This window comes from Nomascus leucogenys, chromosome 15, assembly GCF_006542625.1.
Source record: "Nomascus leucogenys isolate Asia chromosome 15, Asia_NLE_v1, whole genome shotgun sequence".
In the NCBI taxonomy this organism is placed as follows: domain Eukaryota; kingdom Metazoa; phylum Chordata; class Mammalia; order Primates; family Hylobatidae; genus Nomascus; species Nomascus leucogenys.
Genome location: NC_044395.1, coordinates 83342575 through 83630932, shown reverse-complemented (window position 1 = coordinate 83630932; position 288358 = coordinate 83342575). Strand labels below are relative to the sequence as shown.

Sequence of the window (288358 nt, the reverse complement as noted above, 5' to 3'; positions counted from 1 at the left end):
GCCTGTAGTCCCAGCTACTCGGGAGGCTGAGACAGAAGAATCGCTTGAACCCAGGAGGCGGAGGTTGCGGTGAGCTGAGATTGCACCACTGTGCTCCAGCCTGGGCGACAGAGCGATATTCCATCTCTAAATAAATAAATAAATAAATAAATGGAATTAAGGATTTCAAACCCTTGAAATAAATGGTTACATTAGAAATATCAGTAATAAATTTTAGATATAAAGAACTAAATGAAAATTTTAAAACAGTAAATACAATAACTGAAACGTAAAAACTCACTGAATGGCCTTGAAGGCAGAACGCAGATTTCAGAGCAAAAAACCTATGAGCTTGAAGACAGATGAATAGAAATTATCCAATCTGAACAACAGAAAAAAAAAAAAAAAGTGAGAAGAAAAGAGATTCAGGAACTTGTGAGATAGTAACAAAACTTTTAACATGCATTGAGGTCTCAGAATGAGAAAAGAAAACATGATGTGCAAAAAATTTTTCTTTTAAATAATGTGTGAATATTTTCTAAGTTTGACAGGAAACAAGAAAAATTTTTAAAAGCTCAGTAACCCCAAACGAGAGAAACCAAAAGAATCTATATACAGACACATCACAATCAAACTGCTAAAAACTAAAGAGAGAAAATAATGTTTAAAGTAGCCAAAGAAAATTGACACATTACCTCTATAGCAGTGATTCTGAACGGGTCTGATTTTGTCTTCTGAAACAACCCAGGGACATCTGGCCGGGGATAGGTGCTACTGACATCTAGTGGGCAGAAGCAATGAATGCCTCTAAGTTTCCTGCAATGTACAAGAAAGCCTCCCACAAGAATTTCTGGCCCCAAATATCAGCGCTGCTAAGGCTGAAAAACCCTGCTTGTACAAAAACAACTATTCAAATGACTGTGAATTTCTCATCAGAGATTGTAGAAACCAGAGCGAAGTGGAAAAACATTTTTAAAGCACTGAAATAAAAAAGCTATCAGTCCAGAATTCTCTATCCAGTGAAAATATCCATCAAGAATGAAGATGAAATAAAAACATTACTAAATGAAAGAAAATGAAGAATTTGTTGCCAACAGACATGCCGTAAAATTATATAAAAATATATGTCAAACGTAGTAATAATAAATTACATGAAATATTAAAGGTGTTCAAATAACCCAAAGGAAAATAGAAAGGGGAAACAGACAAATGATGAGCAGACAAAACTAAAAAAAAAAAAAAAAAAAAAAGTAATAGAGTAAAAGAAGCCAGCCTCACCTGGGCACACCTGTAGTCCTGTACTGAGGAGGCTGAGGCAGGAGGATCACTTGCACCCAGGAGTTCAATGTTACGATGAGTTAGGATTGTGCTACTGCACTCCAGTCTGGGCAACAGAGCAAGACCCTGTCTCTAAAATAAAAGAAAAAGAAAACAAAGTGAAGTAAAATATTGTTTAAGAAAAGAAGCCGGTCTTAAAGATTACATAATAGATGGTTTCATTTATATAATTTTTTTTTTGGCAATACAAAACTATAGTGCTAGAGAACCCCTCAGTCATTATCAGAAGTTAAAATTGGAAGGAGGGTGTACTTGGAAAGGTATTGCAAAAGGGAATTTGATGAGGTGATGAAATTTTTCTCTATTTCAATTGTGGTGTTGGCTACTCAGATCTATACATATGTTGAAAGCCATAGAACTGACAGGAGGTACCAGCTGGGCCTCCTGGGTCCAGTAGGGGCTCAGAAAGCTGTGAAACTCACTCATGTCCTGCTTCAGGACTTACTTCAGTCCTGGATGAATAATAATGAAGATATATGCTTAAAATATTCCTAACACCAGGATTTGTGCATGTGTTTTCTTCCCCAAGAAAGCTATAAACAGCGAAAATTTTACTGTAAGTTTCCCTGTGTCCTCTCTCCCTCTCTCCCTTCCCCCTCCCCCGAAACTAAAGTAAAAGAAATGTTAACTGCCCGTTTTTCTGTAACCAGCCGGCCTTATCTACACTCCTAATTCCAATTCCTTGTAAACATACTTTGTAAAGTCCTGTAAGATCCTGTCTCCTTTGCCATGCCGCTGCAAGGTCATAAAGTAGATAAAACCTAAGTTGCAATTCCGGTTTTCCTCAAAATCTAAGACATGTCACAAAATAATTTACTGCCTTTGCTTCTCGCTCTGGTAACATCTTCCCGCCACATGTATTTCCCGCCTTAAAGAGTTTAAAAGGCAATCACCCAAAACCAACAGTGGCTACCCGTTCAGGACCCCCTCCACGCTATGGAAGCTTTGTACTTTTACTCTGCTCAATAAAGCCTACAACTTTTTCTTGCACTCTGTCCGTGTTTCTGTCACTCATCGTGATCAGCCGCCACACCAATTCTTTGGCGTGGCCAGGCAAGGACCTTAGGCATTACAGAACTATACACAAAAAAGAGTCAATTTCATTATAACATAGTCTATAAAAATAAAAATCTTTGAAGAAAATATAGTCTTTGTAGGTAGTAGAGTATTGAAAGCACAATTTTAGACTAAGGATTTTTTTTTTCCAAATCAGTAAATCAGTTCACAAACAATAAAAGATAACCATTGCAAATGCCTCCAGGGCTTAAATATTTTTCCAACTGTTAATATTAACAATAATATAATACAAAATGATAACACAAAAATTGAAATAATATTCAGATACAAAGGCAAGCATTTTTGTACCTTTCTCATGTATTTACATGTGGGTTGGATTTACACATTATATAAAAAACTCAAGAGAATTTTGTATATTTGTTGGCCTCTTCAAATTCAAAACTTTTTAAAGCACTATTGTGAAGTGAGAGAACAATATGGCAGAATAAAGAAACCATCATGTGGGCATTCAAACTCTTTCTTCCCAGCTTTATTGAGGTGTAACTGGCAAAATAAATGTATTTATGTAAGGTGTATATGGTATATTATGTGATTATTAGAAATACATATATATGTGTGCATGTATACATGCATATATATATATATATATAGTGAAATGATTACCACAGTTAAGCTAATTAGCACATCCCTCATCTTTCATAGTTACATTTATTTATTTATTTGGTAGTAAAAATACTTCAGATCTAATCTCTTAGCAAACTCTTTGAAGCTGTAATTCCACCCTCAAGAATTCTTCATATGGGAATAATTTACAGAAGTATAACAAAAAAAGTAAAAGTATTTCATTTGCAAATCACTTATAATAGTAGAACTGTAAATACATAAAAGGAAGGAAGGAGAAAAAGAAGGAAGAAAGAAAAAAACAGAAAAGAAAGAATGAATGAAGAAAATTAGGTGAGGCATGGTGGCTCACACCTGTAATCCCAGCACTTTGGGAGGCCAAGGTGGGCAGATCATGATGTCAAGAGATCGAGACCATCCTGGCCAACATGGTGAAACCCCATCTCTACTAAAAATACAAAATTAGCCAGGCATGGTGGTGGGCGCCTGTAGTCCAAGCTACTCAGGAGGCTGAGGCAGGAGAATTACTTGAACCGGGGAGGAGGAGCTTGCAGTGATCCGAGATCGCACCACTGCACTCCAGCCTGGTGACAGAGCAAGACTCCGTCTTAAAAAAGAAAGAAAAGTACAAAGTCAAATATATGTTCAGTAAAAAAAATTGCTAAACTATATCAAAAAATACAACATAAGCATGAATAATTACGTACTCTTTCAAGATACAGTAGAGATGCTTATAATATGGCTTCAAAATTAGAAATACGATTTCAAAATCAGAAATGGTGTGGAAATAATGACTACAACTATCAAATGCATAGGCATGTGGATTAGAAATCAACTTTCATCCGTGAGTGAAAATTAATGTCATTAGGATAGCAAAGTTATGAAAGAGTTTCTCTGTTTTGCAGTAGTCTTCAATTTGCTGTATTTCTTTCCTCAATTATAAAAGAAAGTGCTTCAATTTAGAATATATATAGGTGAATAATTTATAAACCTGCACACAGGAGGTTATTCTCTACTAAGATAATTATGATCACTATAGCAGTTTACCTTTAAATAAATCTTTAACAAAGAGTGTCTTAGGAGACCCACAGACAAGGCAGAAATTTTTAGTAAAAAAGTAAATAGATTTAAATAATGCAATTTATTATATATAAAATTGACTTAAAGAAATATTTGCCCATGATAATATATATGCGATAGCACATGTGACAGCAAAATAAAGCCATGAAACACTAAGTAGCCTAAATGAATGAATGGATAAAACACAACTTTAGCTACTTTTATTCGAGCTCTATCTCAACATACTATAAATTAAGAGAAAGAATGAAGAAAATTCATTCCCAGAGCTTTGTGAAGAGTGTCTTATACATGTGAAAATGATAACTGATATACAAAGATTAGTCAAACTTTGTGAAATAAAAAGACTAAAATCCAGAACAGAAGACTGCAATTAAATATATGCATACATTCATGAAGAATCTGAGAACCCAGTATTCTGTCTAAATGTCCATTGTCTAAATGTCCAGTTACACTCAGTTATTATGTTTTCTCTCTCTGTCTTCCTATTAGTCCTGTAGCTAATAAAATAGTTTATGACTCTAGTTATTATGCTTTAATAATTTATATTCCCAGAGCTTGTACTTGTTAGGCAAATCAAGAAATCATAAAGCTTTAAGAGCCATTTTAGGTCTAAAATAGAAGCAGCCCTAGTCTAGCATGTGATTCTACACTACCTGGTGAGACGTCTGAGCTTGGGTTACTTTAGGTCACTAGTCTAGAGACCCATTAGGTCGGAAGCTAAAGCTAAATGGGGTCAAGTATTGTCCAGTTGTGTTAGTGATGACCCCTCACAAGAAAAAGGAAATGAATAATTGTCGAGTATCCATTGTGACCTTTCCATCTTTCATATCAATTTTCCTGAACAACCACTCTCTGAGGTAGGTATTATATTCTTTATTTTATTTTATTTATTTTATTTTATTTTATTTGGATAAGGAAATTGACGATCAGTTTCTTACATTTTCCAGGTTTACTTGCTCCCAAGGGAATAAAACTGGCTCTTTCCCTCCCAATTGTTTCACTTTTATTTCACTCTCTCTCTATATTTTTGGTTTTTGTTCTGATTCATAACACTCACAGATATCAACAACTAAAACCATTTTTTAAAATACAATAAAAGAATACTTATGAATACCAGAATGTTATACCGGAGTTTCTAACTGGGCAAAACCAAAAAGGCAGCCTCACATGAACGCTTTGGTAGGGAAAGATGAAGTACAGATGGCAGGAGCCATAGGATAGAGGTTTCAACATATTCTTTCTGTAGAAAAACCATATTCCAACTGTGAAACATACTCATGTTTGGAGATAGAAGGCAAAATGAAAGGCATAAACCATACTTAGAGTCAAAGAGAATCATTTCTGTCCCTATATGTCCTTTTATTCTTGGCAGTTGCATAGAGCAGCTGAATGAACAATATGTTCCAGCTGCATACAATGGAGACATCCATGGCAGGTGCAGCACAGGTATGTCATGTCTTATTTGTTAATTATTAAACAAAAATATAAAGAAAGATTGCAGCAGTAGATTGAAATAAACTGATGATCAAAATATTTTAATAATTTATTTTCTTCCTAATTTACTCTTTGGTAAATAGTGCTTTTCTATTAGTGCAGGTCAGTAAAATAGCATAACTAAATTATGCTCTTTTGTATCTGATTAATTAAAATCATAACAATCAAATGACTCTTCAGCCCACCCAGCTTAATTCTCTCACTTTATAGCTGGCAAAAACTGAGACCTAGCGGGGTGGATTTGAGAAGGAAGTTATGGAGTAAAACCCTTGCCAAGGTCTAACCAAAGGCAAAGAGTACTTGCATGATTAGTAGCTTTGGACTTGGCCAGTGCCTTGGGTTGGTCAGTGCAAAGAGGCAGATATAACAATGTGCTATTTCTGAATGTAGGCGTTGAAAACCCTTGAATGTTTCCACCTGCAGTCTTATACTTCTGCAATTACCATGATAATAACCTTCCCCACTGGCCACTGGTCCAAAAGAGTATTAGAGACATAAGAGGACCACCTTCAGGTCAGATGCTTGAAGCAAAGCCTCCCAGCTGAAGCTAACCTAGATCAGAAAGCCATTCACTTCACCCCACCATCCCACCCCTGCACCAGCTGACCTGCAGAAACCATGAGTGAGCTCCTCTGAGCTGAACAGAGCTGCCGCAACTGACCTGCATGTTTATAAAGATAAATCAATTTTGTTTTAAACCAATGTGTCTTGTGGTGGTTTGTTATCAACACCATTTTAGCAATAGCTAACTGAGACACATGAGTATTGCTTGCCCCAACAGGAAAATCACATGTGCACACACACACATGCACACACACAAAATAAAAACACACATCAGAAGGAGGAGAGTGCTAAATGAGAGAGGAGATCAGTAAAACTAAACCTTACAATTGTCACACAGTAGTGTGAAAGTTGTCAGAATAAAAATCGACTTACTTATGCAAAATCCTAGCAAAATGTAATCAGGGCCAGAAAAGAGGGACTGTCACGCACCTTTGATAAATGCAATTACAAAGACTCACTGTAAACTACGATCTTGCAGAAGGACCACCTGAACTTTAAACAAAGAACACTTCTAGGAGGACTTCTGCCCAACAACTTCCTATTCAACCTTGGACCAATGCCACCCTTGTTATTTATCTTTGCAGCTAAGAATAATTATTTCAAAACAACCCTTGATTTGTATAGCTTTCCTTATTTTGCCTTTAAAAACCCTAACTTTACTTTTCTGGGTATACTTATACCCCTCCATGGGCTGCCATGGCACACATATTCTCTGATTACAATCTGTGATTCATTCCCAAACAAACTCCATTTTTTAATAAAGCAGCTTTCTCTATTGTCATTCAGGTTGACAGGGGCAAGGGTAAAGAATCCCAAACCCTTTAATCACAAAGTTTTGGAGAGATTAAAACTTATCTACTAACACTGCCCTTGTCACTATGTTTAGACGTCTGTGTACTCTACTATTCTCTGGGATTTTAGAACTCAGCATGAGTCTATATGTAAAAAGCAATCTTTCCAGTGGTTTTAAGATAATTGATATCTCTCTAAAACCTGGTAAAAGACATGGAGTCAAAATTCAACTTATCATACATCACAATGACCAGCTGCAATGAAATACGATACATGGGTACCCAAAGAGGCAACCCTCAAATCCATTATTAATATTAATTTTTGTTTTTAGATTTAGTCTCTCAATCTCTATAGTCCCTAGGGATTATGGCTCTACTCCCTCATTAAGGATCCTGTGGACTCCTTGGATATTATTTTACTCTGGGTAAATCTCACAGTTATATTTATTACCATCTTATTAATTCATCAGTGAAATATATTAATAGAATTGTCAAAATATTCCTGTACTAAGATTTTACTATAGTCATCTTTTATCAGTTGGGGGAAGTTCAGATAGACCTCAACACCAAAAAAAAAATTTAATAAAAATTGTGAATTATATTGATATTTAGCAATGACGTATTTCTTGCCATTAGTAGAAATAAGCATTTTGGATGCACAATTGTCCTCATATAATTTTTAAAATTTTAAATAACCAATTTGTTTAACATATTTTTGAAGTTTTTCATTCTAGTATAAATGTTTGAGTAATACATGGATGAATAAATAAAATAAAACAATAAGTATCAATAAAAATATCAGATTGTCAAAGAATTTAAGAAAATGGAGGGAGGCACAGTGAGACTATAGGCAATGTACCTATAAATATTGCAAAAAGTATTTGTGAAAATAAAATTTTCTTTGGTCCTCTACTGAAACTGTTATGAAAATAGTCTCTGTTGTTATTTTGATTTTGACTAGAAATACCTAACTTTAAACATATTTATCAAGCTATGGTAAATACAAACTATCTGTAGAAGAAAGAAGGTATACATTTTGGTAAATAGGTATCTACAAATAATACTTTGTTTGAAAAACTTAACATTTGGAAAATTAGAATTTTCCACCCCTAAGATATTTATTGTAAAATGTCTATACCTTCAATTCTTACATACCATAAATTAAATTCATTGCTTTCTACAACACTAAGATGAACTTCACTTTTTCTGTCTTGCCTCAATAAATGTCATTCTAAGGTTTCTCTCACACAATAGGATACCCATCTAATCTTAAGAAAATAACTATTCTTTTTTGGTATTTCAGAAAAGCATTTTCAGAGAATTTTCTCTCCGTTTTTAAATATTTCTCATGTCATTTCTTACTTATAAATATGTTTGGAATCATATTTGTAGACTATCCAAAATAAACTAAAATAAAAGCTACTAAAACTAATAAATGAGTTTAGCAAGACATAATGCCCCTAGGTACAATAATAACTGTTTAAATTGTATATTATATGGTAGCAATGAACAATTGGAAATTGTCATTTTAAGAAACCTACATTTTACATTAGCATCAAAAATGTAAAGTGCTTAAAATAAGTTTAACTAAATATGTTTAAGACCTGTATTTTGAAACAATAAATCACCATAGAACAAAATAATAAAATAAATGGAGAGATAAACCATTTCATCTATAGGAAGGAAGACTTCATATAATTAAGCAGTTAATATTTTCAAAGTCTGTCTGTGAATTTAGTGCAGTCCCATTCACAAGGCCTTCTTTTGGTGGAAATTAAAAAGCTGATGTAAAATTTGTATGAAAATGCAAGGATCGAGGTCAGCCAAAATAATTTTGAAAAAGAACAAAGTCAAAAGACTTGCATTATCTGATTTTTAAATTAATTATAAAACTAAAATGGTCAAGTGTGGTATTTGTGTAAGAACAGACATATCCAATAGAACAGAATATAGGGTCTAGAAATATACAAACATATATATGGTAAATTGATACTTAACATAGGTGTAATGATTAATTTTATGTATCGACTTGACTGAACCATAGGGTGCCTAGACATTTGGTCATGCAAAACACATCCATGTAAAGAATTGTTCTCAAATGTTCATATGAGATTTATATAGTAAAATCTGGTGAATGAAAATACAAAGTGTTCTTTATTCACCCCATTTAACATCATAAAGTGATTTAAACAAGGAACGAACTGTTGGTATGAGAGATAATGGATTAATTATGGTAAAATTATAGAGGCAGAAAGAAGATTGGTGGCTACTAGACTGAGAAATGTGGAAGGGGATCGGTGGCAAAGGGGTGATTTCAAGTGATGGACGTGTTATATATCTTGATTGTGGTAATGGTTGTACAACTATGAATATTTGTCAAAACTCGTTGAATTAATTGTACACTTAAAACTTCTGAATTTGACTACATTATATTTTAACAATGCTCTTACACTTATATTCCACTAATTTTATAATTTTTTATTTATATACCTTTCTGATGAATTAAGTACAAAACAATTTAGAGACAATAGTTAGCAATCTTTGCTGCTGTACAGCATCTTTAGGTATGCTACAATTATTGTCATAATATTTCACAAAATAAATGTCTTTCTAATATATTAATTACTATTATATTTTCTATCTGTTTTTTCTCTACCTTTCTTAGAGCAAGTTAAAAGTTTGTTACCAATCTTGCATTCGTCCATTTTGAATTGTTGGTAAAATTTACCTTTTATATCTTGGTTTGGAGTATATAATTAGACTTGCAAGTTTTCATTCTACTACTCTTTTGAGCATCTTAGTGAGATGTTGCCATGCGAAATATTGCAAATGCAATTTTTCTTTGAGTGGTAGTTAATAATGACATAATGATGCTTTTTAAGGATATTTTTATTAAAATCTTATGTGTTATTTTCTGATTGTAAAATAATTATGCATTTATTAAAGAATACAATAAGAAAAATAAAATAATTTGTTATTCTAGCCAGACATGACTGCACTTGAAATTTTATAAATATTCATACATTCATCATGTATATAATTTCATGTACAAAATTGGGGACAATGGCATCTTTATAAGTTCTGTAATTACTTTAAAAATAGAAAATGACTTTGCCATCAAGTTTTTATAAATTTTTCATGGTATTTAAAGTGACTAAAAATTGCTTATTCCACAATATACTTTTTATTAGTCATATGTATATCCACAAAGAAAAATTTTTTAACCAGAATTTAAGAGTCATACACTTATTGAAATCTACAAACATGTGCAGAGTGGGAAGAATGAAGAATTGGTTATTAGTGAAAAGAAACACTAGAAAGTCTCAAAATATACCTTCATTTATCATTAAATTTAATAGTAGGAATATTAGTGATGATATAACCCAATAATATGCTTTATAAAGGCTAAGATTGTGACTAAAAAAGTGATTTATCCAAAGTCAATAAGAAATGTAGTTAGTGTTGAAAAAGTATTCAAATGGCCCACGGTATGGTCTTTCTTCTTTTTTTTTTTGAGACAGAGTCTTCCTCTGTCGCCCAGACCGGAGTGCAGTGGCACGATCTCGGCTCACTGCAAGCTCCGCCTCCTGAGTCCGCGCCATTCTCCTGCCTCAGCCTCCCGAGTAGCTGGGACTACAGGCGCCCGCCATCATGCCCGGCTAATTTTTTTTTGTATTTTTAGTAGAGACGGGGTTTCACCATGTTAGCTAGGATGGTCTCGATCTCCTGACCTTGTGATCCGCCCGCCTCAGCCTCCCAAAGTGCTGGGATTACAGGCGTGAGCCACCGTGCCTGGCCAGTGGTCATTCTTCTTGTCAAGTGTCTAGTCTGCTTTCTGCTGCTATAAAAGAATATTACGGACTGGGTAACTGACAAAGAAAAGAAATTTATTCCACAGGTCTGGAGGCTAGGAAGCCTGAGAGCATGGCACCAGCATCTGGTGAAGGCCTTCTTGCTGCATTATCCCATGGCAGAAGGACAAGCGAGCATGCAATAATGGCATTATTTTACTCACGAGAGGGTAGCTTTCATTGCCTAATCATTTCTTACAGGGCCCTTCTCTTAATACTGTTACGTTGGCAATTAAATTTCAACATGAGCTTTGAAGGAGACATTCAAACCACAGCAACAAGCTATCTCTTTTTCTTTCTGTCATAAATAAAGATAGAAGCACCATAGTCATACATGGTGCTTCCAGGGCTGTCATGTTCAGCCACGTAGTGTATTGTACGGCTACAGACAACTTTATTTAAAAAGAAGTCAGTGTGATGACATGCCCTAGAGTTGCAAGCCATGCAAACTATACAACTTTTTGAAGTGTGGTCTCTATTTCTTGTCTTTTGTCCTCCATGGAAGCTTAATAAATATGCACATTAGAGGATATGCTTTTAAAGTTTCAACAGATTAAAAGAATAGCATATTAAATAAATTTGTATTAATAATCCCAGTTTTGGTTCCTGCAAGCCAATATTCACACAGTTGTCAAAATCTGATCATTTCACTCTTCTATTTAAAATTTCTTCACTGTTGGCCGGGCGCAGTGGCTCACGCTTGTAATCCCAGCACTTTGGGAGGCCGAGGCAGGCGGATGACGAGGTCAGGAGATCGAGACCACGGTGAAACCCTGTCTCTACTAAAAATACAAAAAATTAGCTGGGCATGGTGGCGGGCGCCTGTAGTCCCAGCTACTCGGAGAGGCTGAGGCAGGAGAATGGCGTGAACCCGGGAGGCAGAGCTTGCAGTGAGCCGAGATTGCGCCACTGCAGTCCGGCATGGGTGAAAGAGCGAGACTCCGTCTCAAAAAAAATAAAATAAAATAAAATAAAAATAAAATAAAATTTCTTCATTGTTAATAAAACAAACCAAAGGTAAAATGCAGATTTCCAGATTGACCTCATCCTGCTCCACCCAATCAGTAAATGCTAAAGAAAACCGCATCAATCACATTATTAGATCATGTTAGATGTCATTTAATCTTTCTGAGGATCCTACACTAGATTTTCAGCAGAGAAACAAAAAAGAGAAAAATCCCCCTAAAAACTGAGGCTACAACTGATTAAGGCCATAATGATCAACAAAATATTGTGAAATATGTTTTCCATAATTTATGTACGAGTTTTGAATCACTGCTATAACAAATCTTCACAAATTTAGTAGTTTAAATGATACAAATTTATTATCTTTCAGTTCTGTAGGTCAGAATATTAGTAGATCTCACTTGTCTAAAATCAAGATTCAGCAAGACTGTTCCTTTCTGAAGCCTTTAAAAGAAAATCATTTCATTTCCTGCTCACTTAGAATTTGATTCTGTGCAGTTGTAGGACTGAGGTCCCATTTCCTAGAACCAGGTGATGGCTGTTCCCAGTTGTTACAGGCAGCCCACATCCTTTGGCTTATGACCCCACCTTCCCATTTGGCCAGCAACAATGGGCCAAATTCTTCTTGTGCTTTGAAACACTTCTCATTCTTCTATCTCATCTCTCTCTACCTATTCTACTAACATTTTAAGGACCATGTTTACGATGGATCCACCCAAATAATCCAGGATAATCTCACTATGTTAAAATCTGTTGATGAGCAAATTTAATTCTATCTGCCACCTTAATCCCCCTTAGCCATGTAATGTAACATGTCCACAGGTGTAACACAATGGGGCGAAGATCACGGCTGCCAAAATCCTGCCTATAACCATTTCTGAATACATTATTCTGATTGTCATCCCAGCAGGCATATGAATCACTAAAAATTGTCATTTAATATGCAGATTCCTGTACCACATTTCAAGAAATTCAGAATTACATAGGTCTTCAGTGTGGGCCATCAATCTTTATTTTACACACACCCCAGGTGATTTGAACACAGGTTGATAATGAATCACACTTTCTACTTTGTAGAGCATTAGTGTTAAGGTCAGGCCGATTAGAATGCCATGACAGTTTGTAAATTAACTGATCAAATACAAATGAGCACCTGCCATGCATCAGGCACTGTTAGAAATGCTTCTGGGAATAAACACTGAACAAAACACAAAATCTCTACAAACATGGGGCCTATATCGCAGTGCATGGAGATATTTGTTAAGTAGATAAGTAGCTAACATTTATAGTTTGTCAGATGATGATGAATTATAGGAAGAAAAACATGGAAAGAGAAGAATGAGCAGTGCCAGTGTTAGGCATGAAAGAAAATGCATTTTTTTAAACTAAGAGTCAGAGAAGACTTTGCCAAGGTGGGCAAAAACCTAAAAGAAAATAGAAAGTAATCCAGCTGTATCTCTGGGGCAAGAGAATTGTGGAAATGTTAAACAGTTGATGCAAAGTCTTTGAGAGTAACTGGCATGTTCAAGGGTAAACAGTAAACAGGCTTGTGTTGATGTTGCCAATAAGGCCACAGACGTATGTAAGTGGTGGTATGTTTTGAAGTAATTACCATGGAGGCAGCGGGATGAATAAACTATAGAGAGTCAAGGCAAAAGCAGTGAGATAAGCTAGGAGGCAATGGTAATTGTCCTCTCAAGAGGTGGTGACTAGACTGCTGATGGAGAAGTGGTGGATTGAATCCTAAGTTCACGCAAGTACATTCAGAGAAGAACTATTATGTCTTATAAATGGAGTGCAAATTAGATAAACAACAACAAAAAAGAGTCAAGGATGCCTCTTATTAGTTCAGGAACTAGCAAGAAGGGATCACCATTCATTGAGACGGAGAAAAATATGGGACGGGCAGGAGAAAGAGATGCTTATTAGACACCCAGCTGTATTTGTCAAATAGCCAGTTGCCTATTTCAGCTTAAGTTTCAGAGAGCGTTTAGAATAGAGATATAAATTGGTGAATAATCAACTTATACATGGCCTTTAAAACCGGAAGATGGAAGGAGGACATCCCCAGGAGTGGGAGAGTAAAATAAAGAAAAGGTCCAAGGACCAAGCTTTGGGTCAATTTCACTATTTTGAAGTTATAAAAATAACAAGAAACCAAAAAAAGAGACTAAAAAATGCAACAAATGAGAAGAGAGAAAAATCAATTAAGTGCGATGGAAAGTCAAGGTAGGTGGAGTAATCAGCTGTAGGAAATATCACTGCCAGGCCAAAAAGAGTCTTGAGAACTGAGCACTAGGCTTAGTGATACGCTGATCACTGGTGACTTTGATGACAACAGTTTCAGTGGCTTGTTGGGAACAAAAGATGTATTAGGTGGGTGCAAAAGTAATTGCGATTTTTGCAATCACTTTTAATGAAAAGTAATTTTTAATTAAAAATAATTGCAAAAACCGCAATTATAGTAGGGTGAATTCAGTTAGACCTACCACTTAGAAGTTACATCATCTTGTACTGGTTTTCTAACCTATCAGTTTTTATCTCTGAGAAACAAGATAATTATATTTCCATTACAGAATTAGTTGTTGAGAAGAGTAAATGAAACATGGCGTATAAAACATCTCTTAAAACTTAAGGCACATAGTGCTAAAAATATTAGTTCTCTTTTCCTGCTATTCCTCTACACTATTCCAGTGAAGTAAATAATTGTTTCTTATTTGGTCCCAAAAAACTGAAATAAACCGAAAAACTGTGCAATGCAGATGGTAGCTGGTATTACTCTGCATCTTAAGGTACACTTCAGATTTTACCTTTAGCCCCATTTTTGACTTAAAAATATACAGTAACCTGCTAGGCCAAGGTTCTGAGTAAACATTCTTTCAAAGAAATGCAAACAAATGACCAACATAAATGTGAAAAAAAGTTTAACATCACTAATCATCAGAGAAGTGCAAATTAAAATTATAATGAGATATCACCTCACAACTATTAGAGTGGCCATTATAAAAAAGATGAAAAGATAACAAGGATTCGTGAGGATGCAAAGAAAAGGGAACCCTTGTACACTTTGGTGGGAATGTAAATTAGTATAGCCAGAATGGAAAATGGTACAGAGGTTTCTCAAAAAATTAAAAATATAAATACCAGAAGCCACAGCAATCCCACCACTGGCTATATATTCAAAGGATATGAAGTCAGTATATCTAACAGATCTCTGCACTCCCACGTTCCTGGTAGCATTATTCACAATAGTCAAGATATGAAATCAACCTAAGTGTCCATCAGTGAATGAATGGGTAAAGAAAATGTGGTATATATACACAATGGGATTTTATTCAGCCTTAAAAAAAAAAGAAAATCCTGTCATTTGTGACAACATAGATGAACTTGGAGGACATCATGTTAAATGAAATAAGCCAGACACAGAAAGATGAACACTGCTTGCTCTGACTTATATGTGGAATCTAAAAATGCTGAACTCATAGAAACTGAGAATGGAATGGTGGTTACTAGGGGCTGTGCAGGTAGGGGGAGGGTTAGAAAATCTTGGTCAAAGGATACGAAATTTCAATTAGATGAAGGAATAAATTCAAGTAATGCATTTCACAGCATGATGACTGTGGTTAATAACAACACATTTTATACTTGCAAATTACTAAGAAGGTAGATTTTGTGTTCTCACCACAAAAATTAAGTATTTGAAGTAATGCATTTGTTAATTAGCTTGATTTAGCCATTCCACAGTATATACATATATGAAAACTTTATGTGGTACACCATAAATATATACAATTTTTATTTGTCAACTTACAAATACATAAAATGCAGTGACCTCCAAAAAATTTATGCCAATTCTGAAAATCCACATTCTCAGAATTAAGGCTGGCTCATATTTTAATAGCTCACTGATGAATGATCTTACTCTCTATCTCAGTTAATAATTTATTTAGCTGTTAGCAAGTAAAACCTCAACAAATAATGGTTTCACATAATCTGTGTTTGTTTATCCCAATTCATAAGAAGTCCAAAAATCAGAAGTTCAGGGTTGGTGTGGCACCTCCATGATTCCCTAGAGGCCTTATGTTCTTCCTACGTTTATACTGTCAGCCTTAGCATGCAGGCCTTGTCCCTGTGCCTGTATAATGTGTGAAGGTAACATGAAAAGGCATTGTGAATAATTTGGGAGTAACAAATCTATTGTGTGGGCCACCATAATCCAGATATAAATCCCAACCTGTGTCTTGATTGGCATACGTGTGAATAAACACACACTTACATACATACACACACGCCACTCACACCAGGCATTTTATTGCATAGAATTTACTAATAGGTTGGGAAAGAAGCTGTAAGGTTTCCATGCAGAAATCTACACTCTTTAAAATTAATTATTATACATTTTCATAAAAGTTCATTAGCAATTCCACTATGTTCTCAGCTATTTCTTCTACTTCTTCTCTTTTTTCTGCTTTCTTTATCTGCCAAGAAAATTATGAAGAAATTGCCTCCCATCACAATTTATAACCAAGAATCCATTTTTATTTGCTTTCATACCACTTCTAGAAAATATTTTCTTTATTTGCATTTGTTTTCAATATTCTCAGGAAGAAATGCCAGCGCTCAAATAATAAATTTACTGATTGTTAGGAATTATTTGTTCAGTGTGGCATATGGGCTTCTTACAGAAATGAAGAACATCAAATGATTTAAAAAATTAAGTTCCAAGTCTTTAAATCATCTGGAAGGTAGAAAAATGGGTCCTCTTATTTTTAGTGAGTCTTTCCTAAAAGTTGTTACTAGGTGGCTATGAGTAACCAGTGTTTCCTAAAGTATGGCATGTATATAACTAGTGGCACATGAAAATACATTTTTATTTTAATAATGATGTATTAATTTTAATATGTATGAATAGAAACATAACTAGCAAATCAAAACTATTAAATTATGAATATCTAAGCATATTTGAAACAAAAACAGTAAATTTAAAGAAAAATATTAATTAAATAATAGTACTAGTGGAATCCCAACATAATAAAACCATAAAAGTATATTGGGAACTGTAGACGGGAAAGTCTAAGAGGCATTAGATTATGCCATCTAAGATTCTCCCCCTGAGTCACTAGGGTGCAATTCAGAGGTGCCCAGGTCATCACCAAGTCACAAAGTAGAGATTAGATTCACAGCAGGGTCTCATGGAAGGAAAATCACAGAGATGCAGAATCCAAAGCAGTGACATAGGAAGTCACTGAATAAATTTAGTAAGGAGAACATTACTTTTAAGAGCAGGGAAGCTGGCCATTTGTTCACAACAGCCAGGAGAGAGTTCAAAGAGCAGCTTCTCTCCAAAAGCCTTTGCTGCCTCTTGTCTGCACTTCTCTTATATATGAGTCCCTTTGAGGTCAAAGGATTTTTTTCCCTGCTTCTGACCAGGTATAGTCCTGTTGATTTCAATAAGTAGGCTTATGTCCTGAAAAGATTGAAGTCAGGAGAGATTCCCATATTACTTGGGAGCTGGGGGTCTGGGCTGGGAGGCAGAGCTGAAGAGTTTTTTTCCCTTTGGTGGTCTCCCTCCAAGAGCAGCCTAGGGCGTGTTTTCAGGGATGCTGATACCCTACATATTACAACTACTTCAAAAAAACAAGCTGCCAAGTTGTCTCTGACACCCTCAAACAGAGGAGGAATGTCAGCTATTTCATTTCTTACATAATTCATTTGGCAAGTTATTTGCATATCTGTTAATGACAATTTTCAAAATTTCTAAAATGTTAAAAGTTCCAGTTACAGTGAAGTCAAATTCAGTCCATGTGATTTTGAAACTTAGTCCCCTTTTTTAGCAAAAACATTGAAATACCTTCTCTCATGCAAACCTGCAGCTGTATCTATATAATATCCAGAAAGGGACACATTTCTCCTAGACTTGGGAATTACAAATTCCCTTGGAAGCATATGCATTATAAATTAGCTGGACTAATTCTCATGATTAGTATTCAGTTGCTCAGTATACAGTGAGGCCCACTATAGATCCCTGAAGTTAATAGGTGGAAGAGAAATGTATCCAATCTATGAAAAAGATCAGGTTTCTCTGAAAATCATCCATGACTGAAAGACTAGAGGAATTTTGTATTTCTGATTATTTGCCCCAGTACCTCAACCCCTGTGACTGCCAGCTCTAATCATGTCATTACAGAAATTGTATCCTGGAAACCACTGGGATTTTTGCTCTGTAATCTCATCTGAAGCAATTACTTACCAGCTTCTAGAAGTAAATTAGCTTAGTTTTCCGTTCTTCTACTTGGCTGATTTACAGCTATAACTAATTGCTATAACGAATCTAAAGTATTAATAATATAAAAGAAACCCTTCCACTCAGGCCAGCTACACTGATAATAGAAAATTCCTTTATTGCAGGCAAGGAGTGAAGTTTGCTCTAATGACTGGCAAGGAGTGGATTTTAATTAAGTATATGTGTGTCTCTGTGTACATCTACTTTAGTTAAGTATATGTGAACACACACACACACCATCTACACTAGGTAGCCTTCATTTCTTTATCCACTCTACTATCAACCTATCTCCTTCCTACTCTCTGCTTTCCGAGGCTGACTTGTACAGACTACATCAACCAGCTTTAACACTCTCTGGCTTCCATTTAGATTTACCCAATAAGCAGCCCCCGCAGTTGCTCAAAAGCAGCAGGAGAGTAAAATAATGGTATTTAATCCATTAGATGTCTCATTTTAGGTAATTCGGTCTCTTGATCAGAGATCTTTTCTCTTATCAAGATTAGCATCTTAGTTGATTCTGCCCATGGTCCTATCAAATTTCCTCCAATTATGCTTCTAGGACTGGTTCAGGGAGATGGGAGACAGTCATAGAGGTTGTGATCTTTAAGATGCACTCAAAGTCTGAAAGTTTCTTTCAGACTAAATAGCAGTGAAAAGGAAGACTAAAAAGACGATAGTGCCTACTTTCTGAGACATTTCCAAATATCAGTGTAAAAAAGACTACCAGAGGTCAGCAGAACAGAAGAGTTTCTTCCTGCTGAAGGATTCATTATAGAAGAGGATAAATGATTATCAAGAGGACTGAAAGCAAACTATCTATTCTATTGGTTGCCGAGCATCAAATATCATGGATGGTCTGGCTTTCGGGAAGGTAGAAATCTTTCCACAAAGGAGTTTCCAATAGCTTCATGTGCTCATTATGATGCTAAACATTGACCCAAAGAAAACAAGCATTCAGTAAAATTTTCATCTTTTAAAGTAATCTAAGCATTTTATTGCTTCTTTGTTAATTAAATGTCTTATATTCATGCATTGTGTTTGCTTGTTTTCTATAGCCTACTATTTATACATTTATACTCATTCCAATGGGCCCAGCTTCTCTGGATTCACATTTTACACAATTTAATACTGTAGGGATTCCCAAACTCACATAAAAAATGTATTCTACAAATTGATTCCTGGGAAAAGTCCAGAAGCAAAGCCAGTTTGTCATCATTTCAAGATACAAGAATGACCCCATTCATCTAAAATGGTAATAGTTAAATGAGGTACTTAAGATACCTGAGGGCAGGCAATGGAATAAGATGGTTAGGCTTTGGGTTAGGGCCGTTAGACAGACCTGAGCTCCAGGCTTAACTTTGCCAGTTACTGGCTGTGTGATTCTAGGAAAGTTACTGACCCTCAAAAAGCCTCAGTGTCTTGATCTGCCCATAGTCCTATAAAATTTCCTCCAATTATGCTTCTAGGCCTGGTTCAGGGAGATGGGAGACAGTCATAGAGGTCTATTTCTAAAATAAAGAAACCTGTATATGAATATAATAATACCTACCCTGCAAGATCATTGCACTGATAACATTTTTTAAAATACAGGTAAACTGAGCACAGTAGAGGTAGTACAGTGTAAAAGTTTAATAAATTTTCCTGTTATCTATTAGAGATGCCTTAAAAGGGGAATTGACACTAAATGAGTGAGATCCTGGAACCCCATTCTATCTTCCAAAGCAGCTTTGCCATTATCTAGTTTCCATTTTGAGTTTTCAGGTGAGATTTTATTTACAGAAGGTTTTCACTATATATATATGTAGTGAAATATATGTGTGATATATATATAGATCACAAACACAACTTAAAAAACAAAAATAACCAACATTCTTTGAATATTCATTATATTTTAGACACCTTTCTAAGTGCTTCCTGTGCATTAATTAAATTTTCACAGCAAATCCTGTGGTAGGTGCAATTACGTACACTTTGTAGAAGAATGAAATGAGGCACACAGAAGCTGGGTAATTTGATGTAGTTGACCCAGCTAATAAGATGAAGGGCCAGGATTTGAACCCAGGAATACTAGTGCCTGAGCCCATACATTTAGCCTCTCTTCTCTACTGACTTTTGGAATATTAAAAAAAAAAAAAACTATAGGTTTCAAATGCCACTTTTTCCCTAATATTTTGAAGAGAACAATTACATCATTCACTTCCACATTATCTAAAACAGGATATGGACTGAAAAGATAGCTACACATGAACAAACAATGGTGGCTAAAAATAATTCCAGGGCCTGCATACATTAACATACTATGAATTATTTCAGTGATAAGTCCTAAACTGTTAAGTCACACAGACCTAGTTCAAATTCAAGGTCTGTCCACAGTAGCTGCATATTCTATATTAGGATTTTAAGGTGACAATTGACAAAAACTGAACTTTATACTTACGTAGAGATTACAAGATTGATTGAAAAGATACTGGATGCTTCAGAAAACCTAAGGGTCAACCCAAGGGACCTCAAGAATTAGAGCAGAGGACTCAGTACCCACAGAACTTTCTTTTTATCTCCTCCTTACATTATTTCCTTGCATTCTTTCACCTGCTCCTGCAGCATTGACAAGACTGCCCTCAACTGTGGGATTACATACATAGCATTGGTGGTCAAAAATAAAGAAGTTTTCACTGCCAGCTCCAGCACAAAATCCAAGGTAGTGACTCCAATTGCCCCAGCTGGACCATCTCCTGTTTCCAGACAGATGAGATCTGTCATCAGAAGAATGACGATAATGGGAATGTCACCAAGTAACAAAACCATAGTTGCCACAGAAACTCAAGCCGTCATCTGAAAAGTGAGGTAATTCCATTCCCCACCGGCTTATAATAACAGTAAGTTGAGTAATGTATGTAAAGCAGCTGGCACACGATAGATGCTAAATAACTGTGAGGCTCTTCAAGTTCTACAGCCCTTCCTCCAAGTTTTGGAAAGCTGCTGACAAAGAACAAGAAGACCGGATAAAAACGTGTGTGTGTGTGCGTTCATGCACACACATGTGCCTGTGTGTGTTTTGTAGGGGAAATGAGCTTGCCTCTCTTGCTCTGTGCCTCTTTTGACTCATGTCCTAAATATTATGTAACCCGTGGTGAAAGTAGAAATAGAAAAAGTTGCCTCTTCTTTCTGGAGCTTTACTGTATGCCTCCTAAAAAGTAACATTTTGGCTGGGCGCGGTGGCTCACGCTTGTAATCCCAGCACTTTGGGAGGCCGAGGCAGGCGGATCACGAGGTCAGGAGATCGAGACCACGGTGAAACCCCGTCTCTACTAAAAATACAAAAAAATTTAGCCGGGCGTGGTGGCGGGCGCCTGTAGTCCCAGCTACTCGGAGAGGCTGAGGCAGGAGAATGGCGTGAACCCGGGAGGCGGAGCTTGCAGTGAGCCAAGATTGAGCCACTGCACTCCAGCCTGTGAGACAGAGCGAGACTCCGTCTCAAAAAAAAAAAAAAAAAAGTAACATTTTGTAATTGCTCTAATATAGTTTCCATCATACTAATTACAATTATTAATTTACATGCCTTTCTCCTCTGATGAAATGCAAGCTCCTCAAATGCAGAAAGCATGTTGTATTCATCTCTGCACTTTTAGAATCCAGAATTTTCACAAGGTATGTGTCTAATAAAATTACTGAATGAATCAGTTGAGAGGGTGTGGAGTTTATGGCTGTCGTTATGTTTTCATTGCATTGTTTACAAGGTATATATAATCATAATCAAAATAATTGCATGTATCCTTCATTAATAAGTTACTAATAAAGACATAATGTCTAAATACTTTGCGTGTACCACCTCATTTAATTCTTCCAATATTTTCTGCATTTTGTAGTATTTCTTCACTTTTCCCTTCTCTCCTGCTATTGCTTTTTTAGATAGAGAAAATAAGAGTTAAAGACATGAAGTAAATGAAAGTTAAAGAGGTCAAGGAATATTTCCCAGTTACTTACCCAAATAGTGTCAGAATCATCAGTATTTTACTGTTTATAATGTAACTTTTCTGAATGTTATATAGTCACTTACAGAAATGTATACAGGAAGCAGTGAATAATTTTGGCAACTTCATTGTTGAACATCATCTGCTGGTATTGATCTGACAGTGTATGTCAGAATCAGGTGGGTTTACTCTGCCCTGACTTGGGGCTGCTAGATATCCAAGTACTACAAATTGCTTGCTGTGCTATTGCTACACCTCACATTTATTATTCTGTATTTCGTAGAAAAATACACATTTTTATGGAAGCATTTTTTTCTCCTGCTGTGTTAGCTTCTTCCTAGGAAATGCTACTAAACTTGTGTCACATACCCTGTCTTGCAGCAATTAGTTCAGGAGCCTTACAACCCGGCGCAGCTAGCTAATGAGGCTGAGGAAGAAGGTGAAGCCTGCTTCTGGAGCAAAATCTCTGCTGATCACTGTGAAATCAGGGCTGAAAGAGCCCCTCTTTCACTTAGAGGCTATAATGTTCTTCTTCTCCCCCAAATAACATTTTCTTCTGATAGCCAATTTTCACAAACAAAACTCAAATGAGAGACACAGATAAACCTGGATTCCACACTATTCCATTTGTTATGGGAAGTATTCTTAATGATAAAAAGGTCTGAGTCTGTGATCCAAGGTGCTTCTTCTGAGTAGAAAGTTACCCAGAAAGGCAGATCTTTTCTCAGCAGGTTATATGAAATGTGCAGAATTAGAATGAACGTGAGGGAATATTTGCCTCGAGTCAGAGATCACCAATAAGCTACTGATGGCTCTGAACCAAAGAATGAATGTGTATGTGTGTGTGTGTGTGTGTGTGTGTGTGTGGTCTTTTATTTTTCTTAACTAATGTATTTTTGCAGTATTAGACTTCATGACAAAGTTCCTTCTCTGTACCCTATTTTTATTTTTTATTTTTGAGATGGAGTCTCACTCTGACGCCCAGGCTGGAGTGCAGTGGTGCAATCTCGGCTCACTGCAAGCTGCACCTCCTGGATTCATGCCATTCTCCTGCCTCAGCCCGGGCAGCTGGGACTACCAGCACCCGCCACCATGCCCGGCTAATTTTTTTGTATTTTTTAGTAGAGATGGGGTTTCACCATGTTAGCCAGGATGGTCTCGATCTCCTGACCTCATGATCTGCCTGCCTCGGCCTCCCAAAGTGCTGGTATTACAGGCATGAGCCACCGCACCCAGCCTCTGTACCCTATTTTTCTAAGATGACCATTCTTCTATTCCTTGCCCTCCTCAGCTCAGGCAAGATTATGGTGAATTGTGGTGTTCTACAGTGGGTCTCACAGTATTTTACCAGTGGCTATTTTACATTTAGATGCATCCACATTATATAGCGCTGAAATGGAAAAACTTTCACATCATACTACCATTACTGGATGTGACATGCTCTCACATCTATGTTTTAGTCAATCCTTTTTAAATTGTAGTTAAGGCAGGTCATGATTGAAATAGTTTGGCTGTGTTCTCACCCAAATCTCACCTTGAATTGTAATAATCCCCACATGTCAAGAGCAGGGCCAGGTGGAGATAATTGAATCACGGGGGCAGTTTCCTCCATGCTGTTCTCATGGTAGTGAATAAGTCTCACAAGGTCCGATGGTTATATAAATGGGAGTTCCCCTGCACAAGCGCTCTTGTCTGCTGCCATATAAGATGTGACTTTGCTCCTCATTCCCCTTCTACTATGATTGTGAAGCCTCCCCAGGCATGTGGAACTGTGAGTCAATTAAACCTCTTTCCTTTATAAATTACCCAGTCTCAGGTATGTCTTTATTAGCAGCCTGAGAACAGACTAATACAATTGGCCCATTAAATTGATTTCAAGATCCATTTAAAGGTCACGATTACCACTTTAAAATACTAAGACCCTGGAACATGAGGAGACATCTTGGATGGAACAGTTAGATGAGTGCAGCCTTATGCATGAATTGGCCTTCATGGTATGCAGCAAAAGGGTCCAGCTGCGCCCACTGAACCACAGGATAATAAGAAACAATAAATTACTTTTATTTTAAGCTTACAAAAAAAAAACCCAGAAACAACAAAACATTGGTTTTGGTGACAGTGAGGAAGGTCGAGGGGTGAGGAAGGTGGGTTTTCTTTCTTTGTATCAATTGTATTAGGTTTTCTCTCAGAGTTTTAAGGATGCCTCTTGTGGTTGTCCAAGGGAGAAATTGTGAAGCTAGTGCTATGAATCCCTTCTGAAATGCATACATGGAATGACTAAGGGTGGAAAGACATGAGCAACTTGATGATACTCTCAACCAGAATAAGAAAAACACGGGCTGATTAGTAACATAAAATGTTATGTTTAAGAGCCCAGGACTTGAGTTTACATGGTTCTGAGTATAAATCTACTACTTAGTTTGTAATAATTACTTAACATCTCCAGTCCTTAGCCTTGTCTTCTGGACAATGGAGATGGAAGCAGTGTAGTATCTTCTCATCAGATTTTTAGATAATTAAATGCATCAACATATGAGAACTGAAATAACTACTATATAATTTAGGATATAAATAATAGTCTGCAATAAATTTCCTGAAACACAACCTTTGCATTCATACATTCTCAGCTTATCAGAGGATCCAGTGTTTCTAATCCACTGCAGCCTTCCCCATATATGAAGTCTTACTCTTGTCTAAAATGTATGTTTTCTCTCTCCTTGTCTCTGAATCAGTGCTCAGATATACCCCCTGGAGGCTGGGAGATTTTAAAATTGCTTCTGCCACCCAAACTTGGTTGCTACAGACCAATACCCTATACTATGTATTCACCATGGCTAGTGTCAAAGCCAAAGGCTGAATGACACCATGACACTGACACATTTCTTTTTTTTTTTTTGAGACGGAATCTCGCTCTGTCGCCCAGGCTGGAGTGCAGTGGTGCAATCTCGGCTCACTGCAAACTCCGCCTTCCGGGTTCACGCCATTCTCCTGCCTCAGCCTCTCCGAGTAGTTGGGACTACAGGCGCCCGCCACCACGCCCGGCTAATTTTTTGTATTTTTAGTAGAGACGGGGTTTCACCGTGGTCTCGATCTCCTGACCTCGTGATCCGCCCGCCTCGGCCTCCCAAAGTGCTGGGATTACAAGCGTGAGCCACCGCGCCCGGCCGACACTGACACATTTCAAAAGGATCCTAGGCTTGCTGCTGTGGGCATGTCTAAAATGTGTCATTATAAATGAATTCCCTGTTCTGGACCTTGCAACTGTTGACATATAGGAGCTTTCTCCAAGTTGCAGAGAATCTTTCAGGCAGGAGAAAGAACATTCTTTACCTCTCTATCCCCAGTGATGTGTCCAGCAGAAAATAATGCTGCCTTGGGGCCCAGTAGATAGTGGATACAGCATAATAGTGAGTGAAAGGAGAATAGAGGAAATAGTAGCCCTACAGCACCATTAAGGAATGCTACTGCAGCCTTAGCATCCTCCTCTTTTACATACCAGGACTGAAGAGACAGTAAGATGCTATTCAGTGAATTCAACATATTTCACTCTTGGTTCCAGATAAGACACTGGCTTCAGTTCTCCTGGAAGGGGGTTAAGAGATTCCTAATTCATCTGGAGGAGTGAGATGCAGGTTGACTATACTATCTGTTCGGTTGGTTTCAGGATGATCAATGAAAGTATAATTGTGGACTCATTCCTCATTTCTTGTTTGCTACATCTAGACTTTCTAAAAAGATCCTAACGACAATGTTGTAAACATATTTTCTGTGGTTCCTGAGAGCTACAGAAGAACAACATGGCAGAGTGGAAACAGTATGAGCCTTGAGGTAGGTTGTGGGTTTTTAGTAATGATTCTGTCATTTATTATTTTTGTTATCTTAAGCAAACTATTGACTTCTGTGAACAAATTTCCTTGCTGATAGTTGATATGGTTTGGATACATGCTTCCTCCAAATCTCCTGTTGAAATGTGGCTCCCAAGGTTAGAGTTTGGGCCTGGGGGAAGGTGTTTGGGTGATGGGGGCAGATTCCTCATGAATTGCTTGATGTCCTCCTGGTGGTAATGAGTGAGTTCTCACATTGAATTTACATGAGATAAGGTTGTTAAAAAGAGTCCAGGACCTCCCCTACCACTCCCTCTTGCTACCTCTCTCTCATGATGTGATGCACCTGCCCCCTTTTGCCTTCCAGCATGATTGGAAGCTTCCTGAAGCCTCACCAGAAGCTGAGCAAATGCTGCTGTCATGCATGTACAGCCTGCAGAACCATGATCCATAATAAACCTCTTTTCTTTATAAATTACCTAGCCTCAGGTTTTCCTTTATAGAAATGCAAAAGTAGATCTATTACATCTTCTTTTCGTATGTCTTTTCTCACAAAAGATAGAGAATAGAATCACAGCAAAGGATGGAAACTGAAAAGACAAACCAAATAAAGAAGAAAAATTTGGCCACTGTTTCAATATTTGTGATTGGCCACATGTATCTGGGGCTCTATCTATCCTTTTAAGAGTAGAGTTTCCCAGCAGAGGCACTACTGATATTTCAGACCAGATAATCCTTTGTTGTCATGTATATTATAGGATGTTTAGCAGCATCCTTGGCCTCTACCCACTAGATGTCAGTAGCAAGCCCCCTGATCCCCCATTGCCTGCCAAGGCATAGCAATTTAAAAAAAAGACATGTCTACAGACAATGCCAAATGCTTCCCTAAGCCACCAGTTTGAGAAATCTCTATATAATGAGATATCTTATTTCCTACTAAAGAGAGAAAAATTCCAGATTCTCACTTTTCTGGCCTTTCTTGCAGTTGAGGCTCAGGGACATTATTTGTTCTCCTCCAATTGCATACATCCATTTGGGATTTTGAGTCATACGTTAGTAATGCAAAAACTAGAGAAGGAATGAGTCTGTTCTATACAGAGTGTCATTTATAGTAAGGCTACACAAGTGATAAGCTACACCACAATTTCAAAAGTAGTGTTATGGACCAGTGCTGGTGATATCTACAGAGTATACTGTGGTGACTATGACGAAGCGAGTATAGTGGTGTCTAGACTAGACCAGTTCTTCAGTGTGATTTGGGGTATTATTATGGGCTACCTAGTTTTTAACATTTTACCCTTCTCAGAGATCCTAAGAGCTACTCAATCTTTCAATAAATTTTCTGCTCAAATGAGCTAAAGCGATTACTGTTGCATGCACTTAAAAACCCTGCCTGATACAGTAGCTAATGCATAAAATCAGATCTTTCAGGAGGCTTTGGAAAATGATTTGGATAGATATTTTTAATTTTTTTTTCTAAGTCAATCTTCTTGTCTTTGTCTTTCGAAAGGCTGGCCAGCCCCTTTTTGATGTCTACCCATTGTAAGAGAAACTGGATAGATAGTTCATGATATATTAGAGGAACAGGTGCCAAATCTGATAAATAAAAATTGCTTCTAGAGAGAAAAGCTAGCTTGATAGAAAGAGAGTGTGCCTTTCTGATTTTCTCTGTAAATTTTATAAGGTCCCTGTACAATATGACTCAACAATGGTAACTGGACCAGTACCAGGCTCATAAAAGGGTCTCAGGGAAGGCTTCTTAACTTGGCTACTTGCAGCACAACACATAAACATTTCCTAAACACATTTTTCCATTTTCTAAACAGAATGTTGCTTTGGCTGGTGATTTCAGAATAGGAGCTGCTCTGTAGAAAATAACACAACAGAACTTTTCATTCATATACCTACAAACCCACTTCTTCTTCTTCTTCTTTTTTTTTTTTTTATTGAGACAGAGTCTCACTCTGTTGCCCAGGCTGGAGTGCAGTGGTGCAATCCTGGCTCACCACAACCTCCGCCTCCTGGGTTCAAGTGATTCTCCTGCCTCAGCCTCCCAAGTAGCTGGGATTACAGGCGTGCGCCACCATGCCCAGCTAATTTTTGTATTTTTAGTAGAGATGGGGTTTCACTATGTGAGCCAGGCTAGTCTCAAACTCCTGACCTTGTGCTCCACCTGCGTTGGCCTCCCAAAGTGTTGTGATTACAGGCGTAAGCCACCCCACCCAGCCCAAATCCACTTCTTAACACGAGAGGCCTTCTGTAGTGCAGAGCTCAGGGAAGGAAGAATTTAAAAGATGCTGAAATGTTAGAAAAAAAAAATGGACTCATTTATCTCTCTGAAGTTGTGCCTTTAAGCCAAGATCAAACATTCATTAGGGGGTAGGAAAGCATCCAATAACTACCAGCCTTGGGCACCCTATCCTTTTCAAGAAAATACACTTCATTATCACACTTGACTCATACACTTGCTCTGCTCTCCCATCTGGGGACTTCTGATCTTTGTGTTTTACCCTTCATACTCAGCCTTAGGTATACTTGGATGGTACGGTTTCCTTTGGCTTTGAATCTCTGAGCTTCCTGGAGATTATCTTGCACTCACCTGCAGACCTTTTCCCCATCTGAATGCTTCAGAATACCCACACCCTCCTGACTCAGTTCTATCTTGCTACATTCCAACACAAGTCTACTGAAACGAAAACTCAGTCTTCTCCAAAAACCAAAGATGGTACCAAATACCACATCTATCAGTGAGAAGGCCTGCCACTAGAAGAACGAAATCTCTAACTAAAACCAGTTTAAGCAACACTAGCACTTACTATCTCACCTAATCAGAAGTCTAGAGGTAAGAAGTGCTGGTGATGGTGCAGCCATTAAGCATTTTTATCAAAGATCCAGACTTCTCCCATCTTTTCTCTCAGCCATCCTCAGATTGCTGGCAATGAATCCCAGCATGGCTGCAAGACGGCTGCCACACAAGGCATAAAGAAAGGGCCTGGGCCACATATACACCATGGAATACTATGCAGCCATAAAAAATGAAGAGTTCATGTCCTTTGTAGGGACATGGATGAAGATGGAAACCATCATTCTGAGCAAACTATCGCAAGGACAAAAAACCAAACATTGCATGTTCTCACTCATAGGTGGGAATTGAACAATGAGAACACATGGACCTAGGAAGGGGAACATCACACTCCGGGGACTGTTGTGGGGTGGGGGGAGTGGGGAGGGATAGCATTAGGAGATATACCTAATGCTAATGACGAGTTAATGGGTGCAGCACACCAACATGGCACATGTATACATATGTAACAAACCTGCACATTGTGCACATGTACCCTAAAACTTAAAGTATAATAATAATAAAATAAAATAAAATAATAAAGAAAGGGCCTGGGCAAAATGGGTTTCTTCTTACATGGCTCTCTGACAAGGAAGAGAAACCTTTTCCAGATACTCCCATCAGACTCTCCATATATCTAATTTCCCCTCAGTCTCAGAATAATAACTAGTAAATATCCTGAGGTTGTGCACCATATCTCCCAAACAGTTTGGAATTCTGTTTTCCAGAAAAGAAGAGATGGTTTGGGATGTGCAACAAGAAATGTCCACCAATCTGTACTGAGCAGGAATAAAGAAAAACATGGCAGTGTATGTGCTATCCTTGTTCTGTCTACCTTTTTCTCAAAAAATAACCAAGCCTCCAAAGTCAGAAGCTTGGAAACAATCTAAATTTTATTCAAAAGGGCATATTTATTGTTATTAAATACTACCTATTTCATACTAGTATGCAGCCTATAATTGGAACCTTCTGTTTGCAGAAGGTCCCCTTTGGTAGCTGTGCCATGAGAACTCATCTTAGACACTACCATCAACAACTCTGTTCCTGTTTCCCTTCACCATATTTGTGCTGCAATAAGGTGGGAGTGGCGGCAGCAGCAGCAGAGCTAGGACATCCACATGATGGAGATGAGTCACATCAGCGCTTTCTTCTGCAGGATCCCAGAGCACAGCACAGCACATTATGGGGTAAATCATGCATGTGGAGAAAAATGAGCCAAAGGCAGATGTAAACCGTTTTTTGTATGGGTGGTGTAACCCTGATATGCCTTATGGAGATGTAGCCCATGATGATAAATGCTAAAGAAGAAAAAAGAGAGACTCAGCTGAAAACTATTCTGACTGCACCACAGAAAATGCTGCTGACTTGCTGGCATATCTGCTAAAATAGAAAGTTTTAAGATAGACATTTAAAACCAAATTTTTCACAGTGCAGAAAGTCTTCAATCAATAATCATGCCTATATAACACATTCTGCAATTGCCTTTGCAAATGGAATAGGTTGGACTGAAATAATCCCCACAGGATAGAAACTTCTTCAGGAACTTTTCATTTCTTGGCATTACTTCTTCCAGAAAATAATCTTTAACCTGAGTCATTAGGCTTATTTCATCTCAATTAAGTAAATTTGATAAATTCCTATGTAAAGACTGACCACAGCACTATTAGTACCAATTGATTTTTAAAGATAGACAATGATGAAGGTAGTAATAATGTTCAGGAAAAACAGTCATTAATGTGTTATTCATCAGATTGAGTAAAATGACTGATAATTTTTACTATTTGTCCTTTGAATATTAATCTCCTCTATGCTAAACACCTCGCTTTCTATTAAATATCTCTAATGGTTATGAAAATTCTATCTTATGAATAACAAAACTGTGGCTCAAAGTAATTTCTCAGGACTGGTCAGAGATAGAGTTGGTCTTCAAATGCAGGTTTATCTGACTCTAAAGACTTTGGGGGGTGGAGCCAAGATGGCCGAATAGGAACAGCTGGGGTCTACAGCTCCCAGCCTGAGCGACGCAGAAGATGGGTGATTTCTGCATTTCCATCTGAGGTACCGGGTTCATCTCACTAGGGAGTGCCAGACAGTGGGCGCAGCTCAGTGGGTGAAGCGTACCGTGCACGAGGCGAAGCAAGGCAAGGCATTGCCTCACTCGGGAAGTGCAAGGGGTCAGAGAGTTCCCTTTCCTAGTCAAAGAAAGGGGTGACAGACGGCTCCTGGAAAATCGGGTCACTCCCACCCTAATACTGCCCTTTTCCGACAGGCTTAAAAAACGGCACACCAGGAGATTATATCCCGCACCTGGCTCGGAGGATCCTATGCCCACGGAGTCTCCGTGATTGCTAGCACAGCAGTCTGAGATCAAACTACAAGGCTGCAGTAAGGCTGGGGGAGGGGGGCCCGCCATTGCCCAGGCTTGCTTAGGTAAGCAAAGCAGCCAGGAAGCGTGAACTGGATGGAGCCCACCACAGCTCAAGGAGGCCTGCCTGCCTCTGTAGGCTCCACCTCTGGGGGCAGGGCACAGACAAACAAAAATTAAGCAGTAACCTCTGCAGACTTAAATGTCCCTGTCTGACAGCTTTGAAGAGAGTAGTGGTTCTCCCCGCATGCAACTGAAAATCTGAGAATGGGCAGACTGCCTCCTCAAGTGGGTCCCTGACCCCCAAGCAGCCTAACTGGGAGGCACCCCCCAGTAGGGGCAGACTGACACCTCACACGGCTGGGTACTCCTCTGATACAAAACTTCCAGAGGAACGATCAGGCAGCAGCGTTCGTGGTTCACGATAATCTGCTGTTCTGCAGCCACCGCTGCTGATACCCAGGCAAAGAGGGTCTGGAGCGGACCTCTAACAAACTCCAACAGACCTGCAGCTGAGGGTCCTGTCTGGTAGAAGGAAAATTAACAAACAGAAAGGACATCCACACCAAAAACCCATCTGTGCATCACCATCATCAAAGACCAAAAGTAGATAAAAACAACAAAGATGGGGAAAAAACAGAGCAGAAAAACTGGAAACTCTAAAAAGCAGAGCACTTCTCCTCCTCCAAAGGAATGCAGTTCCTCACCAGCAATGGAACAAAGTTGGACGGAGAATGACTGACAAGTTGAGAGAAGAAGGCTTCAGACAATCAAACTACTCTGAGCTACAGGAGGAAATTCAAACCAATGGCAAAGAAGTTAAAAACTTTGAAAAAAAATTAGGTGAATGTATAACTAGAATAACCAACACAGAGAAGTGCTTAAAGGAGCTGATGGAGCTGAAAGCCAAGGCTCGAGAACTACATGAAGAATGCAGAAGCCTCAGGAGCCAATGCGATCAACTGGAAGAAAGGGTATCAGTGATTGAAGATGAAATGAATGAAATGAAGTGAGAAGGGAAGTTTAGAGAAAAAAGAATAAAAAGAAACGAATAAAGCCTCTAAGAAATATGGGACTATGTGAAAAGACCAAATCTACTTCTGACTGGTGTACCTGACAGGGATGGGGAGAATGGAACCAAGTTGGAAAACACTCTGTAGGATATTATCCAGGAGAATATCCCCAATCTAGCAAGGCAGGCCAACATTCAGATTCAGGAAATACAGAGAATGCCACAAAGATACTCCTTGAGAAGAACAACTCCAAGACACATAATTCTCAGATTCACCAAAGTTGAAATGAAGGAAAAAATGTCAAGAGCAGCCAGAGAGAAAGGTCGGGTTACCCACAAAGGGAAGCCCATCAGACTAACAGCTGATCTCTCGGCAGAAACTCTACAAGCCAGAAGAGAGTGGGGGCTAATATTCAACAGTCTTAAAGAAAAGAATTTTCAACCCAGAATTTCATATCCAGCCAAACTAAGCTTCGTAAGATCCTTTACAGACAAGCAAATGCTGAGAGATTTTGTCACCACCAGGCCTGTCCTAAAAGAGCTCCTGAAGGAAGCACTAAACATGGAAAGGAACAACCGGTATCAGCTACTGCAAAATCATGCCAAATTGTAAAGACCATCGAGGCTATCAAGAAACTGCACCAACTAACGAGCAAAATAACCAGCTAATATCATAATGACAGGATAAAATTCACACATAACAATATTAACTTTAAATGTAAATGGACTAAATGCTCCAATTAAAAGACACAGACTGGCAAATCGGATAAAGAGTCAAGACCCATCAGTGTGTTGTATTCAGGAAACCCATTTCACATGCAGAGATACACATAGGCTCAAAATAAAAGGATGGAGGAAGATCTACCAAGCAAATGGAAAACAAAAAAAGGCAAGAGTTGCAATCCTAGTCTCTGATAAAACAGACTTTAAACCAACAAAGATCAAAAGAGACAAAGAAGGCCATTACATAATGTTAAAGGGATCAATTCAACAAGAAGAGCTAACTATCCTAAATATATATGCACCCAATACAGGAGCGCCAGATTCATAAAGCAAGTCCTGAGGGACCTACAAAGAGACTTAGACTCCCACACAATAATAATGGGAGACTTTAACACCCCACTGTCAACATTAGACAGATCAATGAGACAGAAAGTTAACAAGGATACCCAGGAATTGAACTCAGCTCTGCACCAAGTGGACTTAATAGACATCTACAGAACTCTCCACCCCAAATCAACAGAATACACATTTTTTTCAGCAACACACCACACCTATTCCAAAATTGACCACATAGTTGGAAGTAAAACACTCCTCAGCAAATGTAAAAGAACAGAAATTATAACAAACTGTCTCTCAGACCACAGTGCAATCAAACTAGAACTCAGGATTAAGAAACTCACTCAAAACCGCTCAACTACATGGAAACTGAACAATCTGCTCCTGAATGACTACTGGGTATATAATGAAATGAAGGCCGAAATAAAGATGTTCTTTGAAACCAACAAGAACAAAGACACAACATACCAAAATCTCTGGGACACATTCAAAGCAGTGTGTAGAGGGAAATTTATAGCACTAAATGCCCACAAGAGAAAGCAGGAAAGATCCAAAATTGACACTCTAACATCACAAGTAAAAGAACTAGAAAAGCAAGAGCAAACACATTCAAAAGCTAGCAGAAGGCAAGCAATAACTAAAATCAGAGCAGAACTGAAGGAAATAGAGACACAAAAAAACCCTTCAAAAATTAATGAATCCAGGAGCTGGTTTTTTGAAAAGATCAACAAAATTGATAGACCACTAGCAAGACTAATAAAGAAGAAAAGAGAGAAGAATCAAATAGATGCAATAAAAATGATAAAGGGGATATCACCACCAATCCCACAGAAATACAAACTACCATCAGAGAATACTACAAACGCCTCTACACAAATAAACTAGAAAATCTAGAAGAAACGGATAAATCCCTCGACACATACACCCTCCCAAGACTAAACCAGGAAGAAGTTGAATCTCTGAATAGACCAATAACAGGCTCTGAAATTGTGGCAATAATCAATAGCTTACCAACCAAAAGGAGTCCAGGACCAGATGGATTCACAGCCGAATTCTACCAGGGGTACAAGGAGGAACTGGTACCATTCCTTCTGAAACTATTCCAATCAATAGAAAAAGAGGGAATCCTCCCTAACTCATTTTATGAAGCCAGCATCATCCTGATACCAAAGCCTGGCAGAGACATAACCAAAAAAGAGAATTTTAGACCAATCTCCCTGATGAACATCGATGCAAAAATCCTCAATAAAATACTGGCAAACCGAATCCAGCAGCACATCAAAAAGCTTATCCACCATGATGAAGTGGGCTTCATCCCTGGGATGCAAGGCTGGTTCAACATACGCAAATCAATAAATGTAATCCAGCATATAAACAGAACCAAAGACAAAAACCACATGATTATCTCAGTACATGCAGAAAAGGCCTTTGACAAAATTCAACAACCCTTCATGCTAAAAACTCTCAATAAATTAGGTATTGATGGGACGTATCTCAAAATAATAAGAGCTATCTATGACAAACCCACAGCCAATATCGTAATGAATGGGCAAAAACTGGAAGCAGTCCCTTTGAAAACTGGCACAAGACAGGGATGCCCTCTCTCACCATTCTATTCAACATAGTGTTGGAAGTTCTGGCCAGGGCAATTAGGCAGGAGAAGGAAATAAAGGGAATTCAATTAGGAAAAGAGGAAGTCAAATTGTCCCTGTTTGCAGATGACATGATTGTACATCTAGAAAACTCCATTGTCTCAGCCCAAAATCTCCTTAAGCTGATAATCAACTTCAGCAAAGTTTCAGGATACAAAATCAATGTACAAAAATCACAAGCATTCTTATACACCAATAACAGACAAACAGAGAGCCAAATCATGAGTGAACTCCCATTCACAACTGCTTCAAAGAGAATAAAATACCTAGGAATCCAACTTACAAGGGACGTGAAGGACCTCTTCAAGGAGAACTACAAACCACTGCTCAATGAAATCAAAGAGGATACAAACAAATGGAAGAACATTCCATGCTCATGGGTTGGAAGAATCAATATTGTGAAAATGGCCATACTGCCCAAGTTAATTTATAGATTCAGTGCCATCCCCATCAAGCTGTCAATGACTTTCTTCACAGAATTGGAAAAAACTACTTTAAAGTTCATATGGAACCCAAAAAGAGCCCGCATTGCCAAGTCAATCCTAAGCCAAAAGAACAAAGCTGGAGGCATCACGCTACCTGACTTCAAACTATACTACAAGGCTACAGTAACCAAAACAGCATGGTACTGGTACCATAACAGAGATATACATCAATGGAACAGAACAGAGCCCTCAGAAATAATGCCACATATCTACAACTATCTGATCTTTGACAAACCTGACAAAAACAAGCAATGGGGAAAGGATTCTCTATTTAATAAATGGTGCTGGGAAAACTGGCTAGCCATATGTAGAAAGCTGAAACTGGATCCCTTCCTTATACCTGATACAAAAATTAATTCAAGATGGATTAAAGACTTAAATGTTAGACCTAAAACCATAAAAACCCTAGAAGAAAACCTAGGCAATACCATTCAGGACATAGGCATGGGCAAGGACTTCATGTCTAAAACACCAAAAGCAATGGCAACAAATGCCAAAACTGACTAATGGGATCTAATTAAACTAAAGAGCTTCTGCACAGCAAAAGAAACTACCATCAGAGTGAACAGGCAACCTACAAAATGGGAGAAAATTTTCACAACCTACACATCTGACAAAGGACTAATATCCAGAATCTACAATGAACTCCAACAAATTTACAAGAAAAAAACAAACAACCCCATCAAAAAGTAGGAGAAGGACATGAACAGACACTTCTCAAAAGAAGACATTTATGCAGCCAAAAAACACATGAAAAAATGCTCATCATCACTGGCCATCAGAGAAATGCAAATCAAAACCACAATGAGATACCAACTCACACTAGTTAGAATGGCCATCATTAAAAAGTCAGGAAACACCAGGTGCTGGAGAGGATGTGGAGAAATAGGAACACTTTTACACTGTTGGTGGGACTGTAAACTAGTTCAACCATTGTGGAAGACAGTGTGGTGATTCCTCGGGGATCTAGAACTAGAAATACCATTTGACCCAGCCATCCCATTACTGGGTATATACCCAAAGGATTATAAATCATGCTGCTATAAAGACACATGCACACGTATGTTTATTGCAGCACTATTCACAATAGCAGAGACTTGGAACCAACCCAAATGTCCAACAAGGATAGACTGGATTAAGAAAATGTGGCACATATACACCATGGAATACTATGCAGCCATAAAATATGATGAGTTCATGTCCTTTGCAGGGACATGGATGAAACTGTTAATCATCATTCTCAGTAAACTATTGCAAGGACAAAAAACCAAACACCACATGTTCTCACTCATAGGTGAGAATTGAACAATGAGAACACATGGACACAGGAAGGGGAACATCATACTCTGGGGACTGTTGTGGGGTGGGGGGAGGGGGGAGGGATAGCATTAGGAGATATACCTAATGCTAAGTGACAAGTTAATGGGTGCAGCACACCAACATGGCACATGGATACATATGTAACAAACCTACACATTGTGCACATGTATGCTAAAACTTAAAGTATAATAATAATAACATAAAAATATGTGTATATATGTGTATATATATATATATGTATCAACAACAACAACAAAAAAAAGACTTTGTATTTGATACCTTATATATGCTGTTTGCTATATACTAGTGTATGCCATAAAACCAATCATACTTCTGGTCATCTAAGAATGCCTAACATCAGGTGTAAGAGAAGAAAAAAAGGACTACAAAAAGAGATGAATTCCATTGGGTACAGTGTACACTGCTCAGGTGATGGGTGCACCAGAATCTCAGAAATAGCCAATAACAAACTTATTCATGTAACCAAACACTACCTGTTCCCCAAAAACCCTATTGAAATTAAATAAATAAATAAACAGACAAACAGAAAAAAAGACATGAATTCCATCTTGTACTGTTAAGAGCACATAAAGGACTGACTAAAAGACTGATAAAAGGTTGTCTTTATAACACGGCAACTAGCAGTTTAGAAATGTTGTTCTAAGTAACAGAAAAAGTAAGAGAATTTAAACAGCACCTGATTTTTTTATGCTGAATCTTCACATTGGCAAAAATCATAAAGCAATTCTCATCATTCCATGGAATAGTCTAGTTTTTTTCAGTCCAATTATCACAAAGAATAGTAATTTATTCACTTAAATATTTGTTACTATGTAACCTATGCGAGGGAATTTGCTAAGCCTAAGCTTATGAAGACAAAAATGTTTAGTCCCTGTTCTGAAATGTCTTATAGTTTAATGAGTGGAGCAGGGAAAACAGAATGGCTATATAAAGAAATACATGTAATTAAGTCTCATATTTAGAGAGGGGAGACAATGTATAAATGAAAAAAAATGATTATAGCTTCCTTTATACTGTTAGTTCTAATGTCAGGCTAGGAACTATTAAATTTATTACCCCTTTGTTTAGTCTTTATTGTTTCTATGGTGAATGATAAAGAGAAGCTGTATATATATATATCAAAAAAGAATTTGTACTCAACATTGCTGTTTGCAGCAGAACAAATATGTCCCTTCACAGATAATTTCCTAGTCAAATAAAAATATTTACAAAACTTTTCTGAAGAGTAATGCTCGAATGCAGTGCACATGCATAAAGAATAAAGGGGGAAACTGCCATAATATTCGGTAAAAATACTTCTAGTTATTATGTATTTGCATAAAACATTTTTTAACTGAATTACACATAGGTACTAAACAAAAATATAAACAGGCTCTTTCCCGGTGGATTCAATATGAAGTCAGTTCTGCTCTGTTGTCTGCTGTGCGATGTTAAGAAAGGTAGCCCAGTCTGTAATTGGTATTTTACCCTCTTAACCAGGTCTTCCACAAAGCAAAAGTTTTAATTTTGATTAAGTTCAGTTTATCCATTTTTACTTTAATGGTTAATGGTTTTTGCATCAAATCTAAGAAACTTTGCCTACCATTAGACCCCTAAAACTTTCTCAGATATTTTGTTGTAAAAGATTTATAGCTTTTCACTTTACATTTAAAGTTCATGGTCCGTTTTAATTTTTGCATATGGTATAAAATTTAAGTAGAGGTTGATTTTATGGTGCGTGGATATCCATGCTCCAGGACCATGTTGCCAAGGCTATCTTTTCTCCATTAAATGGTTTTGTACCTTTATCAGGAATCAATATGACATATTTGTGTAATTCTGATTTTAGTTTCTCTGTTTTGTTCCATTGATCTATGTGTTTATTCTCCCACCAATACCACATAGTTTTGTATATAATAAGTCTTGAAATTGGATAAAATGATTCCTCCCACATTATTCTTTCTTTTCAAAATTGGTTTGGCTATCCTGGTGCCCTTGCATTCCCATATGAATTTTAGAATATCTTTTATCTACAAAAATCTTGCTGGGATTTTATAGTAATTGGACTAAATATGTGTATCAATTTAAGAATTATGGACATCCATCAACATAGTATAAATCACTATATAGATCTTATTTAATTTCTTTCATCAGTATTTTGAGGCTTTCAGAAAACAAATCCTGTACATATTTTGTTAGAGTTACAGCTATAATTTTATTTTTGTAGATATATTATATTTTTAATTGCAGGTGTTCATTGCCAGAATATAAAAATAGAACTGATTTTTGTATGTTTATCTGTATCCTATAAACTTTCTGGATTCACTTATTATTTCTAGAAGTTTTTGTTTTTTAGATGCCTTACAGGTCAGTTTTATTTATTCCTTTTCAATATGTATTTTTTGAATTTCCTTTGCTCGCTTTATTGCACTGGCTAGAACTCCTAGCCCTATGTTGAATACCAGTGATGAGAGTACACATCCTTGCCTTGTTTCAATTCTAAAAGGAAAAGTGTTTACACTTTTCCCATTAACTATAATGTTAGCTGTGAGTATTTTGTGTTAAGAAAGTTCACCTCTATTTCTATATTTCTTAGAGTATTGACTTTGTCCAACATTTTTTGCATTGATTGGTATGATCACATAATTTTCATCTGTAGCCTCTTAATAAAGTACATTGATTTTTAATATTGAACTAGCTTTGCCTCCTATGATGAATCATACTTTGTCATTATACACACTGTCATAGTGTATAGTTATACATATTGCTGCACTGTATGCTAATATAATGTTAACAATTTTTAATATGTATTCTTGAGGGACATTGGTCTAGTTTTCTTTTATGTGCTGTCTGTGTCTGATTTTAATATAAGGGTAATACTAACTTTATAAAATATATTAGGAAGCATTCCTTCCTTTTCTGTTCTCTGGGAGAGACTGTGCAGTTTTAGTGCCAATCCTTCCTTAAACATTTGCTAGATTTTCCAGCAAAATTATAGGGCCCTGGAGATTTTTTTGGAAATTTTTAATTTATGAATTCAATTTTATTCACAGTTGTAGAACTATTCATCTATTTCATATTGGATGAGTTTTGGTAGTTTATGTTTCTCAGATAACTAGCAGTCCACTCTAACTTAATTGTCAATTTATATAAGTTGTTCATTTTATTCCCCATCATCCTTTAACTGTCTGATGGATCTATAGTAATATGCCCTATTTCATGTATTATATTTGCAAAACGTGTCTTCATTTTTTGCCAGTATTGTTAAAAGTTGATCAATTTTTTCTTTTTGAATAAACTACACTTTGTTTTACCGATTTCCTCTACGTTTTATATTTTCAATTTAACTGATCTTTGCTCTTTTTTATTTTATCTGCTTGCTTTGTGCTTATGTTGTCCTGTTGTTGTTGTTGTTTTTTAGTTTCTTGATGTGAGAGTTTAGATGATGGATTTGAGACTTTTCCTCTTTTCTAATGTATGCATTTGGTGCTATACATTTTCTTCTCAGCATTGCTTTAGCATTTTTCATAAATGTTAATGTGTTGTATTTTCACTTTCATTCAGTGAAATGTATTATCTTTTTCCCTGAGACTTTCTCTTTGATCTATGGGTTATTTATACACATGTGTTGTTTAGTTTTCAAGTGTTTAGAGATTTTTCTTTTATATTTTTGCAATGGACTGAATTATCATAACCCCCTACCCACCATTCATATGTTGAAATCCTAACTACCAAGGTGATGGAATTAGGTGGGGGGATTTTGGGAAGGCAATTAGGTCATGAAGGTAGAGCCATTATGAATCTGATTAGTACTCTTATAAGAGAAGCCTTGGAAAGACCTCTTACCCTTCCACTATGTGGAGACACAACAAGAAAGCACTATCTATGGGCCAAGAAATCGATCTTCTCCAGACACCAAATCTACTGAAGCCTTGACCTTGGACTTCCAGCTCAAACCGTGAGAAATAAATATCTGTTGTTTACAGATTACTCTGTTTATAGTATTTTGTTATAGCAGCCAGAATGGTTAAAGGCACTTTCTGTTAAAAGTTTCTAGTTTGATTTTATTGTGAGCAAAGACACACTTTGTATGTTTTTAATTATTTTACATTTGTTGAGGTTAATTAGCTTTACGACCCAAGTTGTATTCTATCTTGGTATATGCTCTGTTAGTACATGAAATGATATGTATTCTGCTCCTCTGGGGTGTAGTACTCTAAAAAAGTTTTCAGATCTTGTTTCTTGCTGGTTAATAGCACTGTTGAATTCTGTATGCTTGTTGATTTTTTATCTAGCTTTTCTATCCATTGTTGTGAGAAGGTTGCTGAAGTATCAAACTATAATTGCTGATTTGTTGATTTCTTCTTTCACTTCTGTCAGTTTTTGATTCCCATTTTTTTGCAGCATCCTTGTTTGGCACATGCACGTTTAGGAATGCTCTCTCTTTGTTGGATTGACACTTTTATTATCATGTAATATCCTTCTTTGTTTTTGGTAATTTTCTTTTCCATTGCTTACAAATTTATTTCATGCTAGGCTGCCCCTTTTTTGATTCTTTGGCTAGAAACGGCAAACTTTTGTTTCAGGGCTTTTTTTGTCTGGTTGTCTTGGTGTTTCTGGGTTGTGGACTTCTTCAGCTACAAGTTTGGGATACATGAGGGAAACAAAAAACAAAAGAGAACAGAGAAGTTACCACTGTGTCATTATTTGGGTCTAAAGGGTTCCTAGCACATCTGCCTTCTTCTCTTCATCTTTCAGAGTCTTCTTATAAGTGTTTCATATATAATTTCCAGGTTTTTAAGTTGTGCTTAGCTGGAGGAATAGGAAAAATTATATCTATTCCCTCTTCTCCAAAGCAGAAGTCTCCAGAGTTTTTCCTCAATTAAATGTGATCAAGTGTGTAAAAGTGTCCACAGGATCAATAGTAAACATTCAAAGTAAACAAAAATAACAAAGGCCTGCTTTTGTTATTTACTTACACAAGGGAAGAGCATAATACCTTAAACCTAGAAAAGAATTCTTCTTGTATTTTGCATCTATTTATTTCTTTTCTTTGACACATAAATTGTTTACACAATATGAAAATAATATAGCATCTAGCCAACTTCTCTTTAACACCCCCATTATATACAGACACGACTTCTGATGAAACATGACATGAAATTATATAATTAAATATTGCAAAGTTATTTAGGCATTCCTCTAGTGTTTCTCTCCCTCACTAAGCAGACATGTCTAGGAATCCAAAAGGCAAAGCAGATTTTAAGTACATTCTTTTTTTGGAAACATTACTACAAGACTCTTAGGAAATATTATTCTTTCAAAATATATGCTTAACAAAGCAAAGAGAGTAAACACAAATATGAGCCAGATGTTCGACATTTTTTTCATCATTGGCTGTGTACAACATTTGTCCGGCTAACACACTTTAGAGAGACATTCTTATCAATAAGAGATATGTTTATGTAACACTGTGTCCTCAGAAGATGGCCAGTGATGACATTTTTTCTGTATTCTTCTAATTTTTATAGAAAATAAGCTTCAAATTTTTATAACTACTCTATAAAACACCATGTCAGAATGAAAAGGATGGGAAGACAGAAATAGAGAATGTAAAATTGTACTTGGAAATCTTTCAACATGTAATATCAAGAAATTTAGCAATAGCTATCTACATCCAGTCCAATCTTCTTACTTTATGACAACTGAATTTCAGAGAACTTAAGTGAACTAAGAGTAAATGCTGGCAGAATTGAAGATTAAATTTGCATCTCCTATTTTTAAGTCCAATGGGCTTTTTAAATTTTCTCATCTGTTATTAATATTTTAAAAAAGACTTTCAAGAAAAAGGTGAAGATAAAGTGTTAGTAATAATAGAAATAAATTACAAGAGTGCTATAACCCCAGCACTTTGGGAGGCCAAGTCAGGTAGATCACTTGAGGTCAGGAGTTTGAGACCAACCTGGCCAACATGGTGAAACCCCGTCTCTACTAAAAATACAAAAATTAGCCAGGCATGGTAGCTCACGCCTGTAGTCCCAGCTACTCAGGAGGCTGAGGCAGGAGAATCGCTTGAACCCATGAGACTGAGGTTGCAGTGACCTGAGATCGTGCCACTGTACTTCAGCCTGGGCAATAGAGCAAGACTCCATCACACACACACAGACACACACACACACACACACACAAAAATTACAAGTGTAAAAATAAAGCATACATTTTCCTAAATAGGGATATTTTCCATTTTATATGATTTCTTGCCAGACTCCAAAATAACCTTCTTTTTTTTTTTTTTTTTTTTTTTTTTGAGATGGAGTCTCACTCTGTTGCCCAGGCTGGAGTGCAGTGGCAATCTCAGCTTACTGTAACCTCTGCCTCCCGGGTTCAAGCAATTATTGTGCCTCAGCCTCCTGAGTAGCTGAGACTATAGGCATGCACCACAACTCCTGACTAATTTATTTATTTATTTATTTTGTATTTTTAGTAGAGATGGGGTTTCATTATATTGACCAAGCTGGTCTCCAACTCCTGACCTCAGGTGATCTGCCCACCTCGGCCTCCCAAAGTGCTGGGATTACAGACGTGAGACACCATGCCTGGCCAAAAACCTCTTCTATATTTAGAATTTGAGCATCGGTTTAAGATTAAGACCAAGAAAATATTGCTAACATGAATAAGAGATTAAATTAGATTTAATTTCTGTAAATACATGACAGTGACCATTCTAAACAAAAATATACATCATTAAAGAGTTCTCTCAATTACACTGTAATATGAATAAATGGTTTTGACCATATGTATATATGTTAATTTTATATACCTTTTTACATTTTACTATGAATGTTTGCCACATGCTGTTTATATATATATATATATATATACACATAACATATGTAATATAATTTACACATAGATTAGGAAGTATATGATGAAATGAACATTTGTGGGCTTATCAAACAAATTAGCATATAGACTATTATCAATGCCCATGAATTTCCCATTGCTCTTTTCCTCCCTGTCATCTCATCTCCCCACTTCTCCCACACTCATGAGGAAACTATATTCTGAATATGGGCTCCTTATCACTCTTTTGCCTTTCTGTGTAGGTAATATCTATATGTCTACATATATATACTAAGGAATTCTAAAGGCTTAGATGTCAAAACAAAATTGCATGTTTGTATGTGTGCATACTAGAGAAGAGGAAGGAAGGGGTCTTCAGACAGAGGTTTTTAAAGACGCTGTCCAAGTGTGAACAATTTAAAGTTACTTCCGCAGTATTTGTGTTGATGATTTTATTTCTTCCAAGATTTAGAAAATTTTTCATTTTATCATATGCGTGACTATGTATACATACAAATACATGAAACAATTGAAGCTATTTTCAATAGACTCAAACCAAATAAGGGTTTCCTCAAGAATCTAAATATGTCAAAGGAAACTTTTTGCATTACTAATTAGGAAAACATTTTCTTTTTTATCTTTCTGTGGTAACATGCTCTTTAAATTCTCATTCTCTTCCCCCTCTAACTACTCCACAACATGCTTGGTACTGTCAGAGTCTTCTACATGTGGGCTACTGTTTCAGGACCAGGGGGTGAACAGTCAATAACAGGATAGAGATGATACCTAACCTTGTGTGACTGATTTACATTTTAGTGTGGCAAAATCTAAGGGACTGTTGTCCTATCCGGGTCTCCTTGGGCCTAGAAGTCTTCATTCTTTGTTCTCCCAAAACTTACAGGTGGAATTCTCAAGGATTATGGTTTTAGACCAGAACCGTACTAATGCTATGCACTCTTGGGACACTGAAATATCAGCACGACAGGCAAACTAATTTGTTATACCAATGAGCTATGAGATTTTGGCATTTAAATTCCTCTTCCATTTATTTCTTCTGCTCCAAAATCATGTGTTCTTGTACTGCTAAACTCATGCCTGGATTACTGCTAACGTGTTCCCAGTGTATCTTCTGAATCCTAGTCTTCAGTTGACCTTGCATAATTTCCAGCAAATCAATTGTCCTTTTATACTTACTTCATCTTTTCATTCTCTTCTGCCATATTCCACATTTTTAATTTAAATTAGTCAAAACTGAATATTTCTGTCTGGCTTCTCAAGGACCACCAAGGCCCACTATAATGTGGTTCCTTTATTTGCTAGGAGTAGAGGCTGTTTTCTTAGTCTAAACTAACTTCCTTTTTTTTTTTATTTTTTTGAGATGGAGTCTCACTCTGTCGCCCAGGCTAGAGTGCAGTGGCATGATCTTGGCTCACTACAACCTCCACCTCCCAGGTTCAAGTGATTCTCCTGCCTCAGCCTCTTGAGTAGCTGAGATTACAGGCACCTGGCACCACACCCAGGTAATTTTTGTATTTTTAGTAGAGACAGGGTTTCACCATGTCAGTCAGGCTCCTCTCGAACTCCTGACCTTGTGATCCATCCACCTTGGCCTCCCAAAGTGCTGGGATTACGGGCGTGAGCCACCACACCCAGCCTAAACTTCCTTTCTTCTAGCAAAAATCCCCTTCCTTTTGCCAAAAGCATTTGATCTATCAATGAATATGAATTCTTCATTGGAGCTTTCAACTAGAACTGCCAGAAGAATGTTTCTTTGCATCATCTTACTTTCTTTTTAAAATGGAAACACGCTGTACATACTGTTTACTACTCAATACTTTCTCTCAGCAATATATCATGAAAATATTTCCATGTCAATATACAGTTGAATCCATTTTTTTTTTAACGGCTGCACTGTGGCCCACTTTATATACGTAGCTTATTTAACATGTATTCTGTTGATCAACTTAGCGATCGTTTCCTGATTTGGGCTCTTAAAAACAGTGAGGCATTCTATAGCTTTGTTTATATGTGAATTAACTTGATTTGAAAAAACTCTTCAAGTGCAGGTTTCATCTGCCACCTAGCAAACAATGTTAAGAACTGGCCAGGTACAGTGGTTCACACCTGTAATCCTCGCAATTTGGGAGGGCAAGGCAGGACTGCTTGAGCCCAGGAGTTGGAGGGTGCAGTGAGCCACACAATTATACCACTACACTTCAGCCTGTGCAACAGTGAGACCATGTCTCAAAAAAAAAAAAAAAAAAAAAAACTATGTAGTTTATATAGTATGAAGCCTGAGAATGAATTTATGTTTTTATTATAGTTATAAAATCTGGGTTGAGGTGTAAAAGTCAGGAGCTATTAGTATATTGAGTGTAAACTTCTTCACCCTTTCTCCTGCAGCAGACCAAAAATAGATTCACGAAACAAAGAGGTTATTAGCCACTTTGGCATGTGGATACATTTGAGAAGATTTATATATTTGAAATAGAGAATTTAGTCTACCACCAAAAGCAAATTAAACATGTTTTATTGTTCTAAAATACAAATGTATTATCAAAAATATATCAGTGTTATCAGTGATTCAGTAAAAGTTACACCAGAAAAAAAATAAAGTAGATAATTTCAGTTAACAGAGAAAATAACTCATCTGCAAAAAAGAATCTATTTTATTTCAAGTGTATCCCAAGAAGAGGCTGGCAACGTGAGCTAAAGCTGAAATTAGTGTTACAGATGGCGTTAGGAAATCACATATCCTTTAAAGTCTTAAACTCAATAAAACTTAATTCCAAGAACTCTAAGGAGAAACCACTATGCACTCAGCACTGGCCTCATAATGCATTCAGCATGGCAAATACAGAGATAATCTTCTTAACAAAGCATACCTCCATAGAATCTCAAAGCTCAAAGGGAGTTTGAAGTTCATCTAATTGTTCTACCAGACTACTAGTTTATACAAATGAAACAGTAACTTATGTTTGAATATCTCTAGTTACAGGCAACACTACCTACCACAGAAATTTGTTCTATTTTTAGATACTCAGGTTTTTTGGTTTGGTTTTAGTTTTAGGTTTTTTTTTTTGTTGTTGTTGTTGTTGTTGTTTTGTTTTTTGTTTTATCTTGGGTTTAACTCTTCCTGTAAGCTTTTGCTCTTAGAGCAGCCTTGCAGATACCAAAGTTATCATCTGCATCCTGAACATTCTCTTAAGGGGGAATAGCTTGCCATTGAAAAATATTCCGAATCCTTCAATTTAATTTTATTTTCCAGAGGCCTCTGATGTTTTATTTGTTCATTCATTCTGTCACGATATGATATGGTACACTCACTCACTGCAAATACAGTAGTGAGAAAGGTGATGAACATGCTTCTGTCCTCATGAACTTACACTAGGGGTAGGCAGGGCCAGATTTAGATGGAGGGAGCATAGTGTGATAAAGTTTGTATAGAAAGAAAATGCTATAGAAAATGATTGGAAAGAATGGTATGAGACAGACCTGGAGAGGTGCCTTTTGGGCACGTTGAGGTTTGACTGCTTACAGAAGTAAAAAGTTTTTGAAAGTTTTTATAAAAATAGAAATGAAATGATCAAATTTGCATTTATAAAACATTGCTCTTGATCTCATGAAAGAAAACAGATTAGAGGGGGCAAGAGGAAGGTAAGTCAACTCCTAGTAGGCTATTGGATTGCCCCCCTAGCTGAAGGTACCAGACAGAAAGAAGTAATTTGGTATGTGAGAAATGGACTCATTTCACAGATATTTAATAGGCAGGTATTTCGAATTCAATGATCTGGCAACAATTTTTAGAAAATAGAGTTTCTGCTAATATGAAAGCTTAAACAAAGTTATGAAGCTGTTTAATTTTTACTTCCTATTGTTTAAAGTGATTAAAGACTTAAACATTGGCAACAGAATAAACAAATAAAATTAAACAGTATTTTAGAAAACTTCATGAAGTATTATAGAAGAAATATTTCAAACCCTTTTTTTCCTGATTTGAACATGTCAGAAACTGTGTCTGCAGTTTCCCAGATCTCCTAATTCAGTGTTTCATCTTCCTAAGAAAATCACAGTGGAGAAATAAAAAGAAAAGAGCAGAGGATTTAGTGGTGTATGATAAGTACATACTTTATAAAAATGTATAATCTTCAAACATACAGAGAAACAGTACAATAACAATATTTAAATATGCTCTCTTTTTTGCAAAGACTATGAATAATAAAAATTAGAATATAAAAATATTTCTTGCTTTCATGAGCTGGACCAGAATTCTTTAATTGTAAAAATAATACACTTAAAGTTGAAATTTGAAGGTATGGAAGGTAGAGGATTCAGACGATGCTCTTCACAATACTCAGATTATAAATCCTGTGATTCAGTAAAATTGAAGTTCTCTATTTCAAATGCAGACACTGATTTTAAAGATTGGTCACCTAGCTCCACCTTCTGGCTAAACAATAACTTTTGTTTCCTTACCCACTCCTGGCATAGTTTCATGAAGGTTAACTATTATGATGTTGGCGCCACCTGCTGGAATGTTTTTCTAAAAACAAACATACCTTAGAGATAGGAAATTAGATGGTTATACTGCAGAAATATGACTTCTAATTTCTCTGGAAAAAATATATATATAATATTTGAAAAATAGCTAGATTATGCTAAAGAATTATTATGAATTATATTTATTCTTATGAAAAAAGTTATATATCCCTTTAGCAACTCACTTTCTATTTCCTCTTTTGCTGTCCCAATGCAAACCTTAGCTACAAAAGAAACTATCCCAAAATAGTTTAAGAGGAAAATTAATATTTGAGCACACTGAAATAGATTATTCCTTAAATTTTATAATTTTAAGAAGGAGATCGTATTAGTCCCCCATTTACTCACTAGAAAATTGAGATTTATTCAGTTTAGCTGCATCTAAAGTATCTTATACCAAAATAAAATACAGTAAAATTTGAATTAAGGTATTTTTCCACTGAATTTTTTGGGTTTTCTACTCTATATGTTTTCACTGCTAATTATGGGGGGTTGAGAAAATGTGGATTGTAATTAAATATGATTTTTTAAGCCTGTGAAAAGATTTGCTAATCTCTATTAATAGTAGGTCTTTGTCAGAAGTAAACTACTCTTAGCCAAGATCACTTTATTTCCTTTATTAGTTTTCCACAGGCTTCATGCCACACTTTCTATTTGTTGACTGAGGTTTTTTTCTGCCTAGCTATCTCTAAAACCAATCATGATATTCAGTATTCAAATCACCTTTATTGACATTTGGACAGAAAGGTACAAAAGAAGGAATAATAACTTGTTAATTATTCTAAGATCTTGATTAGATTCTACATAAACATTAGAATGCTAAAAGTTCCATCAACTTAAAAACGGATGCTTCATTAATTCACTAATACTAATCTTATTTGATCTAAAGTTTTTAAAGGATTTCCTTTTTGTGTTTTCACTGGTATATAACAGCTGTGCATAATTTGGAGGTACCCGTGATATTCTGATATAGTTATACGATGTGTAATTATCAAGTCAGGGTAACTGCAATATCTATCACCTCAAACATTTGTCTTTTCTTTGTGTTGGCAACATCACAATTCTAACTATTTTGAATTATACAATAAATAATTGTTAAGTGTAACTTATTTACAGTACTATTGAATACTAGAACTTAATATGAGCCTTTTTAAATGCATTTTGAATAATGTTTTGGCTACTAATAAATGCCAGTCAGGATGCTCCCTTGCAGCTGGCAAGGACTCTCTTTTAGGTTAAGTTGTGAAGAAGGATGGCAGCCTAGCAGAATGAAGGTGGATGTGAGAAGGCTTCCTCATCTGCAGAGAAACCTATTAGTAATAGGACAGAATAAAGCCAGCATACAGAAGGAATAAAGCTAATACTAAGACAAATAGTTATTATTTGAACAAAATTTCCTTCCGTTTTTAACCCATTATCAAAACAAAATAATATTCTTTCCAGTTTGTTGCTTTCATAAGTGTTTCTGCTCTTGCAACTAAAGGAGTGCTAATACAGTACTCCAAAATTACTTGCTGATTAATATAGCACTAATACTTATAGTACTTATTGACTAATACAGTACTCCAAAAATATTTATTGACTTAATACATGTTGAATGGAATGACCTTATTCTTCTAAGTTCTCTGAGCTTTATTTCTTTACTCAATTATAAAAGTTAAGGTAATCATATACACTTTACCTTTTCTCAAATTTAATATGGTTTATAAATGTGCTATACAAATATAAAAAATCATGACATTTAACCTGCCATATTGTTCAACAAATCAATCCATGCACCCAGAAAGTGTTCCTTAAATATGGTATATGTTCAATAAAGGTAAACGTGTTTGCCAGAGTAATCTGTTTCCATATGTCCGTTCTAACACGTAAAGACAGGGAGGGAGAGTTTTCCAAGGGTTTTATTATTTAATACAGAACTGTCACTCACTGTTATGACAAAGCAAGTTAAGTTAAAGTATCAGTATAATGATTACTAATATCTATATTTGTCATATAGTAGGTGCTTGAAAGAAAAATCCTTTGTATGAAATAATACTGCATTTACATTTTCTCGCTTTGTAAAAAAAAGTGAAGTCATTCTGTCAATATAAAAGGAAATCATTTGTCTCATAAGTTTTTCAGTTCTTGCTATCTGAAAAATATCTTATTTAGGATACTAATCCAACTGTTACTGTTCCTGTGATTGTATAAGAATCAGAAGAGCAATTTGTATTTGTTTCTGTGATATTAAATATGTAATGCAGTTTTCAAAGACTACTTAATTAAATATCTAGGATAAGATAAAATCAAATGTCTTTAAAAATGTCTTCAGTAAAAATAAGCATATCTTAATAAGGTTACTTTTTTCTTAACAAATAGTTCTGTATGCTGTTTGGATAAATTTCCAATCTTACATTCTATATCATCTATTTTCACTTTTGTTCTCAAAATAGCAACTTACTGTAGAAAATTGTACGACAATCAAAACTAGAGAATACATAAAGGAAGAGATTTGTTATCTCTGTGAACTTGAATGCGATTATTTGCTATTATACACAATGACAGTTTTAGTACACTCATCCTGTTATCATCCGAGCTTTCCCTTGATTTGAGATTTTAAGAATTATAAGTACTGCAAGAAGAGCTCTCTTCATTACTAAAACTTAGCTGAAAATTAATTTTTGTTCTAAAAATATATTACGTCGTGCTTTTTTTCTAATAAGTATAAGCTAATTAGCTAAATAAACTGAAGACTGAAAAATAAGAAATGGCTTAAAATGAGTCCCTTTATTCTCCTGTAAACTCACACACATACAGTATAAACCTAGAGGAGAATGGAGAGTAACAGGAAGCTAAACCTAGAGGAGAATGGAGAGTAACAGGAAGCTAAACCTAGAGGAGAATGGAGAGTAACAGGAAGCTAAACCTAGAGGAGAATGGAGAGTAACAGGAAGCTAAACCTAGAGGAGAATGGAGAGTAACAGGAAGCTAAACCTAGAGGAGAATGGAGAGTAACAGGAAGCTAAACCTGGAGGAGAATGGAGAGTAACAGGAAGCTAAGCCTGGAGGAGAATGGAGAGTAACAGGAAGCTAAACCTAGAGGAGAATGGAGAGTAACAGGAAGCTATGACTTGCCATATAAACTCTAAGTCTTGAGTACTATTGATCCTAACATCAAGGTACTTTCAATATACAATTCCTAAAAATGCATGCTATCTAATAAAGACGCATCCAATATTGATCCTTTTAGCCACACCTTATCTAGATTAAAAGTTAAGTACTCAACAATTATAAAGTGTGACTACTAATCATTCATTTCACCTTTGCTCTGATGGTTGTCCAAAAATTAATATTAGGTCCTAAAATTCAGGATTATTTTTCTCAGTAAGGAGTTAATTGTCACTCCAGCTAAATAATCAACCAGTATTTCCTCTTTAGATTTATATCATTTCCAGGAGGATATGACATTATCATCACTTTTGAAAGATTTCTTCAGATCGAAATCAGGCAAGAAGAAATTTTTCTATCGCTCTGAAGATCACCCTTCATGAGGAGAGAATCATTTGTTTTGCTATGAAAGTTAATCACCATTAGTAAAAAAAAAAAAAAAGTATTTTTGTATTGATACTTTTATGTGTGAGGATCTGCCTTTCAATTCTGTAACCTTCACTTCCATAAATCAGAACACAAATGAAAAACCAGGAAGAGCAGGCTCCAACATGTTTCTCTAGGCTGATTGCATGCAGGGGAAGGTGAGTCAGGGCAGAGATTGGAAAGCATGAGAAAATGTTTTATATTAGCCTTGGGATTCTTGTATGTGTTTGATGAGTGATAGTACACTTGGGTCCTTTCTAGAAAGAAATTGTGTTTTCAGTCTTTCCCCAAAATTTTTATACTTTGATACAGGACTGATAGAAAGTTAAAACATTCCAACTATGAGAAAAGTTAACTATTTGAGGTGCAAATATCACAAAAGTTTGTTGTCAACTCGACTCTTTAAACTTTCAGAGATGTAGCTAAAATAGCTAAGTTTCTACTTGTAATAATTTATTGATTTATTACACATCTATGTTTAAACCCATGTTTTATAAATAATATTTACAAATGTCCTACATAAGTTTAGAAATATTACTTATTTTAATGCCCACATTTCTTTAAACAGTTGTATTCAACATCTTCATATGTGTGTTCAACATCAATTATGTGACAACATAATTGTCACTGGAGGCTGGGCATGGTGGCTCACAACTGTAATCCCAGCACTCTGGGAGGTTGAGGCAGGCAGACCACTTGAGGCCAGGAGTTCAAGACCAGCCTGGCCAAAATGGCAAAACCCCATTTCTACTACAAATACAAAAATTAGCCAGGCCTGGTGGCACAAACCTATAATCCCAGTTACAAGAATCCGTTGAACCCAGGAGGCAGAGGTGGCAGTGAGCCGAGATGGTGCCACACACTCCAGCCTGGGCCACAGAGCAAGACTCTGTCTCAAATAATAATAATCATCATCACTACAACAAGTTTTTGCATCATATAGTGATTTTCAAAGACTTATCCTTTCACTCCCATCTCAGTGTCTTCAAATACAACACTTTTTAAGTTCTAGTTTGATGCTGTTACATATTACAGGGAATTTATCCAAAGCCTAGACACTCTTTCATATTACATTAGAATCGTTGTTCATTTTTATCTGTCCTTTAGGTATGTATTTAGGATCTCCAAAGTGTAGCCATTTATTTATTCTATTAGCTTTGAAAGTGATCTTTAAAAGACTTGCTTATAATTACTTTCAGAACTCTAAAGGGTGAAGTTTTACCCCAAGAGATAATTAGTAACTTTTTCTTGACTTGTGTTTTTACTGATTCAGCTAGGTGACACTAATAAATATTAAAAGCTAGCATTCATTATTTCCATTTCCAACTAATATATTTTCCAAAAAAAAAAAAAGAAACTTTATTTTCCAAAATAAAGTAATTGAGGAAGAGCCCTGAAATAGAGACTTCATAAGGGACCTGACATGAAGCAACTCTCTTCTGTGAAATAACTTAGACGAATAATTTGACCTTATCTTGGGTCAGGCATGATATGTATATGGAGTCAGCAAAGGTAAGGAAGCTGAAAATGTAGATCAAGTTCAAAATAACATGATAAAATTTAAATGGGTGGGCATAATAGTTCCTTAAACTCACGAAGTTGGAGATGGGTAGAGGAAGGAAAATAGAGAGGCAGTGAGAAAAACAGCAATCACCATGGGTTTGGGATCTCTCAGCTATTTATTTCCCTTTTCTAATCTCAACTCTTAGCTCTGTTTTTAATCATTTAACCTTATCTTCTTCAACTGCTAGATTTCACCCATTAGTCTCTCATGACTGCAGGCTAATGCAAAGATGGCTCGTAAATGGTCCCTCCTGGCCTATACAACCACTTCTTGTGAACTCTCTCTGATTTCCCTCTTATCTCTCCTCTCATACATTCATAACTCACACATTAGCATAATGTTAATTTAAGAAAGGGCAATGCCCACTTCTAATTTCCTGGACTTTGTGGAATCTCTCTAGTCCAGGCCCCTTATTGTCTCTATTCTGCCTTATCATTTCTGGCAGCAGACTTAGGACTTTCGGCCTTAGTTTCTGTTCATCTACCAAGACCTATAATTTATGAGGCACCATCATCCGCCAGCAGCTCACCTCTGCCAGCTTGTGCCTATACCCAGCCTCTACATATCCACTAGTCTAAAAGGAATTCAGAGACCGGAAATGGTGACATATAACAGTCATACCAAAAAGGATATGTGATTAAAAGTGCATTAAAAATTGTCAAAGACAAATTCCCAAATTCCCATATGTGATAATAGCAAAGAAGGACATTTGTTGCTTTTTTTTTTTTTTTTTTTTTTTTTGAGACAAAAGGTCTGTCTGTTACCCAGGCTGCAGTTCAGTGGCATGATCATAGCTCACCGCAACCTCAACTTTCCTGGGGGTCCAGTGATCCTCCCAGTTCTGTCTCCCAAGTAGTGGACTACCGGCCCACACCACAATGCCTGGTTAATTTTTTGTTGAGATGAGAGGGTCTTCCTTTGCTGCCCAGGCTGATCTCAAACTCCTAGATCACTTGAGTCCAGGAGTTCGAGATCAGCCTGGACAACAATTGTTATTTTTAACATTCAAACTGCAGCTCCTGGTTAATTGCTTTCCTTGCAATGGCCCAACGACCTAGTGACACATTAAGTATGGCCCTAACTTTGTGCCAAAGCTGTAAGAAGCTATAGCTCCAGGCAGTAGAAAGAATAAGCAGGTCTTTTTGGGGCAAAAGGGAAGCAGGTGAAATTAGCCCCTATCCTGAAACAGGTTAAGACAAATCATAGCCCTAAAGATGGAAACTGTGATATGCTTTCTGCATAGAATTCAAAACTAAAATGCAATGCTAAATCTGATATGCTGATAATGGCTCCCAAATGTGTGCCCACCTCCTATCTCTAATCCCTGGAACCTATGAAAGTTATCTAATTTGGAAAACGAGTATTTGCAGATGTGATTAAGGGTTTTGAGATGAGGACACTATCCTGAATTATCTGGGTGGGCCCTAAATGCTATCATAACTGTCTCTATAAGAAGGAAGCAAAGAGGGAGATTAGATACACACAGAGGAAGGGGACATGTGAAGATAGAAACAGCAACTGGAGTGACATGACCTCAAGCCAAGGCAGCCACCAGAAACTGGACGAGTCAAAAAATCCCTAGAGTCTGTAGGGAGCAAAGCCATGCTGGTATATTAATCTCAGACTTTCAACCTCCAGAACTGTGAGATGATACATTTCTGTTGTTTTTAGTAACTAAGTGTGGTGACCTGTTACAGTGGCAATAGGAAATGAATACACTAACCCATAACATAAATTTAGGGAAGTCCAACAAAAATGCTGTCCCTCCACCCTGGTGTGACTCCTTCACTGGTTTTCATTGATTTCTCTCTTTTTTTTTCTTTTGAGACAGTATCACTCTGTCACCCAGGCTAGGGTGCAGTGGTGTGATCCGCTCACTGCAACCTCCACCTCCTGGGTTCAAGTGATTCTCCTGCCTCAGCCTCCCAAGTAGCTGGGACTTAAGGTGCGTGTCACCATGTCTGGCTAATTTTTTATTTTTATTTTTTTGGCAAAATAGGGTTTCATCATGTTGGCCAGGCTGGTCTTGAACTCCTGACCTCAAGTGATCTGCCCGCCTCAGCCTCCCAAAGTGCTGGGATTACAGGCATGAGCCATCACACCTGGTCTCCTTCATTGATTTCTTTGTTCAATATTAAGTCTGTAGAATTTCACCTAAATTGTTTTCAGAGTTAGGGAGAAATTACTGAACAATCTTCAACAGGGACTAGTAGCCAAAGTGTGTCTATATTTTAGCGATACATTTGAAAAAGTATTTTATGATACAGATTCAAATGAAATTGATATAGTGAGAACTAGTTAATTGCAAATTTGGTTGAATGAGAACTAAGTAAACAATTCTATCAAAAGGTATTGGCAAATCAATAATGATCAACATGAAAGGAAGCTTTCTGTGCTGTGCTACAGAGCATGCTTCTCAGGGCTGTTCTATGCAAGGTTTGCATCACAAATCTGGATGACGACATGCCGAACTAGTTCACTGATATGGAGGCATTTTGTTGCAGAGATGAATAAAAATGACTCTCGACAACATAGAGTGATAAGTTATATCTAAAAAGATGCAACTTAATATAGACAAATTAAAAATCCTATAACCAAGGTTTCACAAGTTAACTGTACAGGTATGGAAAAGGAAAAATCCACCATATATTCCTTACATGGCAACAATAGTAAAAAAAGAACATTAAATGTTACAATGTGCCAGGTGATAAAGAGATGATAGAGAGAGATAGATAGATAGACAGACAGACAGACAGACAGATAGATGATAGATTTCTCACAAACTTTGTGGTATAGATTTAAGACCACCTATATAATTTGCAGGTTCTAGCACCAAATAAAAATGCAGAACCACTTGTTCAAAAATTAAGAATTTTATCAAAAGGCTGCAGGAAAACCATATTAACTCTTCTTTGTACAAAGCCTTGTGTGACTGCACAGGCCATATACCATGAAGCCAGCCCTGTACTGATATTATTTTACATGGGACCCATTCATATAGCAATCATAAGCAATCATAGCTGCCTTGTTCAGTACTAAAACTCTAGCACAAAATACAGAGCTTGGAATAATAGGACGCTCAGTAGATTTTACAGAATGAAAGGATGGCCAAAAAGAAAGAGTCACGTATCTCTCAACATCCCATTTACTAAGAGGACAAATAACATTGTGTAGGGAAAGATAATAGACTTTAATTACAAGAAAAATTTGCAGTGTTTAGAAAATCATAGGACCATAAAAAAATTAAACCCCCTCAAACTTTGTTTTCAAGAAGAAAGTCACAGGACAATACTACAGATCTGAATTACTCACAATTCTCTCATTTACTTTGAAAAACAGCTTCAGATTGTAGAATAAACAGTTATATTGAAATCAAACTAAATAAGTGAAATTCTATTAATATTCCTAAATGGATTCCATGGCCCACTGGAAACCCAGAAAACAAACTAATAAAACAGAAAATCAGTGAATGGTACAAGATAGATAAGTGTTGATATTCCATTTGTATTTCTGCTCAAGTGGTTTCATTTATGTGAAAAGCCTTACAAATTACTTTTTAAGAATTTACACTGTATTTGTATAAACTTACAAATGTACAATCTAATTATGGAAGCATCAAACAAACATGACAAACTGTTTTTTTCTTAAAATGTAAATAAAATATTTGATGTTTCCATAAATGTGGTTGCCACCAAGTTTTAAAATACTGGGAGTGAAAGAAAAGAAAAATGAAGAGACACACACTTCAAATTATTTTATCTACAAAAAAATTAAAAGAATATTTAATATTAAGTTAATATTTAAACTAACAAAAATTGTGTGGAGACTCAGCTAATTCTTGTTTTACAGGATATAGATACAGCATTTATTAGTGCAATGCTACTTTAACTAATTTCATCAGTATATATGTATCAAGCACCCAGAGAAAAGTAATAAAGACAGCAGCTGAAGTACAGCAACATCTTAATAAACTAATCTTACTTGAATTATGAAATAGCACTTGATATAAAATAAAAATTGGCAAATATTTCTTAGACAGAAAATGAGAAAAATAATCAGATGTGAGAAAATCAGATTTAAATATTAATATTCCAAATTCTTGGTGTAGTTAACGACATAAAAGGCAATATTTAAAGTAATATAAAATTACATTTACTTTTCAGACATAACTGATGCAGGATTTTTCTTGGTGCCTTTGCCAGACTTGCAGAAGGGGCACCCTGTCTACTCGGCCTGCCATGCTCAACCCCCTGCAGGAGGGAGCTCAGGAGCAAGTGAGTGGGATCTGACTGTCTCAAGGCACCAACACAGGAGCAAACTCCGTGCGAGGCCCATGGCTAGATCAAGAATGTTGCCATGAGGGGAATGCAATGGTGCCCAGGTGAGGGTGCTTGTGACCCTGAAGTTCCAGAGAGGGTGGTACAGCACTCCTTTAGTTCTGCTGTCCGTGGATGGTTGTGTGTTAGCAGCTCAGTTGGCCCCTTGCCTTTTTGCATGGGGTGGCTGCCCTCCGCTAGTGAGGGCAAAGGGCCAGTGCGATAGCCTTTCTGGTTTTCCACACTCAGTGGGCCCCAGGCTCTTGCCCAGTATCCAAGAAGAATGAGGTCACATGGATGGTTGAAGGATGGTGAAGGTGGAGAATTTTATTGACAGATGAAAAAAGCTCTCAGCAGTGAGGGGAGCTGGAGAGGAAATAGGAAGGGCAGGTCATCTTCCCCAAAGTCAGGTTGTCTCTTCCCCTAAGTCATGCCATCTCTTTTCCCCAATGTCAGGCCATCTCTTCCCTGAAGTCAGGCTGTGTCCTTCTCTTGACTGAGTCTGGAGTCTTTATAGGCACAGGATGGGGAGTGCCTGCTGATTGGTTTGTGAGTATGCAAAAAGGTTAAAGCAAAGACACCACTCGAAGGTGAGCATGACAGTGAAGAAAACCAATTCGGAAAGGGCAGGTATATGTAAAATAGGTGAAGGGTAGGGATCAATCGAGGAAAGCACTCCAAACTGAAAGACAAGTTCTCAATTTGGTCCAAGAACTTAACTTGCAGCTTGGCCTTTGGGCTTTAAACTGTCTTTGGCTTGGAGGTGCTTCACCAGGTACCCACCACTATCTGCCTAGGCATTTGGCTGCCTCCTGTCGCTATCGTAACTGCCATCTTTAAAATAGAATCCTCCACATATAAGTTAGAGATTATATAAGGCATACTGCCAGGGAGTCCCAAAAGCAAGTAAATTGAGGAAACACTGTATAATACATACCCTTCTGAAAATTCATAACCACTTTAACATACTATAAGTTCTGAAAAGTTCTACACAAAAATATTTATTTAACTTTGTTTGACCTAGAATTTCCCAAACTTATTTAAACTCGATACCTAATTAAGGTAGAGAAATAGGTGGCTTGTTTACCTGTTCATTTTTACATAAAATTATAAGCATTTTGAGACGGTGGTTTTTCTGGAGTTTACTTTGAATCACAACTCTATATCAAACATGCACAAACAAGAATTCTGCCTATGCTTACATTTAATAGTCACAACTTTTCACAATTCATTTTACAGTTTAACTGTACTTATTTTTTGAAAATGTAATGTTTATGCAAATAAACTGTATGGAATCAGGGAGTTAATACTCTTTTCCCTTACAGTTTTTACTTTGTGTATTAGTCAGAGTTGTCTACAGAAATAGAACCAATAGGATATATTCTACTAGAAGATATATATGTATCCTGTTTTATATATAAAGGGATTTATTACCTAAGGGATTTGTTTATGTCTCTAATCAGAGACAGAGGTAAGTTCAAAAGAGCCTATGCTCCAGTTTGAATCTGAAAGCAGGCAGGCTGCTTTACAATCAGAAAGAGCTGGTGTCCCAGTTCAAAAGTCATCAAGCAGGAGCATTATCTCTTAATTGGAAGAGGGCCATCCTTTCTTTCTGTTCAGGACTTCAGCTGATTGGATAAAACTCCCTCATAATATGGAGGACAATCTGCTTTAACGTACAGATTCAAATATCAATCACATTTTAAAACATCCTCACAGCCACACTCCAAATAATGTTTGACCAACTATCTGGGCACTCTATGGCCCAGGCAAGTTGACTCATAAAGTTAACTATCACACTTGGCCTGATCAAAATTTTGAGATTTCTGTCCTGTGTGGGACACTGGCTGACTATAGTATAATAAAGGTTATCAACGGAAGGTGGGGAGAATAGAAACCATTCTAAAAATGTCTTAATCCATTTTGCAATACTGTAGAGGAATACCTGAGGCTGAGTAATATGTAAAGAAAAAAGGTTTATTTAGGTTACAGTTCTACAGGATATTCAAGAAGCAATGTGCCAGCATCTGCTTCTGGCAACGGCCTCAGCTTACAATCATGGCATAAAACAAAAGGGGGGCCAGGCGCAGTGGCTCACACCTGTAATCCCAGCATTTTGGGAGGCCGAGGCAGGTGGGTCACAAGGTCAAGAGACTGAGACCATCCCCGCCAACATGGTGAAACCCCATCTCTACTAAAAATACAAAGAATTAGCCTGGTGTGGTGGCTGGTGCCTGTGTCCCAGCTACCTGGGAGGCTGAGGCAGGAGAATCACTTGAACCCAGGAGGTGGAGGTTGCAGTGAGCCAAGACTGCACCACTGCACTCCAGCCTTGGCAACAGAGCGAGACTCCGTCTCAAAAAAAAAAAGGAGGTGGGGGACGGGGGAGCAGCTGTGTCACACGGAAGAGGAAGCAAGAGGAGGAGGATGTGCCAGACTCTTTTAAACAATCAGATCTTGCCGTAACTAATAGAATGAGAATTCACTCATTACCACAAGGAGGGCACCAAACCATTCCTGAGGAATTCACTCCCATAGCTCAAAAACGCCTCACTAGGCCCCACCTCCAACACTGAGGGTCACATTTCAACACTAGATTTGGAGAAGATAAATATTCAAACTATATCACACAGGTATCATTGAAGGAATGCTTGTGGTTTAGGACCTGATGGTTGGTGCCACTTACTAAGCTGTTGTCTTTCAAATGTAAATCCACTCTTTCATATTCTACTTTGTGAAGGCAGGGTTGGAACTGTTCATATTTTATTTCTCTTTAGAAATAAAGAGCTGAAAATTTAGCCAACTGGAGTCCTGGAAGGTGTATCCAATAAATGGCACTGGAAGGAGACTGGAAGGCAGGTGGAGGGGGTAGGATCTTGTTTGTTTGTTTGTTTATTTATTATGTTGCCATCCTAGCAATAACACTTGACTTTGCAGTAGCAAATGTTTCTAGTAGCAGTTCTTCCCAGTTTCCAAGATCTTTCCACATTCCCAGAATTGGTTTTATCATTCTTCCTTATCATACCAACACCTGCCAGATACTGCCCCCTTCTAAGAAATCTCCAATCCCCAGCTCTGAAGGACCACCCCCCACCTCCCTCCGCCACTACCCTCCGCCACCTCCCTCCACCACTACCCTCCATCCACCAGCTCAGATTGGCAGTGTTCCCCTCCTCAGAGGTCTGGTTCCTAGTCTATGGGGCTGCTCCTCCAAACTTCCAAACTTTGACTATCCCTGCCTCTTCCCCAGCTCTGTCATCATGTAGAAAAGAATGAATTTATTGAGTGAGGACTTTGAGAATATAACTAGGATAATAGAGTAACATATTTCAAATCAATGTAGGTGAGAAGGTTTCAGTAATTAGAGGTGTCAAAAAATTGAATGGGTTGGATCGAATTTTCGATCATTGATTTAATCAAAACAAGCTGAATTGCCATTAAATGAAGATATTGCCAAGGGAAGGCAGTGTCTTCATTTAGTGGCAACCCCCTTGGCAATATCATCATTTAGTGGCAATTCAGTGGGAGACTGGGCTGAATGATATCTAAGGTTCTTTTCATTTGGAGGATCTTACAATGTAATCCATAGTAAAATATAATCATAACTACCATGATCAATAACCACTACCCAACAGGTACTGGATCCAATTCCTTATTTATATTATTTATAATGTTTATAACAACCCTATATTGTTGGATATTATCATTCTCATTTTATAGATATAGAGAAAGTAATAGAGGATCATGCACGATAATGAATTGGCCAGGGTCACAAGAGTTTTCAAGCAGTTACAATAGGATTTGGGCTATTATGGCTTCCATTACCAACTTCCTAATAAGTCTCAGTCATGTGACTCTGGAATATTCTTTTTTTTTTTTTTTTTTTTTGAGACAGAGTCTGGCTGTCGCCCAGGCTGGAGTGCAGTGGCGTGATCTCGGCTCACTGCAGGCTCCGCCCCCCCGGGGTTCACGCCATTCTCCTGCCTCAGCCTCCTGAGTAGCTGGGACTACAGGCGCCCGCCACCTCGTCCGGCTAATTTTTTGTATTTTTAGTAGAGACGGGGTTTCACTGTGTTAGCCAGGATGGTCTCGATCTCCTGACCTCGTGAGCCGCCCGCCTCGGCCTCCCAAAGTGCTGGGATTACAGGTATGAGCCACCGTGCCCGGCCTGGAATATTTTTTTATGTAGTCTTACAGTGCCTGATTCCTGCTAACCCTTTTGATTTTTTTCCGTATAAAATATGGTAGGAGGAAAAGCAAAGAGATGTGATGAGTAAAACTTGATGACAACAGTTACACATTCATCAAACCCATGTTACTTATCTGTACCCACGGCCATTTGGACATGCTGCACCTCTGTCAGAAATGCTCTTTCTTTAGCTACCTGGTAAACTCTGGCTACTCCACTCCACTGAGAAGGCTATTTGGGCCTATCTTCAAAGAGCATTAGGGGCTCCCAAATGTCTGTACAACATAACATGTGTTATTACTGAAGCTCACTATACATTGTTCTACCTTTTTGTTTTTGCTAATCTATCTGACTGCCTTTGAGGGCAATAATTTATTCATTTTGTATGCATAGGACTTGGCATGATATGTAATAGTAACATTCAAAACATTTTCTATAGTGTGTCAAGTCAATTCCTGGTTTGTGATAATGGGGAAGTTTATATGATTTTTCTGCAACTTATTGCTCCCAGAGGAGAGTTTCAAGAAGAGCATGGATAATGATTTTGAACATTACAATTGGCCAAAACTGTTTACTTTTTCTAAGCCTAACTCATCAGAGAGACTTCTCAGCAGTTTCTAACATGATACAAAAGTCATATGATAGAAAGTGTCCATTGAATTCAGGAGAAAGATCATTTGATTAACCATTTTGAGACAAGCACCAGTGGAACAGTGGGAGTTGAAGCAGGTTTCAGTGAGCCAAACCTTACACTGAACATAAAGAAGAGGCAGAGGTACAGACCACTCTCATGAATATTTACTTTATATAGAGTGGATGGGCAATAGATACAATTGGTTGTTGTTCTAAGGAGTTTCCTTTATTAGTTTGGAGAGGGGGAGATTTGAACATATAGTAATGAAATGTTTAAAGGAAAGAGGCAATATAGAGAAGTTAACAAGGAGAGGAACAATCTGTAGAGCTAGATGTGAGGAGGCTCCTAGGAGGCAAATGACATGGAAATGCAAATGGATAGATTTATTTGAGACAACAGAAGGGATACCAATTTTTTTTTTCCATTTCAACAGGGTTACAGGGAAAAGGATAATGTGGATATTGACAAGGTTATAGGCTTTCAGATGGTATTGATGGCTTCATCAAGCCAGTGAGGGCTTCAAAAGCAATGGTAGCATAGCACATAATTAGGAGCACATAGTCTAAGGGCCAACCCCGGATTTAAATTCCAGCTCACTTTTTACTAATAGCATAACTTCCAGAAAGCAATTTAACATGCTAGCGCCTTGTTTCCCGGTGATTATAATCATGCACTTACCCACCTTGAGTGGTCTAAAGAATTGATCAGTTAACACATATAAATTCATGTAACAGTGCTGAGCATAGTAAGCTCTATACGTGTTCACCAGCATCAGAGTGTGAAACACGGATTGTCCCACTTCTGCTGGAAGTCCCTGAGTGTTGGTGGATTCAGAGATTTTAATAGAAGACAATTTGAAGGGAATACTGCAGAGCACAAAAAAAGCTGGTGCAACATAAAAGTGTTAAGCAGCACTGAGAACCCAGTTTAAATTGGGGGTCATGGCCGGGCCTGGTGGCTCACGCCTATAATTTCAGCACTTTGGGAGGGCAAGATGGGCAGATCACCTGAGGTCAGGAGTTTGAGAACAGCCTCCAATATGGTAAAACCCTGTCTCTACTAAAAATACAAAAACATTAGCCAGGCATTGTGGCATGCACCTGTAGTCCCAGCTACTCGGGAGGCTGAGATGGGAGAGTTGCTTGAACCCTGGAGGTGGAGGTAGCAGTGAGCTAAGACTGCAGCACTGCACTCCAGCTTGGGCGACAGAGAGAGACTCGGCCAAAAAAAAAAAAAAAGAAAAAAGAAAATAAATAAATAAATAAATGTGGGGTCACAAATATGTATTCCAGCCATCTTCAAGCTTCTCCTCACTTCACCTGGTATAGATAGATGGGAAGAAGACAGACAGTTGGGTCAACCCAACTAGAAGCTGTGAAGGAACAACAATGAGGTGGTGGAATTGAGAACTCTAAAAATAGATAGTCTGAAGTAAGAGAACATGGAGACTAAGCTAGATATGTTAACAAATGAAAGGGGCTTTATAAAGAGAGAGATGAAGGGTAGAAAAGGTGGGAAATTGGTATTCTGCAATTTTCTGAGAAAGAAGGACAAGATATAAGGAATTATGGTAAACTGACTTCCATAACTCAAAGACACTGCAGACAACTTGAGGCCTTGCCTTCCCTGCACTGGACTGGAATACAACTGGGGAAAGGGCGGGGCCCATAGCAGGGAGTAGAATAAAGAGAATTGTGATGGAACTGGGTGGGGCAGGGCTTGAAGGCTGTGGGTGTGGGGCCTCATAATCACTTGGTACAGAACAGGCAGTAGGCATCAGGTGGTGCCCTAAGGCTCCACGGCATGTGCCTGTACTGCTGGGACATCGAGCCTTCCCAAGTCAACCCTGTGAGTCTCCTGGGGCCTATAACCTCACCTCTGCCACTCTGTCCTGTGCCTTGAGCTCCAGGACACTGTGGCCTTGGCCACAGTGCTTCTAACTCTTGTACATGTGGTTTGGTGCTGGGGGTTGGGAAATTCCAGGTGATGTAGACAGACTACATCCCGACTGCTGGACCCCTCTGAAACAAGAAAAAGCTCCATCCACTGTTTGCTTAGGGGTCAGGTACATCACCTGTATGTTGACTGCCCCATTGGCCTGCCCTAGAAGGTGGAGTGGAAATTACAGAAATAGGGAGCAGGATAAAGTTCTCAATTGCCAGATATGGAACAGATTGCTCTTGGGTCTTCTAGTTAAAAGATTGGATCAAAATGAGTGAAGGAGGAGTTATTTAAGGTATAATCAAGAAATAAAGGAAGTGGTGAGAATCTCAAAAACTAACAGCCAAGCTCCCTGTGCTTCAGAAAACCATACGATCTCAATAACATCACCAATTACTCCTAGGCTTTGAAACCAGATTGAAGACTAGATTGCTCAATAGCACCACTGAAGTCCTGTACAAGCAGAAACATGCATTTTTCTATTTCTCGTACATTCTTTCCCTCCCGAGTACATCTCCATACTCTGCCTTTTATCTGTAAGGTGGTTCACAGCTGGTTCTTTTTTATCATAATACTCTCTCCAACTTCCACCACAATTTTTATCTTAGATGTTTTTATTCTGAACTTGACTTTTTTTCTTTTTTCTTTTTGTTTTTTTAAACTGCCTCTTATAGTTGAAATGATTCACATAATACATAAATTTTAAAGTAGCATAGGCTTCCTATTATAATAATTAATTTACTGTTTTTAATGACTTTTTTGTGTGAATGTGTTTTAATTTTGTATATTATATAGGAAGGACCAAGACAACATCATCCTTCAGAGGTCACTGAGCGGCAGGTAATGTTTAAATGAAGAACTAGGTTCTGGTTGTTTAAACATTGCACTTGTAACTTGTTCCTTTATGTAGTGGTCCCTAACATAATAGAACTTGTAATAAGTAGACACTTCAATATATTTCTTGGGACTCTGGGATCTAATGACTACTATTGGAATGGATCTTAACTAGGGTAAACTAAACGGCTTATTTTTTAATGTAACATTTGATACATATACAAAAATAGATGTGACAGATATAATTTATAAATTATAATATGCCTTCCATTTAAAGATTAAAATATTAGATATTTCTGAATCCAGCTAGGGAATGCTTTTCTATTCTACCTCCTAAGATCTCTCCCAGAGGTAACCTCCATCTTGAATTTTAGTTACATCAATCTCTTCCTCTTCTTTAATAGTTTGTTACATAGGTGTCTCTATAAGTGCATTATTTGCTTTTGCTTGGTTTCGAACTTTATAAACATAAGATCACACAAAATTTAGTGTATGATTAACTCTTTTTTCTCAATATTATTTCCTAAGATTTATCTATATTGCTGTATATAGTTTCTTTATTTTCACTGCTGTTCAATATTTTGTCATGGAACATATCACAGTTCATTAATCCTTTCTCTTGTTTATGGACATTGTGTTATTTTTACATTTTCCTAAAATGAATAGTACTACTGCAAACATTCTAGTACACGTTTTCTTTCCCCATGCACAAGAATGCCATTTGGTTATTTAGGCAGGAGTGCAATGGTTGAATCACAGGAAAAGCAAATTTTTTATTGTTAGAAAGTAGTGCCACATTGTTTTCAAAGCAATTGTTCAAGTTTATATTCTGTTAGCAGCGGATTTTTTAAAAAAGTTGGTTTTCAAAGCAATTGTACCAATTGATACTTCACTGGAAGTGGATAAAAAAGTTATTGTTATTCATATCCTTTCTATTCTATTACTGTATTTCATTATCTTCAAAGCATTCTAGTTTGATCTCCTAGGTCTCTGCTACTTGTAGATGCCATACAATGGTGGCATAAAAAGCTATGTGTGTCATGCAACATTTCAAAGGAGTGAATAATTGTTTTCATATTTCTATAAAGAAAATTCCCTAGGTGTCTTTAATGAACATTATTTTTAAAGTAAAAGTAAGCACACTAATCCATGAGTCTACATCTACTTAAATGTACGCAGCGGTAAGATGAGAATTAAGAATAGTCTTATTTGAAAACCCTACTGATGCTCCAATGTGGTTTTCTTCACCTATGAACCATATATTTGAACGAAGATTTTTCCCCCTATTTCTATGTAGTTATGTAAACCGTTTGCAGTGGTGGTGTTTACCTTTTTTATTGACACAAACCAAAAATATAATCAGAATGTTACCTTTATATGTTACAAAAAAGTATGATTTTTCTTTCATTTTAATTTTTCTAAAGCTTGCAAATAAACGTATTCAGAATATGCAAAACCTAAAGAAAGAGAAGAAGAGATTGAATAAACGGTTTGCAAGGCCTTCTCCTATTCCAGAACCAGGACTCCTAGTAAGTATAGAGGTTTCACAGAAATTAACAGATCATTAAATGCAACTTATATCATCATTTTAATTCATGTAATATTCACTATAAACTTTGTTTTTCCCTTTGAGAAATTTGTAATTTCAGTCTTAAAAGTCTTATCTCAACCATTATTTAAATATCCTCTGCCGTCATCTCCTGGAGGTGATATGGTTTAATGAAAAGAGGATTATCTTTGAAACCAGGTTGTTCTGGACTCCAGTTCTTGTTTTTCTATATGTTAGATGACTACATAAGGTTAATCACTTAAATCTTTTGGCTATATATCTGAAAATTTATTGCCAAATTTAAGGTCACATTAGTTCTCTTATGTATTATCTCCTAGAAGTTTTGCAGTTGTGTATGTTACATTTAGGTCTATGATCCATAGCGAGTTAATGTTACTGAAAGGTGTCAGTGTCCAGATTATTATCATTATCATTTTCATGTAGATATCAAGTTCTAGTACCATTTGTTGAAAAGACTATCTTTTCTCTATTGTATTGTCTTTGCTTCCTTATCAAAGATTTATTGACTATATATATTTGTGTGGGTTTATTTCTGAGCTCTCTATTCTGTCTCATTGAATCCTGTTTTCCACCAATACCATACTGTCTCGAAAACTATAGATTTACAATAAGTCTAGAAATCAGGTAGTGTCAGTCCTCTTCTGTTCTTCTCCCTCAATGTTGTGTTGGCTTTTCTGGAACTTTTCCCTTTCAATATAAAATTTAGAATCAGTTTGTTGAAATCTACAAAGTAACTTGCTAGAATTTTTACTGGGATTGTGCTGGATCTGAAGGATCAGTTTGGAAATAACTGATATCTTAACAATATTGAGTCTTCCTATAAATTAACATAGAATTTCTCCTATTTATTTAGATCATCTTTTTTACCGGAGTTTTATAATTTTCCTCATCCAGATTTTATACATATTTTCTTGGATTTATGTCTAAGTATTTTATTTTTTGTTGCTAATATAAATGGCAGGCTGTTTTTCACTTTGCATTCAAATTGTTCATTGCTGGCATAAAGGATATCAATTGAATTTTCTGTATTAAACTTACATCCTGTAATCTTACTATAATTGTTTATTACTTTCAAGAGTTTTTTTGTTTGTTTTTTATTGTTGATTCTTTGAGATTTTTTGCTTAGGTCATCTGTGAACGAAGACATAGAACAATTTATTTCTTTCTTCTCAAACTGTATAACGTTTATTTCCTTTTCTTGTCTTACCGCATTAGCTATGTCTTCCATTATGATGTTGAACAGAAGTGAGAAGATACATTTTTGCCTTTTTCCTAATGTTAACTGAAAAAAATCTGGTTTCTTGCCAGTAACTATAATGTGAGGTTTAGGTATTTTAGAGATGTTCCTTAAGAAGTGAAAAACATCCCTCTGTACACCTAGTACTGAGAGCTTTTATCATAAATGGGTATTGGATTTTGTCAAATTCTTATTATGCATTGTTGATATGATCATCTTATTTTTCTCCTTTAGCCTTTTGATGTGATGAATTTCATTAAATAATTTTTAGATGTTGAAACAGCCTTACATTCTTGGGATAAGTCTCAGATTGTGTATAATTATTTTTACACATGTTTGGATCAATTTGCTAATATTTTGTTGAGAATTTTTACATCTATATTTGTGAGAGATATTGATCTGTCATTTTCCTTTCTTTTAATATCTTTTTCTGGTTTTGGTATTATGGTAATGCTCGCCTTACAGAATGAGTCAAGAAGTATTCCCTCTGCTTCTATTTTCTGCAAGATATTGTAAATAATTAGTAAAATTTCTTTTTTAAATGTTTGGTAGAATTAATCAGTGAAACCATCTGGGTCTAGTATTATCTATTTTGAAAGATTGGTAATTATTAATTAATTTTTTAAATAGACAATAACCCTATTTAGATTATCTATGTCTCGTGTGAATTTTAGTAGATTGAATCCTTTTTAGATTTAGTCAGTTTTATCTAAATTTTCAAGTTTATGAGCATAGAGCTGTTGGTTATATTCTTTTATTATTCTTTTAATGTTCATGGGATTGGCAGTTATGGTCTCTTATTTATGATGTCAGTAATTTGTGTCTTTTTTTGGTTTGGCAAAAGTTTATCAATTTTACTAATATTTTCAAAGAATTATATTTTGGTTTCATTAATTTTCTCTATTGTATTCTGTTTTCAATTTCATAGATTTCTGCTCTAGTTTTTATGTCTTTTCGACTGCTTACTCTGGGTTTAATTTGCTCTTCTTTTTCTGGTTTCCTAAGGTGAAATCTTAGACTATTGAGTATAGATCTACTTCTTTTCTAATATATTAATTTAATGCTATAAAACTTCTCTAAGCATCACTTTCACTATATCCCATAAATTTTAATAAATCATATTTTCATTTTCATTTTGTTCAGAATATTCTAAATTTCTTTCAAAACCACTTCATCGATCCATGTGTTAGTTATAAGTATGTTCTTAATTTCCAAATATTTGAGGAATTTCCAGTTATCTTTCTTGTTATTGATTTCTAGTTTAACTCCACTGTGGTATGAGAACACACTTTGTATGATTTCTATCCTTTTAAATTTGTTAAAGTATATTTTAATGACATTGTATGTGATCTGTCTTGGTAAATGTTCCATGTGTCTTGAGAAAAATGTGTATTCTGCTGTTATTAAAGTAACTATTAATGTCAATTAAATCCAACTGACTGATGGTGCTGTTCAGTTCAAATACATTCTTACAGATTTTCTGCCTGCTGGATCTGTCAATTACTGTTAGAAGGAATTGACATTTCCAGCTATGATAGCAGACTTGTCTATTTCTTCTTGCACTTTTACCAGTTTTTGCCTCACACATTTTGACATTCTGTTGTTAGGAACAAACACATTAAGGATTACTATGTAATTTTACCCCATTATTACTATGTAATATCTCTCTTTATCATTGATAATTTTTCTTGTTCTAAAGTCTGGTTTGTCTGAAATTAATAATGCAACTTTAGCTTTCTTTTGATTATTGTTAGCAAGGTATATCTTTCTCCATCCCTTTGACACTATCTGCCCTTATAAATTGAGTTTCTTGTAAACAACATACAGTTGTGTATTGTATTTTTATTAACTCTGACAGTCTTTGTCTTTAAGATCATTGACATCTGAAGTGATTATTGATATAGTTGAATAAGTATGTGCCTTATCTGTTACTGTCTTTTAGTTGTGGACTTGTTTTTACTTGCATTTATGCCATTTACTTTTCCATTCTTCTTCTGCATTCTCTAGTTTTGAGCAATTTACATTATTCAATATTCTCTCCTGTCTTAGCATGTCAGCTATACTTGCTTTATTTTTTAACTTTTTCAGTGGTTTCCTTTGCATTTGAACTATACATTTATAATTTGTTCACGTTCACTTTCAAATAACACTATACTACTTTATGGGTAATGCAGTTACCTTATGACATAGTATTCCCATTCCCCTTTTCTATTCTTCATAACATTATTGTCATTCACTTCTCCATAAAATATAAACAACACATACATTGTTGCAATTATTATTTTGAACAAATTATTATTTCTTAGATCAGTTAAGAATAAGACAGATAAAATATTTTATTTTACCATCTTTTTTTTTCATTTCTAATGCTCTTCCTTTCTTTATGTATGTCCAAGTTTCTGACCTACAACATTTTCCTTTTCTCTGAAAAATTCTTAACTATTGCTGTGTGAGCAAGCCTACCAGTAACAAATATTCCTTCTATTTTTGTTTGTCTGAGGAAATCTTTTGTTCTCTTTTACTTTGGAAGGATACTTGTACATGATACAGAATCCTAGGTTTCTGCTCTTTTTCTTTGAACACTTTAAATATTTTACTCCATTCTCTTATTGCTTGCATGATTTCTGTAAAGAAATCCTATGTAATTGTTGTTATTCATGTTCCTATTTAGGTAAGCTATCCTACCACTTTCCCAGCTTCTTTCAAGATTTCATTTTTGTCTGATTTTTTTGCAGTTTAAATTTCATATGTCTAGATGTAGACATTTATCTGGTATTTACCCTGCTTTGTGTCTTATGAATTTTCTGGATCTGTGGTTTGTTGTCTATCATTAACTTTAGAAGGTTCTCATCTATTATTATGTCAATATTTATTGTTTCTCCTCCTTCTCTTCCTTTCTTTCTTCCTTCTTCTTTCTTTTTTCTTCTTCCTCCTCTTCCTCTTCGTCCTCTTCCTCTTCCTCTCCTTCTTCTTCCTTCTTTTTTTCTCCAATTATATATATATTTATACTTTTTGTCATTATTGCTCAGTTCTTGAATAATGTATTCCATTTTTTTATACTTTTTTCTCTTCACTGTTAGTTTGGAAAGTTTCTATTTACACATCTTTATGCTAATTAGTTTCTTTCCTCTGAGTTCAGTCTATGAATGAGCCCATCAATGTCATGCTTCATTTCCATTAAAATATTTTAGACTTTTAGTGTTAGTTTGATTTCTTCTTAGATTTTCCATTTTGCCTTATATTACCCATCTTGTCTAGCATCATGTCCACTTCTTCTATTAGAACCTAGCATATTTGTCATAATTATTGTAAGTTCCTAGTCTGATAATTCTAAAATATCTGTTATTATTTGAGTCTGGATCTGATTGGTGCTTACTTTTCCACTTCAGATTGTTTCTGCCCTTTAGTGTGTCTTGTCATTTTTTATTGAAAGCTGGATATGATGTATTAGGTAACAGAAACTAAGAAAGATAAGCTTTTAGTGTAGGTTTTATGCTTATCTGACTAAGATTTAGGCTGCATTTTCTGTTTATTTGTAGCTGTGATATCAGAGGGTAAAATTTCCCCTGATTCAGTTTTGTCTTCCTCCTTATTTTTGGTCTTGCTAGGGACTCTTTCTTAAATAATATCTGAAGCTTGCAATTTTTTAAAGCTAGAATCCTCTGATATATACGGGAGACTAACTGATGTGTTGGTAAGTTGTAGGGGAAGAAGGGTTCCATAGCCTATGATTAGGATTCAGTCTTTAAGTGAGTCTGTATCTATAACTGCCCAATAGGTTCATTTTGCACACTACCTAGATACAGCCAATTTATCAAGACAGGTGAATTGCAATAGAGAAAGAGTTTAATACACATAGAGCCAGCTAAACAGAACACTGGAGCTTTATTATTACTCAAATCAGCCTCTCTGAAAATCTGGAGGCTAAGCTTTTTCAAGGATAGTTTTGTGGGCAGGGGCCTATGGGAACGGGCTGCTGGTTGGTTGGGAATGAAATCACAGGGGTATGGAAAATGCCTCCTCATGAGGTGAGTCCACTTCTGGGTGGGGACCACAGGACTAGTTGAGCTAAGAGTCTTGGGTCCACGTGGGGCTGCCTGGTCATCAGAAATGCAAAAGCCTGAAAAGATATGTGAAAAGGTCAATCCTAGTTTCTACAATAGTGAATAGGGGAAGTCGCAAATCTTGTGACCTCCAGAATAATGGCTGGTAATAACTTGACTATGCCTGCATCTTAGCAGAATTCAGGCCACTCTCATCCTCCTAACCTTGTGGCCTCTCATTAGTTTTACAAAGGTGATTTAGTTTTGGGGAAGAGCCATTATTAACCATAAACTAAATTTCTCCTATAGTTAGCTTTGTCCATGCCCTGGAATAACCAAGGGCAGTTGGGAGGTGAAAGGCAAGATGGAGTTGATTAGATCAGAAGTCTTTACTGTCATAATTTTTCACTGCAAGAGCAGATTCCTATCCCTGGGATGTAAATTCCACAACTTCTTCTTTGCTGTCATCCCCATTAGGCGAGATAGGAAAGCTATAGGGAACAGGAGTTGTATATTTCCTTTCCCCTAAGTCACTTAGAATTTGGTAAAACCCAATTTATTTAGGCTCTGCTAAAATAGTTTCTCTTGAGAGCATGCTCTGGTAAAGAGAACGGAGACATCTGAGGTATTTTTAAATGATGATTACTTTTCCCCTTTCACTACTAGAAGCAAAAAAAGATTGTTCTCTGATCTTTACAGTGAGATCTAGTGAGGCTCCTGGAGGTAAAATTTAGGAAACTATGGGAGCTTCCCTAAGACTGTCCTCTCTACACCCAGAGTTTTTAATTAAAGCTCATGCATACTGAGCCTCCAGCCATTCATCAGATAAAGTTGACATGTTCCCACTGGTATTTGCCTTAGCAGAAGGCTTCTTTTCCTGGCAAGCTCTGATTCTCCACATCCACTTGTCTGTCTCTCTGGTTTTCAGGGCAGTAGTTTGCCCTGTGCCCTCACTTCTCTGATGAATGTAACAAGATTAATTGCTTTTCAGTTTGTTCTGCTTTTTTCTTATTGTAAGGATGGAAGGAACAATTTGCAAGCTTTTTATATGTCAGACTGGAAAGCTCCACTTACATTTCTTTGATCAAAATTGTTTTACTGGACACCCCTAGCTGCAAATAAATTTAGAGATGTGAAAAATTAAACTGACTTCCTTGCTGCCCTGAAGAGAATAGAGGTACCATTAGCATGGAAGAAAGTACTTTCCTTCCTTTTTTAGACTGTGAGGATTATCTTTCTGTAACTTCCTCCTGTCTGAGATTTTGGAGTAAATTCATATTATGAGTAAAAGTTCAACCCATTGGCTTTGTTTACCATTTGTTTTTGCATAATGAAGGGAACTTACACAATGCCATACAGAAACCCAGGACCATCAACTATACACAGTTATTGTTTTGCCTTAACTATCAACAAAGCTCCTCCCTTGCTGATATACCAGTGTTATAACCCCAACCCCATAATCTTTGTCTCTCTTTTAAGCATTAAAATATGCCTACGCACAGGAGAATGGCGTGAACCCGGGAGGCGGAGCTTGCAGTGAGCGAAGATAGCACCACTGCACTCCAGCCTGGGAGACAGAGCAAGACTCCATCTCAAAAAAAAAAAAAAAAAAAAAAAAAATTTATATATATATATATATATATATATATAAAACATATAATATATAACATATATTTGCAAAAATGTGGAATGAGGCTAAATGCACATCAAACAACCAGTGGATAAAGAAAATCTGGTATATAGATAAAATGGAACAGCCATAAAATGGAACAAAATAATGGCATTTGCAGCAACCTGGATGAAGTTGGAGACCATTATTCTAAGTGAAGAAACTCAGGAATGGAAAATAAAATATCATGTGTTCTTGATACAGGAGTTAAGAAATTACTTAGGCAGATAGTGAGGGTATGGAAGTCCTTGTTAAGGTTTTCCCTTTAATGAAGAGCAGCTCCAAATCATTTTCCTTCTAACAAAGGGCAGCCTGTAAAATCGAGCTACAGACATAGATGCTGGCCGTTGTGCCAATCATGTTCAAAATGACAGCTCCATCTTCCCTTCTCTGCCAGCCACGTGTATAGTAAGAAGCAGAGAAGATGGCAATGGCCAAGGGGAAAGTTCATCTGCATAATAAGATTTGAGTGAGGTGGCCAGCCTTCCCTGTATGCTATGTAAACATCATACCTGATTGAACCAATCTGTGAGCCCTATGTAAATCAGACGCCTCCTCAAGCCTGACTATAAAATCTGTTGCCTCCATCACCGGCCAGTTTTTCCTCTCAGGAATCTCCCCTAGAGATTCTCTACTAGAGAGCTGTTTTCCGATCTCTTTCTTCCTCCTATTAAACCTCCACTCCAAAATTCCTCATGTGTGTCCGTGTCCTAAATTTTCTTGGTACGAGACAATGAACACTGGGTATCTACCCCAGACAACGTAGCTGCCTCATTCTCACCTACAAGTGGGAGCTAAGCCATGAGGTCGCAAAGGCATAAGAATGATATAATGGACTTTCGAGACACACGGGGAAGGAAGGAAGGAAAGTGAGGGCTAAAAGACTATACATTGGATATAGTGTATATTGGTCTGTTGATGGATGCAGCAAAATCTAGGAAATCACCACTAAAAAACTTGTGAATATAACCAAAACCACCTGTTCCCCCAAAAACAATTGAAATAAAATAAGTTGCTATAAACTGAAAAAAGCTCCCCCTTTTTTTCTTGAAGTCCCAGATGTTTTTAAAAGAAATGTCTACAAAACTGTTCTATACCATTCATCCCACCAACTCGTTTGAGGTTTCAGAGACAACTGAAATATTTCACAAATAAATAAGAATATGCAAAATAAGATATATTCAATATGAAAATCCTAAGTTCGTTCTGGTACTTATTTTTTCATTTTCATTAATACAAAAATTCTGGAATTGTCTTCAGAACATCCAGATACTTTTTACTAATGGTATTAGGCAATTATAAAGGCTTTGATAACTCATAAAAGAGAAAGTATACCTTTCTTCCAAGAAAGAACATTGAGGAGCTCAAAGTTCCAATAAACTATACTAAAAGGCTTCTCTTCACTTTTCAAAGAATAGCAATAACAAGGAGTTACTGTGACAACCCTATTCTAGTTTTTCTTCTATATATTGACCAAGATGTACAGTATCTCCCATTTAAGCTCAGGCATTCGGTTCTTCTCAAATGTGGTCAAAAACAGTTATTTTAATTTTGTTTTGTTTCATTTCATTTTAATTTTCAAATCATTGTGGATTGATAATTTTTAACATAGATAATTGTTCATGTCATCACAGTATCAAATTGTTACAAATGAACATAAATGTTTACTCTCAATTTCTCTATTAATCGTGTCTCAAAGTGATAATGAATATGACACTCCAGAAACCATACCACAGAGTAACACTGCTTTAATCTTTGTTGATTCTTCTCATTTTACCTTTTCATCTCTTATACATTTTGCAATTTGCTTTGTTATAAGCAGTATCCCTACTAATGCCCTCTTCTCATTTTTTTCTGCTTAAATCGATCTTTAAGAAAAAAATGCAGTAACAGTTTTTGTACAATTTAAATGTTTTGGGACAAAATAAAAGCCTGAATTCCTACAAATAAGTATTTTATTTGACAAATAAGTTGTGCCCAGTATAACAGAGGACGTGCAATGAAGTTAGAACACAGTTGTTAAAAGAAGTTTGAAAAAATATTTTTGTTTTTATTTTTGTCTGCTAAACTTTTTTTTTTTCTTTTGAGACACAGTCTCCCTCTGTCGGCCAGGCTGGGGTGCAGTGGCACAATCTCTGCTCACTGCAACCTCCGCCTCCCGGGCTCAAGCAATTCTCCTGCCTCAGCCTTCCAAATAGCTGGGATTACAGGCATGTACCACCACGCCCGGCTAATTTTTGTATTTTTAGTAGAGATGCGGTTTCACCACGTTGGCCAGGCTGGTCTCAAACTCCTGGCCTCAGGTAATCCTTCTGTCTCGGCCTCCCAAAATGTGGGGGTTACAAGCGTAAGCCGCCACACCTGGCCAACTTTTATATAATAAAACCTTTAAAAATTATATTGTTAAGTATATGTATTTATGAATGTTAAAATTATCCTTAAATATTATTTTAAAGTTAAATTTCTGCCAATACTGATGTAGACAATTTTTTCATTTTTCTTGTCTTTTATTTGTCCCTGTTGCTCACTTTATTCTGGGTCATTTTCAGACACAAACACACTCAACAGATGCCTAAATATGCTGTGTTAGTCACTCACAGAACATAAGACTTGGAAAATAAAAGCCTTATGTAACATCTCTATCACATCTATTATGTATAGAAATGACTTTGACTTTTCTCAAAACTGATATCCGGGGTTTCTACAAAGTCTTTCTGTTTGCGGTATTTGTTGTATGACTTATAGAGAATTGTTTTATATCATATCCATCTTCAGATGTGATTTATTTGATGATAATTTTTTTTGTATCTGGCTTCTATCTGAATGTGACCTTACTTTAGTTTAAAATAGCATTCCTAGCTATTAATGATTATTTTTTACAATACTTCTTGTATGAAATAGGTTTTCCATGAGACCATTTCCAAATAATTTATAGTATATATAATCTTTCCTTATATAAATTTTAATTAAATTTCTTATTCTTTGTGTATTTTAATCTTGTCTAGTGGTCATCTTGATAAAGCAGGAATCTATTTGAAGGAAACCATGCTCCAGACCGAAGTATGTGGATTGTGAACATCAAGTGACATATCATGAATTGATCATCCACAAAATAAATGCAATACTCCACCATTTCAGGAAAATAAACACAGTGCAAGTATTTAATATCCAAGCTACAGGCTCTAGAATTTTATTAAATGCCATCTCTCACTACCATATTTTTCTTTCCTGTGGTAAACTTGAAATTTGCTGCTTTTCAACAAATAATAATGAATACGCATAGGTAGGCTTTTGAAAAATATTATTCTCATGTTTAAATTTTTGCAAATGTTTTATGACATATTTAGATGTTTAGAAGTATGTTTTAATAATAGAACACCAGATTTCCTCTGCTGTATATTTATAATGACTTCCGTTTAAACAAAATGTTTAAATACTTTAAACAGTCCTAGGAGACTGTTATTATAACTAACTCCTATATTATGTGTTGCTATTGCAGATAAGCCATAGTGTAATTACAATTTCCATTTAAGGTAAATTTTGAATATTGAGTTAAAATTTTACTTTTATGTATGAAATAAATTATAATTATTGCTGACTTTCTAAAATTCTTTAACTATAATACTTACGTAATTTCTAATATGTAGATTGAATTATCACAATTATTTTATAAATTAAATGATTACAAACTATTGGATTCACATGAACATTATATTTGGTAACCGATTTGCAATCTCTAAAATGCAATTTAAAGTGAGGTACAGAGACTTCTACTATTGGAAATGATGAAAGTACTATAATTATGCTTCCACAATAAGCAATTAGAAGATAGGACAAAATATTGAAAACAATGGTTTCCCAGAAATGGAACAAAACTGGGAAGGACTGTGACTTCTGAGACAAGAGAAATAAATGAGAGGAATCCTATAATTATCCATTTACTGCCTGGAGGAGCATTCCAGATCATCATCCAGGGAAAAGGATTATAAGTAGAGCACAGCAGTTATCCTGAGTTGAAGGTGAGTTGATGAACAGAAATAAAAATTTAGAGAGTCTGGGGAAGCTGGAAGTTGTAGGGAAGGGTTCCAAAGTAAGAACTATGCAAAGAACTTTGTAGACGTGCATATTGCTTACGTTGTGTCTTTGCTCATTGATAAGCTGCATGTGCACAGAATGAAACTGAAAAAGGTCACATCTTTTTATTCTTTCTTTTCTCCACAATGCTAGGTAGGAAAGAACTGGTTAGCGATAAACTAAACAATCCTCAGCATTCACATCTCCAGAGGTAGATGCTTGAATTTTGGCCAGAGGCATGGAGAGTCCTTGTTGTTCAAACAGGGCATTTAGTAGAGAGACCATAAGAGTCATGTCTTAGTAGTAGTGGTAAATTACCTGTAGCATAAAGATGACTCTAGGCCTAGCCTAAGGATGCTTAAAAACCAGTTTGAAAAAATCAGACTTATCTGCAAGTAACTGCCCACCAGAGCAAAGACTTCAAAATCCAGGTATTTAACATACACGATGTCTAGTATCCAATAATACATTTCTAGGCATGCCAAAAAGCAGGAAAACGAAATACATGATTGGGAGAAGATAAAATCAATAGAAGCAGACACAGAAATGAAAAAAAATAGAATTAGAAAAAATTAACTTAAACATATATTATGAACATGTTAACTATGCTCAGTAATTGAAAAAAAACATGAACACAAAGAGAGGAATGAAAGATATTAAAAACAAGTAAATGGAACTTTTAAAAAGACCAAAAATTCAAAAATTCACTAAATTAAACTAATAGTATATTAAATACAAATAAAGAAGTCACTAAAATTGAAGATATAATAAATATAACCAGAAAAAACCAAGCTGAAGCAAAGATAAAAGAGTGGGGAAATGATTAATGCTTCAATGACTTGTGAGACCGTATCAACTGGTCTAACATATGAATAACTGGGTATGTCAGAATGAGTTGGGATAAGAATTTTAAAAACATTTTGTATTAGTCTGTTCTCACACTGCCAATAAAGATATAGCTGAGTCTGGGTAATTTATAAAGAAAAGAGGTTTAATGGACTCACAGTTCCACATGGCTGGGGAGGCCTCACAATCATGGCAGAAGATGAAGAAAGAGTAAAGGGACTTCTTACGTGGTGGCGGGTAAGGGAGAGCTTGTGCAGAGGAACTCCCATTTATAAAACCATCAGGTCTCATGAGACTTATTCACCACACTGAGAACAGCACAGGAAAGACTCCCCTCCATGGTTCAATTATCTCCCACTGGGGCCCTCCCATAATATGTGGGAATTACGGGAGCGACAATTCAAGATGAGATTGGGGTGGGGTCACAAACTATATCGTTCTGCCCTTGGTCCCTCCCAAATCTTATGTCCTCACATTTCAAAACCAATTACACCTTCCTAACAGTCCCCAAAAGTCTAACTCATTTCACTATTGACCCAAAAGTCCACAGTCCAAAGTTCCATCTTAGACAAGGCAAATCCCTTCTGCCTAGGAGCCTGTAAAATCAAAAGCAATTTAGTTACTTTCTAGATACAATAAGGGTATAGGCATTGGGAAAGTACACCCATTCCAAATGGAAGAAATTGGACAAAACAAAGGGGCTAAAGGTTCAATGCAAGTCTGAAATTCAGAGCGGAAGTCAAATCTTAAAGCTCCAAAATGATCTTCATTGACTCCATGTCTCACATCCAGGTCACGCTGATGCAAGAGGTGGGTTCTGATGGTCTTAGGCAGCTCCTCTCCTGTGGCTTTGCAGGGTACAGCCCCCTCCTGGCTGCTTTCACGAGGGGGTATTGTCTGCAGCTTTTTCAGCTGCATGGTGAAAGCTGTCGATGGATCTACCATTCTGGGGCCTGCAGGATGGTGGCCCTCTTCTAACAGCTCCACTAGGTAGTACCCCAGTGGGGACTCTGTGGGTGCTTGCACCCCACATTTCCCTTCCTCACTGCCCTAGCAGAAGTTCTCCATGAGGGCTCCATCCCTGCAGCAACCCTGTTGGACCTCCAGGTATTTCCATACATTTCTGAAATCTAGGCAGAGGTTCCTAAACCTGAATTATTGACTTGCACCCACAGGCCCAATACCACATGTAACCCACCAAGGCTTGGGGCTTGCACTCTCTGAAGCAATGACCTGAGCTCTATGTTGGCCCCTTTAAGCCACATCTGGAACACAGAGCACCAAATCCTGAGACTGCACGAAGCAGCAAGGCCCTGGACTTGGCCCAGAAAACCATTTTTTTCCTCCTAGGTCTCCTGGCTTGTGATAGGTAGGGCTGCTGTGAAGACCTCTAACATATCCTGGAGACATGTTTCCCATTGTCTTGGCAATTAACATTTGGCTCCTTATTACTCAAGTAAATTTCTCCAGCCGGCTTGAATTTCCCCTCAGAAAATGGTATTTTCTTTTCTATCTCATTGTCAGGCTGCAAATTTTCCAAACTCTTATGCTCTGCTTCTTCTTGAACGCTTTGCCACTTAGAAATTTATTCTACTCAATACTCTAAATCATCTCTCTCAAATTGAAATTTCCACAGATCTCTAGGGCAGCGGCACAATGCCACAAGTCTCTTCGCACAGCAAGAGTGAGCTTTACTCTAGCTCTCAACAAGTTCCTCATTTCCATCTGAGACCACCTCAGCCTAGACCTTATAGTCCGTATCAACATCAGCATTTTGGTCACAGCCATTCCACAAGTCTCTAGGAAGTTCTAAACTTTCCACATCTTCCTGTCTTCTTCTGAGCCCTCCAAACTGTTCCAACTTCTGCCTGTTATCCAGTTCCAAAGTCACTTTTACATTTTCAGGTACCTATACAGCAGTACTCCACTCAACCAGTACCAATTTACTGTATTAGTCTGTTCTCACATTGCTAATAAAGACATACCCGAGACTGGGTAATTTATAGAGAAAAGAGGTTTAATGGACTCACAGTTTCACATGGCCAGAAAGGCCTCACAATCATGGCAGAGATTAAGGAAGAGAAAAGGAACTTCTTTTTTTTCTTTTTTGAGATGGAGTCTCGCTGAATTGCCCAGGCTGGAGTACAATGGCACCATCTCAGCTAACTACAATCTGCCTTCTCGGTTCAAGTAATTCTTGTGCCTTAGCCTCCCAAGTAGCTGGGACTATGGGCGTGTGCCACCATGCCCGTCTAATTTTTGTACTTTTTTTTTTTTAGTAGAGATGGGGTTTCACCATGTTGGCCAGGCTGGTCTCGAACACCTGACCTCAAGTAATCCACCCACCTTGGCCTCCCAAGTGGTTACAAGTGTAAGCCACCTCCCATGGTGGTTACAAGTGTAAGCCACCATGCCTGGCCCTACAAAGGGACTTCTTACATGGTGGCAGGCAGGAGTTAGCTTGTGCAGGGGAACTCCCATTTGTAAAACCATCAGATCTCCTGAGACTTATTCACTACCACGAGAACAGCACGGGAAAGACCCGCCCCCATGACTCAATTACCTCCCACCAGCTTCCGTTCATGACATGTGGGAATTATAGGAGCTACAATTCAAGATGAGATTTGGGTGGAGTCACAGCCAAAACATATCACATTTCTAAAACATTTCCAAATGTGATGAAAATGAAACCCACAGATCCAAAATGCTGTAAAGAACACTAAGCAAAACAAAGAATAAACCTGCTCAAATTACCTTGTCATAAAATTTCTCAAAAACATTGAAAAGAGAAAAGAAAGCAGCAGGGGAGGGGCCACCTTAAATGCTAAGAAACAAAGTGATAAAATATGGATCCCTCTCTGGCTGCCCATGAATTATGGCTGATGCCTTTTGCATTGATGTCCCAGAGGAAGTGTCCTTCCAGATTGGGGAGCTTGTCCATGGAAATTGACTGGACTCCATGATGTGCCCTGCAGACACTGATGTAGCTCTGTCCACTACTATCTCATAGATCTCAGCCTTACAGGTGGACAGAATATGAGTTACCATACCAGCAGCTGCAACTACTTGAGTCTTATTGGAGGTGAGGAAGCTGAAGTATGGGTAGGGCCAGTATTTTTTGTTTTTTTCCTTTTATTTCTAGCTGACACATAATTGTACATATTTACAGAATACAGAGTGGTATTTTGATACATGTGCAAAATATGTATTTTTCCATATTCTTGATTCTGTGGCACCTAGGTCTTTGTAGAGCCAGGAAGGGTTACCTTTTACAGGGTTACTTCTTAGAGACAGTAAACAATTTGCCTGTGAGCAAGCTTTGATATTCAAGCCACCAATCCTGAGTCCACACTCTCACCCACCTCCTTTTATCAAGCTCCTGCAATCTGGGACACTGTCCCTCCAGTTTAGTCACCCCAGGGTCAGGGACTAACAACTAGGGACCAACCTGTAGAGACCTGACTGAAATTATACAAGTTATTCAAACTATTTAATATTCAACTTGTTTAACTTGCTTACTTTTCTTCTCCCATTTTTTTCCCAGGAAAACCACAATAGTCACCCTCCAGTCGTCTCTCTGTCTGCCCATTCTGTCTCTGTGCTTCCCTGAGTGGCCCTTAACAGCATGACATGCCTATTAGTTCTTCACAACTGTGATGTGACTATAATAAAAGCATCTTCCTTCATGACAAACATTTTCATGTCTGCATGTCTTACCATACTTGATTAAACAAAATCCCAGGTATATCTTAAAACTGCTTCATAAGATGAATTGGGGCATATTCCTTCTGCCTCTGTTTTCTGAAAATATTTGTATGAGATTGGTTTAATTTCTTAAATGTTTGGTAGAAAACACCAGTGTACCCCTCCGGGACTGGAGAATTGCTTATAGAAAGATTTTTAATTACAAATTCATTTATATATATAAATAATATATATATTTCTAATTATATATGTAAATATATATATTTCAAATACATATTTGTTCAGATTTTCAATTTTGATCACTTCCAACATTTCTGCTAATGGTGATCTGTGTCTTTTCTTTTTGATCACTTCATCTAGAGTTTATTAATTGTATTGATCTTTAAAAATATAATTTAAAGCTGGGCACAGTGGCTCATGTCTGTAATCCCAGCACTTTGGGAGGCCGAGGCAGGCAGATCACGAGGTCAGGAGATTGAGACCACCCTGGCCAACATGGTGAAACCTCATCTCTACTAAAAATACAAAAAGTAGCTGGGCATGGTGGCACGTGCCTGTAATCCCAGCTACTCCTGAGGCTGAGGCAGGAGAATCGCTTGAACCAGGGAATCAGAGGTTGCAGTGAGCCGAGATTGTGCCACTGCACTCTAGCCTGGCAAGAGAGCAAAACTCCATCTCAAATATATATATAATTTAGAGTTTCATTTATTTCTTCTGTTGTTTCTAGTTCATTATTTCTAGTCACATTTTCATAGTTCCTTCCTTCTACTTAGCTTGGCTTAATTTACTCTTCTTTTCCTATTTTCATAATATACAACACAAGTTCAACTTTATATCTTTTTTTCTCATCGAGAAGAGGTATACATGTTCTTTTAAGCACATTTTAGCTGTATTCACAAATATAAAGTGCATTTTATACTGAATTTTTATTCATTACAAAGTATTTTCTAATTTCCATTGTGAGTTCTTCTTTGACCCATGTGTTATTCACATCCTTGTTTAATTTCCAAATGTTAGCAACTTTCCAGATATATCTGTGTGATTGATTTTTTCATTAACTTCATTTTGGCCAAAGAACATATTCTGTATAACTTTAATCCTTGAAATTTACTAAAACTTACTTTATGGCTCAGTAGATGGTCTGTTTTTATGTTGCAAGGTGCACTTGAGACAGTATGTGTTCTGCTGACATTGAGTGAAATATTTTATAAATGTCAATTAGGTCAAATTATATGATAATGTTAAGTCTTCTGTATTTTTACTTATTTTCTTTTCGTTGCATCAGCTTACAAGAGAGGAATGTTTATTTTCCAACTATAATGTAAATTTGTCTATTTGCTCTTTGAGTTCCGGAAGATTTTGCTGGATATATTTTGCTTTGTTATTGGGTGTATATATTTATGATTATTATGCCTTTGTGATAAACTGAGCTCTTTATTATAAGTGTTCATCTGTATACCTGATAATATGACTTATTCTGGACTATTATATGTTCTATTAATATAGCCATTTCACATTTTTTAAGATTTATGTTTGCACAGTATTATTCCATCCTTTTATTTTTAACCTGTAATTGTTCATACAGGCATACCTCATTTATTGTGCTTCACTTTATTGTGCCTAGCAGATGTTGTTTTTGTTACAAATTGAAGGTCTGTGGGAACCTTGCATCAACCAAGTCTATCAACACCATTTTCCCAAGAGCATGTGCTCACCTCTTGTCTCTGTGTCACATTCTGATAATTCTCACAATATTTCAAACTTTTTCATTATTATTATATTAGTTATGGTGACCTGCAATCAATGATATTTCATAATACTGTTATAAATATTTTCAGGTGCCATGAACCACACCCACATAAGATGATGAATTTAATCAATAAACGTATGTGTTGACTGCCCCACTGACCAGCCATTCCTCAATCTCCCTCTTTTCACAACCTTCCTATTAACTGAGAGAAAACAATATTGAAATTAGGCCAATTAATATCCCCGCAATGGTTTCTAAGTATTCACATGAAATAAAAAGCTAATGTCTCACTTTAAATCAAAAATAAAAAAAATTATTAATCTTAGTGAAGAAGGCATTGTGAAAGATTACAAAGGTCAAAAGCTATGCCTCTTGCACCAAAGAATAAGCCAAGTTGTGGATGCAAAGGTTTTAAAGGAAATTAAAAGTGCTACTTCAGTGAAGACACAAATGATAAGAAAGTGAACCAGTCTTATTGCTGATACAGAAAATCTTTTAGTGGTCTGGATAGAAGATCAAACAAGCCACAATATTCCTTTACACCAAAGCCTATCCAGAGCAACGTCCTAACTCATCAATTCTAAGAAAGCTAAGAGAGGTGAGGTAGCTGCAAAAGAAAAGTTTAAAGGTAGTAGAGGATGATTCATGAGGTTTAAAGAAAGGAACTGCCTTCATAACATAAAATATCATGGAGATAGTGAAAGTAGGCGTCCAAAAATGTTATAGGTAGAATCAGAGGACAGTAAACAACCTAAGCAGCCGAAAATGTCACTACATGCATCATCATATTCTTTGATCAGACTCACAATATGTTTACCGTCCTTATCCAGGGTCATTTGAACCTTATGATAAATCTTATTTGAAGACTTTATGAACATTAAATCATAATCCAATAAATAGTCTCTCTTCTGGCCAATTTATCTCCATGGGTATAACATCCTGAGAAGAGTATGAATCAAATGCAAGGAATGCCTGGTCCTCAGTGTCTAAATTGTTATAAACTTGTTAAAAGTAGACAAATCTATTTTTCCTACCACTTTTGTATTGCACCATATACTGGTATTTGGGAGAGAAAAGGAAGTTTTGTCACAGGAGAAGTCATATAATTCTACAGTTTTGTTTTTGTTTTTGTTTTTTGTCCCTTGGTGGGACTCCCTATGGCCAAGGGCCTTAAGAGACTAAAGACATATAGCTAATTAATTGTTCTAAGCCATATAGGAATGGATGTGGACAGGCACTTGTTACTTCCCAAAATTATTATTTTAAGTAAAAAAGCCAACAACAAAACAAAACAAAAGTTAAAAGATGGACTTATTTTTAACTTCTATGTGTTGAGCTACTGTGAGCTTGGTTTTTGTTACAGACTTATAACAGCCTTATATACCAAACATAAGCATTGTTCTGAAAAATATAGGTACATAGATAGACAGACAGACAGACAGATAGATCTATATTTACAACTCATGATTGGTAGTATTATACCCAGGAGGCTTTGTTACAAAATATTTTTATCCTGTTAGTAAAGAATTTCCTTTAATTTTATAGTAAGCAGAAAATTTTTATGGTTGGAGTGGATGCAAAAGTGACACATAATACCTTAGAAGGCAACTAAACTTGTTTTACCTGCTGTTTAGGCATTTTTGTACCCCCTTTCTTGATTTGGAGGGTTTGACCTTAAGCTAATTTTTTCCCTGAAAGCCGGTCCTTACAATCTTATGCACTCACCTCTTCTGCAATAGTCCAGGCAGCTTGTATAGTTTTGGCAGCAGAATATTAGCAGTGAAACAGATCCAGGCCCAGTGGGATGCCAAACGAGGGAGATTCATACCTCTGGTTTTCAAAATACCGTGATTTTGGTTTCCTTGGATGTAAAACAAGGAGAGATAATTAACATTTATAGTTTGACAATTATAAGAGTAATTCATATATCAGAATAGAAAAAGGAACCTATTACATTAGGGTACCAACTAAAAATATGAAGAAAAATTATAACTTGGTGCTTTCTAGAGGATTCTTGTAGCCAATAAATAATGATTTAATCTTTACTCAAAAAGTTAGGGCTGAAATCTAGTATTAAGTGTTCCGCTTTACCCTTGAAACATTTTTTTAGCTGCCCTTTTTATTAAACAAAAAATTATAGCAAGGCCAATTTGCGTGCAAGGTAAGTTTTAGGCTTGTTATGCTTGCCTGAATAGCTGCATAAAATGCAGCAAGAATTGATTGGCCATATAGACTCCTTTCAAGTTGGTTTTGCTGAAAGTTTACCTAAAAATAGAATATTTTCGTTTCAGTCTTGGTAAAATAACAAGTGTCTCCAACTGTTTGAAGAAAAAAAAAACTATAATTGAACTTATGCAGACAACTATATTGTCATAAAATTCAGTCTGAATTTTGGAGGACTCAGGTAAATTTGCTTACAAAAATGTACTTTACCCAAATAACTTAAAATATATATATATTTTTTGACCCTTCTTTAACCAGAGCCGCAGCTTTTAAAACAAGTGTTTGTTTACCTGGGAAATGCCATTTACAAACCAAACAGCTCATGAGAACCATTAGGCACTGTAGAATTTAGCAGCTACTCACAATTAGTCCTAGAAAAGCGGCTCTCTGCTTATTAGGTAGCAAGATTTTGTGTAAGCCATTTTTATTTTATCATAGAACTCTTTTGGGAAACATTATTTCCATTAGCATAGGGGTAGCTTCAGTTAATATTTCATAGCAAGGCAGTAAATGCCCTATCAAGTAGAAATTCTCTAGTTCGGTCATTGTCATTGAAAGGTACTCAGTTTTTTCCATCAGCCCCGATAAAAGCTCCACATAAAGGGCTGTGCAGCAGAGGAAAGCTTTACCCTATATTTTGTGGGCTTTTACTAGTTCCTATTCAGTGTGTTTAAATAACATTTTTTAATAAATAAATTTAATAAATGTTTAAATGACATTTCCTAAAGAGCCGATTTATATGTCTTCGGTTTTTATAGTACTAGAAAAGAGAAAAACAACCCCCAGTTAGATATAGTACCCATTTTCATAAGACTTTTTGGTAAAAGGGGGTTACAACTACCTTACATAAAGCTTGCTTAAACATCTTAAATTTTATAATTCTATTAAACTGTAGTTTTTATGTTCAGGTCTCAGGAACCCTTTTTTACCCCCAGACCGTTTTATCTTTTCTGGTGAAAAGGATTTGGTTTCCCAGCAGGGAGTTACATCTAGAAGACCTATGAGGGACCGCAGATTTGATAAGGCTTCTTAAATACTCTTGTCATTCTGTCAGAGGAGCACCCATGTAAAATGGGTCCCCTTAACCCCCAAATTTATCATGACCTAGGTAATAGGCATATTTGGCAGGAGGATATCCCAGTTATCATAAAGCTAGTCCAACATGGCTTGCATATGAAACATATTAACTGCTTCATCTGGGGTACTTCACTTGGTATTTTATAGGAAGAGTGGGGCAGTCCCCTTCTCAGGGCAAACAGACCTTACAATCGCATTATCTGGCCCACTAGGCAGGAATAAACATGAAACTACTTGATCAATAAATGCAAACAAAATGCTAACATTGCTGATATTATTTTACCAATAGTTTTAAAGTCATCTTATTAAAGATTTTACTTAAGTCATGTGAACTTGAAAAAACATTTGACAAGTCTTTTTTTTTAAGTCTCTGATTTAAGCACTTTTACCTATTTTTTAGCCAATTAATTAGAACTCTTTATATATATATTTTAGCAGTGAAACACTGTATGCATGACATAAATACATGGATATATGTAAGCATGCCCATAGAGGTACATTTTATAGATTCATAAAGACTTCCTTTTCCTTTTTTTTTTTTTCAGTTTTAGACTTTCAAATTCTTGATAACATGTTGCACCACCCTAAGCAGTTTTCAGCTAAATAGACCTAAATTTGCATATTAAAGGAAACAACCCAGGTGACAATCAGATAGCAAAATTTACATAATAAGTTACAAAAAGAAAAAGTTTGGTACGCTAAAGGAAAATTAAAATGAATTTAACTGCCAATTAAACATAAAATTATAGAATTTATAAAGTCCTTCAAATACATACACACATATATACATACATACACGTACACACACAAAGATCCTATAGATTTACTTTAGTACTTTGGCCATGAGATGAATATAAATTCGCCGGTTTGCAAAAAGACGGTTAGATCCAAACAGTGGTTTTTTATCTCAGTATGAAAGTAACACCAGATTTAAAGCAGGCAGAAAATAGAGAAAGAGAACTTAGGAACTCTATAGTTTGCAGGTCGACCTCAGGGATTTTTTCCTTAAAGTAAAATGTACACAAAGACCATATTACTTACATTTTACATAAACTCTGGAAAGTAGAGGTGCCACAAAACCTACGGTGTGCTCAAAAGGGGGTCATTCTCCTTTTTTTTTTTTTTTTTTTCCATATTCTTCGTTAATTTCTTTCCTACTTTTTTTTTTTTTTTTGTGAGAGAGTGAGTCTTGCTCTGTCGCCCAGGCTGGAGCACAGTGGCACGATCTGGGCTCACTGCAAGCTCCGCCTCCCGGGTTCACGCCATTCTCTCGCCTCAGCCTCCCGAGTAGCTGGGACTACAGGCGCCCGCCACGACGCCCGGCTAATTTTTTGTATTTTTAGTAGAGACGGGGTTTCACCGTGTTAGCCAGGATGGTCTCGATCTCCTGACCTCGTGATCCACACGCCTCGGCCTCCCAAAGAGCTGGGATTACAGGCGTGAGCCATCGCGCCCGACCCCTACTTTTTTTTTTTTTTTTTTTTTTTTTTTTTAAGGAGGAACTGATGAGCTGTGGATGAAAATGACAGTTCAGTTCCTCACTCAAATATGCACAGACAAGCCAAATTGAGATTAATTCTGAGAGAAAAGCAATTGAGGAGACCCTTTAGAAATGCATCTTTGAACTCGAATTGGGATCCTAAAGCAACAAATTCCTAAGAGAATAAAACAGCTCAGAATAAATCAAGGACTATCAACCAAAACAGGAGGTCCGAGGCTCAGGAGGACTTACCAGTTCCACAGGAGGAGAAGCCCAAACTCCGTGAGGCTTCAATGGGCTCCAGCTGGTACCTTAGCGCTGGTTTTGGGATACTCCTTCAGGATCCAGAGTCTTCTCTGAGGCCCCGCTTGTTTGGGCGCCATATTGTTGTCTACAAAAAGAGTTGAACTCTGTAAAATTTTTGAAGAGATTTATTCTGAGCCAAATATGAGTGACCATGGCCCGTGACACAGCCCTCAGGAAGTCCTGAGAATCCGAGGTGGTTCGGCGCAGCTTGGTTTTATACATTTTACAGAGCACGAGACATCAAATACATTTAAGAAGTACATTGGTTTGGTCCGGAAAGGCAGAACGACTCAAAGCAGGAGTTTCCAGGCTATAGGCAAATTTAAACATTTTCTGGTTGACAATTGGTTGAGTTTGTCTGAAGACCTGGGATAGACAGAAAGGGAAAGTTCAGGTTAAGATAAAGATTGTGGAGACCAAAGTTCTTTTGAAGTCTTATAGTGGCTGCCCTTAGAGGCAACAGGTGACCAATGTTTCCTATTCAGATCTTAGTTAATCTCTTTAGGATTGGGAGGGTCTGGAAGAAAAAGATCTAGGTATGTTAATAGAGATTCTTTACAGCTGCACATTTTCCCCCACAAAGAAACGCTTTGGAGGGTCATTTCAAAATATGGCAAAGAAACATGTTTTTGGGTAACATATTTTGATTTTCCTCTTTGTCTTATAATGTTATGACAGAGTTAGGTTGCAAAGAAAATCATGATATATAGGGTTAAATAAAATCCATCTGATGAGAATTTATGATTTGTAGGGCATGACTCCCTAGACCCCTTAGATAGGGATTTGGGCAAGATAAAAAAATCAGAGTTTAGTCCTCATTTCCATACATGTAAAATATAAGTTATTCCATTTTTAGGTAGTCAAGACAAAAAAAACTTCACACAAATAACTGCACACAAATATTCACGGAGCTTTGTTCATAATGACCTGAAAGGGCTCAAAGGAGCCCATACATCCATGAATAGGTAAATTGACTTTTTGGTGGTTTTGGGGGGTTGTTATTGTTTGTTTGTTTGTTTTGAGATGGGGTCTCACTCCGTTGCCCAGGCTGGAGTGCAGTGGTGCAATCGTGGTTCACTCCAGCGTCGACTTCCTTGGGCTCATGTGTTTCTCCCACCTCAGCCTTCCCAGTCACTGGGACTACGGGCACACACCACCGTGCTCAGCTATTTTTTGTATGTTTTGTAGAGATGGGGTCTCCCCATGTTGCCCAGGCTGGTCTCAACCTCCTGGGCTCGAGTGATCCTACCTCTTCAGCCTCCTCAGTAGCTGATACTACAGGCAAGAGCCACTGTGCCCCCTGGTAAATTAACTTTTTAAATGTAGCATACTTATAACAATGTAATATTAAGAAACAGACACGCAATAACACGGATGAATTTCAGAAACGTTACGTAGAAGGAGCAGAGCCAGACAAAAGAAGCACTTACGATATATTTCCACTTCTATGAAATTTTAGAAAAAGTGTAGTTAATTAATAGAGACAGAAAGCAAATCAATATTTGTCGTGGGCTAGAGGTCACTGGGGGGTTGTTTGGAAAGTGGCACAAGGTAACCTTTTAGACTAATGGAAATATTGTATACCTTCTTATGGTGTTTACAAGAGCACATATAATTGTCAAAAACTCAACTAATATCAAAGGCAATTTGCACCTGACAGAGTTAAACAGGAACAAAATACTTTAAGACCACTGTAATAGGGCACAGAAAGAGGGCTCAATGCCACTGAAAAAAAAAAGCAGGAGAGATTTTAAGCACAGAGGTCCCTAAGTGGAAAAGTACTGTATGTTGGTCAATAGGGTTAAACCATCTGTGTTTGCTGATTGGTGCTTAGGGAAGTCAGGCTCCTACTCTCCCACAGAGATTAGGAGAAAAGAACAGGTTCTACCTTTCTTAATTATTGCATTTCAAAGAGATGGCACCCAGGTTTTTCAGAAAGATGCTTCTGCATTGTAGAACTGATAAGAGGCCAGAAGATTTACATCTTAAAGGAACAGAGAAAATGTACACTTTGCAAGTTTTTTTAAAGTGAATGGTCTAAAAATAGGGAGGTCAGAGGCCAACAATCAGGAAGAACCCTGTCTAAAGGTTAGTCAGGCAGCAGGAAACATTAGGCCATCTTGGTCAGTGACTGTATCTGCACTGTTTTTTTCTATACGTAATACCTATGATAAAGTTTAATTTATAAATTAGGTTCAGTAACAAATTAACAACAACTAATAATAAAACAATTATAACAATATGCCATTATCACTAGTCTTGCACTTTGGCTCATTAATATGTAAAATAAGGGTTACTTGAACACCAGCACCATAATACCAACAGTTAATGTGACAACTGAGATAGCTACTAAGTGACTAATGGGCGGGTGGCTTAGACACTGTGGATACCCTGGACAAAGGGATGATTCACATCATTCACATCCTGGGTGTGATGGATTAGGACAGCCTAAGATTGGATCAGATACTTAGAAGGCAAGCAATTTATAATTTATAAATTATTTCTGGAATTTTCCATTTAATATTTTTGGACCTCAGTTGACCATGCAGTTGACAATATATGCAAAACATATATTGTATATTTCATTTATGTAAAACTTAAAGATTATAGTGATATTAATGTTGAATAAATAAACTGAAACTTTATCAAAACCAGGATGGAAGGCACTACTGTACACCTAAAGTAGATGTGTTAATTGTGTTTTATATCTCAATAATGTTTATTAAAAATCAATAAACCATGGAAAGTGTTGGGGAAATAATTATGTTATGGAAAGTGTTTCGATAATAATTAAAAACAAAATCTGCCAATGCAGGAAACTTCTCCACAAACGCAGGAAAGAAACAGTTTTATCACTGAATAAGCATTAAATCGATTGTGATTTCTATCAGAAGCAATCTACTAATGAGTTTGCAATGAAAAAGTTCTTCACCATTTTTATATAGCCTGGCAGATACAATCCACTACACACATGTTAATTGTTTTTTATCTAAAGGAAATCTAAAGGAAAGAATAACACTTGTATCTCTTGACAAGCAGAAAGCTCCATCTTGAAGCCAAGTGCCTAGACAGTAAACTACCATGAAGACGGGGAGACAGGTGCCACTCTTGGATGTTTTCATTTCTAAGAGAAAGCCAATAGGCCTCCAAAGATATTCTGAGGATGCAAAACTGGCAAGAGGCTTATTTAGGTTCTTTCTTTCTGATGCAAAACTGGCAAGAGGCTTAGTTAGCCTCCCTTCCCCTCCGCTCCTCTCTTTCTCTTCTTTCGACGGAATCTCACTCTGTTGCGCAGGCTGGAGTGCAGTGGTGGGAGCTTGGCTCACTGCAACCTCCGCCTCCTGGGTTCAAGTGATTCTCCCTGCTCAGCCTCCAGAGTAGCTGGGATTACAGGCGCCCACCACCACGCCTGGCGATGTTTTGTATTTTTAGTAGAGAAAGGGTTTCCCCATGTTGGTCAGGCTGGTCTTGAACTCCTGACCTCAGGTGATCCACCCACCTTGGCCTCCGAAAGTACAGGAGTAAGCCACCACGCCTGGCCTTTTTTTTTTTTTTTCCATACATTTCAGTGAGACAGATAGCGCTTACAATTTCACGTTTTCTAAACACAATGCTAAAGAGGAGGTTGGTAGTTATCTTTCTCTTTTTGCAAGAGAACCTTCACTTTTTCTTTACAGATTTTTATTTACCCTTAGAAAGGGCCCATGCAATCGAATAATAGTATTAAAAAAGCATCATTCCCTATTATTTAAGGAATAAACTACTGTTTCATTCAATAACATGGAAGAATTTTAAAAATATTATGGCTTTTGCAAAACATATTGTATATTTCATTTATGTAAAACTTAAAGACTATAGTGATATTAATATTTATGCAAAACTTAAAGACTAAAGTGATATTAAACAAATTAATAGTTTCCTGGATCTAGGTATAGGATAGAGTATTGAATGGGATTGGGTACAAAAGAAGATTTTTGGGTGATGGAAAACTTACATATCTTGAATGTAGTGATCACATGTTTGTTAAAACTCAGTGAATTCCACAATCAAAATAAGTGCATAATATTATATGTAAATTATACATCTATAAAAAATTAACCAGTAAGTATATCAAAAAGCTGACAATGGTTTCTGAGACGCTGTCACTATACATCCTACCTTTTTGTAATGTTTGAAAATTTTCAAATAAGCAGAAATAACTAATAGAATGCAAAAATAAAATAAAATAAAATAAAAGCATTTCTGTGGAGACGAGATCAGTAACTTCAGTATCACCTGTGGGTTTACCGGAAATGACTCTCAGGTCCCACCTTATACTTACTAAATCAGCATGTAAATTTTAACTATTTGCCCAGCTGATTCTCATACTTATTAAAATTTGAGGAGAATGTCATTAAAATATTTCTCAATAGATGAAACTTTATTATTTCTCTCGGAAGGATAAATGACTCCTAAATACCAGAAACTAGTGGAAATCTCAACTAATGCCACATTTATGACGCTAGATTCATCGTCATAATAATGGATTTTATATTCTGCCCTCTGTTCTGGAATAGCATTGTCACTAACAAGGGAGAAAAGGGTGCTGATGTTGACTTGGAATTTTGGCCTTAATTTCTAGGACACCAGAGTCCCATCTCATAAAAAAAGGTAGCATGAACTACCCAGAGTTGTGCCACTCACTCATTTATAAATGGTAAGGCAAGGTTAGCAAGAAGAGCTTTGGAACCGTAGCGAAGCTTTTCCATCCCTTCCCTGCACCGCTACCCACAGCAGGTGTTTCCTGGAACCTAGGCTTTGGCCACAAGCCCTGGGCTCATTGGGCGGGGGTAGGCGGAGCTGCCGGTGAGGAAGGGGCAATGCCTTAGGGGGGCGCAGCTGAGCTGTGAGACTGGTTGGTGTCGCGAGAAGAGGGGGGGCGTTGCCGCAGAGAGGGGAGGCGGGGCGGAGCCGCGGGGTGGGGGCGGGGCGTTGCCGCTGGGGCGGAGCCGAGCCAGTGGAGGGCGGTGGGGGCGGGGCAAGCGCGGAGGACCAGGGACGCGCTCCAGACCGCGCAGTTAGCGCCGCCTGGCCTGGGGCGGACCCGGTCAGGGTTCCCCAGCTGTCGTCCCTATGGGGCTGTGTTTTCCTTGTCCCGGGGAGTCCGCGCCTCCCACGCCGGACCTGGTGAGTAGAGCAGGTCCCTGCGTCCGCCGCCGGGCTGCGCCTTGAGCACCTGTCCTCGGGCTGCGGGGCGGGCCGAGCCTTTGGACCGGGTGGCGCAGGTCGAGAGCCCGCAGGGAGACCCTGCTAGCGAGGACGGGTGGACGCGTCAGGAGGGTCGTTGGGTCCTGTCAGAGCGACCTAGGCCGTCGCCTCCGTGTAGATCTCCACTTTTCTAACAAAAAGTTGTCGAAAGGCGGCCGTGGCGTCTTTCTACCTTCCACTGACTTTGGCTGCACCGGATATCCATAGGGCGCCGGCGCACGCCGAGGGCGTTGCGCGTGGGACATTCTGGGGGATGCGGTAGATGGAATTCGGCGCGAAACTACATTGCTTTCCCCGGGAGCTCTTTAGTCGTCTAGGAGATGTGCATTTTCATCTGTGTCTACCATCTTTTAAAAGAAGGTGCTCAGAAAGTCGCTTATACGCCTGAGCTTTGTCGGATATGTTTTTTTAATGATTTCTTTTTAGTATTTATCTCATTCTTTTACGTTCTCCGTTTAAAAGAATATGTAGTACAGAATGTCCAATTTATAATGTTGTCGTATTTAACAAAAATACTGGACACCCAGTTACATTCGAATTTCAGATATACAAGGAATACATTTATAATATCGTTTTGTGCCATGCAATATTAGGGATCTGGTTCTACAAAACCATTACTCATTGCTTATCTGAAATTCAAATGTGGCTAGTGGGTGTGTGGTACAATACATGTACACTTTTTGTAGCTTTCTGTTAACAGTATCTTTACATTAGTACTCCTTACAGGGAGTTAACATAAACCTGTTTCTCTTCTCTAGCTAAAAATTAGTTGAAGAAAATGAAGTATTTAGGGAAGTACATTAACTCTTCAGCTGTTATAGATACTAAAAATTTAGTACTTATAAATTTGATGTCGGAAAGTTCAGCTTCTCTTTGTTGCTGCTGTAGTTTTAAATTAAGTTGATTTTGTTGTTCTGGCTGTTGATAAAATATAACATGTCAGATTTTTTAAGCCCTCCCCCCATCCTCATGCTATCCCCTCTTCTCTTGATAACCACAGGGCTCACTGCTTGGATGTCACTTTATCAGTGAAGTTTTTCCTGACCACGTTAAACAAAATATATTCCCCACAATACCACCCACCCATTCTCCCATTACTTATCTGCCATACCATCTGACAGACGTTTACTTACTTCATTATATTTGTCTGTGCGCCCGCAGTTGGAATTTGTTTCATTTGGGAGGAGACATTTATCTATGTTTTTACACTGTTGTATCCCAGCACCTAGAAAAAGGGCTTTATAAAAAGTAGTACATGGTCTAGAAAAATAGCATTCACTGTTTTCTGATATGGAACAATACCTCTCATGAAATTACTCCAGTCCTTCCCTCCTACACACTGAGATTAGCCTACTTCATTTATTAACCTTTCCTAAAAACACCAGGTTACTTCAGACTCCATTTTAACTGGCAGTATCAAACCATGTATTTTCCTTCTTGTATTTGTAAACATTATTTGTTTTATTATTGCCCTGACTAGCTTGTAGGCCTTTTAATTAAAAAAGAGAGTAAATAAATGATTATATAGGCAAACCTTTTATCTGTTTTAGCATGTGCTGATTTGAAGGTGTATTGATTAGGAGAATGAAATTCAGAAAGTTGAGTAGTGGCATTCTTTGTGGGACATTTAGGGCCAGTACTGAATATTTTTGTAAACTGTTACAGTGCCTATGAAATAAATGTGAATAATTTATTAATAATAATGTTTGTTATTATTTTAATACATGTTTTTACACATTTCTTTAGGAAGAGAAAAGAGCAAAGCTTGCAGAGGCTGCAGAGAGAAGACAAAAAGAGGTAAGATTAAAGATCAAGTTTTGCCTACTTAGATAATTGAGTTTGTACTTTATTCTTCATAGATGTCCATAGCTAGATTCTGTAACGCAAATGGCCTTTGATATCCCAAAAATTTACATTTAAAGGTAATTATTTTCAAAATGATTTCCTTGTTTATATGAATTGCATTAATATATTTATATTAATATATGAAAACTATCATATCTTCTCTGAATTCAGATACTCTTTTAGTAATATCCTTCCTTTTAAAATGGCTGTGCATTGTAAAATACTTAGAGATGTGAAGCAAGTTTAGGGGAAAATTTGTATAGTTACAAAATACCCAGTGAAGAAATGATGTTTTATGTAAGGCTGTTGTAGAAATACCCTTCTAGGTTACCAAAAATAAACCAACTCCCTACCCCCAAAGAAAAACCTAGAAAGCAAAGATAGACAAAAAAATGGTTTGCACACTGGACAGATTTTTGTTGTCTTTCTGTATTTCTTATCAAATTTCTTCAAGGCTGCATCTCGGGGAATTTTAGATGTTCAATCTGTGCAAGAAAAGAGAAAGAAAAAGGAAAAAATAGAAAAACAAATTGCTACATCTGGGCCCCCACCAGAAGGTGGACTTAGGGTAAGTATTAAAATTTTCTTAGTGATTAACTTAACTGGCATTTAAAAAAAACTAATTTTCTCCTGAAATTTATTATCAGAAAATTTTGAAATAGTTTAAAAGCATGAGTAGTAAATATTGGAAGTAATACCAATTTATTTTAACATTTATTGGAATCAATTAGCTTTTTCCCCAAAATGAAATAATAGATTTGTTTATTATTTTAACACTATATTTTAATACTCTTATGCTTACTACTAATCTTAAATAATTCAAAAACTCAAGCAATATGGAAAAGTATAAAGAAGTATAAAAGTCATGCAAACTAAGTATCATTTTGATAGACATAATTTCTAACCTTCATTTATATATCTTGTTAAATTGGATTACACTATAAATTCTGTTTTATGGCCTGAGCTCTTTTACTCATTGATTTGTAATCTTTGATCTTTCCATTGCCACTCTTTATTATAGTTACATAAATGTTAATTTGGATTACAGAATGTATACAGGTGTGGGTATCATACACATACCTCCCTAGGTATGGATCCCAGAGCTAGACACTGGGAATATAATGGTGGACAAGTTAAGCAGCGTCTCTGAATGCTGGAGTCTTTACAGTCTAGCAGGACTTTAAAGGATTTATTTTTAAAATCCCTTAAAGTTCAGGAAAATAATGGCTCAGATATTAAGAATTTATTCTTGGTCCATTTTTAAAGTAAATAGAAGTTAGTATATTTGCGAAAAGGACAATGTCTGATTTCAGTCATTTATATTTAACTTGTCAATGATTTATGAGTACTTTTCAACAGACTCGTTTTTTTCTCTCAAAACTACACACACACACATGTACATGTACATATACACATACACTTGCCTACATGTAGATACTCTCCTAACTTGTGGGGCAAGCAGCTTATGAACACCCTGAGCAGTTGATTCTGGCTCAGGAATATCACAGAAATAAGAATGTGTGTCTCTGTGTATTTTACTATTGTAAGTTACTTCATCTAATATCATTTAATGAATGAAAATTTATTTATAAAGTTTTTTTATGGTGAACTTTTAGCAATATATAAAGTAATTAGTTTCAATATAAGGTAAATAAGTCTGACCATTTTGCTTATGTTTTTTATAATTCCATAATAGAACAGAATAGGTCTAGTGTAAAGTAAAACAGGTGATAACAAGGTCAAGTCTTTATCAGAAATATACTTTCTTTCAATATTCTGTTGAGATAACGTGCTGTTTCACTAGGTTTACTTCATATAGGGTTGTCAAAAACAAACACAAAATTACAAAAATTAAATTGTAGGACTGGAAATAATGTTGAGATCTACTATTTCACAGTAGAAGTGGTGAAGGTATTAAGTTAAAGTCACATGTAATGTTATAGGAAAAGGATACCTTAATCAACACTTAATCATAATTAAGAAGACACTTCACAAGTTCTAACCTAATGAAATTAACATCAGCTTTTAAACTGTAACAGAGAAAGAGGCTTTCTTAAAACTCGAAGCGTCCACACTCTGAAGTCTATAGATTAAAAAAAACAAATTAGGTCTTATATTACTTACGATCCCTTCAAAAGTGCTCAAAATGTAAACCATACCCGCTGTTGAATTTAGTTTCTGTTTTTCTTTGTGTACTGTTCTCGTAAGAAATCTCTCAAACTCACTTAGTAAAAATGACCCTCAGGACCATGAAACTAGAGAGTGGCAGGAGGGTTTTCTCCAGTGGCTCACTGTCATTAGCCACTGCTGTTGTCCACTGTGAGTGATTTTTCCTTGGAATATTCCTCATCACCTACCGCTAACACGCTGGCTTCAAGTGGCATGCTCCATTCTGCTTGACACATGCACAACATGTCAAGAGCATGAAGTGAAAAAATTCTGGAAGGCTCAGGGATAACAGAAGGGAAAAATACAAGGCAGAAGTACTTAACCCTCAAAACTCTTGGCCTATCGTCCTTTAATGGCTGCTGTCTGGCTCGTTTCATGGGCTGGCCTGAAGTATTGGTAGAGTCTTCCTAAGGTAGGAAGGTTAGGAAGACTCTTGCTTAGGTAGAGTCTTTCTGACCTGACTCTACCTAGAGTATGAGTCTAGTTTACATTCCCTGTCTTCACGCCTTTCACCTATTCATCTCCTGACCAGTGCTGCATCTTTCCAGGGTAATTAGCATGGGTAATGCTGTCTTCTGACTTCTTACCTAAGAAGTCAATGTGACGATGGCATCAGGATGCAAAGTACTATCAGTACAGGATATAGCAGCACAGGAGTAAGGGCAGACCTCTAGTATAACGGCTTTCAACCTTAGCTGCATGTTGGAGTTTCATAGGCAGCTTTCAAAAAGGATTGTTCATTGGGCTCCACCTCACACCAGTCAGTCTCTGAGAGTAGGGTTTAGCCATCAGGACTGTTTTAAGCTTTCCAAGGTAATCTAATGTGAACCCAGATTGAGAATCACTATCCTAGCGTTTATAACACTTGTCCTAAGAGAGATGTTTTGAAAGATAGAGTCCCATGGGAATAAATGTTTAAAAATGCTAAATTGTATATTGTAGACTATATCCCCTTCTTAGAAACTAAAAAAGGCACAGAATTATGGCCTCTAAGAAATTGTACAATGAAGAAAAGCAGGTTTACTTGGATTAATCTTTAATTTTGAAAATTTATTTAAACAGATTATATATATATATATATATATATAAAATCTGTTTAAATAAATTTAAACAGAATTTATATATATATATAAAACACCCAATAATATTCTTTGGATGTACTTGGAAAACACTATCAAGAGATTGCTAAATATTTCTGGTCCTATCCCAATGACTCTTCAGGACCTGTCACAGATTTAATAGACTTCATTAAACAAAGGGGCAAATGGAATATTTTCTCAACTCAAGAAGAAAAAGACCTTGCCAAACCATTTTTTAATGGTTTCTGCCGTTTCTTGACTCCTTGGCTCAAACAAGAGTTTTTAAATTTTTGTTTTGTGGTGGTTTATTTTGTGTTCCTTTACTGATTATTGGATATTTAGGATCTTGCTACTGAATAGCAGGTTCACTGTGCAGTGGTTACCAACTTCAGAGTCCAGTGGACAGAATACTCATGCATGTAACATTTACATGAAGAGGCTGAGCACAGTCACTCAGATATGTAATCTCAGCTGTAAGAGGGAGGCTTTGGGAGGCTGAGAAGATGGGATGATCACTTGAGGCCAGGAGTTAAGAGACCAGCCTGGGCAACATAGCAAGACCCTGTCTCTACAAAAGTAAAAAATGAATTAGCTGTGGTGGCATGTGCCTGTAGTTCTAGCTACTTGGGAGGCTGAAGTGGGAGAATGACTTGAGCCTGGGAGGTTGAGGCTGCAGTGAGCCATTCCCACCTCACCCCAGCCTGGGCGATAGAGTGAGACCCTGTCTCAAAAAAACCCCAAAACAAAACCAAAAACATTTAACGTGGAGTGAGTTTATTACTTACAGATTGGCAACAAGGGACAACAGAAGCCTAGGATTCATTATAAGCTTGTCTCCCAAGGAAAACTGCCTGGGGTTGATGACATCTGTGTGTGCCCCACTTGAACCTCAGATGAGTGCCCTGGGTTTTATGATTTGGGGGTTAGAAGGGGAGGTACTACATGACTCCTTGGGCTAAAGCATTGAAGGACATCCTGTCTTTAGGGAGGGACTGGAACAGAACTTGAGCTGTCCTGGCCATTCATTTGCTATCCCAGGATGTTACATTTCCAGCACATTGTACAGTTACTCTTGAAAACTACAGGCAAGACAGTGGGAGAGAGCTATCCTGCAACTACCCACCAATCTGACCAGATATTTTGTCTTCTTTATGCTTTTAAACTATCATTTCAGGCTTTGGACTATAATGTAAAATTTTATGAATAGCTGCTATTCAGAAAAATCATTTTGCATTTCTGTGTCCCATATGCCTCTTTTTACCTGTTTGTTCACTAAAATACTGTTATATAACTTTAAGTAAAATTTCCTATTCTTTCTCTTTTTTATCTTTTCTAGTGGACAGTTTCATAAAGCATAACATGAGTAGAAGAATCTACTGCCAATAACTGTTTATTATCTGCAATCAAGTGGACTTCATCAATTTAATTTCTTCTCTTTGAATAAATGAAGATTCAGACTTTGTAATATTATTGCCCTTAAGTGCAATGCTAAAAAAACTTTGATTTTCAAGCTTAGAGAATGGCTAGACTTTTCATTAAATACTGATTTTCCTACATTTGCTCTTCTGCAGTTAGTGGGTGATTTGCTATTTTTCTTAGTAGTTAAAAAATGGAACTAAATAGTGAATATACATACACTGCATGTAAACATTCTGCATATACCTCTAAGATTAAAATTCGCAGTTGTCTTTTCATCCTTTATAAAATGATCTAACTACTTATATTTGTGCTGCGTCGCCTTACATCTGTTTTTATTTCACTATATATGAAGATGTTTGATTAAACTTATGGACTTAGTGCCTTTAAACTGATCATCAGGGAGAATCTTGAAAAAATCGTTTGAAGGGCTGATGTGAAGGAGCACTGTAAATTTTTAAACTTAGTAATGAATATTCTTAGGCAGATGTAAAATTTTTTCCAATTTATTTTTATTTATGTAGCTTGTAAAATTAACATACCATGTTTTACTTTATGATAAAGGATTTTCTGTTTGCTGAATTTAAAATTATATATTGATACCATCAGAGGGCAGTGATGTTCTTTTTTTTTTTCTGGAGACGGAGTCTTGCTCTGTCGCCCAGGCTGGAGTGCAGTAGCGCGATCCCTGCTCACTGCAAGCTCCGCCTCCCGGGTTCACGCCATTCGCCTGCCTCAGCCTCTCCAAGTAGCTGGGACTACAGGCGCCCGCCACCACGCCCGGCTAATTTTTTGTATTTTTAGTAGAGACGGGGTTTCACCATGGTCTCAATCTCCTGACCTCGTGATCCGCCTGCCTCGGCCTCCCAAAGTGCTGGGATTACAAGCGTGAGCCACTGTGCCCGGCCAGTGATGTTCTATTGTATATTAAATTCAGCTCTGTAAAGATCTTTGCAGTAATTGAATGAGTTAAACTAATAATCTGGATGGGTTATAATGAGTAGTAATATATTTGTCCATATTTCATAAGTAGTGTTAATCTTGTGTACTTATTAGAGAATGATCATAAGATTTATACAGATGTGAAACTGCCAAGGCAAGTATGAATGTATGAAAAAAACATGTAGTAGGTACTGCACTTACAAAAGGTCTACTTCAGATGTAAAAATATTAGGAGGTAATTCTATACAATGCATAGTCATAAACCTTAACATTTTTGTTTATTAGAAACACGAATTTTATAGCATTTTTTGTTTCTCCTATGTAATACACTGAAATAAAAGAATTGGTGTTAGCTATTAAGGCTGATAGCTCTTTTAAATGGCAAGGCCACATGTTGAGCCCTAAATTAAAATTTGCAGATATTAAATGCTAATAGAAATTTTAAGTTAAATCAACCAAGTTCACTTGCTTTACACAAAGGAAACTGAGCCACTATCTTCATCTATCCCTCCCACAAAAATTACGTTATACTGCAGTGTATTGTACATGTTAATTTTAAAAAGTTTGAACTATTATATAATACAGGTCTCTTGACTTCTCATGGAAAAATTATTTTTTCTATTATGGTATGAAATATTGTGTGAATATCTAGGCAAAACATAATAATTTGGCTCAATTTTCTTTAGAGGATTCATGCTGTTTTTGTTCATAAAGGGTAGTGAAATCATTGAACTATATTTTAGAATGAAAATTTTTGATTTTATTAAAATGATTTTTTCAAGGCAGAAAGGAAAAGGAATGATTGATAGCTGAGTGCACATAGAGCTAGAGCATATCATCCTTGAACTCTGCAAATCCTTTCTTCCATTTTAATACAGCAAGAACAATTTTGTCTTTACTACATCTTAAAGAATTAGAACTTGGGTTGGTGTAAGTGACTGACTTCCAGGGAATCATGCCCTATTTCTACCAGCAGGTCATACCCAAATGTCATGCTATCTGTTGTTAACCATGAATGATATTCAGATCTGTTACTTTTCGGGAAAAGTGGAACATGTTACTTCCAACCATGGCCTGTCACCATGAGTGTGATCAGCTTTCTCCAAAATCACATGGGTTGCAGGAGCTAAGAGGTGGTACCCAAATGTTAGGAACAGTGTTAGGAAAGGGCAAGGGAAAAGAAGTGACTGGATGTCTTATGAGAAACCGGTAAATGACTAAAAAAACCCAGTAAATGACTAAAAACATGACTAAAAAATTATATATATATGTGTGTATATATATATACACATAATATCTGCAAATTCTAATTTATATGTGTGTATATACACACACATACGCACATACACACATACGTCCAGACATCTCCCTCATTAACCATCAGTTCCTATGAAAACCTTAAGTGGAAGCCAATTTCCCATAGTAAATAATTTAGGAGAAAATTATAATGCTTAAAATGTTGCTCAAAACCCCTGACCTATTATTACTAAACTATAATTGGAACAGTAAAATGCATATATGTAATTATCATATCATGATTTTAAATTGCTTAAACCATTGCTGCATAATACTAATCAAACTTATGGCTGCTAACAAAAGTTATGAATTATTACATGGCCTCTTTGTAACGTGCTGCATGTTTTTTAAAACATCTCTGTGTTTCTATTTGTTCCACTGCTGGTATTTGGAATGTAATTTAACAGTTCCCACACATGGTTTGGTTATAAATTCTGTATTGCCTTTAGGGATATAAATATACATTTTTTTCTATGTAAAAATTAGCTTTAGCTGTCTCTTTAACAAAATTTTATCTTTACTACATCCTAAATACTTAGAACCTGAGTTGGTGGTTAGGGAAGCCTCAGGAACATTTTAATCACATTGGGATTCAGAAGAGCAACAGAACCAAAGGTTGTTTGGTGTGTTCATACAATCCCTGGATTTATAGATGGATTTTCTATAAAGGAAAAATGATGTAACTAGTATTCTGGTTTTTTTCTAAAGAAATAATACTATCATAAAAATTCTGTCTATCCTATGTACCCCAGGAAAATGGACATGAACTTTGAATTTTCCCTTTTTCCAAATGTTTTGACTTTTTATTTTCACTGATAAGCATTATGCTATGTTCTTAGAAGACAAAAGCAACTCTTGCCAGTTTTGAATAATTTCTGCATGAATAGACCAGTAAGAGGTAAATAGCCATGACTGCCTATATGTGTTGAGACATAAGGTATATTTCTTTAACATCTCCAAGCAAGCATTTCAAATTCTCTTAACTACTATACATGCTGTAAGCTAATTCCAATATAGTACTGTGGCTTTTTTCTTCAATTTTCTCAAAAGCTACAGACACAAGGCATTTGTATGTATAACAGACTTTGATGAAGTTTTGGTTCCAGTAACTCAAACACTAAGTTTCCCATTTGATACGGCTTTTTATTGTCCTATTCTCCCTCTTCTAGTTATGCTTCATCTTGCAAATATTGACTTTGAATGTGATTACTATTGCCTACGAATTAAGTATTCATACATTACTCCCATGGATATCATACTTTTTTGTTATATCCTGAATTGCATTGGCTTTTTTTTTTTTTTTTTTTTTTTGAGATGGAGTTTCACTCTTGTTGCCCAGGCTGGAGTGCGATGGCATGATCTTGGCTCACGGCAACCTCCGCCTCCCAGGTTCAAGCGATTCTCCTGCCTCAGCCTCCCTAGTAGCTGGGATTACAGGCATGTGCCACCACGCCTGGCTAATTTTGTGTTTTTAGTAGAGATGGGGTTTCTCCATGTTGGTCAGGCTGATCTCAAACTCCTGACCTCAGGTGATCGCCCCGCCTCAGCCTCCCAAAGTGCTGGGATTACAGGCATGAGCCACCGCACCTGGCTTGCATTGGCTATTTTTATAGCATCAAATTTGTGTTGAGTTTTGAGTTAATGTCGTCTAGTTATCAAAACAGGTTTCATCCATTCTTTGCAAGTACCTCTAACTTATCTCAAGTGGAACTAATTAGTTTTGCACACAGATTGGTGCTCTCTAGGCTATTTCCCTGAAATTTATCTTGTCACATAAGTCAGATGTCAAGGAGTTATGTTAAACTCCTTTTCCTAACTCCTGAAAAGCCCTTTTCTCTGTCTATATTTCTTAGACATAGTTACATTATAAGTAACAGACATATTTAAAGCAGGTTAATACCAAGTGTCTCAGGTAGAAAATTCTCATAGGTTCCACAAAAACTTATGGAACTAATAAATGACTTTAGTAATCTGGCAGAATGAAAAATATATGAAAGTCAATTCTATGTTTATATTGCAAGCAATGAAAAATCTATAATTGAAAGTAGGAAAATTTAAATTACAATATCAAATAAAATAGGAAAAATAAAACTGTAGACATTAAAAATGACAAAACATTGCCAATAAATTAAGATCTAAATGAAGAAACATTGTATGTTTTTGGATTGCAAGATGGTGATTCTCAAATGGGCCAGTAAATTCAGTGCAAAAATCCCAGCAAACTTTTCTAGAGAACTTAATAAGATGATCCTTGAATTTATATGGAAATGCAAGACTTAGAAAAGCTGAAACAGTTTTGAAAAAACCAAGTAGGGAAGTACTAGCCAGAGCAATCAGGGAAGAGAAAAAAAATACAAAGCATCCATATAGAAAAAAACTTGTCAAACTCTCTCTCTTCGCTGACAACATGATACTATTCCTAGACAACCCTAATGACTCTGCCAAAAGGCTTTAAAATGGATAAACAACTTCAGTAAAGTTTCAGGATACAAAGTAAATGTGCAAAAATCAGTAGCATTTCTATACATCAATAATATTCAAGTTGAGAACCAAATCAAGAATGCAATCCAATTTACAATAGCCACACACACAGTAACTACCTAGGAATGCATGTAACCAAAGAGGTGAAATATCTCTAAAAGGTGAATTACAATACACACTGAAAGAAACCAATGGAAAAATGTTCCATGCTTATGGATTGGAAGAATCAATATCATTAAAATGGACATACTGCCCAAAGCAATCTATAAATTCAGTGCTGTTCCTATCAAGCTACCAATGCCATTTTTTCACAGAATGAAACAATAGAGAATTCAGAAAGCTGCACAACTAGAGCCATCTGGTCTTTGACAAAGTTGATGAAAACTGGCAATGGAGAAAGCACTCACTAGTCAATAAGTGGTACTGGAATAGCTGGATAGCCATAAGCAGAAGAATGAAACTCAAGATGGATTAAAGATTTAATTGTAAGATCTCAGACTATAAGGATCCTAGAAGAAAACCTAGAAAACACTATTCTGGATTATCGGCCTTGGGAAAACATTTATGCCTAAGTCCTCAAAAGCAATTGCAACAAAAACAAAAATTGACAAGTGAGACTTAAACAGTTTCTGCAAGCAAAAGAAACTATAAACACAGTAAACAGACAATCCACAGAATGGGAGCAAATAATCACAAACTATGCACCTGACAAAGGTCTAATATGCAGAATCTATAAGGAACTTAGTTCAACAAGTAAAAAATAACCCCATTGAAAAATGGGTAAAATACATGAACAGACACGTCTCAAAAGAAGACATACAAGTGGCCAACAAATGTGAAAACATGCTCATCATCACTAATCAGAGATATGCAAATCAAAACCACAATCAAATATATTTCACGCCAGTCAGAATGGCTAGTATTAAAAACTTAAGAAAACAACAGATGCTGCTGAGGCTGTGGTGAAAAGGGAATGCTAATACACTACTGGTGGGAATGTAACTCATTCAGTTCAGCCACCGTGGAAAGCAGTTTGGAGACTTCTCAGAGAACTTAGAACTGGTATTGGACCTGACAATCCTATTACAGAGTATATATCCAAAAGAAAATAAATCATTCTACCAAAAAAGGCATGCATTCATGTATGTTCATTGCAGCACTATTCACAATAGCAAAGACATGGAATCAACCTAGGTGTCCATCAATGGTAAACTGGATAAAGAAAATGTGATACATATATGCCATGGAATATTACATAGCCATAAAAACAACATAATCATGTCCTTTGCCGCAATATGGATGCAGCTGAAGACCATTATTCTAAATGAATTTATGCAGAAACCAAACCAAATACCACATGTTCTCACTTATAAGTGAGAACTAAGCATTAGATGCTCATGGATGTAAAGACGGCAACAATAGACACTGGGGACTATTCTAGAGTGCGGAGAGAGGGAAGAGGGCAATGTTTGAGAAACTAACTATTGGGTACTATAGTCACCTGGGTGATGAGATCAGTTGCACCCCAAAGCTCAGCATTATGCAATGTATCCATGTAACCTTCATGCGTACCCACTGAATGTAAAATAAAAGTTGAAATTGTCTTTTAAAATTGCAATTTCTGAGAAAAGAAAGTAGGAAAATTTATACTACCTGATATCAAAATGTATTATAAAGCCACAAGAGTCAAGATAGTGTGGTATTGGCCTAAGAATAGCTGCTAGATCAGTGAAACAGAATAGAAGGTTTAGAAATAAACTTACATTTTTTACAGGGCACTTCAATGGAGAATTGGGGAAATAACATTTTCAACAAATGGTGCTGGGAAAACTGAATCCATATGCCAATAAAATAAACTCAAGTCTTTACTTCACACCATACACAAAAATTAAAATGTATCATAGAGCTGAATGCAGTAACTAAAACCATGGAACTTCTAGATGAAAACATGGGAAACAATCCTTAATGACTTTGAGTTAGGCAAAGATTTCTTGGATATGACACCAAAAGCATTAATTTAAAAAATAAATTGAACTTCATAAAAATTTTAATTTCAAAAGCACTATTAAATTTCAAAGGCAGCTGGGTGCAGTGGCTCACGCCTGCAATCCCAGCACTTTGGGAGGCCAAGGCGGGTGGATCACTGGAATTCATGAGTTTGAGACCAGCCTGGCCAACATTGTGAAACCCTGTCTCTACTAAAAATACAAAAATTAGCCAGGCATGGTGGTGTGCGCCTGTAGTCCCAGCTGCTCAGGAGGCTGAGGCACGAGAATTGTTTGAACCTAGGAGGTGGAGGTTGCAGTGAGCCGAGATTCGTGGTACTGCACTCCAGCCTGGATGATATTCTCTCTCAAAAGAAGAGAGGGAAGAGACAGGAGAGAAAAGTGGGGGCGGGGAGATGGGGGAGGGGAGGCGGGCAGGGAGGAGGAGGGGAGAGAGACAGGAGAACAGAAGAAAAGAAGAGAGAAAGGGCAAACTGTAGACTGCAAATAAGTAGCTTATATCCAGAATTCATAGAACTCTTACATCTCAATAAAATAATCCAATTAAAAATGAGCAAAAGATTTGAATAGTATTTCACCAAAGAAACTGTAAAACAAGCATTACCACGTAGGTGTTCAGCTTCATTAGTCATTAGGAAAAAGGAAATTAAAGTAAAAACATGCCCCCCTTCTTTTCCTCCAATGGCTATGATTCTTAAAAGTGGAAATACCAATTGTTGGCAAGAATATGGAGAAACAAACTATCGTACATTGCTGGCATAAAGAGGAATTAGTACACCCATTTTGGAAAACAGTTGTGTATTTCTCAAAGTGGTAAAAATAAATTTGCCACAGGGCCCCCAAAATAATATGAATTACTTTTATAGCAGATAAACACATGATATAGCAATGTGAACAGCAGTTATCAGTCAGGCCATTAGTCTTCAATACTTCAAGGCTCCTTCCAACTCTCAGCTACTAAGATCCTTTTATGCACAAAGATTTTGACACTAGAGATCATAGAAATAACATTTAATTGTGCATCTAAAGGCACGAGTTTTAGACGCATGTTTAACTTTGGGGAAATTTAGGTAGAAAATTTCCTCAACTTTAAAATCAGAGGACTTGAGATAATTTTTAATCTTTCCACTTTTGAGTTTCTATGAATTGGGATTGAGATTTGACCCGTTTTACCCCAATCTGATTAAGATTCATGAAATAGAATTTTAAGAAAAGAAAAGCATTGGAATTAGAGCCATTACCTATTTTACCTTAGGCAAATTATTTAAACTTTCTGATGCCTTATGGCCCTTAAAATGCAAAATGAGAGGATTATAAGATTTCATAACTTCATGGTTAATCTGAAGATATTTTACACGTTAGAGATGTAGTTGGTTGGTTTCCTTCTTCATATGTCTAGAAAAACTCATTTCATGCTCTGTTCTGAGAGATAGTCAATGGTTTTCAGAAACCCTAAGGACAAAGATAGCCCCAACATGACCCAGAGAGAGGAATCTGAGAAAAAACTTAATTAATCACAAACCAGTTAAATTTAGTTTACTCACCCAGTGGTCTTAAATGTTCCTTTGGTAACATCTTTGAGGAAGTCAACTCTAGTCGATATCGCCTTTTCAGTGACAAAGTGTCAAGTACCTTATAAGGTGGGCATTGTGTCTTGGATCATTTTTGTAACAAAGTTCCTCTTTCCTTTGAGCTACATTTGGTGATCCAGAGTTTTCTACTCATTCTCCCTGCTTCTATTCTTTTTGCTAGTACAAAACAATCTGTAGACAAGACAGCTAACAGTTCCTCCAAGTAATTTCTTAATAAAAAAATGAACACGTCCCAGCGTTCCTGAAATCATTCCTTATATGTCTGTGATTCAAGCACTTTTACCACGTATCCTGTAGGTACTATTCTGTCCCCACCCACATCAGGAGACACTGAATATGATAGCACTGAGTCACCTAATTTCAGAATCAGTCTAGTCTGTTCAATGTGTTGATATTATTTCTCACTGTGGCCTTTTTACTATTTACTTGAACTTCTGGTTTGAGATGTTTCCACTCTATTTGCAACCAGATTTCTAGACTGTTTAGACTTTTTAATCCTTTATTCATTGGCTATTGGATCCATCTCTCCATTGTCCTTCTTTGGATCTTACAACTAGCTGAGAATAAGGTGACATTAACCTACTTTGGTCTATGTCCTGGCCAGTCTTCAATAAGGAGTCGAGGAGTAAGAGGCTGAATATAGTCTCAGTTTTTTTCACATCCCTGGTTGGTGCTGATTGACTAGCAGCTAGACTCCAGTGCCAGTTGTGACCATGTTTTCAGTGACACTTAAAAGACCATCTTAGATGTGGTATGGGTGTCCTTCCCTCCCCGCCAAATATGTTCATGTCCTAATCCCTGGAAGCTGTGAATATGTTGTTACATGGCAAAGTGGACTCTTTAGATGTGCTCAAGTTAGTGACCTTAAATACATTATCCGGGTAGAGCCAAGCTAATCATGTGATTGTTAAAAGCAGAAAACCTTTCCAACCTATGAAAGAAAGAGATGTGAAGAAAGAAGATGGGTCATAGAGATGCTATATTGCTGATTCTGAAGATGGAGGAAGGAAATCATGGAGCTTAGGAATGCAGGTGGCCTCTAGAAGATGGAAAAGGAAAGGAAATGCATGCTCTCCTAGACTCTTCAGAAAGGAAAACAGCCTTGGTGACACTCTGATTTTAGCCTATTGAAACCATGTTGAATGACTGCAGAAATGAGATAATAAACATGCTTATTCAGCTACCAAGTTTGTGGTAATTTAATGCAGCAATAGATAACTACTAATGCAAAAGATAAAGAGGTTAATATTACTTTTGTTAAGCTACACTTATTCTTTAATGAAGCTGACTATTATTTTTAATTTTTGTTTTAGAGACAGGCAGTGGAATTATATTATTAAGGATATAAATATGCTTATGGAACAAATTTAGGCACAGGAGAAAATGTTGATGGAAATATTGTCATTAACTATACAAAGAAATTGTGTCGCTATTAGGTAATTTAAAGATCTTAATCTTTATCACTCAACATTATATTTTAAAATATATTAGAATTATTCACTGCACCAAGGTGACTATCTCCTACAACACCTCACAGTTTTTTTTTTAAATCGATTTATTTTTTTAGGTTTCACTGACTTTCTCTCCCCCAAATGATTATCATCACTTCCAGCACTACAAAACTATGCCATGCATGTTGTTTAAGAACTTCTCAACACATTATGTATATTTTGACTAAATTTGTCACGTGACAAACATTCTTCCTTCCTGACTTTTTGGAGCAAGAAAGGTGGATTCTTTTGATGTTGAAAAATGAATACATGAGAAATTAATTTTCTATCCTTTTTATACTGAGAGCAGCACTTACGTTAATACCAATAATAAAACCTGAACTCTCTGCTAAGGAAAACTAACACCACCATCACTCATCTCCCAAAGTGAAGAAGTGCCAGGGAGCCCTAATTTGATTCTTCTTATAACTCTTGGAGAAAGTTGCCATTTGAAAATTAACTTGATTTCAGAATGAGGCATTGATTTAGAGACAGATAACATTTTTAAACTTTATCCTTTTAATTCTTGAATGAGTAAGGACAATATTTTGCTGTTTATTGGTATAAAACAGCCCTGTCCCAGGTATACAAGGGTATACGTAAGTCTGTAACATCATTAGCTACAGTGAATTTACTTTACTAGAAAGCATAGCAAAATAGGATTAACTAAAGATATGTTTTTAATAAGAAAATGCTTTGAAATAACATGAAATCAATGAATATTTGACTGTACAATTTACTCGTCAAAATATCAACGTATGTCAGCTCATGTATGAATTACACTAGATCATTCTAAACACAGCCATGTGCTCAGGAATGTGTGAAATAACTCATAAGCTATTCTCTAAGGGGGTGTACTGAAAACTTCTAAAAGTACCCCAGATATTTGGTCGTAGATAAGAGATATACTTTAAGGCAGCCTTTCAAGTGAATGTAAACTTTTCTGAAGTGGCCTTCCCGGTAACATATTACTATTGTGAATACTCTGTACTTATTTGTAGTGCTGTTGGGTATTTTTTGTAGCACATTATCACACTAATCATCATTTTGTAAAAAAAAAAAAAAAAAAAAAGCATAAAAATCTTGCAATTATAAAAATGTCTGGGGTGCTTTACTCATGGATGTTAAGCAGGCACTTTCTGTTGACTTATCTGCAAATCCTAAATGTTTTCTCCTTATTTATCTTTAGTTAGAATTCTGTTTCTAATATTGTGTTCTAAATACTGTGTTTGCATACTGAGAAATAATAATTTGCCTAAAATTTGGCTAATTTAAATTTGAATTTAGAATTCCTTTTAATAGGTCATATTCTACAGAAGCATTAAAAATAAATAGTGCTACTCTTTGAACATTTTTCAATATGATGACATTTTTCTGTCTGTTAAATCTTTCTCCAAAACAGTTTTCAGAATATGTGAACTAAACTGACTATACTGGAGAAGTGGATACAGGCCATTATGAGGGTCCCCTTGTGACCAATTTGTTTCACTTAATTTCCTTCTTAGCCTTATAATTGGCAGAGACCACCAAGTAGTTATCTGGATTCATGTCCTTTAGAGTTGGAGATTTGCTTTGGATAGGGGATGTTTTGCCATCCACACGGGAGATCTGCAGCATTCGGCAGGGGTCGTGTTTCAACAAATACCCTGCAAAAGTTTCCCAGCCTCCTCCCACACGGACCATGACATGTTTGTTGTGCAGCATCTGAAATGAAAAAATATCAAAAGTGTTAAATTCCGAGAATTCTTACAGTATCTTGAATCAACCCCTGGCTCTAGTGAAATTAGTGTTTTGGTTTGTATTTCATGACCCATTGTTTTTCTACTTGGTGCAAAATGTCTGAGTTAGCATATAGTCTATGAAAAAAGTCCTGTTTTTTCTGTGGAAGTGATAAGGATAAACATCTCCAGAACCCAGCTTTGCTGTGCTATGGGAACCAACACCTATGTATAATTCTTTGGTTTAATGTGTCTGGAGGCTTCTCTGACATCTGATGTTCTATTACAGTTCTTATTACTGCCTCTGATTCCTGCCTACTGACTCAGCTTAGTGCTCCATTTTTCCCAGTGGGTTATTCCCCTCTGAATCAGGATTTTAAGCACCATGGAAATGCCTGCTATTGAATTATAATGCTAAGAGTCAGACAAATACTCAATATAAAATAACACTGAAAATGCACTAAAAAAATTATTGGAGTTTTCCCCAGTCATTGTCTGAGCCCTTGAAGGCAAGGTGTTTCTGAATAGGCAAACATTCATGTTTTTCTTTATTCTTTTTCTTCCTAATTATCGTAGAATATGTCTTTTAAAACAAACAATTTACTCCTAGACCAAGGAGCCATCTAGAGCTCCAACTTAACAAGGTTATTGATTTAAATGTGAAGAATGCATGATTCTTTGTATCTAGTAAAAATATATTATGGAGGTTTGACATGGAAAACCAAATAATTTGTCATCGGCTTCTTGCAAATATCAGAAAATTTAATATTAAGAGGTAATGGTGCGCAATCATCAAAGACCCTGCTGACTCCCTCTCCTGCCCAAAATGTTATGGATACATATGGGCACTGTAATGTTGGGAAGAGGATGTGATTGTGAGAGAAAGTCTGGGAAGTGACATCATAGAGCCTGTAAAATCTGTTTCAATTCTTCTTACTCGGCGTCAGCTTGAGATCTAGACTTTTTTTTTTGACTCCCAGCCAGTGGGAGATGACTTGTGTTCTTACCACTTTCATGTAGGTTTTGATAAAGGTTTTGGACCTGCTTTCTATATGCCTGTATTTAAAATTTCTGCATGTGTATTTGGGGGTTTCACAGAACTTCATTTATGTGGTTGACACGAAGCAGTTTTCAAAATCAAATATTGTACCAACTAATAAAAATTTAATGAAACAGTAATTAAAACTATTTGACTTATAATAATTAAATGTATTTCTACTGGTTATCCTCATTTAGAGTATTAGAATTTTAGAACAGAAAGTGAAACCAGCACTACTGTCCCATAGAAATGATGTTTGTGGTTTCTTTTGAATAAATATAGAAATTGACCCTCCCAGTCTTAAAATTTGAGAAAATTACAGTTCTCTTATTTGAATTCCCTTCTCAGGAAACCAACCATCAGGCCTCCCAGATAGTATCAAAGAGCTGAAACTTACCAGATCACGGCATCTTGACAATGAGACATCAGATCCCTCATCTGTTGTGACTGCCTAATAGACCATCTGCTTCCTGTTGACCAATTCCTCTTCCTTACCCTTCCCTAATTCCTGTTTTCACGGCTACATTTCTTCCCTGCCATATAAAACCTTAATTTTAGTCTTTTAGGTAGATGGCTTTGAGACTGATCACCTAGCTCCTTGGCTGCAGCACCCGAATAAAGCCTTTTTCCCTGGAAATACTCATTGTTTCAGTGACTGGTGTTCTATGCAGTGAGCAGCAGGACCTAGACAGAACCTCTGACATTTCAGTAACAAAAGGACCTTAGAACACATCTTACAGCTGGAAGTCTTCAAACTTATTTTAGCATCAGAACATACTCATTAAACAAAATCTCAATGAGAACCCCTGAAATATAAAGCAGATAAAAAGAGGATTTAGCTTGTAACTACTTCGCCTTTCCTCGCCCTGCCAGTGGTACTGAAATTGGCTCAAGTGTCAAATAGAACTAATATCTAATTTTAAAAATAAATAAATATGGTCAGGCGTGGTGGCTCATGCCTGTAATCTCAACACTTTGAGAGGCCGAGGTGGGTGGATCACCTGAGGTCAGGAGTTTGAGACCAGCCTGACCAATATGGTGAAACCCCATCTCTACTGAAAAAAAAAAATACAAAAATTAGCTGGGCATGGTGGCAGGTGCCTGTAGTCTCAGCTACTCGGGAGGCTGAGACAGGAAAATTGCTTGAACCTGGGAGGCAGAGGTTGCAGTGAGCCAAGATCATGCCACTGCACTCCAGCCTGGGTGACAGAACGAGACTCCAACTCAAATAATAATAATAATAATAATAATAATAATAACAATAATAATAATATAGAAATTGATCATATCTTAATTTGGTCCTTGTCTTAAACTTGAAACTTAAATTTGTCTTATCTGAGTTTCTTCCTCAGCAAACTGACCTTTAGGCAAGGAACAACAGATGACACCAGACAATTAAATGCCAGACTCCTTGCCCCTCCCTGAAATTCCTGTTTTCCTGCACGTAGCTACATTCCTTCCGCATTATAGAAACACTGAATTTTAACTGATTGGTGAAACGAATTCAAGACCGATTTGTTCTTCTTGGTTGCAGCACCCAAATAAAGCCTCCTTCCCTGGCAATACTCATTGCCTTAGTGATTAGCTTTCTGTGTAGCAAGCAAGAGGATCTAACCCCTGGTGTTTCGGTCACAGTACCATGTTGTTTTACAGATGTAGATACTGAGAACAAGGTCTTAGGACCTAAGCAAATCAAATAAAAGATCTGGTTCTCAGTGTCCGCATCTGTAAAACAAGAACCTGACTGGAGTCAGGTTGGACTGGAGCCAGATTCTTAGCACCTGACTCCAGTCTAGTCCTTTTCTCATGACAGTTTTTACTAAAGAAATAAAATCAACTAGGGCTTTTATAATTTCATCCACATATTCATATTCCCACAAGTTTCTGCATGTGTCTTACTGCCAGCTTCCAAAACTTGAAGTCACTGGGACAAAAACTGCAAAGGCCAGTGTCAGAATAACACTTCGATTCTTTCTACCACTGTTCGAGAGAGCAACTTCGCCTGTTTTGAAGTTCTGGCACCTCCTAGCTCTGCAAATTACATTTAAGACTTGCCTCCAAACATTCTCGGTATCAATGCCCCTGGCAAAATGCCCAGGTCTAATTCAGTGTTTGTGAGCAGGCCATTCCAACCAGAAAGAACCACCAGTCAGAACAGTTTTTAAACAATTCTAGGAAGCAGTAACAGAAATACTTTTCAGCCTGGAGTATGCTGGCCATTTAGGCACACATTCAGTTTGCTAATTTCTTAATGAATCCATAGTACTTTGCAAAGTGGATACAGCATGAAACAGAGTCCCATACCGAATATGAATAATACAGGAATTAAATTTCTGCTCACTTCCTCTTCCACATCCTTTCTACTGCAGATGTTGGTTTCAGTCCAATATTCTTACCACAGTCAATAGGGGAAGATTAGCAGGAAACACTTTTACAATGTATCTAGGTTTACTTTCCTGCCTTTGTAAGAGGAGTCTAATGGACATAATTGTATTTTTGTGAATAACATCCATCTCCAAAGTCTAGCTTCATCATGTGAAAATTCCTTTAATAAGAACTACAGTTGGAGGAGGCATACAGCTTTGTTGATTGATTTTGTGTGATTGTGAGGCAGAGGGATATATTTGCTGTTTTCTCATTTTGAAACCCAAATCTAGGTTTTTTCATGAGATTATCTCATCCTTTTGAAACTTGCCCAAGTGTCCCATAGAACTGATGTTTATGATTTCTTTTGAATAAACATAGACATTGACCCTCCCAGTCTTAAAATTTGAGAAAGTTAAAACTGTCTTATCTGAGTTCTTTTCTCAGAAAATCAATCATCCGTCCTCCCAGACAGTGTCAAGCAACTGAAACTTACCAGATCATCACATCTGGACTATGGGAGCCAGACCTCTCACCCATCATGATTGCCTAAGGGACCACCTGCTTCTTGTAACCAACTTCTCCTCCTTACCCGTCCCTAATTCTTGTTTTCCCACACATAGTTACATTTCTTCTCTGCTATATAAACCCCTAATTTTAGTCAGTTGAGATGGATTTGGGACTGATCTCGCATTCTCGGCTGCAGCACCTGAAAAAGCCTTCTTTCCTGGCAACACTCATTGCCTAGTGATTGACTTTCCATGCAGAGAGCAATAGGACAAAGACCAAACCGCTGGTGTATTGGTAACAATTTCCCTTTGATTGTGGTTCTGTAGGCAATAACTGGAGAGGTGTTTTTCTCCAAAGGCATGAGCTGACCTCCTTCCACTCCCAGGCTTTTAAAGGAAATAACGAACAGACAACTTATACCTACATTTTAAAAACGTGTTCTACAAAATTAGAGAATTGTTTTCCTATTAGAAACAGATGCAACTTCCGGTAAAACATTTTACATTAGACACTGCTTTATATGGACACCTTAAGAATGGGACATTACTAATAGAAAATCAGATATCAGAGGTTTCTTTCTCTTGGAAGATTTCTATTAGGTGTCAGCCTTAGTAGTTTGTTTGGATTTTCCAATTATTGCAAAAACAGTTTATATTTTTCCTGATCTTCTCTATGGACCTAGTCAGTGCTCTGCAGCTTGAGTCCTTATAAATTTATCAGAACTGTAAAATGCTTCTCTCTTGCTTTGAAGGGGTCATTTTTTCTTTTTTCTGAGCTTTTCTGTTTCTAAGCTACACTGAAAAAAATGAAAACATATATAAATACACTATTGCCTTTCACTGAATGCTTCCTTGATGCTGTATTTGACAAGGGTGTAGGCATCCATGAGTCATGCACTTACCCATAATACTTAAAACAGAAAAGACTTTCTATATCTTCAAAGAAGAATATTGATTTCATATTGAAGAGGAGTAATTGTGGAATCCATTACCTTTCCTCATGCCTCATTTTGGCTACTCTTGGGAGATGGAAGAGTTTTAGGTTAATATTATGAGGTTTCCACAGCAAACCTTACAACCTCTCTCCATGAAATAGGTGGCCCTGTCTGGGGATACAGTCTAGTAAACAGATTTTCAATTCTGAGTTATTCTTGCTGACGTCTCAGTTAGACCTTGCTAATCAGTAACCTATAATTTGCTAAGAAGGCCAGTGGCTAAGCTGTTTGAAGGTTTCAAGCTTGGGATTAAGATATTAGGGTCATACAAAAGATAACAAGTGTTGGCAAGAATGTGGAGAAAAGGGAACCTTTACACACTGTTGGTGGAAATGTAAGTTAGTACAGCCATTATGGAAAACAGCATAAAGATTCCTCGAAGTATTAAAAACAAAGGTACCATGTGATCCAGCAATTCCACCACTAAGTATATATACAAACGAAATGAAATCAGTATATCAAAGAGATATCTGCACTCCCAGGTTTACTGCAGCAGTATTCACAATAGCCAAGATATGGCATCAACCTACATGTCCGTTAATGGATGAATGGGCAGAGAAAATGTGGTATATACACATAATGGAATACTACTCAGCCATAATACAGAAGAAAATCCTGTCGTTTGCAACAACAAGAATGAACCCAGAGGACATTGTGTTACATGAAATAAGCCAGGCACAGAAAGACAAAAATACCATGTGATTTTGTCGGAGGCATGTGAACGAGAGCAACTCCATCTCGAATAGGGGCTTGGTAGAATGAGGCTGAGACCTACTGGGCTGCATTCCCAGATGGTTAAGGCTTTCTAAGTCATAGAATGAGATATTTCACAGGATAAGTCATAGGATCAGATACAGGATAAGGTCAGCACAAGACACAGCTCATAAAAACCTTGCTGACACAACAGGTTGCAGTAAAGAAGCCAGCCAAAACCCACCAAAACCAAGCTGGCGACGAGAGTGACCTCTGGTCATCCTCACTGGACACTCCCACCAGTGCCATGACAGTGTACAGATGCCATGGCAACATCAGGAAGTTACCCTATATGGTCCAAAAGGGGGAGGCATGAATAGTCTACCCCTTGTTCAGCATTTCATCAAGAAATAATCAGAAAACGGGCAACCAACAACACTCAGGGATGTTCTGTTTATGGAGTAGCCATTCTTTTATTTCTTTACTTTCTTAACATACTTGCTTTCACTTTACTCTGTGGACTTATCCAAGAATCCACTCTTGGTGTCTGGATCCAGACCCCTTTTCTGTAACAATTTCACTCATATGCGGAATCTAAAGACCTTGATCTCATAGAAGTCGAGAAAAGAATGGTGGTTACTAGAAGCAGAAGTGGTTGGCAGGTGAGGGTCATAGGAAGGTGTTAGTGAAAGGATATATAATTACAGTAAGATAGGAGGAATAAGTTCAAGAGATTTGTTGCACTGCATGGTGACTATAGTTAAGAATGATATATTGTATTCTTCCTTAATTAAAAAAATGCAAAAAGAGTGGATGTTAAGAGTTCTTGCCACAAAAATGATAACTATGTAGGTAATATATTTGTTAATCAGCTCTATTTAGTGATTCCAAAATGTATATGTACTTTAAAACTTTATGTTGTATATGATGAATACATATAATTTTATCTGTCAATTTAAACAAATACATACATAAATAGAAGAGGACCCATATATAAATTCTTTTTTAAAAAAGATATTACTGCCATAGAGATTTATAGCTCTGATTATAGAGATTAAAATTCCATGCTCTTCTGGTATGTGACCGATCTAAAAAAAAATTGAACACTCACCTCCATCTCCATAAACCAAACTCCCACTGTTTAACCTAAAAGCAAATTAGCCTGCTATTATTATTCAAACTCTTCCCTCCCTTTCCCTAGAATGCTTGCATTACAATGAACTTTTCCAGCACAGATGCTGAGCTGGTTTAGAAGGAAGATTATGTACTTCATCCAAGAACTCTTCCATCTCACAGATTAGTGACACTAGGCCAATTGCAATTAATTGATCCTTTTAGTTTTGATCAGCTCCATTTCCCATTTTTATCTATTATTCTCAAACACACTACTTGTCCCCACCCTCCATCAGCCTACCAATGACTTCACCTTTATCAAGCATGCATCCTCTCTTGACACCTCTACTGGCCAGTATACCTGAATCTGTATTTATCATTTACTTTACCTTTCTTATCTCGGAAGTTCTCCTGTCCAAGTTCAATTCCTCCTACTATGTTCTAACTCTCATTAATTTCCACTCTTATTCTCATACTTTCTCCTTACATCTGACCTTCTTGATAGTTACATTCACACTTGGTGTCTTCACTTCTAACTTGCTCATCACGGTACAACCTACAGTACACTTTGCTTCTGCCCCCTACCTCTTAACTGACTGCACAGAGAAAGGGAGCCAGATGGCTTCTAATGTATCAAATACAATATATCGTCCTTAAACTTTATTTTTCATGATAACTTTGTCAAGCAAGGTATCTAATGATATTGACCACTCCTTCCTTGAAACTCCCCACTTCTTGAATACCTGTGACAAGTCTGTCTCCTGAATTGCCTGCTACCTATCCCATTGTTCTTTCTCTGCCTCCTTGATAGGTTACATTTCTTCTACATTGTTAAGTTTTGCCATTCCAACATATTCTGTCCTTTGTCTACTGATTTTCTGACTCTAACCACTGTCTATTTGTAACCTCATGGTTTTCACTACCACCTACTTTTGTTTCCCAAATTATAACTCTAGCCCTTGCTTCTTCCCTGATGTTCAAAACATCACCCCCAACTGGAAAATCTTCCATGGTCATCTCCTTCCCCAGATAAGTGAACCCTTCCTTGCTGTGTACTGTTTAGTTTACACATGATTTCACTGTTACATGCATCCCACAATATTGCAATTGCTGATTTACCTGTATGTCCCTTTTCAGAATATGTGAGCTCTCTGAAGAGAGGGATGATGTAGTCTTCATTTTTGGAATCTCATGTATGCCAGCTCAGAACAGGGTCAATACTGTTATCATATAATAGTTCTTTTCATTTGATACTTCCACAGGTTGTACTCACTTTATCTAATCTATAATGTCATTATCAGTATTACTCCTTTTATAGACAGGAATAGTGATGCTCTGAGAAGTTAAGCAACTTAGGCAAGATCACACAGCAAATCAGTAGCAGAAATGGGACAAGAATCCTTTATTCCATTAAACCATACCTGCATATTCTGCAAAGTGCTAGATTTTGGTTTTCACCCATGCTTAGTTACTTACCTGTGATAATTCAGCACATACAAGACATCACTAATATCAGAAGTAGTAAGTAGTGTAAGCAGATTAACTGTGCTCATTTAAAATGATTCATAGGCTTATGTCCTAATAAATCTTAAATAAACATTAAATTTAATTTCAGAAGATTATCCTCAAGTAGCCCTAATTATTTCAGAAGTAAACGTGTCTAGTGAGGTAACACGATGGAATACACTAGTTATCTGTTGGCATAAGTAAGAAGGGGCTTTGATTTCTGTCCAGTGTATATCTCACTGTTTTTTTATTTTAACGCTTCACAGAGTTGAACTTTGTGTTCTTCATTCCAAAAGGTAGCGGCTCTTGACCAGTAACATCAATGCATATGTCAATTGGGGATGGTTGTGCAACACGAAACAATGAGAACACATTCTGAGAAATGTGTGTTAGGCAATTTCACCACTGTGTGAACATCATAGAGTGTACTTACACAGAACTAGATGGCACAGCCTACTACACACCTAAGCTACATAGGATAGCCTGTTGCTTCCAGGCTACAAACCTGTACAGCAAATTACTGTACTGAATACACAGACAATTATAACACATGGTAAGTATTTGTATATCTGAAGATATCCAAACATAGAAAAAGTACAGTAAAAATCTGTATTAAAATCTTATAGAACCATTCTTATTGACTGAAACATTGTTATAGAGTACATGACTGTATTGAATATCAAATATTTAGTCCTATGTTGGTGTTTGTTATTTTTCTTTATTTTTGTTGTTGATAAGAAATAAAAGAGTTGCTACAAATAGCCTCCAACACTATATGTTGCAAAGCAGTAGTTTTTGCATGTTAGGCTTTATTATGGCTGTCATCATTTTTAACAATTGGTTTCATTCCTTACTGTGTCTCTGATCATAGCAAAGTCGAGGCGATCCATTACTGACTTAAGCAACATTTCTCAGTTCTGAAGGGGGTGGGGGGAAGACAGTGACCAAAATCTTAGCTCAGCTTTTTTTTTTTTTAATACTTTAAGTTCTAGGGTACATGTGCACAACCTGCAGGTTTGTTACATATGTATACACATGCCATGTTGGTGTGCTGCACCCATTAACTCCTCATTTACATTAGGTCTATCTCCTAATGCTATCCCTCCCTCCTCCCTCCACCCCACAACAGGCCCCCGTGTGTGATGTTCCCCACCCTGTGTCCAAGTATTCTCATTGTTCAATTCCCACCTGTGAGTGAGAACATGCAGTGTTTGGTTTTCTGTCCTTGCGATAGTTTGCTCAGAATGATGGTTGGAAATTATCTCAGCTTTTATCCCAGTGGCCCTAATGAAGTTCTATAAGCATAATCAGGCTGCTGCAAACACTGTAAATCGTTTCTTTGTTTCTATTAATGACACAGATTCCTTGTTGAGAGGAAAGAATCAATATGCCTCAAAGTTGTCTTTTTGCTTTTTTTTTATATTTTCTCTCAGTAATGAGAAGGAACACTCCCATTCTTAATCAAGAGCATTTTGTTTCACGACTTTGTCTTACTGTGATGCTTAATTATGTGTTTTAATTAGAAAACCTCTTCATATGTGACAGTAAGAGGGAAAGTGTTTCCTTGGATGACACAGAGTCATACAATAGTAGAGTGCTTACTATGTGCCAAGTAATCTACAAATATGCCCTGTTGAAATTAAGAGGATAAAAAGAAACATTGAGGTCACTGGCAATGTTTCACAGATGCACAGTCTGAAAGAAGGTCACATAGGTGGTTCACCAGAGCCAGGCTATAAACCACATCTTTATTCCCAATCTAGCATATGACCTTAGAATTAAGGAGATAGCTGTGTTATTTCAAAAATTATTTTCCTAATAATGAATGCAATATTTAATGGTGGGAGTATCATTTAATATATTGATACAGCAGTGATTTATTACATCATGTCAGGTAAGTCACTATCTATGTTTTACTGAATTGAATACACATTTTTGAGACCTTTTAATTTGCCTAACATTAAATAAAAAAAAAAAACTATCCCATGCCCCCACCCCAATCAAGTTTCTTAGCTCATCCAGATACTTAATCCAAAGGGGAAAAATAAGTTGAAATGAAATAAGTTAACTTTCCCATGTTAACTTAGAACACAATGAAAATTTCGTAAGTTGTAGAAATGATCAGTCAGCAGCTTCTTATGGGTCTTGGGGAGGTCACTGCAGTATCAAGGGGTCTAGTGCTCTGGCTCCTATGATATGTGATAACAGGATTTCAAAAAGGAGTTCTTTTTCCCCTCTCTCTTAATTATGTAGTTTAGCGAGACAGGCTGGAATCACATTATATGAAGTTAAGAACTTAAAGCAATAAAAAAAGAAGAATGTCTTTTCCTTTTTCTTGGGAACATTTGTGTTTAGAAACAGAAATATATCAACTCACTTTTCATTGAAAAGGTAAAGCCTACATTCATGTAGATCACAGAAAATCACATGTTTTACTAAATGAAAAAGTAATGGCCACATAGGAGAGCCAGAAAAAAATATGCATTATTGGTAATGTACTTGTTTTTTAAGATAACCAAGCTGTATACATCTTAGCTATATTACATAAACAACAACAAGTAAAACCACTAACAAAAATAAAAACTACCCAACAGGAAATGTCTTTTAGATGAGAATTTTAAATTAAAAGGTTCATGTTTATATTTTATAGCTTCATTTAGTTCCCCAGCATAGATCTACTTGAATGTCCCTGTCTGTTTGAAATCATAATTCGTATGAAATGCGTCAGGTGTCATCGCCCTCTCAGGATGACAGTGACAAATCTGTTTCATTCTGTCTCCAATATTGCGCTGGTGGCCCTGAAAACTGAGGGCAGCAGGAGTATCTGTCAAGTGCTCTGAACACAGATGTCATTAGACCTTGAGGACGTGAATGCTTTTCAGCAGGATGTCCCTTCATCTCTCACTCTTCACTAATCCACCGTCTACTCCAGAGCCACAGTAATCTTCCTCACAGGAAAATCTGAACATGCTACCACCTTCTTAAAAACCTGTGAGTGGCTCTCCATTGTCTAGTGTTTCTCAGACATTCTTAGCTACAGCTCACCTGAGAAATATGACTCACAGTAAATTAGCAATGCGGTGAAGATCCTGGGAAAGCAGTGGGGGTAAGGGGAGGATATCAGCATCCCCATGGTAGTCTGAAGCATACATAATGTGGAAAATTTGACAGCAATTCTGATACTTTCTTTTTTCCTTCTACCCCCATCCCTCCATAAGAATAAGTAACCTGGCTCACAAAGCACTTTACGACCCAGCTACTATTTTCTTTTCCCACATTCTTTCTCACTATGCCAGAGTTATCATGTATGACTGTTCAGGATGTGCACGGCACAACTGTACTATACTGTATGTAGTCCTACCTTCTGAGCCCAGGCCCACTGAACAAATTACTCACTCCATAGATATTGTGAACTCCTTAAAATCCCAAGGAAGTTTCCTGCCTTTATACATGCAGAGAATTGTTCCCCATTCACTAGGTGAATTAAAGTGAATCCCTTCCTTTGATCACTCAACAAATATTTGTTGAGTGGCAGGCAAGGTTATTCCTTGCTAAATTTCATACCCTGGGGGCCTAGCACAGTGCCAGGCACACAATGCCTATTAGATGAATATTAAATGAATAAATGCATCTTAAACAACTGGATGAAGAAAACTAATACTTACTAATGCCCCATTCCAAGCAACACTACCTTTATAAATTATATCTGCATTGCTTATTTATGAAAAGATAGGAGAAAGGGGAAGGTAAAATGGTTTGTGCCCTTATTTAGAAAGAGGAGTCTGAAAAAAATCTGTGTGTGAATGATAATTCAGACCAATTTTTGCTTAGAGAATTTCTTTGAGAGAAAGATAGGTTTGGGTCAAAAATTGAAGCTATAACAGGAATTGCATAAGAAAGTGGGAGATTGTATTGAGAATCAAGAGAGAAATAGAAGAAGAAGAAATGGGGAAAAGGGAAGCAAAAAGAGAAGAAACAAGTGTCATGACGGAATCCATAGTGAATTAAGTACATTATTCTCTTCATGATCATCATTCACAAATTCTTATTATACCTGGAATGCATTTTTTAAAATACATGGTTTACAGGAGTAATAAATTGCTTCATAAAATTTTCACCCCTTCCTTTTCTGTCTTTTAATGCTTAAGTGCCATAGTTCCCTCAGTGCTACTCTGGGTCTCATTAAACGATTCCCCACTTAATGGACCACAGAGGCTCATGTTTCTGCACAATCTGTTAACTGCTCTTCACTGAAGTCATCCTTTTAAGAGGCAATGGTATCTGACACCAACTGCCTAGTAGAGACAACCCACATAAATTTAGATCTGTTCAGCCCCCTGGGATATCATATGCTTCCCAACACCTTCTTGTCAACTCCATTCACTGTGTGTTTTTACAAGCCATCATAACTCGAGAGAAAATATTGTTTTTAAAATGCAGTCATCTGCTCTCCAGAGGAAGAATGTTAAATTAATTTATAGGACAACAGACTCTGTCATTGTCTAATATTATTCTGAAATGGCATATGCACAAAATTGGGCGATTGGGAATTCAGCTATCTCCCTGAGGTACCTTGACACATGGAGGAGTGAGACAGCAGGTGTTCCATGGATAGTTTGCCATGTTGAAAGCTTGTTTCTAGCATTTTCAAGATAACTGATAAGATCACCTGTTAGCAGGGCAAACTGAGGCACTACTAATAACAAATGACACTTAAAGACGTCCTTGCCAAAGGTGGGGAATTCATTTCAACTTCTCTAGTTATGTGCGATTACAAATAGTTAATCACAGCCCAAATAAACAAGCTTCTGGAATTACCGTTTTACTGTTTACAAGCATTTTTTTCTTATTTATTATCTTATTTACTATCTCATTTTAACTTCCCAATAGTCCTTTAGCTTATTATACCCTTTTCTTAGATAAAACTTCAGAGAGATAAATAACAGTAAACAGAGCAGAAGCTCCTATTTGTTTTTCCTTTATCAGGCTGCCAACTTGCTGTATGACCAGAATAAATTTATTTAATCTGTCTCTCAGTTTCTCATCTGCAAAATAATGACCATAGTAATTCCTTCCTCCCATAGTTGTTCACACACAGATATTAACATGTGTAAGCAAGTAGAAACAGTGCCTGAAACATGGTGTAGACTCAATAATAGCCTGCTATTGTTATTTTTAAATAATAATGTTGTGCTGCTGCTGCTGCCACTGATAATGATAAGGTTCTTACAGGTTTTATTTCATTTAATCCTTGGAGCAACTCTAAGTGGTTTGCATTATATCCATATTTAAAAATGAGAAAACAGTGGCTCGACAAGGTTAAGTGAATTGCCCAAGGTCACCTAGCTAAGAAGCAACAAAGTTCAGATTTGAAAATCTCCTAGGATTCAGATAATACTCATTACCACTCAACAATACATCCTAAAGTGACTTTGCCAAGGGTTACAGTCACCTGAGTTTTTATAGGTCTTTCCATGGGCAACACCTCTTTTCTTTAGGGATACATATTGCCATTTTATGAAGTCCTTGCTGATGATCATATTGCCCAACTGGGAGTGAACCCCAAAACCACAATAAAGAAGGTGCTTTACATGCTTGGAACAATTTATGAATCTGAACCTCATTGTTTTAGCCATACGAAAATGCTGAAAGTTAGCTGCAGCCAGCGTGCTTAGCCCTTGAGCTCACATTCAAAAATGAAATCTTATTAAAATCCTGATAGTACTTCCTCCTATTTAAGTTTGTTATCACAATTACCCAGTGGCTCAGTAGGCAAGTATTACTGTTACCATTATCTGGATAGACAAATAGTGGTTAAGTGGGTAGCTCAAGGACACACAGTGCACTAGTCTTCTGATGCCCGGTTGTGAGACATCGTCTTCAGTGATAAATCATACATTAGGGTGAATGTAATCCTCAAACCTTTATTTGAAGGGTGAACTACTATAGTGTCCTAGATGTTGAGAACCAATCTCCCTACATGGACAGGGCCTTGGGTCAGAAATATTCTGACTATTGGAACTGAACAGAAAAAAGTTCCTGGCCTGCTGTAATTGTTTCCCTCTGGTGGGGGAGGGAATTCAGCTTCATAAAGTAGGCTCATTGTAGAGACAAATGACTTTCAGTAGCCTCTTTCTAGAAGCAAACATGGGAAAAGCAGCAAGCAAGTGACATATGATGATGGACTGGTGAAAAGTTCCATTTGCATCTGCTTGGAAATATGTGTAGGAGCACTTAACGCCAACTGCCCGTCAGTCCTCATCTCCTTATTATGTAAGGTCTCCATTTTCCCAGCCCTGCACCAAATGAAATTAAGAAGGCTTAGTCTCCATCTAATTACCAGTGTATGGCACCATTTCAGACAGAGAAGACAAAGTCATAATAAATATTTTATAGAACAGTCAGCATAGTGAAAGCAATGAGATAGAAAATGTTGGTGTTAGAGGAAGGATTTGTAGCTGGTCTATACCGGAGTGAAGTTAGAATTTATCCACTCCACAGATATAATAATCTATTTAGGAAGGGAAGCTGGGCTCCATGGAGCAAAGAAAAACCATTCCTTCTACTAAGCAGACAGGGCCACATTTGCCTGATTCAATCTGAATTCCATTATCTCTTCTAAACAATAATACCAAAATCCAACAAACAGGCTAGAATAAGCAAGCACTGGGGGAGCCAAAGTTTAACACTGCATGATGATGATACACAACAATGGTTTCCAAACTGATGTCCCCTTGAGTCTTAAAAGGCAACAAAAGAGTTAGTAACCTAGATACTCTGAAAAACTATTACTTTGCTACTAGTTTTAATGTATCTTTAGTATATTGATATTAAAATGGAAAAATAAGTATTACTAAATACATTCAGTTCTTTCTATTGGTAAAATATTTGAAAATATGAGCCTCCTTCCTTTAAAAACCCTACTCAAATGAAAAGGAAAGAATAATGTTACAAAGTCAAAGGATAAGGGAAGTTGAGAGGATAAAATGATAGAGAAGAAAGAGCAATACATTTTTAGAAGCTGGAAAACAAATGAGTTGTAACTAAGAGTGACAGAGGTGGAACTAAAAGCCTGAAATGGCAGCTGTGAAAAAGAAGCAAGTCAAACAATGCCTGGAAACTACAGAAAACGTGGGCTTTAGAATCACTGGGTACCTCCATCAGGTGAGAAGAAAAATGTGGTTTAATAAAGGAGAATGGGTTGAAAATTGGTATAAGGATTGGTTAGCACCCAGAATTACTATGTCCCCACCCCAGATTTCCAATGCCAGTGACTGTGTCATCACAGCAGGAGACTGAAGGTTTATCTTTGCAGAAACAGAAATATCTGACTGGCAGATGACTCAGCCAGAGGATGGAGAGAAGGAAAAATATATGATAAAGCAAATACAGCGAAAATTTCATTGCAGAATCTATTTGGCAGTTACATGGGTATTGCCATCTCTATGTGTATGAAAATTTTCACAGTAAAATATTAGAGGAAAAATACATCTAAAATGCAATCTGTTCTCACCATCTTCACTGCTAGCTCCTTAGTCCAAAATTCTTTGATCTCACCCAAATTATTGTAATAATTTTCAGATTGGTCTTTTGGCTTTCACTTTTGCCACCCTGTGTTTTCTCAATGGAGCAACTAGAGAGATCTTGTTAAAATAGAAGTCACCTCATGCCATAACTCTTCAAAACGCTGCATGGCTCCGCATTTCCCTGGGAGTAAACTACAGAGTTCTACCAATAGCCTAAATTTCCTAGGGGATCTGGACTCCTGTTACTTCTCTAACTTCATCTCCTACCACTGCATCCTTCAAATGCTCTGTGACAGCCACACTGGTGTCCTTGCTATTTCCCAAACACTCAGGTCCACTCTAGATATTCTTCACTTGGTGTTCTTTCTGTCTAGAAACTTTCCTCCCAAATAACCTCAGAGTAAACACCTCACCTCCTTCATGCCCTTGCTAATATTTCATCTTCTCAATGAGGCTTATCCTAACCACCCTGTAAAAATTGCTATCCCCCCTCCTGGTACTCCCAATCTGCCTTACCCTGTTCTGCTTCTCCTTCCCCCTCGCAGCATGGCATTTATCACTGTCTACCATGCTATTTATTTACCTAGGTTTTCTGGTACAGTCTAATCCCTCCCAGCTAGGGTTGTCATATTTAGCATATAAAAATACAGGACACCCAGTCAAATTGCAATCCAGATAAACAATGAACATTTTCTAAGTATATCCTTTACAATATTTAGAAAATATTCCTACTGAAAAGTATTCATTGTCTGAAGTTCAAATGGAATAGAGCACTCTGTATTTTATATGGCTAGCCTACACCCTACACACATAAATATGAAGTCCTTTAGAGAGTCATGGATCTCCTGTTTTGTTCCCTGTTATATCCTTATTTCCTAGAACCCTTTATGTTTCATAATAGATGTTGAATAAATATATGGTGGATGAATGAATTACTGATTTTTCTCAGGATGAGCTCTGGAAATTGAGGAAGTAATCTACACAAGACTCTGACCCAGTAAATAGTGGATCCAACAGAACAACGTAGAGAAGTTTCAGGGTGACACTGTGAGACAGGCCTGGCTAGGGAAATGTAGGGGGCCAGAAATCAAACGGATAAATTCACTGGTATGTTTGCCTGTGACATTATTGTGAGGGTTTTACCCTTCTCTAAGGGGATCTGGTAAGGGCCTCTTCATCATACTTAGGACAACACAATGAAGCATTACTGACTTCCAGAAAAATTGAAATTATTGCAAAAAGGAAAAGTAATCATGGTGCACTATAATATTTACATGATCATTATAAAATAAATGCTGAATAATGATTTGACCAGTGTTATGGCATGGCTAATGATGTTGAGCAAACAGAAAGAAAGGAAGTGTACTATGTGTGGTGAGTGGGCGGAGGGGAGAGAAAAGATGGCTAGATCGTCATCTTCCTACTCCTGCTACACTGAATTCATGAATATGCCATAGAAAATATCTAAAATTTAAAACTAAGGTAAAGCAGCATAATTAAATAATTTAGAAGCTTGGAGATAAATACAAGAAGAAACAGTCATAACAGCTGCCTCTGGGGAGAACTAAGGAGGAAAAAAAGAGTGGAAAGGGGTAAGAAAGGAGGAGAAAGTTTGCTGTTTTGAGGGCATAAGTCTTATAGCACGATTTTATTAACAATGTATATGTATTTCTTCATAAAAATAAAATTAAGTTTAAAATGCCCAGCTCAGCTACTTAAAAAAAAGCAAGAAGACAGAAATATTTCCAAAATATCTACATAAGAAAATGTTTTCTTCACTAAAAAAAATCGTTTTATTACTATGAAGATCTTATTCTTGTTGTGTGGACTAGCTGGCATGCTGTCATACAATTCACTATATAAAGATGCAATTTTGCCTGAAATCATTACAAAAGTAAGGATGAATAACGATCTTATTCCCCCTCCCCCACCATACTTCAGGAGTAGCAGATAATGGAACAGTCTTCCGACCTTAGGCACAATCTAGCCACCCAATTTCAAATCCATTTCCTAACATTTTAATTGTACTTTATGGTTACAAAATCCTCTCTTGTACCATTTCACTTTATCCTTTAATGTTACTTTTTAAACTATTTTCATATTACACATTATTTGAACTCCTCCGATCACAAAACACAACCATCATAATACCTCAGACAAGGCCATGACTGAATTAGGACTCAAAGCTTTGCTATTTGTATTGCTTTTCCTTTGTTTTATCTTCCCCTTTCTATAACATACTTCTGACTTCTGAATAATTATAAGCCTTCATATTTCTCTCTCAGAAACTTTCTCCCCAAGATCATCATTCCCTGTTCTTCCTATTTCTCTTCACACTTTCCATAGCTTCATCATTGTGTTCCCTATAAATCTAATAGGCTCCAAACATTTTCTCTGGGGCACAGTGTTCTTCTTTCTCTAACTCTGTGTTTCTCAATCATTTTTTGCCCAGACTATACTAGTTGACTTCTTTCAAAGCTTTAATGTTCATACAGTTTTCCTACTATCTGAACAGTTAATGAGCATAGAAGAAAACTATAAACCAATTTCATTTATCTATATGTAAAACTCACTTTTGTAATTATGTTCTTTTTAAAATTTTTTTAATTTTTATTTTTTTTTTTGAGATGGAGTTTCACTCTTGTCATCCAGGCTGGAGTGCAGTGGCACGAGCTCAGTTCACTGCAACCTCTGCCTCCTGGGTTCAAGCGATTCTCCTGCCTCAGCCTCTCTAGTAGCTGGGATTACAGGTGTGTGGCACCACACCTGACTAACCTTTAAATTTTTAATAGAGATGGGGCTTCACCATGTAGGTCAGGCTAGTGTCGAACTCCTGACCCCAGGTGATCCACCCACCTCGGCCTCCTAAAGTGCTGGGATTACAGGCTGAGCCACTGCGCCCAGCCATGACCTCTTTGTAATCCCTGTTTTTGTCTTCCATACATATGATCTTTGTTATGTCTTTTAAATTGTTTGACCTATTCTAAATTCCAAAGTCTTTCTTTACTGAATATTCTGATCCCATCACTCATTTTCCAATATGAGTAGGTGAAGCTTGGAGCTCACTTCCAAATTTTTCAGTCTTCTTAAAGATGAAGTCCAGAAGAATTAAACAATTCATCACTGACTATGTCTATCCACCCTTGCTTCAGAGCTGGTCACATGCTGACTTATAAATGAGCCTATTGTTCCATGGGGCCACCCAGAGGTCTCCGTAGGGAGGATGACACAAACGCTGTTTATAAAAGCCACACATAATGAATGCCCTAGGAACTTATCACTACAAACTGCCTGCTGAAATTCAGCCAGTTTTTAGACATAAACTCCCAAAGCTCCCATGTTGACTCTTTGCTCTTAAATTTACTTTTGCCTCTAAAACTTCTAGTAACTTTATTCCTTTCAAAGTTTACACTAAAAATTGTCACCAGTTCATCTTCTATTTTTACATTTCCACAATTTATATTTCTATTCTCTCATTTCTATAATTTTTCTCATGATTTCCTAAAGTCTTTCATATTTGTGTGCACAGGTCTGTTATATGCACACAGGTAGTAGAGAAAAATGTGTATAAATTTATCCCATCTGATATAAAAAATATATATCCATCCCATTCCCATGTCTTTTTTCCTTCAACTGTTGTTAGAGGGATGTTCTTTATCTAATTAGGGCCCAGCTGGCACACTAGAACTACTTTCAATTTGTTTAGTTCACCTCTCTCAAATGATATGTGTTTTCTTATGACAAACTATGGCACAAATCTTCAGCTATGTGGATCCCTCAGCCACTTCCTTTTCTTTCTCCAGTAACCCACTGCGTGCAATGATATGTTCCTGCTTGCACAAATATCTTTAGTATTTCGGAATCTTCCCTGCATATCCACATCACTTCATGTCAGTGAGAAACTATGAGTTTTCTGATAAACACCTTCCTGTGCCTTTTGTATTTTAAGCTAAAACATGATGTTGAAGGAACACCAATATTCACTCCTCATTGATAAGTCTAACCTATATTTCCTAATACTTTGTTTTCAATTCAGCTCAGCCTCCAGTGATGTGCTCGTTTGTATAAGGGCCTCATATACAGAACCATTCCTAAGTTGCCACCACTTTGGTTTCATGAAGTCATCGCCTTATCTATAGTATATGTGTAGGGAGGCAAAGCTGGCCATAGTGTAACTCACTCTGATTCTGTTCATTCCTTCACTTGTCTTAAAAGCCCTCTTTTCTTGGTTCCAATATCTTTTAAGTTCACCCATATCTCTTTTCTGCCACTTTGTGATTCATTCTCCCTAGTATCTAGCCGGCTTATTATAGTGAGATCAGAAAAAGAAAATTAATTAACGTTAAAAGTCACATTAGCGGCCTCCAGATTTTAAGATCCTTCCTCTTTCTTTTCCTGTATATTATGATTAACACATACACTTTAATGGAAATGGATATTCCATCTTCAGCCCATTAGCTTCTAAAAGTAGTTGGGAAAAGCACATGTCTGTCAGGTCTTGAAGACCTCAGCACTGAGACCTGCAAACTGAGATGCGCTATCCATCTATACCACGGACCTGGTGGTAATCTCTGATGTGTGATGTCAGCACCTAAAAGGCTTGCCTCTCCCTTTTTTATTTTTGCCTATTTCTCCATTTAGAGACCCCCCCCAATCCCCTCTATACCTTTTCTAGATCTTTAACTCAGTTTCACAAGAAATTCCATTATCTAGTCTCTCAGCATCTTCACCATAAATTCATTCTCAAATCTCAAATTTACCATTTTTTTCTTCTCTGTCTATCCATTACCCTAACAGGTCTTCAGGAAGGGGATTTAATCTTGCCTAATGTAATTTTTTTCATTTTGAGTTTATTTGATCTCTGATAGCAGCTATTTCTGCTAGAATTTCTTCACCTTTGTGGTTTTATCTATGCTCTCAGTGTTATTTTTATTTCTCCTCTGATGTCCATTTATATAGCTGTTTTATTTCCCAATTATCTTTGATATTCTGAAGCAAAAAACAGGTCTTCTCTGCATGTACTACATTTCAAATTTCTCCTTATTATAATTTTAATAATCTATATTATCTATCTATATTTAATAATATACCTTTGTTAAGCTTATTCTAATAAAGGATGCTAAGAAAACATACTGAAAGCCAGGTGTGGTGGCTCACACCTGTAATCTCACCACTTTGGGAGGCTAAGATGGGCAGATCACTTGAGGTCAGGACTTCGAGACCAGCCTGGCCAACATGGTGAAACCCCGTCTCTACCAAAAATAGCCTGGTGACCCAGCGAGACTCAGTCAAAAACAAACAAACAAACAAACAAAAAAAGAGAGAGAGAGAGAAAAAGAAAACATTGAGGATACTTTCAGCCTAGTCTTTGAGGGCAATAGATTTTGTGAAAGTGTCCTCATTGGAGGAAATGATATGAGCATCAAAGAAAAGCAGGACTTTGTTGGATGAAAAAGTATAAAAATGCATTCCATCTGAGGGAAATCAGGTGCAGAGGGACAGCAATGTAAAGCAGCATGGCTCTGTACACAGCACTGAGTAGTTCACTATTAACACAACTGTGAGAGGCATAGGAGAGGCCAGTCTGAACGCTATTGCAGTGGTCCTGGCTAAAGAGGGTTGACTGCACCGGGGGTGGTGTAGCTGCTAGAATCCTTCTTGCAGTGCTCCAATTACCTCACTCTCATCCAATTTCCCACCAGATTTTTGCTTTTTCCTGGGATGCACCACTGATTCACAGATGGAGATCATGCCATCGGCTGTGACATATGTTAGGTAGGTAGAGTAGGTAGGGGTACACATAACCCATTTAACAGAGGAGAAAAGGGAGACACAGAAGGAAAATGTGCTTACCAAATATATTGTCTCTTTCTAATGACTTCCAGAACAGACTCGGAGAGCCATGTTTATATATCATGCCATGTTAAAAGAGAATTTCAGACCAATATCCTTGGTGAACATTGATGCAAAAATCCTCAATAAAATACTGGCAAACTGAATCCAGTAGCACATCAAAAAGCTTATAGAGCATGATCAAGTGGGCTTCATCCCTGGGATGCAAGGCTGGTTCAACATACGCAAATCAATAAACGTAATTCAGCATATAAACAGAACCAACGACAAAAACCATATGATTATCTCAATAGATGCAGAAAAGGCCTTTGACAAAATTCAACAACACTTCATGCTAAAAACTCTCAATAAATTAGGTATTGATGGGACGTATCTCAAAATAATAAGAGCTATCTATGACAAACCCACAGTCAATATTATACTGAATGGGCAAAAACTGGAAGCATTTCCTTTGAAAACTGGCACAAGACAGGGAAGCCCTCTCTCACCACTCCTATTCAATATAGTGCTGGAAGTTCTGGCCAGGGCAATCAGGCAGGAGAAGGAAATAAAGGGTATTCAATTAGGAAAAGAGGAAGTCAAATTGTCCCTGTTTGCAGATGACATGATTGTATATCTAGAAAACCCCATCGTCTCAGCCCAAAATCTCCTTAAGCTGATTAGCAACTTCAGCAAAGTCTCAGGATACAAAATCAATGTACAAAAATCACAAGCATTCTTGTACACCAATCACAGACAAACAGAGAGCCAAATCATGAGTGAACTCCCATTCACAATTGCTTCAAAGAGAATAAAATACCTAGAAATCCAACTTACAAGGGATGTGAAGGACCTCTTCAAGGAGAACTACAAACCACTGCTCAATGAAATAAAAGACGATACAAACAAATGGAAGAACATTCCATGCTCATGGGTTAGAACAATCAATATCGTGAAAATGGCCATACTGCCCAAGGCAATTTATAGATTCAATGCCATCCCCATCAAGCTACCAATGACTTTCTTCACAGAATTGGAAAAAACTACTTTAAAGTTCATATGGAACCAAAAAAGAGCCCACATCGCCAAGTCAATCCTAAGCCAAAAGAACAAAGCTGGAGGCAATCACGCTACCTGACTTCAAACTATACTACAAGGCTACAGTAACCAAAACAGCATGGTACTGGTACCATAACAGAGACATAGATCAATGGAACAGAACAGAGCCCTCAGAAATAATGCCGCATATCTACAACTATCTGATCTTTGACAAACCTGACAAAAACAAGCAATGGGGAAAGGATTCCCTATTTAATAAATTGTGCTGGGAAAACTGGCTAGCCATATGTAGAAAGCTGAAACTGCATCCCTTCCTTACACCTTATACAAAAATTAATTCAAGATGGATTAAAGACTTACACGTTAGACCTAAAACCATAAAAACCCTAGAAGAAAACCTAGGCAATACCATTCAGGACATAGGCGTGGGCAAGGACTTCATGTCTAAAACACCGAAAGCAATCGCAACAAAAGCCAAAATTGACAAATGGGATCTAATTAAACTAAAGAGCTTCTGCACAGCAAAAGAAACTACCATCAGAGTGAACAGGCAACCTACAGAATGGGAGAAAATTTTTGCAACCTACTCATCTGACAAAGGGCTAATATCCAGAATCTACAATGAACTCAAACAAATTTACAAGAAAAAAACAAACAAGCCCATCAAAAAGTGGGCGAAGGACATGAACAGACACTTCTCAAAAGAAGACATTTATGCAGCCAAAAAACACATGAAAAAATACTCATCATCACTGGCCATCAGAGAAATGCAAATCAAAACCACAATGAGATACCATCTCACACCAGTTAGAATGGCCATCATTAAAAAGTCAGGAAACAACAGGTGCTGGAGAGGATGTGGAGAAATAGGAACACTTTTACACTGTTGGTGGGACGGTAAACTAGTTCAACCATTGTGGAAGTCAGTGTGGCGATTCCTCAGGGATCTAGAACTAGAAATACCATTTGACCCAGCCATCCCATTACTGGGTATATACCCAAAGGACTATAAATCATGCTGCTATAAAGACACATGCACACGTATGTTTATTGCAGCACTATTAACAATAGCAAAGACGTGGAACCAACCCAAATGTCCAACAACAACAGACCGGATTAAGAAAATGTGGCACATATACACAATGGAATACTATGCAGCCATAAAAAATGATGAGTTCGTGTCCTTTGTAGGGACATGGATGAAACTGGAAAACATCATTCTCAGTAAACTATCGCAAGGACAAAAAACCAAACACTGCATGTTCTCACTCATAGGTGGGAATTGAACAATGAGAACTCATGGACACAGGAAGGGGAACATCACACTCCAGGGACTGTTGTGGGGTGGGGGGAGGGGGGAGGGACAGCATTAGGAGATATACCTAATGCTAAATGACAAGTTAATGGGTGCAGCAAAACAACATGGCACATAGATACATATGTAACAAACCTGCACATTGTGCACATGTACCCTAAAACCTAAAGTATAATAATAAAATAAAAGAAAAGAAAAATAAACATACTTTCTCATAGTTAATGGTTATCACGAACTGTTTACTTGTTTTACGACTCGATCAGCACTGTGAAGTAAAATATATATCCGTATATCTACATCTCTCTATATATAGAGATATATATTTCTTTTCTGCTAGTTTCAAAGACTATATATATATATATAAATATATATATATATATATATATATATATATATATATATATATATATATATCATGGCCAGGCACGGTGGCTCACTCCTGTAATCCCAACACTTTTGAAGGCTGAGACGGGTGGATCACAAGGTCAGGAGATCGAGACCATCCTGGTTAACACAGTGAAACCCTGTCTCTACTAAAAAAATACAAAAAAATTAGTCAGGCTTTGTGGTGGGAGCCTGTAGTCCCAGCTACTAGGGAGGCTGAGGTAGGAGAATGGCGTGAACCCGGGAGGCGGAGCTTGCAATGAGCCAAGACCGTGCCACTGCACTTCAGCTAGGGCGATGGAGCGAGACTCTGTCTCAAAAATATATATATATATATGTGTGTGTGTATATATATATATGTGTATATATATATGTGTGTGTGTATATATATATAAAATATATACATCTCATATGAGTTACACACACACGCACATATACATACGTATATATACACATACATATATGTATATATACGTATATATGTGTGTGTGTGTACATACATATATGTGTGTGTGTGTATATATATATATGAAATCTAGGCACACTGCTCCAGGAAATTGAGCTTGTTCTACTTCAGCCAATTAATTTCTGACTAGCAATTGATTCCCAAAAGCATCTCCATCAAATTAGTGTCAATCCTAATAACAGTGACACATCGTAGGATCTTGTACTTCTTCTCTATTACAGTAGTGATCAAGATAATTATATATATAAAACTATACTTGAATTCTTTTCCCACTACGCTGATCTACTTTGGGAAATTATGGGTAAATCATCATTATTTCCCTAGTGACTGCCACAATTCCTGGCACATAGGTGGATTTAAAATATCTATTAAATGATAATTAATAATTACTGAGTAATTACTAATTGGTAGACACTGTGATATGGACTTTAAATGCAATATCTCATTTAATTTTTACACTTATTTTGTGAAGGAAATACAATAATTATCTCCAGTTTATGGCTGAAGAAAATGGAATTTCAGATTTTAATATTAATAGAGATAGTAAATTATTTAATCATAAAATTTAGTAAGTGGCAGAATTGAGATTCAAACTTATACTAATTATTATATGATGTTGTCTCTCTCAAATATATAAATGATGGAATAAGTAATTAAATAGCTTGAATTTGCTGGCAATTCATGAGGCATCACATAAGCTCTGTCCCCAATTAGTGCAAACGCTAGACTAATTAAAAATATAAAAATCACTTTTGATCTGTAATTACCACAGTGTGCTTTTTTTATCAGTGGTTCTCAACCCACGAGACATTTGACAATTTCTGGGGACCTTTTTGGTTCTCACAAGTAGGGGCACGGAGACAGGTGCTTACACTGGCATCTAATGGGTAAAGGCCAGCGATGCAATGAAATCTCCTACAATACACAGGACAGCCACAGCCCCCAAACAAGGAATCATCTCATTCAAAATATCATGAGCCTGAGTTTGAAAAATCCTATTCTATATCATGTGATTGTCCATATGAAAAAGTCAAATCATACTGAAACTTTTCCTGTCAAAGGAAGAAAAACATATTTTCATCATATTCTAAATCTCAGTGATAATTTCTTGTTTCTCATGTCCCTTGGGCTCTCCTTTTGGTGTCACTTTTACTACCATGAGCTTAATTAACATGCAAGACTCACAATATAACATTTTACTATAACATAATAACAGTGAAAATAGAGCAGAGGTAGTGCTACATTCCTTTTACTTGCAGAGCAGCATATCTTGCTTAAATACAAACTTAAGGAAACGCACACCATTTCATGTTGCAGAGGCACTCCGACACCTTTCAAAAAGATGAGCTACATGACAAGCAAGAAGCCAATAAACCATTCCACTTAAGCCAGCAGCTATTCAAAATCACATACTCTAAAAAGAAAGGCGAACCAATACACTAACACAAATATATCTCAACCATATTTAAGATCTCTTTCAAAAGAACAAGATACCAAGCTGTTTTCCAACCCTGAATACCTGACGCTGAAAGAAACGCCTAGCAAAATAGCAGTTATTGAATCTAAGCACTAGGTGGCAGCAGCACATTAAGTGCGTGGGTTTGTCCCGGAATAAAAATGTAGTGCTGCATTGTTTAAATTCTATCGAACTAAAGAGCAAACATGTTTTTCCCCCAACGCTTCTCACCAGTGACTCTAATGTATTTTACTGGGCTAAAAACTATTTAGCTGCCCTTTTTTCTTTTTCTTTTTTTTCTTCGGAATAAATCTACTTGTCACTCCAGCACATGTGTTTCTCTGTGTGAAAGTAACAAATATTTAATGTGCATGTGTGTGCGTATACATATATGCACACAACAATTATGTATACATAACTATGTATATGTACATGAACTGCATATATTGCATATAATTATATAAGTTGTGCACATTAAATTGATAATAAATACTGAATAATATGAACAATATTACTTTCTATTGAGCACTTTATCTCATTTAATGCTTCTAAAAACCTTATGAAGAAAAATATTTGCTTTCTCCTTTTGCAGTTTAATTGCCAAGGATCAGAGAGATTGAGCAACCTGTCCAGGGTCACACAGCATAAATAGCTACAGAGCCTGGATTCATGTCATACATTTCAGAAAACTCTAAGTCTGGGAGCTTTTTGAGAGCAGGAATCTTGTTTCATTAGTGTCTATTCTCTCTCATCAAATATAGACAAATGCTCAAAAATGTATTATATCAGTTTTAAGAACAATTGTGTATTTTCATGGTGGTGAGGAAAAAGAATTCATGTGGGGAAATGAAAGCGATTATTGGGATGCATGTTAAAATGTGGATTATTAGGCCTCACGCCAGACAAATGAAATCAGAATTTCTTATGGAGGGTAGTTTTCTAAAAGTTATCCATGTGATTCTAATATGCATTGTTCAGAATCTATAGGGTAGTGACTATGAGAATGAGATTTTAAGTAGTAGTAGAAGCCTTTCTCACTTCTTTCTGAAAAGTCCTCAAAAATAAAACTGAAAATACCTAATATCTAATAGTGTGATGTTTAGCACTGAAGGAGATACAAGTTTGCAGCTCACCAACATTGACAATGTCCTACCCATTTGCATCTACTTTTGTGGTCAATTTTGTGACTTCATTGTCAGAGACAGGTATCTATTTTTGTCTATTTCCACACAAGGCCAACATTCATAGAAGTAAATGGTAGATACAATTACAGTCATTTCTGTACTACATTGCCGATTCTCTTCTAGAAATTCAGCAAATTGTTCAAGACACATCTTGAGATGTGACTTATTATTAATACTATCCTATATTACCATTACTGAAAACCAGTCCTTGCATAGTGGACAGTGATGAGTTCTTTCTGCATGAAGAAGTGGATAAATGCTTATCTATCCATAAACATGTAGATGAATGGACATAGGACGACTTGTTAGGTAATGAGATACGCAGCTGATCTTATTGTTTAATCTTCAAACTCACTTCAAGACATTCTCAGTAATTTTTACCAGTATTTCTATCTGGCCAATTGTTTTCAAAAATAATAAAGATTGATGGTGACAGCTCGGATGAAGTTCATTTTCACTATTTTTTTTTTATCCAACTCATGTAAATGTAAATCTATTTTCAAAAATAAAAGCCTGGTAAGCTTTGTGATTGTTTTAACAGAACTAAGGGACATAATTAAGAACATTTTAAGCTATTCTGAGTTGGATACCACAGAAGCAGAATCTGTTTGTGGACAGATAGAACAATAAAAGGGTAGTTCTCTGCTTGGTTTGCTTTGGATTTTAATCAAAACTCCCCTTAGAAAACTAAGTCCTTTAGAAAGATTTATCCAAGAAGTATGCCTTGCATTTATTATATCCTTTCATGTTCAGAAACTGTTTCAGGTAACTACATATTACTCACAGTCCGTATCATCATGAAGGTAATTCCTGAATGTGCTAATATGTTGACATCTTCCAGAATTATAATGCCAGTTTCCCGAAAAAAGTACGGCTATCTATGTTTACAGTTTTTGTCCTATACTTCCTTATAGACTTACAGTCCTGAAGAGAGAGACAAGGAAGAGCACACTAGAAAACAATCTTTTCAACGAAAGTAGCATATATCTAGAACTTTGAATGGCAAGCAGCTTAGAGCAAAAAACCAAGTGCCGAAGATATAGTTTAAAAAAAAGGTAGAAACATGCTTAGCAAAGAGTCCCCCACAAAACTTGTAATCTGCATAAACTGTCAAGGCACAGCTGTGGAGGTGACCAGGGCATTTCCTGATTCCCAAGACATCAGCAAAGTCCTTTAATCAACACATACATTATTCTGTTCTGTATGTAACATTGTTCTTGAATATTAAGCAGCCAGTGATTCAGTACCATCTGGCACTTCCTGGTTAAGCACAGCTCTGATACAGTAAGAATGTGTCAAGAGTCCAGAAAAGCAGTTTCCAATGAGGATAATGCAACAGAGTGAATCAGACAGGCTAGGTAGGAGTGGGAGGAAAGATACACTCTTCCTTCACCCAGGATGAATGGAAAAAGAGGAGGTGGTAGGGCATCAAATGCTTTGTGTCACTAACCTTCTTTTTCCGTGCAGACTATAAAGATGCACTTTCTGAGTGCTATGGGGGGATTTTTGTTTTTGTTTTTTATCCCTCAGCAATAATGCAAAGTGTGGGAGAGTACATTGGCCTTAGATGACAAAACAACCACGACTCACACAGACCAAACAAGCTGTTCTTGGCATTCAGAATCTCTGGATTTGGAATATGTCGAGTGTGATGCAGGAACACTGGAATTTTTGCTATCCTTTTTCCTCTTTTTGTCCTCTAAGACTGAAGGTGTCCTTGCAATTTAACCACAGGACTGCCTGTGTCAGGTTTACTGGAACCTTCTGTAGCCATGCCAGAAGATGCAAAGTGGTCTTCAAATGAATCTAAACAATGACCTCAGATCTTATAGTTAAAAGCAGCAATGAGTTGGGGAAACCAGTTAGAAAGAGGGACAGGAGAAATGTCTCAGAAATGGAAGTGAATGCCTCTACATAGGAATAGAAGACGGAAGATATACAGAGGATTTAGGCTACTTATGAGAACATATTTGTAGGACTGGGTTTGATTCTGAGGCTCATATTGGAGGAAGGATATAGTCAACTTGGAGCATATACGACAAATGTGCATAGGATGGTGAAAAACCTATGAAACCTTGCTTGTGGGGAAGGGCTGAGTGAGCAGCTACCATTTACATTGTGAGCAATGACTATTATATGCCAGGCTCTTAACGTATAATCACCTGGAAGGCAGTTATTTCTATATCCATTCTATAGATAAGGAAATTTAGAGTCACAGAAGATTCATGCCTTGCCAAACAATACTATGTGTAGCAGACCTGGGGAGGTTGGTATATGGTAAGGAATATGAACTATCTGACCTAGAAAGTACCTTGAACTTTAGTTAACTTTACTAGTAACTTACTATCATCAATCCAAAGCTTTCCTTCTCACAGTTGAAGACAAGGAACCCTTAAATGATATCATTACTTTCCCAAGATAGTTTATAACAGAAAATACAAACACAGATCAGTTGAGTCTTGACTTCATTGAGCACTGCTTCCCAATTTACAGACTCAACACTATTCCTATCAAACCACCAATCATTTTTCACAGACATAGAAAAAGCTAAAATTCATATGAAACCAAAATGAGTCCAAAATGGCCAAAGCAATCCTAAGCAAAAAGAACAATGCCAGAGGAACCACATTACCCAACTTCAAACTATACTACAAGGCTACAGTATCCAAAACAGCATAGTCCTGGTACAGAAACAGAACTATAGACCAATGGAACAGAAGAGAGAACCCAGAAATAAAGCCACACACAATCAACTGATCTTTGACAAACTTGCCAAAAGTAAGCAATGGGGAAAAGACGCTAATTCAATAAATGCTGCTGGGATGGCTGGCTAAGCATACGCAGAAGAACGAAACTGGACTCCTTCCTTACACATAAACAAAAAATAACCCAAGGTGGATTAAAGACTTAAATATGTCTCAAACTGTAAAAATCCTACAAGAAAACCTAGGAAATACCCTTCTTGACATGGGGATTGGAGTAAAAATTCACGGCAAAGGAAGAATTTCCCCTCCTCCCAAAGGGGTGCTAACTCAAAAAAAGTAAGTAAGTGGGATCCTTAAAGGGCCAGAGTGAGGCCCTATGCAGGTGTACAAACTACTTCAAAAGTCATTGGAAAACTTGGCCTGGGGAGTGGGGTAACAGGAACGAAAAGCATATGGCAACTCATAATGAGCCTTTGCAAAGACATTATGGCTAAGTCCTCAAGAGCATTGCAATAAAAGCGAAAACTGATAAGTGGGACCAAATTAAACTAAAGAGCTTCTACGAAAGAAGAGAAACTATCAGGGAAGTAAACAGACATGCTACAGAATGGGAGAAAACATTCACAAGCTATGCCTCTGATAAAAGTGTGATATCCAGAATCTATAAAGAACTTAAAGAATTCAACAGGCAAAAAACAAATAGCCCCATTAAAAAGTGAACAAAAGACATGAATAGACACCTCTCAAAAGAAGACAAACAAGTGGTTAACAAACATGAAAAAATGCTCATCATCACTAATCATCAGAGAAATGCAAATCAAAGCCACAATGAGATGCTATCTTGTACCAGTCAGAATGGCTTTGTTATGTCAAAAAGAAAAGGATGTTGGCAAGGCTGCACAGAAAAGGGGACATTTACACACTGTTGGTGAAGTATGTAAATTAGTCCAGCCTCTGTAAAGACCAGTTTGGAGATTTCTCAATGAACTAAGAGTTGAACCACTATTTGACCCAGCAATCCCAAGACTGGGTATGTACCTAAAGGAAAATAAATCATTGTACCAAAGGAACACACGCATATGTATGTTCATTGCAGCACTATTCACAAGAGCAAAGATGTGGAATCAACCTAGGTGGCCATCAGTTGTAGACTGGATAAAGAAAATATGGTACATATATACCATGGTACATATACACTATACGGCCAAAAAAAAAGAGAACAAAATCACATTATTATTATTATTATTATTTTACAGCAACATGGATGCAGCTGGAGGCCATTACCCTAACCTAACTAACACAGGAATAGAAAACAACGTACTATATGTTCTCACTTATAAGGAAGAGCTAAACATTAGGTACATGTGGACATAAAGATGAGAACAATAGACACTGGGGACTGCTAGAGGGGAGAAGGATGTGGGGGCAAGAGCTGAAAAGCTCCCTGTTGGATACTATGCTTACTACCTGGATGATGGGTTCAAGTCCTACCCCAACGTCAGCATTGGGAAATACAGCTTTGTAACAAACCTACACATATACTCTCCGATTCTAAAACAAAAGTTGAAAAAGAAAGACAAAACACAGTGCTTTCCAATTGATTCACAACTAAGGAACCCCTTAACTTTATTTTTCTTTAAACTTCTGGTTTTGAAAGAAAAATAATGATAATGATGCTACTAGTGCTTCTATTGCTGATGATAACTCTCCATCATTAAGAGGCTAGGCTGCTATGTGCCAGTTATGAGCTGGGTGTCCTCTCTAGCTCTCACAACAAATCTGTCTAATTAATATTATTAATCTCCTTTACATAGATGAGGGAATTCATTCCCACAATAGTTGCATAACTTATTCAAAGTGACAAAACAGTCAGTACCAGGGTTCCATCTTACAATTTCTTCCAACATTTGCATTATTTTTCACATACCGTGCTGGAAGACTTTATCAGTAAATGTTATTCATTAGTAAATAACTTGGTCCCCATTTTAATTAATAAAAACCATATACATGAAATGCAGAACATCAACTGATTAGTATAAAGAAACAATTTTTATATTAATTTGGCCTAAAGCATGGTATCTGGTGAGTCCATGCAACCTAGCCATTGGCAAAGGTTCAAGTTCCATTACACTTTCTAAAACACTGAAATTAGCCTATGAATCCCAATTTTTATAAGCACAAGACCCAGGGATCTAGACAGTCCTAGAGGGGAACTGATTTGTTACATTACAGTATCATAAAAAACAATTCCAAAAAATATAATATTTTTGGGACCTTATAATGCGTTACACCGAGTTCCATAATAAACCTCAGGGAGTTTACCCACATATCTTTAGCTCAAAACACAGACTAACAATTACGATTTTCTTTCAATCAAGGTTCCCAATAAAAATCTGTAAGTTGTTAAAGGGGTTACTAATCTGTTCCTATAGAAAGAAAGGCACCACAACCATGCAAGAGGTCGTGAGCACTGAACATTTTTCTCTCAGAGAGAAAAATTACAAAAGAGAAATGATAGATGGTGCTTGCTAGAAATTTTAATTAAACCTGTGAATGAAAACGTCTGAATCAGGCTGAGTGGCAGCTGCACTCATACATGACCTGCTTCAGTAGCAGAGGCGGGAACATGTCAGAAAATAGATATTCTGTGAAAAAAGCCATAATACCCTTGAGTTTCATTTAATCTAACTCTCCACGTGGCCTAGTTCTGAAGGGCCTTCTAGGAGACCCCCCACCCCCACCTCAGTGAATAGCTCAGAATACAAAGAAATCTCCTCTTGGTTGCTAAGTGACAATAGAGTGTGGACCACAGTATGTCTGTAGTGTGTGTGGGCTGTCCCTTGTTTGCCAAAGGACAGCAGACTGCCACTCTGCAACTTCCGGTTTTGCTGCAGTAGTTAAGCAAGTTGTCTGCCTCTACTCTGATCTGCTTTTTTTCTCAGGTTCTCACCTCTTAATCTATCTAGTTTGGGGGGATGTTATGAGGTCAAATGCCCTAATTCAGAATGCTTTGCTTTGTAAATGGTCAAGATGCTGTGATTATCTTTTTAGAATTTCTGAACCACATTTACTTTATCATACTTTATGAAATTTACAGACATAGAAGGCTGATTGAATTTAATCCTCAATCCAAGTTAGAATTAAGCTGTTTCCAAGTCAATACATTTCATCAGAAAAACATGCAATTCCTTATAAAAGCCATCTTTTTTTCCATCTTTTTGCCTGAGACACAGAACCACCTTGGACCATACATGTCTGAGACCTACCACCAGTGATGGCAAAGTATTGATCTGGAGTAACTGAGTCTGTGGGGACTTCGAGGAGCAGAGTCATCAAACCACCCTGGAATTTTATGATGAAGAAACAATCTTTTATCTTCTTTAAGTAACTACTGCTTGATTGGTTTCTGTTACTAATAGAAAATCTTACAATCTTTTCTTATCTTTTTTGTTTGTTTGTTTTTTGAGACAGAGTCTTGCTCTGTTGCCCAGACAGAGAGACAGTGGTAGGTCTCAGACACATATGGTCCAAGGTGGTTCTGCTCTGTTGCCCAGGCTGGAGTGCAGTGGCACGATTTACGCTCACTGCAGCCTCTGCCTCCCGGGTTCAAGCAATTCTCCTGCCTCAGGCTTCCGAGTAGCTGAGACTACAAGCGCACGCCGCCACGTCTGGCTGATTTTTGTATTTTTAGTAGAGACGGGGTTTCTCCATGTTGGCCAGGATGGTCTCGATCTCCTGACCTCGTGATCCACCTGCCTCAGCCTTCCAAAGTGCTGGGATTACAGGCATGAGCCACGTCCGGCCCTCATAGCTAATCTCAACCCTAGCTAGTGAAATTACTTTTCTACTTTTCAGAGTTCCCCAACTTCCCCAAATCCTGTATTATGTCTAAACAGTGCCTGTTTGTTTTAGCTCAATTCATTTGATAAATAAATATTAAGCAACTCATATATACCACGCAATGTACTAGAGAGTACACTGCACTGGGAAGAGAGCAACAATCAACTCCAAGTCAACTCTTAAGGTCAAAAGCAGTAAAGAATGGAAGAAAACACAGCAAAGATCATAACATAATGAATGTCATGAAAGAAAATTACAGGGTGCTTGGGATCAGTATCCCTCAACAGGGAGACCTAATCTAACAGTGGCCCAATTTGGGGAGGAATATTGGTTGGTTGTAGGACAGGACATTGGGAGTAACCACTCAAAAAATTTAAAATGAGATGTTAGAAAATGGATAGAGAAAGGAGGTACATTCTGGAAAGAGTTACTTTTTGTTTGTTTGTTTTTGCTTTTTTGTTTTGTTTTGGGTTTTTTGTTTGTTTTTTGACACAGAGTTTCGCTCTTTGTTTCCCAGGCTGGAGTGCAGTGGCACCATCTTAGCTTACAGCAACCTCTGCCTCCCAGGTTCAAGCAATTTTCCTGTCTCAGCCTCCCAAGTAGCTGGGATTACAGGTGCATGCCACCACACCTGGCTAATTTTTATATTTTTAGTAGAGACAGGGTTTCACCATGTTGGCCAGACTGGTCTGGATCTCCTGACCTCAAGTGACGTGCCTGCCTCAGCCTCCCAAAGTGCTGGGATTACAGGCGTGAGCCACCACGCCCAGCTGAGGTGTTGTATTTCAAAAGGCCCTTGAACAAGAAACAAAACACTGTGTTGAAAGAAGGGAAGACCAACATGGCTACAGAACAAACAAGAACTCAGACACAGGTGTAGAGGTGGGCACCATCCCCACATTTTCACTCTATTCTCTATTGTCTCCCCATCATCTCCAAAACTAGGGAGATGGGCACAAAATGAGGGCGATGACTAGGACTCATGAAGAAAAAAATTCCAAAACCCATTTTTCAGAATTTTTTTGTGGGTGGAGAGATAGAATTTAAACCCACACAACAGAATCAAAGTATTCCCTGATTCTATTTTTTTCCTTTATTTTAAACCCAAAAAAGAAAAACACTGAAGTGAAAAAAAAAAAACTTAATGAGATCATTGTTTTGCCCTAGTTTATATAAGAATGAACAGACCAAATTAAAATATGCAAGTCATCCCTTTCAACAGAACACTTCTTGTTCCCCTCTGTTTCCATTCCTTCTCATTTACAAAAATAAATAAATATATTCCTCTTCAACAGAAGCTGCCTTCTCAGAATTCTGTTTCCTACATAAAGAAATAGTAATGCATTTCACAGAACAAATGCACACATACACAGTTTCAACATTCTTCATGGCACTTGGAAAAGCCTATTAACAGGATTAAATAAGCCATAGAGGACACTAGAGGGCATGTGACTTTTTAAAATCTGCTATGATTTCTACCCACAGACTGACAATTAAGTATTACATTTGTAGGTGTGCATTTCCTAAAAAATCTGCTATACTGCTCCTCAAATAAGCCAATTTTGCACTTGCTCTTCCTGTTACCTCTGAACTGCTTTTCCTGCTCTTCGCAAGCCTGGCTCCTTCTCATCATTTACATCTCACTTCAAATATCACTTCCTTGGAGAGGCCATCTCTTCAAGCTTTACCCAAAGTAACCCCTCCTGAACCCTATTATTCTACATTGAATCAAATGTTTCTAACATTTATTAGAACTCAAAATTACCTGTATATTTGCTTACTGAGAAAGAATCTGTCTCCACCAGAAAATATACTCCTTAACAGCAGGGACCTTGTCTCATTCACCACTCTATTCCCAGGACCTAGATAATAATTTATGGAATATCGGCTGAATGAATAATCAGTCCTCTAAAAATGAGTAGCATTATAATTCACATTATATGAGTCACAGAGATTTTAAATAACTTGATCAAGGTTATATAGCAAGTGGACAGCAGAATCATTTGACCTCAGAAAACTCTTTTAAGCTGAAAAGATTACTTTTCAACTAAATTTTTTTCTAGAGGAGGAGTAATTTGTTTTAAGAAATCACTATTTTCAAAATTCTAGTTTCTTCTTCGCCTCTTCCCTCTATTCCATTAATAGCCAATCAAGTCTACCCTCAAAATACCACTAACATTGTCCATCATTTTCCCATTCTCTGTACCATTTTTGTGAATGCACATAGCATATGAACAACTGAAATAGCCTCCTAATTGGCAGAATTGCCTTTGGTTTCTTTCTGCTCCACCTACAATTGTATATACAAACCTCTGCCAGATTAATTAGCTTAAACTTCAATTTACCATGCTATTGTTCAATATCTCCAATTGCTGTGTAATGCCTTCAGGTTAAAATGCCAAAGTTTTTGGCTTTAACAAGGCCCTCCAACAATTGCCCCCAACCTACCTTTCTTACATTATTCCCTGCTGGAATTCTCTACATAATCTCCAATCAAACTAACTGTACTCATTGTTCAAAGAGCCCTTGAGATCTTCCTATTGCTCTGCCATGCTTACCCTTTAAAATGGTGCTCTCAAATTAAAATCCCATATACTTCTCAGGACACTGGTGAATTTCTACCTTCTCTTTGAAAGCTTTCCAGATAAATCTATATCATATTGATCCTACTTGTCACAATTCATCAGTGTCTAGAAAAATACCCAGCTCATTATAAGTACTCAGCAAAATTTTGTTGAATGAATATGTACTCTAAATAATGCTGCTTCATGGAACTTTTCATTTTGTCTTATTTTATTTGTGTAGTTAACTCTTGAGTCTTTCTTAAACTGATCGTAGAGGTCTGAAGCCATGGCTTCTATCCAGTTCCTTATATACAAGAGGTAATGCCTATTGTCTGACAGATTATTTCACATGCATCAACCAAGGGAGCCAAATGGCACAGAGTATTGTTGATAAACTTGTACTCTTTAATTTGTTGTATGGCTTAGGATTTAACAACAACTACAGTACACATAAAACAACTAACCCTACAAATCTTAGAGAGATCACTTGAGATTCACAAGTATGCCTCTCCTTTTCCTTCAGCTAATGTTTTCCATATAGGAAGTTTTCATGCATTGTGAAAGCAAATTATCAATCTGAGCCACCTCTTGTTGGACTCCTAGATGCACTCTCTTTCAACTTTCCTGATCCTCATGAAATGCTAATTCAATAGTTATGACATGCCAACTACAGAAGAATGCCAAGCTGAGAGGCCAGTTTAGAAACTAATATATAACACTGTCCACACACTTCAGGTCAGCATACACAAAACGTACACTAACCAATGTTACATTTTCTCAAGGCTAAGTGAATCTCACCATTTAATAAATGCCATGGAAATTCAGAGGAAAGCATGAATTAAAGAAGGCTGGAACTTTTGAGAAAGATATTTTCTGAAACTCTCTTCAACTACAGGGCAACAATTATTGAGTCCAGGTACATGTCAGCATGTTCTATATGGTTCCTACCTCCTATAAATGTATAATATGTAACTTAATTTTCTTAGCTTTATATAAAATTTTAAGGGAAAGGTAAATAGATGATAAATAGATGATATTGACAACTTGCTCTTTAATCACTCAGACACTGATTTAACCCAATCACAAAAAAGTCTTGCCCAATCACTCTGGCCAAAGCTGCCACAACTACTGCCTTCCATATTATCCTGTTCTATTTTCTTTCTTATTAGTAGATAAGATGAACTTCCTTATTTAGTGATCAATGTCAGGGGTCAGCAAACTATGGTTTATAGAACAAATCTGGCCCATACCTGTTTTTGTAAGTACAGTGTTATTGGAACACAGCCATGCAAATTCATTGCTAAAACAATAGAGGTGAGTAGTTGTAACAGAAACCATACACCCCACAAAGCCTAAAACAGTTATATCTGGCCCCCTTGGTCTATGTATTTATTCCTGTCTTCCCACTCCTAGAACATAAAAATGAGACTGTTTTGTTCACTGCTCAATTCATGACACCAGTTCCAGGCACATAGTAGGTACTTACTCTCTGCTACTGAAAATCAACAAGCACAATAGGAGGTAAATAAATTGTGTTAACGTGTACCCAAAACTCTTAACTCAGCCGTACATCTGGAATCAATGCTTTCTGGGTATATTTGTAATGAACTCATGTAAAGAAATTTGTAAATGGCCAAAGAATGCTCCAGAAAGGATCTTGGCCCAAGGAACAGTTTTAATATAATGTCTTGGTCTCTATGAAAGGCTTATTGTGGGCAGAGCCCTGTATTTTTTACAGTTCTTCTATGCTAAACGAGCCATGTACTAAATTACCAGGCAGAACTGAGAATTTGAATAACATCTGGAGAATAAGAGCTTAGGGTAAAAAATTTCTAAAAACTTGTTGATAGGAGCACTAGTCTGTGCCTTTTATTAATTTATTTGAGTCTTGTCAATTGATATTACCTGGAGGGTTTTTTTTAAATAAGAAAATAAACAAACAAACAAAAAACTCATTACAGTGGTAAAATGTTAAAATACTATTTCCCATCATTCTCTTTTAGTTTCTGTGAGTAGCCCACAATTTTATTCTACATAAAATTCTCACCAAAGAAACCACTCATTAACAAGCAGAAATTCTGACATTTTGAAACCCAACCAATTCCTCCATGCCAGGCAGATGTATCAGAAAAAGCCAAAATCAACATGTTGCTTTTCTGTTATTGTTTGCAGGACAAAGATGAACTTAACGGTGTTTCAATTTTAAATAACCAAAACACCAAGATAGAAAGCCTCACACAGTAGATAATAATATACATACCTGGAATTTCAGGAGGTAGGTCCCCAGTATGAGCTGCCACTCTCTTGACCTCCATACTCTCAAAGCCAAACGGTGGGATGCTAGCCCTCCAACTTTATACCTTTTCAATTCATTATCTGCACTACAGCCTGAATGATTTAAAATGCAATCTACTCATGTTTCTCCTCGTCTAAAAATTATTTAGAATCTTCTTATTGCCTTCAGGAGAAAGCCAAAGCTCTCATCACACAGGTAGCTCTCCATGAGCTGGCTCTGTGTGTCTGCCTGGCATCGTGTCTCCCTTGCTACACCAGCCTCTCGTTGCCCACTCCTCCTTTTGTCCTCAACTCTCGAGGTTGCACTTCTACAGTTCTGATGAGGTCTCACGCTTTCTCTCTCTTCCCCTCATCTCCTCCTCTGTTACTTCTGGGCCTTTTTGTATGCTGTTTCCTTTCTTTCTGATTCTGGTTGAAACACTTACACTTCTACTTTGTTTAGCCAACATGTGCTTATTCTTTTAGTCTCATCTCAGACATTACTTTCTGCGGATACCGTTTCTTGACTCTTGAAATCCAGATTAACAGAAAAAAAAATCACGATAAGTAAACTCTACTGGCAACTTCAACCCCAAATCTAACCATAAGAAAGGTACTGCATGAAAGATTCATGAAAGGAAAATATCTACCTTAACTTTGATGTTAAGTTGATATCTCCTCAAACATAATCTCAGTTCTTAAAGTCAACATACCAAATACTGCCTTTAGTACTTGCCCAGGCAATTCAGTTTGGGTCTCCCAATCTTCGAGTAATTTGCTACCAAAAAAATCTAGGAGTTGTTACTTTAAGAAAATGCCTTGTTTAAAATGTGATACTAACCACATTTTCATGAAACACAGGTCTTGTTTGGAAAGCCTTCACTTTAAGAAAATCAGAAAGAGATCATGTTTGAAGATAAGTCATTTGTAGTAGCTCTAACACCTAGTAATTTGAGAGAGCTCTGGGTTATTTTAGAGAAATACTTGTAACAGAATAAATAAATTTGGAGATCATTGAACATAAAATTGCACAAAAGGCTGGGCGCAGTGGCTCATGCCTGTAATCCCAGGACTTTGGGAGGCTGAGGCGGGCCGATCACCTGAGGTGAAGAGTTCGAGACCAGCCTGACCAACATGGTGAAACCCCATCTCTACTAAAAATACAAAAATTAGCCGGGTGTGGTGGCATGCTCCTGTAATCTCAGCTACTTGGGAGGCTGAGAAAGGGGAATTGCTTGAACCCGGGAGGCAGAGGTTGCAGTGAGCCGAGATTGTGCCATTGCACTCCAGCCTGGGCAACAAGAGCGAAACTCTGTTGCAAAATAAAATAAAATTGCACATAAAATAAAAATGGAGCTCTGATGTATTTAACTGGGAATGTCTAGGAAGTGCATGCCAGGTGGGAAGCACATTACATACATCGATGCCTCCCTCACTAGCCTCTGGCTATGTGAAAATTGCTGATATCTAAATGCTTAAAATGGTGTTTGCCACCTTTTTTATAACCTGCTGTGGAAGCGGCGTCAGGAAGGAGATCATGTTGAAATGATGATCAAGTGAAAGAAACTGATCTGAAAAATGCAAACAAAAAGAAGTAGAAAGGGCCATCTTGCTTCAGAGAGAAAACATTTCATAGCAAATAAGCCCCAAGGAGAGTGCCAATTCCAGCCCTGCACAGATCTTGGAAGACTTGACGGTGTTCTAAAGAGGAGAGATTAAGACTGAGGTGTGACATGGTGAAACCCCGTCTCTACTAAAAATACAAAATATTAGCCGGGCGTGGTGGCGGGCGCCTGTAGTCCCACCTACTCGGGAGGCTGAAGCAAGAGAATGGCGTGAACCCTGGAGGCGGAGCTTGCAGTGAGCCGAGATCACGCCACTGCACTCCAGCCTGGGCAACAGAGTGAGACTCTGTCTCAAAAAAAAAAAAAAAAAAAAAAGATTGAGGTGTGACATTGGACATAAAGAGCAAAGATGACTGGAGCATAAGTCCCATCCTTGGAAAAGTGCTTGAAATTAGGCAGGGAAAACCGGGCCCAGATGTAGGTAATGAGACTCAGGAATGAAGATAGCTTGGCAAGCTTCCTTACCAAAAGTCAGAAGAGCCAGAGGACTGAAGTTACTCTGGGGAATACTGGGAAAATGAACTGCGACCACAGACAGAAGACTGCAGCCTCTAGGAGGAGGAAGAATTATGAGGTTGGCACTATGGTAGCCTCTGCTGGTCTCCAGGTGTTTCAGCCCTAGGTGCCGAGGTATGATAAAGCCTGAACCTCTTAGCACTCTCCTGGAACTTCCTGAGTTCAAGAGTGGAAGGAGAGATGACCCTAGAAGGGGTTATACCCACTAAAGGCCCCTCTCTTTATTCTAGGACTGAAAAAGAGCCCACTGGTGTAGCTCAGTTCCAAATTATTTCTTTAGGCATTGCAGAGTGTGAGAAATGCAGGAAGCATGCTTTGCTCTTGATTTTACTGCATTTAAACTTTAAGTAGGATAATGCCAATGCTGTCATTCTATATCTGCATTTAGAAAGAAAAACAAATCAAAATGGGGATACCACTGCCAAAACTTAGCAAATTATCCTCCCTCCTTGTACTCATCTCTGGGAAAAGACGGAAGGCAGAGAAAAGGAAACAAGAGAACTCTGCATGATTTTTAGCCCCTCCAAATGGAGACCTGAACTGCCTTCAAAAAACTATCACACAAACTCCATTACAAACCTCCAACATAAAATCCATGATGCCTATGGAAATCATACTAACTTCAGCGATTTTTTAAAAAAATTTATTCTAAAATAAGAATTATTCCTAGGGTTTTTAGAAAATGCCACCCCATCTCTCTAGTCCAATACACACACCCCTTTATAAGATACTGATGAAAAGTAAAACAAAAAACAATACTTTTATAAGACACAAGGAGAACTGTGGCAATTTAAGTAGTGAAAATAACAGAGGTACTCATATTATTTGAAGAAAACCTGTCAGCCAACATCTTCCTCTTGAACCAAGTGACACCTGAATAGTGAAAGGGGAAACTTAACACCAGCCAGCAAGAGGGGTTCAATCGACTTTGGTGATGAATGGGGGTCAGGCCTGTCATGGTCAGATTAGCTCCACAGACTTAGGTTTCATGTTCATTTACAAGTAACTTGCTTCATAAGTCTATACCATGCCTTTCAACAGCTCCAAGAAAAGTTATGTCTGGTGTTTCTGCCACACAACTGAGTTATATTTGTATCTTGTATGACACATTTGCAGGTCTGTCGAAGGAATTTTAGAAGTAGATTTTCAGAAACTCACATCTTGTCTCTGTCAATTATTAATGGGGATAATAAATTAAATTATATTGAACTGTCAGAATAATTAATAGCATATGACCAATATTTACGTTATTAAGCATTATCTTTACAAGCAAACAGAACCTACGAAGAAATTAAATCCTCAAGATTTCTAACAGTTCTTTCAAATAGCACACCCTCTTGTATGTAGTGAATGAATGACAGAATAAATGATGGTTAAGGAAATACATTTAACTGTGCTCTTTTAGAAATCTAAAAATTCTCATAGTGTAGTTTCAAGATATGTTCATCTAGTTTTAAGTAGAATTTATAATATGGGGTTTCTCTTATAATTATTTTGTATTTATGTATAACAGACAAGACTTTCTCAAGTAAGCTGTGCTTTCTAGATATAATTATTAATATTTAAAAACTAAAAATGAGCCAGTTTTCCTATGTGAAATGCAACCTCAGTACCTCAAAATCAAGTCCCATTCCATTTCCATCCTCTCTAACTTTCATCATACTGAAGTGTTAAAACACGACTGGTAATCTGGAAGTTTGGTATGGTGTCAGGAGCAAAAAATGTGGTGGAGGTCCATGAGGTTCCTTTTGCGTTAAACTACAAATGGGAGTAGAACTGAGACATTCTGAAATTATATGGTGTTTCATTTTTTATTCTATAAATGTATTGTTCCAAATATTTGAAAGCAAAGACCAAGATGATATTGCATACAGAAGCTAAAACCCAGGTTCATACAAACAATTTTTAACAATAAGCTCAACATTCCTGGAGCAAAAGAATTATACTAAGAAAATGACAAATATTATATTACTAGGCTACTGTCTTCTAGCCACCCACAATAGATCTGAGATTGCCATTTTTCAAAAGTGTCATGGGAAAAACAAAAGAAGAAACAGTGTTTTAGTACCTCATGAAAAAAAAAGTAAAATATTAACTTCTGAGTGCCCAACTTCCCTCATCTGATTGAAGGCCAAGGCACCACAGTGAAAGCAAAGTGGAGATTTGCCCACTAATTATCTAAGTAATTACCTTAAATGTCTGCTTTGCTTTGGCTGTGGAGATATAGTCACAACCATGAAGACCCTACTGAAACAAGAAGATATGAAGTTCATAAAATGCTCTCCGTCTTCAATGAAGAAAGGTACATAAACGCCACCTAAAAATGCAAACTGTGATCTTTTGTGACAAGACTAAAGAAAAGCTTTTTGAACGACAATGAGAATAATTATTTCCATATTTTCATATAGTGAAGTTTCATTGCATAGTAATCCATATTAAATGATATTTGAGACATATATACTTTGAGAATCACAGGCTACGTTGGCTGTTGGCAGTTTAAAATACGTATGTTAGAATTATCTCGCTTCTGGGGTTTTAGTCTCCTGTTCCAGAATAAAAGATACCTGTAAGGAAATATTTTTTGCTTCAGATGACAGATATCAAGTCTGTGTCTCAGTTCTACAAGAGAAACATATCAGACTCTAGAAAATGTGTAATAAAGTCCTAGAGAAAATTGTTAAGTAAATGAAACGTTTAATTTCAGTGTAACTTTCTACTTTGGGGGAATATCCTACTATATTGTTCTGAGTTCCCTCTCACCTCACGTGTGTTGGCCCCTTGCTTCCTGTCTAGGCCCTACCACTGTATTATGAAATTAATGACCCTACCATTGCTATTTATTTATTTGTTTATTTAAACTTTACATAAGTTCCAGGGTAGCTGTGCAGAAAGTGCAGGTTTGTTACATAGGTATATGTGTGCCACGGTATTTTGCTGCACCTATCAAGCTGTCACCTAGGTTTTAAGCCCTGCATGCATGAGCTATTTGTTCTGATGATCTTCCTCACCTCACCTCCCCTACTCCCACAGGCCCCAGTGTGTGTTGTTCCCCTGCCCTTGTCCATATGTTCTCATTGTTCAACTCCTACTTATGAGTGAGAACATGTGGTGTTTGGTTTTCTGTTCCTGTGTTAGTTTGCTGAGGATGATGGCTTCCAGTTTCATCCATGTTCCTGCAAAGGATATGACCGCATTCCTTTTTTTGGCTGCATAATATTCCATGCCTACCGTTCATTTCAATGGCAAAAACCACAATCACTTTTGCACCAACCTAATATTTACCCTCAGAAAGTTATGACACAGGAGACACTCTTTTCTACTCTACCACTTTCTTCTGTTGTAATTAAAAATGTAATTTATGTAGCATCTTAAGCTCACAATTAGAGAGATTAACTCAAAATTAGAGATTCCAAACTCACAAGGAGACAGTTTATCTGAAAGGTAATTTGTTGAAAGGCTTTCAACAGGAATCAAAGGATATGTTTCAGATTCTCTGACTAAGCATCAGGATGACAAAGTCAAGTCATCTTTGGGAAAACTGTTTCCCCTCCCATGATTAGATAGTATTATAGTTGTAATTTTTAAAATTTATTAAGGCTACTTTCCCTTTTATCTTTAGAATATTTCATCTTCACTATTCCTCTAGTTGATATATGTATACATGTTATCTATCAGATCTATGAATGCTGTACATGAGGGAAGAGCCTGTTCATGTCACTGATGCCAAGATGTCAATTAACATTCAGGTTCATCTGGAATTCTTTCAGTACTTGTTGGCGGATTTATTTTTATTACAAGATGTTGGGGAAATATAGGAGATGAATAAGATCTTCAAGGTTGGACATGTTATTCCTTGCTCTGCTCCTGGGAATGCATGCCCCTACCTGCTTGTCATGTTGGCTGTAGGTTGTTAGAAAAATAGTAGAAGGTATAAGTTGTTTTGTAAACATCACCCTGGGAGAGGAGTTTTGTGACACATATCTTGTGGTTCAAAGTGTCTCCTTGGGCAACGCTGAAGCCCACCTTAGGTTAAGTCCTACCAGGCGGACAGGCAATGTGGTGTGAATAAAACTGTCTGCCATATGAGTTTCCATACCTTTTCTATTAACCCGGGACCTCATTAGGAACATAAAGAGTTCCTTAAGATCTTAGCATGATTATCAAAATAGAGTCCAGGACTGAGTAACATTAGCATGAATGTTATCATTGGTAGATGATAACAAATGAATGGGTTACTTTGTCTGCATGTTACGGTTCTGGAATGAAATTCTTAGAGACCTTATGCCTAATGCAAAAGCTAGAAGACAAATTTGAAATCAGGCCTGCCTTTTATCTGCCTTTAAATGAGATCTTAGAAAGACTATTCATTGTCTCTGCATTCCCCCATAGTCTATGAAGCTAGACTTTAGGAAAAATATGACAAATGAACTATGTTGGGAGTGAAAGTTAGAGACTGTGAACCAAGGTATCAGTTTCTGAGAAAAGGAAATAATAAAACATTGGATAGGTTGGTTTAGCAACAACAACAAAAGGTCAGAAAGCCCATTACAAGGTGATGTCTCAAATAATTTGTTCCCACGGAGTTTGCAGTCCCATAAAACTTGCCTATAACATAAACTAGGTCATCAAGTACTCTGGCCTAGAGAGAAGGCAGTTTTCCATAATTGGCAAGAGTGTTTGAAGGGCAAGCTGTGAGTGTAGGGCTGGGAGATTAGGATTTGGCATGGGAAGCTGGTGTGTAAAAGAGATAGTGATGTAAAAGAAAGCTACAATTGGGAGATGAATAACACCTTGATGTAGTGATTTCTTATTGCTGGTGTTTGTTTAAAGAAATAGACAAAATGCCATTAAATACCTTGCCAGGGCTTTTGTTGTCATTTTGCTTTGTTGTTGTTGTTTTAGTAACATCTGGAATTTCTTTATAAAGAAAATTGAATGATATATCCTTAGGAAAATACGTAAAGCCAAATTTTCACACACTGTTCCTCCCAAAACCTACATAAAGAGCTCCCCAAGATCTTATTCTGCTTCTAACAAGATGGCAGACTATAATACGAAACACTGTACACCCAGCCTTCAAATGAAAATGTTCATACACCATTTCAGTGAACTAAAAGTTGATGTGAATCAGTAAACCTCTTGCAATGGAAGGACTGGCCGTTTAGATGAAGGAAGTGCCTGCTGGGTCTAGGACCAAGATTATGTGTTTTTACTGAGGTGGTGAAATTCAAAATGTCAAGTATTAAAGGGAAATGCAAGGCAAACTCTAAAATGACCAGTCATGTAGAAACTTAACTCAGTAAGTTTATGAAAAAGATAGCACTAAATAAATGAGTCCTAATTTATCATAGTGAATCTTGTAACAGCAGCATTTCCACCATGCTTGACTATGTTCAATACAAACTCAGAATGGCCACACTTGCAATGCATATTTCTTAATGAATCCAGCTACATCCTATTTATGCAACTTGAGCCCATGGGAGAACTATAGACAATTTATATGACAGTTATTTCACAGGTTTTTTTCTTTGGCAGCTAGAAGACTCATCAGTTATTCAAGAACACAACACATTATGCATAATTATTTCTTTTCTTTCCCCTTTGCAAAAAAATCATTCACATATCAGTATAGAACATATAAACCAAGAAATATTCTTGTCAGGATGTCTACAGAAAGTTAAAAGAAAAATCTTACAAACATTGCGAGTAGACATTACTATGTATTGTTTACTTTGTAATTTAAGGAAAACAATGCCAAAATCAAAAACACAGTGAACAACCATTTTCATTTATATAAAGTTTTCTTAAAAAAAAAAAACTTCAAAAGGAAATTTTACTGTGTGAAGTTTAAATTACATAAAATTTAGATATAAATTTTCATAATATAATTTAACCTGGATCAATCACTAACAGGATTACTTTAGGAAAATTAACTAAATTTCTATTAGCTGCAATTTCCTCATCAATAAGTTTTATAAATTAACAATCACACTAATTTTTGTCATACAGTACTAATTAAGCTAAAATGAGATAATGTATAAAATGAAAGTACTTTACAAACAATATAAAAGAAAGATGTCTGTATGGCTATCAAGAAACAAGACAAAAACAGTTAAGAAAAAATGTTATGTAAAAATTACTTGACACTTAATTTTAGGAAACTTGCTTTCAAAGCATTAGTTGCTATGCCAACATTTTCAGTTTGCACTTGGTCATATGTTTAGTTTAGACCCTTTAATAAAAGTAAAAAATGATACAAAATGCAAATTCATCTCTCTGCCATACCATAGCATGCTCAGAAAATCCTTCCATACCTATTGAAATTAAGAGGATTTAATCTTAACTGACCAAAGGCCATAAATATAAGTTTATAATTGTAGTAAATTGTAAATGTTCCTTGGTTTCTTCATTCCTAGAATAAATTTTTGTTTCTGGAAGACTTTTCAAGTAAAGAAAAGAAAATCAATAACTATACTGAACTATTCTTGTTGGGTTTTGTAGTTTATGTTGTTGTTATTGAGGCTGTTTTGTAAGATTCTGTTTCCTGGGTGCTTTTTTGTTTTTTGACTCTAGAATAGGGATTGGCTGTTAAATTCCTTGTTTTGCCAAAGCACATAGGCAAAGGAATAAGCAAACTAGGAGCTATGCATCGAGTATAGGTAAATTACTAATGGATTTAAAAGTTGAGCAGTGATACTTACAAAATGACATGCCAAATGTCTATATGGTCTGAAACGGAATGAATAGCATATAATTAAAACTGTGGGCTCTGAAATCAGATACATTAAATTCAAATGAAGGCTTTGACACTTACTGTGTGATCTCTGACAAGCAATTAGCTCTCTAACACTCAGTTTCCTTATTGTTACTATGAGGATCACAACAGTGCCTACCTCAAAGAGTTGTGAGAGTTGAAAAAAAAAAAAAGAATCCGAGGAAAGCACTTAGACACCAGATACACAGAAAGCATTCGGTGGGTATTAAATAGTATATGATACAGTTTAGATATCTGTCTCCCACCCATGTCTCATGTTGAAATATAATCCCTAATGTTGAAGGTGGGGGACATGGTGGGAGGTGTTTGGATGATGGGGGCAGATACCTCATGAATGGCTTGGGCCATCCCTTTGGTGATAAGGGAGCTCTCACGCTGAGTTCACAGATCTGGTCATTTTTAAGTGTGTGGCACCTCCCCTCCCACTTTCTCGTTCCTACTTTCACCGTGTGAAGTACCTGCTCCCTCTTTTTCTTCCACCATGTGTAGAAACTTCCTGAGGCCTCCTGAGAAGCAGATGCAGCTTTCTGTACAGCCTGTGGAACCAGGAGCCAATTAAACCTATATTCTTTATAATTACTTAATCTCAGATCTGTCTTTTCTTTTCTTTTCTTTTTTTGACAGAGTCTCACTCTGTCGCCCAGGCTGGAGTGCAGTGGCACTGCAAGTTCTGCCTCCCGGGTTCACGCCATTCTTCTGTCTCAGCCTCCTGAGTAGCTGGGACTACAGGCGCCTGCCACCACGTCAGGCTAATTTTTTGTATTTTTAATAGAGACAGGGTTTCACAGTGTTAGCCAGGATGGTCTCAATCTCCTGATCTCATGAGCTGCCTGCCTCAGCCTCCCAAAGTGCTGGGATTACAGGCATGGGCCACTGCCCCCGGCCAAACTCAGGTATTTCTTTATAGCAATGCAGTAACGGCCTAATGCAGAATATGTATATAGAAATATAGGATAAAAAGGTGTATTTTTCCACAAAATTTTTGACTTGGGTTTTCAATTTCAGTTGTAGAAAAATCAACCTGAGATCCCTGTTAAAATCAGTTAAAATGCCAATCAGTGGACCAATTCAACTCTCTACTATATTGTTGCTTTTCACTATACACACATATATTTCTGTATATGTTTTTTGTGTGTGTATGGAGGTGTGTGTCTGTATAATATACACATACACTATATATACACACATATATAACACACACAACATCACTAGATATAAAATACACATATATGGAACAAATTTATCTTAATGGCAGGAAGGTCATAGCAATGCAGAAATCGGGAATGCAGATTATAGAAGCTGTGCAGTTTTTCAGTGAAGTCATTTGACTTTTCAATGCTTCCTTAATATGATTTGTGGCCAATGAAAAAGCAATTGTACATTGATGCTAGATACAGCATAATGGCAAAAGAAAATTATTCAAACTGAAGTAAGGTGGCATGTGTATTGCACAATTTAAAGCCATGGTAAACCTTGCTAACTGAGTTGGAGATGAGTAAGAATGCTTATCAGGTCAAATGAAGGTAGACACTATTGAAAAATCTACTCATTGCTAAATGGCCAATAGTGGTAAGTTTTTAATGAAGAATAATTTTTGGTTTTGAGCTTCTATTTATTTATTGTTTTTCACATTTAATATGTCAGTGGAAGAAGAAATGAGCTCTGTAACTTAAATTAGAATATAGAAAACTGCCCAGATGCATTATTCGGTTGGTGCAAAAAGTATTTGCGGTTTTTGTCATTACTTTTAATTATTGTAATAAATACCAAACTTCATTGTCTTTCTTGCTTTTTTTTCTTTTTTTTTTTGAGACAGAGTCTTGCTCTGTCGTCCAGGCTGGAGTGCAGTGGCACGATCTCTGCTCACTGCAAGCTCCGCCTCCCGGTTTCACGCCATTCTCCTGCCTCAGCCTCCCGAGTAGCTGGGACTACAGGCACCCACCACCGTGCCAGGCTAATTTTTTGTATTCTTAGTAGAGATGGGGTTTCACCATGTTAGCCAGGATGGTCTCGATCTCCTAACCTCGTGATCCGCCCGCCTCGGCCTCCCAAAGTGCTGGGATTACAGGCATGAGCCACTGTGCCTGGCCGTCTTTCTTGCTTTTTTTAAAAAAAGTGGTGTCAAATGGATGTTTCAGGGTGCAATTCTTGATAGTTTGTTTTGAATTTTTAAGATTTTTTTAAGGGTTTTCAACCTGAAAGGTTAACTCTCAGAAAAAAACACATTAGCTGAATTATTTACAGCAATGGTTAGTTATTACTTATATTGCATTTATCTAAAACATATGCCTATCTTAGAGACTATAGGTTAAGAGTATTTATCAATATCTGCAAAGTCCTTTGAGATACATTTTACCAAAGTGTAAATTACATCAATGGATGAAAAAACAAATGACAGTGTCTTTAGTGAAGCAAAAACATAAAAGAATTAAAAGCTAAAAGCATTTGAACACATTTTAAATGTTACTGCTTGCATTTCCTGAATTAGTGTTTAGTTTTGAGGCAGTTGGGAAACTGAGTTTGGAAATATTCATGTATTAATAGCACTCATATTTCTCTTACTATGGCTTAGAGTGCTATAAATGTCTGAGATTTTACATACATCAGAAGCAAACACGGCCATATTTTCCCCCTAGAAACAAATCTAGGCATTAATATAATTTTAAAATGGCATTCACTGTTCTTATACATTGCTAAATTAGATGACGTGTGTGTGTGTGTGTGTGTTTGTGTGTGTGTATTTTTTTTAATGAATTGTTGACTTTCAGCTGCTGAGTAATGGCTGCTTCTGCAGCATTTCCACTAAGGATAAATGGAGGTTTTAACCTCTTTGCTAGTTGTTTAAAACTCCTTTACATTTTCACACAACAGCCCATTTTTCATCACTAGGAAAAATATGAAATTTGAACCATGCTACTTTTTACTCACAGTAAATCAGTATGTGTCATAAGAGCAAAAAAGAACGTAATATCACCCACTATCATGGACCTTTCCTTAGAGCAAGTCCCAGAAGACATTGCCAAGTTCAGTTGCTATAGCAACAGAGCTCTGGTGCCTCTCTTGCTTGTTTGTTTCAGAGAGTTGATTTTTATCACACAGGCATAATCCTGAAGAATTTTTATGCTAAGGAAGAAATTACACAGAGTCAATAAAAATGTGTGTGACCTTTCTATTGATCTGTGATGATTTAATTTAAAAGTAGTACAAAGGAGGTAATGCCATAACATTTCAAATCCCTTTGCTGACTTCCAATTAAATTATTCATTGTCTTTTCTTTAGGCCCCTCAAGTACTCGTATTTCTTAAACTAGAAAAATACCCTTAAGCCACTGGAGCATCAGCATGGAATTTCATATTATTTTATCCAACTGTGAAGTTCTGCTATGAAAATGTCTTGAAGTAATACCAGTCTACTTAAAAAATAACTACAATTAGCAAGAGAAGACTCAACAAGACTATACTGGCAATATGGGAGAATTATCTTCTGATTTCTATTGAAAAGATATCAAGACAGATAACAATATGTCTTATTATAGAATTCTAGTTAATTTTGCCTATTAAGGAGATAGACCACATAAAAAATTTTATACAGTGTCCATCATACAGTAACAAAAATATTATCATACTTTTTATCCTGTCATAGTCAGGCAAATATATATCTTTATATTAGGCACTATTGACTATGCAATTGAATGCCCTTTGTATTCTGAATACTTTTAAAGTAAAAATGGTGTAAAAATACTTTACTATGGTTGACCATGAAATATATTATAAAAGGTACAGATTATTTATAGAGGACTAGCCTTTTGAATAAGATATTTGCATTTAATGGACATGCCACAGGTGGAAGCTTGGAGTGGAATGTGTTGTAGGTTTGGCAAGTCACGGCTTTGACTTTTATTTATTTTACTACTTACTTAAGAACTTCTCTAAGACTTTATTTTTTCACCTGTAACAAAAAGATAAAAACAATTTCCAAGTTGTATGGTTTAGAAAGAATCCTGTGATATAAATATAAACATAAAGCAGCTGGTAAAATGCCTGGAACAAATGATCCTTATTAAATTGTAGCTGTCTTTTCTTTAAAGGTTTTCCAGTCATGTCTTCGAAAATCATTTCCAAATGGAATTTGAAGGTAAAAATGAGTACAAGTTAAATATTCCTTAATACCTTAAAATATATGAGTTTTAATTGTGGCAAGATGTGGACAACTTTCAATATAAATTCTATGTTACAAATTATTCCATTTGCTTCAATTCACAATGTCTTTCTCAAACTATGTTTTTATGACCTCCTAGCACAGGAAGATGCTCTGGGGGAAAAAAAGGTGGGAGGGAGATTATTTCTATGGTTAAATACATTCGGAAAATGCTGAACAATATATTTCCTTCTAGGAGCTTACAGATCACATTAGTGTATTAATCACCCAAGAAATTCCAGGTAATGTGATCAATACTGCTTAGTGGTAAAAAGTGTAAATTTAGGAGTTAGGCTGCCAGGGTTTAGTGCCCACTTCCAATGCTTACTGCCTTAGAACTTTGAGAAGTTACTTAACCTCAGTGTCTCAGTTTCCCCATCTGTAAAACGGAAATGGCAACAAAATTTTCCACACGAGTTTGGGAGGTTATAATGAGATATATCAAGTGTTCTGATACAGGCTAACAAAGACAATTATCAGTAAATAAGAGCAATTAAAGAAACCTGTTTCAACTCTTAACCATGTTAACTTTTCTTTACAAATAATATTTTTGAACATCTTCTGGAACTATTATTCTTGGGAACACACTCTGAACCACCCTAAGGTACAATATTAGGGTAGTGATAAATTGCAATTAAGTAAAAAAGTATTCATTACATTAGTGAGCAAACCAAGTAGCACAAAATGTCATCTACCTCACGACATGTGACCCCAGTGGCTGCTACTTTGTCAGAAATTTTTATTATCAGAACATTAGAGCAGCTTAGTTAAGTGTAAAGACCTTATCACATAAATGTTCTATTCACTGGGGCTGTCTGCATCCATTTCATAAATTAGGACAGATAAGTTTATCATATTAGGTTATTTTCCTGTCACTAAAAACTGAGCCCTAAAGGAATGGAACACCAAATGGTTAAAATTGTAATGATTAGTAGAGAAAAAACTGAGTACGTAGATCACTGATAGGGTCTGCAAAGATAAGGAAAGACAAGGCATATTATCCAGACAGTAGATAAACATTTGCATGTTTCCAGGTGCTAACCCTAAACAATATCAATTTCCAAAATGGAGAGAGAAAATAATAAAGGAAGACAGCTTCATCTAATGAAAAATATGCTACACGTTCACAACAATATGCAAAAATTCTCTGTAGTCTAAATAATACCATGACTCCAAAAAACCTCCCCACCATTTTCCGGAAGATAGGAAGCTCAGCAAAAGGACAATTCAAATGAGCAGTCTGCTAATTAACCTGACAACTTTCAGAGGGCTTTTAATTTATTCTCAAATTTTTAACTCTATCTGTTTGCTGGTTTATCTTAAAGAGTTCATATTTTTAAAATGATCATCAGAAATTTGCAGAACAGAAAAAAATCACTCACTCATAATTCTGTGTCCTTGACAAATAAAAACTATTTTCTATTATTCTCATTTTCTTTGTCTTTATCCTAATCATTTCTACACCGAGCTATTTCATATGCAAATATAATTTAAAAGCCTCTTTTTTTTCACTTACAATGACATCTTCAGCATTTCCTTCCAACAATACATAGAAGTTCTTCAAAATGATCATTTTTAGCACCTGACTGCTAATACTCTTTCATGATCAGACATGCAAATGATTTTGCATTGTGTTGTTGGTACACTGAATCCCTTCCTATATATTGTTCTAAAGTGATTTTCAAACTTCAGGACACGTATGAAACACCTGGAGGACTTATGAAAACACAGGAGGCTGGGCCCTACCCTCAGAGTTTCTGATTGAGTAAGTCTTGGGGGAGCCCCAAGATTTTGCATTTCTAACAAGTTTCCAGATGATGCTGATGCTGCTAATCTTTGGCCATTTTAAAAATTACTGTTGGAAGAGACTGGGTGTGGTGGCTCATGCCTGTAATCTCAGCACTTTGGGAGGCCAAGGCAGGCGGATCACTGGAGGCCAAGAGTTTGAAACCAGCCTGGCCAACATGGTGAACTCCTGTCTCTACTTAAAATACAAAAAAAAATATTAAAAATTTAAAATTAGTTGGGTGTGAAGGCACACACTGTAATCCCAGTTACTTGGGAGGCTGAGTCACGAGAATCGCTTGAATCTGGGAGGTGGAGGTTGCAGTGAGCTGACGCACTGTACTCCAACTTGGAGTACTTAGGTAGAACATAGCCATCAAATTGGAATTGATAAGTCAAATACCACAGACATTATTATTGCATCTAAGACATATTTCTGAAGTCCCTTTTTACAGGCTCATTAGGATTTGTATTGCCAAGTGACTTCTTGATACTTGAAGCCTATGTAGATACCAACTGACTGAATAAACAAATGAACAAGAGAAAATTCTCTCCTCCCTGAAATTAAGACATTAGTCCCGAGGTCCACCTATTTACATTTCAAAGATATGTATTATGGTTGAATGGGAATAATCCAAATCTCTGTTACTGCAGAAATCAGCAGGTTTTATCATCGCTCTCCAAATTCAAAGTCACTGAAAAATAACTGCAATATTTATATCTTGGAGGAGAGTACATTTGCATCTGCACAATATAGACAAAAATTAGCTGCATTTGATAGTTCAAGAAAACAATGTTGCTCTTTGGAAAGTACCAGGCAAAAATTTGGCTTTGACAAATTATTTTTCATAATCTAGAAGCAAAAAAAATTCCCATTTGGCAATTGATTATTAGGGTGTTTTCCTAAATCCTCAGAGGTTTTTCTCTGTACTAAAGGATTCTTAATATTTAGGCATGGATTAATCCTCACCTGTAAATGGAGAAATATGAACATAAACAAGCCTGTCTACAAAAGTACATAGATGCCTCTATTAATACATAAGTACACATTAGATAGCCATGTATGGGTAGTATCTATTCATACATTGGTTTCCAGAAATCCACAGACAAGACATATGCTTAGTAAAGATATTCACTGCAGAAAATATCTTCCCAGTCTTCCTTTGAAATTTGCAGGCATTCTTATTTTTTCATTCATAGTTGTTGTTACTGTATCTGTTTGAATGTATAGGGAAGATATGTTCATATACATACATAATCATAAGTCGACACATAAAGTGATTAGGTGTTGTCAACAAACATTGTAAGGTGGTTAGCAATGGAATTGTTAACTCTGGCTTAGTTAAGCATCAGTCAAGAGTTAACTGTGTTAGGCACAGGCTTATCAAAAGAATCTTGTATCTATGACTTTTTTTTTTTTTTTTTTTGAGACGGAGTTTTGCTCTTGTTGTCTAGGCTGGAGTGCAATGGCATGATCTTGGCTCACAGCAACCTCCGCCTCCCGGGTTCAAGCAATTCTCCTGCCTTAGCCTTCCAAGTAGCTGGAAATACAGGCATGCGCCACCAAGCCCGGCTAATTTTGTATTTTTAATAGAGACGGGGTTTCTCCATGTTGGTCAGGCTGGTCTCGAACTCCCAACCTCAGGTGATATGCCTGCCTCGGCCTCCCAAAGTGCTGGGATTACAGGCGTGAGCCACCGCACCTGGCGTATCTCTGACTTCCTAAGGAATAATTCTTACTGAGTTAGTGTTGTGGTAGTTGTTTTATCTTTAAGTAAAGGTAAACAGTCTCATTAGCCTTAAGTGACCCTGAATTGTTCTTTGCATTGGACAGGTTCATTATGACCACATGAATACACTGCTGCTCTCAGGGTGAACAACCAACTAGGGGACTAATGTTAAGACACAATGTATATGTCATTGTATGTATACTTTATAGAATAATATACATAAATAAATACTGCCAGTAAATATGACCATATTAGGCAGCCTCAAAAAAGATGTGAGAAAGTTTAAAATACGCCCATGTGAAAAATGCAAATTTAAGAAATGCAAGAACTGCAATGAAGACACTATGAGGCAGTTGTTCACCTAGTATGTGTGAGAATTTGACTATAGGCACTTACTACTTAATCCAGGTGTTCAGGGAAATACAGTTAAAACATCAGCAGTGACAACCATATGATCATTTGAAAACCAATTAAATACCTATGAGATTTTTTGAGTAGTAACTGCCAGTTCCTTACATGAGTAAGGAACAGAATAGCAATCAATTAAATATAGTCCCTACCACAAATCGAAAGTACTAGCATAAGCATATGCACATCAAGGAGACACGTTTAGTTTTTCTAGTTAACACAGAGGGGGAAATAGGGAAAAATATACAATTCAAGGCACATGTGACCCGCCTATGAAATTTTAATTTTTAAGCCTCCACGGATAACCAGACACATAGAGAGGAGCCTTTTTTAGAATCATGTTACTCCTTCAGGGTGGAAATGAACTCATGACAAGCCAAAGGATAAGTATTTCAATCAATATATGTTCAAGAATGTTTTCCTTTTTTGACAAATAGTTTTGGTTTGTAATTTAGGCAGTGATAGAAATTTATCTTTGTTAAAATTTAAGTTTTTAAAAAACGTTTCATTTTAAAGGGAAATGTTATAAAAATAGTAAAATTGTATGTGGATAGTACAAAAATCAAGAGAATAAATGATTAAAGTTCGTTAAGACACTATTCTAAAACATGTCATAATAGCATGATGCCATTACTTGCTGGACTAATCAGTGAATAACCACATCACAGTTAACTCTCTTATTGCAGGTTCACCTGGAACATTAGAATTAAGAAACTGAGTGTGCACAATATGTTCTTATGTATTAGTTGATATTAAATTAATATCCCTAAGAAATTTGATACAATTTTTTTCAGTACAGCAAATCTCAATTTCTCTATAAATAATGCATGAATAGAGTTAATCAAAAGATAACTATTTCTTGAAAAGAAAAATGGAATATCAAAAAACCTGCCTTATATAGTAAGGACTATAAAAACATGTTATTCATTAATGTGGACATTAAAATCCTTGATAAATGACTAAATTTGCATCTGAAAGCTCAGATGCAAATAAACATATGTAATACATATTTTTGACTGAAGATATTAGGTTACGTTGGAGGGAGAAGTATATAATTTATTAATCATGTGTTTTATTAACACTTTTATTACAAAAAGGAATAACTGTTTAAGCTGTTTAAACTCTCTATGTTTTGATTCTAAGCTCTGGAGCCTAATATTCTAAAGGAGACTGATTATCAATTGAGAAAGGTCAACCCGGTAAAATTTAAACACACCTGTGGAGATTCTAGATCACTATTATTTAATGTACTAACGTGACAGCAGGCAGTTTGACTTAACAAAATATGTATGCTATCCTTGCAATAAAGAACAAAAGAACAATAAGCAACTCAGACAACTGCCTTTCCTAGTGAGGCCATCTACACAGATCTGTCTCATACTCCAATAATAACACATTGTTATATCCTTTTTGCTGCTATTCCAAAGCAGAATAGCAATTATTTCCTGGAAATTTAAGAAATATATTAGTAAATACTAATCTAAAATTAGATTAAAATTCAAAATCATTAACATTATATTTTAAGGCTAAAATTATGATTAAACTTTCTTTTTTCAACTACATGTTGCAGAGCCTTTAAAAAGACCTGTTATACAAATAAGTTTTGGTCAAAAGTAGAAATTAAGAAAACTTTACAAGGGCAAAATTTCAACAGAGTCATTGCAGATTTGAGTATTGTGAGAATACACATTGCTGGTACCAGCTGTACGTATTCAAATCATTCTATTCTACAAAACAGCAGGATATTTTTTAACCTTTTCAACTGAGGAAAGAATATAGCTTTTTAAAAAAAACACAACGCCTATTCCTTTAGAAGTGACTAAACCATAAAGCAGAAAATTACTTTTATTTACAATTGCAGATTTCTAGGAATGTATCTGTATTTTTCATTTTTTTTTAAAAAAAAAGAATTATTGGTCTTAGTAAAAGTCACAAACTTACGTTGAGAGATTAAATTATCTTGGTTCTTAGCAAAACAGAACACAAGTGAAAAGGCTTCTTCATGCTATTTGATCTCCACGGTGTCTTTGGTGTGTATGCGTTTTGGTATATGTACAAAGAAAAAACAGTTCTATTTAGCCTTCAGTAGCACATTATAATGTATGCTGCTTAAGAAAAATTCATACCATGTATCTTTAAATGTAAGCACCATATGGAAGTTCCTGCTCTTATCTGTCATATTTCCCCTAACTCAAATTCTGAATGTTCCCATAAAGAACAAGATAAGTGAAAAGTAAAACTTTACCCTAATGAAGAGGATCTTTTCTCCCACTCGGTATCTTCCTTGGGAGAGCCGCTCCACACAGAACTTGTTTGGGCATTTGCAAGGAGGATCTTCAGAAATTCGTTTCACCTGAAATAGAAGAGCAGGCACATTCATTCTTCTTAATTAGGTTGCATTTATGTTAATTTGCTCCGAGGACTCCACGGCCCCTGAACCCTTAATGACTTTAAACTTGTTCTTTATGTATGGACATCATGTGAGCATAGGAATATCACATTAAATCATTACCATGTAAAGTTCAGGCCTCAAAGACATCTGAAGGCAAATGACTGCACTAAGGCATAAGCTAGCTAATGACAGTGATGACGCTGGAGGATAATGAGCAGGAAATCAACTGAAATTATAGACTATACACAATCAGCTGGGTTCCTACTTTTGGAGGACTAAAAACACCATGCACATTGGGGTTGTCAAGGTCAACCTATTGAAAACCAGGATGGAAAGTATGTTAACATAGAGTTTATGTTACTTCAGTATAATTTTAATTACATTAATTTTACCCAGTTTCAAAATAAATGACAGTGAATTTAATAAGTTGTTTTTTTTAAGGAGACTATTGTTTCATCTTATTTTGAACTCTAAGATTTTCTCTAAGAATTAATCTCTTATTTACTCAGATTTACCCTGCAACTCACTCCATCTCAGTAATTCCTATCAAACCCTACTTCTTTGACCATGTTTTACAGCTTATGTGTGTTCTATGTAATCGATGCCTGAATATCAGATTTTTATCCCTGTTATATCTATTCTCCCACTCTTTTAAAAATACATAATCTAAACAATATGTGCATAAAGCTTATGAATAGTTGTGATTACTAGACGATAATATAATAGTCCATGATTTTAGGAACAATTTTATGTTTATGTTTTCCCTGATTGGGAACCACCCACTCTGTCTGCTCTTCAACTAACCAAACAACCCCAAACAATAATCTCCTGTGTTTTGAGGAAAAGTTTCCATGGAAGAAACAGAAAGCTGTAAATGATGTGCAGCCTGCATTTAGAAGCTAGATAGAACAAATATAGAAATTGGCCTGGATTTTCCTCACCCAAATTCTTCCATGAAGATGTCATGGTGTCTACATTTATGTCACCAAAGAAATGCAATCATTCCTTCAAATAATTCAATTTCTGACTTTAATCAGCCTTCTAAGCAAAAACTGTGCAGAGAGTAAAACATGAACTCAAATGCATGTTAATGTAAAGGAATTAAACAACTTTTTTTTTCCTAGAATAAGAAACGTTCCAGAAAGTTTGAAAGCATAAGACACTGGAGGAATAACCAAAAAAAGGAAAAAAAAACCCTGAAATTAAATTTATCTCATAAATTTATCACATATATAATTATGACTCAATGAGGATGTATACAAAGAGAACCAACACTATTTTGGGGGGAAAAGGACGAAAGAACCAACTTTAATGTATACATTGCCATTAGTCCTTTTTGCTGTCCTTAATTTTGCTGACATATAAACCTATGGCTTTTGGTACTTATTTTTATCATAGCATATTGTAGCTCCTTTAGTGATTAACCTTAATGTCTTCTTGCTAGACTGAGTTCCTTTAGAGTTAAGATGGTATTTCATTATATTTTAAAATCATTGATATAAAGCACATCTTAATGGCAAATAAATATTCATTAAATACACATTGACTAAATAGATATATAAGAACATGAATCTATACAGGCCACAGGGGGAAATTAGAGGAACAAAATAATCATGGATTCAAAGAATACTAGAAATAGCTTTCATCAAAAAATGAGAAAACTACTTAACATTAAGTTACTGATTAGGGCAATTACTTCGTGTTCTGAGTTTGTTCTATCATATTATACTTGGTCTATAGATACATTCACCCCAGTACTAATAGATTTCTGTTCTAATATTTTTTGAAAGGTTATTTCTGAGTGGGATGATGATAATAAAACAAGATGTACAAAAGTTGAATAATGATCACATCGTTTCCTTCCAGTAATGCAGAATCACATTCTGGGACTGAGGGTAGGGTCACAGGACAAATGAATGTTGTCTATATTTCCTGTTTTCGGTATTTTTCTATGCATATCTCTTTCTATATGTGTTTATAGAATATGTTTAAATATAAATATGTGTACATACATGTAAGTTATGTTTATGCCATTGCTAGAAGTGGTATACCATTTTCCTTATCACCACAAATAAGGGCTTCCATGAGGAAAGCAAGGATGAAGAAAGGGAGGGGCATTGGGAGGAGGGTTGATCATCCAGAAGAAAATCAGACTGACAGCATCAAGAAAGCACATGGCCTGAGGCCTGAACTTTAGGAGGATAACGTTTGGCACAATTTTGCTGCCATATGGTAATTAACCAAAGAGTAAATTGATGTTCAACTGGTTCCTCCACTAAAAAATGACAATCACAAGTCTGTATGCAAAGTATTTCCATTTTGCAGTGTTCTTAGACAAAAGACAGAAACTCTTGGTATCAAATGAAGTAAAATACAAGAAACATTTTCTCAAGTGGCCTGCCCTTATTGAATGCCTTTCTAGCTTTGAAAATGGAGTTGATTTTAAAAATCAAGGGCTGTTTTTGTCGTTGTATGAGAGGTGGAAGCAGAAATGGAAGAAACAAGGCCAGATTGTGGCCAGTGGAAATACATTGTTAAGTAAACAGTGACTGATGACATCTGTGCTTCTTACATTACCTAGGGAAAAGTCAGTCTGGCAGGTGTTCTTTTTTGGCTAGGAACCCAGCCAGTTTTCTGCTGAAATGGGATTTCAGGAGAAGCCTGATTACTCAGAATTATACTATCTCTCATCCCCAGACTGAGGAAGTTGATGGAGAAGAGGAAGAAAGTAAGAATGATTTCTGAGAACTGTATTCAACTCATTGTGTGAGAACTAGCTCAGCGAAGAGGAGAACTAAACCTGACTCCACCGTTTTATCACAGCTGAATCTCTCTATCAGGACATCTGGAGAATAAATTAATCTGAATGGAAACCACTGTGTTTCTTTCATGATATCTTGATTAAAGAAGGTGATGTATTTTCCACATAAAGGGTCACCTATTTTTTCCCACTATTCCCCTAAGTATCAAACAAAGAAATGTGAAGAAATATTGAAGGTTTCAAAACTGGCAGTTATTGTTGAAACTGTTCACTGGAATATAATATCTTAACACAGATCTGCTTCTTTTGCTTTCTCTCTTTTTTCTTTATTTCTTCTTTTTTTTCCTTTTTTTACTCCTCCTCTTTCTCTTTTCCCTCTTTTCTTTTTTGGGGTGGCAGATAATAGCTTTCCTAGAGTAAAAATAGCCAATATTATTAACTAAATGCAGAAACTCTGCAAGCAATCTCTATTTTATATTTCTATTCTAAAATCCATGTTGGAGTACATCATTTTCAACCCCAAACCGCTATATGTGCCTCACATGCGGTGAAGCAGTTACTATAGGAACAATTTCCTTTTATATTAGATGTATTAATTTCTGATTTAAAACATTAGTGAAGCTCAAATTACTTTTCTCTCTGCTCCACTGTTCCTGAAATAAAAAAACCTACCAAACAGAATGCAAATAGTTCAATGCAGTTTTTCCCAGTGTAAAATGAAGGAATAAGAGACTTCTGTGGTCAAATAAGTTTAGAAGACTCCAGGTTAAACAAGATCTTATTATGGAACTCACTAGAGCCTTTGATATGCCAAAGTTTATCACCAGACTCTAGATGAGGACTATAGTAAGTTGTATTTCTCAAACTAATTTAACCATGGTATGTTTGACCAAACATTGCTTGAAAAATGCCATTTTAAGACTTGTGAAACATAATATTCTAGCTGACAAAGTTACAGAAATATCCACATTGTATATTTCCTACATTCAATGGAAACTTTTAACTGAGCAAATGTTTATGTTCTAAACTCTGGTAAACTTTAAAGAAGGTTTCAAGCTCATGTGAAATCCATTCCATTGTTCTCAACTGAGAGCACACAATTTGGGAGTAGGGGAGAACCACCGTGTATTGACTGACTGGCTTACTGTTGTATGGAAAATCTTTATTTCACTCTCTTTTTCTGAACTGGAGTATTGGTAAACTCTGAAGTCCTTTTCATAGTTTTCCTATCACCTTCTTGCCCTCTCTTCTTTTTCTCCCCATCTCAAGGATTGCCAGACAGGAGACAAGGTAGTGAAGAAAGAAAATCATCCTAGCTACTTCTAGGTTCACAGAAATAGCTTCCAAGTGGCAGCATCTCCACCCTCTACAAAGCTACAGTAGAAATGAAAGGTTCATGCATTTCCAGAGCATGTGGCCAACTTGGATAAATACAATAAGGGAGAAGGTTAAACTTTAATTAGCTACATTGATAATTTATCCAAAAAACACTGTACTGGATGTAGATCGATAAAATATGGTCTTTGTCTTTGAGTACAAGGTCTTCACCTTGAGATGTAAGGATATTTGTGCCCAAAAAGGTAAATCCTTCATTAAATAGATACAAATACTTGCAGCACCAAGGAATGATTTGTCAGTTATACCTGGGATGAGAGATACCAGAAAAATCTTTATACAGGGGTTAGCACAACCTGAATTTTAAAAGATGGAAAGGTGTTTAAAAGTAGTGTAACAGGTGAGTAGGCAGAAGTATGGTGAGAAAGCAACAATGGCTACATCAAAATTCAAGGACTAATGCAGCAGACAAAATAGCTAGCAAACACACAGTAGGCCAGAACATGGAGGGCTATGGACTATGACACATGAACTAGCTTGGGTTTCACCCTAGGTGTTATAGAGCACCCTATATAATTTTAATCAAATCCAAAGTGCATTTAGTTGTACCCTTCTGGTAGCAGAAATGTTGTAGAGATGCATTTCAAGAATGGAGTGGTCAACAGTGTCAAATATCAGGAAGCAATCTCATAATTTCAGGACTAAAAAAATTCATTTGATCCAGTAATTCATTCAATAGGAGGATAAGAGGGACATTAGCCAGATACTCTTTAGTGGTCTGGAATCCTGACTATAAGGCATTTTAAAAAAATGAATGAAGGTGATAGCTGAGAGGAAATGGACTATAAGCAAGTATATTTGCCCCGGGGAAATATATTTATAACAGAAAGACTAGAGGTACATCTTACCCTAAAGTAAGTCTAATCAAAAAAGTATAATTGACACAGAAGAAAAAATGTTCTCATCAATATATAAACAACAGATCATTATCTACTATTAATATAATGTTACTCAATTTCCTTACAAAATAAAAAGTGAAATCCTATGAAAAGCAAGGTATATGACCAATTCTTTGAAAAAGTTATGTGATTTTAAAATCCTTCTCAGTAGCATTAAATCAAAATGTCTTGCCTGTTCTTCTTTAGTTCCCGAGTGATTGAACAGTTACCCAGAAGAAACCAAATTAAACTAGCTAAGATACCTTTAAGAGCTAATATGCTTGCTGCCCTTAACAGAAATGAGGGTTCTTAATCTATCAGACAAACTTATATTTCGGCTTATCTAAATCTGCAGTATAGTTGATCGTGTCACATGGAGAAAAGCAAAAGTCAGAGAAATCTCTTTTTCTGCATCCTGTAGTGTCCAACCATTTTCCCAGCTCTTTTCTGCTCATATCCTGGAAGAAGAAACTCACAGCTATGGACCATCAGTCCTTTTCAGTTCTGCCTATTTTTACAGCTGGCATTGTGGCTGGTGCTAGTTTCTAAGGACTCTCCCCATGTATGTGAGACATACGTCAGTCTAATGCCTCTGGCATTGCCATTTTCTATAAAATTAATAAGCAACTACAACTCCCGAAATACAAACTTTGCATAAATAACATCCCAGTCACTGATGATTTATCTCCTTTATTAATTTTTTTTACATTTGCACTTAAAATATATGTGTGCAGGGCATATGCACACACATACTCAAGCACACTACTTTTCATAACCAATAACTACTTAACAGACAACTAAGGTCACTTGAGAGTTTTAATTCACCATGTTTGCTGTTATACCTAAAAACGGTTTACTATGATTCTGTTAAAACATTTCCTAACTACCAAAAATTGTGACTCAAGGGCTTTGCTAAGTAGAGCGACCTTGAAGAGTTAGACAAAACTCTGTTGGAATCTAAGCTCCTCTCCTCCCCTCAGCAGGTTACTCAATTTCTGTTTCCATTCCTCAAGAAGGAACCTGCCTTTCATATAAGAGAGCACTTGAAAAACAATGGTAGTCCATAAAAGGCACTTAACTTCTCTATCATATATTTACTTTCCCTTCTTTAACAATCCTCAAGATCTTGTTTTCAGACTTCTTATCTGTGAAAGGGGGAATTGTGGTCCAGTGACAAAGAGACTTTCATGTTTTCAAATACAATTTTCAGGGAGTTGACTTATTATTCTAAAGTTTTAGATATTGGTCTGCAGCATTAAATGACACTTTATTTTGAACAACTAGTTCAGTTTTGAATCTCAAAATGAATTGTAGGACTACAAAGTTTTTCATAAGGGCTTAAAATAAATTTCAAGAAAATTGATATAGGTAAAGATTAGACTGATACGAGATTGCACAGAAAATGTTTTGTAGTGCAAGAAAGACTAACCGTTGGTAAGAAGTCTGACTGATTTTACTTACTGCATCATCCAGTAAGTTTCCTGTACTCTTTTTTCCAGAAGACTTTGATGAAGGAGAAGGTGAAGGAGAAGGGGCAGAAAGTGTTTCTTCTTGTTCAATCTCTTTTTCCAGCTTTATCAAACCAGGAGGCTCCACACCATACCTTTAAAAAGACACTGGATCATTACATATGCATATCTTATTGTGATAAAATTACCATATATTACATTTGATGACGAGCACCATGGGAATAAATCGCTGACTTTTAAAAATAACATTCCCTTTTTTTTCTGGCATTGAAATGGTAAGCTCTTGAATTAGCATCCTTCTAAGCAGAGGAAAAACATGTATACCTGCTGTGTATGCATACGTGTACATATATGGACACATATAGTATACTAAAAATAAATAAAAACACGCAATGCAATATATTAATGAAACAGCAACATGAATAACCATGTAAAATTTGGTCTTCAGCATTCATATTTACCAGTTCTACTGATATTAGTGCTGTAATTAAACTATTTTGAACCTGTTTGTTAAAAATAGAAATACAATCAGAGGGTCAGACTCAAGTTTGCAAGCAGCAATCCCCAGAAATAAACATCTTTAAATTATTTAGCAGAGAAGAATTAACTTTGAATATATTTCCTATGGGTCCGGAACATTGTACTATGGGTTATACAATGTCATAGGTTATGCTCCTAGGAATAGCATAATGAAAGCACATACATTGTTTTGGGAAACAACTGAGCATAGAGGAAACAGAGACATAATTTAGAGTAACAATGTATAAAAAAGGTGTTTTGCAAATTATAAATGCCAGAAAAGTTCAAAGGGAGAGACATAGCTACTATCTCCTGTAATCATTTATTTCTTTAGCTAAATATAAAATTAGATTTGGTTTCCTAGGTACATATCAACTGTACCTAGGTGGGGGAGGCCAACAATAATTCTAGAATTTGAGAGTTGTGAAGGGTTTTGGAGATCATCAATTTACACCCTTTCACTTTTACAGATAATAGAGATCTAGAGAAAATATATAAGCAGCGAGGAGCAGGATAAAGACTTAAATGCAGTTTCTCTGACTTTAATCAGGTGATCGGGTGTTAAAAAGGAGGGAAAATGTCACTTGGAGATTTAAAAACATGTTTTTTTTAAATCTACTATTATCTACTTTTTTATCTATTTTAAAAAAATCTACAAAGTAAATAATCTATAGGTAGAGAATATGTTGACAATATGTTAGTACTTCTCATTGAACAGTATATGAAAACATCATCAGATTTAACCTTAAGTAATTGTCCTATTCTAACTGCTTATTATTTTAACTGATATCATTACACATATGTTCAGTACATACTCCTAGTGGAAAGCAATTTCCCTATTCTTGATGTTTCGTTTTTGCAATGGATGCTCAAGTAGTTTTATTCCTGGCTTTTCTGCTTCATTACCCATCCACTACAAGATAAAGGGATTTATAAAATCAGTAAATTTATGAATAAACTGAGCATGCTTTACTTAGTTTACCTACTTCTGGGAAAGAAGCTGTCCACCGGGAGCCCTCCACATGGACCCCCACTTTGCTTGTGACTAGATAGTTAATTGGCCTAATTCTGGAGCTCTGTTAAAGACACTAAACATGTCTACTGGCTTGGATCTTTTTAGCTATAAAGGTGATAAGCAAGTCTTTTATTTTCTATTTTTTTCAGAATTCAGATAGTAAAGAGGGGTGCTATGTGTTAGGAGCCCTTTGAGAGATGGAAAATTTAAACAAAACAGTCTAGTGAGCCCAATTCCACTGAACAAGTACTGCTTTGAGAACAGCCTCTAGTCCACAGATTAATGTTTACTTACATAGATATCACTTGCTAAAAGACTGTAGGCACCATTGAACATATTTCTAATCTTTTGTACATAGGTACCAGTTTATGGGACAGGACAATGGTGGAAATGTGCTAGACTGCAAATGTTGTAGTGGTAGAGATCATTGTCTGTCTCATTCCAAGAATCACAAGTATCTCACACAGACCTTGGCACAGGACAATTACCTAACAGCTACCATTTGAATGTAAAAAAATTCTCTATTCTCCTATAAAAATAAGGTTCTTAATATACATTCAGTCTTATGGTTTTGAATCCCTAAATGCATATAAGGCTTTAATAAAACATGTAAGTATTAAATGTACAAAAATCCTTGACCAAAATAAGTTAATCTAGAAGACTTTAACCTTGTCCAAAAATTGAATACATTTTTTTTTTTTAGTTTTCTAGTAATCATTGATTATGCTGAATTGTAGACAGTATCTGGTTACCTTGCTCTTGACAAGTACCAACAATACTCACATTAAGATTTGTTTCTCATTCTTCTCTGAGTTAGATTTTGAACTGTTCCATTGACCTACTTATTTTTTTTATTTTTTAATAATTTCAACTTGCATTTTAGATTCAGGGGTACATGTGCAGAATTGTTACATGGGTATATCGCATAATGCTGAGGTTTGAGGTACAAATGATTCCATTACCCAGGTAGTGATCATAGTACCAAATAAATAGTTTTTGTTTAGCCTTTCCTCCCTCCCTTGCTCTCCACTCTAGAGTTCCCAGTGTCTTTCGTTCCCATCTTTATGTCCATGAGTACCCACTGTTTAGCTCTCATGTATAAGTGAGAACATGCAGTATTGGGTTTTCTGTTTCTGTGTTAATTTGCTTAAGATAATGTCCTTCAGCTGCCTCTATGGTGCTGCAAATGACATGATTTCATTCTTTTCTATGACTGCATAGTATTCTACGTCTTACATTTTCTTTATCCAATCCACCATTGACGGGCAATTAGATTCCATGTCTTTGCTATTGTGAACAGTGCTGCTATGAGCACATGAGTGCACGTGTCTTTTTGGTAGAATTATTTATTTTCCTTTGGGTATATACCTACTAACATGATTGGTGGGTTGAATAGTGGTTCTCAGCTCTTCGAAAAATCTCCAAACTGCTTTACTCAGTGGCTGAACTAATTCATATTCCCACCAACAGTGTATAAGTCTTCCCCTGTCTCAGCAGTTTCACCAGTAACTGATGGGTTTTTTGTCTGTTTGTTTTTGAGACATGATCTTGCTCTGTCACCCAGGCTGATGTGCAGTGGTGTGATCATGGCTCACTGCAGCCTTGACCTCCCGGGCTCAAGTGATCCTCCCACCTCAGCCCCCTGAGTAGCTGGGACTACAGGCAGATGCCACCATGCCTGGCTAAACTTTTTGGGTGCATTTTTTTTTAAAGGTGGAGTTTTTGTAATTTTTTGTAGAGGTGGAGCTCATCTCAAACTGGGGTCCAGTGATCTGTCTGCTTTGGCCTCCCAAAGTGCTGGCATTACAGGCGCGAGCCATTGTGCCTGGCTTCATTGTGGTTTTGATTCACATTTCTCTGATGATTAGCGATATTGAGAACATTTTTGTATGTTTTGGGGCCACTTGTATGTTTTTTTAAGTGTCTGTTCATGTCTTTTGCCCAAATTTTAATGAGGTTATTTGGTTTTGCTTATTGAATTGTTTAAGTTTATTATAGATTCTGGATATTAGACCTTTCTCAGGTGTGTAGTCTGTGAATATTTTCTCCCATTCTGTAGGTTGCTTGTTACTCCGTTGAATTTCTTTTGTTGTGCAGAAGCTCTTTAGTTTAATTAGGTCCCACTTGTCAATTTTTGTTTTTGTTGCAATTGCTTTTGCAGATTTACTCTAGTATTCAGAAATCCTAGTATTTCCTAGGATTTTTTTTCTAGAATTCTTACAGTTTGAAGTCTAACATTTAAATCTTTAATGTATCTTGAGCTAATTTTTGTATATAGTGATTGGTATGGATGCAGTTTCATTCTTTTGCTTATGGATACTCATTATCCCAGCTCCATTTATTGAATAAAAGGGTCCTTTCTCCATTGCTTATTTTTGGCCACGTTGCCAAAGATCAGATGGCTGTAGGTAGGCAGCTTTGTTTCTGGATTCTATATTCTGTTTCATTGTTCTGTCTGTTTTTGTACCAGTACCATGCTGTTTTGGTTACTGTAGCCTTAGGGTATAGCTTGAAGTCAGGTAATGTGATGTTTCTGGCTTTGTTCTTTTTGCTTAGAATTGCTTTTGCTATTTGGGGTTTTTTTTTTTTTTTTTTGGTTCCAAATGAATTTTAGAATACTTTTTTCTTCTTCCATAACAAATGACAGCTGCAGTTTGATAGAAATAGTGTGGGATTTATACATTGCTTTGGGCAGTATGGCCGTTTTAATGATAACTGGTTCTTCCATTTGTTTGTGTCATCTATTATTTCTTTCAGCAGTGTTTTGTGGTTCTTCTTGTAGAGATCTTTCACTTCTTTAGTTAGATGTATTCCTAGGTGTTTTATTTTATTTTTTTGTAAGGAGATAATTTGACTTCTTCTTTTCCTATTTGGATGCATTTTATATCTTTCTTTTGCCTGATTGCTCTGGCTAGAATTTCCGGTACCACGTTGAATAGGAGTGAAGAGAGTAGGCATCCTTGTCTCATTCCCCTTCTTAAGGGAAATGCTTCCAGTTTTTGCCCAGCTTTTGCTTCAATATGATGTTGGCTATAGTTTTGTCATAGATGGCTCTTATTCTTTTGAGGTAAGTTCCTTTAATGTCTAGTTAGTTGAGGGTTTTTTTTTTTATCATGAAGGGATGTTGCATTTTATCAAAAGTTTTTTCCATATCTATCAGATGATCATATGGTTTTTGTTTCTAATTCTGTTTATGTGGTAAATTACATTTATTGATTTGCATATGTTGAACCAATCTTGTATTCTAGGAATAAAACCTACTGGATCATGGGGAGTTAACTTTTCAATGTGCTGTTAAATTCAGTTTGCTAGTATTTTGTTGAGAATTTTTGCACCTGTGTTCAACAGAAATATTGGCCTGTAGTTTTCTTTTTTCATTGTGTCTTTGCCAGATTTGGAATCAGGGTGATGCCGGTTTTACAGAATGAACCTGGGAGATGTCCCTATTCCTTAAATTTGGAATAGTTTCAGTAGAATAGGTACCAGATCTTCTTTGCATGTCTGGTAGAATTTAGCTGTGAACTCATCTGGCCCACGGCTTTTGTTGTTGTTGTTGGTAGGCTTTTTATTACTGATTCAATTTCAGAATTCAATATTGGTCTGTTCAGGGTTTCAACTTTTTCCTGATCCAATCTTTTGAGGTTGTATGTTTCCAGGAATTTATCCATTCCTCTAGAGTTTCTAGTTTGTGTACATAGGGTGTTCATAACAGTCTCTGAGGATCTTTTGTATTTCTTTTAGATCAATTGTAGTGTCATCCTTGTCACTCCTGACTGAGCTTCTTTAGATCTTCTCTTTTTCTTTGTTAGTCTAACTAGTGGTGCATCAATCTTGGTATCCTTTCAAAGAACCAACTTTGGGTTTCATTGATCCTTGTATGGATTTTGGGGTCTCAAGTTTCTTCAGTTATGCTCTGATTTTAGTTATTTCTTTTCTTCTGCTAGCTTTGGGGTTAGTTTGTTCTTATTCTTCTATTTCCTTTATAACCTACCTCTAAAATTTCACAAATCACTTAACCTTGATGAGTCTATTTTCTATCAGAAAAGTAGAAATGAAAATGGCCTGTTCTCAAGGTCTATTGTAGCAGTGGAGGGAGGGAGGCAAGAGGAAGAATCTTAGAAAAGCAACTGCTACTGAGCATCTTCAATGCATCTGACATTGTTGGATATCTTGGCATATATTATTTCTGAATCTCAGTTTTATTTAAATATAAAATGGAAATTCTAATTTCTATTTTTTAATATTATTAGAAGGAATTAAATAGTATACTTCATGTGCCCAGTATAGTCTCTGACACATGGCACAACATCTGAGATTGCTGATAAGTTAATTGACAAATTAAGTGTTGTACAATCTGGAAACTGAGGCACTAAGGTTCTGTTGCTAAAATTCTTGGTTTTTAGAATATATTATACCACTGAATGACATCATGTTAACTTCAAAATTAAGCTGTTAAAATACAAAGTAATAGTGTTATATTCTTTACCAAAAAAATTACTGTAGTCATTCTTTAAATAAATTTCCCTAGAATTACGAAATGTCAGAACTATCTCAGTACTGGAGTTTAGCAGATCAAATTATAAATTCAGCTTTGCTACTAACTCACTGGATAAAATTCGGCAAGCAACCCCTTTTAAACTCTGTAAACTTTTCTGCCATCTTAGTTCCAGGAAGCTATAAAACTTGGTTATGTTTAATGTTCTTAAAAGAATAGCATAAACTTGGTAGTGAGGCTCGAGTAACTTAAGACGTGAGAAGTCACAGCCAATTAAAAGTCATCCCTAAGTGAAAATATCATATTTGAAACTTAAATTAGGTGAATTGGAAAATATGATTTCATTTGTAATTGTAGGTGGATTCATGCCACCTTTCAGGAATAGATTGCATAATTTTTAAATTTTTTTACAAAGTGAAATAATAATACATATGTTCGAGTAACAACATACTTGGCTCTATGTCCAATATAAACAAAGTAGACTAGATTTGAATAAAATTGGTAACAAAGTCACACATGGAAAACCTTTCTCTGGAGATTTTTCTTTATCTGGGAATGCTGAAAATTAGTTATGCCACTGAACATAAAAAATCAACACTAAGTCCCAAATCTCTGCTTACATTGGCTTTTGAATACTTCAAACTGCCTAAGGTACAGTCAGCCAGTCCTGAAATGCATACTTAAATACGATTCACTGGCTTCCTGTCTGTCTGGAGATGTCAACAGATTGTAAATTACAAAATTCCCTTTGGGTTGGGGGCTTGCACCTGCAAGCCAACTTAGTCATCAAATAGATCTTTTTTTCTGTTCTCCAAAAGGCTGCTTCATTCTGGTTTCCATGAACTCTATACCACTCCACACTTTTATTTTGTCTATGAGGTTTTCACACATTTATAGTATTTTCCACTCCCTTCCAACTACAAGATTTCAGAGTTTTAGAATGGGGTAGCTGTTGTTCTCAAACTAATTAAGGGTCACACTAAAGAGACCAAGAAGGTAGAATCCACTAAAATCATATCCTCATACCTTTATACCCCAGTGATAATGAAAGTAGGGTGAATACTCAAAGGGCAACATATTTTCGTCTCATTTTTTTTTTGAAAAAAGTGATAGGGAACAGATCTTACGGTTAATGACTTTATGATGAGGTTTTAGGAATGGATTTCTCATTTTTCTGGCACTTGACACAGTTTTTGAGCTCTAGGTAAAATAGCTAAGTCCCCAAACTGAGGCCTGAACTAGAAAATTTACCCAAACTATTTAGTAGTCTAGAGTTTTCAAACAAAAGACATCTGGATCCTATTTTACTAGGGTTAGAGGGACAAATTTTACAGCCTAGTGCGAGAAACTGCCCTTTTTAAGGCATATAACAGACAGTTTATAGATTCCTGCAAGATAATTTTTTCCTCATTTATCTTCCGTTTTAAAGCAATTTAAAGATTGATTTAGATTTGGAAGGAAATTTCAACCATGTGAAAGTATATGATGTTCTCAGCAGTTAGTTCAAGTGCTTTAAATAGGATGGGTCAGTTAATCATCTTTGTATAAGAATATTTTTTTCTTTTAAGTAACATTTCCTTTTAAAAGGTCATGAATTAAAATCAGAGATTAAAGAAAATGTTCCGAAAGTATATTTCTTTTAAGTGGTCATAAATTTTGCTCCAAATCAAGGAAATACTAAGAAATAAAATTCATAAGAAACTCCACTATACCACTGATTATTGATTATGATCCCAAACGAAAATATCAAAAGTTTTTTTTTACTTCTGTTATAAGGATCATCTTAACTCTACAGTCAAAAAATGTTGAATTTATACTAACTTTGTTTTCAGCAATGAATATCAAAGCACTGTCATTAAAAATATCTTTGAGGTTTTATTAACTTGCTTTTACACAGAGTTTTACTTTTCACAAGTCAAACACATATTTTATATTCAGAAACTGATATTTTTCTGAAATATTAGCAGAGGGATTTCACTCTCCAGTGATGATAGCTCTATTTAGTTGAAAATAAAAGGAAGTTTTACCCATGAGAACAAAAATAAGTGGTCTCATTCAGCAATCTCAGAACTCAGAGAAGCCCACAGCTCGCAAAGGAGCTTCACTAAGTGTCCCCAGAGAGGAAAACATGGCAGAGAATCAGAAACTCACTGGGAATCATTTTCAAAGTGATGCTTATGGTTTTAAAATTATGTTTATATAAACTGGAAAAGTGTTTAGAATCAAATATAAGAATACATCATCTACCAATGATGAAAAACACAAAACTCACAAGACTGTACTGGAGACTTGATTAAGGTCTAAACTCATCTGCTCTGTGTGCAAATTACTGTTGTGATTATTGAGAGTTCTCCCAAAATCACTTCTAGTTTTACCTAAAACTGTTTTAAGTCATTAATTTGTATAATCCTCTATGGGTTTGTGAGAAGTACAAATGTAAGCATTTAGATATATGTTTAATGTATATGAGGCAAAATTTAGGAGTAAAATTAGATTAAGAGAAATTTCCCTTTTTTCTTTCAACTAATTATGCTTCAACACAGGGGTAAAACAGTAAGATCTGAGTTTATTGGGTTGCCGTTTGTAAAACATATTTGAATTTGCAACAAAATAAAAAAAAACTTTAAATGTATGCAGAGAGAAACTTAGACATTCTTACTTAAATGTTCAATCTATCCTACTGGTATTCAACTGTTTACCATCATGTCACATACTAAAATAATAGTAGCACCATGAATAATTTATTAGGATTTTTTTTTATTGCTGAAAGTACAGAATACTTCACACCATCCAAGTGAGTAAAGAAGATAAAAGGCCAAATTTACAAATTAAATATTTTAATGTAAGGGTTATCTTAATCCTTATGGAACTTCTTTTGTAAAATCCATAATTTATTTTTTGGTAATGTGAATAATTACTGCTTTTATCAGGTTGTGTGGAAATGAAGCATGGTCAGAAATGGAATAAACCCAAATCACAATTTTAAAATATTTGGGTGGGAGGAACTCTTCACATAATGTATCACCTTGAAAATGACAAGGCCATTATAATTCACTTTCATTAACCAAGATTTTAATTTGTTTTACATCCTGCAACAAGGGGCAATTTATGCCAGACTCGGAGCTGGAGGAAAGGTGATTCTTAAAGGCATTTTATAATTGGGCAGCTTGTCTTCTTCTTTGATGACTTGGCTATAATTAAAATGTTTATTCAGCGGGCTCCCTAATCACAGTGCTCACTTAATATAATATATAATAACAATATATAAAATAAAATCCAGAAATAAGGCAAATGCTATAAACTTAAATGGGAGGAAAATTTATAAATCCCACCTAATTCTAGAGATAGTATAACCCCGTCTGTTTACTTCTGTATCACAACTTTCAGAAGCAAGAGGCTTATCTGATGAAATATTTAGAATATTTAAGTAACAAAATTATATCTGGCATTTTAGAGTATTCTAATGTGATAATCAACTAAAAAAAGTTTTTTGTCTATTCTCTCTTTAAGTAGGAACGCTAGACAATCCATATTTCTTTTACTTGAATATTTCCTTGGCAGCAGTTCATTTATTGAAATTTTATTTAGTTTGATTTCCTACCCCTTGTATTTTTAACTTCCCCCTTTTTTTTTTTTTTTTTTTGAGAGGGAGTCTTGCTCTGTCGCCCAGGCTGGAGTGCAGTGGTGCAATCTAGGCTCACTGCAAGCTCCACCTCCCGGGTTCACGCCATTCTCCTGCCTCAGCCTCTGGAATAGCTGGGACTACAGGCGCCCGCCACCACACCTGGCAAATTTTTTGCATTTTTAGTAGAAACAGGGTTTCATCCTGTTAGGATGGTCTCGATCTCCTGACCTTGTGATCCGCCCACCTCGGCCTCCCAAAGTGCTGGGATTACAGGCATGAGCCACAGCGCTCCGCCAACTTCCCCTTTCTTAAGCAATAGATGCTGAGTCCTTGGTTTTCACTTGACTCAAGGCCATTTGTCTTCCAGGCCAGAAGCCCCAAGGTGGTGGGGGAGTAGGTGTGGCAGGGTCCTAGAAGCAAGAGGTATATCTTTATCCTGCTCCTTCACAGAAGCCAAGTATGTGGCAGCAATGATAGAGAACAAAGCCCTAAGAAACAGCCAGATGCCACAAGTTTGAACTATGCCTGAGCAGTAGACATCTGAGAGGACCAAGACTAGAGAGTTCTCCCCCAGAGGCCTTCCCACAATTAACTGGGAAGAGCGTGGGGTAAATAGAAAAATCTTCACATGTCTCAAATTGTTTTTTTTTACTCCATGTTGAGGTAAGACTCAAAAATATTTAATTTGAATTGAAAAACATTAAAGCAATCTTTTGCACACCCAATTATTGTGGCAAAATGAAATTTATACCTGATGCACAATTCATGAAGATTATATTGATATGATGATTCAAAGAACTTGAGGTTACATATTCTGATTACAGGTTAATTTTCTATTGGATCAAAGAAAGGTCTATTAATTGGCAGCAAGTTTTCTAGCCGTGTTGTAAATCGCTGGTGTGTTCACCTATTTTTTCTTGATTTTATTAATAAATTCTTTGAGAATGTTCATTCAGTGTTAGTTCTCACTTTACCTTACTTGTTCATCTGATCTCAACCCTAAAAGTATACCCAGATGTGGATAAGAAACCATTTTCTAATTAATCTAGAATTTTTAATTTGCATCAAGACTTCTTCAAACATTTGTATCTTCATTTCTTGTTCTTTGGGCTTCCTGGACTGGCCAGAAGCCCTGTCTGATGGTATGCAAGATAATAAATGGGAAAACATGAAACCAAAGCAAGTTGCTTTAGCTAAGAGTTCCTTCCTCTGCTTATTTAGCTATGATTTCTGCAATTAATTCTTGTTTTTCCTTCCTACAGGAAAAAAACAGGTTTCAAAGATGCTTCTACATAAGGATAACATTCTATGTCTTTTTCTAATAAAAATGTAGATAATTTTAAAACTATCATCCCAGTCAGAAGTGGAAACTAAAACAGCAAAGTGTTGAATGTGGGAAATGAAGAAAAGGAATAAAAAGGGAGGCTGAAAATTATTAAAAAGTAAAAAGGAAGCAAGGAGGTGAAGGAGGAGGAAGATAGACAGAATATGGGAATAGACTTTCCACTAAGGAGAACTGTCATATAAAACTGCATGTACAATGTCCTCACCCCACCCAGGAAAGTTTTGGAGGGAAAATGTATTTTATTAAAGGATATCAGCAAATGCTTAGACATAGTGGCTTTGACAACAAGATCTTGAGATTAGGGATATTGGTGGCACGCTTTTAATTTGGTCAACTGCTGCCCTCAAGAAGTTCATATTATCATCGCGAATGAGTAGATTCTCAACATCCAGGTTAAACATTAGCAATGAAAAGCCAGCAAGCTTCTGTGTTGCTTGGATGCTGAAATCGTCTATGTCTTGACATAGTTGCAGTGGTTTGACCTACCTGGCTGCAATCCGGCCAAGCTCTAGCAGACAGAGACACACTTCTCTGGGTTGCTTGTGGAGGACTGAAAGACAAGACAGAAGTGAACACCTTCACAATAGAAGGAATAAGCAGCTCAACAGCACAGGCTTGCCAATGACCCTCATCCCTGTGCTCCCAGGAAAGGAACTAGTCTTCATTCTGACAGTCATAGAACCCATCCCATACCTCAATACACCTAGCTCTACTAAAGGCTTAAATTAGTTTTCAAAACGCTGCCTATGCTTCCTCGAAAGCTATTCGTCTCAGGAACTCTCACCCCAGAAATCTCAGGAAACCCTCAGGAAATCTCACCCTAAAAATGTTTTATTCAATTAATTAATACTGGTACGTCAATATTGGATGCCTATGTAGCTGTAATTATGATACCTATCAACAATTGATATTTAAAAACACAAATCACAACTATGGAGCAAGGGCTAGCCATTTTAATATCATGGGCCTACCTCCAACAATAATTTTAGCAGGAAAAAAAATGAAATAAGGATAAACATTTTATACTACATTCCTTTGTTATCCTCCAAAGATAAATGTCAAAGTGAGACCCTGTCACTTCATGTGCTCTTCTAATCAAATCTGTTTAAATGATATTTTAGAAAGAAACAATTTCAACTGACTGAATTTTGGAAATACGTACCAAGGCACCATCAGCCAGTTTTGCCCATCACAGAAGCAAATTAGAAGGCTGTACTTTGAATTGATATTTCTATTATAATATAATGTGACTAATTAGTGCATTTGCTTACTGATAGACATTCAGTAATGTTGACAAATCATGCTTGCTTTTGTCAAGCCTACAAGAAGAGCATGTAAAAGAGCATACTATTCTCTTTTTTAAGCAAAATGTGGGGATTTTTACAATGTTCTTTTATTCATCACTGAATAAAGGTAAGAGAGATTGGAAAAAATTTGCACTGAGAACAGTCTTACACTGATACATAGTATTCTAAAAAAGGAAAATATTAGCTTATTGATTGTTTATTGATAGACTTTAAGAAAAAGAGCAATATTGCTTTTATTCTTAAACACAGAATTCCATAATAATTTAACTTTCCAGTATTATTCTATTCACTTAAATATTCTAGTTCCTTCTTTCTACAGATTACGATAGTGGCAATATTTGATCCACTGACAGCACAGTGGAATTTGCTGGGTGTGTGTAGTAAATAGAATAAACACTTTTACCTGATAGTAAAAGTATGTGATTTCATTTGGTTTTAAGGAGACATCCAAATGTATTATTATTTGGTTATAAAATGGCATTTTAAAGCTTTTAAAATAAATTTGAATCCTACCAGAATTCTAATCCCACCATTACATTTTAAATCCCATAACCGATTATGGAAAATCTGAATTGCAGGATATTTCTATTACTGATAACACAAATTTTAGATTCAGATGACCATTAGTAAATTGTCACAAAGTACTAGTTAGGGAATTTTTAATTGCTTTTAATTAAAAGGGCTTAAAATGAAGATATTTACTACCTCCAGTTTCAAATGTACTACAGGTTGACTGTGGATAGAATGATATCAACTTCATAAGGTTTAGTATATTAAATAAATTCCAGCACAAAGTAACATAAGAGCTGTAATACCACACAAGCATCAATTTCATACAGAGAACAATAACACATATTACAAAACAGAAATAAACAAATGAAAATGGATATTCTTGTATAGATCATCAATTTTTTTCTCATTCAGACTTTTTTTTTTTAACATATCCATGGTACAAAATAACAAAAAGGGAGTTTTGAGTGGGAGAAAGAAGTATATAAAAACTGAGGAGAGGAGGACTTTTAAAACTAATGCCCTCATCCTAAGGTAAAAGCTGTGTGAAGCAGTGGCTATAGCATCAAGAGCTTTGGATACAATGTCATGCATTTCTTGATGACAAGAGTGTCAAAATATAAAAACTATTAGTTAACTGACTAAATTGTGTCAATGTGAAGCTAATAACCAACTATAAAAGATAATACCTGACAAAAATGGTTCTTTAACCAACTTACTGTACATATGCTGAATACCAATTTGGAAAATCAAATTCATTCTGAAGAAAAATAATAATGTGAGTGCTGTAAGAAAGACAATTTCACATGTAGGATGCATCAACATTGTGTATTTCTTTGCTTCTTCATTTGCCAATTTAAAACAGCTTTTGCATGCCAAAACTCAATATAAACTCTATCACAGACTCATTAGAAAAGCATTTTGGCAAACTGAGAAGAAACTGCATGATTTTCCATTTTATTTCCTTAACAGAATCAGCCCATTAAAATTTAAGACAGATAAACCTCTTCCCCAGCATCATTTCTTAGGAAAATGTTAACAGAAAACAGGTGTTTTACTTTCACTTCTTTGTGTAAATATTGCCTTTTTATAAAGCAATAAAATTGCTTTAAAGCCCATCTGTAATATTACCTCATATGTTAATAGTTTTTCAAATAACGAATATACCAAGCCTGGCCACTAATGGACCAAAAAAAAAAAAAAAAAAAAAAAAGAATGATTGGTGACCAGTAAGCAATGACTAAGACAAATCTGTAGAGTTGCATAACTTAACGCAATACTTAGAACAGAGAAAGGCCTTAGTGACTACTATGCCTTATAAGACAAGGAAGATGATGGTTATGGGTTATATGGTTATGTGGCGGTGGTGATAGGGGTTGTGATGATGAACAAACTGAATAAAGGCTAAAGTTTTACCTAGCATCTTTAGAAAAGGCAAGAATTTAAATCATGCAAATGTTTAATTGCAAAAGCAAGCACTCTTACCTTATTGCTATAAAATGTAAATTCAAATGTCTGTATGTAGTATCTATATTATACTAAAAAGGTGACTTTGGTAGTGGCACTAGAGCAAGTTCTAAACTAAAGTTAATAGATGAAAAGAGGCCGGGCACGGTGGCTCACGCCTGTAATTCCAGCACTTTGGGAGGCCAAGGCGGTCGGATTACGAGGTCAGGAGATCGAGACCATCCTGGCTAACATGGTGAAACCCCGTCTCTACTAAAAATACAAAAAAAATTAGCCGGGCTTGGTAGCGGGCGCCTGTAGTCCCAGCTACTTGGGAGGCTGAGGTAGGAAAATGGCGTAAACCTGGGAGGCGGAGCTTGCAGTGAGCTGAGATTGCGCCACTGCACTCCAGCCTGGGCGACAGAGCGAGACTCCGTCTCAAAAAAAAAAAAAAAAAAGATGAAAAGAGTATAACGGTTGTGTAATTCAAGCCACAAAGATCTGGGTGTGAGTATGAGCACTAATACTTGCTGGTCATATTATTTTGTGAGGTTATTCTACAAAACCACATTTTTCTGCAAGAAAACAATAGTGCCCACCTCATAATATTTTTGTGATGATTAAACAAAATAATATTTACTGTTATGCTTAGCACAGTACTTGGCACATAGAAAATACCAGCCCAATGTTAGTTTTATATTTTTTTCTTTTCATTATTTTATTTGGTTTAGTCGATTAATATTAATTCACTTTTTTCCCTGTAAGCACTTTTTGTGCATCATAATGTGTCAGTTACTAGACAGTGAGGGAAACTCTAGAATGAAGAGAAGATTACTGTTAGGAGATATAATTTAGATGGGTTCTATTATAATGAGTATATTTTAAATTTTTATCTTTTATATTATATCAGATATAGTTAATTCTGAATTTAACCAAACTTCGGGTTAAATGAGTCAATTTGGCCAACATGTAAAGATATAAAGCAGATATCCTTCAGCAATTACAAGTTGATGCTAAGTACAAAGTTCAAGTAACAATTGCATAAGGACACATGTCAGTTTTTGAAACACCTTTAATTTTCTTTTGTGATTAAACTTTGCCTTTAATTTTCTTTTGTGATTAAAATAATTTAGTAGAGTTCACTTTTATTAATTTTTTAATGTAATTATATATTGTCTATTTTAGAAGATAAAATAACTGAATGTATACCTTTGTCAAGATAATTAGACAGGCAACTTTCATTGTACTGTGTTTGTACTAAGGCCCTTGCATGCAGTCATATGTACTACTCATTTTAAGCACATTTCGTCATTTATCTTTTTCAAAAGAACGTCCAGTTACATTAAAATTTATAGGAGGAGACATTTTCCCCACTTTATCATTGTAACATTAACAAGGTCTTTTGCTTTGAGTTGGGATAGAAGAGAGGATTGCTGTAGCTTTCCTCTGAACAAATTCTCTTCAAAACAAATAAAGAGCTCTCTAGTCAATGGTGATTATTACACAAATGGTTTTATCATTGGTGGCTTCTTTTTAAATAATCAAAACCATTTCAAGAAAAGCATAATGTAAAACACCTCTGGGAAAAGTAACACAGGTTTCCATTCAAAAATATGTGGCAAGAGACTCAATCTCATAACCTAGATTCTATAAAAAAAAAAAAAATCTCATGGGCATCAAATGTCAAATGGAATGCTGCTAGCTCCAGGAATAGAAAATGAAGCCTTCCACTAAAGCAAGAGGGTAGAATTTCAATGTCACAGAATCTGCAAGGATAAAATGCATTAGACCATGAATGTATACTTTAGCTAAATATATTAAGTTTTAACAGATGGGCAAAGAAATGAAAGCATGAAAAATTGTATTGTCCATTCGGTTTCTATATAACTAGAGGTTATAACATTAATGGTAATGTTGAAAAAAATCGCTTTTTAGCCTTTTATTTAGTAAGGAAACTTGAAAAAATATACTTTTGGATAAATGTTGTTCACTTATAAAAATATTATAAATTAATGGCTGCCTATTTTCCCAGAGTACAGAATTGGTTCTAATATGCCAAGGAGAGTGGTATAGTAGAAGAAATAGTAAGCTAGAAGTCAGAAGAATTGGGTTCTACTTAAGGCTAATTTCTTCAACTCTAAAACAAGTGCCATGTCTTCTACTTGCTCTTCTTTATAAGGTAACCATATGGTTAAGAACACATGGTACCTGGTAAACACTCAATAAATGTTACTCTCTTGCACTAAAATGTGACCCACAGACCAGCAGTATTGGCATGGCATGGGAGCTTATTAAAAATGCAAATTTGAGGCCCTATCCAGCTCTAATAATCAGAAACTACATTTAAACAAATTTTCCAGGTGATATGTATATCCACTAAAGTTTGATAAGTACTGTATTAATCAATGTTATAATAATAAATAGTAGTTATAATTCCTACATATGTTTTGCTGAAAATATTTAAGTGTGCTTTGACATATGTAACATGCTCTACAAATGTGAAGGATAACAATGGTGGTGGTGGTGGTGATGATGATGATGATGATGATGATGATGATGATGATGATAAATGGAGGGGAAATAATGCGAATGTTGGATTAGCCCTTAATAAATATTATAGGCATTTCTCTCCTGCTGGAAGCTATAAGATACATAAAAACTTTCATGCTTCCCAAGAAAGTGAAGACAGTTACAAACTACTCTCTATGTCATGTCACTCTGAGTAAGACCCACACAAAAATCTGTGAGGTTAAATGTAGGTGATAAATAGGGATAGCAATTTAGGGGCTATAAAACTGATCTGAGGCTGACGAGAAGAAGGAAAAAGCAAACAAAGAAGAATCTCACAAGCTCAATAATGATGTGTGTGAATATCTACATTTCTCAGAATCACCAGTAAGAATGATTTAAAATAGAATATGGCATCCATATAAATCATTTGAACAAGGAGTGTCCATTCATAATCTCATCAGCAATGGAAGCCCTACAGAATATAATGAATTTCATTGCCTTTGCCCCAGAGTTGAGAAATATCCTGGAAAAAAGAGCACTTTTTCTTATTCTAGCACCCAGCACCCAGGTTAAAATAATGGATTAAGCCACTATCACTCAGAATAGCAATCAGAGGTGAGTCTTTTCTAAGTTGGTATATATTTTTTCCTTTTGCTTGAAATAATTCTAATAACATCTAAAATGAATGCAGACGAAGTATATGTTTCTATAACTAATGAGGCATGATTTTTGAAGGTGAATGGAGCTGAAATCAAACTGTAGCTGGGCCATTTAAAAGTTGTGTAACATTGGGTAAGGGATTTAATTGCTCCCTCCTGCATCTTCCCTGGCTTAGGGGAGAGGGCCAGATTTGAAAAGGGTTTTCTGAGTTCTAGAGTAAAAGTGAATTGAAATGCTAATGAAGTATGTACTTCATAAAACAAAAATGTGTTAAAAAAAAAAAGTCTAAAAGAAAATGATCCTGGGAAAGAAATTAATATAAATAATCCAGGGCTGAATGAGTATCCTGAAATTATTATCATAAATTAATACTCATAAAAGTAATATAGCTTTTTTCCCACAAAAATACTCTTATAGTCTTCAATATAGACAAAAACAAGAATAAGGAGTGATTTATCAAACACTTACAGGCAGGCATAGATTCTTTTTCTGATGCAACATGTGACTTTAAGAAATGAAATGGAAAATGCTAATATTTAAAAATCCACACACAAACCTTTTTACTTCAGGTAGACAATGCTTGCCTCTGAAGCAAAATGCTCACCAATGTTCAACAAAACAAAAAAAATTTGTAAAATTCCTCATCAGGATGATGCATCAAAAGAAGACAGTACCACACAGCAAACACAAACACAGAAAATAAATTTTTTTAAAAGTTATACTCAAACAAATCACACACATTTGCATGCTACACTGCAGATAGCAAACCCTTTTCTTGTTGAGTAGATTCTTTCTCAGAGAAATAGATGAAGCATAGTCACTGGCCTCCAAATCCTATAATTATCCAATAACATAATGATATTGACACAATTATAGCAAGCAAATACTTCCCCATCCCTTTTTTCGCCATCTCCCAGCTCACCAGAATGTGTATAAATAAAACAAAATAAACAAATTTCTAGGAAAAAGAGTTAACTTGACAATTTCTAAATTGATAGGCCAATGTAAATTACAAATAATAAACTGTACAGAAAGACTAGCAGTAATTTAAGAAAATGGTTACTTAAAATATTTCTTAGTAAAAAATGACATAAAAGCATCAATTTCATGATTCATAATTGAAAACTCTTTTTAAGCTTGAAAATAAAGTATAGATTTCTGATCTTAATTTAAATTGTAAAACTTAGCCCCATAAAAACACTCAAGATCATTTTAGAAAACGTGGTTAAATTATTTATTTAAATGAACATTTGAAAAATTACTAAACTTACTGTTAGGAAGATTATTGATTAATAGAGTCCAATAACTTTTCCATTTCGTTGAAACTGAAAATATAAATACTTTCACACCTAGAGCCTTCTATAGCTATATATATTTTTAACTCTACAACTAAAAGTTAATTTCTTATAAAATAATTATTGGGGTCTATTTTGTTTACAGACTGATCAACTACATACTTTCGAATTCAAGAAAATACTTATGTTCATCTTTTTAACTTAAAGCACAATCCTAAATATTTTAAAGGAATCTAATGAAACTGTTATTCATCTTAATGTATCAGAGTAATGAAAAGAAATGTTTCTCTTGTCACTTATATGCCAACATGGTTTGAACAGCAGGTGTCAGAGTGAATATTATATATAGACCTTTATGGTTACAACATGCTCCGCACACCACACAAAAACCTTTGTTATGATACCACATAGAATTCTGTAATCACTTAAAGTACCAGTTTAACTTCAACAATGGGAAAAATCCTCTTAATATACTGATGTATAAAATTTTATGTCAATAGATCTCTAGGCTAATTGGTCCAATTGCATCATAATATAAATCAATTGTTCATGTTTCAGATTACATACCATAATTCTTCACTATCTTAAGTTTGTTAATAGATAATTGAAGAAAATGATATAATTTACAACCTAATTACTATTTATTTTTCCTTCAAATTCTGAATGTGAAATTTTATTGTTAACTATAGATACAAATGGGTGACCTCATGTTAATCATATATCATATTTTCCCATATCCTTAAATAGTTTCAAGAATATTATCTTTGGACGGCATCTATGGATGACTACAATTTGTTTAAGCTGCTACCAAATATCATAGGTCCCAGCTATTTTTTTTTTAATGTTTCAGTAGACATTTCTGGTTCCTATCTCTACTAATTGCCTTTTAATACATTTTTGGAAGCAGAACAACTTAATCAAAGTGTGTAAATACTTCTGAGATCTTTGATATAAAATTGCCTTCCAAAGAAAGCATGCCAATTTCCAATTTTCTTCAGCAATGTATGGAAGATTCTGATATAATATATACTTACCAATACTAACTGTATAATTTTCTTAATTTAGCTATTTTTCATAGCTTTTATTCACATCTACCTTATTACTAAAGTGTCCAACATTTTAATATCTTAATTGGATTTGTATAAGTCTTTTGCAAATAGGTTCTTCATGTCCACTTTTCTATGGGTTTATTTCTGAAACATTTCAGGATGTAGCGAACATATGATCTAAGAACTGACATTTTACAGAGGAAAAATTATCTCTAAAGAATGTCACAGAGTATAAATTACAGGTTAAACCCTGTATGTGGCACATGAAGTTATCTGCCAAGCATAAAAAAGACAAGAAGCATGACATAAACATATGGAATTAGTTGCCCTCCCTTCTCCCCAGTTCATCGCTTGCACACCTTCCCTCACCCTCTGAGGTTTCTTGCCATTAGCTGTTGTGAAAAGAGAGCAGTGAGTTGTGAATCAAGATCCTCTGACAAATAATTGTACAAAAAAGCACTGCAACAGAGGGTAGCATATCAGTTGCCACAAAGATAAGGATGCTTTATGCAGGCAAAGACCTTTGAACAGCTAAACACAGAAGCCTCTTCATACAAACTCAGTACAGTGATCTACTTTATCATTCAAACACATTTTTCCCTTTCATCAGAACATCTTTTCATTTTATTTGCTGTTCAAAACACTAGGACACAAAGGATGTGTTTCATCTTCTGTGCCACTGAAATGAAATCTTGAGGTTAAAAAAAAAAAAAAAAAAAGCCTTGCCCCGAATTTCCTTTCAAAAGTGAAGTGTGAAAAGACATCAAGCAGAGGACACAGTGTTATTGTTGCAAGAAAGTCAATTCTGCAAGTAGAGTCCAAAGTCATCAGCAGCGGCTCAATCTCTCCCTCACCCACAATGACTAATTAAAACAAAACAAAACAAAACAAGGAGAAAGGATTCCACTTGTGGAAATGGAACTTCTTATTGTCCTTCCTCCTGATTATCATGAACATTTATGAGCACAGCTGTTTCCTTTCTCTGACTAATCCTAAAGTCAATGCCATAATATTGACCCCCTTCTATTACATCCCCAGAGCCTATTATATATCACTTTGGGTTCTATTCTGAGCAGGAGAAATTGCAAATTTATCTTTTCATTGAGCAGCAACTGGAAAACCTAACTAATTAATTTAACTTGGTACTGAGAAGTTTACAAAAGATTTTTAAATTTTTATAGCCTTTAAAATTTGTACAAAAATTTTTGTACAATTATATATATAATATCTATAAATTATGGGCTTTTTATAATGTCAGAATATATTTTTTCAAACAGGCTGAAGAAGTAGGCCATCTAAAAGTTCTTCCTGACATAATTTTATTTGCTATAGAGTATGCATTTATATACCAGGGTCATTATATAAGTTGCTTTAAACTTTATAATTTTAGGGTAAAATGTATTATTATTTGAATGGGGTTTTTAAAAGCCATCAAAGTAAATACACATTAGAATTTTCACCTATAGTGCTATTTCTAGCAGAGAGGATTTAGTATTAGATGGACTCTTCTTGGTGTCCACAGGAAAATTTCATTAGTTCAAACAACAAAAAAAGTCATGGACAATGAGAAAATGAGACAAGACCATATTTACATTCATAGCTTTTATTAACCAATTTAGCCTATAGTAATCACTGAGAAAGTGCTTCTTTAATGAAAAATTGTACAATGAACAAACTAGCAAATTAACGATAGTTTCCCCATGTGATTGTTCTTTGGCAATTCAGAGGCACTGTAGAATTTTAAATCGTGATGTTAATTGTCCACACATGCAGAGTGTACGCCTTGTTACTAAGATTTGATTTTATGGCTAATATTTTTGCAAGATCTTAACATTTACCAGATCTTGTAAGCAATTTTATTTAATTGTTTGTGCAAATAATTCTTCTACACCCCCTTCCTATAATCCTCCACTCACATGGTTTCCTACAAACCTGAAAGTTAAAATTGATCTGTAAATTAACCACAGGACTGAAAAACAGGTATTATCCATATACGCACACATCTTCCACCAAATTTTTTTTACTTTGATACGAGGAAATTGTAATAATAATCAAAAGCTGATTTATTTACTGAGCATTTCATGAACACACTATTGTGTACAGCAGCCTACTGTGAGATTATTCTGTTTCCTTTTTTTTATTCAGGTCTAGCATATTCCCCCAGGCTAAATTTATGCTGTTCCCATCTTTGCTAAGAGAATTTTCAGAAATTTGATGATATTCCTTTGCCATATCACACCAACTCCTCTGAGAACAAATACAGATTTCCTTAAGCACATAAAATGAGTAAGATTTCAACTATTTCCATAAATTTCCTAGGTTACTCATGGGAATGGGGCCTAGGGGCAATAGGCATTTTGGCTGTTTGGAAGGTAATTTGTATACTTGTTCTCTCTGAAGGATGCTTCCTTACTTTGATACTAATATTTGGTATTATATGACCTATTAAATTGATTTTTAAGGCTTCAGGCAAAAAGAAAGCAAAGTTTTTTTCTCTAGATGTCTCCTTTCTCAACTTGGCTGCATTTTGCAAAAATGAGCCTTTAGTTCTAATATTTTACATATTTGAGTTGTACTGTGGTGGAGGCTACATGGAAAGTTTGAACATGTTATCCTAGTGTATGGAGTGGTATTGAAACACTGAATGCTCCAATGTATGTTTTCTTCCAAAGAAATAAGCTCATTCTATGATTTGGAAGTGACTTTGCCTAAATTCAATCAGAAACAGCTACAGAAATCTACGCAGTTATCTCAGTAGGTGTAGGCACTAAGGTATCTGTCTTTTAATTCAACATCTTTGATGATATTAATCTCTTGTTATCTTGCCTGATTTTTAACTCACTAAAAAATAAATAAATGAATGAATAATCTGTAGTCTCAATAAAGGTAGAGCTTATGGGCAACAGCGTTTCCATACTGTTGTAGAGGTGAAAAGACAAGAGTGCTCTCTATGGCTAGAACATGCACAGCTACCCTTTAATCCAGATCAAAGCCTGGGGGTAAAATTTGGCCCTCTGTTTTCCAAATATCCACAATTTTGCACCAATTTTGCACTAATGGCCCTTATATTTAGCTTAAAGAATTGTGCTACTTCTGTTTCTATTCTTGTATCCATGAGGTAACCAATAGTAAGAGGGCATATTCATTTTTCTACCTTCAAAGTATCAAGTTAGCAGCAAACCTGCAAGATTTCAACAAACTCAGACTTTTTAAGCTAATAATCTGCAAAATGACATCATACAAAAAACTTTTTGATGGCTATACTAAGACAAAAGATAATTTATTTTATCAACTAAATTTCTGAAGTTAATACATACCCAAACCTTCCGATTCAAATAGACACGTTTCATCCACCCCTAAATCTCGGCACCAGGATAAGAAATTTGCTGTATTGTCTCGGGCAAAAAAGGAGCCCGAGGGTGCACTGGCTTTGCATGGGATCTTCTTCAATGGTAGATTCTGAAAAATAAAGAAATTCGTTCTAGGAGAAATCTGTCAAAGTTAGGACAATGATGTTTTAAAAACATGTTTTCAACAAAATGCTTTGGAATGACCTCATGCCAATAAGTAGGTTTGCAAAGAACCCTAGAAAGGAAATATAATGCTATTCAATTAACCTGGCAGTAAGGGACTGAAAATCTGTTTCTGCAAGCATATATCCTTTTCTTTTTAGTACCTAGGAGTAAAGATAGTTAAGTACTTTTCTTGGCTCAGGCTGCTGCTTCTCTTTCTCTTCTACAATTTTTATGGCCTTCCCTTTCATCTAAGCATTCTATCAGTATTTTTCACAAAGTACTTATAAATGTATTTCTCATTGGTGAAAGAGGAATGGGAGAAATACGAATATATTATATGAATATGATATACATATAACATATATACACCTGCATTCTTAGAGGTATAAACACATACTGTAAAAATTACACAAGAATTATAAAGTCAAAAGAGAGCAGCGGAATTATTTAACATCACAAGTCTCAGCCATCAATACCAAGAAAGGAAAATGTTAAAAAATAATGTAATGATAACATTTGCTGGTTATGGTGGCTCATGCCTGTAATCCCAGCACTTTGGGAGGCCGAGGCAGGAGGATTGGAGTCCAGGAGTTTGTGACTAACCTGGGCAACATAATGATATCCTATCTCTACAAATAAAAATAAAAATTAGCCAGGTATTGTGTGCATCTATGGTCCCAGCTACTTGGGGAGCTGAGGCAGGAGGATTGCCTGAGCCCAGGAAGTTGAGGCTGCAGTAGGTGTATCATGTAGTACATGGTGTATCATGCAGTAGGTGTAACCTTTATCATGCCACCGCACTCCAACTCAGGTGACAGAGTGAGATGTTTTATCAAAAATATAACATTCTACAGACTTTTTTCCGGACTATTTTCTTTTAAACCACAGGATATAGTGATAGCATATAATACAAACATAATTCTGGTCTGAACTCTGCTATCTGACCTTGAAATGCATGGTTTACATTCTGCATCATTTCTATTCTGGGATAAGAACGTGCTTAAGATAAGGGTGGGGGTGAACCTGGATAGACTTTTCTGTTAACCATCTCGTAAAATTTTAAGCAGGAAATCTCCCTTGGAACCATACCAAGTGTTATCTTTTTTCTTTAATGGAACATAAATTATGTCCATGACATTCCATGAAGCTGAAGAATGTAATTCTTTGTGATGTGAAAGAATGAGCATGCCGGCGACAGAGCGAGACTCCGTCTCACAAAAAAACCAAAAAAAACCAAAAAAAACCAATGAGCACGCCTTCGGGTGAGCTAGGCTACATAGGACTTTGCCTCAACAAGCAAAAAAATCAAGGGAGAAGCACTTTGTGATTAAAATTTATAAAATCGTTCTTATATTCACAGTGAACCCTTAAATACAACCAAAATATTGTTGATTGTTGAACTCATTTACAAGGATGGTTATAAAAAAATAAAATAATGGCTTAGGTGGATTGGTGAAGCCTGCCAACATGCAACTCTTACTGGAGTTCTTACTAGAGTTCCAGGGATTTTGTGGTAATACATAGTAACTTAAAACATTCAGTTACCACATCACTCAAAATGGGTGTCTGTCTAATCTCAAAGATCCATCTCTTTGCTGCAACTCGAATTTGATTTAGGATAGATACAATCAAAGTTTCTGCATAAATACACAGATATATACTTTAGGCACTGTAGCTATATAAACCATATATAGGGTTACCTATATAGCAATATTTCCTTAAATGATTTTGTCCAGATATCAAGTAATGGTTTTCAAAAGAATGCTTTCCTAGATGAGTTATAAAAACAATCAGAAATAGTGTAGTATAATGTTTCCCTTGTAAGGTATTAATAAACATTAATTAGTATGTATTAAAATTAAAATATAAATTCCTTAAATCTAGCAATTCACTTCTAAGAATATATTCTACACATAAAATAGCATTCATGATTAAAATATATGTACAAGTATATTTGTTGCAACACTGATTGAATAGCAAAAAACAAAAATACATCAAGAGAGCTGGTGGAATGACATATAATATGTAAATACAACGAAACTCTATACAATCATAAAAAAATACAACATATTTACACGTATTGAACGAGAAATATGTTCAGAATATACTCTTAAGGAGAAACAAATTTGCAAACAGATATTTGTTCTATGATGTATCATTTTATGATGTATGTACATGCATACACATTAGTGTGTGTATACACATGCAACATAGATGGCCATAAATAAAGTTAAATTGCATGTAAATATGTTGTGATACATATATAAATATTTACATGATTATAGAATGTAAATTTAGAAATAATTCAAGAAGGACATGAGTAAATTGATAGTAATTGCCTTTGAGGAAGGGAATCGATTGATGTATCAAGGAACATTTACTTATTTTATATAATTCCAAAACAAGTAATAGGATTTTCAGTGACTTTTATATTTTAACAATACTACCAAATTTTAAAAAAATCAAAGTAGTAGGCAAGTTATCTCAGCCAAAACATATTATAAAAATAATCTGCTGAATAAAATCTCCAAGAGATGATGGTAAAGCTTTTTTATGACATGAATAAGGCAAAAACTATGTTTAGGAAAAGAACAAGATTAAATCCAAACAATGAGCCACTTTAAGATCTACCACCTATATCCCTGGTGGGCAGAAAAAAGCTACATGTGAAACCTCTTCAAATCAATATACGAGTTTGCATGTAAAAACTATAATCTAGGAACTATAAAATAATTCACATAGCTACAGGCTTGCTAAATGACATGAGGTACATGACCTATGTGTCAAAAAGGAACAAAATATCCATTTTGTACTGAAGAAGCAAGAGATTGATTTGACACTTAATCCACCAAGGGGTACATTTTGAAAGAATATGCACAAGTGATAAGCCCTCAAATATCATTCAGCCCACTCTTGAAGAATTTACAAGGACGGCCACTGAGCATATAAATGAAAACAGCATTTATTTTCCCTTTACAAAGTCATGTGCCTATCATATGCCAGAATCTCAGAATTTACTTAAAATTCAATGCAATCATATTGGAAGACAGGAAAGTCATTTTAAAATAAATAAAATGAAAGCTGGCTATTGATACTCCAAAACTTGGGAATTCCCAGTGTAGAAGAATTTAGCAGTAACGCTGATGTAACTACTTGGCATTTAAGTAGTTTATGGGGTATTTGCTTCTGTGGAAGAGCTGTTAAATTGAGTGTTCCCATGCCAGCTGAAGACTTGGAAATAGTAAACAGTGTGAGTAGAAGCTTCCAATTTTCTTCCAGATAAAACATTTTATTTGAGGAATTTTTAAAGTCACACTCATTAGTCCTATCAAGTCCATCACATATAACTAGAAATAAGGATCCCTGCTCATCAGGAATTTAAAAGAGAACATTCAATAGCTCACCTGATATGTTTGCCATATTAGTTTTCCATTAACTGCTCAATTCTCCAAAGAACTACAACATTTAAATTATATGTTATCTTTGTTTACTCATGAAAGCTTTTTTAGACAATATTATGTCCTCAAAAACTAACTGATGAATGAATGAATGAATTGTCAGACTGCCTCTCAAATCAGATCATATTTGACTTGAGAACAGGATCAAATACTCTGTATTAGAATTTTTACATCCCCAAGGGACATGTTCCCAGGGCCTTCAAAATTTACTAAGTTAATGGCATAACTATGCATAAAATGCCTTCCAGAAATTCAGGAAAGCATAACTGAAAAATTTAATACCTTCAAACCTTTTCTGAAAGTTACTGAATATGAATAATGAATAAAAAACAGTCAAGCTGAACCTAAATTGGACAGAAATTTAGGCTTACTCACTCACTAGCAAGAGTCATGCTATATTGTACAACAGTGTCCATAGTGTAGGATTCAATATTTTGTGTTAGCAAAATGAGAAGTTACTACCAATAAGCTATTGGGATTTTGTGCAAGCAGTCAATAGGATAAATAGTAATATTTCTTTTATCTCTCAGCAAGATTAATCCAACATACATACTTATAGCTTCTAAAATACTTACAGATTGGTTGATTGACCTATAAGAGAACAGTTATGCATTCCAAAAGTGCCCTTCCAATTCCCGTCAGGAAACAACCCAAGATTGGTGGCAATAAACAGAAAAAAAATAATTTTTCTTCTGAAGGCTGTTATTACTAATTCAATCCACTGCCTTTCAGATTGGTTTCCAGGTAGGGCTCTGGAGTCCAATTACCTGAGTTCAAATTCAGCTATATTTCCCTTCATTCTATGATTAGGAAATGTACTTAAAATCTGTATTTCAGTGTCCTCTACTATATAATGTTCATAAAACAAGATGTACACCCCATTGGCTATGTATATGGGGGTGCAAATTAATTAAAGTGTATCAGTAAGTGTTCAAAAAAGGTCATCAATGCAAGTAAAAACATACTGAATATCTGCTTTCTTTCTATCATATTTTCTTGCCAACATTGCATTATTTCCATTATGGGTACACGAATTCAGAAATAGACTGCCAAATAACTCACTTCTTCCTATCTTTACCCTAAATTTGAACCTTAGCTTCTGAATAGTTTTCTAATATAACTTTCTACATTGATAAAAATGTCCTATATCTGTGCTAACCAATATGGTAGCCATTAGCCACATGTGGCTATTGAATAGTTGAACTTTAAAGCATTTATTTCATTTATCAACTTAAATTTAAATAGCCACATGTGGATAGTGGCTATCATATTAGACAGCACATTCATAGTGGGGAAAGTGAAGCTATAATTTGGAGTTTTATAAAGTTTGGTGTTTGACTACCTGACTAGCTTCCCTCCTAAATCATCTCCATGTCTCTCAACTCCCATCAAATCCAGTAGTTACCCTGGGTGTAGTTCCTAAGACATACAAACATGCAAGTCATTTTCAAATATTGTACATATATGCTGCAGTATGTCCTAGTTATGGTGTTATGAAGCGCATTCATAACTAATTCTATTTATAGTGTTGTAATAATCTGCATCTGGAGAGCCGGATCTTATTTAGCATTATACTGCCACACTGCCAAATGTGGTGCTTTACACACAGGAGGTACTGACTTACTGTTTTCTGAAAGTTGTGGTGGGGTTGGGGAGGAGGGTACTTATGTTGTAAGTGCCTTCAGTGCTCTAGGTACACAACATTCACTTTCATATGGATTGTGCTATTTAATTCTCAAAAAAACACCACCAAATGAATTGGGTAGCTAAGAGAAGCCTCATTTTCCAGATGAAGAAACTGAGCTTATGCACAGTTCAAACCAAATTATTTGGTCTCTTGTGCTCCTACACTTTCAACTGTTCCATGATAGCCCACCAATGCCTTGAAGGTAATATATTTCACATTTGATTTATTTCCCAAATGTTTGTCCAGGCAGCATTAAAATAAAGAATCATATATTCTCTTTCACCTATTCAAGTCAAGAGAAAAAAAGACTGAGAGAATGGTATCTTTAGTTCCCTTGCATTGTGCGAACTGAAAATTTAATACTGGTAGTTTAAATAATTCATTCTTCACAAAAGTTTGAGTCATACTACTCCCCTTGATTACATCAAGTAGACATTTGAGATATAAAACAGAAGAGATACATAAATGAAGACATGAGGCTTGCCAAGAGCTAATATTTTTTCTTTTCCAAAGGGTATATAGAGTGTACCGTTCAAATAGGCAGGCAATAAAGTCACTCTTTCCATGATGGAATTAATGTTTCCGCCTGTATCCCCTTGCTACTTTTAGTTTCACTGTATATTTAATAGAAAAATAATCTCTTTCAATAAAATTATTTCCTTGAACATTCATAGTATCAAGGTATCTAACTATAACAACCAAGTGGCTTGAAAATGATGAAAATATAGTCTTTAAGATAAAAATTATAGAAATGTTTAAAAAGGGAAAAAAACCTTTGTGGTACCCTAACCCTCTCCTGGTGACTCTGCAGTAAGACCCTGTGCCTCAAGCAGTGAGCTATGATTCAGGACAGTTGAACACACTAAACTTGAATCCAAAATTGACCCTTTCTCCTTTCTCCCTCTCCAAGATAAATTCCACTTTATATAGAACAGATCTTAGATCAAAATTTTAGTGCAATATTCATGCTGTAATGCCATAAGAATATTCACATACACAAAAAGGAAATATAAAACAAGCTTCTCAGAGCAGAGTTTTAGTACACCTTCCTTCCTCTAAAATCATGAAATTAATCACTTAACTAACAAAGTTGGCAAATAAGTACAGCATTTTGAATTATCTGAAATCATCTCTGGTGTAATATAAACTAATGTTTGAAATGAAGGTCAAACCTAGTCCTCGAACCTCAGGCTTACAAGATGGACAATAAAAGTTACTATGTAAATAAGTTGAAAACATATCTACTAAAAATCTGCCCATGGACACTTATAGCAGTTCTATTCGTTGGAAACAACCAAGATGTCCTTTAGTAGATGAATAATAAAGAAGCGATGGTAAAGTCAGACAATGGATTATTCAGTGCTAAAAATAAAGAGCTATCAAATCATGAAAACACAAAGTGGAAGTTTACATGCATATTACTAAGTGAAAGAAGCCCATCTAAAAAAAATACTACAGACTGTATGATTCCAACTACATGACAATCTGGAAAAGGCAAACCATGAAGTCAGTAAAAAGATCAGGGGTTAGCAGGGAGGGACAGATGAAAAGGTAGAGCATACAGAATTGTTAGGTCAGAGAAACTATTCTGTATGATATTATATTGGTGGATACATGGCATCTGTAAAAACCCAGACTGTTTAACACTAAGAGTGAACCTAAAATCTATGGACTTTGGGCGACAATGTGTTAATGTAGGTTCAATGACTGTTAACAAATATACCACTCTGGTGTACTTTCCACTCAATTTTGCTGTGAACTGAAAGCTTCTCTAATAGGTGAAATCTAAAAATGTTGAACTCATAAAGTCAGGGACTAGAACGGTGATTGCCAGGGGTAGGAGAAAGGGGTTGAGGGCTTGGGAGATGTTAGTCAAGGGTACAGTTTCAGTCAGCCAGCATGAGTAAGTGCTGGAGATCTATTGTACAACCTGGTGACTATTATTAATAACAACACATCACATAATAATTGTTAAGAGAGAAGATTTTAAACGTTCTCGTCACAAAAAAATAAGTGGAGTGATGAATATTTTAATTACCTTGATTTAATCATTTCATAATGTATGCATATATGAAAACACCACAAATACACCATAAATATATGTAATTTTTGTTACACGTTAATTATACCTTAACAAAGCTTTAAAATAATGTCTACAAAAAGGTTACTATGTCATTGATAGTTTGAGAAGCTTCACAAAGGAGAAAGTATAGGAAGTTTGACAACAAATGCATTCCTTCCATTTTTATATACTGTATGCCTAATTTATATATATATCCACATGGGAATCATCCTCAACTATGAAAAGCTTCTGTTCTCCCAACGAATCGTTTGCACATGAACACACTGAGATTAATTTCTTAAAACCTCCAAAAATCTAGTTCTACACTTTAAAATTAAGTCAATTGGTGAGCCTATCTAAAAATTTTAAATAGAAATCTCAGTGTTCTTAATGAGGAGTAATAGAAAGATTTTAATATTATTATTATTATTTCAATAGTTTTGGGCAAACAGGTGGTGTTTCATTACATGGCTAAGTTCTTTAGGTATAATTTCTGAGATTTTGGTGCACCCATCACTTGAGCAGTGTACAATGCACCCATTGTGCAGTCTTTTATCCCTCAACACCCTCCCACCCTTCCCCCAAAGTCCCCATTGTCCATTATATTATTCTTATGCCTTTTCATCTTCATAGCTTAGCTCCCACCTATAACTGAGAACACACAATGTTTGGTTTTCCATTCCTGAGTTACTTCACTTAGAATAATGGTCTCGAACTCTATTCAGGTTGCTGTGAATGCCATTATTTCATTCCATTTTATGACTGAGTAGTATTCCATGATATATATATATACACACACACATACACATACACACACACCATATATATATATATATGACACATTTTCTTTATCTACTTATTAGTTGATGGACATTTAGGCTGGTTCCATATTTTCGCAATTGCAAATTGTGCTGCTATAAACATGCATGTGTAAGGGTCTTTTTCATATAATGACTTACAAGAACCTACTATGTATATCAGCAGAGGTCTGTCTAAACAATGGTGTGTCTAGATCAGCTGAGAGTCAAGTCTATAAACATTTGTGATTTTTAAAAGTATGGATCTTAACAGCTTACAACTGAAATATTTTTTAAGGACTAGGTCAAAGAAAATTCAAGGTTACCTCTAAAGCACCTCCTTACTCATTTGTTTATGTTTCCTTGAGCAGAAATGAAAGGTGTGGCATGACAGGGAGCCAACAAGGCTCATAACCCTCAGGTACTCGTGAAGGTAGAATGCACATGTGTGTAAGAAACAATGATGTTTCCCCAATCCTACTCTTCCGTGGCCTTTCCACTTGCAAAACAAAGCACGGCTATCCATCTATGTCCTAAGGTAGGAAACTCCAGACCAATCTCCCTTACCCATTCTATACAATTTATCACCAAGCTCTGCCAAGTCCACCTGGTCTCAATATATCTCAAAACCATCTACTTCTTTCCCATTCCACTGCCACTACCCTAGGATAAGTGGTCATTATCTGTCACCTGAGCTGGGCAACAGCCTCCTGACTTGGGTGGTTATTTCCGCCTTCACTTCTCCTTTCCAATCCATTCTCTACACTGCTAATGTTGTCATTTTAAAGGAGTCTATCATGCTTCTGTTTAAAATGTTAATACTTCAATGGCATATTGTTATACTTAAGATAAATGCCAGCATCCAACAAGACTTAGCTTTGGTCTCATCTCTTGATTCTCTTGAGTTATGTGCTAGTCTCCAGACATACTTGCTTTCCTTTACTTCCTCAAAGTCATCATGCACCTTTATATCTGAAGGCTTTCACGTGTGCAATTTACTGTATTTGGCACACTCTATATTCCCTCTCTGCCTTGCTTATTCCCATTCTGCTTCAGAATAATCTAAAATATCCTTTGTACATGACTAATTTAGGTCTTCCTCTTAAAGCTGGTCATGTATGTACACTTTCTTGTATTTGGACCCAGCAGTTGAAATTCACTGTTTGCATACTTTTTAATTACCAGCTTAATGTTATTATCCCTTGCTAATCCACAAAGGCACGAAGCATGTGAGCATCCAATATTTTGCCTTGTATATTTTAGGTGTTCAATATACATGTGTTGAATAATCAATTGAATGTTTTCATTGTAATGTATGTTATGGTTAAACAAAAGTGGAGAACCACTGGTGGGTATCACTTATTTAGCACTTGCCATTGATATCTATATTATTATATGTTCATATTTTATGTACCTAACTAGACTGCAAGTTCTTGGGGAGGACCCAGTAATGCTTTAGTCTTCTTTTATTTATCAGATCTTGTACACAGTTAGCATTCAATAAATGTTTAGCAGTTGAAAAGTCTGGAAAAGCATTCTTGAAAGGCACTTTATATAGGTTGGTCAGGGAAGGCCTCAGATAAAACATGACATTTGAGCAGGGACATGAAGAGAGTGAGAAGCAAGTCATACACACCCCTGGGAAAATCATACTCTAAGAAGCTAGGAGAACAATTGTGAAGGCCCTGTGGTGGATGGGACCTACCCGTGAGGTTCAAAGAATTGCAAGGGATCCGGTGTGTGCAACAAAGTCGGATAAGGGAAAAGTTATAATAAATGAGATCAGAAAGGTCACCAAGGAACAGTGCATATAGAGCCTTGTAGGCTATCATATAGATTTTGGCTTTTCTCCAAGAAAGTTGAGGTGCCATTTGAAAAAATTTGAGCTAAGAAGTGGCATAATCTACCTTGACTTTTAAATTATTTGATGATTTAATACATGTAAAAAGCTTACTCTGAATGACACGAAGTAAATACTTAGCAAATGTTTGCTTTATTATCATATCACATGGCATTAATTAAGTCTGTGGAAAAAAAGGATCATATATCTACTTTTCAATCTTTGAACAATTTTAAATGTAGCAAATATAGCAACATAGAACAACATATGGTTTGGTTCCACACATATATATGTGCATACACATTCATTAGATAAGTAAAGATTAATCTCTCCTGTGTTAATCTTCCCACTGCATTTTGTTTATTCTGTAAAAATCCATTTATTCTGAGTTTTGTTTGTTTATTAGAATATTCCTTACAACAAAAAAGGGTTCTTTTCTGGGAGAATCATGAATTTGAGATGAGCAAAATATATATATATACGTATATATATGTATATACGTATATATATATGTTTATTTTCACTAGCTTCTAATTGAAGTTTAATATCCCTTCAATTATAAATGTAGACAAAAATACCACAGTAGCTTTCTCATTGGTAAAAATTGTAGAAGCTTTTATTTCATATTACAATTGTTCCTGATATCTGGAAACACTGGGTTTACTCCCTTCTCTACTTTATAACTATAGGATTTATTAGAAGCAATGCCAGATTAACCTTTTTAAAATACAAGCACATTATTTTAAATTTGTGTTTAAATGTTGATTTTTAATATTGAAATAACTGTATTTTAATAAAACTGGTTCCCTTTATTTTGTATTTATTTCATTTATTTAAAAATAGCATGAGGAGAAATGATCCACAGGCTTCACCCAAGTGCCTAAAAGAACATGGCAAAAAAGCACTTAAGTGTTCCTGATCTAGAAGAAAGAATCTATGACTTATTTGCTTCACATCCTCCATAACACCTACAAAACAGACTCTCAAAAGACTTTCTGAATTTACTGAATTGTTTCTCCTTCATTTTAAGGTTCTTTTCTTCCTTGTCACTTCAAAGATTTAATTCTTTTTTAACAATTTTTGATTGAGCTGGGATTTTTGTTTGTTTCTTTTGGGTTCAAGATATGCAAATTACCACATTTTTTATTTCTTATATGAAACAGCAATGCTAGCGAGGCATCTGTTAGACAAGCAGCCTACACTAGTGTGAAATTAGACATGACTAGCACAGTAATATAAACACAAAACACATATTAGAAGGCTTCATGCATGATATGTAATGTGTTTTCAAACTGCTAAGTCAAACAATAGAAGCCATTCATGTCGTCAGCCCCTAAGAGCTTAAGATACAGTTGAAGAGCTCTATATATTGTAAACTCAGTTACCTCATCTAAAAAACATTATTCCATTACTCTGTAATGTACCAGTACCACATACCTTGGACCACACACACATAAATATGGTGAGTGCTTACATTTTAAATTATCTAGCAATTCTCAGACATTTTTAAATGAAAAAGCAACTCTTTCCCCCAAATTTCAGCCTTTTAGAAAAGGCTCTTAATATAAAATCTATGAATGTTCCCCTTTAAGAAATAGCATACATATTCATTATTGATTTGTTCCAACAACTTGAGTTTCTCCAACACATGTAGTAACAGCTCATTTTAAAATAATTAATTTTCCATTTTCCATATGGTGAGAGTGACTTTTTCTGACATGATATTCTGCATCCACAGTGCTTTGAAAGCAGTGACCGCAATTAGTGCTATCAAATATCATGAAAACAGTTCCCCAGTTAGACTCCTTTTACAATCTTGTCTTGCTGATGTGCCTGCATGTTGTTAAATGCAGGATGTGAGACTGTAAGTAGAAGGGATGATGTCATCATGGAAAAATTCAGTGAGGTTTACTTTTATGCTCAAGGGACAACACTGTGCTGGTGCTAGGAAATCACGTAGATGAAAAATGTGTGTGTGTGCATGTGTGTGTGAACCTCCCTTTTTCAATCCAGAATTTGCTCTTCTTCTTTTTATACTTTCTGGAATTTCAATTTAACATGTTTTATTTTCAGTCATATGTTTCATATGCCTTTAATGCAACTGTTATTTACACTACCAAACAATATATTATGGTTTGAGCTCATAGACAAAAAGAACAATTTTGAAGGGGCCCTTTATAAGCAGATTCAAATAAATGTAGTAGCCTCTGGAATCTAGACAAATTTCTAGGTTAGAATCTGCCACCTGTTCTTTCCCCATCTCTTCTCCTTGCTCTGAACTATGTAGATTCTCAGCAGAGTACAGAATAGGGCTAGATATACTCTTCCCCACATCTCAGCATAAAGTCCTTATTAGGAGCATACCCCAATATGAAGAGAACATTAAGATTGGGGAAATGGCTTTTTGCTCATATGAGAAGGCTAGCAGCTACTGGCCTACAAGAAATAAGAAAGGAGACAAACATGAAAATGATAGATTTTATTTTACCCTCTTATAATTTAAGGGGAATTCTAAAATAATTTTTAGTTTTGCCATTTGCTTATTAGGGCATAAAAAGTAAGCTGTCTCAAACATGAGCGCTTTTTACAAAGGCTTTCCATGCTTTGCATATGGTCATTTTCCATTTTGCTAGGGCCTATACTCTTGTCCAAACAATTTTAAATACATAAGGCCATAAAGTAGTTTTGTTCAATTTGCAATTCCATCTACAGGCAGTTCAACAAACTTCATACTCTTTTAAGTATTTTTCCTAAAGAATCTCAGCACAATATTTTAGACACTGGCTTCTTCTGCCACCCACCTCAAGAGTTATATATCAAAAGTGTGAGAGACAATTCCTTCTATAACTCGTTGAAACAAGGAAATGAGAATAATTTGGATTTTGACCTTGTGATAATAAAAAGAGTAAAGAAAATGATAATGTATGGCTAGTCAGAATGGTCAAATTAATCAGTTTAAACCCACTTAAAAAGCATTGTAATAGGTCCATACATAAGCACTTTAGACATTGCAGTGCATGTATAGCTCCTGTATTTATATTATATGGCAGGTATTTTTACTTTTAATTAGTATCATTTTTGATTTAAGAAGATGGGACACATTTAAAGTAATCTTAAAAGTGTGAAAACATTTCAATATATACTGTTATATCGTTTAACTTCTATTTTAATTTCAGCCCCATAATAAAATAATGCCTTTTTCTTACTTAAGACCTGTGATTGATTGCAACTAAATTTTTTTCCCAACTTTTTTTTTTGTTTGTTTGTTTGAGACAGAGTCTCACTCCATTGTCCAGGCTGGAGTGCAGTGGTGTGATCTCGGCTCACTGCAACCTCCGTCTTCCAGGTTCAAGTGATTTTCCTCCCTCAGCGTCCCAAGTAGCTGGACTACAGGCACCTGCCACCACACCCGGCTAATTTTTGTATTTTTAGCAGAGACGGGGTTTCACTATATTGGCCAGGATGGTCTTGAACTCCTGAACTCAGGTGGTCCGCCTGCCTTGGCCTCCCAAAGTGCTGGGATTATAGGCGTGAGCCACCGTGCCCAGCCCTTTCCCAACTATTTTTTTTTAAGCTTGATCTCACAAGCTATGCGTTACCACATACAACACATTTCTTCCTAATAGAGAGTAAACTCCTTGAGAGTATTCTATCTTCATTTAAATCACACCCTTTAAATCACAACTATCTTTCTCACCATGAGGACAAATGCATATTAACACCCACAGCCAATAACATCATCTCTTGTTGCTAACATATACTCAAACTATCCAATTTTAAAGAAACATATATAAGTAGGACTAAATTATTATAAAATATTTGTTGTTGGTAATATTCAATATTATAAAAGATTGATAAAATGAACTTGCTATACTCCATGATCATATTTAACTCCTTTTTGAGTTCCCCTTTGTTTAATAACACATTTTCAGAAAGTTGATAGCAGTATTTATTGTGCAGTTTTCCTAAGTACTAGAATTCTGATTCTCTCCTGCAGTTTTATAGAAATTGTATTTTTACATTGGTTGTTAAATAGTGCTTTGGCAGACAGCAATTGGGTGCTTTGATAGAAAATAAAGGTTCTAATATTCTCATTTCCCTCACCAACTATTTTATTGAGCAAAAGAGGCAGTTATTGGGGAAAAGATGCAAAAGAAAAAAAATGATTTCATCTTTATGGCTCCTTTAGTAATTGAAAGACACAGCACTTCGTTTCAGGACAAAAACATCTCTTGAGAACCTGTTACCTAAAAGCCCTACAATTTAATTTTTCTTCCTAATTTTCAATGGTGAGCAAATTCATGAAACCGTTAGCTATTGCTCATCTGATGCTTATTTTATAATGCAAGCCGTATAATCAGGCCTTGAAAAGAAATCCTCAAACTGAATGAACCATTGGATATAAATATGCTCATTTTTATCATAATTTTTACATTTAAATAATGCTCTGAACTCAATACATCATGTGACTATATAATAACATTTACAATTAACTAAATGATTATCCTCCTCCAAGATTCACTTTTTCCTAACTAGTTTAAATCTCCATGGTCTGTTACTTCAGCCAATCTCTTGTCAGTGCTTTTAATGTCCTCAGATCCTTGTTCTTTCCCTAGACCATTCTAAAATTCTCAAATCTTCTGTCTTTATGACTTGAAAAGTCAGATTTGCTCCTCATGCTTTGTCACATCAAAGGCTTTTGAGCTAAGCAAACAGGCAGAGGGGGGAGTTTCAAAGTTAATGAGAATAAAGTCTTCAGGATTAAAAATCAAAGATGGCTAAAACCCATGGATAACAGTATTCTGGATCTAAAGGTAAATATCCATATTGGGGCATTTACTTATTCATTCATCCAACACCATGTCTACTGAGCATCTATATGCTAGGCATTATGTTAGACTCACAGATGAATAAAACATAAACTATGCACTCAAGGCTCTTAGAGTCTAGCAAAGGGATAAAGACTAGGAAACAACTAAGTACAACAGTATGGTACAAGAAAGAGGGGTTAACATGCAGATGGACAAACCATAAGAGAGAGGCCAGATCTACAGATACAGAGTGTAGAGACTGCAAGGGCATCTCTACACTTCCAGTATCCTTTTCCCTTCTTAGGTAAGAGCATATTAATTTTCCTTAGGGACACTATCGTTCTTTCATTTTATTCAGTCTGAGCAATCAAGGTATGAAGCCATGGTCTAGTCAGAAAGTTGGCTGTTAATCAGGCTCTTTCTTGCTGAAATTTTAATCTTGAGAGGAATGACACAATAAAGTTAATAGTTAAATGTTAATGAGCACCCATATGTACTAGGTACCACTCAGTGCTTGTGTATACTAACTTACTTAGTCCCCATAATAACCAAATGAGATAGCTACAATTATTACTACATTTTACAAATGAGAAAACTAAGGCACAGAGGAGGAGTTATGATTTCAACCCAGGTAGTATGACTACTGAGTTTACACTATTAACCATTTCTGTTCAGCTGCCCTTTCTAAAAATGTCTGAAATTATTTACCCTAACAGTGGTACTGTGAAATGACTGTGTATCTATGCTGAATAATCCTTGCAAATAGTCTAATTCTTAAGCCCTCCAAATCCAGTTTTGCTTTCCTTCACATGTCTTTTTTCTCTAAGCGGTACCCCCATATCTTTCCAATACATTCTTTTGGCAATAAGTTCATCTTTTCCAATAATTTTAGATTTAAAAAATCTACCTGTCTCCTGATTCCCCACAAGGCATTTCTCTTCTCTGAATGCATAGTAAAGAGTTTGGGTCCCTTTGGCGATTACAAGGAAGCAGTACAGTAAAGACTTGAGATCCTTACTCCCTTCATTTAGAATTCTCCCTTCATTCTGTACATTTATCTCAATAAATTCATCTTTTCCATTAATTTCTTTGGTATCAGAGTATGGAGTTAAGTTGTCAGGACTCAGAAAAATATGTTATATTTGGAATTGGTGTTGAGACTGATAATGGAACACAACTGTGGAATAGAAAACTAGCAGCCTATGCTATTTGCACAGGGGCTAGAAAAGAAACAGATTTTGTGGGGGCTTGAGCTTATTTTCTTTGGGTGCTTTCCCTATTAAAAAGAACAGAAGTATAAATACAAAATTAGATATGGAATTAAATATTTTAGCCTAATAAAATAAAGCACAAGAAATTAATAACTTTTAAAAGATGGTAAACACTAGAACTATCACAAAGCACAGAAAAACAACATAATATTTCTTATTAATTAACTGCATAAATGAATGCTAATTCACATTTTCTTAAATATTTTTGTTTTATACTTTTTGGTCACCTCTTCTTAAAACAATGTTTTAGAAATATTTGCATAGGAAGAATAGAAATGTATTGGAATCTTTCCTTTAGCATGATTAATCAGGACAAAATTTCTAATAATTCAGGAAAATCTCTTTCAACCTCACAGCTCATTATTGGTGAATATCACAAATTTTGAAATTTTTTCTTTATTTCAAATTTGTTTGACAAATATTCTGTTGTCAAATTTAGAGAAATCTACCAAGTTTCTTTCATTTGTGAGCTGTTGAATATGGAAGAATTTTCCACTGAATAGCTGTGATATATGGAATTTACAGAATAATATGACTTGCATTTGCTATTGGCTCCTGTCCTTTGCTAATATCCTGTCCCCTTGCTAGATCCTGGTCTCAGATGAGAAGGGACTAACATTCTTATCTTGGGAAGAGAGGCAGAGACATGAAAAGAATGGGCAGGTTGGGAAAGAAAATAGCAAGCATATCCTCCCAGGAAACAGGGAGGGTACATGGTGGATTCCTCTACACCCGGTATGCTCCTGGACTGGGTTAAGAAAAGTATATCAATTAATTTGGACAGTTCTGAAACAATGGCTCTGTCCTTAAATCTCAGCTAGCCACAGAATAAAGAATCTTTTTTTTTTTTTTTTTTTTTTTTTTTTTTTTTTTTTTTGAGAAGGAGTCTCACTCCGTCACTCAGGCTGGAGTGCAGTGGCATGATCTTGGCTAACTGCAACCTCTGCTTCCCGGGTTCAAGTGATTCTCCTGCCTCAGCCTCCCAAGTGCTGGGATTACAGGTGCATGCCACCACACCCAGCTAATTTTTTTAATTTTTGATAGAGACAGGGTTTTACCATGTTGGCCAGGCTGGTCTCAAACTCTTGACCTCAAGTGATCCACCTGCCTCAGCCTCCCAAAGAGTTGGGAATACAGGGGTGAGCCACCACACCCAGCTGAACCCATACTTTTTAAAGCCATTGCTGACAACATCTACTAGGCGTCAAAACACTGCAGCCTGGCTGAGGATGAATTTAGATACATCCCACAGTAAGGCTCAGGAATTCCTGGCTAACTAGTTACAAAGCCTCAATATACATTTAAAATGTTGAGTGCCACTAAATATATTATGGCAGAAGTTTTTTGTTTGTTTGTTTGTTGCTGTCTTTGCAATAGATTTTGAGGGGATTAGTCTGAGGAGAGCAGGATGTAATTTTAGATTCAGCAAAATTAATTTACTTGTACTGGACTAACAAGATGTCCCAAATTCAATGGGCTAGCCTAAAATGATCCTATTAAAGTTTGCTAGATTTGCTAATACAAAGGTATATTCAACAATAGCTCACACTAAATGGCACAAAAAGCCAGGAATCACTTGGTGTGATATAGATAAAGGAATTAGAAACTTGAAGAAAAAATTCCACATTCTATTCAACCTATAATTAATTCCTCACATAAGCATACTTTTCACTATGTCACTCAGTGGGACCCAAGAGGCTCTATTTTTCACTAAAGGGTGAGGAATAAGTTGATGAAGAAAGCTCCAAAAATTTTTAAGGTGACATTATTCTTCAGAAAGTCTCAGGAGCTGTTATTGAAATGAGCTTCCTCATTTTAGTGTGAATGGAAATTCTCAGGGTGAATTTCCTGAGAAATTCTCAGGGTGAATGGAAATTCTCAGGAACACACGATGGCACTTAATTTCCAGAGGTAAGGTGGATATGGCAGACAGAATACAATCTGGAGAGGCCAATCAGATCTCCTAGAATGACCTAAAGCACAGGAAATCTGATTATGGCTTATTAATCATGGAGCCTTGGGAAGTAAATTGAAAGTCAATTCCCTAAATTCTTATTTTTTTAACTTTTATTTTAAGTTCAGGGGTACAAGTGCAGGTTTGTTATATAGGTAAACTTGTGTGAGAGGGTTTGTTGTACAGATTATTTAATCACCCAGGTATTAAGCCTAGCACCCATTAGTTATTTTTCCTGATCCTCTCTGTCCTCCTTCCCGCTACCCTCTGAAAGACCCCAGTGTGTGTTGTTCCCCTGTATGTGTCCATGGGTTCTCATCATTTAGATACCACTTATAAGTGAGAACATGCAGTATTTGGTTTTCTTTGTATAACAAAAAGAGCAACAAATCTTCTGATTGACCAGTTCCCAGACTAGAGCCAAATTATAGACCCAGAGCTCACTGAATGAAGGCAGTAATGATCTCAAGTCTTTATATAAAGCTTCCTTCCAATCTCCAAAGGGACCTGATCTGTTTACTATGCATTCAGAAAAGGGAAATGCTTTGTGGGGAATCAGGTGACAGTTAGATTTTTTACCTAAACCTACTTTATACTATAACTGGTACACTTTTGCAAACATTAGATGTTATTTTTATAGTTTTTCCTGAATGCGTAATTTGCATGGATATTCTCAAAAACTGTCATAATTTTTATCCTTGACACATGGAATAAGTTCTTTTGTGGTAAAAGGACCAAATAAAAAAAGCACACCTATTTCAAAAGTCAGAGATTCACGCTATTATTAATGACCTGAACATTGCAAAAAATAAAAGTGATTTCTACCACATCTCAAAGAAAATCAGTAAAAAGAGATTGACATGACTTGGAAACAGTGGGAAGATTACAATGAAGTAACATATTTAATCAGAATCGCTGTTACAGATGTGGTCTTTTCAATGAAGTGTTATCACTCAATATCCTGGTACTTAACATTCATCTCTTGGTTTGGAGAATGCAATTTTCTTTATTCTAATAAGTAGAAAATTCCAGAGTCAGTTTGCATATGTTTGACAGTAACAATAGAATTCTTACTATCCTATACACCATCTCCAGCCCTGTGACATAACCTACAGGGACCATGGATATTTCAACATCACAGGTCATCAAGCTCCTCTTCTATTTTACAATATTTGATATTGGAGATTTGATACCGGAAAGCAGGAATAGTAGGCAAACTAGATGGTTTAATAAAATACACACATTCTGGAGGGTAGAGAATAAATCTCATGAAAATGCAGAAAGGGGGTTCTGCCAACTAAACAAAGTTTCTGGGTCTAGTAGTAGGGGCCAGGTAGGAACATTGCCCTTTTACGAAAGGACATGACACAAATGTTCCTCGCTTGTTCTTGTTGTCTGATGGAGACTGAATTTCTACCATGGGAACCAGTAATCATGAAACATTAACTGTTTATCATGAACTTAGTGCCATATGATCCACTGGGCCATATTTTTTATTGTGCCCAGCACTGCTTTATCATTGAGTATGTGAAAGGAAAATATCTTGGGCCCCCGAAAATCACTAGGCTAAAAAGAAAACTCAAGCTGGAAAGTGTTTAGGACAAACATGCCTCCCATTCTATTCAAAGTTATACCTCTGATCGCTGAGATAAATGCATTTCTGACTGCTTCCTTTGGAAAGGCTAATCAGAAACTCAAAAGAATGCGACTGTTTGTCTCTCATCTGTCAGTGACCTGGAAGCATCCTCCCTACTTCGTGTCTTCCTGCCTTTGCCTCAAGTTGTCCTGCCTTTCCAGACCAAACCAATGTACTTCTTACATATATTGATGGATGCCTCATGTCTCCATAAAATGTGTAAAACTAAGCTGTGCCCCGACCACCTTGGGCACATGTCATCAGGACTGCCTGAGGCTGTATCATGGGTGCACGTCCTCAGTCTTGACAAAATAAACTTTCTAAATTAACTGAGACTTGTCTCTGATTTTCTAGGTTTACAAGTACAAGTGCCATGTATGGGATGGGCTCAATTAGACATGAAGGTCTAGATAAGTTCCACAGGCACATCACTCACTCCCTATCTTGCCCAATTTTTCATATTGCTGCTTTCTGCTCCCCCCACCCCCATCTGCAAATGTAGCCCATATCAAGTCTCCTGTGATGAGTTTTATTTGAAAAATAAAAGTCAAGTTCCTTTACATACAATTCTTTTTATTCTATATGACTTACCAACATGTATTGCTATGGCATTGAAGCCCCATTTAGGCATATCTCTGGAAGATGGTATAGAACAGACACTCTCAGTGCAAAAAAAAAAAAACATTAAGCAAGACATTTCATTGTCTCTGATTTGGAGGTGAATAATTTGGTTATTTGGTCAGAGACTTAGAAAAATAGTGACAGGGGAATTTAATTTTATACTGAGAAATAATTCAACCTCAGAAAGTTATTACAAAGTAAATAAAAAAATTAGTGTATTTAAAGCTTAAATATATTTTACCTATATTTTACAAATCCTGAAGAACTGGACTTTACCACTAACTTTTCTTTCTCCTTTAGTCTCAGGCAGCAACATACCTATAAAAAAATTATTTCTTTCTACATCATTCCACCTATATTCTTCCCATCTCATCATAATATATTATCTGTTTAATTCTAGCATTGTGTTTGCAATTTAGAACAATAAATTTTAAGGGATATAAAATCATTTAGCTGTATAGCCAGCAATGAATGACTCCAGATTAATCACAGCTGAGATTTTATTTTCTTTTTCATACAAAACCTTTTATTGCATCTACCATACTCTCTTGTTCTGGCAGAGAGATCAGCAATAAAAACAAATATCTGGATTTCTAAGAATTAAATCTTGATAAGGTGTTCTCGAAACAAAAAGTGCTATTGATTTTTCTGAGAAGAAAATCTCTAATCTTTATGTCTTATTTAATTCCCAGATGGCACAAAACAACATCCTGAGGTATTGCTATCTTGCAACTCAAGGAACCAAGTACTCTTGATGGGCAAATGTATTGTAGGCATTCTATCTGCAGGATGTTCTTTCTCCTGAACAAGGACTGGATTCTACATTTAGACGGTTAATGTTCAGTTCCTTCCTTGGAGCACAATGTAGCATTCTACTAGGTAACAGAACTTCTTTTTTCCCCCCTCCTTCATCTGCTTCAAACTTGATCTAACCACTCAGGGCTCTTTGAAGTCAGAGGAAGCTCTGAACCCAGAGAAACTCTGATGTCTGAAGAAGAGACTCAAAATAAATGAGACAAATGCAAAGGAAAGTTAGTAGAAAAAGAGAGGTTAAACCTTTTGAATGTCTTGCCCCACGCTGATGCCCCGTGGTTGAGAGAGTCTTTTGCGTAAATCAGCAAATTTGTGATTGGTGGGGGTGGGGGAAAGAGAGAAAATATACAATAGCAAGGGGTTTGTATGGTGGAATACTATTTGGACCGGGAAAAGAAAGTTCATGCATAAATGTAACAATTCCCCTGTCTTGATTAGAGATGTCAACTTCGATCGGGTAGCTCAGAGTCAAAAGGCATAAAATGTAACCTTAAACCTGTTATTTGGTTTGGTTTTCTCATCCTAAAACGATATTGAAAAGATTCATTTCATTTATATTTTTGCCTTTAAACATCCTCAACTCCAGAAATATTAAGATTTATAATTACAGTGAATTCATAATATTATAGTATGTATAAATGAATTAAATAAAATTACACATTAAATGGCTGCACACTGGTCTCAAATGCTTCCACCCATCTACTGCCCTACTCTGTGAAATCTCTGCATTGCTCCCATGCAGAGTTAGAAAATGGCCCACTACACAAAGGCTAAGATTAACTACTTAGAGCTCACACACGTAAAGAAGCTATTTTTAAATTGACCTATTGATGTCTGGGAAGAAAGAATCATAGGACAGAATTATTTCCATTCAGAGTATTTTATCAAACCAAAGCTGGATATAAAAGAGTCACGGATTTATATCTAAAATATTAAATACGTGAACTAACATTTATTAAAATTTACTTTCAGATTTAAGAGCATTTAAATCATCCTTAATACAAACATACTTCACACATACCAGGCATAACTTACTCGTTCAAATTTGTTTACACAGCTGTAAAACCTCCAAATTAACTATCAACCAAGAAAAGTAAAAAATGTTGCTATGAAAATGAGGAGATAAGATTAAAGCTGCTAGAAAAAAAATTACAGAGAGCTTCCTGTGGCATGGCTTTGGATGGAATCAAGTTTGTTGTCAATTTTTTAAAAGTAATTCTGTTTCAACATCTCCCTATGCACAGTTTCATTAATTCAAAGAATGTATCGACTAATTCATCTATTTTCGCCACCATTTTTTCTGAACTTCAAAATGCCAAAATGAGAAATAATTCTATACAAACACATACATGAACACATGAGTGTACACACGTGTAAAAGCAGACCTAATATTGTAACCTCCAGACTATTTATACTCAATTTGAAGGCTTCATTTTTTCCGATGGGAAATATTAACTGTAATCCTAATTACCTGGGTTGTAGTGAATCCATTATTGTTTAAATTTGTATTTAGATTTAACAACATCAACATGCTTACAATCTCATAAGACTTTTTTTGTTTCTAGACCAAAAATGGACTGAAAATCTTGAGTTTAACAGAAATATATTTATGAACAATAGTAGCCATGAAGATATACATACTAACCTTCTGGCTTTTCATCTTTTAAAATTTTACTATAAAAGGCAGAAAAGAAAATGTAGTCATCTTTGCACTTTTCATACAGTAAAGCACAAGTTATTATTGATTTAAGCTGCATATTACTGGCAGTCAGTTGTGAATATATAAATGCTGCCAAGAACACAGAAGGCAATTCAGTCAAGAGCAACTGTGTCAACTTTTACCTCAGATCAAATTTGATGTGTTGAGCAGTGAAAGTGAGGTCATAATTGGTATTTTTTTTCAACTTTTATTTTAGGTTCGGAGGGGACATGTGCAGGATTGTTACATGGGGAAATTGCACCTTGTTGAGGTTGGGTATATAAATGATTTCATCACCCAGATAGTGAGCATAGAACCCAGTGGGTAGTTTTTTGACCTTCACCCTCTTCCTGTCCTTCCTGCTCGAGTAGGCCCCAGTGTCTTTTGTTCTCCTCTTTGTGTCCATGTGTACTCAGTGTTTAGCTCCCACTTACACGTGAGACCATGTGGCATTTGGTTCTCTTCCTGCATTAACTTACTTAAGATAATGGCCTTCAGCTGCCCCCATGTTTCTGCAAAGGACATGATTTTGGTTTCTTATGGCTGCATGGTATTCCATGGTATACAGGGACCGTATTTTCTTTATCCAGTCCACCATTGATGAGTATCTAGGTTGATTTCATGTCTTTGCTATAGTGAATAGTGCTGCTATGAACATACAGGTGCATGTGACTTTTTGGTGAGATGATAATAAGTATTTTTAAACCTCCACTTGTTCAAGTAACACATTTAAGGTTTTATACTAAAACCTTTATCACAATCAGAAAAAAATTTAGCTTTATATTCAGTTAAAAATTTGCTCAGGTTCACGGAACTATTTCAAGTTTAATAATTTGCTGCAGTTCTACTAACTGAAAAAAATTCTTTTCTTTTTGTTTTATAATTTTATTATAAAAATTATAATATTGAAATAACTGTTTGAAAGGAAAGTACTTACATAACTTTCGATCCATAAATATTCTCAATATTCCATATTATCATGGAGATTGGGGCAAATGTATACATATTTGCACATAGCAGCTCTCATGCTAAATACAAACATTTATAAAGCATTTATTTTCTCCCTTCCAAGTACTAACCAGGCCCGACCCTGCTTAGCTTCCGAGATCAGACGCGACTGGGCATGTTCAGGGTGGTATGGCCGTAGACAATAAAGTATTTATTTTCTTATAGTTAATCGAAAATACTTACAAGGGTCTCTTATCTTTCATGTAAGGAAAAGAGATTTTATCAAAAAGAGATTTTATCAAGAGCCCTATTTTGTGCAATGCTCTATGGAAGCTATATATACGCAATTATTAATCCTATTTCACAGATAAGGAAAGTACCACTCAGACACGTCCAATTAATAAATAAAATTAGAACCCAAGCAAAATGCACTTAATGTCAAAGCCTTTGACCTACAGGCTAATGCTTTAGGGTTATCTTACATTGAGTCTTACAATTACAAATCTATTTGGGAATCTTTGCTTCTGTTTTAAAAAAGCAAAGGCTTACAAACAAAGCAAAACCAGAAAACTGCACAATAGCCTTAATAGAGTTGGTTAATCTTTACTACTCTGGAGGATTCAACGATTCTTAACACTGAGGCATTGGGCTCTCCATCCTCAACAATAAGCAATACAAGTTTCAGGAACTTCGTAATGTGAAGGTAATGCTTTCAAGAGTCTGGGCACCACAGCTTATTTCCCTCTGTTCATTGCTTTACAGTAAACCTTCTATACAAATTGTCCTCTTATTGGCATTATATTTTTTCATCAGTAGCTGATGTAGAGGCCAGTTACATCACAATGGAAATGAGAGCAGAAGAAAAATTGGTGTCCTAACATTAAGCTTGACACAAAGCATTTTCATAAATAGTCTCCTCATGCCTGGGCTACCCGTAATGACATAATTTACAAAAATGAGAGAGCATTAAACTTGCAAAGTTGTCTGTGTCAAATTCTTGATGGGTCACTTACTGGCCAATCTTGTATAAATTACTTAGAGTCTTCAACCATCCAATTAAGGAGAAAATTAAAAGAAATTCATGGTTACCAAACTTTGCTGCACATTAGAATCACCTGGGGAGCTTTTTAAAAATTCTAGTACCCAGGTTTCACCCTATGGGATTAAATCAGAATGTTCAGGCATGGGATCCAGGTCTCAGTATTATTTTATTTTATTATTACTTTTGAGAAAGGGTCTCACTGTCTTCTAGGCTGGAGTGCAGTGTTGTGATCTTGGCTCACTGCAACCTCAACCTCCTGGGCTCAATTGAACCTGCCGCCCCAGTTTCCCAAATAGCTGGGGCTACAGGAACACACCACCATTCCCTGCTAACTTTTTTGTGTTTTTCTTACAGATGGTGCTTTGTCATGTTGCCCGGGTTGATCTTGACTCCCGAGCTCAAGCAATCTGCCTGCCTTGACCCCCGCAAAGTGCTGAGATTATAGTCACGAGCCACCACATCCAGCCCAGCTCTCAGCATTTTTTTTAAAGATGCTCAGGTAATTCCAATGTGCAGCAAAGTTTGGGAGCCACTTAATTAATTAATACCTTCATAGAGCTGCTTTTAAGAAATAAAAAAAATAGAGGGAGGTTTTGTATATTATACAATTCTTTACGGAGTAATATAAAATATTTAAAAAATAAATTCAGTGGCAATACACACACACACCCCTTTTATTTTTTCTGTCAGAGTTGCAGAAAAGGCTTAACAGTTGCTTTTTGTCTTAAATTGTCTTCAACATTTTGATTTTATTATATTTTTTAGATAGAATCTTACTCTGTCACCCAGGCTGGAGTGCAATGGCGTGATCTCTGTTCACCGCAACCTTTACTTCCTGGGTTCAAGTGATTCTCCTGCCTCAGCCTCCTGAGTAGCTGGGATTATAGACATGCGTCATGATGCCAGGCTATTTTTTTTTTTTTTTTTTTTTTTAGTAGAGACAGGTTTTGGCCATGTTGGCCAGACTGGTCTCAAACTCCTGACCTCAAGTGATCTGCCCACCTCAGCCTCCCAAAGTACAGGGATTACAGGCATGAGCCACCATGCCTGGCCAACATTATTTTAATATTTTTTTATATCTCTTTTCATTCTCTATTAAAAATTAAGTACAATCTCTCTTGTTTTCTTCGAAAAAAGTCAAACACTATACTTTCATCAAGTGTTTATAATCACTAGAAAAGAATATTAGAATTAATGTGGAGAAAAGAAATCTGAGCAGTTAGAAATAAAATAATTTGTCCAAATTTACTTAGTTCAATGGTACTACTTATTTAGAATAAACAAAAAATTACAGTCCAGAAATTTTGTTCTAGTATTCTGCCATAATATTTTTGAAAACAAAGATCTATTCAGTAAATCTTTCTTGGCTAGATTTGTGCATTGCCTAATGACACAATTATTTCTCTGCTAAGTTTTTAATCAATATTTCAGATTCATTGAGTTTATACACAATACTCTTTTAATACCATCATTTTTCATAAGCTTTTACTTAATTATATTCACCAAAAGGATTATGCAATTTATGTAATTAGAGCGCAAATAACACGTTACCTAATTAAAAAGAACACTTTGTACTTTGTTGTTAGTATAGACTTTGATGCATCCGTTCACAATAAATTTTTTAATTACACACAATTTATAAGCAATTATAAATGTAATCTACCACCTAAGAGTGATTTTTGCATTGGGATCTTTTACCTTTGTGGGCTTGTTAGCATCCATGCTCTCCTTGAATTTCTCCTGCACAGTTTCTGCAAGTTGACAGAGCAAGGCACCATTGTCCAACTTCTCCATAAAAGTTTCTGCTGTAATCTCCTTCCCTGAAATAACAAAAAGAAGCATTATGAAAGGAAAACCAAATGTCAGATTCACACTAAATAAAATATTTGACACAGTTTTATCACTAAAATTGCTATTCTAGCTGAGTTACATAGCTGGGATAGGAGCTTACCAGAAATAGTCATTTCTTTGGAATTTTCTATCTTCCTTTGGTTGCAAGAATCTCAACATTTAATATTTTCATAACATAGTGCTAACTACGTAACAGTTTTATTTATTAAAGGTGGCAAAATGATATCCTGGGTGAAAGAGTTCCATCATTTAGTAATCAAGGGGAATGAAAACTAACCAACAAAACTCAAAGAGCCAGTTTTACCAGTGATTGCACAATTTGGCCTCCATTAATCATTCCATTCTCATCCTCAGTGGTCCATTCAATTACTTTGACCCACAAGGCAGGACATAATGCAGCACAAGTATTTTTTGTTAGGTGTATGTCTGACTACAAGAACGCCATAGGTCTCTTGCTTCCTCTCTCTCTCTCGACAGGATTGTACTCTGTCACGCAATCTGGAGTGCAGTGGCAGGATCATAGCTCACTGCAGTTTTGAACTCCTGGGGCTCAAGCAATCCTCCAGCCTCAGCCTCCAAAAGTACTGGGGTTACAGTCATGTAATCTAGGATGCACCCAGCCAGATCAATTTTCTTTAATTTAAAATACAGCCATGTACGTATTTCTTAAAAACCACCATTGGGAACTTTAATAACATGGCCAATGTATAAAACCATATCTCTAGATTCTATTGAAATGGTTTTCCTGATTAAAATAATACAGGTAGGCTGGGCACAGTAGCTCAGGCCTGTAATCCCAGAATTTTGGAAGCCCGAGGTAGGTGGATCGCTTGAGCTCATGAGTTAGAGACCAGCCATGGGGCAACATGGTGAAACCCCATTTCTACAAAAACACAAAAATTAGCCAGGCATGGTGGTGCATGCCTGCATGCAGTCCCAGCTACTCGGCAGGCTGGGGTGGGAGGATGGCTTGTGCCTGGGAGGCAGAGGCTGCAGTGAGCTGAGATCGTGCCACTGCACTGCTTTCTTATATACTCTTTCAAAACGTATCTTTCTCAAAGCCCCCTCCTTTTTTGTTTCCTATTAATCTAAGTTTCAGAATATTCCATTTTCCTGCCTTATTGTTTCTGTAAATTATTAGTCAGAAGTCCTACAGATTTAAGTTTCCTTCTATTTCTCATGTCATAACCTTAATAAAAATATTCATAATGTGATACTTAAACCTCTAGCAACAAGAACAATGGCTATTCTTTGTGTCCTCAACTTCTCTCTCCAATACGTACCATGCTCACTGCTAAAATTAAGATGGTTAAACACCGTCCTCACTGAGGCATTCTCCAGACACCTTTATTGCACAATCCCTAATTTTCTCCTTTACCTGGAATATGAAAACTAAGCACTTTAACCCAATATCCAAAGGTCTCCCTGTATTCCTCTAACCCATCTTTCTCATCTAACATCCCTATACCCTGCTCCGTGATCTGTCTATAGGCTGCCTTCACAGATTCCCCTTGCAGACCTTTCTATTTCTGCTGCTATGCTTTTGTTCCTGGTATGGCCCCCAACTTCAATGTCCTACCTTCTACCTCCTTGGACAAGTTCTATCTTTAATCAGAGTTCCAGAAAGAGATTTGTCCAGTACACATTGATCTGTTTTCCGTATGTCATACTCATGAATATCACTTACTCTGGCACTGATCAAACGTATTCTATTGTTAGTAGTATGTTTTGTATGCAGCGTTTGTCTTCTTTAGTATGTTATAAACCTTGAGATATATCTTTTTTTATTACTATTTTTTGTATCTCCTACAGAGGTAAACATAATGTTATTCACATATTAGGCACCTAGTAAATGTGCTAAGTGAACATGTGAATGAACAAATGAAGAAATAAACTGCGAGAAAACTTTGAGAAGACATTAATATTATTTTTGTGAAACACATTTAAGTTAAAAGCAAAAAACAAAAAAGAAATTATTTTAAAGTTTTATACCAAGATGCTCAAGGCTTATCTTTTATCTTAAGAAACATGCATGTAGCTCAATTCCATGAACCTTAAAATAAATATAATCCGGCCGGGTGTGGTGGCTCACTCCTGTAATCCCAGCACTTTGGGAGGCCAAGACGGGCAGATCACCTGAGATCAGGAGTTCAAGACCAACCTGGCTAACTTGGTGAAACCCTGCCTCTACTAAAAATACAAAAATTAGCCAGGTATGGTGGCACATGCCTGTAATCCCAGCTACTTGGGAGGATGAGGCAGGAGAATGGCTTGAACCTGGGAGGCGGAGGTTGCAGTGAGCAGAGATCACACCACTGCACTGCAGCCTGGGCTATAGAGTGACACTCTGTCTCATAAATAAATAAATAAATAAATAAATAAATAAATAAAATCCGACTGGAACAACAGATGAACCATTTAAGTAAAACTCACAATATCTAATATACTTGGATTTCAAGAAACATCTGCCTAAAATGACTTTTTTTTCCATTTTGGGGAGCAGTCTTAGGGAAAAAGAATTACTTTTTAAACAAATGTTCTTTTTCCCCTACTGGGTAGTTCATATTTTAGCCCCCAATTAAAATAATGACTTCTGCAGGTGGAAAAACATCAGTAGCTTTAAATACTCACCACACAGGTAGCCTGTGCAGAACTTTTATTTCAAAATTGTGTGCAGCTCAGTTCAGAAATGAAAGTAGCATGCCCAAAATACAAAAAAGCCAGCATAACAGAATTTGTATTGTGTATGCATCATATTGGCCTGCATTTTCTTTTTTTTTTTTTTTTTTTTTTTTTTTTTAGCAGAAAGTGACTAGCCACAGGCTGGAGTGCAGTGGTGCGATCTCGTCAGGCTGGAGTGCAGTCGCATGATCTCGGCTCACTGCAACCTCTGCCTCCCAAGTAGCTGGGACTATAGGCATGCACCACCATGCCCAGCTAATTTTTGTATTTTTAGTAGAGACAGGGTTTCACCATGTTGGCCTGGATGGTCTTGATCTCTTGACCTAGTGATCTGCCCGCCTCAGCCTCCCAAAGTGCTGGGATTACAGGCATGAGCCACCACGCCAGGCCACATTTTCTAATAAGAAAATTATTTCACAAAATTACAGAAAGTAAATATTAGAAATAATTTTCTTAATTATAATGTTATTCAAATATGTTCAAATTTTAAGATAAAGAAGATAAACTTTACTCTAAATTGTTGAATTATTTCTTTACAAATTACTTGCAAGATTTTCTACATTTGTAATAGATCTTTATGTATTCTTATTTCATTAAGTTCAATGGCAATCTGAAGATTCCATTCATAATTTTAAGTTATAAGATAGTTACAATATACTTAAAAGAACATGTAAATCATAAAAAGAAAAAAAATGGCTTTCATTAAAAAGCCATTAACAATTTACCAAAAGGTATGATTTTTACTTTTTATGCATTATATCTTTTTAGTTATCCTGTTTTTCCTGAATACTTGTAAAAAGAATTTCATATTGAACATCTGTATCTAATGAAAAATATATTAGGTGTCAGCTTTCAATTCTGTATATTTTATAGCTTTGAAAGGTGAGTTTTTTTTGGCTAAAACAGACTATTACATACTTTATAGTTGAAATGTACTACCTCAAATGAAGAAAAAACACAAGTCTGAGACTTTTTTAAATAACTTCATGTGTAACGTATTTTCCTTCCAATGATTAAAAATTATTAAATATATACTTTATGATTACAATCAATATATGATTGTAAGAAATCAGTTATAATCTTTATATGGGGATGATATATTATCTCATTCTTTATTACATTAATATTATCAACAGTATTTTTTTCAAAAAAAAAAACAATATAAAAGTAGCTGAATTTATCCATGGCAAATTCTTGAGAATAGGCTGTGTAGAAATAATTACACTTTTTCAAGTAAAAGTCATACAAAGGTAAATATCTCTGTTACACAGAATCAGATCTTCTTTAGTTTAAACTGTGCACCTGGTTTAACACATCAGACTACATGTACTGGAAGCAGTGTGATTTTAGCACTGGAGAATCATTTCTTCCCTAACCTCAGCATTTCATCGTGGTTGGTGTTTGTAGGGAAAGAAAGAATAATAAATGAATACAATTAAATCATGTTAAAGTCCTGACTGGTGCTGGTCCGTAAAGACATTGGTTTGAACATTAATCTAGAGTGTCCTAGTCTAGAAGTAATAGTTTCACTTCCTGAATTTATAATTGCGATATTTGGTCTTCACATGATTAATTTAGTCAAGAATGACAACTTGCCAGTAGATCAAAATCAGGAAATTTGATTAAATATTGTGGCTAGTTGCTTTATGTTGAAACATTATAGCTCAATGGTGGGATATAGACATCTGCCTGAAATCTTTTGCCAGGCAACTATAATCAACATGCATACATATACACATCAGTGGTTTCCTCTCAGAAATATGTTTGCCATAACTTTTATAAAGATTTACGTATCAGCCTATAAGTGTTTTAGACTGGGGCCACCTGGAAAAAATGATCCTTTTAATCTTCTAAGTTGCTGAGAAAGAATGTTTTCTTCCCAATAAATTAGCAGTATTAAATTTCTAAAGAGTTCTAATAATCATATTTAACAGTTGAGTTCTTATTATATGTCAAGTACTGTTCTAAGCATTTTACATGTATTCATGTATTGAGTCTTCTCAAGAAAACTGTGAAGTGGGTGCTACTATTATATCCATTTTACAGATAATGAAACAGATGTGCAGATTAAGTAACTTGCCTCAGGTCACCTAATTCGCGGGTAGAGGAACTTGGCTCTTTGGCAATTTAGGTTCAGAGTCCATGCTTTTAGCCACTATGCTGGACTACTTAAATGTTTGCTGAATACACAAACGACTATTTTCCATGACAGTGCTTTCTCCCTCATGCCACTGTCTTTTTCTATGTAGAAACACCACAGAAACCTCTTTAGAGGGGAAAAAAAAAGCTTGGGATGGAAGATTGTGGTGCTGAAAAGTGAATAGCAATCCACCTTGTAGACTGGAAAATGGCTAACAATATCATTCAGGCAAGTTCTGGTATTTGGCATGATTCACTGAAGAAGAAAGTTGGTATATTTTTAATCCCTAAAGATGATCCAGATACTATCAAATTCTATTTTCATCCCCACTGTATTTCTCGATACAAATATATTTTCTAACTGGAGAATTCAAAGTGGTTCATATGCTCTCTTTAACCAAAATTATTCAGTATTTTGAGACTAAAGTTTCAAGTTTGTGAGATAGGAAACAGGTCATTATATGCAAAATCCCTAGACCAGCACCTGCTTCACACTGATTTTCAAGTGTCTACCCTGCATTTACATCAAAAAAGATCAAGCTGGTTCTGCTGCACAAGTCACATACAAAATTAGGATAACTGCTCTGAAAGGTGTCAACTTGTGAACATGAAGGTTATTCTGTAAACTTTTGAACTAACACAAGATACCACCTGTCCTAAGGAATTTTTATTGGCTATACCAAGAATGTGAGAACCCTGCAGAATAAGTATCTGGTAAAAGGCCCACAAGAAAAAAGAAAAGCAAACTGTTCCAAATTCATTAGATAGTAGCTGTATTTGATAGCAGCAACCCTAATAAATAGGTGCTTACATTTTTAATGCTGAAAATGTTATTTTTAAGAATAACTGAAAAAAATGAAATGTTACATATTGTTCATATTAAGTGGAAAACAACTGCATTTTCTTTTATATGCATGTACAAAGCTCAGAGAAAGGGAAAATCACCATGACATCAACTGTCAATGCATTTTCTAAACATAAGTAAAATCAATTCAGCACAACTTGATTTTTAATATATCTGATGACTTATTCAAAGTCCCTGCATTATCCAAACACATATGCCTATATCCTAAAGATCTATAAGCTTTAAGAACAATTTTAATTTATTTCATGTTTAACAACTATAATCCTTTCTTTAAAATATATATACTCTCATGTAATTTATATAGCATTAGACAAATATTAATTGAAAATAAAGGTAACCATCATTTTAAATTAAAAATACATGTGAAATAGACAATTTGAGAACACTTATTTTACTATATAATCAAAGCCAAGCCAATAATATTCTTAAAAAGTCCATCAATAATTATAAAATTAGTAGAATATGTCTAATGTATTTGAATAATGGGTGGTTGCCATAATCCAGGACTGTTAATGTAATAACATGCTGTTTGCTCACAATGACAATTAAAAATTTCCCCAAGATTTATTTATTTATGCATTTCATGTTCTAATATACCCTAAGGGCATAGTTAAATAACAAATTGGCAATATTTGGTTCATGAGCAAAAATAACAAAAGACCTAAAATAAAAATGAAATGTGTATATTTAATGTACAATAGGCAACAATGGCTAAAGAAACTTTACAAAAAGTTTACAAAAAGAAAGACGATAAGATCTTCATGACTGCTTTGCTGTCTTTTTTGAATGTTGGTCACAAAACTGCTCCATGGTGCCAGCCATTATTCAAAAACATACTAGGACTGCGAAGAGTATTTTCTATAAGATCAGTAGATATATCCAAGGATATGTAAATAGTCAGTGAATATTACATGATAATCTTCTCATTAATCAGTGTGTGCTACCCCCTAGAGAAATCCCAGCTACTATAAACCACTTATTCATTTTAACTAGTTAACATCACAAGATAGCTGGTATTTTATATTCTAATATATAAATTTCAGCTAGCTTAAAAGTTTGCAGTTGATGCTTTAATCCTATGCCTAGGAATTTAAAATGATATTTATTACTATTAATGATTAAGTAAGTATATTTCCTGGAAATGACAGTATAATACATACATATGTTATATGAATATGAACATTGGTTTATGAACTAGCAAAATCACTTTCTTCTCTATCGAATCATTTTTATCCATCAAAATATCAGAATACAAATGGAGTATTATTTAAGGAACCATATTTTTAATAGACAGTTTATATGTAGGATCAGAAATATCTGAATTTAGAATATCATTAATACGCCTTTTGAAAAGCACAAAAGAAAAAAAATTACATTTTAGATAAGTATACTAGAAATAAGCAGCAAATTTGCACAACAGCAAAACCTAATTAAAAGCTTTAATTTAATATGTAAATTTCTACCTCACCTAGGAATTCAGAGGAGCTATATCAGTTCCGAAGCTACTTTCAAGACTTACTATCTTTTTACGTTTTTTACTTTTTATCTCTTTCAAGTAGATAAAAAGCAAGACTTGAAAAAGAGCTGCATAATAAAAGTCTGCAAATATTTCTGAAGTGACAAAACAGCCAATAATAAATTATTTTAAAATTCACTTTAATTTCTCTATTTCCAAAGTATGTGAATACTAAATGTATCTAAGTGTAAGAAAAATATCTTCTAACATAACTATAAATTTATTCTTACCCTCCTTATTATCACCATTCTAGTACACAATGCATTTTTCTACCTCCAAATGTTTTACTACTTTTTAATAATCTCAAGTTATTAGTACACTTCTCAAGTTGCCATGAGAGTATTGACTTGAAGTCTATTATCTGTCTACTTTGTATGAACTGAAGTCAATTCAAAGGTCAAACTTTACTGTATCTTGAGATTCTTTTAGGATTCCTTTTCTGAGAAAATTTCATAAACCATCAATTGCATTTGTGTTATAACTACTACCATTAAAAAAGTCTTAATTTGAAAAAAAAGTCATTCATTTATGTAAATCTTCTCCTTATTTATATATATTAATGACTGTCTCAACTACCCCAAACTGGGTCTCAAGAGATGGATTTCCTAAAACTCAGACTTTTGGATCTGGAAAGGACATTAGAGATCATCTACTTCAACCCCTTCATTTTATGGTTGAGGACACTGAGCCCAGAAAAGATAGCTGAGTGACTTTGGGCAAGTTTCCTACCAAGTAGCAGAGCCAGAACCAGAGGCCAGGTCTCCTGATGCCCAGTTAGGAGCCAGGTCTCCTGATTTTTAATCCAAGGATCTTTCCATTACACACACTGACTCTCTATTCTTTGAGGCTGTCTTGGGCTGCTCACACTGATCAAGCTGCCTTGTAAATGACCACACTCACTAAATAAAATGCCCTTGATGACAAGTCGCAGGACATTATAGCATACCTGTATAAGCAGGCTATACTCTAATTAATCACACTCTTCCTCTGTTTAGAACATTTCAATGGCTTCTCATAGATCATACTGTAAATTATAAGCTCCTTAATATGATTTTCAAAGTAATATATGATCTAGCCCGAACATGTCTCATGAAACTCTCTTCCTCTTTCTTTTCTGTTGAAACTAGACTTGCTTCATTGCTTGCAATGTACCAAGCTCCTTCCTACCTCAACACATGCCCTTCCCTCCTCGCAAAGGCTCTTACCCCATGTTTGGTCTGGCTAGCTATTAATCTTCAGTTTTCAGTTTAAATATACGTTCCCATAAAGAAGATTTCACAAGCCCTCTGATCCTTTGCCCTACTCCCACCTCAATTTACATTTTAATTGCAACTTGTATCTTTTAGTGTTTATAACAAGTAATAGATTATATATTCAATTACTTATTTACTGTGTTTTTTTGCTAATCTAAGCTTTGCAAGAATAGGTACTATGTCTATTCTTAATCACTGTCCTCCATTACCTAGATGACTGTCTGGAACACAATAATGATAATAGTTACTATTTACTGCTTGATTATGTGCCATACCTTCTTCTAAAGAAAATTATCTCATTCAAACCCCCAACAATCTCATAAGGTCGGTTTTATTATGGTATTTATTTTACAGATTATATAACCAAGACACAGTGCAATAAGACACTTGCCCAGTATCACATAATAAGTGGTAAAACCAAGATTTGAATTGAAGCATTCTTATTCCAGAGTCCATTTTTTTTTTACCAATGCTTATGCTGCTGCACACTCAAATGTTTGTTGAAAAAAAAGAATAAATTTATGCACAAAATCAAATTAAGTTTCACTGAACTATATAAGCAGAATAATAATAACAACAATATAGTGTTTACTAGGGCCAGATACTGTTCAAAGTATTATACATATTTTAATCATTCACTGCCACAGCAGCCCTAAAAAGTAGTTACTACTGTTATCACCACTGTATAGATGAGGAAAATGAAGCACAAGAGAGGTAAGTAATTTGCCCAAGATCACACTGCTAGCAAGTGGCAGAGGTGGGGTTCAAACACAGGCAGTCTATTTCCAGCGCCTGTGCTCTTAACTTTTGTTCTATACTACCATATTTGTGATTGCCTATATCTGAAAACTGATAGCTCAAATTTAATAATAATTACTAATATGGCAATCATTAGTGAACCCCAAAAAGACAGCAGAGAGAGAAAAATCCATCTGTTTAGGCTTAAATAACTCCCTCTCCTTGATGGAGATAAAAGGTCCTCTTCTGCATGAATGAATTACTGAAAGGTGTAGCCCCTTCCTTCTGGGGCAGACACTTCCATAGCAGTGTGCAGGGTCTTTCTAGGCAGTGTCTTCTTCTTTTTCTGACCTCACTATCTGTTGGTGAAGGGTACAATTTGCATACCCATATTCAGTAGCCTTGGTTAGACTACAGAGTTGCCAAAATTGTGTGCACACCATGAAGAAAAAAGAAATATAGGATAAAGAAATCCTAGGATAAGGACTAAAAAATAAATAAATACAAAAGCCATGCAAAAAATCCAGAGCCATGGAGAGCAAGCAAAACCCTGATAAAATGTGCTAAACCTCTGCCAAACCTTGCTAAAATTTCAGATGGACAGGGTGCGCCTCACTAAGCTCTTTAGTTTCATTAGCTAGAAAATGAGGATAACAACTCTTACCTTGACAGATGATTTAAATAATAAAATAGTGCTGATGAAATCTCCCCTGCCAATGATATGCTCAAATCTTATATCTTATAAACTCTACAGGGATCTTTTTGCTCACATTTAAATTAAATTTGTTCTCTATAAAAAACTTAGTGGAAATAGTGTTGTGATATATGATGATCCTTTAAACATGTGATTCTATTTTTCACATAGTTGAAATTTTATCCTGTGAATATGAAAGCACAACAGCAACAAAAGGAAAGGCATCTTTACCAGGAGGTAGCATGAGGTCAGCAAAAGTACTGTTAGACTAGACCTTAAAAACAAAAGCAAATGGAAAAGAAAAATTTTAGTTCAGGGTTGGATGACTCGAGTCAGCTCATTTGGAAAAAGAATACATGATTTTGTTCCTGAGTTTGGGTATTCAGCAGTTTTAGAAGGTGTGCTGTAAAAGTAGGGCAAAGAAATCCAGATTTAGAAGCCAGATTTTACAGACACTGTGGCCTGTGTACGATGTCAAAAGAATAGGTCAAATTGGTCAGCTGCATGAAAGAAAAGCCAAAAATAAATCAGACCAGCATATAGATAAAATAAGCAATCTGACTGCATATTTCCACATTTGAGTGCGTCATATTGGAATTACTAAGCACAGCTAATATGACAGACATTGGGAAATTCACTTAAATTTTCCACCTGATTCAGGTTTCCCAGATACAAATGCCAAATAATAAAAGTCTTTCTTTCCAAGGTGCTATCACATGCTTAGGTGAAGGACACTACAGGAGGAAAAATAAAACAAAAACTGTTATCTTTGCTCACAAAATGAGATCTTATAACCTTACCTAATAGATTGGTTAACCACAAGGCCAGATCTTCTTTCATTGGTAGCAAATTAGCTTCATGTCTGCTGGCTAGCCATTGGCTATACTGATGCATATCAGAGAGGCCAGGTCCACTGCGTACCTTTGGGCTCAGAGCAGTGCACATTATTTATCCACTTGTAATACCTGTTTTGGAAACAAAAGAGCAATTGCTTTTTATACAGACTTCTCTCACAAAATGTTGTCATCATGACATTATAATGAACTGGATCCATGGGTGTTTTGATGACAGTTCAGTTTATTAATTATTAAACCCCATGAAACACTATTTGCTTTATCTGTACTGGCCCTCTCACTTTTGGCCAGCCACTTAGTAGGAAACAGCAGCAATCAAAGGTCAAATAGAAAATCAAACAAGAAGCTTGAAGTTTGTGTGAAACAATATACTTGGAAAGAGCCAGTTTCTAAGCAAGAAATTCCACATATTGAAACACGAGAAAAAGTTAAAATGTTAGTGTCCAATTTGTTAACTTTCATTGTTTGGGCTATTTAAAACCATAGATTTTCACTAAATTTTACAACTGAACACTAGCAATGACAGCATTTTTACAACTCACTATAAACACATGATCATTACCCTTAAAAATATAGCCTAAAAGGTTAAGCAAAGTATGTCTTTTTTGGAGACGGCCAAGCAATCATGGACTCACAATTTAGAGAACTGGGTGAGAAGCAGGGGAACAGGTACACCCAAAGACTCTCTACCACACTTCTCTCTTGCAGGCAAAGAAACAAGAAAAAGAAAAATTAAAAAAAATTAAAAATTAAAAATTAAAAAAGAGGATAAGTGACTTCACCAAGACCATACAGCTAGGTCATGACAGAACTAGGCTTGAACCTGAGTCTTCATATTCTGAAGACCACTACTCTTTCTGTAATGACACATTTTTACAAAATGGAATAGCCAAGAACCCATATTGATGATAACCCAAGAACTGCAGCATAGTTCTAATAAATGCTGCCAGAGGTGTTTGTTTGTCCTCTGCTATCGCTACAACAATCTCTTTCTCTTTCTTGCTTTTTATCTTTCCACCTTATTTGTTTTACATGCTGGGTTTTGTTTGAAATTATCTTTAGAGTAGAAGTACTTAAATATCTTACATCTATAAAAATAAGGATGCTTTCATTAACCTGATCATATTGTGAGTAGTGCAATCCCCTACCTGGGTTGTAGAAAAGGTATTTGAATATATATTTGGCCTTGAATATAGCATTTTTGTTTGTTTGTTTTGTAATTTTTAGTAGAGATGGGGTTTCGCCATGTTGGCCAGGCTGGTCTTTAACTCCTGACCTCAAGTGATCCACCTGCCTCAGCCTCCCAAAATGCTGGGATTACAGGCGTTGAGCCACCATGCCCAGACAGAATATAGCACTTTCGTATTTATAGGATGTAAGACTACAGGAGAACTAATGAAGCAGTTAGTATAATAGTCATAATGTTTAACAACATGCAGGATTCTACTCTGTATATAAATATGCTTATGAAATAACCAGATGCATTATGACTGTATGACAATGAAAATGAAAATATTTGCAATAGGCAAGAAGTAATGTTTATATCATATCATGAGGTTTTCAGTGATATTCCAGTATTTATGGCATTTTAAAGTTACCAATAAGTAATATATTCCCCTTTTGGTTTTATTATTTGAAACTCTACACAGTATTCCCTTCCAGTTAACCTCAAACTCTAATTCACTTGACATAAGTTAATTTCTTTTAAATATTGCTTTTGAAGAACAAATAAGACACTGGTGTTTAGAAAAATGCAAAGTGGGAACATCTCCCAAATATTTTGTTGTAGTAATAGAAAAGACTGTTGGGAGTATGAGTAAGTACCTAAAAGGTATCATAAATACAGTATTTAAAAGCACAATTTCATTTATAATTAAATTACTCTCGAGTAATTTTTTGAAAAAATTACCACAAATTTTCTCTGAAAACATCTTATATATATCTATCTACAGTCAACCATTGCAAATGTGAACTGCTTTCAATACACCTTGTCATATGTTATTAGATTGTCATTACAGGAATCAGAACATCGCCACTTTTTATTATTTCATAGTTAATAATGACATTATCCATATAAAGTCCTAAAGTTTTCTCCAAATTCTGTGATTAAACACCAAAAACCTAAAGCATTTTCTGCCCCAGTTAAAAAAAATATGTCTAGTCCTAGAAAAACAAAACTTCTCCCTGTAGCTGGTTAAGATTCCTATATGCCTGCTAGCCTCAGAAACATTTAAGTAATACATATAAGCACATGATTCATATATTTAAATAACTAATTTAAATCTTAAAAGGGTTACCTCTAAAATGCCTTTCTTCTCAAGACACAATCTCTTCCACTACTTTCCTGAAAGTGAGATGTGGCTCTTCAGTAACTTTACCTACACCCTATTATGTGCTCTGTGACTTCCATTTAAGCATCAGAGTCCTATTTTGCTCTATAAAAGCAAGAAGACACCTCAGATTCTTAAGCTCATTGTCCAGCAAAGAATTTATCAAGGGATAGTTTACAGTAAGCCTAATGGCATGTAACAATTTCAATGAGCCAGAAGGACACAATCCTTTCCCTCAAAACCTCTAAACAGTGAAGTTCTTATTTTCTTTGACAGTGGCACATTTATTTCTCATGTACTCTGTCCTGTGTTTTGCCAGAAAAGTAACTCAAACTACCTTCTAATAATTAGAGATGAACATTAAGTAAAAACAATAAGAATAATTAAGCAATTTTTATTTTGTTACTTTGTATACAGTCAAAAGTTTAGTGGTGAGAAAAAAGCAAAAATACAGTTACATTTTCCCAGGAGACAGAGGTGAGAGAAAGAAGGCTTAGTGAGCAATTAATATGCAATAGAAGTTACACAATTAGACATATGTCAAATATGTAGAAACCTAAAATCACTGTCATAGATAAGGACTTTTCTGTTTAAGTCCCTTCTTAAAAGAATTCAGATTCTCAATCCAATTTCTCATGATCTTTTTTTCACATTTCAAATCACTGCCAAACTTAAATGACTCAACGGTTTGGCTGAAAGTCAATACCTGCAGGTCTTGGATTTAGATTTGGCTAATCCATGAATACAAAACATGAAAAATGGATTCAGCTAGCATGATCAAAATTTGGAGTATGGAGAATTTACCCCATGGTGAAGTAGTTTCCAACTAAAATGATTATGTTGTGGTGAAGAAAGGTCAAATTAATTTATATTATTCCCATAAAAAGATCATTATGGAATTTTACCCTCCTTGTAACTTTTTAAAGAAATGTTTAGTCAATAGGGATCAGATGAATTACATCGTAAAGAACAAGCTACACAAAAAGATCATTTCAGTTCTTTTGAATTCATTCAAAAGTGTTCAAAACCACAAAAGATGCCAAGGGGTATCTTTTAAAAGAGGTGGGAAATAAAGTGGCTGATGATCCACTAGACTGGAAGCAAACAGTGAGGTTAGAAAGAAAAACTCTTTTGTATAAAGTGCCTAAACACCGAATGATGTTTCCAATAAAGTGTATATAGTCCAAGTATTTTAAAAGCTTGATAAGTAACTTTGGTAACTATTAAACAAAGCCAATCACTTTTTAAAGGGGAGTAAGTACTCAAATACTTCTATGGCTCCTCCAAGCTTTCTTGGTCTACCTAAAATGGATAACCAACCCTTAGGTCTAGGAATCCAGAAAAATAAAACTTAAAGAGAAAAACATGCAGAAACTTAATACTAAATCCTTCAAAGACTGTGTGTGTATATATTTTTTCTTTCTTTCCATAGTAGAAGTGATTCTGGAATAACAATTATGAATATGATGAGACTTGAAATAGCCCAGGAGAAAAAGAAAAAAATAATGACTTTGTAAGTAAAATATCACATGTTTAAAGACTCTGTCTAGTTTGTTGTCCCAGAATCCCAGCTGAAGACATCATAGTTTTGACTCTGAAGAAAAAGTATTCTTCCATGCCACCTAGAGGTGTGCTTTGACTATGACCAAGATGATTTCTGGCTTATCTCTAGGCTTTGCTGACATGTTAGAGAAAATGCATTGCGACATTACATAGAAAAGCAACTGGAAAGACAAAAAAAACGAAATGATATACACTTCTGTCAGCTATGAGATTTCACTTAGAAGCCTGAATAATGAATAGAATATTGGAACTGGAATCAGAAGTCCAGGGTCAAATAATAACTCCACTACCTAACCATCTAGTAGCTATTCTATTCTAGTCATATGAATTTTCCTCTTTGTACCCGTGTTTTCTACTATATACAAGGGAGGCCGAAACCTTAAAGATAATTGTGAGGATTAAATATTTGTGCCAATGCTTGGCATATATTTAATTTTCAATATGTTTTTTATTAGCAAAATAGAAATGATCACCATCAGAAATGTGCCAAAATAAAACTTCTATTGACTTATCCCAAAAAGAAAAGCAATTCTGTGACAAAATAGGAGTATTTTATAGAACTCTAAATCATTAAGAAAAGACAAAGGACAAGGGGGAGAACAAATAAATGTATTAATGATACAGTAGATAATGGATTATTCCAAGTTTTCTTCATATGGAGAAGAATGCTGCCCCTAAGATGTTGATTAATCAGTTAATAGGGAAATGCTATATACCTCTCAAAGTAAGTGTGAGAGGACATCACTACCACCACCCCATCTACACACACAGAATCAACTGTGAACGTTGAAAACAACGAATCCTAATCAATCCACAGTCAATGGTCTCCTCCCTAAAGGTAATCTTTGCTCTCATCTGCAGTATTTTTCCCCACATCTATTCAGTTTCATGTGTTACAGGTGTCAAACATTGAGGAAATAGTTTATTGGTCAATCACGTTACCTTTTAAAATTAAAAATAAACAGTGCTCCAAATCAAATACCCTTCCAAAATCTGGAAAGAGAAAATGCCATTTTTCTAGCTGAACTCAAAGAATAAACCACCCGGGAAAGTTCAAGATGTCTCTTTCATCATTGTGAGTTCTTTACTCTTTTGTGATTCATTTTGGCTAACTAATAGTATCTCACAAAATATACATTTTCAACCAATGTCATGGATACGAAATCTTACTCTAAAGGCCTAATCAGAAAATAAAGTCCATCATTTCAACAGAAAGGCAATTTCAGACCTTGTAATGGGACCTCCACCTTGGGTTCAGTAGAGCAACTTATCCACAAATTGAAAAGCACCAAACATAAAGCAAAATGACACTTAATGGTAGTTTATCTAATTCCATAATAACGATCTTTAAATTCAAAGGAAACTTACAATAACGATATATTCAAACTCCCTGTTATTAATAAGGGGTTGGTAGCCTAAGAGGATATTTTGCCCACAGTAACAAGACTGGTTAGTCATAATTATTAAAAGTATCCTACTCAGCTCTTGTGATCCTTAATTTTGTGTAGTGCTGACTCTCCTTTAGAGATCTCTTTCTTAACCCACAGTCCCATCTTGATTTGTCTTGGGTGAAATGATGGTGTACTTACAAATAACAATTTCTTCTCAAATCATGATTTAAAAAACCTGAGTGGGAATTGATTTTCTATATTTTCATGTTGTTAGGGATATTTTAAAGTTTTAAAAAAATCATACTAAACCATCCTTCCAAACAATTTAGCATAGGTTTTTTTAACCCCTACCAGATTAGCTTGGAACATAATTAAAATAGAAAACCATCTGACAGTCATTAACAATATTAACAACTAGAATATTTAAGGATTTACAACAAAATTTTATCTAAGTAGAGAAAATTCTTTTCTGTTGTTTTAATATAAAGATTTCTGTTTTAGTTAACTATAATGTAGTTAAGAACCAGCAGGGTTCTACATTCTGTGGAAATATATATACATATGTGACATGGTCTCACATGAGGGAGTAAAATTAGCAAAGTTTTAATTGTATTGATGCTGAAAACATTTAATACAGAAAATTACATAAGCCTCTTACTTAATTTTGACAACAGATTATTTTCTACTTTTACTCCAGTTCACTTCTCTAGTCAAAAAACATTGAGTGGAAACCTTCCTAGTTGCTCAGGTTTAAGAAGCAGTTGGATCCTGTTTGGACCTTAATATCAAAACCATGAAGATACCAAACCAACCTTACAACATGCCCTGCAGTTTTAAACAAAAGTCTCTCTGTAAACCGTTCTAGCCTCATCACGCCTTTTCAACCAAGGTAACTTAGTTTTCCAAAGTTTCCCTGAGTCTTCAATGCAGACTTCCAGTCTTGAAGTAAGATTTTTAAGTAACACACAACATACTTAGGGTTAATATAAGACCAGGTATTTCACCATACTCGAAAGTTTGAGGTTTAACTGAAGTTTCTAACTAAGATGCTAAAAAATTCCAGGGCAATCACATGACCTTTTGCACCAGGTGAAATATTTTTTTGCCATGTGAAATTATTTCCCAGTAAAGCACAGTCCATAACACCACAGCATAGTGTTTAGCAATAAAGTAATGAAATAAACCCAAACTTCAGTAGCATTCAGGCTGAAATCCAAGCTACCTTTTCCATGTAAGGGACCATTCAGGCAGCCCTGTGCAAAGTCTCCAATGTGCATTGCAAAGGCACACTGTCCCATGCCTCATCCATCTGTCCCTTACCTTCTCTTAGGCAGTCAAAACCCAGACACCCATGTTGGAGAGGACCACCAGAGCCACCACCTTCACCGCAGTTAGAGGAAAGCATTCCTTGAGAAGGAGTTCATTGATCAATATCAAAGGCAGGCTGGGCAAATCAGACCCCAGCTGCAGTTAATCAGTGTCCACACTGCTAAGAGTTTGGAGTAAAGAAGCACAGGTCTTGTTCTCTGCCTTGCCTCTGTGAATCTCAGGGGATTCGTGGGGAGGAAAAGTGGACTTCCTTTGCCACGCTGGTACATCCAAACTGTCTAAGCCTTTATTTTAATACTAGGATGTCAAATGGGTGTTCCTGTGCACAATCAGATCTTATTTCCTTGGCATAAGATCTCTCATACACAATTGATCTAACTTTGTTGGAGAGGGTTGGAGGAGATAATTTTATAAGAATAAAGTTTTGCAAACTCTTCACTATAAGAAGATCACGGAGGTGAGAGGATGAAGATGAAGACAGTGGAGAGGGTAAAGACTGTGATTTCAAAAAGGTTAACTGGGAAAAGAATTAACAACCCTCCCCCAACCTCAATTGTTTTTGGAATGCAGAAACAGAATCTGTTAACCCTCGCTTTTTCTCCCTCTTCATTCAAGACAATGGAAACTTCTTCGGATACCTGGGCTAAGTTAATGGTAATTTACCATACTGAGTTGACGGAATTTGATTTTGCCGGTATAAATAATGTCTCTAAAGCAAAATTGCCTCCTTTGTTCCCCAAACAATTTCAGATTCCAGTCTCAACTTTGGACTGAACAAAAAGAACGATACCATGCAAAATCTTCCCGAAGTGTGTTGATGTATATCGGCTAGCGTTTGTTTATTCACATAAAACTCAATTTCATCAAACTCATCAGACACAAACAGTGAGTATCACCCCAGATCACACATGTGGCGAGCTTTCCTCCCATTCTGGCCTCAACGACTCAAGTAAAACATTCAGGATCAGCCCTTTAAGACCATTCTGGCTGTATCCCACCCCACCATAACAGACAATGCTGAGCATGCATTACAGATACTCTTGTGCACGAATGCATATGTGTGCATTTATAATCGATGTGTTCGTTAAAAATCCTCACTCTGTCCCTGGTTGGCAGAGCCACCCCAGCGGGCTTACGTGCTGCGGTCATCTGGGGTGTTCCACAATAGGGATAAGGAACACATGGTTGTTTCCAGGGAATCAGAAAGTCACCCCCTGCAGTGAATACCCACTCTTAGAGAAAGAGCCTGTCCAACTGTCCGCGGCTCTTCACTCTTACCCGCCTCGTTCCTGAGGTTATTTTTTAATGACCTCTCCCCTCCCCCGCCGCCCCGGGTGCAGCAGACAGGCAGGGGCTCCCGTGAGCCCCGGCTGCAGAGCGCGCACGCTGCGGCAGCGTTGGCGCAGAACTGGGCCAGCCAGTCGTGCTCACCCCGGCGTCCCGAGCTGGGCTGGTGGCGGCTCTCAGAGGCGCTTGGGCTCCAGGCTGGGCTCCTGCAGCTTCTCGGGGCTGGCCCCCTCCAGGCACAGGTCCTGCAGCAGCCGCTCCCCGCACCCCACCAGCCTGGCGGCAGCGGCAGCAGCTACAGCCACACTACCCCTCTTCATACTTCTCTGATGGCTCCTTTTAGTGCTGTTTGGGAAAACGATTTTTTCTCCCTGCCAGAAACAGATTTCCTACATTTCATCAGTCCTCATAGACCGAGCGGAAGTAAAATGCTTACTTTTTCTGGTGGACAGCAAGTGCAATTGACACTGATTTACCCTTCAAAAGGGGAGAGATTGTATTACAAGCCCTTGGCAGCAATTCCGAGGTTGGGGCCAAGCTCCAGCTCCCTCCTTGTCCCCCAAACACTAACCTAAGAGAGAAAAGGTGGGGGGTGGGGTGGGGATCATATTTGACTCTAGAGGTTTAACAGAGTCAATGGCTTTAGCACAATATTAAAATTGGGTGTTGGAAAAGTTTTTGCTTTCCTGGCCAGTGATTTTGCAGATGGAGGCACGAGCTTTCCAGTAACTTCGGCCACTCTTCATTCCAAATTGAACATTTTGATGTCTTACAATTCTCTTTAAATATCAGATTTTTAGAAGAGGCTGTACTCAAGGCTGTTTTTGCTTTACCAAAGGAAATACAATTCCACCTTTCCTTCTTTCAGCCTCAGCTCAGCGTTATGTTGAATGTCAGAGACAATTGTCTCCAACTGTTGTTTATTAGTACGTGTATTCTGAGATGAAACGTCTTCCATGAAGTGGACAGATGTTCAAGTGTCTGATTCACCTCTAATGCGCGGGGATTGCTTGCTGAGTGTGCTGATCCCCACACGTTACCACCTCCCATGGAGCATAGATAAAATGTATTACACTTTTTATTTTGTTTTGTTCTCATGTTCATCAGTTTCATGTATATTGCCATCCAATGTTTACAATGGCAGTGGCACAGGTATTGTGATCCTTGCTTGGATAACATTTTTATAATGATGAGTTACCTAGCCCCACTCCCAAATAGAAACTACCTGTACATCCACAATAGCTAAATGACGTGGATGATTTTAGACATAATTTTAAAAAAATTCACATTTCACCTTTATTATTGCTATTATCTGGCAGAAACTGCATCAGTTATTTGCTTCTAGTGGCAATACATGTAATAAAGAAGAAGAGAAAACCGATTGAAAAGTTTGGAGTCATTGAACTCCAACCTTTTTATTTTAGTTCAATTTGCTTTTGCAGCTATCAGCTCCACATTTCCTCCTTAGCTGTCTAAAAGAAGAGAAAAATAGTCATTCTTAATTTTAAGGAGAAACAGCATTTTTAAAAGGTCTACATAACAGCTTGGATAAACATAAATAACAACAAAACATACAGAACTCGTTACTGATGAGTTTTAGTAAACGAATCTGAATGATAAAATTTCTTAAAATGTGATCAGATCTGAGTATTCCTAGAGCCCCAACAAAGAATTTTGAGTGTCTGAACACACACAATTTAGTAAAAAATCAAATGTTCTTGATAGTTTTCCCTGATCAAAACATCATCAGCCAATAAATGCTAATTTAAGAATTATCCAAATATGTAATGGGTTCAAAAAATTTAGCACTTTGAACTTTCAAAATCTTACATCCTATTTCTCCCCAGATATGAATATTCTTGTCACATTGTTCATTATTGGTGTTATAAAAAGCAAAGAGTAAGGCAAAGTTTTTGTTGATTCAGGAACAATGCTAAATACAGTTTGGGGAGAAAAAAGGAGGCTTACAGAGGAATTGGGAAAGCATAATCATTCAAAATTACTCCCTCTCCATGCTCATTTCTTCCAGGTATTTTTTTTTGTCTTCAATTTTGCATTATGTCATATCCTCTGTCTCTCAGAAAGAGCGAAAAGAAAAATGCCAGAAGAAATAAATAATGTGTTTTTTCTTTCATTAACATCTAAGAGTTGCGCTGAATATTTTTTTTGGTGACAAAAGAGAAGTAATACAAAAGATTTCTGAAGAGACACGGATATAGTGTTTTTATTTTAATTTTTTTAGCATATGTAAAAATTCCCATTTGATTTTTATCTTGTGTTTTTCAAAATCAATATTTCTATTTATATATTATGATCACTCACTGATACATTTGCCAAAGATAATCTTTTGTCCAAGTATTTTCTTAGCTTAGTGTGGACTCAACCCAAACTGTTCACCTTAGGAAAACGTAGTCCAATTGAAGCAACTATAGCTTCTCTAATGTGAAGGCAAAGGAAGCAAATACCTCAATATGATCAAAAATGTTTAAATACATCCTTGAAACTTAACACCATTAAAAAGAAGTCAAGCCAGATTTAAACAGTTTAGTTTTTATTTTCAAGTGATCAGTGATCACAGTTAGAGAACTTTAACACGGGAAGTTTCTGGGTTACTATGTGTGTCCCACATTCTAAACTTTCAACATTGTCTCAAACATGAATTTTCTCATTTCTCTAAGAAATACTTTTTTGAGTTTAAAAATGATCAATAAAATATGTTATTTTTTCTCTCCTATGTAGATAACTCTCCTTTTCTCTCTTAGTCCTTAACCCAAATGAAAACAATATATGTAGTACTCACTCTGAAAAGTGAAGCAAACCTTCAATAAGCGATTGAGGTTAGAGGACACTTTGAGAAAACATTAAATAACATGGAAATAGCCACTGGGTTAAATTTGGTAAAATAAATTTCCAGAAGTGACCAAGAAAGACTTATATTCCTAAACAGCTTCAAAGGAGCAGTTAAAAATGACAAAAGACAGCCTGGGAAGCAAGTCAGAATAATGATACAGAAAGCAGTATGAAGACATGCAATGGTATTAAAAAATACATGAAGAAATATATTTAATAATAACTTAAAACATTTATTTACATTTTGTTAAAACACTTTCTCAGTGAGGTCAAATATGTTTATTTTTCCCAACCTAGCATCTTAGTCTATAAGGCCTTCAATTGATATATTTTGAAATATAGTTTTTTAATGTCATAAGGCAAAAAAAAAAGGCAAAGAGAATAAATTTTGTAAATCCTAGCATAGTCATTACAAATAGTGTTAGGAATAAAAACAGACTGTGAAATTTTAAACGATAAATGCTATTACTTTTCACCACCGTTCATATATAAAACTACAAAGGATAAATCAAAGAAATTTCATATGTAAAGTTCAAGGTTTACTCTCCATCTAATATGCAATTTAAAAAATCTATTACTTTACTCTCAGTGGAGAACTTTAAACTTTTTAAGTACAACACAACAGTAGCATAAATATTAATTCCCTCCTGTGCAAGACTCATTTTTCTGGCAAATTGTGTTATGTATAAGCATATGTTTTCTAATTTTTACATAAGAAATAGATTAAAAATCATTTTGTGAAATATGCCATTTGTCTTATCTAGTTTTATTCGTTTATTTTTAATTTTTTAATTTTTTATTTTTGAGAAGGGTTCTCACTCTGTCACCCAGGCTAGTGCAGTGGCGTTGCCATGGCTCACTGTAGCCTTGACCTTTCAGGCTCTAGCTATCTTCCCATCTCACTGTCAGGGTAGCTGGGACCACAAGTGAGCACCACTGATATGGTTTGGCTTTATGTCCCCATTCAAATTTCATCTAGAATTGTAATCCCCAAATGATGAGAGAGGGACCTGGTGGGAGGTGACTGGATCATGGGGTCCATTTCCCCCATGCTGTTCTCATGATAGTGAGGGAGTTCTCATAAGACCTAATGGTTTTAAAAGGGTAGCACTTCCCCTCTCTCTTTCTCTCCCTCCTGCCGCCATGTAAGACATGCTGTGCTGTCCCTTACCTTTCCCCATGATTGTTAAGTTTCCTGAGGCCTCCCCAGCCATGGAGAACTGTGAGTCAATTAAACCTCTTTTCTTTATAAATGACCCAGTCTCAGGTAGTTCTTTATAGCAGAGTGAAAACAGACTAATACAGCCACCAACTCTGGCTAATTTTTTATCTTTTTTTTTTTTTTGCAGAGACTCGGTCCCACTATGTTGCCCAGGGACACGGTCCCACTATGTTGCCCAGGCTCGTCTCAAACTCCTGGCCTCACATGATGCTCCTACCCAACCCTCCAAAGTTTCTGGGATTACAGGCATGAGCCACCACACCCTGCCTCATCTAGTTTTAAATATCCTATGCAGTACATTCTGTGGTGTGACGTCTGTTGTCTAAGTTGAAGGTTTTTTTTTTTTAAGTTTTCTTTATTTATATATCTTGTAGTTTGCTTCTAAATCTTAAAAAAGTCTATGTCATGTCACTTTAATCACAAGTACCTCAAGTATAATATAAATGTTTAATGTAAAATATGTTTATTTCAACAACCTTCCTTGTCTTTTCCACCACTATATCTCTGGCATGTAGAATATCATTAGACATATAGTAGACACTCAATAATTGTTGAAAGAAATGAATGATTATTTTAGAAGAAGCTGGTGTCTTAGAAAATATACAACTAATTGGTTATATCTTTATATATTGTCTCTAATTTAATAGTTTAGATCCCAGAATAGAAAAGTAATGTTAAAATAACATTATGAATGATAGTTTCACTCCCGAGCTAGCAGCATTTCATCTGGTAAAATGTAACTAGAATTCACTAAAACAGATGCTTGCCTGTGTGCCAGGCTTATAAATGAGGTCAGTCTGTGTCACCTGTCACTTCATTAAAAACCAAGGTTCATTTGGACTCAAGGTTTAATCATAACCAATATAACAAGAGTGCAATGAAAAGCAATAGAAAATATTACTACTGCAGTGGCTTTCAAATTTTTTTTATTGTGACCCACAATATGAAATACATTATGGAACAGATGCATAGAAACACACTTAGACACAAATAAACTAAGTATGTTTCACAAAAACATTACGTACTTTACTATTATATTGCACTCTGATATTTTTCTACTTGACATTATTATAGTCTCTTCTATGCTATTCAATTTAAAAGAAATGCTATTAGAGAACTGCTAAATTTGTTTTATGACCTACAGTTTAAAAAAAATCTGACTGGAAGGAAACTAAACTAAGGGGAAAATCAATAAAAAGTGAGGTAAGGTCTCAATTAACAGATGGTTTCATTACAAAGTATGAAACAGATATGTTTATATATTGTCATTGGTAGACTTGATGCGATGTGATGTCACAACATCCCAAACATCTTACACCATCACACCTCCATGCCTTTGCTCATGCTAACCAAAATGATCTTTTACCTTCACTGTCTACCTCTGAAGAAATCTGATTCACTCTTCTAGGGGAAGCTTAATTGTCACCTTCTTTGTGGTTTTCTTGATCTCTCTGGTAGAGATATTTTTTGTAACTCTATGTCCAGTGCTCTGAGCACTTTGCCATTTCTTTTATTTCTCACTTATAATGTAGTATCACAGTTATTTGCTTATGCATCTATACTTACCAAATTGTGAGTCCTAGAGAGTAGGGACTAGGCTATTCATCCTTATATTTCAAGTCTTTATCACAATACCAAGCCTAAGGTTGCCAAATAATTGAGTAAATAAATAAATAAATAAATAAATAAATAAATAAGTCATTAAAACCACTGCATATCCAAGGGAGGAAAAAGTGGGTGCCATTGGGTGATAGAAGGGATACAGCAAGAACTGTGCTCATCAAAGGAAAATTAAATGGAGATCCCTCTATAAAGACAATACCAGTTATTAATTTTGCATCTTTATTCCTAGCACAATGTACTTATAAGTGAGATTTTAGTATTACATTTCTTGGGATTCTCTTGCAGTTAGATATTGTTCCAGTTATTCATTGATTTTTAAGTACACTAATAATTTCAAAGTTAGGATTACTTTGTTGAAGAATGAGAAGTTTGCTGAAACTTCCATTATTGTAACTATAACATAGTTCACAAATACGGAATATTTTCCAACTGTTGATTTATACAAAGCACTTAAAGATATGACACTTAAAATGATCTCATTAAAGCATTTTTGTAGTTCCAAATAATGGATCAGGAAGCATCCCATAAAAGGGCAGTACTCCAAGCCCAAAGTGAGAGAACTGCCCGGGAATGGGGCAGTTCAGTGTCAGTGGGGCTTTTCTTAGCATAAAGGAATATTGCCATTCTGCTATGATCACAGTAGTCACTTAGTCTCTACAGTCATTTGCAAAGAAGTTTTGCCAGCCATCGTCCCTACAGAGGCTGTCAAGGAATAGGCATAATAAATTGTAATATAGTAGTCATTACAGTTAGCAGAGTAATCTGGAGTCCAGATTTGGTCACAGACGAAATCAGGCAGGGTCCACTTCGGGCTTCTTTGCTTGTTTGCTAAAAGTTATAGGCAAATTATTTTACCTTTTAACTATCAGTTTTCACATCTGTAAAGTGGGATTAACAAATACCACTCTCTCATAGGCATGTCTTGAGACTTATATAAGTTAATACATGTAAAATAGTTTACTGTTTGACATACAGCAAGTTTTAAATGAATGTTAGGTATGTTATTGTTAAGTGAGCACCCAAATATTCTTATTGACTCATTACAACAATTCCCTAAGATAAAGATATTAGCGGCATTAAAAATACAAATGTTCAGAGAATCTTATACATCCTTTCTCTGAGTCTTCCCCTCCTCGCTTCCTAACATTCCATTTTACTCTCTTTAGACATCCAGTGGCTTCATGGTTTGTTGGGTCACTCATTCATTTATTCTCCAACCTCCTCTGCGTTAGGCACTTGTATCGAAATGGAGTCACATTCCCTGCTTTCCGGGAGCTCATTCTAATAGCAAAAATGGTTTTTAAAAAGCTGACCTAATGACACACATCTATTAAGCAGCATAGATAAGATTTAAACTCATGCCTGAGTCTGACTGATTTGAAAATATGCTCATTTCTCAAAACAAATGGGAAGCAATTTCAAGCTACTTATTTGAAACAACAGAGCCTTCCTTTCCTTCCTTTCCCTCCTTCCCTCCCTCCCTTCCTTCCTTCCTTCCTTCCTTCTTTCCTCCATTTTTTCCTTTCTCTCTTCTCTCTTTTCCTTCCTTTCTTCCTTCTATCCTTGCTTTCTTTTTTCTTTCTTTATAAGGAGGTGTCGGGAGTCTATATATCATTTTTAAAAATGCCTTAGATAAAAACTAGAAAGATTTTATATTTAAAAGTTAAAATGTGTTAATAAAATTATTTGAGAAAAAAATCATTTTTGAAAAGAAATGAGTTTCTGTCAAGTATCCTAACTCCAAGCCAGATGAGCTGCCCCATGCGGTGAAGATTCCACATCACAGAGAATTAAGTCAAACACCCCACAGAAGTATGAGAAGAAACTCATGAAAAGAATACCGAAGAAGGCTTTTGAGGAAAAACTTTTAACCAGGAAAAGTCAAGAGAAGGTTTCAAATCCTACACAGAAATAATCTCTTTTCTTTTGGATTTGGTATCAGTCAAGGATAGATGGGGTCAGGGAAGATGTCTTTTTAACTAGCTCCCAAGCCTAAGCAGGCTAAATAGCCAGGAGACTGAAAGTGCTTCTTAAAGGGGAGGGGTTGCATTTTTATTTTTAATAATAAGCTGACTAGGAATTGAGTCAAACAAATTTGACTTCAAAATAAGATGCAGAATAAGAACATACCAATCAAGATCCAGAGTTGGATTAGATTATCAGAGCTAATAGTAAAAGACCTTCCCTACCTATACCACCTAGTCTCACACATTAATCGCCTCTGGAAACACCATCATGGACATACCCAAAATAAAACTTCAACAGGTTTCTAGGTATTCCTTAATCCAGTCACATTGACACACATAAAATTAAGTTCACACATCTACTCCTTGTCAATTTAGCAACCATATGCATCTCCTTAAAACTATACTTAATTTCCAAAAAGAGGCAATAACAAAATCATAGTTATACCTAACATGATACTACTAATATGATGCAACTATGCTGCATACAACCAAAAACACGCAAATCTCATCCCCACAATTCAGCTTTCATAATTTCAACATTCAGATTTATGGCATTTAGAATTGCATCTTTCAGGATTATGATCCAAACTCCTATGGCAGAATCAATAAATGAGGGGAGAGGAGATAAAAGTCAGGGAGATCTTTTGAGTGGTTATTCTTTTCTCTTTTCTTCACACTCTTTCTTCTCAGTATGCTCATGTTCTAAAAAAGCAGGTGAATTATGTGAGCATTCAATCCTACTCTACAAACCTACATAATCTACGTTCATTATTTTAAATTATGATTTAGATTTTATTATGACTTGCTGATAGATGGATATGTGGTGTGAGAAACAGACAAGGAAAACCCCTAGATTTTTTTTGGATGAGCAGTTACAAAAATTATGCTGCCATTTAACGAAGTGGGAAAGATGGGAAGAAGTTGTTTTGCTTTGTTTTGTCTTGTTTCATGTTCAGTGGAATGAAAATCAGGGTTTTAGTTCTAGACAAGTTAATTTTGAGACGCCTGTCTGATATCTAGAGGGATCTATTATGTAGTCAGTGGACACAGGAAGAGGGTAAATCAAAGTTAATTGAGTCTTTTAAAAGCAAAGGCCAGGCACAGTGGCTCACGCCTGTAATCCCAACACTTTGGGAGGCCGAGGCGGGCAGATCATCTGAGGTCAGGAATTCAAGACGAGCCTGACCAACATGGTGAAACACCACGTCTACCAAAAATATTTTAAAAATTAGCTGAGCATGGTGGTGGGCACCTGTAATCCCAGCCACTTTAGAGGCTGAGGCAGGAGAATTGCTTGAATCCAGGAGGTGGAGGTTGCAGTGAGCTGAGATCGTGTCACTGCACTCCAGGCTGGGTGACAGAGTGAGACTCCATCTCAAAAAAGAAAAAAAAAAAAAAAGCAAATTGTATTCAGTTGCCTACATTCCACCAATACATCTGGATTGTTTTAAATTTCTAACACCAAATATTGGTGAATTCCTAAATAAAAGTAGAAATTATAAATAGTTCTAATTGTTTACCAGTTGTTGCATAACTGTTTGGGAGACTCAGTTCATTACTAAATTGTGAAGTAAATTTAAATTCTAATAAAATGCATTAAAAGTAATATATGATTGTGGGCCAAGATTTGATGGTCACATAAGTGAGCTGCCCCGTTTGACAACAAAAGACCTGGAGAGGAGTGTGAGGAAGTACAGTAGTAATGATCCTGCAGGTTAAAAGAAGAAAATAACCTTGTAAATGATCTTCTGTTCAGGAGCAAACATATATTTTTTTCTTCCCTATTACTTTCTCTGTTTTCTTTGACTTGTTTGTATTTAGAGTTTATTCAGCTCTTTTTTACTTCGTGTATGTGTGTGTGCGTGCATGTGTGTGTGAGGGGGTGGTGCACACACACACACACGCAGGAACAACCGATGAAGCCCACACTCCAACCACTTCCCTTAGTGAGTTCTCACCCTCTGAGCCACAATGCACTCACCTTAATCTCTTCTGGGGCCAAACATTAGACAACTAGGGAGAGACCCTCTGCTCTAGAGTCTTCAGAATTATTCAAATTAGCAAATCCACAGGGAGGGGAAAACCAGCTAACTCCACCTTGTTTGCCATACATAGCTGCTCTCTACAGCTCCAGCTTGCTGTTATCCTGTCCCAGGGCCCAACCCCTGTGTGGCTCTGACAGCCCTCTCATTTGGAGAGGTAACAAAGAGTCCTACCTTTCATCTATCAAGTGTCAATGTGTTGTACCCCACTATCAACAGAATCTTTTAAGTTTTACAAATCAGTAAGGGATGAAGAAGTCTGTTTTCAGACTGACCACTTAGCTTTCTTCATCTTATTCACACTTCCAGAATTCCTCCTCTTATTTGATTACTAGATTCTTTCTACTTCACTGCCTTTCTCTTTTTACAATGCTCTTTCTCTCCCACTATCTTCTCTCTATGGAAATATAGTGATCATACTTACTGGGATCAGAAATTTCTGTATGTTATCTCAAAACACATCATAAAAGTTAAAGCTAAAGAAATGACATGTGTAAAATATATGAAGTTTAATAGAGTAAAAATGAAAATATTCAGCATAGAGTATGAAAGCACGTAAGTGCTATAAGAATGCCTCCTCAACACACACACACACACATCATGACAAACACTATAACTGAGAAAGTAATAAGCAATATCTCTGTGTGATGTGCACTGTAATATGACCTGCCTTTGACTATTTCCACTCTTAGCAGTCTTCTCTAGCTCCTGCATCTTATAGTTTATTAATAAAGTATGGGGATGATTTTTATGTGTTAATGCTGCTTTACCTTTTGATTGTGGACTCGTGAAAGCATACTGTTTACTTCTAGATGCTTTTAAGTTTTTCTTAAGCTCCAGTAATTCTTTATAGTTTACTTGGATTATGCATTGTACTTTGTTTTCCTCAATATATTAACATTCCTTTTATAGTCATTCAGTTTATCCTTCACACAATTTTGTACTATTTTTTCTTTTCTTACATCAACCCTCTTTCATTCAACAGATATCTTTTTCAACATTCTGTGCCTTAGGCAGATCTCTCTAATTGGTGTTGGTATCTGTCATGTGTTGATTTAAGAACAATAGCAAAGGAAGTTACCCAACTCCCTTCATTAATGACATATGTTGCTGCAACTCAGAAGGAGATGATGAAAAGTTTCAGGTTTCAGAAAACATAGCCAAGTTTAAGCCACCAAAATATAAGCCAAGAGTTAAAAGACACATCAGCAACTAGTATATGCTGTGGTTTTAAGATCTGTAGAAATTATAGATATGACTGAAATTTAAAAATCCAATTTGTTTTAAAACATTTTAGTCCTTTGTTCGTGAATAAATTTGGTCCACAGTTTTACTCAGACAACATGACACCACCCATAAAGATATTTTTAAGTTTTAGTAAATGAGAATATTTCTATGAAATGGTGGAAGAATGCATGACCCACTAGGAACAAGAAGTATAAAAACATACTATAGACAAAATGTTTGCCTAACATTCTTCCTCAGAACTATTTAATAATTGATAAAATCTCATGTACTAATACTTAAATATTGTACTAATTTTCAGGCCCATCTAGACACATAGAAAGTAAAGAAATAAAGGTAGGCTCTGTATGAAGGAAGAATATTATTTACATCTTATGGTTTGGTTTGTTTGCTGAATGAGGAGACAAGACATTTGTGAGCCCTGCCAAATCATACATTAATTTTTTTTGAGGCAGATTTTATAAGTGGAAGCAAATTATGTGTAGGAACTATACAGATGTCCTCATGAATAGAGACGCTAATTTTTTCCAAAGAAAATTGGCAATTTCCACAATATGAAGTTTATGACTTCACAAAGTGCAGTGATTTTTGTTTTTGTTCTTGTTTTTCAAATACTTGGATCAAGTTTTTGAATCAGTGAAGAGTAGATGGAGATTCTGATAATGTTTTTGGAATGCTTCCTTTTTTTATATATTGTTTTAAAACATTTATGAACTCTTTATTGAGTACCTAAAATGGGCATTGTGGGAATACAAGATGAATTAGACAGAATATTGTCCTTGAAGAATTTTCTATTGGTGAAGGAAACAAACATCTGAAGAACTAACCTAATGCAGAATCAAATAATTGCTACATATAAATGGAGATGACATTGCATGGGAGAGCAAAGACAGGCAAGAAAGGTATGCCTCTGGGAATCAGGGTAGGCGCCAAGGTTCAGTGGCCCTGTCAGGATAAAGTAAGTGATTGAGCCCTGGCCCAGAGGCCTGAAAATCTACAGTCTTCAGAAAAGGACAGACAGTTTGAAGAGCTTAGGAGTTCAGAAGATGAAAGGCAGTAGGGAGAGAGAGAAAGGAGGCTCTGATCAGGTTTAAGGTGGTTTTGAACACCATTTTAAGATGTTTGGACTGTTAATAGTGAAACTAAGGTTGCCATTCAATTTTCTGACAGATTTGGTTATTAATTCAGGTTTAAGCATCACACACTACATATTTTTTTCTTTGATGAAAATTTTCATTTTCTAATCATGAAGACTAGTATGTAGCTCCAAGTTAACCATAACTCTTTATGCTCTTTTAGTTTTATAATAAAATTTCAGGGAGATACTACCTGGGCAAGGAATATATCCTTTATCATATAAATAATAAGTAACTTTTATATTATTCATTATTCATTATCATTTGGACCTATGAGTTCTTGCATGTCATTTTATTCTTACTTAAAACAGTTCAAGCATGATGGCTTACATTTGTAATTCTATCACTTTGGGAGACCAAAGTAAGAGGATTACTTTAGCCTGGGAGTTCAAGATCAGCCTGGGCAAAATAGCAAGACCCTGTGTCTCTAAAACTTTAAAAAGTTAGCCAGGCATTTTTGCACATGCCCGTAGTCCCAACCTCTCAGGAGGCTAAGGTGGGAGTATTGCTTGAGCCAAGGAGGTCAAGGCTGCAGTGAGCCATGACTGCACCACTGCAGTCCAGCCTAGGTGATGGAGCAAAACAAACAAAAAAAAAAGAAAATAAAAGGAAAGAAGGAAGAGAGGGAGGGAGGGAGGGAGGGAGGCAAGGAAGGAAGGAAAAAATTATTTAAATAATTTCAACTAGAGGGGTTTAAAAATATCCCTGGACCATTAAGTGATAATGACCTCACAGTCTTTAGCCTAGTTTTGAATTAAGCACTCTTATTCAAGTGTCACCTAATGCTCCAGTTACTATTGTTGTAAAATAAACCATCCCAGAATTAATGATGTAAAAAAACAACAAAGTTATTTTGCTCATGGATTCTATCAGATGAATCAGACAAAGCACTGTATTGCGGGGATAGCTTATACCTAGTCTACAGTGCCTGGGGTGTCAGGTGGGAAAACCTGAACATTCAAGAATCAAAATAATTTGGGGGCTTTGTCATTCACATATCTGGTGCCTGGTGTGGGATGACTGAGCCTTCTCATGTGACTTGATTTTCTTACATTATAGAGGCTGGGTTCCCAGAGAAAGCATCGTTAAGGGCCCTAAGAGTGAGTAGAATAGGGTGGAAGCTGCATGGCCTTTTGGTATTTTTGCCTCAGAAGCCACAACACATGTGTTTTATTATGCTCTATTGATCAAATCAGTCACAAGTCCATTCTCTCCAGACAAGGAGTGTCAAATAATTCTGAAGCCATGTTTAAAACTGCCACACCTATTGTCTCAATCCTAACTGTGACTGTTCACCATTTGAAGTTTCTTTTCTCTTAGACTAGGTCTTGCTAATGCAGACTCTATTTTATTCATTATTATATCACTAGAGCATAGTATAGCATATAATACAGGTTTCAAAGTATTGATTGAAAGAATAAATGGATTATTTCCCAAATGGATCCTGCTCACATTATTTTTTCATTTTCCAGTCTTCGTATAGATCTGGAAGTGATTAAAAACAAGAAAGTTTCTTGATACCTTTTTCAACATATTTGCTATTTATGCTATTTTGCTACTTGTTAATATTAACTGTACATAGATAATGTACTAGTCACTGTGCTAGGTGCCTGGCAAACATTTCACTGAGTCCTCACAATGAAATGTAATTATCTAATAAAAAGTTAAGTAACTTGCCTGAGGCACAGTTCTTGTTTAAATTCTTCCTATACACTAAATGATAACAGCTCTCTTTTTTTCTGAGTACTTATATGTGAGAATATTTGTATTCTGCAATGTTGACGAGTCTTATTCCGACCATATATAGAAGCAAATGAGTGTATATAAGGGGAAGGAAAAGCAGGAGGAGAGGAGAGGAGAGGAGAGGAGAGGAGAGGAGAGGAGAGGAGAGGAGAGGAGAGGAGAGGAGAGGAGAGAAGAGGAGGAAAGAAAGGAGGGAGGAAGGAAGGAAGGAAGGAAGGAAGGAAGGAAGGAAGGAAGGAAGGAAGGAAGGAAGGAAGAAAGAGAAAGAGAAGAAAGAAAGAAAGAAAGAAAGAAAGAAAGAAAGAAAGAAAGAAAGAAAGAAAGAAAAAGCAAGCAAGCAAGCGAGTGCAATTGAGAAGAAAAGAAAGAAGGAAGGAAGATGGAGGGAGGGAGGGAGAGAAGTTTATAAGAATGATAAAGCAAGCTGTGTGTCAATACCACTTAACTAAGCCATTTACCCTGGATGGTGTATGAAGTAGGTTTTTGCTTTCTGGATTAAGTTTTAAAAGAAATGCCATAAAGATACAATTTAACAGAGGCAAATGTCATATGGCTCTTTGTTTCTAAATACCGTGCCTTTCTCAAAATAGATTTTTGTTTTAAAAGTTTCAGTTGCATATTTCCTTTAATGTTGTCAGAAGTCCTTACAACTCCCTGTCATCTGGGTATCATAGTTTATGTTCCTTGGTTATATACCAAATGAGATTACAAAATTCAAAAACACATAGATAGATTTAAAGTTGAAAATATTTGGAATGCTAGAACTCAAGTGCTAGATTTGGTGTACTCTAAATTGTAGAGCATAAAAAGGGAAAATTTGGCAGCCAGTATAGGCAATAAAAGGTAAATTGATCCTAAAGCACACTGTAAAGACGTCAAGTCATTCTGCTAAAATTAAATTAACCTCCTTTTTTTAACTATAATCTGTAAACAAACTAATTGAAATTATCACATCAGAGAGCTAGAGAAGAACAGCATTTCCCTTAATAATTTCTCATTATACAGAATTACAGATATTACATGATATTCTCCTGGTTGAGCAGAAGACAGGAAAACCAAATTGTTTTTTCTCAGTAAATAAAGATGCCTGTAATCCCAGCACTCTGTGAGGCCGAGGCAGTTGGATTACCTGAGGTCAGGAGTTCGAGACCAGCCTGACCAACATGGAGAAACCCCGTCTCTACTAAAAATACAAAATTAGCCGGGAGTGGTAGTGCACGCCTGTAATCCCAGCTACTCGGGAGGCTGAGGCAGGAGAATGGCTTGAACTCGGGAGGCAGAGGTTGCAGTGAGCCGAGACCATGCCATTGCACTCCAGCCTGGGCGACAAGAGTGAAACTCCGTATCAAAAAAAAAAAAAAAAAAGAAAAGAAAACAAATACTGCTTTTTGCAACTAAGAACACCAAGACAGAAAACTTTATCTGAACTAGAAAACATGTATAATGGCACAATTCAAAATTTACAATTTTGACTAACAAAAACTTTCACTATAAAATTTGACATTCTTTATTTGTTTGGAATTATATCATTGACTGTGATCCCTAATTTTGTAACATTTTAATAAGAATATTATTTAGAACAACAGCTCTCTGAAAATTTTCTCAATATTTCCCACTAAATAAACAAATTTAGCCTGATATAAATATATTTTATATGTATATATATATATGTGTGTGTGTGTGTGTGTGTGTGTGTATATATATATATATATTTTTTTTTTTTTTTCAGACAGTTTCACTTGTCACCCGAGCTGGAGTGCAGTGGCACAATTTTGGCTCACTGCAGCCTCTGCCTCCCGGGTTCAAGCGATTCTAGTGCCTCAGCCTCCTGAGTAGCTGGGACTACAGGCGCATGCTACCACGCCCGGCTAATTTTTGTATTTTTAGTAGAGACAGGGTTTCACCATGTTGGCCAGGATGGTCTTAATCTCCTTACCTCGTGATCTGCCCATCTCGGCCTCCCAAAGTGCTGGGATTACAGGCGTGAGCCACCGCACCTGGCCATATATACATATTTTTAATCTTGCCTTTATTATTCTCACTGCTTTCCTCCTTCTACCCTACAATTCTCTCAATAATTTAGACTTGTTCTAAACTCCTGGCATTTTATGATATGCAGAATTGGCTATGGAATGCAAAACGTCTTTGAATGGATCCAGGTACAACCATCATCCTGGTAACAATGATATTGCTCCATTGTGTAATTCTCCTCCTCTACGTACAGCATCAATAAGATAGAAAATTCTAGTTATGTCAACAAGAGGGAAGGTGAAGACACATTTTATTCTAAGATAACAAGAAATAGGCGGCTGGTAGTGGTGGCTCATGCCTGTAATCTCAGCACTTTGGGAGGCTTAGGCAGGCAGATCACTTTGAGCCCAGGGGTTCAAGAGTAGCCTGGCCAACGTGGCGAAACCCTATCTCTACTGAAAATACAAAAATTTATCCAGGCGTGGTGGTGCATGCCTATAGTCCCAGCTACTTGGGAGGATGAAGCATGAGAATCATTTGAACCTGGGAGGTGGAGGGTTGCAGTTAGCTGAGATCATGCCACTGCACTGCAGCCTGGGTGACAGAGCGAGACTCTGTCTCAAAAATGAAAACCAAACAGAATCAACAAGTAGGAGCTTTCACTCAATGTATCTGTTTAAATAATATATGCAAATTCAGAAATTATAGCATTTATTAATCTGTTCAAAAGAATAAAGGGAACAGAAATGTAAGCTATAGTAGTTTTGACTTCAAATATCTCTCTATTCCCTTAGAGTGGTTCCCTCAAATCTGATAGAATATTCTCTGTAAAGCCTCCCTTATACTTGGTAATTAACTGATAAAAACAATACTGGAAAGAATTTTTACATTCTAACAAAATGCCTCTGTGATATTGCAATTTTTTAAAAAAATCACTTATTTGGCTTATTTCAGCCAGTTTATTTTGAAATGCTAGGGAGCTCTGGGGAAAATGCTCCTTGACATTAATGATATTAACAGACTAACCCAATCTAAGACTCAGATTACGTCTGGAAGTAATTTTTAAAAAAAGAAATTTCCTGATACCTTTTACATCATAATTGCTGCTTAGTGAAAGAGTAATAAAAAAATTAGATTCATCTATTATCCTTTAAAGGAAATTAAAAATCAGTTTACATATCTACATGCAGGTAATGTACATGCATATTTTTCTTTGCTTTCCATTTTCTTAGCTTTTTTATATTAATTCTCTTAAGACATTTTGGGTTGTATGTCTGGAAACTTCAGCCATCCGGAAAAAAAGGAGGTTGAGAAATAATGAAAATATGCTGAAAGAATTCACATAAAAGTTTTGGAGATTTGAAAATGGGAACAACAGACACTTAAACAGTTATTGAAGCAGAAAAAAAAATGTCCTTCCTGGCAGGTACTTATATAGCAATATACTGATAACCGTTGGATAAAAATAAAGGCATCCAGACATTATTATAGAGCTCTTCTATATGAAATGCAACTTCTTATTCAAAGGTAAAAACAGAGCCCAGTCCATATTTTTTTTCTTTGTGGTTTGAACATCAGAAAAAAATCATCAATTGTAAAAGAAAAATGAAGTCTTAAAAATAAATTTAGTTTATTTAGTTCAAATATCTGCTTAGTAAGTTCTTCCCATTTATTACTACACAAATACACACATACTACAGAAGATACATGGGTGATCTGTGTATTAATAGGTAGTTCAAAATAATTTCTGTTAATACGATTGCCATTGTTGTCCCTTCTATATTTTTTTTTTTTCAAAACAGATGTCCAAGCAGTGGCAAACATGTAAAAATGGTAAAAGTCATAGAAGCCCCTTCCAGTGGGACTAACACAAGTATTTAAGTAGTTTCCGAATATTAGTAATCCAAGAGGTTTCAAATTAAATGCTCAGATTCTGGGCATTGAACTGACGATTATTTAAGGAAGAGGATAATTTCTTGTTTAAATTCTTCCTTTTTTATATTTTAATCCATGTTTTTAATAACTCAGCTCTCATGAATTCAAGATGTTGTCTGGTAGACTTTGAACCAAGTCTATCTGCCTTTAAAGCTCACGAGTTAATAAAACCAACCAACCAAAGCTGGAGGCTTTTTATACTTTTCCCATTATTCATTTATTTGAACTTTATTGTATAAAGTTATTTAGAAAAAAAAGTTAGAAAGCAAAACCAAAGAGATAAAGTGGAGCCAAAATATAAAAATAGAAACATACATAGGACCTTAGACTCTATGCACTCAGCAATAAGAAGTCGTGAAAGTCTCTTAAACTCAAGAGTAAGAGAACAAAATGCTACGCAGATGTTAGTCTTGCCGCTGTTTTAACATCCTTTTCCTTCCTGAGTTTGAACCCAACTACAGAACAGACAATGGGTCTAGAATAATTTATAGATAAGTTTCCACATTATCGTATACCTATAAAACATATTGATAATTTAGCTAGAACATAAAATCATTTTTTTAGTGGATAGAACTATCTTGTTCTTTACATTCCGTGTAAATTCTCAGATATGTCATTTTTAACATAATTACAAGATATTGACAAAATAAAATAAGCTTTCAGCTGGTATCGATTGCTGATTTAAAATAATCCAGATGTCTTCTGGACATTTTGTGCATACCTTATTATCCACTAATTATCTATTATATTCTATAATTTTCTTATCCAGGGGCTCTTAAAGAGTGTGAGGAACGACAGTAGTCTGATTAAAAAACAAGTATAGCCGGGCGCGGTGGCTCACGCTTGTAATCCCAGCACTTTGGGAGGCCGAGGCGGGCGGATCACGAGGTCAGGAAATCGAGACCACGGTGAAACCCCGTCTCTACTAAAAATACAAAAAATTAGCCAGGCGTGGTGGCGGGCGCCTGTAGTCCCAGCTACTCAGAGAGGCTGAGGCAGGAGAAAGGCGTGAACCCGGGAGGCGGAGCTTGCAGTGAGCCGAGATCGCGCCACTGCACTCCAGCCTGGGTGACAGAGCGAGACGAGACGCCGTCTCAAAAAAAAAAAAAAAAAAAAAAATTAGCCGGGTGTGGTGGCGGGCACCTGTAGTTCCAGCTACTCGGGAGGCTGAGGCAGGAGAATGGCATGAACCCGGGAGGCGGAGCTTGCAGTGAGCCAAGATCGTACCACTGCACTCCAGCCTGGGCGACAGAGTGAGACTCCGTCTCAAAAAATATATAAAAATAAATAAATAAATAAAAATAAAAAACAAGTTTATAAGAATTTCCACTGAGTCAATGTTCTGCTATGAATTTTGTTTTCTTTTTCCTAATTACTGGCATCAGTCTAAATTAATACTAATTCAATTCCAGAGGTAAGAGGCTTCACCCAATCAGGTAAATGAGAAAATGCAGAATTGTCTTTCTCAATCTTCTCTCCATTAAGATTTGTCGATTCTTCATGAAAATTTTCAAATCTGAACACTATCCTGTCAAGACTTCCTAATATTTCCTCTGCCACTGCTGTAGGGAGCCATCATTTTGCTCATGAGGACTATTGTAATATTTTTCCAGTGATCCTCTATCTGTATTCAGTTGTTCCAGCTAGTGGTAATCAATTCTCTACATTGCTTTATAACAGATATACTCTTATAATTCTTGCACTTCAAAATTCTCAATAAAATTGGAAGCTCAATTGAACACACACTCTCTTCCTTACCAAGGTATTCTAATGTCTTCACAATCTTGGTCCATCTACAAATATTTCCACCATTTCCCACACTATGAGAAATGCTTTTCCCCTTCAATTTAATTAATTACTTTTATGAAAACACTTCACATTGTTCTGTCATATATTTTTCATTTATTACTGTAACAGTGATGACTTGGTCATAGATCGGCAACAGTATATGGCAATGACAGGTATTTGGGAATCACTGTATTAGACTGCTCATCATTTTCTGAAAACACACTGATTGATAATATTACGACTCACTAACTTATATTAATTATAAGAATGGCTGATAGTTCAGGCAACTGTGTCAAACTCCTGGCAGGAATCAAAAGCACATTCAGCAGGGATTTTGAAGACAATTTAATAGAGCAATATTTACAGAAGTATGGGTAGGGTTAAGGGAATCAAAAAGGTGTGTTACAGTAGCTAGGAATTAGCAATATCAGGAGGCCCCTATAGTTGCAAGGAATAATATGTGTTACCTCAATCTTGGGGACGTCTTATAGGACTTCTAGAAGGGCCTGTCGTGGGGTGGCGGGAGGGGGGAGGGATAGCATTAGGAGATGTACCTAATGTAAATGACGAGTTAATGGGTGCAGCACACCAACATGGCACATGTATATCTATGTAACAAACCTGCACATTGTGCACATGTACCCTAGAACTTAAAGTATAATAAAATATATATAAAGATATATATAAAGAAATATATATATATATATAAAGAAAGAACCAGAATCCTGGAACCTTAGCAGAGACCAGGGGAATAAAGATCCTTAATCTCCCTCCTCCAGTCCTTCTGACTGCTTGCTAATGCTTCCCCTTGGTCAATTCAAAAAAAAGCCAGAGTGCAAGGGAAGGAGCCCTCAGTCAGTCAGTAAAGCTCAGTTCACTCCTCTGCGCAGAGGAGGGGGAAAAATGGAAGAAACAGATGAAGCTAAGAGGGAAAAACAAATGGAAATTAACTAACTAACTTACTTTCTCCCAGTCCTATTTACATAAAGTTAGGACACACTAATTTGAATCACAATGCCCTTTCTTTTGCCCCCTTTTCTTAGCTAATTGTGTTAGAATGCCTTTGTTAGAGCAGTAATTCACAAACTTCTTCAGACCAAAGCATAGGCAGTCAACCAAAGAGCATTTAAAAGGCATATATACATACGTGGTGAAAAAATTTCTTTTGCACTTGCTTTGTATGATAATATGAATACAGGTAATTAAACATTCAATTTATATAAAAATTCCTAACATTTAAAATTCTCATTTTTAAGAGAAATTAAGCTTGCTTCATGAATGCAATTTTTTCACATTGGCTTTTATGTTTGAAATGGTCAGTTGCAATTCCCGATCAAGACTTTTAAACAAGTTCTCTTTATATTCTTGAGAATCTCCATTGACTCTCATGGAGAAATGTTGTTGATAAAATAGGTAAAATTATTTTGTGAATGTCAGTAAAGCCATTCAAAGTTTATAAGAAATGAAATTATATTTAAATAAAAGCTCTTTTCTATCCTTAAGGCAATAAAATGTTAAACGTTACTATGATGATGCAAATAAATTTTAAATTCAAACAACATTTTCCATATCACAAATTTCAAGGTGTTGATGAAGCTCTAATTTGTAGAATATACATGCATTGTTACATCTATTGTTACATGTTACGGTCTTTCTGCTGCTGGCTCTAAGGCCACTTAAAGCCACACCCACTGCAACTAAAAAGAGGTATCTCAAATTTGTGAAAACAGATTTGTGGGCAACATTTAGATCTGTGCCCACAAGGAAACTCTATCTTTTAATTCCTCCTCCACTACCTTCCTCTGAATTCATTAGGTTCTGTTATGTCCTTCTTGGACATCTGAAATTCTTCCACTAACTTCATGGGCCCTTTGTCTATGATGGATTACAATGTATGCCCATTCTAGCTAGTGTATAGATGTCCAAGTGGTAATGAATATCTAAAGAAGACCACAGGATGGATTATCAGACCTCTTTCCATCTCAGTAATGACAGTCACTTCCCAGGCCTCATTCATATGCCCCAAAGGCAAAGGAGATCAATATCTCAGGCATACACTTGTAACCGTTTCTGCTGTACACTAAGTAGAATGCTCAGGACCCAGAAAAAATTTTATCTAGTTACAGTCTATTATGGCCTACTGAAAATAATTCTAATGGTAGGAAAGGTAAACCTAGTGTGTTTTCTCCATTAAAATATAAATTTAATACTTTTTAAGATTTAGTATGGTGTTTATAGTTTGATCAGGGAATAGTTATAATATCATAGGATGCAAAACTGAAAACCTAATCATCAGATTTTACACGCATAAAGTCTTCTATCCATTACAATTCATTTGACGATTTTCCCCTTTTGTAAGGGAAACCAATGAAATGAAGAAATCATGATTTTACAAGTAAATACCACTAAGATCTATGTTTCAGTCCATTTTCTGCTGCTATAACAGAATACCACAGACTGGTAATTTAGAAAGAAAGGGTATTTATTTGGCTCATGGAGGCTGGGGAGTCCAAGGTGAGGACCTTCTTGCTGCTTCAAAACATAGCAGAAGGCAACACATGGTGAAAGACAGCAAGAGAGAGAGGAAATCAATCTATACTTATTTTCATCTCAAACCTACTCCTGGGCTAACTAACCATTTACTCAATATCATATGAGGACAAAGCCTGTGCGACTTAATCACCTGTTAACAGCCTTCCCTTCCAATACTATTATATTGGCAATTAAATTTCACATGAGTTTTGGAGAGGACATTCAAACTATAGCAATATGGAACCCTTTTTTCCAGAAAGATAGTTTGCAATACCACAAACATGGTAAACATGTTTGCAAAGTTTCTACTAGAAATCTCTATAAAAAAATTGATCCAGCTTGCTCTTTATAGTTGCTACTAAAGTATATAAAAAGACCTACCCTTATCCCTGACTTGACTGAAGTAGTGGAGTGGAGTTGGCATCAGTATAATCACTACCTATAATATTTGCCCTCAGAGTGATTGCCAATAGATCAAAAAATTTCCCAAAAAGTAGATTTCTGGATGAGGAAAAAACCCTCTATGACTGCCTTGTCTGAAGATGTGGAGTCCAATTCTACTTGTTCATATAAAGAAATATTATTTCATCAAGCAGAGAGCTGTAATTGGTGTGCACGTCCTTGAATATAATATTGTTCAGAGTAAAAATAAAACATCAGAATAACTTGTTTTCATTGGTCCATCAGTTGCATAGTGTCCTATAATTTCTTGCATATCTTAAAATAATAACAAGCCAGGTGCGGTGGCTTATGCCTGTAATCCCAGCACTTTGAGAGGCTGAGGCAGGAGGATCGTTTGAGGTCAGGAGTTCCAGGCCAACCTGGCCAACATGGTAAAACCCTGTCTCCACTAAAAATACAAAAATTAGCCGGGTGTGGTGCCAGGTGCCTGTAATCCTAGCTACTTGGGAGGCTGAGGCAGGAGAATCGCTTGAACCTGGGAGACAAAGGCTGCAGTGAGCCGAGATCATGCCACTGCACTCCAGCCTGGGCAACACAGTGAGAGTCTGTCTCAAAAAAAAAAAAAAATTGTAATAATAACAGCGAAAATTAGATCCAATGTAGAGAATGAAATCAACTCAGGTTTTCAAGTCTTAATATTCCATTGGACAAGATTTTATTAGGAACCTCTCAGGACCAAGAGTACATGTTGCAGCAGCAAATTGTGTCTTCTATAACATTTCCTCCACCACAGCCCATAAGGATGTTAGTGGTTGCCCTTTTATATTTGGAAGTGGTGGAATAGGGAGAAGACATGGGAAGATATATACTTTGGAGGCTTATATAATACTAATAACAACAATAGCCAATGTTCATTGAGTATTTGCACCACACAGTATTCCAAAGGGCTTATATTAGTTGGGTGCATTTAGATGAAAGCAACAGAAAGTAAAACTGAAACTGGAAAAAGAAGTGTTTGGGAATATATGTAAGGTTACATAATTCTAAACAGGTTTTGTTTAAGGTCTGTCTTAATCCAATTTTTATTTGTGATTCTGAGATTTTCTTGGTTTGGAGAAGGAGATATCTGTGGCAGCTTTGGGCTTTAAATATATATATAAAATATATATAATTTATACATAAATATATAGTTTACATATATGAATAATATATAAATATAAATTAATTTACATTTAAATATAAATATTATAATTATTATTACATTTCTGGAAACACACAACCCTCCTAGATTGAATCATGAAGATATTAAAATCCTGAATAAGCCAATCATAAGCAGTGAGATTGAATCGGTAATACAAAATTTGTCAAAAAAAAAAAAAAAAAGTCCAGGGCCAGATGGATTCACAGCCAAATTTTACCAGACATTCAAAGAACTGGTAACAATCCTACTGAAACTATTGCAAAAGATTGAGAAAGAGGGAATCCTCCCTATTTCATATGAAGACAGTGTCACCCTGAAACCAAAGCCAGGAAAAGACATAACAAAAAGGAAAATAACAGACCAATATCTCTGATGAACACAGATGCAAAAATATTCAACAAAATACTAGCAAACTGAATCCAACAGCATATCAAAAAGATAATTCATCATGATCACGTGGTATTCATCCCAGGGATGAATCAATGGCTCAACATATGCAAGTCAAAAAATGTGGTTCATCACACAAACAGAATTGAAACAATAGCCATATGATTATCTCAATAGATGCAGATAAAGCAATCAATAAAATCCAGCATCCCTTTATGACATAAACCTCAACAAACTGGGCATAGAGAAAACATACCTCAAAATAATAAAAGTCATATATAACAAACCCACAGCCAACATTCATGTTGAAGCATTCCCCCTAAGAATTGGAACGAGACAAAGATGTCCACTTTCATCACTTGTATTCAATACAGCATTGGAAGTCCTAGCCAGAGCACTCAATCAAGAGAAATAATAAATAAATAAAGGGCACCCAAATTGGAAAAAAAGGAGTCAAACTATCTCTCTTTGCTGATGATGTGATAATATACCTAGGAAACCCCAAAGACTTCTCCAAAAGACTCCTAGATTTGATAAATGAATTTAGTAGTCTCAGGTTATAAACGCAATGTACACTGCTTTACACCAATAGTGTCCAAGCTGAGAATAAAATCAAGAACTCAATCCCTTCTACAGTAGCTGCAGAAAAATTAAACACCTAGGAATTTACTTAACAAAGGAGAGGAAAGATCTCTACAAGGAGAACTACAAAACACTGCTGAAAGATATCATAGATGACACAAACAAATGGAAATACACCTCATGCTCATGGCCTGGAAGAATCAATATTATGATAATGACCATATGGCCCAAAGCAATACACAGATTCAATGCAATTCCTATTAAAATAATAACATTATCTTTCACAGAATTAGAACAAGCAATCATAACATTCATATGGAACAAAAAACCAGCCAACGCAATCCTAAGCAAAAAGAACAAATCTAGAGGCATCACATTACTCGACATCAAATTCTACAAGGCTGTAGTAAGCAAAGCAACATGACACTAGTATAAAAGTAGATATATAGACCAATGGAAGAGAATAGAGAACTCAGAAATAAAGCCAAATACTTAGAACCAACTGATCTTTGACAAAGCATACAAAAACATAAATTGGGAAAAGGACACCTTATTTGTGGGGAATTCTTTGTAGATTCTGGATATTAGCCCTTTGTCAGATGAGTGGACTGCAAAAATTTTCTCCCATTCTGTAGGTTGCCTGTTCACTCTGATGGTAGTTTCTTTTGCTGTGCAGAAGCTCCTTAGTTTAATTAGATCTCATTTGTCAATTTTGGCTTTTGTTGCCATTGCTTTTGGTGTTTTAGACATGAAGTACTTGCCCATGCCTATGTCCTGAATGGTATTTGTAGGCACATGGATGAAGCTGGAAACCATCATTCTCAGCAAACTATCGCAAGAACAAAAAACCAAACATCACATGTTCTTACTCATAGGTGGGAATTGAACAATGAGAACTCATGGACACAGGAAGGGGAACATCACACACCGGGGCCTGTTGTGGGGTGGGGGAAGGGTGGAGAGAAAGCATTAGGAAATATACCTAATGTAAATGACGAGTTAATGGGTGCAGCACACCAACATGGCACATGTATACATATGTAACAAACCTGCACGTTGTGCACATGTGCCCTAGAACTTAAAGTATAATAAAAAAAAAAATGGTGTGGGGAAAACTGGATAGCCCTATGTAGAAGAATGAAACTGGATCCCTATCTCTCATCATTTAAGAAAAATCAACTCAAGATGTATTAAAGACATACATTTAAGACCTGAAACCATAAAAATTCTAGAAGAAAACTTAGGAAAAACTCTTCTGGACATTGACTGAGGCAAAGATTCATGACTAAGACCCCAAAAGCAAATGCAGCAAAAACAAAAATAAATAAGTGAGACCTAATTAAACTGAAGAGCTTCTGCACAGGAAATGAAATATTCATCAGAGCAAACAGACAACTCACAGAACGGGAGAAAATATTTGCAAAATATACATTAGATAAAGGACAAATATCTAGTATCTATAAGGAACTCACACAAACCAGCAAGAAAAAAAAACAATAATCCCATTAAGAAGTGAGCAAATGACATGAATACACATTTCTCAAGAGAAGATACAGAAATGGCCAACAAATATATGAAAAAATACTCAACATCACTAATTATCAGGGAAATGCAAATTAAAACCACAATGGGATACCACCTTACCCCAGCCAGAATGGTCATTATTAAAAAGTTGAAGAACAATAGACGTTGGCACGGATGTAGTGAAAAGGGAATGCTTATACACTGTGGGTGGGAATCCAAACCAGTACAACCGCTATGGAAAAGGGTACTATCTTACCCTGGCCAGAATGGTCATTATTAAAAAGTCAAAAAACAATAGATGCTGGTATGGATGTGGTGAAAAGGGAATGCTTATACACTGTTGGTGGGAATGCAAACCAGTACAACCTCTATGAAAACAGTATGGAGACGTCTCAAATACCTAAATGTAGAGCTACATTTGATCCAGCAATCCCACTACTGAGTATCTACCCCAAAGAAAAGAAGCCATTATATCAGAAAGACACTTGCATGTATATGTTTATCACAGCACAATTCACAATTGCAAAGATACAGAACCAACATTAAGGGCCCATCAACTGAAAAGTGAATAAAAAAGTTATTTATATATATGTACATACACATACATACGTACACACACACATACCATGGAATACTATTCAGCCATAAAAAGAATGAAATAATATATTTTGCAGCCACTTAGATGGAACTGGAGGCCATTATTCTAAGTGAAGTAACTCAGGAATGGAAAACCTAACACTGCATGTTCTCACTTGTAAGTGGGAGCTAAGCTATGGGTATGCAAAGGCAGACAGAGTGGTATAATGGACACTGGAAACCTGGAAGCAGGGGAGGTGGGATGGGATGAGGGATAAAAATCTACATGTTGGGTACAACGTACATTACTCAGTTAAAGGGTAAACTAAAATCTCAGGCTTCACCACAATAAAATTCATCCAAGTAACCAAAACCCACTTGTACCCTTAAAGCTATTGAAATAAAAATAAACAAACAAACAAACAAAAAAAAATTCTATTACAGCAATGAAAAGAGGACAAAAAAGTTTTACGAGCTACAATATTTGAAAATGTCATCAAAGAAGAGAAAAAATCAAAATAAATAAAAATAAAATCTGCTGAAATTTGGCCTTTTTCTTTCCCAATTTACTGTATCCCAGGAATCTGGGGATCAAAACCAAGAGGAGGGAGATTGTTCTCGGTATTCATCGCACACAGTACACACACTTGTGTTCTCATATATTTTACCTTATATTATTTCTCTCACTTGGATTTTCTTCTGTTCCATGATTGTTCAAACACTTTGAGGCCTAAATCAAGTATCAGTCCTCTGTAGTCTTCCCAGAACTCTCCTGTCAGTTTATATCTAGCCTCTCACAGCAACATTCTTAAAATTTTCAAAATATATAAAATCTGCTTAGCATTATAATTAAGTTTTTGTATCCCTCCCCACCCTGCCTCAAGAAGATAGGTTAAAATCCTAGGCTTTTCTTTCTTCTAGAGGGGGAAACTTCATAGACATTTTATTTAATGAAAATAGACTAATCTGAAATATGTAGGAGTTTATACATTACTATGCTCAAGGAAGAATTTAAAATCAAGATTTAAATAGATAAGTAGAAAGGTATGAAGGTAAAGTTAAGCTGCATAATTCTTGCCATACACTGTCATCCCCATTGTGAATCAAAGCTTTTTTGGATTTTTCCACCTCCTTAAATAGGCCTGGTTCTTTCAACTCAGACACCTGCAAAAAAATTAAGGATTCCTGTAGCCTTGAAGGCTCCTCTCAACACTCTGCTACTCAGCTTTGAACTTTCAACTGAAAACTCAGTTTCTTTTCTTTTTTTTCCTTTTCCTTTTTTTTTTTTGAGATGGAGTCTTGCTCTGTCACCCAGGCTGGAGTGCAGTGCAGTGGCCCGATCTCGGATCTCAGCTCACCGTAACCTCCACCTCCCGGGTTCAAGCTATTCTCCTGTCTCAGCCTCCTGATTAGCTAGGATCACAGATGTGCACCGCCATGCCCAGCTAATTTTTTTCTTTTTTTCAGTAGAGACACAGTTTTGCCATGTTGGCCAGGCTGGTCTCGAACTCCTGACCTAAGGTGATCCACTTGCCTTGGCTCGGCCCCCCAGAGTGCTGGGATTACAGGCGTAAGCCACTGCCCCTGGCCTGAAAAGTCAGTAATTAAAGAGACTTTCCTGTCACCTAAGACTTGGTGACCCTACTCAATTTCATCCTCCTATCACATTTGAGGTTATTCATTTACTGTCTCTCTTAAATGGTACAAGATGAACTTCTCCACTCATGCTAGGGCTGCATTTATTTTACTACTAAATCGGTAGCACTTCATACTATATATCATAATAGGTGTTCAATATAAGAATAAATAAATGAATTAGTGATGCCTGTACATTTGCTAAAGGCAGGCTGCACATTTGGTTCCAAGTTTCTAGTAGCCAAGAAAAAGAATTTTAAGGTTCATAGTATCCTTACGATAAAATAAAATAACAATATCAGGACCAAATAAGAGTTTGAGATAACTAATAAAAATCAAGTAATAGGCCGGGCACAGTGGCTCACGCCTGTAATCCCAGCACTTTGGGAGGCCGAGACGGGAGGATCACTTGAGGTCAGGAATTTGAGACCAGCCTGGCCAACAAGGTGAAATCCCGTCTCTACTAAAAATATAAAAATTGGCCGCACCTGGGCAACAGAATGAGACTCCGTTTCAAAATAAATAAATAAATGCATAAAGCTGAATTAACAGCATGCACATGACTGCTTTATTTTCTAAAAGGTGTAGGAATGCTTATTTTAACAAATGAAAAATGATTCTTCCCCTCTTTTAAATTTCTCTTCCCCTTTTTGTTAAAGTACAAAACAAAACACCTTCCCCCACAGTTTTGGCTGTGTCTTTAGGACTGGAATGAAATTCAGCTCAAATAAATGAATATTATCAACTTTAGTAAGAATTGTTGTGCATTTGGTATACAATGCAACTCCTAGGAGTTGACAAATGTTTGTTAAGTGCATCAATGAGCGACATAGGACCTTCTCCTCCCTACTCTCTTCTCATAGTTTTTAATCAAACATCTATTATTGTTCCATGCTCTTAAATGCCATTTTCTTCAGCTGATTATTTGTGTGACAGAAGAGTCAATTAAGCTATTTTGTCCTAAAAATTACGAAAACGAAATGTACAATTGTGAAGTAAAATTTTGTTCCTTTGCAAGTTTTAATAAATTATTGAAGATTATTTTTTGTTTCAAATAATCTGGGCTTCAGTTCTAATAATGGAAGGTCAATGTGAAGGCCCAGAATTCAGCATAGTGCCCGGCATTAACAGGAGGTCAGTACCTTTTTAGTACATGTTTCTCAAATAGATCTTAAAATTTCATTTAAGAGCGTTTCCTCACGTCACAGTATGTCTCTGGCGTCACTTAATTTTGAAAAACCTCAACACAGATTCTAGTTTTAGGCGAAGCTCAGAAAATTTCTACTTAAGGATATTTCCAAAGCGAAAGGAAGCGCGGAGACGTTCATGACTGGCATCATCTCGCATATGGTTCCGGAAATTCTCGGTAGGATGCCCTACATCTGCTCTCCCTCCACTAAGAAGAATCTTTGTGTGGCGAAAGTAAAAGTATTAGGGCTTTCAAGTTGCCCAGAGTCAAGGAACACGGATAAAGACGCTGGGAGATTGACATGCACTTCGACCAATAGCATTGCAGAGAGGCGTATCATTTCACGGATGTCCCAATCAGTACGCAGAGAGTCGCCGTCTCCAAGGTGAAAGCGGAAGTAGGGCCTTAGCGTACCTCATGGAATCCCTTCTGCAGCACCTGGATCGCTTTTCCGAGCTTCTGGCGGTCTCAAGCACTACCCACGTCAGCACCTGGGACCCCCCCACCGTGCGCCGGGCCCTGCAGTGGGCGCGCTACCTGCGCCACATCCATCGGCGCTTTGGTCGGCGTGGCCCCATTCGCGCGGCTCTGGAGCGGCGGCTGCACAACCAGTGGCGGCAAGAGGGCGGCTTTGGGCGGGGTCCAGTTCTGGGAATAGCGAACTTCCAGGCCCTCGGTCACTGTGATGTCCTGCTCTCTCTGCGCCTGCTGGAGAACCGGGCCCTCGGGGATGCCGCTCGTTACCACCTGGTGCAGCAACTCTTTCCGGGCCCGGGCGTCCGGGACGCCGATGAGGAGCCGCTCCAAGAGAGCCTGGCCCGCCTTGCCCGCCGCCGCTCCGCGGTGCACATACTGCGCTTCAACGGCTATAGAGAGAACCCAAATCTCCAGGAGGACTCTCTGATGAAGACCCAGGCGGAGCTGCTGCTGGAGCGTCTGCAGCAGGTGGGGAAGGCCGAAACGGAGCGTCCCGCCAGGTTTCTCAGCAGCCTGTGGGAGCGCTTGCCTCAGAACAACTTTCTGAAGGTGATAGCGGTGGCGCTGTTGCAGCCGCCTTTGTCTCCTCGGCCCCAAGAAGAGTTGGAACCCAGCATCCACGAATCACCTGGAGAGGGGAGCCAAGTGCTAGTCCACTGGCTTCTGGGGAATTCGGAAGTCTTTGCTGCCTTTTGTCGTGCCCTCCCAGCCGGGCTTTTGACTTCAGTGACTAGCCGCCACCCAGCGCTGTCTCCTGTCTATCTAGGTCTGCTAACAGACTGGGGTCAACGTTTGCACTATGACCTTCAGAAAGGCATTTGGGTTGGAACTGAGTCCCAAGATGTGCCCTGGGAGGAGTTGCACGATAGGTTTCAAAGCCTCTGTCAGGCCCCTCCACCTCTGAAAGATGAAGTTCTAACTGCCCTGGAGGCCTGTAAAGCGCAGGATGGAGATTTTGAAGTACCTGGTCTTAGCATCTGGACAGACCTCTTATTAGCTCTTCGTAGTGGGGCATTTAGGAAAAGACAAGTTTTGGGTCTCAGCCCAGGCCTCAGTTCTGTATAGGCAATGCTGTGTTATTATTACTTGAATATAGACTATATAGTTTACATGAAAATTACAATGTTCTCACCAAATATATGCCTTCGTGTGTCCAAAGTATAATTATTTTAGATACTAATTTTGAATCGTTTATTACACAATTATAAATATGCAAAGTAACTGGCATGTAGTGTCATGGATTTTCTGGATAGAGGAAGTGATTGGAAGTACTCCACTTAAAGCCATGGAATTAGCAATAGTTTGCTTTTTAATAGAAGGCCCATTTGTAAGAATGTTGAAAATATGTGTACCGTTCAAAGAAAAAGCAGCTTTAAAGTGACAAACAAAATACCCTTTTTCTTTTAGTATGGTTTATTTTTCTAGGTTTTCTTTCCCTCCCTCAGTAGTGAAGAGTTTTCTTTAACCAACCAATATGTGGCAGTGTCAGGAATATTGGTTTGAAAAGCTTTTGGCCTATCTGGAGTTTGGCCTTGTTAACCTAGTATTCTAACCATTAACCAGCCTTAATATGCATTAAAATTGTATTCTTCAGAAAGTTTGTTTCTCATTTTCTGCAAATTCTTACTCTGATAATGAATCACCACATAGTATGTCCCTTTAAAGCACTGACGCACAGACAAATGTTTAAAGCACAGTGAATACAAATATATGCCTTTGGATATTAAATTAATGCTTGATGATAAAAGAATCAAACTTTTTTTTTTTTTGAGATGGAGTCTCGCTCTGTCACCCAGGCTGGAGTGCAGTGGTGTGATCACTGCTCACTGCAACCTCTGCCTCCCAGGTTCATGCAATTCTGACTCAGCCTCCCAAGTAGCTGGGATTACAGGTGCACACCACCATGCCCGGCTAATTTTTTGTATTTTTAGTAGAGATGGGGTTTCACCATGCTGGCCAGGCTGGTCTCAAACTCCTGACCTCGTGATCCACCCGCCTCGGCCTCCCAAAGTGCTGGGATTACAGGCGTGAGCCACTGCGCCCGGCCAAAACAAACATTTTAAGTAGAAGATCCAGGTTTTGGTGCAGCTTCTGCCGTTAACTAGGTTAATAAATCACAACCTTGGGGCCACAGTTGCCTTATATGTAAATGAAGTGTTTAGACTAAAATAGTTAAATTTCCTTATTTCTCCCTTGGTGGCTGCCCTGTGGAAACAGTTTAGAATATTTGTTTTGTGTGTAGGAACCTAGTTGTGTTAGTTTACCTGGGTGTTCCACAGCTGATAGTGATTTCCAATAACCAAACTTAAGGGCAATTTATTCATTTTTACTAGGGAGAGAGAACTTTACAGCAATCAAGATATTTTTGTCCCTATCCAGGTTAGCTGGTAAGAGGATTTTTTTGGAGAAAAAAAAAATGGTATTTAGAAAGTTAATTTCTAATTCCGGAATGGAATAAAAACAATACGAGTTGTGTAATCTTGTAGAAAAAGAGTTGTATAATCTTGTAGAATTTCTCATTCTGTGGTACAACCCAGAGGTAAACTATTGTCCAGTAGTCAGTACACTTTTCTAGGTAATCTTGAGTGAAAACCAGCAATTTCTTTTTCCCTGTAGTCTGATTCCTTTTTCTAATCCATGAAGGCCATCTTGCAGATTACATTTATCATTAATGCAAGAATAAAGACAATTCCTCCTGTCAGTTGCATGAATTTATTTTTTTTAAGAAACAACCCAGTGAAGATTTCTACCATAGCAAGGCCTAATATTAGCTTTAGCTTTAGATAATAACAGTTTGTGAACTTACTTCCCTATATTTTTGCAGCTGTATCTCACACTGTGATTTACAATAAAATTATAAAGATTGACAATAGACTTAAATAACATTTGAAAATCTATTTTATACTTGCCATTTATTATTCTGTTATTTTAGTCTCCATATGTTCATTACATACATAATCTTATTTAATCTTCACACCAAAACTGTATTCTTATGAATATAAGCTAAAAGATTAAATAAAATGCCCAAGGGTATAAACAAAAGCAACATGAAAGTGGAAGCCGTATCTGTTATTTATTTTGTTTCCAGGAGCCTAGCATAGTGTCCAGCATATGGTAGATACTTACAGTGTTTGAATAAATGGAACCAGCATTAGAGCTTTATGTACTTTCTCTTAAGGGCTTGAAAAGATTAGGAATTTATGCATACACTAAGAGAGAAAAAAGTGAGAGGAAGAGTATAAAAATAGGAGAATATTTGATAACTTCTTTATAAAATCTAGAAATACTTATTTTGTGTTTTTCCCCTATGTCCTATGAAATGAGGGAGCACTATTTTAATATCCCATTGTAACATTGTTTCAGGAAATTTTATCAATTATCATCTTAGGTATTTTGAGCAATTTTATGACATGCAAACAAATATAGAATTGTTATGTCATCTTAATGAATTGAACCTTTTATTTGTAGTGACTGCTTTTCTGCTTTAAAGTCTATTTTTTTCTATTACCATTGTCATATATTAACATTATATGATTGGACTTTTTCCTGCTATCCTATTTTGTGCTTTCCACTTCCTTTGATTTCTCTATGTTTCACTTCTCAGTTCTTTAATTGACTAAATATTTGTTTGCCTTCTTATTTCATGATCTTTTCCCCTCTACCAGTTAGGATGTTAATTCTATACCCATGCTTTTACTCTCAAAACTTACCATATTTAACTTAAAAATATCTAATATTAGTATCTTAACCCTCCTTAATGCTACTATGGACCTTAGGAAACTTTAACACTGATCTCTTATCTATAAACTCTCAAGTTATTATCCAGTGTTTTGTTTTAACAATTTTGTTTCCCATGATTGTACCTCAAATTCCCTTGGAGAAGGTCTCTTGGTGGTAAACTCACTCAGTTTTCATTTACAAAGATCGGTCCTTGTTGATGTTGTTGGAAGGCAGTTTTGCTGTGTTCCTGATTTCAGGTTAACATGTTAAAGATATTAACTCTTTTCTGGTTTCCATTGTTGATAAGAAAGCTATTCGTCTACTTGTGGTTCTTGTGTAAGTGATTTCTTCTTTCTGTTTATTTTAAGGTGGTCCCGGTTTCAGTATCTATAGTCACTTCAGAATATCTAATTGTAAATTTCTGTTTTTCTTGCTTGTTTTATGTTGTGTTTCATTTATGTGTGGATATGTGTTTTTCTTCATTCTGAAAAATTTCCAGCCGTTTTTCCCCAATATTTCCTTTCTTCCACTTTTTAAAATCATTCCTGTCACTTCAATCGGGTCTATATTAGATCTTCTCACACTACTCATAATCATGTAACCTCTCTGTCCCAGTTTCTATCTCCATATCATTCTATTTTGCTTTGGAAATTGCTGTTATATCCCAAGATCAATTTCCCCATCTTCATTTTAGCCTACCACCAGCTTTTAGCTGAAAATGGCCACCCAGATAGAGAGTAAATTTCCCAATTTCTCCTACAGTTACATGTGGCCATAATGCTAGGTTTTGGTTACGTTTATATAAGCAGAAGTGATATGTACAACTTAATATTCATTCCCTAGAAATCTGAAATTATTTGCCCTTAATGCTCTGCTTCTCCCTTTTAATGGGCTAGAAAGTTAATTTGCTGCTAGTTTGCTGCTATCTTGAATCATATGGCTGAAGATGACTGGGACAATTGCTGTAGACCCAAAGATGAAGTCACATGTACAGAATGGCAAAACAGAGCCCACCTACCTAGCTTGTCCTGTTAATATAGGAGAGGAATACACCTTTCTCTTATGAACACTGCTTGGGATGTCTTATGTCATCAACATTGCCTATAACCCTAGGTAGTATTGGTGTAGTCTTGGTAATTCTGTCTGATCTGAGGTTTAAGCTGTCAGTTGGTTTCAAATTTCAGTGATTTTTAAAAAAGTCTTATTTGGCTTTTTTTCTCCTAATCTGCCTGTTTACCTTTTAATAATCTCATATGGCATGGTTTTTATGATTCTGTTTTCATTTTTTATCATTGTTATTTTATCATGTATTAATCATTTCATAACCTGAAGTATTGGGGATCCAAACCTATTCTGTTGATTCTCACTCATGATGGCTTATTTCTTTACATCTTTTGTAATTTCCTATTGTGTGTTCACATGTGTTTGGTTATAGTCTATGTAAACCTAGGAGTCTAAATAGGGTATTCTTTGCCCAATGAGGGCATTTTTAAATGTTTCTGCTGGAGAAATAGAGAACCTCTCTAACCTAGGACTACTTTGGTTTATTGTAAGAGTTTTGGCTTGAGTTTTTCTACCTTATGGCTTGCTCAAAGCATATTTTCCAAATCTTATTTGCTTACTACTCAGATCTCCCTGTTTTGGAGAAACGGGTATGAAGGGGTGGCTTGGAAATTTCCTTTATTTTCTGAAATCCCAACAAAACATTCAAAGAATGTTATATTGAGAATCTATTTGTTTTGTAGCAGCTGGGCCTTGTGGAATATCTAGTTACTGATTTTCTAAAAGTGGAAGTCCTCATTTTCCCTTTAACCCACACCAACCTAACTTCTGCCGTCAACACTTCTCTGAAATAAGTCTCGTCAGGCTCACCAATCACCTGCATGATGCTAAGTTCAAAGGACACTGTATAGTCCATTTTTATACTGCTATAAAGAACTCCCCAACCCAGGGTAATTTATAAAGGAAAGAGGTTTAATTGACTCACAGTTCCACATGGCCTGGGAGGCCTCAGGAAATTTATAATCATGGCAGAAGGTGAAGAAGCAGCAAGTACCTTCCTTACAAGGCTGTAGGAGACAGAGAGAGAGAGAGAAGGAGGAAGTGCCACACTTTTAACTCATCAGATCTCGTGAGAACTCACTATCATGAGAACACTCCCTACCACAAGAACAGCATGGGGAAAACTGCCCCCCGTGATCTGATCACCTCCCACCAGGTCCCTCCCTCAACACGTGGGGATTACAATTCAAGATGAGATTTAGGTGGGGACACAGAGCCAAACCATATCAGACACTTTTCTGGTATTCAGTTATTTGGCTTCTCAGCAGCATTAAATACCATGGCCTATCCCCTCTTTTTTGAAACGGCTTGGAATTCTATTCTTATAACTTATATGACACCACTCCATTCTAGTTTCCTCTTACCTCTGCAGCAATATTTTTAGAGTCTATTTTTCTGGCTCCTCTTCTCCTAATCATCCTTTAAATATTCACAATTTCTCAGCGTTTATAACTCTGCTGCCTCTTTTGTGTAGTGCTCTCACCCCGTGTGATCTCATCCGTTTCTGTGGCATTAAATACTACCTATAAGCTATGAATTGCACAATTTATATCTTTAGTCTGGAGGTCTCATCATAGCTTCAGGACCAATATCCCCACTTGAATGTCTCACAAGCCTCTCAAACCAAACATCCAAACCAACTCTAAATATCAGGAAGAGGGTGGAGCAAGATGGCTGAACAGAAAACAATCATTCCCTTGCCTCCCCAGCAAGGACACTGAGTTAACATATGTACACAGAAAAAACATCTTCATGGCAACCAAAAATCAGGTGAGAACTCATAGTGCCTGGTATTAACTACATATTGCTAAAAGAGGTACTGAAGTGATTAAAAAACAGTTCTGAATCACAAATGCCACCCCTTCCTCACCCCAGGCAGCAGCAGCCTCTGAGCACTGGGGGAGAGAGAACACAGCAATTGTAAAGCAGTGAACTCAGTGCAGTCCTGTTAACAGCAGAAAGGAAAACCAGACCACACTCATCCTTCCCACAGAGGGAGCATTTAAACCAGCCTTAGTGGGAACCTGAATTCCTGCAACTCTCACCACCATGGGCTAGAGGCTACAGCACTCTGTGTCTCCAAGTAAACTTGAAAGGCAATCTAGGCCATAAACTCCTAGGCAAGTCCTTGTGTTGAGTTAGGCCCATAGACAATGGACTGGAAGGGCACACCGCATACTGATAAACCAGCTGGGGCAGCCAAGGGAGTTCTGGCGTTACTCTTCCCCTAACCTCAGGTGGCATAGCTCATGACTCCAAAAGAGACCCTTCCCTTTCACTTGAGGAGAAGAGTGGGGAGGACTTTGTTTTACATGTAGGATCCCAGCCCAGCCACAGCAGAATAAGGGACTGGTCAGAGTAGTGAGGACCCTATTCCACACACTACCTCCCAGGTGACATTTCTAGATACACCCTGGGCCAGAAGGGAATGGAACCTGCTGCCTTGAAGGAAAGGACCCACTACTGGCAGCATTTATCACCTGCTAACTGAAGAGCCCTTGGGCCCTGAATAACCAGCAGTGATACCCAGGCACTATATCAAGGGCCTTGATGAATCTCTGAGACTTGCTGGCTTCAGGTGAGACTCTATACATAACCAGCAGTGGTGGCTAGGGGGCAAAATTCTTCTACTTAAGAAAAGCTGAGGGAAAAGTAAAGAGGACTTTTTTCCCACATGTTGGGTACCAGCAAGGGGAGGAAGGGACTAAGTGTGATCGTGAGGTCTTTGATTCTAGGACTTGACTCTTGGATGAATTTTTGGATCTGCCCTAGGCCAGAGGGAATCTCACTGTTCTGAAGGAAGAGTCCCAGGCCAGGCAGCATTCACAACACACTTAAGAGACTTTGGGCCTTAAGGGAATATCGAGGGTAGTCTGCCAGTATTCCTCATGGCCTGGGGTGGCAGTGGCTATAGGATGAGGCTTCTCTGCCCTTAGAAAGGGGAGGGGAGAGTGGTAAGGATTGCCTTGTGTGGCTTGAGTGCCAGCTCAGCTGCAATACTTTAGAACACCAAATAGGCTCCTAAAGTTTTTGATTTTCGTCCCTAACTCCCAAATGGCACTTCTGGACCCACCCAGCACTTGGGGCACCTTGCTGCACTGAAGGGATGGACACAGGCCTGGCTGGCTTTACCATCTGCTGAATGTAGTACCCCAGGGCCTTGAGCAAACACAGGCAGTAGACAGGGAGTGGTTTTAGCAGGCCTTGTGTGAGACCCAGTGCTGTGCTGGCTTCAGGTCTAACCTTCTGCAGTCATAGTGGTGGTGGACACAGAGGTGTTTGTGTCACCCTGTCCCCAGGTTTAGGTGGCTCAGAAAAGAGAGAGAGAAAGAGAGAGAAACCCTGTATATTTAGGAGAAAGTAAGGGAAGGAAACAAGAGCCTCTGCCTGGTAATCCAGATAACTCTCCTGGATCTCATCCAAACCACCAAGGCAGCACCTGTATGAGTCTACAAGAATCACAACATTGCTGAGATTGGGGTGCCCCCTAATGCAGATATAGTTTAGATCACAAACCCAGGTCCTTTTGAATATCTGAATAGCCTTCCCAAGAAGGACAGCTAATAATAAGCCCAGACAGTGAAGACTACAATAAATACCTAACTCATCAATGCCCGGACACCGAAGAACATCTGCTAGCCTCAACAGAGTGTAGGAAAACATGATCTTACTAAATGAACTAAATAAGTCACCAAGGATCAATTCTGGAGAAACAGAGATATATGACCTTTCAGACAGAGAATTCAAAATAGCTGTGTTGAGGAAACTCAAAGAAATTGAAGATAGCACAGAGAAGGAATTCGGAATTCTAACAGATAAATTTAACAAACAGATTGAAATAATTAAAAAGAATCAGGCAGAAATTCTAGTGCTGAAAAATGCAATTAGTGTTCTAAAGAATGTGTCCTTTAATAGCAGAATGATTCAAGCAGAAGAAAGAATCGGTGAGCTTGAAGACAGGTTAATTGAAAATACACAGTCAGAGAAGACAAAAGAAAAAAGAATAAAAAGTAATGAAGCATGCTTATAGAATCTAGAAAATAGCCTCAAGGGGCAAATCTAAGAGTTATTGGCCTTAAAGGGAGGTAGAGAAAGAGATGGGAGGAGAAAGTTTATTCAAAGGGATAAGAACAAAAAACTTCCCAAACCTAGAGAAAGATATCAATATCCAACTATAAGAAGGTTATAGAACACCAAGTAGATTTAACTGAAAGAAGACTCAAGGCATTTAATGATAAAACTCTCAAAGGTCAAAGATAAAGAAAGCGTTCTAAAAGCAGCAAAATAAAAACAAATAATATACGACAGAGCTCCAATGTGTCTGGCAGGAGACTTTTCATTAGAAACTTTACAGGCCAAAAGACAGTGCCATGAAATATTTAAAGTGCTGAAGGAAAAAAAAAGGCTTTTACCCTAGAATAGTAGATCTGGTGAATATAGCTTTCAGACATGAAGATAAAATAAGACTTTCCCAGACAGACAAAAATGAGGGATTTCATCAATACCAGACCTGTCCTATAGGAAATGCTAAAGTACTTCAATCAGAAAGAAAACGATACTAATAAGCCATAAATAATCTCCTGAAGGTAAAAACTCACTGGTAAGAGTAAGTACACAGAAAAACACAGAATAGTATAACACAGTAACTGTGGTGCATAAATTACTATCGTCCTAAGTAGAAAGACTAAATGATGAACTAATCAAAAATAATAACTACAACAACTTTTCAGGACATAATCAGTACAATAAGATATAAATAGAAACAATAAAAAGTTAAAAAAGGGGAGATAAAGTTGAAGCATAGGACTTTTATTAGTTTTCTTTTTGCTTATTTCTTTATGCAAATAGTGTTAAGTTATTATAAGGTTAAAATAATGACTTATACAATAGTATATGCAAGCCTCATGGTAACCTCAAACAAACAAACAAAAAAAACATACAATGGATACACAAAAAATAAAAAAGCAAGAAACTAAATCATATAACCAGAGAAAATCACCTTCACTAGTTGAAGACAGGAAGAAAACAAAGAAGGAAGAGATTACAAAGCAACCAGAATGTCAGGTATAAATCCTCACTTATCAATAATAACCTTGAATGTAAATGAGCAAAACTCTCCAATCAAAAGACATAGACTGGCTGAATTGATGAAAAAACAAGACCCATTGATTTGTCCCCTACAAGAAAGACGCTTCACCTATAAAAATACACATAGACTGAAAATAAAGGGGTGCCAACAGAAACTAAAACAGAGCAGCAGATGCAATCCTTTTATCGGACAAAATAGATTCCAAGACAAAAACTGTAAGGAGAGACAAAGAAGGTCATTCTAAAATGATAAAGGGGTCAATTCAGCAAGAGTATATAACAGTTTTAAATATATATGCACCCAACCCTGGAGCACCCAGATATATAAAGGAAATATTTGAGCCAATGAGAGACATAGGCTACAGTACTATAGCTGGAGACTTTAATGCCCCACTTTCAGCATTGGACAGATCTTCCAGCCAAAATATCAGTAAAGATACATCAAACTTATTCTGCACTATGGACCAAATGAATCTAACAGACCTTTATAGATTCTTTAGATTTCTATAAATTCTTTTCCTTAGCACATGGATCATTCTCAAGGATGGACTATATGTTAATCACAAAACAAGTCTTAAAATATTAAAAAAATGCTGAAGTAACATCAAACATCTTCTCTGACCACAATGGAACAAAACTAGAAATTAATAATGAAATGAATTTTGGAAACTATACAAATACATGGAAATTAATAATATGCTCCTGAATGACTAGTGGGTCAATGAAGAAACAGAGAAGGAAATTGAAAAATTTAAAAAATATGTAATGGAAATACGACATACAAAAACCTATGGGATACAGCAAAAGCAGTACTCAGTGGGATGTTTATAAGTGCCTACATCAGAAGAAAAATTTCAAATAAACAATATTGCAATACATCTTAAAGAACTAGAAAAGCAAGAGCAACTCAAACCCAAAATTAGTAGAAGTAAAGAAATAATAAAGATCAGAACAAAAAGAAAATGAAATTGAAATTAAAAATATATATATCAATGAAACATAAAGTTGTTTTTTTGAAAAGTTAAATAAAATTAACAAACCTTTAGCCAGACTAAGAGAAAAGTAGATCCAAAAAAATAAAACCAGAAATGTAAAAGGAGACATTAAAACTGATACTGCAGAAATTCAAAGAATCATTAATGTCTACTCTCAGCAACTATTTTCCAATAAATTGGAAGATCTAGAAAAAATGGGAAAATTTCTAGATGCATACACGCTGCCAAGATTGAATCAGGAAGAAATCCAAAACCTGAATAGGCCAATAAAAAGTAATGAGATTGAAGCTGCAGTAAAACCTCTCCCAGTAAAGAAAAGCCCAGGACCCAGTGAATTCATTGCTGAATTCTAACAAACATTTAAACAAGAACTAACAATCCTACTCAAATACCCTGAAAAATAGAGGAAGAGAGAATACTTCCAAACTCATTCTACAAGACTAGTATTACCCAGGTACCAAAACCAGAGAGACACATCAAAAAATAAAAAATAAAAATAAATAAAAAGAAAAAAGAAACCACAGGCCAATATCTCTGATGAATATTAATCCTCAACAAAATGCTAGCAAACCAAATTAAACAATACATTAGAAAGAGCATTCATCATGACCAAGTAAGATTTATTCCTGTGATGCAAGGATGGTTCAATATATACAAATCAATCAATGTGATGCATCATATCAAGAGAATGATAAAAACCACAGGATCATTTCAATTGATGCTGAAAAAGCATTTGATAAAATTCAATATCCCTTCATGATAAAAACCCTCAAAAAATGGGATACAGAAGGAACATACCTCAACATAGTAAAAGTCATATATGACAGACCCACATCTAGTATAATACTGAATGGGGGAAAACTGAAAGCCTTTCCTCTAAGACCTGGAACATGATAAAGATGCCCACCATCACCACTGTTATTTAACATAATACTGAAAGTCCTAGCTAGAGCAATCAGATAACAGAATGATATAAAGTGTATCCAAGTTGTAAAGGAAAAAGTCAAATTATCCTCGTTTGCTGATGATAGGATCTTATATTTTAAAAAGCCTAAAGACTTCATGAAAAAACTATTAAAACTAATTCAGTAAAGTTGCAGGATACAAAAATCAACATGCAAAAATTAGTAGCATTTTTATATGCCAACAGTAAACAATACAAAAAAGAAATAAAAAAGTAATCCCTTTACAATTGCCACAAATAAAATTAAGTATCTAGGAATTAACCAAATAAATGAAAGATCTCTGTAACGAAAAATATAGAACACTGATAAAAGAAATTGAAAAGGACACCAAAAATGGAAAAGTATTCAATGTTCATGGAGTGGAAGAATCAATATTTTTAAAATGTCTCTATTACCCATAGCAATCTACAGATTCAATGAAATTCCTATCAAAATGCCAATGACGTGCTTCACAGAAATAGAAAAAAAAATCCTAAAATTTATATGGAACCACAAAAGACCCAGAATATCAAAAACTATCTTAAGTTAAAAGAAAAAAACTTGAGCAATCCCATTACCTGCCTTCAAATTATATCACAGAGCTATAGTAACCAAAACTGCTCTATAGAAAAAAACCTAATAATCCAATCAAAAATGGGCAAAATATTTGAATAGACATTTCTTAAAATACAGATGACAAACAGGCATATGAAAAGGTTCTCAACATTATTGCTCATCAGAGAAATGCAAATCAAAATTACAATGAGATATTATCTGAACCTAGTTAAAAGGCTTATATCAAAAAGACAGGCAATAACAAGTGTTAGTGAGGATGTAGAGAAAAGGGAACATTTGCACACTGTTGGTGGGAATGTAAATTAGTATACCCACTATGGAGGTTTGAAGATACCTCAAAAAAAATAAAAACCCAAAAATTGAGCTACTATATAACCCAGCAATTCAACTGCTGAGTATTGACATGGTTTGGTTGTGTCCCCATGCAAATCTCATTTTGAATAATTCCCATGTGTTGTGGGAGGGATCTGGTGGGAGATAATTGAATCTTGGGGGGCAGTTTCCCCTGTACTGTTCTCATGGAAGTGAGTAAGTCTCACCAATTCTGATGGTTTTAT

At 36.3% G+C, this 288358-nt stretch overlaps 4 protein-coding genes across 5 annotated transcripts; 3 read left to right on the top strand and 1 right to left on the bottom strand.

The window, feature by feature from the left end:
- Positions 1-63927: 63927 nt before the first annotated feature.
- Positions 63928-76641, top strand: CCDC179 (coiled-coil domain containing 179). The gene is made up of 4 exons (XM_012503575.2): positions 63928-64023; positions 64912-64956; positions 66375-66479; positions 76475-76641. The coding sequence occupies exons 1-4, from the start codon at positions 63979-63981 to the stop codon at positions 76484-76486; spliced, it is 207 nt and encodes a 68-aa protein (XP_012359029.1). The 5' UTR covers positions 63928-63978; the 3' UTR covers positions 76487-76641.
- Positions 76642-93925: 17284 nt separating this feature from the next.
- Positions 93926-100993, top strand: SVIP (small VCP interacting protein). The gene is made up of 4 exons (XM_003254333.3): positions 93926-94096; positions 95924-95974; positions 96477-96590; positions 100607-100993. The coding sequence occupies exons 1-4, from the start codon at positions 94043-94045 to the stop codon at positions 100619-100621; spliced, it is 234 nt and encodes a 77-aa protein (XP_003254381.1). The 5' UTR covers positions 93926-94042; the 3' UTR covers positions 100622-100993.
- A 9996-nt stretch (positions 100994-110989) lies between these two features.
- GAS2 (growth arrest specific 2) lies at positions 110990-245822 on the bottom strand. Of its 2 annotated transcripts, XR_004033648.1 has the most exons (11): positions 245239-245822; positions 237436-237600; positions 226596-226717; positions 200061-200202; positions 188452-188515; positions 176959-177100; positions 170317-170424; positions 164480-164527; positions 163868-163899; positions 159878-159905; positions 110995-112197 (listed from the first exon to the last, which is right to left on the bottom strand). XR_004033648.1 is itself a non-coding variant. In XM_003254329.4 (8 exons), exons 2-8 carry the CDS (start codon positions 237578-237580, stop codon positions 111979-111981), a joined length of 942 nt encoding a protein of 313 aa, XP_003254377.1. In that variant the 5' UTR covers positions 237581-237600; positions 245534-245822; the 3' UTR covers positions 110990-111978. The 2 variants fall into 2 exon arrangements, 1 of the variants encoding a protein (XP_003254377.1); XM_003254329.4 differs by lacking the exons at positions 159878-159905; positions 163868-163899; positions 164480-164527 and having other exon boundaries at positions 110990-112197; positions 245534-245822.
- A 29499-nt stretch (positions 245823-275321) lies between these two features.
- Positions 275322-278117, top strand: FANCF (FA complementation group F). The gene has a single exon (XM_003254331.4). The coding sequence runs from the start codon at positions 275357-275359 to the stop codon at positions 276479-276481; it is 1125 nt and encodes a 374-aa protein (XP_003254379.2). The 5' UTR covers positions 275322-275356; the 3' UTR covers positions 276482-278117.
- The last annotated feature ends 10241 nt before the right edge of the window (positions 278118-288358 follow it).

What these genes read in the sequence shown, in the direction of transcription:
- GAS2 (XM_003254329.4), bottom strand. Translation starts at nt 237,580, where the DNA reads ATGTGCACTGCTCTGAGCCCAAAGGTACGCAGTGGACCTGGCCTCTCT. An exon ending in ATTTGAATCGGAAGGTTTGG is followed by an intron (nt 188,516 to 200,060) that starts GTATGTATTAAC and finishes CTTGTCTTTCAG; the next exon opens with TCCTCCACAAGCAACCCAGA. An exon ending in CTTGGCCGGATTGCAGCCAG is followed by an intron (nt 177,101 to 188,451) that starts GTAGGTCAAACC and finishes GTCTTTTTAAAG; the next exon opens with GTATGGTGTGGAGCCTCCTG.
- SVIP (XM_003254333.3), top strand. Translation starts at nt 94,043, where the DNA reads ATGGGGCTGTGTTTTCCTTGTCCCGGGGAGTCCGCGCCTCCCACGCCG. An exon ending in CGCCTCCCACGCCGGACCTG is followed by an intron (nt 94,097 to 95,923) that starts GTGAGTAGAGCA and finishes ACATTTCTTTAG; the next exon opens with GAAGAGAAAAGAGCAAAGCT. An exon ending in CAGAGAGAAGACAAAAAGAG is followed by an intron (nt 95,975 to 96,476) that starts GTAAGATTAAAG and finishes AATTTCTTCAAG; the next exon opens with GCTGCATCTCGGGGAATTTT.
- CCDC179 (XM_012503575.2), top strand. Translation starts at nt 63,979, where the DNA reads ATGTGCCTGTACTGCTGGGACATCGAGCCTTCCCAAGTCAACCCT. An exon ending in AGCCTTCCCAAGTCAACCCT is followed by an intron (nt 64,024 to 64,911) that starts GTGAGTCTCCTG and finishes TATATTATATAG; the next exon opens with GAAGGACCAAGACAACATCA. An exon ending in CAGAGGTCACTGAGCGGCAG is followed by an intron (nt 64,957 to 66,374) that starts GTAATGTTTAAA and finishes ATTTTTCTAAAG; the next exon opens with CTTGCAAATAAACGTATTCA.
- FANCF (XM_003254331.4), top strand. Translation starts at nt 275,357, where the DNA reads ATGGAATCCCTTCTGCAGCACCTGGATCGCTTTTCCGAGCTTCTGGCG.